The sequence below is a fragment of the Mastacembelus armatus genome, chromosome 6 (genome assembly GCF_900324485.2).
Source record: "Mastacembelus armatus chromosome 6, fMasArm1.2, whole genome shotgun sequence".
NCBI classification, from domain to species: domain Eukaryota; kingdom Metazoa; phylum Chordata; class Actinopteri; order Synbranchiformes; family Mastacembelidae; genus Mastacembelus; species Mastacembelus armatus.
The window spans coordinates 7,159,286-7,380,081 of NC_046638.1; the positions used below are offsets into that span (position 1 = coordinate 7,159,286).

General features: G+C 39.9%; 18 protein-coding genes across 30 annotated transcripts; 11 read left to right on the forward strand and 7 right to left on the reverse strand.

Moving 5' to 3' along the window:
* Positions 1 to 9,776: 9,776 nt before the first annotated feature.
* LOC113132797 (galanin receptor type 2) lies at positions 9,777 to 10,700 on the reverse strand. Its single transcript, XM_026311139.1, has one exon. The coding sequence runs from the start codon at positions 10,698 to 10,700 to the stop codon at positions 9,777 to 9,779; it is 924 nt and encodes a 307-aa protein (XP_026166924.1).
* A 2,384-nt stretch (positions 10,701 to 13,084) lies between these two features.
* LOC113133219 (parathyroid hormone-related protein-like) lies at positions 13,085 to 14,981 on the reverse strand. Its single transcript, XM_026311868.1, has 3 exons — positions 14,922 to 14,981; positions 14,640 to 14,758; positions 13,085 to 14,056 (listed from the first exon to the last, which is right to left on the reverse strand). Exons 2-3 carry the CDS (start codon positions 14,741 to 14,743, stop codon positions 13,666 to 13,668), a joined length of 495 nt encoding a protein of 164 aa, XP_026167653.1. The 5' UTR covers positions 14,744 to 14,758; positions 14,922 to 14,981; the 3' UTR covers positions 13,085 to 13,665.
* Positions 14,982 to 29,643: 14,662 nt separating this feature from the next.
* LOC113132870 (L-lactate dehydrogenase C chain) lies at positions 29,644 to 51,324 on the forward strand. 4 transcript variants are annotated; one of them, XM_026311252.1, is made up of 10 exons: positions 29,644 to 29,718; positions 31,294 to 31,462; positions 46,294 to 46,495; positions 47,986 to 48,122; positions 48,877 to 48,994; positions 49,142 to 49,315; positions 49,416 to 49,589; positions 49,682 to 49,799; positions 50,001 to 50,124; positions 50,597 to 51,324. In XM_026311252.1, exons 4-10 carry the CDS (start codon positions 47,994 to 47,996, stop codon positions 50,762 to 50,764), a joined length of 1,005 nt encoding a protein of 334 aa, XP_026167037.1. In that variant the 5' UTR covers positions 29,644 to 29,718; positions 31,294 to 31,462; positions 46,294 to 46,495; positions 47,986 to 47,993; the 3' UTR covers positions 50,765 to 51,324. The 4 variants fall into 4 exon arrangements, with proteins under 4 accessions (XP_026167037.1, XP_026167036.1, XP_026167038.1 ...); XM_026311251.1 differs by lacking the exons at positions 29,644 to 29,718; positions 31,294 to 31,462; positions 46,294 to 46,495 and adding an exon at positions 47,471 to 47,619; XM_026311253.1 differs by lacking the exons at positions 29,644 to 29,718; positions 31,294 to 31,462; positions 46,294 to 46,495 and adding an exon at positions 47,626 to 47,708.
* On the forward strand, positions 41,231 to 45,142 carry tmpob (thymopoietin b). Its single transcript, XM_026311250.1, has 6 exons — positions 41,231 to 41,817; positions 41,956 to 42,073; positions 42,273 to 42,428; positions 42,654 to 42,763; positions 42,873 to 42,973; positions 43,196 to 45,142. Exons 1-6 carry the CDS (start codon positions 41,587 to 41,589, stop codon positions 43,590 to 43,592), a joined length of 1,113 nt encoding a protein of 370 aa, XP_026167035.1. The 5' UTR covers positions 41,231 to 41,586; the 3' UTR covers positions 43,593 to 45,142.
* Positions 51,325 to 51,949: 625 nt separating the features above from the next.
* On the reverse strand, positions 51,950 to 52,756 carry LOC113132800 (spexin-like). The gene is made up of 5 exons (XM_026311141.1): positions 52,694 to 52,756; positions 52,549 to 52,594; positions 52,426 to 52,464; positions 52,072 to 52,158; positions 51,950 to 51,984 (listed from the first exon to the last, which is right to left on the reverse strand). The coding sequence occupies exons 1-5, from the start codon at positions 52,754 to 52,756 to the stop codon at positions 51,950 to 51,952; spliced, it is 270 nt and encodes an 89-aa protein (XP_026166926.1).
* A 1,114-nt stretch (positions 52,757 to 53,870) lies between these two features.
* Positions 53,871 to 55,712, reverse strand: LOC113133311 (vesicle transport protein GOT1B-like). The gene is made up of 5 exons (XM_026312052.2): positions 55,554 to 55,712; positions 55,060 to 55,151; positions 54,777 to 54,955; positions 54,604 to 54,685; positions 53,871 to 54,397 (listed from the first exon to the last, which is right to left on the reverse strand). The coding sequence occupies exons 1-5, from the start codon at positions 55,576 to 55,578 to the stop codon at positions 54,359 to 54,361; spliced, it is 417 nt and encodes a 138-aa protein (XP_026167837.1). The 5' UTR covers positions 55,579 to 55,712; the 3' UTR covers positions 53,871 to 54,358.
* Positions 55,704 to 61,098, forward strand: slc35b4 (solute carrier family 35 member B4). Its single transcript, XM_026312051.2, has 10 exons — positions 55,704 to 56,602; positions 57,749 to 57,862; positions 57,962 to 58,064; positions 58,177 to 58,226; positions 58,348 to 58,429; positions 58,594 to 58,651; positions 58,971 to 59,080; positions 59,229 to 59,304; positions 59,391 to 59,466; positions 59,595 to 61,098. The coding sequence occupies exons 1-10, from the start codon at positions 56,526 to 56,528 to the stop codon at positions 59,842 to 59,844; spliced, it is 996 nt and encodes a 331-aa protein (XP_026167836.1). The 5' UTR covers positions 55,704 to 56,525; the 3' UTR covers positions 59,845 to 61,098.
* A 308-nt stretch (positions 61,099 to 61,406) lies between these two features.
* LOC113133095 (vegetative cell wall protein gp1-like) lies at positions 61,407 to 66,325 on the forward strand. 2 transcript variants are annotated; one of them, XM_026311667.1, is made up of 9 exons: positions 61,407 to 61,593; positions 62,307 to 63,186; positions 63,452 to 63,545; positions 64,239 to 64,419; positions 64,532 to 64,546; positions 64,763 to 64,846; positions 65,149 to 65,219; positions 65,506 to 65,641; positions 65,772 to 66,325. In XM_026311667.1, exons 1-9 carry the CDS (start codon positions 61,516 to 61,518, stop codon positions 65,793 to 65,795), a joined length of 1,563 nt encoding a protein of 520 aa, XP_026167452.1. In that variant the 5' UTR covers positions 61,407 to 61,515; the 3' UTR covers positions 65,796 to 66,325. The 2 variants fall into 2 exon arrangements, with proteins under 2 accessions (XP_026167452.1, XP_026167453.1); XM_026311668.1 differs by lacking the exon at positions 64,532 to 64,546.
* Positions 66,326 to 76,831: 10,506 nt separating this feature from the next.
* On the forward strand, positions 76,832 to 83,366 carry LOC113133609 (neuroepithelial cell-transforming gene 1 protein-like). Its single transcript, XM_026312535.2, has 12 exons — positions 76,832 to 77,120; positions 78,377 to 78,443; positions 78,730 to 78,789; positions 79,108 to 79,215; positions 79,326 to 79,490; positions 79,605 to 79,667; positions 79,768 to 79,864; positions 79,955 to 80,031; positions 80,639 to 80,896; positions 81,059 to 81,229; positions 81,346 to 81,532; positions 82,397 to 83,366. The coding sequence occupies exons 1-12, from the start codon at positions 76,975 to 76,977 to the stop codon at positions 82,699 to 82,701; spliced, it is 1,704 nt and encodes a 567-aa protein (XP_026168320.1). The 5' UTR covers positions 76,832 to 76,974; the 3' UTR covers positions 82,702 to 83,366.
* Positions 83,367 to 83,839: 473 nt separating this feature from the next.
* On the reverse strand, positions 83,840 to 89,332 carry LOC113133116 (ankyrin repeat and SOCS box protein 13-like). Its single transcript, XM_026311695.2, has 6 exons — positions 88,915 to 89,332; positions 87,707 to 87,906; positions 87,443 to 87,593; positions 86,782 to 86,916; positions 86,390 to 86,581; positions 83,840 to 86,296 (listed from the first exon to the last, which is right to left on the reverse strand). Exons 1-6 carry the CDS (start codon positions 88,955 to 88,957, stop codon positions 86,148 to 86,150), a joined length of 870 nt encoding a protein of 289 aa, XP_026167480.1. The 5' UTR covers positions 88,958 to 89,332; the 3' UTR covers positions 83,840 to 86,147.
* A 1,397-nt stretch (positions 89,333 to 90,729) lies between these two features.
* On the forward strand, positions 90,730 to 110,787 carry tasor2 (transcription activation suppressor family member 2). 4 transcript variants are annotated; one of them, XM_026311691.2, is made up of 22 exons: positions 90,730 to 91,187; positions 91,439 to 91,587; positions 91,775 to 91,870; positions 91,977 to 92,049; positions 94,387 to 94,478; positions 94,590 to 94,727; positions 94,987 to 95,120; positions 95,246 to 95,262; positions 95,507 to 95,606; positions 95,711 to 95,805; positions 95,948 to 96,054; positions 96,351 to 96,420; positions 96,527 to 96,598; positions 96,757 to 98,826; positions 99,215 to 99,965; positions 100,117 to 100,576; positions 104,608 to 108,135; positions 108,568 to 108,687; positions 108,768 to 108,921; positions 109,019 to 109,124; positions 109,823 to 110,004; positions 110,234 to 110,787. In XM_026311691.2, exons 1-22 carry the CDS (start codon positions 91,154 to 91,156, stop codon positions 110,332 to 110,334), a joined length of 8,649 nt encoding a protein of 2,882 aa, XP_026167476.1. In that variant the 5' UTR covers positions 90,730 to 91,153; the 3' UTR covers positions 110,335 to 110,787. The 4 variants fall into 4 exon arrangements, with proteins under 4 accessions (XP_026167476.1, XP_026167478.1, XP_026167477.1 ...); XM_026311693.2 differs by having other exon boundaries at positions 90,731 to 91,187; positions 99,653 to 99,965; XM_026311692.2 differs by lacking the exons at positions 90,730 to 91,187; positions 91,439 to 91,587; positions 91,775 to 91,870; positions 91,977 to 92,049 and having other exon boundaries at positions 94,298 to 94,478.
* A 2,180-nt stretch (positions 110,788 to 112,967) lies between these two features.
* On the forward strand, positions 112,968 to 118,915 carry taf3 (TAF3 RNA polymerase II, TATA box binding protein (TBP)-associated facto). Its single transcript, XM_026311970.1, has 7 exons — positions 112,968 to 113,315; positions 113,830 to 114,072; positions 114,834 to 116,659; positions 116,759 to 116,841; positions 117,012 to 117,282; positions 117,555 to 117,661; positions 118,006 to 118,915. The coding sequence occupies exons 1-7, from the start codon at positions 113,150 to 113,152 to the stop codon at positions 118,118 to 118,120; spliced, it is 2,811 nt and encodes a 936-aa protein (XP_026167755.1). The 5' UTR covers positions 112,968 to 113,149; the 3' UTR covers positions 118,121 to 118,915.
* Positions 118,916 to 124,054: 5,139 nt separating this feature from the next.
* LOC113132975 (CUGBP Elav-like family member 2) lies at positions 124,055 to 145,774 on the forward strand. Of its 5 annotated transcripts, none has more exons than XM_026311450.2 (13): positions 124,055 to 124,234; positions 134,411 to 134,607; positions 137,412 to 137,494; positions 139,157 to 139,205; positions 139,633 to 139,767; positions 140,704 to 140,783; positions 141,934 to 142,095; positions 142,390 to 142,453; positions 143,202 to 143,336; positions 144,039 to 144,167; positions 144,731 to 144,907; positions 145,088 to 145,237; positions 145,596 to 145,774. In XM_026311450.2, the coding sequence occupies exons 1-13, from the start codon at positions 124,122 to 124,124 to the stop codon at positions 145,721 to 145,723; spliced, it is 1,602 nt and encodes a 533-aa protein (XP_026167235.1). In that variant the 5' UTR covers positions 124,055 to 124,121; the 3' UTR covers positions 145,724 to 145,774. The 5 variants fall into 5 exon arrangements, with proteins under 5 accessions (XP_026167235.1, XP_026167236.1, XP_026167237.1 ...); XM_026311451.2 differs by having other exon boundaries at positions 124,057 to 124,234; positions 145,091 to 145,237; XM_026311452.2 differs by having other exon boundaries at positions 124,057 to 124,234; positions 145,094 to 145,237.
* Positions 145,775 to 152,191: 6,417 nt separating this feature from the next.
* Positions 152,192 to 162,138, forward strand: dhtkd1 (dehydrogenase E1 and transketolase domain containing 1). Its single transcript, XM_026312234.1, has 17 exons — positions 152,192 to 152,363; positions 152,469 to 152,621; positions 153,726 to 153,937; positions 154,072 to 154,266; positions 154,471 to 154,740; positions 155,153 to 155,324; positions 155,783 to 155,981; positions 156,156 to 156,468; positions 156,556 to 156,640; positions 156,751 to 156,890; positions 157,058 to 157,208; positions 157,308 to 157,414; positions 158,632 to 158,796; positions 158,887 to 158,969; positions 159,242 to 159,408; positions 161,295 to 161,380; positions 161,487 to 162,138. The coding sequence occupies exons 1-17, from the start codon at positions 152,192 to 152,194 to the stop codon at positions 161,586 to 161,588; spliced, it is 2,772 nt and encodes a 923-aa protein (XP_026168019.1). The 3' UTR covers positions 161,589 to 162,138.
* A 634-nt stretch (positions 162,139 to 162,772) lies between these two features.
* Positions 162,773 to 180,674, forward strand: camk1db (calcium/calmodulin-dependent protein kinase 1Db). Its single transcript, XM_026311597.1, has 12 exons — positions 162,773 to 163,170; positions 163,355 to 163,501; positions 171,630 to 171,761; positions 172,888 to 172,962; positions 174,805 to 174,943; positions 175,325 to 175,451; positions 175,706 to 175,781; positions 176,691 to 176,803; positions 177,226 to 177,304; positions 177,995 to 178,082; positions 178,227 to 178,389; positions 178,901 to 180,674. The coding sequence occupies exons 2-12, from the start codon at positions 163,407 to 163,409 to the stop codon at positions 179,050 to 179,052; spliced, it is 1,239 nt and encodes a 412-aa protein (XP_026167382.1). The 5' UTR covers positions 162,773 to 163,170; positions 163,355 to 163,406; the 3' UTR covers positions 179,053 to 180,674.
* Positions 180,675 to 181,303: 629 nt separating this feature from the next.
* ucmab (upper zone of growth plate and cartilage matrix associated b) lies at positions 181,304 to 186,575 on the reverse strand. Of its 2 annotated transcripts, XM_026311600.2 has the most exons (5): positions 185,333 to 186,575; positions 185,098 to 185,157; positions 184,907 to 185,002; positions 181,498 to 181,596; positions 181,304 to 181,413 (listed from the first exon to the last, which is right to left on the reverse strand). In XM_026311600.2, exons 1-5 carry the CDS (start codon positions 185,388 to 185,390, stop codon positions 181,316 to 181,318), a joined length of 411 nt encoding a protein of 136 aa, XP_026167385.1. In that variant the 5' UTR covers positions 185,391 to 186,575; the 3' UTR covers positions 181,304 to 181,315. The 2 variants fall into 2 exon arrangements, with proteins under 2 accessions (XP_026167385.1, XP_026167384.1); XM_026311599.1 differs by having other exon boundaries at positions 185,098 to 185,383.
* A 42-nt stretch (positions 186,576 to 186,617) lies between these two features.
* LOC113133064 (cyclin-dependent kinase 17-like) lies at positions 186,618 to 211,373 on the forward strand. The gene is made up of 17 exons (XM_026311595.2): positions 186,618 to 186,925; positions 195,817 to 195,965; positions 198,724 to 198,888; positions 199,657 to 199,790; positions 203,389 to 203,514; positions 205,520 to 205,576; positions 205,779 to 205,893; positions 206,784 to 206,878; positions 207,025 to 207,087; positions 207,251 to 207,374; positions 207,533 to 207,653; positions 208,116 to 208,213; positions 208,362 to 208,467; positions 208,908 to 208,950; positions 209,146 to 209,236; positions 209,420 to 209,497; positions 210,186 to 211,373. The coding sequence occupies exons 2-17, from the start codon at positions 195,839 to 195,841 to the stop codon at positions 210,221 to 210,223; spliced, it is 1,581 nt and encodes a 526-aa protein (XP_026167380.1). The 5' UTR covers positions 186,618 to 186,925; positions 195,817 to 195,838; the 3' UTR covers positions 210,224 to 211,373.
* Positions 211,374 to 212,094: 721 nt separating this feature from the next.
* LOC113133066 (ETS domain-containing protein Elk-3-like) lies at positions 212,095 to 219,023 on the reverse strand. Its single transcript, XM_026311598.2, has 5 exons — positions 218,715 to 219,023; positions 216,076 to 216,284; positions 214,967 to 215,752; positions 213,123 to 213,245; positions 212,095 to 212,231 (listed from the first exon to the last, which is right to left on the reverse strand). The coding sequence occupies exons 2-5, from the start codon at positions 216,280 to 216,282 to the stop codon at positions 212,133 to 212,135; spliced, it is 1,215 nt and encodes a 404-aa protein (XP_026167383.1). The 5' UTR covers positions 216,283 to 216,284; positions 218,715 to 219,023; the 3' UTR covers positions 212,095 to 212,132.
* Positions 219,024 to 220,796: the final 1,773 nt, after the last annotated feature.

The following is a 220,796-nucleotide window of genomic DNA, read 5'->3' on the forward strand; positions in this document are numbered from 1 at the left end:
TATGTTTTCCGGTCCAGAGTCTACTTAGAAACCGTGCAGGTCCCTCATTCATGAAATCATGGTGCTATTCTTGTCACAGGGGGAACCTCCAGGAGCTGCCATGTGTCTTTGGGCCACAGCCCATGGTTTGAGAAACCACAAGTACCTATGGACATGACAAACAGATCAGGTCTGTTAAAGGTAGAGCAGTTTTTTCCTGTAAGTACATAGAAATTGTGTCTTGAAATAAATAAGACAAAATATTCAGAATGCTTTGAAGCACAGGGCCTTGTATAACCAGGGCCCCTCTTGGACCAAGCCAGTGGAAAATGCTGGCTTGACTGACACCTGAGCACCCAGAGATTTTGCTTCAGGAAGCAGCCAAGATAACATTCACTGTTCATTGCACTTAAAGAGCTCGATTGTAAAAGTTGAAACATGGGGGGGCCCAGAAGTCAAGTGACCCAGCCTCAAGGGTCACTGAGGTGTAAAAAAAAACAAACAAAAAAAAAACCAAGTATTTCGATTCCTATTAAATCCTACACTGTCAGAAGAAATCTTGTGTTCAACGTCTAATTTCTGAGTTTCATTTCCATCTACACTTAAATATTGAATGATAAAACATTTGTGGAATGAAATTGTATGTGCACTGCATCATTGTGATCTACTTATAGCTCAGAATTTGCACTTCATTGCTTTCATGAAGCTGTCTCAGTCATGGCAGTCATGGCAGTTGTAGACAGAGGAGAACAATAATAGTGCATGGGTGCTAATCTGTGTTACTAAAATCACCCTGGACAGTTTGCATTGTTGTGTAGATGTGGCCAATCGGTGGCAGGTTAAAAATGTTATTTAAGCTCTTATGATATGAAAAAGATTTTTCTTGTTTTGCAGTCAATAACAAGCAGGGGAGGAGCACAGGTTTTTGACCTTTCCGTTGCTGAACAAAGAGTTGGATTTCAGAGTCAAATGTCAGGACATGGTGCCGCCTGCTGCTAAAGTGTTAGCATATAGCATTCACCAAATAACTGTCTGGGTCAGGCCCTGACCGTATCCAAGGAAACAAACAATAACAAACATGCTGAGGAAAGGACACCACAAAAGAAGCAAAAAAAAAAACCCCAAAAAACGTCAGACAATTTAAGATTAATCATTGTGAGGATCTACAGTTGCTCCCCTCTGTCAACTCGACTTATGAGTTGTCAAAATGTATTAGTGGTACTTTTCTATTATATTATTGATGGACATTGTTCATACTATCATTGACCATTCATGTTTCCTCCATTTATTTGGAGATATGTCTATAGATACATGTATACTCAGTGACTACATGTGATCAGACATAGCCTGGGAGACACATGCCATAAAGGTTGCACTTTGCATGAATGCTGACAGCGAGGAAGCTCCCGTCATTATTAATTGCTGCACATCTGAATGCAAGAGGTTGCAGCGGGTTCACTCAGACCAAGTGCCATCTGACCTAAGTTAATCACTTTTGAGAAAACCAGTGAGTTTGACTGACATTTATATCAAAATGATATAATAATTGCAATAGTATGATGATAAATCCAACTAATAAAGATAATTAATTCAATGTAACTAAACTGCATGATAAAAATATCCGGTATGAGCTGACTAAATGACAGGAATTTCAATATAATAACTAATCATAATATGAAAAGTGTTCTAAAAATGAAGTATTTTAGTGCGGATGTGATACTCTGACACACAATAACTTTTTCTCTAAAAGGAGTTGATGTTTATTACCATTTTGATTAATTGCACTTCATGCGCTGCAGCTTGTCTTTGTCTAAATATAGACAGGATGAATTTCCTTCCTGACCCATGACAGACGTGAGGTAATCACAGTAGCAACTTGTATCGGTGACTCCTCTTGGCTTTCACCTCCTCCTGAACCCCAGGCCAAGTATTTACAAAGTGTGTGTGTGTATCCGGGGTTGCTATTAGTGTAATTGTGAATGAATGCATGTGCATGTCATGTTTGTGTGTGTACTTCGAGTGTGTTATAAATTGAAAGAGAAGGTTTTAAGAGGTCAGCAGTGCAGGTCCTTTGGATCATGTCATTCTAGTGCCACCTACTTTGGTTGAAAGGAAACAGGGGGCTTTTCTGTCTGATACATGCTCTATAGAGCAGTGAATGAATCTACAGAGCAGGTATGGCCAGCTCTGGGCCTTAAAGGCCACGGCCCCGCTTGTTTCCCAGCTATCCCTGTTATCTTAGCTTCTTATTGACTGAACACACCTGATCCAAATAATCAGCAGTGAATAGGGCAGGGATAGATGAAAAACAAGTGTGGTCTTGGAGGACTGGAGTTGCCTACCCCTGCATGTAGAGGTAAATCTATTGTGTGTCTGGGATTTCTTTGATTTACATTATAAAATACACTGTTTTACTGGTGGGATGCTTTGGCCTAGAGGTCACTATTTTAGATGTGTTTTGGTTTGCCCCTTACTGAATTCATTCTTCCATTTATAAATGTCTAACACAAACAAATAATTGGCATAAAGAAGTGTGACCTTTAAAATGAGTTGGAAAATAAACCTGACAGAGCTGGTGTAATGCATTTTTAAAGCTTATCAGCTGATCAATTCCATTATACCAATATATATTCGAAAAGCTAATTTTGGCCCTTATATCAGCTTATGTAGTTTACACCTCTACCAAACACCTCTATGTCTTTTGACCTGCATCTTATCTGCTGTCCCTATATGAGAATGTGAAAATGGCTATTCAGTCAATTAAACAGTGACAATTAAAACATATACTCATAAATTGTATTTCTGAACAATTATAAGATGAACTTTGTTTGGCTTACAGCATAGATTTCAGTCATCAGCCAGTGTGTATGGCTAAGATGTGAGGTGTGGGTGCAGCTGCATCTAATTAATGGTGTGAAAGTTTTTGCCTTGTAAGGCTTAAGCTGTGTTTATGTTGTCCTCATTACCTGCTCTGCAAGTAAGTGCAACACACAGTTTGCTCACCCTGGGGTATCTGAACCCAGGGCTTCCACTATAGAAAGCAGATACTCCAGCCAAGCTCTTTGCCAGTTCCTGGGCTTTGATAGCCACCAATTTTAGCCTGCTGTCATCTGAAGTTGATGTTCATGTTTTTGCTGATAGGTATCACACGGCATGCAGCAAGGGATGAAACTGGATACCTCAGATCCGGAGGGCTGGGTTCCTTGGAATTATCTACCATGCCGCACCTACGGTGGATTATCATTTCACTTCATGATCAAGCCTTTCCCTTTTTTAGTAGACAGTGCTGTCCAAAATCCTGGCTGGGGGCAACTGCAGGGGGATCATCTCACAGGAGGACTGCACATGGATTATTAATTAAGGATGCTTCAAAGGTCTCACAGTTTACCTTTTGTTAGTAACTTTATGTTTACATGAGTCTATTCTCAGAGTTTACTCTCGGCGTTCAGTTTCCCAGCCACCACGATGTCACCTGAATTCCTGTTAACTTCTATCAGTACCAGTTTATTTCCAAAAATACTTGCACACAACATTAAAATACGCAAGGTTTCATTTACCTATAGTACCCCTAGCTGATCCAATTAGCTGACTAATTGAATAATTGCTCTACAGAAAGTCAACCTGCAAACACTCTTTGGTTTCACATTTTCAAATCTGAGGATGTGCTTATTTTCTCTGTTTTATATCAGTGTAAACTGGGTTTGGTGTTGGCAAATGTAAAATATAATGTTCATTTTTCAGCATGTCTCACATTTTCCAAAAAATAATGGGCCAGAAAGCTACAGTACAGTATGTTATAGTTATGACATACAGTCTGATCTATCTCCTATTCCACCAGCCTCTTTAACTTGTTGTAGTCTCTTATTCTGCATTTATTTATTTGGACTTTGTGAAAATGAAGTGTGTTCCAAAAACTTACTTTCCCATAAGTTGGTTTTATCAATGTCTTTAAAACACTTTTCTCTAATGTCATTCTTTTTTTTTTTTTCAACTTTTTAGATGTAATCTCTACTGCCTAAACCTTCCACATTGTTCAGTCTTCTCTGGGCTAATTGTTACAATTTCTGCTGATATGAATCCCTTTATTATCACACTGAGAAACACCTCTTATGCAGAAACCTTTCCATACTTTACATCCTGACTGGTGTGTATTCTTGGCAAGCTATTGAAGCCTCTACAACCACATCATCAAAAACATTCTGCCTGTAAAAATAATTTCAAGAATCATTTGAAGTAAGTGCTGGCTTCCCTTTTATTATTATTTTCTTTATACAAAGTACCATATTTACACTGGCATTCACAAGACCTTGGTTGTTCTGAAGCTCAGCGGATCACTCTGTTAACCCAAACATTTTCATTTTTTGTATCTCACCTGCCATGTCTCTACATGTTTCACTAAGCTCTACAATGTAAACAGACTGCTGAACCATGATAGGCCAAGGCCAGTGCTGACCATCTGGACTGCAAGTTGTTGCCATGTGTCTGATAGCGTTTCTCAGTCCATAGCTTCTTCGAAATCCTCTAACCTGTGCCTGCTCCTTAATAAATCTTCCATTACTTCCTCGTGTTCACAAACAAGGGCAATCAAAGAATCAGAGGGAGCTGATTGGCCTCCCTGTTTTTCCTTAATTATTGAATAATTTATGTTTCTTTATTCTCATTTGTTGATGCTGAGGAGTTATTTTTTGTTTTCCGTTCTGAATCTAACTTAAATTGTTAACATATTAGATCAGGCCAAGTTCCTCATACAGCCAATGGTTAACTGGCTTTGATATGATGACAGGATATGCTGAGTTGAACTCATGATGGAGAATAATGCTACCATCGTAGTTGTACTATGTATATTTGTAAATTACTTTTCTCCGACGACAACCTATTTTCATGCAACAGCTACTGCACCTTCAGTGCGTTCTGTACCACCACTCTAAATACAGCCCAATACACTGACGTAAAGATCACAAAAAATTTATACTCATGTTTGTGTCTGTATAAGATGCTTTATTTTCAGCTTTCACCAGAGCTGTAATTGAACCCAGCTCATAGAACAACCCTCTGTGGTGGAACCTCTGAGACTCCTATAAATAAACAGGCAACAGTCCTTCAACACTTGCCTATATGGCACATGGAATGATTAGCTCATGGCAACAGCCCTCTGATCTTACAGTGTGCAGCCACAACTATTTTCTGTCAGCTATGTGCATTGCCTAACTTGTGAAATGTGTCAAGAATGTGGTCACTTAGGAATTCATCAAATTTAGTTAGCCTACACTGTATCATGGCCTTATATATGTTTGTTCACAAATATTGCAGTATATTTTTGTAAGCGGATTATTTGCAAAGAAAATGCCTGAATATATAAATATATAGGTGTAGTGTCAATATGAATGCAATCGTGTGTGTGAAGTCAGAAAGTTACACAAATTATTGCGCATTACTGTAAAATGAGAGTTAGGCTGAGCCAGTGGTGGTGGTGAACTTAAGGCCTCAAGAAAGGAGAGAGAAGCGTTTCACACTGGTTAGAATAACAGGACTGCCATGTAATTTATTTGGAATAAACCTTTGCAACTACTTATTTACTTAGAAAGCAACAAAGGTTTAGGTTACTTTAAATAATTAGACACTGCTTTGTGTGGAAAAACAGGTTTACACTTTAAAGCATTTTAGGAAATAACCATAACGTTGTATTTATTTTGTAAAAACCTTAATGGTAAAAAAAAGTAATGGCAGTTGCATACAGTATATGATAAATACGCTTCCCATCACTACTACCAGCTTACAGTTGTAAGTTAATGGTTGACCTGTTTGCAATTGCCTAATTAACCCCTACCGCAAAGTCCTCTGGTCTTCTTTTAATTTCTACTGCCTTTCTAATTTGAGAAAATATTTTTGTCATGTAAGATCTATTATATTTATTACATCTGTATTGTTTTGTTCCTACATACCTTTCTGTCTTTACTGGTAGTGTTCTGCAATAGAGGTTCAATGTTGCCAGATTCGGCATCTTTCCATCCAAGTGGGCAGTTCTTTTCATTAATTGGGCGGTGGTTCTTTATTAATGACATGGGCGCATTACTATAATTCACATCTTCATGTAACTTTTAATGTTTAAGGAGTTATTATCTTTCTGAAAAAAGAACGTTTATTTATGCTGAGATAGCTAATCTTGTTAGGCAAATCTGGCAACACCGGTTACAACCAAAAGAGGCCAGGTGAAGTTGATTGATTAGCTGACGTTAGCTTAGCAACTTTACACTGCAAAAACACTGTTAGCTTTTCTGTTTGTGCACCCTTCACCACCATAACTTGGGACAGATACTGGTAGGTGCTTGTTTGGTTGTGTTGATATCAGTGTGTAGCAACTAAAATGTAAAATAATTTGTTTGCCTCTTTTGTTATGTTGCAGCCAGGCTAACTGAGGTTTGTTATTGCCATACAGTTTATTAGTTGTCACACGGTGGGCCTTGTGTGATTTGTTTTAACCTGTGCAGTGGTATAGCAGCATGTTGGGTTTTTTTATGTTTAGTTGAATATGAAATGAGCATTGATTATAAATGACCTGATAGTATACTGATAAAATAAAAGGGGTTTCCTGTTTGCACGTTTTGTATAACCAACTGTCCAAAACCCATATTTCTGCAATGTACTGTTATATAGTATATGGCTAAAAAAAAAAAAAAAAAGCAGCAAATAAATAAGGTCAAATCTTAAATGTTGATGTTGGTGAGATATCTAGTTACATGGTCATCTCAATAAATTCAGATTTGTCTGGAAAGGTTTGTTCATATAATAAAGACATAGTGACCAGGCCATGCAGTTTTAAGTGACAGGGTAATTGAATTACATTCTGGCAGTAGCTAAGGCATAGATGTTGTGGAAATAGGCCCCCCATTATAGAAATTGTTTGTGGTCTTTGCTGGTTTTTCCTGACTCTAAGGTATTGCTGAAAAACACTGACTATAAACTTGTTAAAACTCCAAGGAACATGATGACTCATGAGACTTTGTATGACCACAAAACAAAATAATATTTTGAATTTGATTGTTTAATGAAAACATGTAGTTGCTATGTCATCAGAGGACAGGTGGACACCCTTACCTTGATTGATTGATTGATTGATTGATTTTTTTTTTTTTTGTTTTGTTTTTTTTGTGAGAAGCAGTAAATCTGGTGATGATGAGGTATGACAAGATCGCATGCGGCGAGGGACAGGCACATAGCTGAGGGACCAAAGTTCAAAATAAATGAACTGAGATCTGATAGGGGTGGAAAATCACAGCCCCCCTCATCCCCACCCCCACATCCGCCCACCCATCATAGATTGTTTTAGGTGTAATGTAAGTACCAATTAAAACCTATTATCTGTGGTTTGATATATTATTTAAAGCAGTTCCTTATAACATATATTACATGTGCAGCTAATCTGCAACACCAATTGGACAAAATGCAAAACTTCATTTGAACTGACAAACATGGATGTGCATGCAAGCACCTGTTTCTTGGATGTGTTGGTCTCCGAGTGGCCCCCTAATGCTTTGCGTCACATTGGATCTACAGTGTAGCTACAGTTGATTGTGTCATTAAAATAAATATGTCAAGCAAAAATGCCAATGCTGTTATGTAGTTCCAGCTTTCAGGTTTTTTTTTTGGTGAATATTGTTTGTGTTGTGGTTATTTTAAAGCCAGCACAGGAACTAATACTAATGACTGAGCATTAACAGTGGTTGCAGTAAGCTGAGAAAAATCATTCATTTCTATAATTTAATCAATTGTCTGTTGATAATAAGCTGGAAATTAACACTGGAAATGAGCTGAAAAATGAAATGCAGCCAAGTTTTGAGAGAGAGTAAGAACAGATTTTTGGACAAAAAGGCCAAGAAACTGTTGTTGTTCCTCAAAGATATGATTTCCTGTTTATTGATAATCTTATTTAAAGGTTGTGTGGCTTTTTTCACATTCTGAAGTACATTCAATAGGCTTACTTGACATGACATGCTTATGGGCTATAGATGACTGGTCTGTCCTCATCAGGCCAGCTGCCCTTGCTGTACACTAAAGAAAAGGTCGAAAGTCAGGGGGTGAGCTGATAGAGGGAGGGGCAGGTGGTCTCCTATTACCGCAACCATTGCCAGAACTCAGCCAGACTTTTTAATTTCCCTTTTCCAATCCCTTTGCTTTCTGCATAATTGCAACCACAGCTACACAGCCCTCTCCTTACTCCTTTTCCAGTCCACATCTTAGGCCTATAAATTATGGAAAAAGTGGGAACCAGGTGTGTAAAGCTGGTGGTGTGTTACAATAGTTCAGGAGGGATTTAACAAATTAGCCCCCCCACCAACACCCCTCCACCAGATATGGGGATGTGCCCAGCTCAGTAACCCTATCCTGTAATTGCAGAAAATATATGGAATTAAATGTAGCTGCAGTTAGAAAAAATGTTTTAAAAAACAGCAGCACCTGTAGCAGAGTCCAGAAACAGCAAAGCCGTAATCATTCAAAAGCTTTGAGATCACATTTCCTGATTCACAGACACACATTACAATTACAGTTCCTGCATTACAGTTTTTCTGATTGTCACCACCTTTTTATTTACATTTATTTGCATGGATTTTGTTGCTGGGTGGTTTCCTGTCTGGGCAGAGTTTATAATCACGACCAACTTGGCCAGTACAGTATACATGTTTGTTTAATAATTTCAATAAAATAATCGTAATAAATACACTGAAAAAAAATATTTAGCCAGAGTTTGAGTCATCTATTTTGATGGCTGAATTAATGCATAAGGATGAAAGTTTGTGTGTTTTTTCTTTAAAAAGTGTTAAACTTTTGGATCATACAGCTGATATTTAAGAGCCATATCCTGCCAACTAAACATGAAGGATTTAATATTTCTGGCATGGTTTTTAAGGCTTGTGTTGTGTAGATTTTAAAATTTGATAGACCATAGCTCTCTGGAGCAGTTTTAACATTTTTTGTTTTTAAATCTACCAGCCTGAAACAGACATGAGGGCCAACATGGGCCTACCTCATGTATGAATATGTCAGTAACCCACAGTTTTAATACACTACATTAGCACAATACATCAGATAGACCTGCTATCCTCTCCTGGAGGGTAAATATCCAAGACATCAAATCCTCACATAATTTGTAAATTAAATACAACACAAAGGGAAACTATAACATAATTTATCAGTCTTCACACTACAAAGACAAAACATTTAGGAAGTCTAGCATTGTATTCATTTCATTCATTATTTTTGCTATAACATGATTTTTTTGCTTTGAATCTTTTTGTCATTCTAACAGGACAATTATTTAAAATCACTGCAATGTCACAAGCTATTTCATTACAACAATTTCTACAGTGAACAAAACTAGCTTTAACTTTAAATTGTCACAAACATGTTACAAACTTGAGTGTGTAATGGTGGTGTAGGAGAGGAAATAATCCAGTGACAAAAAGTGGTACATATGAGAAAAATACTACACAAAGTTCCTCATAAGGCTTGTTATATTTATATTTTATCTGAAACAAGACAGACTCATCTAGAACAATGGAAAAAACAAATGTATGCAAATTTAATGTGAATTTCATCATTCTGAAGCCCTAAAATTGAATCAAGCTTCTAACAAAGAAAGTACATTTGATTGTAGCTGAGCATCAAAAGAAAAAAAGTAATCACGAAAACATCCATCTTATTGTTCACAAAAGTAGTTGATTTGTATAATCAGAAAATGTTTTAAAAAGTTTAAGACTGTCACCAACACATTGTCAAATGTTCAAACAAATGACCTGAATTTAAAAGCTGTCTGTGGTGATGCTGATCACCTGTGGCTGCACTCTGTTCCTGTTGCATTTGAAGAGCCAGGCTGCCCTCCTGTGGCGATAGCGCTTAGACAGCAGCACATAGAGCACAGGGTTGACACAGGGGTGCAGGTACTGGAGAACAGTGCAGATAAAGTAGAACATCTCCCAGGCCTGTCCATGGCGATACAATCCCAGATAAACACACAGCTCCAACACATAACCAGGCAGCCAGCACACTGAGAAGGTAGCAGCAGCCAAGAACACCATGACAGATGCTCGCCGGGTGTTCCTCGCACTGGACACCGACATTACTGGGCTCTTGTGGAGAAAAAGAGCCAAGCGAACATAATTGAAGGCAATGACCAGCATTGGAAGAAAGTAGTACAATACAAACTGGCTCAGGACGACTTGGTAGTGGTGTTCATGGATGGTTGGAAGGCAGAAACTGAAATTTGCCTGGCTTGGGCCTGTGCTTTCTTTTGTAGCAAACATTCGCAGCGGCAGGCTTATGAAAAAGCTGAGTGCCCAAACTAGGATGAACATGAGGATGACCAGGTCCATGGTAGGTGGTTGGTAGGGGTTGGTGATGATCATGGCACGGGTCATGGACACAGCACAGAGTGAGTAGGTGCTGGCTGCCAGGCTGAAGGCCAGCAGGAACTGGTAGACCTTGCAGAAGATCTCACCCAGGGGCCAGGAGTGGCTGACAGCAGAATGCAGGGTGAAGGGGATCAGCAGGAGAGTGAGGAAGTCAGCCAGAGTCATGCTGAGTAAGAGGACGTCAAGGCGGTTTTTACGGAACGTGTTGTACTTGGCAAACAGAGAGAAGACCAGCAGGTTGGCACAAAGCCCAATACCCAGTATCACGCCACAGGTACAGGCAAAGATCAGCCCATAGTTGTTGGGAGCAGCCATATTATCACTGACTTCACATCACCTTTGGGGGAAAAAAAAATCTGCTCATCATTTATATTTTGGGCCAAACAGAAATTACAATGCGGTTGGTTTCATGATCTGTTGTCTGTTATTTTTCCAGAAAATTTTATTTCCAGTTTCAGCTTTTCAATTTAGACAATTCAATGCTCTTCTTTAATACTTATCTTCATATAATATACTCATAATTTACATTATGATGACAAACATTTGAGTTGAGATTTGGAGACATCACTTTTTATGTACTTTTGTTTAAAACACCTGATTGAGAAAATAATATTGAACATTGATAAATAAAATATGTATTTTTAGTTGCAGCCATATTTATGTAATACCTAGTGAAAGGGGAAAGCTGCATTTCATATTGGTAAATGTTAAAATTAATCTTTGTTTCTAGCTTGCAAACCCACGAGTAGTGAAAAGTATAGAACTTTTCCAAAACGTACAATGTATAAAATTTGATGTAACACCTCAATGTTAGTCACTGAGTATTTACACAACAAAAATATGAGTCAATTTTATGGTATCAGGAATGGTATCAGATTTATAATATTGAGAAAACTCACCATTGTTATTCCTCAATCCTCATATCTTCCAGCTCATGTTTCTGAATCAACTATTTTCATAATGTGAACTGGACACTTCCTTTTACTGGTTTCCATCCTATTAAAATGGACTGAAGAGAGAGGTGGCAGCGTTTGGGACTCATTGTAACACTGTGATTGCTGAATGCAGATGGAAGAAAGGCAAACATCACTTGGGTCAAATTGATTCTAGTTGACTAGGTTTAAAGAGAAACAGCCTCTCTCCTGCTGCCTAAAGAACAGCAATCTTCTGCATATGATGGATTTCTTAGCTTTTATGTTAGTCTAATAAGTTTTATTCATATAATTCCAAAATCACAAACTTGCTTCAACAGGCTTTATGTTCTGTACAGCATACCGAACTCTGTCTTTAGGCTTTTCAAGTGTAACTGATTAAACTTCCAAATGAATGTTTATGACCATATTAAATATAGTAATACTGTATACCATTTACTGTATTGTGTTGCTGTTTTTAAAAACCTGGAGTGGATGGGAATACACATACATAATATCAATATATATATATATATATATATATATCACACCCTTAGACCCCGAAAAGGCCCAATCTATTGATTATGTTCTCTGTACCTCCCCCTTTCTTTCTTATCAATGTCTCTCCATTGTTTGATTGATTTCTTCAGCATAAGCTGCAGGTTCCTGCCGGTGGCTTTATCATGCTTTCCACAGCATTTATGACTTTGTGTCAGCTAATGGTCTACAGTGTACACTGCTGCTCTTAGAACAGGATATAGCTGACGCTGATGCATTTGCTAACCCCTGCATTACCATTATCTGTGTTGTTCAGTCATCAGCTGTTAAAAACGGCACATTCTTAAGTGGAACCTCAACAACTTTGTTGTGTTGTGTCCATGCTAAAAAGTCAACAAATGCATTGGTTTGTTTTGTTTTTTTTACCACTTGAATTTTAAAAACCTCCCTTTACCCAAATCTTATACATATTTATTTTCTCTCAACAGAAAACCCATTCTCATTTTTATAACATCCAAGCACCACAAAAACTGAAAGGAATAGAATCATTTCCTTATTCACTTGAGCAGTTTGCAAGCTGATTGTACCCAGGCTGTAGACGTTATATATACACCCTGTCGATCTTTTTCGATATTTTATTGTATTTTGCATTTCTTCTGTTCTTTGTCATATGTTGTTATAAATTTGGGGTTTTTGACAGCTGGACAAAATTAATAATTTAAAGAGCTTGCCTTGGGCTATGGAAGATGATGTACTCATTTCTGATATTTTACAGACAAAATGAGTAATTAATCAATAGAGGAAAAATATACAGCAGATTACAGTATTAGATTTGTTTAACAATGTAATTGTCACTCATTGGGAGTAATTTGGTTTTCAGCGGCTTGCTCAAGGTCACTTTGGACAGCAGGAGATTGAGAGTAAACCATAGCCCTAACAATAATGACTGATTCTTTTCACAAGTTTAGCTACCTATTATATGTGGCATATTTTTGAGCCACATATGGCTGGAAAACAAAGACACCATGGATCAGAAATATTTCTAATGGCTACATTTTAATGTTTGATTAACTGGAAACATGTACAGTATGCCCTCAGTGCAAGTGAAGAACATTAAATGAGTCTGACAGCCCCTGACTTGGGCTAGTTCTATAAAAATAAACTATAATGTAAAATGATGAGAGTGGGTTTGATGAAGCATCCAATAAGTTACAAGTACATGGAGGGTCTAGGTGGGAAAGGAAAGCAGGGCCATAAAAAAATCAAAAACTCAAATTCAACCACAAAAGAACATTTACAGAGTATAACTAAAGTGCATTATGGAATTTAGTCAGCAGCACCGTGATTCACACAGTTCACAAAATAAATATACACTTTCAAAGTGAAATAAATTATGCCAGAACAGTTTGAACAGATGTATTCATTGAAGTTTGTCTGTAAGTCCACGATAGCCAACACATATAGAGCCAAACAAAAGTAGACCACTCAGCATCCCAGTTTTTGTCACGATACATTATATTCAGGAAATAAATATTTCCTCTGGTACTCTACTTGTCCACACAGCTGGTTAGCAAAGACAGCATGTGGCACTGTTTTGGAGTACACCAGGGTTACAGAGTCATAAGGATTTTGTAAATAAATATGGACCTAAGGAGATGATGTTATGAAACTCCAGGAAATATGAGATTGTTTTAAAATACAAACATAGCAAAATATTATACCAGCACAGCCCCAGTGCCTTGTTATGCAGTGGCTGAGTCAGTAACTATTCAAGTCTGTCAGGCTTCAGACTAGCTGAAGCTGTGTCAATGTCTTAGGGCAGTACCATATAAAGGCTGTTGGTATTCTCTATAGCCAGTGTACCACCTTTTTCATGGCCCCTTTGTTGTGACAGACCGTGCCCGCCTCCGCTTCTTGTCGTTCTCTCTGCGGCGGCCTGATCTCACCTTTTTTTTCCTCTTGGTGGCCACTTTTAATGGTTGGTCCTTGTATGCCAGAGCCTTGTTCGTCTCCTGGGGCAGGTTAGTTGCCTCTCTTTCCAGCTTGAACCTGTCGGGGAGGTTCTTGGTGGCTCCTGGGGGTTTCTGATACATGGCATTCCCACTAAAGGTTTGGCTTGGAATTTTGCTCTGTACAGGTGGTGTTCGCTCATCAGCTGTGTGCACCTCCTCCAGCAGCCCCTGGAGCCACATGCGACGCTTGAATTCCTGCAATGAGCGGCCCTTGTCATGCATCAGCTGGGCGTGGCTCACTGACCTCCTCCTTAAAACAGCAAAAAACAAAAAAAGAAGATATTATGTAGTTAAGACAGCCGTAGGTTAAAACCTTAAATAGCACTGTGAAAGGAGGCAGTACTTAGTTTCTGTCAGGAATCTGTCAGATGTCTGAGATTATACCTAAGACTATTTAAATCCTCATTTCTCTTCACCATCATCAGCTCAAAATTTTGCTAATTAGCAAAAGTTAGAATTCCTACTCTAAACACTAAAGTCAGGGAGTTTGCTAAAGATTAAACTTTAAACATATTTTCCATTCTAGCCCATGTTGTAATTTCATTTACAAAAGTGCAGGCAGGCACCAGGAAACCTCAGTTCAGTAGGTGGCAGCATAAACAAATTTCTGACACTCATTACTAGTACATGCTCAAGACCCCAAAAGCCAGAACATACTTAAATCTCTTACAGGTAAGCTATAGAGTTGTTTTTTTTTTAAAAATCAGAAAAGAGGAATCTTTCAAATATTTTTCTGCTCTGTGTTCATTTTTACTTTGTTTCTAACATCTCATACTGCATATAATTTAATAATACATATTTTTCTATAGTTTCTCAAGAAATAAATAACTCACGTTCTGCCACTGAGTGCATCAGTTGGTCTTGCATCAAGAGTCACTGGAGAGCACAGCAAGAACACAGTCAGACTCCACTGCTGAAGCATGACTATAGAGCACATCCTTGAGCCAAAGATCTGTAGAGCACAAGAAATGATTATATCAATCACTTTGTTTAATAAGCACAACTTTATATTGATTAATACTACATTTTATTCAGTAGTTATTGTCAGTAGCAGCTACAGCAATCATTAACTCTTGAAAAGTGTGTTTTAATAAACAGAAAAAACTTAGACTTACATGGTTTGAATTTTTACAGTGAAAGTCCACTAAGTCCACAAAGGTGAGTGTGCAAGTACTTTAGAGATGATCTTGTTTAAAAAAAAAAAAAAAATTACAAAACAGTAGAAAAAATTTATTTAAAATCCAATTTGTTCAGCTGAAAAATTGTGTCCAGATCCATCGGTGTGAAAGCAGTCTAAGAAATCCCCCATCAGTCTGCTCCATTTATTTGCCTCGCAACAGTGTGTGTTGAGCTATTTATTTTGTCCTAGTGTCCTGACTAAAATGGAGATAAAGATAGGAAGGACAGCACAAGCAGCCCATCAACTACAGAACTGCCAGTCCTCTTAGTCCTCCAGAAATCTCATGAAGAGTAACACTGAAACATCTTCTCTGGTGGGCAGAGCCGAGAGTAGAGCTGTGAGGGTTTGTCAGTACAGTGCTGTGAGCGAGCCTGTGTGAGTCTGTTTGATTGAGGCACAGAGTGAAAGTTAAGCTCCTTTTTGGCTGAAGATGCAGGCACTACCTTAGCCCCTACCCATTAAGTCCTGTCTACCCTCCCTATACTCCAACTCTTGCTTCTCCTCCTCCCCTGAACCCTTCACACACACCTGCGGTGACAAGAAGGCGGTGCCCATTTAACATCCAAAACTCCGTACCTCAGCAAGGATGTGGAACAGGAGCTTGGAAAAAAATAATGAATTTATCTGAAATGATTTTAGATGTACTAACAAATTTAAGACTACGTCTAACTCCATCATAAAGAGGTCAGAAAAGACAAGGGTGCACCAGTGGAAGTAATCATGAGTTACCAAGCAGAGAGTGTACAGTAAAAGGGGAGGGGCAGGTTTACTCCAAAGTAAACAGCCAAGCCTAACCACTTTCCCAGGGGAAAATGACCATAACCTCAGAAAAACCCAACCCACAGCCTCTCACTGCAGACCATTCAATTCACCTCCACTCTGCCTCAGCAAACCAGCTGACCACCAAATGGTTACAGTGGGATCTGAGGTATCTCTGATATTTAGCTAATAAGGAAAGTTAAGAGTTTTGCATTGAGGCAGTCATACACAACCTCAGGATGACTGTGTCTTTAGGCATTGTACCTAGTCTTAAGCATCCAGCCACATCTGTCATTTTAAATTATAAAAAATGCAAACATTTGATTAGTAGTCAGAGATGTTTTCATATGCAGTATATGGATATTGGAAATGTGTTGTGTTAATATTGTGATTGGGATATTTACCCAGCTCCCTATAATATATGCACCTGTAGAAAATGTGATTTTTAATTTGGCTGTAATTGGGATTTCATTTGTGTAGAAATTAAAGAAAGGGTTTTATGTTGTAATGATGTGTACCAGTTGGAGTTGGAATACATATTCATTATCACAATGCATTCATTCTGATGAGACTTTATCAATAAATGTTTTTACATCTTCATTTGCAACAAGAATCTACAGATAATAAGGCTGTGCTTAAGTTTTGACCTAAATGCAAATGTGAGCAACATGCTGACAATGGCAATACCAACACACTTTGTGTTGATTGAGTAGAACGTTCACCATGTGGGCCATCATCTGGTTAGCAATGTTGCTTCACAGCAGTAAAGGTCTGGGTTTAAATCCCGTTCAATCTTAGGGCCTTTCTCTTTAGAGTTTGCATGTTCTCTGGGTACTCCAGCTTCATCCCACAGTCCAGAGACATGCAGTTTGGGGTTAGGCAAACTGTAGACCCATTTGAGTTGTGGTTAAAGTCAGTTCAGGTTTGGCAGCAGATTCTTCTCAGCCCAGTTAAATGTTCCTGTGATTCATTTCTGGGTCATGACCCAACACTTGAAAGACAATAGAACAGACCTCTACATATAATCCACCTCTGTACAAACTACCTATGTCTTTTTGTTATTCCTAAGATTATTTTTATCTGCCATGATTCATTTTTTAATGTTATTTGTTTGTTTTAACCATAGTGACGGGGCTAGGGCTGCCAGTGTCTGTCAGTCGGTCTACCACCTCGACTATTGCATGGATTGCCATGAAAATGTTTGTACATAATCATCTTCCTCTCGGGATGATTTGTTACCACTGGTGAGATTTCCTGTTAGTGACCTGGTCTTGTTAATTAATCAATGTGATTATTAAGATGTATAATTTATTCAAAATCCTTAGTCATTTGTGGATACTCTACAGAAATGCACTCTAACTCCTCATGAACTGAATCCATAAATGATTTTCAGTGAGCAGTGATGATTAGTAAAATCACTTAAGACTAGACTGTAGACCAGTTGGTAAATTACTTAACAGAAGGCTCAGTACTTTACAAGCAGTCATCATTCAGTTCAACAAGAGCTCCAGAAGGGGTTGGCCACCTCCAAAACTCAGCTTGCTTCTGTTTCCAGTGAGTCTGCCTCAAACTTCCAACACTTTAACACTCAGGGGAAAAAAATACCTCATTTGATTCCATTTTGCAAAGACTTTACCTGCAAAAAAATATGAAAAAAATCCCATTTCCTGGCAGACAGCAGCATATGGAATGGGAGCCAGGAAGGCTGCTTTTGATTCATGCTAAATTGCACTCTCAACACAGCACAGTATTCCTGTCCATTTCTCATTCTTTTCACACTGCACCTACTTCATATTCATACATATTGAACATATACACCCCCCCCCCCCCCCCCCCCCCAGCTTTAAAAAAATTTGTACCTTTCTGTTCCAAGCAGCCAGCTCATACAGTACATACGCCGCATCCAGACAAACACCCTCATTTCATCTATAAATTCAGAGTTCAGCATCTATTTGTGGATGTGTTGTACCCATTAACTGTAGTGGTGCACCCTATTATGTCATAAATCCTGGCTTTAGTTACAGCAACAGTTCCTGCTTTTGTTTTGGACTTGCACTGAGAGTCACTTTGTACTTGGCATGTACATTACGATTCTGTCTGGGCCGGTAAGTCAGTGTTAATTCCTGCAAAAGTTGCACTCTGACGCTGTCAGCATCCTCTATTATTTTATTACTCTTTCAGAGCACCACTCCCTGTTAGCTCTGAACACTGTTCATTTCTTTAAGGGAAATTTAAACAGAGGCAGAGTGAAAATTGAAGACATGTTCTAAAAACATCCAATACCTGTTTTAAAAAAATAAATTCAGTCCGGTTTCTGTTGAACTTGACATTCAGCTAAGTTATATAACACCCCAAATGTCATCTGTACCTATTAAAATTAGAGCAAAATCAGCTTTACATGTATTTGATAATGGGCTCTTTATTATGCAGTCAGGTCCTTTGATGGCTTGTCCATTTGTTCATATGAGAGCTTTGGGTTTGTTATCCTGGAAACCCTTACGTGAAAAATTACTTTTGCAGATTTACTTTCCCCTCTTAATGGTTTTTTAACGGTGAGTTTCTGTACGGGCCATTTCAGCTGCTTCATTTCGGGCATGTTTTATAATGTTGTATTGTGGGCAGTTGGAAGAGTTTTCTGCTAATCATTCACACCTAGCAATAACTGCCACCACAAGAATGCTCTTTAATCCTCTTTACCTTTTTCTGGTTCAGCTATTTTCAACAGAGGGAGCGTGTTATTAATAAAAACTCGGGAGATGACATTTAAAATTGCTGCTGTGTATTTTTTTTTTTTTTTTTTTTTTGGTGCTGCAAAAATAAATGTTTTTGCAGCAGGGATGTAAACTAAGCAATTTCTTGAATCGCTAGTCAGCTCCGTTGAGAGTTTTAGTCCTTTCATTCAGATAAAGTGTCAATAATTGCTATTTTTAAATAATACCAGTGAATCAAATTCCAGTGTAGAAACAGTGTGTCAACGTGAAGGGAGTTTTACTCCTGAAGACAGGTATCACCTAAATCTGCAGCACAGGCTTTTCAAATAAAAATATTGGGTATAGTTTGACAATATTCAAGTAATTAATTGCAAACTTTTGTTTTAAATATTTATATAAAGGAAACCTAAAAATGTTTTTATGGCTCATTCATCACCGACCTGGATCCCATTCATATTGATTGTAATTCTCACCCTTAAAACATTCATGTCTAACATTCACATCCACCATGTTACATACAGGTCATACTATAAACTGGTGTTTCTAATAGCAGTTGCAGATTTTGAGCCACAATGCACAATGTACAGTTTAGTCAGGATGTCAGAGAAGGGTCAGTGCTCCACACTAAGAGGCGTACATCCTGAACATTACCTAATTCCTGTTCAGGGTTACCAAAACAGGGCCTCCTCCGTTACGCGTTTATTTGATTTGAAAGTAGCTGCAAGATTTGTCTGTTTCTGTTTCTGCTGCTTGATGTATGATAATCCTCCTCAGGTAATGCTTTGGGCCCATTTTCTTATTTACAACTATGTTTTTTTTTTTTTTATGTTAACCATAAATGTCAAACTTCTGGAGACAGTAAGTCGGGGAGGTCCTATCAGGACAAAAGCATGTTGTCCAGACTCAGTCTAGAGCACAAGTACATTAAATCATTATTTTTCAGACAGGAAATATCTGCCACTGGACATTTTGCCCATAAAATGTAGTTCTAAGATGAAATGATTCCTTCCTGGCCCAACTCTACTCTCATCTGAGTGTTTTTACAACTCATCTATTCAATGCTAGAATTTGTTTATGGTCAAAACTTTAAATATTGTTCACTTTCTGATTAAACTCTGTGTTTGATCATGACCTAAATGTGATTCAGAAAGCAGAAAAACAAGTCCAAGCCCGAGTCTTTGACGTGGCCTCATGAGGTACCCACCACATTAGCATTTCTTTCTTGGCAGATGTTGGTGGAGGGGTGTCTGACTGGCCTCTCTGCAGTGGCCTTGTGTTCCAAGCTCTGGAGCCCCCCCCCCTTTTTAAAAAAATAATGAAAACACAAGCTGCCTCATGTCTGATGCCTCCTATCACTCTCCTGACCCAGAAGTACACCCCAGGCCAGCTGGACATAAACCCCTGGCTTAAAACCCCACACAGCAACACCAATGTTGGCTGCTACCTCTGCCCGCCACCCTCCTGCCCCTGACCTATCACCCAAAACATTACCATAAACTTCTGCCCAGCTGCCAAGCAACACACACTGAAGAGCTTTTAGTGAGACAGCTTGTCTGTGTAAAGATATCTCTGTCCGAGGGCAGAAAGTGGACTTGGTGGAGAGCAGGCTCGTGATTATGATCTGCATTTTACATGCGACATAAAACCTACTGTGGTGTTTTATGTTTTGTGGCTTGTGGTGATGCTATGGCATTGCCTGTGGACAGACAGGCTCCTACTTGCAGCAACAACTGCTATGCAGTATTTCAGGCTGATGAAAAATGTGTCCGCCAGCGTGTTAACTGTTTTAAAACATGCCACAAGTCTGCATGCTCCACGTCTTTTACTCACTTGACAAATCTTCCTGTTTCACATTGCCTCAGCCTCGGTGAAAATTGAAGAATCAATAGAGGTTTGATTGAGAAGACCACACACACATTACAGTAATGACGGGCTGAGTCTGTTTGTTTGCACAAGCGAAGAGCAGGCTCAAATCATTAATGAGTGCTTTGCGTCCAGCGTGCAACCACAGCTAAGCCAGTGGGTCAACACAGTTGGCCAGACTAACCACTGCGTGTGTGCGTGTGTGAGATTGTATATACATGTTTCTACATGTCGTTGAAGAGTTAAAGAAAAGCTTACATACAGAAACGTAAGTCATATTATCAGACTTCCCTTGTTTTCCTTGTCTTAATTTGCTCTTACATCATGTGTAAGCATTAGCTGTAAAGATTCTATATTTAACATCATCCTGTATTTACGTGTGCACTGACACACAGATACTGTTTTGTTTTCTCAGCAAATAATATATATATATATATATATATATATATATATCTGAGACATTTCAGTGAATATTTAAACACTGAAAAAAAGGCTTCGCTTGAAATTTCCAAATCGTTAGAATGCACAGTGTGAGCCAAGTGCACTTCACTGACTCAAAGTTGATCCATTTACTGTAAATGAGCTTGTCTCTGTTGGTTTCCTGACCAATTACTGTACAGTGAACTTAGGTCCTGTATTTATTTATCCATAGGTTATTTTAAATGGACGGCACTCAATGTGCAGGCCTTGTTGAGCGGGCTTGTCTTCCCAGCCTGCACTGGGACATGCTAGTAGTGCTTGGCAGGCAGACACGGATGCTGAAGGCAGCTGCTAGACAAGGTTTATCCTGCATTGGGCAAGGCCACCCGCTTCGTGCTCACCAGGGCACAGTGACTGGCACGGCACTTCCCAACCTTAGTTTTCACCTCTCAATTTTCTGCTTCTCTAAGAAAACTAGAGACTACTGTACACTTTTTAAAGTTCTGTGACCCTGAAAAGACATCAAGCCCAACCAGAGAATAGGAAGGCTCAGACTTAGAATGCATTATGAAACAATATAGCTTTACAGTGAAAGGGTTATTACGTGAATATATACATTACATCTGAGTGTTGGTTTTGAGTGATTTAAGTCATGCACTAAAAACCAAAAATCTATCTTTATTAATGACTGTTTTTGCTTCATTATTATCAGATAATGTGACTGTTTTGTTGAAAGAAAAGTGATGAAAAGTAGGTTCCTGCAGAGGCAAATGGGATATACAAAGGGTATATGGCTGCAGCAAAGCAAATTTCAGAAGGAGCCTCTTTATTTGCAGACTCAACAATGAAGGGATGTGTTATGTTTGCTAAATTATTAATTGGTATGGTTCAGTATATGGTCTCATTTAACAGAATCCTTTTTTTTATAATAGGCACTTGTTAAATCTGAAGTGTTCACAGATAGGACTTGTTATTTAATTGAAAATTCCTTCCATTTGGTTCATAAAGCTAAAAATTTCAAGTGTGGTACAATGACATCATGTTCTTCCCTTTTAGAGGGAACACTGTGACTGAAGATTTCTTCAGACAGACATTTAAATGCAGTATTTTTTTCTGTGAGACAATAAATGAGAACAGCACTAAAAATGAAACTACTCTGTTTATGGTTAGGCTATTCTATGTATGTCATTTCAGAGTTACACTGGAAACACATTTTAATATATAGCATGTAGAGGACAATATAGTGACACATTTTCTCGAAACAAGCATTTTGATAAGTGCAGTTGCTCAATCTGACAATATATACAGTAAGCTATCTTTTAAATAAAAAAGTAATATTCTTTATGACAGGACAGGAAAACTGCAGTTTCAATGGATGAAAGGTCATATTTAGTTGAAGTTTCCATCCAACCATAAATTATCGCTTTATATAAATTTGTAAATCTGTGACATTATAAACAATGCGGTATTGTGGGGGAAGCTCCAGAGCATGAACAAGAAATGGATGCAACATGTTGGTCAAATATTAAAGCCAAGAAGCTGATGAAATGGAGTTGTATTGTGGTTGCTTTGGCCACAGAATCATATTTATGGATAGGCCCTTTAAGTTTGTTAGTAATGGTCTCTTAAATGGTCTCTTGTGTTGACCTTTAGCTCATGAAACACATTTTGTAGAGCTTTTCAGAGTAGTTCACACAGAGAAAAATAGTCCACACTCTGAGCAAAAATTCAGATAACTCAGTAAAATATTTTTTTTCTTTCATAAGTGGACATGTGCTCTGCCTTTAACATGTACATGTTCACTATTAATTCACTAATGCACAGTGAGTCCATTAGCCAGTCCATTACATACTCTGGGCAGGCAAAAAGTCAAAATTGGATGTCATTCAAAGACGGGCTCTGGCCCCAAGGCTTGTTTTCTGTCCGACTGTGGTTTTGCAGCAGTCTAAATCCATGAAGTGAATTTGCTCACAACAGCCAACATATTTCTCCAATCTACATCCCCTTGTAAAGCAAAGGAAGGAAGGCAGAGCTCACAGCTGTTTGTTTTGTGCTGCCCACAGTCTCACAACCCTGTAACATAAGGCCTGGCTTTCATTGCCTCGCCACTGCATGAGCAAAAGGGAATTAGCTTTTAAAAGTTTGTTTTGTAACAGTTGTAAATAACACAGCACTGATTCAGACCTAGATCCCTGTTCTCTCAGAGTATGGCTCATGTGGGTGGCTTTGGAAATACTGAGGCATGCTGAATATGTTTATATTACACTCTCCCCAAAGAGGGTTGAGCTTTGTGGTGCAGATGGATTACAGTGGGAAAGAGCTGTTGTAGACCTTTTAAAGTTTGGTGTTAATGGTGGGAGTGAAGTGGCTGTGTAGGTGTGACGTGTTCATTTGAGGAGCCGTTGGTATTTCTGTCTACATTGATGGAGGAAAGGGGATTCCCACACCAGCTTTAAGCTATCTCTAATCAAAACTTTAAGAACAGATCACATGACGTGGATGTGTATGTAAAAATTATTCGTCGTAGTGACAAATCCACAGACAGCTCACAGCTTTTCACAGCTCAGTGGGGAGTTTAAGCAACTTTTGATTTTATGGGACACAACTTTACTATTTGTAAAATGTTCTTTTCAAGAAACAACAGGCACTAAAGTCCATTAATTAACCCCTTTATATAACGTTTGTATGCCATAATATTCAACACATCCGTGTACTAACAGTTTGCGTAGTGAATATAGCTTCATATTTACAATAAAGACATGACAGTGGATATAAATGCTCTGCTCTGCAAGAAATATATGTGTTTCCCAAAATGTTTAACTACTCCTTTAAGTAGTTGGTGGATAAAATAAAATGGACTACAAAAGGAAACACATCTCCAAATAAATGTTAATGCTGTTTCTGTCAATTCTTTACCAACATAGTCACTACAGCAACTTCATAGGTAGTAATACAGTATGCCAGTGTTGTGTTTACAATTGTTCTGCCAACTCCAGGTGGCCAAAAAAAATCCCTTAATGCAGTTATGAAACAAGGAGCCAGAACAGAAAAAATCACAGGAGGAGGTAAAAACAGTAAAAGATGTTGGTAGATTTGTTTTAACACCTCCAGAGCTGTAGCTATCTGTTCCCAATCAGGACTTTTCGTGTAAGAGCACACCAGCCCTCCTCTACTGTAATGAACCACAGTGAGAGCAGTCCTGTGCTGTTTGGGAAAGTGTGTGTGTGTGTGTGTGTGTGTGTGTGTGTGTGTGTGTGTGTGTGTGTGTGTGTGTGTGTGTGTGTGTGGGCAGGCATGCCTGAGGTTGCTGAGCCTCGGCCTTCTTCTCAACATTAATAAGAACTTCCTTCCTACCAGACAGTGAAACACCTGATCACTTACCAAAGAGGACATGCCCATGCATCCCTCAGAGCTGGCAGCCTGCAGCCTCTAATAAGGATCGGCCTGTGTTCTTTAGCTGCCCATCAATCAAGTCGGACATCCATACACAAATCATATTCTCTTGCCACCCTAATGTGTGAGAGTGTGTTTCTGTGTAAGTTTAGATGTAATGGGTGGGAACTATATCCTGACACAAGAAATAAGACCTCTCACACACACCACTACAAAAATTACAACTGTTCTCCAATGGCAATAAAGTTTGGCTTCTTTTAAAAATGTTAAGCCAAGATACACCAGGTGAAATGTGCATTTTTATGATGTGCATAACCTCTTATGTTTCCTCCTTAAGTATCAGCTTTTTGAAATGTTTTTTCTGTAATTGAATTAGAGTGGCTAGTCACAACTAACTTAAAAACACATTGTCAGAGATTTTAACCCAGATGCTGTCAGAGCATCACTTGGGCAAAGTCGCTGAATAGAAAATTATTCAATTATCAATGCTCAGGCTTGTGACTGTAATCACAACTGAAATACGCTGATCAAATTATCACTTTTCCTTTGATATATTCAAGTGCTATATTATATCAGTTGTGTGAATTGCATATGTTGACTATTATGATCCTGGCAGTGTTTAAATCAGTTTGTGGTTTATATTATATCCACATACCTCCCTGGGAGGCAGTGTTTCAGCAGAGCACTGCTCCAATCAGTTTTATCTCAGCATGATATAATAGGGAACAAAATATGCTTGAAGTTAAATTGAAACCTACTGTCCTTCACTCCTCGGCCAGAAACTTTATTATAATGAAACCCTGTATATATCAGTGATTCAAATATGATTCACATACTTTCCAATGTCATCTGGTCTTTATGTTCTGTACCCAACAAGATCAATAGATGTTACTCGCAGTAACAGGTTATTCAGTTCTTGAGTTGCATATCAGACCATATGTGATAAAACACTGTGATACTATTAGGCACATCAAGCATATGTTTATTTTGGTATCATAATTGCTTCTTATTCAGCCAACAGTCCAAAACTCAAAGAGAAAAAAAATAGCCATTTACCACAACACAGGACCAATCAAAGGCAGCATGCATTAAATGAATATATTGTATTCTGAGGACATAAGTAGATGTTATCAGAATATTATTGATATTAATTATTGATATTAATATATATAATTTTATTTTAAACTAAACTTTTATTTTACAGTACCTTATTTAACCTGCATCTCATTTGCTCTTCATTGGCGCACCTTGTTGTTTCATGTGGTTTTGTGCTGTTGCAATACTATAATTTCCTTTGGGGATCTTTCTATTGATTAGCATTTGTTTTTGACCTTTCTGTCCATTCTTTTTGTTGTCGTCATTCTTATCTTGGCTCAGTACACACTGCTAGTGATGTTTGACTTTTTTTTTCCTGTTCAGTTCTGTTCATTAAGAAATCACCAAAAAAAAAATCCAATTTTTTTTCCAGTGAGTGACCTATCTGTCCTGAGAAACCTGGGCGTTTGTCTTATTGGAAAGCATATCAAACAATAAACATGTCTCATGATTTGTAAGGACTGAATTTTAAGTAAGTCCCTTTGGTGGCTTCAAGTTGTATATTGTGGTTAGAACTTCCCTTTTGCACCAAGTTTAGTACTTGCTCCTCTACATTCAAGCTGAAACCACAAAACTCAGTGGAACTATCAAAAACAAACAAAACAAATCTTTATCTAACATCATTTCCATAATGCACTTTTTCTATTTGAATATCCCTGTGTGGGTTTTCCACAGGACAAGTCTGAACAAATTCAAGCCCAGCTATTCTACAACACTAAGGTTCTCAGCTCTGTTTGATTAGGGCAACACACAGGAGGTCCACTGCCATGGTGTTTTCTTTACCTGGGCCCATAACTCTTAAAAACACACAAACACTTGGGTTGTAAATGACCTGTTCATCATGCAGTGACAGAAGAGGTGATTCTGGACTCTTGGTGGGCCAGGTGTGCAGATCAGGACAGCTGTGTCGTGCCAAGTCCTGTTGGCGTGGTGACACGGGACCATGGAAAGTTCTGGACTCTGTCGCTGCTGGCAGGGCTGAGCTCCTGAGCAGGACCGGTGTTGGCTTTGCCTCCAGCTGTTTCTTTACAGACATGCTGAACGCCAGCAGCAGCCAAGGGCCAAGATCAGCCCAGTGAGTCTGGCCACACACAGTCCACTTACACACACACACACACACACACACACACACACACCCAGGCATACAGTATACACTCACAGTCAAGCACACACAAACACACAAGCAGTTTCTGCAATCATTCTGACTGCCAGAGTAAGAAAACCCACATGTATTTTCACACATATTGCTATATTCTCCATACTCTCAGATTATTATTATTATTAAACACACAGATTAGCTGCAGTGTTGCCATTAATAACATGAATGTTGATGTCCTCTATGACTGCTTTCAGCTAATGTCTTCATGAATGCGTTTTAGATTGCCTCCATGTAAAACAAATAGAGGGAAATTTGGTTTTATTCCAGAAGCAATTAGAGTTGAACAGCCACAGTGCAAGAAGTGGTCAGTTTGCCTTCTGTATAGACGGATAAATGCACTTGTAATTTTGACTTCTGCTCTTTTTGTTGGCCAGCTATTGGTACTGTAACCATCAAAGATCCTTGAATGTTTAAACCCTTTCTTGAGTTGCCTTTCTAAAGCGTCTATTTGGAGTTTTTATTTTTTTTGTATGCTTGTTTGTCGACCTGTATTATGTATTGCTCCATGAGGATCAAATCAGGAATCTTTGCTTTTAAAATACAGTATTTTGTGTTTTAAAATTCTAATAAGGGGGTTGGATGTTTTCCTTTATCAGATATGACAGTAAACTGGTCTTTGTTTTATGATTGGGTCAGCAAACTGAGTGTTTTGTCACATTTAAAAACCTTTTTCTCACAGGTATTTTCATCATGCTTCTCAGATGGTTTTCAGTCACATCTTTTGTAACTGTAGAGTTCTTTATAAGTCCGATTTGGAAAAGTGCTGCAATAAAATGCATTTTTGTCTAAGAACTGACAATAATAAATAAATTAGTGATGAAACTATGAAGCAACAAGCCAGTCAGCTTTGCAGCACAAAAACTTTAACAGGACAAATATTTATCAGATACTTTTGTTTTTACAACATATATAAAACATATCCTTCCAGTTCTTAATCAATTACTGTACAATATGACAATGTGCTACACAATAGTGTAATGGTCTCACTGTAGCTATCAGTGGTGCTTGAAAGCTTTGATTGAGGAAACTTTAAAAGTGGTGAATAATCACCCTGTTGAAATGGCTCCACCACAGAAAAATAAACTTGCCACCTTTTGTTTTCCTTGTGTGGTCGACGGTAATTCATTGAGTAAAGTGAAATGGGAAGGTTTTCTATTGTGGCTTTTGTTTGCTAATTCATTACATTCTCTAGACCAGGAAAAGTGGTTACGGAAATTAAAATTTATTGAAATCTATTTCAGTGGTAAAATTGGCTGTGTTTCTTGGAAAGTCAGACCCTTTTTAAAAACTTGTACTTGTGAGTGTTTCGGTCAATGAGGAGGTGAATTGCTTTTGTGGCTTTGCTCAGAGGGAGGAACGTGTACGTTTGCAGCTGGTGGAAACCTGTAAGTAGTAGAACTGGTACTGATGATATGTGAGGAAACAAGCTATAGACTGATATAGCCTTCCATGTTTAAAAGGAAGTAATGTGCTCCTTCTTGCTGCAGATAAGTGATGAATAGTGCATCATCTTGTTGCCCAATTTGACTGATGTCAGACATGCCAGTTGTAATGTAAAGGTTTTAGATTGTGATTTTGAAATCAACATTCAATGTTGCACAGAGAGAAATGCATTATAGAGTAAGAAAAAGTTTCTCCACTCACAACCATCTTAGTACTCCATGTTGCATTGCAGCCATGAAACATATTGTGCCATGCTCTGTAAAAATTGGAGGAATGTGCTGTTTGTCCTGATTTAGCTTTCACCAATCTGTAGCTGTCTCTCCAAGTAAAACTAACTGCAGAATGCATAATAGTGTAAGATATGCTGGGAAATAGAGATTTATGTATTTTGTTCTTGTCAGTAGTTTAAAATGGGTGGTGCACACACTGATCATGGTTTGAATCAGGATGTGTTGATAGTTGCTTGTGTTGCCAGGCCGCTGTCAAAGAGCATGTTGCTGTTTTCCACTTCACATTTTAAAATTTCCCACATAGTGGCTTGAACCCAGAATAGAATCCTGAGAATAAGTCTGATTTGCCATTTGTTAAATATCACATAAATATTTAATCAGGTTGACTAAGGTAGCTTTAGTGATTTCATAGAACTGATTTATTGTTTTGAGATGAATGAAAGAATACAGTTAAAAGTTCAACAAAATGAATAGTTTCAGAGTAGTTGGTATTGCTAATGCATAGTTTTCCAGACTTTCACATTTTTCCCATTGCATTGTGTCACCAGCAGATGTCAGATGTGCTAAGTTTCACTTGAAGCTCTGTCCATCATACAGCTGTTCAGTAACCCGCTGAGATTATGTATGAGCAAAGTGACTAAAAGAGTTCCCCTCTCTGTCCCCTCTCTGTGGGCACCGAGTGGAGGATATGGTTAGCAGCAGTAATAACAAGCATTATTAAAAATGACCTTAATCTGATGACAAGCTTGGATATATTGAATACATGACAGTGTATTCCAGTCCAGCTCTGATGATGCTTTCCAACAAAGATTTTGCTCTCCAGGTGTATGCAGAGAGGAAATAGAAACAGTGTTTTGTAAATGAAACAGACATCACCAAGAAAAGGAAGGTTTTTAGCAACTTACGCAGCTGGACATGCATGGCTTCTTAAACTGCTATGAAAAAAAATCTCTAAATTTATCCCTGATCATTGTTTTGTCACTTCAGTTTGAGTTTCACATATGGTATTTTGTGTCTAAATGCATGTGGCTCCTGCCCTTATTGCTTTACCACCATGTGTCCATCAACTTGAAAAGTTTCGCCGATAAACTAATTGCCATTTAGTGTCTACTGCTGAAGTTGTAAGCACATCATTGCTTTCTAAATATGTGGTGACTGCCAGCACTCATCCACACAGCTCATCTGGTCTCATTTTGATACCTGAGGGGGAGGCATCTTATAAGTCAAAAGACGTGAGAGCTTCAGAAAGGTGACAACAGTTTTCCCACCTAGTTTACCTCCCTGCACCACACTGAGTCTGACAAGCTGCTGAAAAATAGGACTGGGTCACATTTCAGCCTCAAAGGAATGTGCAGGGGCTGTGAGTAACCCCGTGGTCTGCTTCGGCATGTTTGGTCTGGCTCTTCATAATATCATGTACTGTGCCATTTAGGAGTGGGGGCATGAACACCATAGAGAAGTGCAGAGGGTGTACTATTTTGGAGTATAATTGGTGTCAAAATCTAATAGTAGCACTGTAATCAGTTTTCTCCCCTAATATTAGCACCAGCAGCTTTTTTTTTTTTTCACAGTTGTTGTGTTTGGCTCAGTGCATCTTCTTTGACCTTAAAAATGAGTCCTGTGGCTTCGTAAAGTACCTCTTGGCATCCTCAGCAGCGGGTACGTTAATAAAATACTGTGTTAACCTTGTATGTGATGCTTTTACTTGAATGTAACACAGAAAATAATGATGCAAGTCATTTGAAAAACACCTTCAATTTCAGTACTAATCCTTCTTACCAGAACAGATTACTGAATTGATCCATTATGCTTCTCTGCATTTCAGATGTGTTAACGTCTAGAGCTATTTTTGCCATATGGTTTTATCATTGAAGTCCACTCAGGAAATCTCATTGAGCTGGTTTCTCTTTTATCAGAACCAGAAGTGCTGGCAATGGTGGAGTAAAGCCGGCAACAAGAAAAGGTTCAGTTACACAGAGAAATAAATTATGTGTCCCAAAGGGGCTGGGACATGAACTTGAAAGATAACTTGGTCAGTGCAATTCAAATCATAGCTGATATTCAATATCACCCCCACTGGCAATTGGTGCACCTCTTACACTGCAGGGTTGCTTTCTACTGTTGCACCTGTGCTGAATTTGCAGGAAAACTCATATCCTTGCTCGAAAGAGAAGAATATGTCAGTTAAACTAGAAGCCGATCTCTGGTCAATCAAGCCACCCAGTATGTGCTCTCACTGTGAATTAAAATTAAAATTGATATCCCCAGCAAGGCCAATATTTTTTGTTCTACCACTAAATGTCGGCGATTTATCATTCAAACATCCTAGGGTTTTGTGTAGGTACTTTTGGACCTCAGGTTCAGTGGGTTTGATGCTCAGCCAGGGACAATATCGAATCCATGCCAAGAGTCCAAGCTGTGAACGCTTGTCTGAGAGTTACCGTAAATCCTTCAGCTCACACCACTAAGAAGCTCAGAAAGCCACAACCCTGCTATTTGCCACCCCTGTGGTCCTCACAGGTAGCCACTGAGACTCCCCAAATTATGATCTTCGTGTATAGGCAGCAATGCAAGAACAGAGCTCAATGGATAAAGGCTTACCTATTGCCCCTTATTTTCCTCAGTGGATAAGGGCTGGGGTTGTCAGTTTTCCTCTGTTGATTAATCTGGCATTTTATTGGATATGATCCTGATGATTAATGAAGTATTATCCTGGAAGGGTTGCCCCTCTGATAAAAACATTAAGATTTCAGATATTTCCTGATTAAACCTGATATCTCTAGCTGTTATTTTTTGACACACCAACATTTGAATGTGATAAATATATAAGTCCATGTGCTGGATTAACCATTTACACTATCTCGTTATACATAAATTTGTGACTGTTCTAATGTCCCTTTTAACTGATGAAATATTCATTTAGGGACATATTGCACCTTTATTCCTTATTTTTTATGATCCAATCAGAGAAGATGAATTTTAATGATTATCATATTTTTCTTCTTGACACATGAAATGTAAACTGCAGTAGTTCTCTGATGAGGGTCAAATGATATCTATCAGCCTTGAGTAGACTGTGGCTCACTGGAGAGCTTCTGTTTTGATAGATTTCGCTGATCTTGCAAATCTTTAGTGTCAAAACAGTGAATTAGTATGATGTCAGTAATCATGATATTTTTTAATAATTAATAATATTAATAATCAAATTGAGACTGCTTGGTTTGTGGGTTCCAGGAAGTCAAGTCCAACACTGCCCTCACCAGGAGTTCCCAGCATGGTTCTGGGATCATACATCAAGTTCTGTCGCCGGCCCTCGACCCCTGCCCAGGCCTCTGTGACCGGGAGGGGCCAAAATTGAGTGGGCCAGAGGAGACAACACACCATAGCTGTGTGCAACTGCACAGTGAGTCCTTTCGCTCGTTGCCATGCTGTAGCTGACCGCAGGATTGCAGTGTTTACTTAAGAGTCGGTGCATAAGAGAAAGGTAGACCACCGGCAGTCACCACCCGCCTGGCCCTGGGTAGAACCTGGGGCTCATCTTTGTTGAAAATGGCTCTGGAACCTGCCACCTCCCACTGGGCTAGTCTATATTTAGCAACAAACTGAAAAACCTCTTCATTCTTAAAAAGCTGTTTAGGTTTCCATTGAAAAGGGTTCAGAGGAGGATGGGTGGTGATGCTGAGCTCCTGTGGTCTGAAAAGTTCTTCTCTATGCCATGGACTCACCTGGGCTACTGTGCCTAATACTACTGAGTCTGTAAGGGGTGACCAACATGCATAAAAAACATCATAATTACATAATTACCTATATATAATGATAATTACATGTGAAACAGATTTCAATCCAGACCCACAACATAATATCCAATTTAAAAAAAATAATAAGATTGCACTTTATCAAAACGAGTAATTCATAGTGAAAGACAAAGTGTTTTCGTAATGAATTTACAAGTCCACTTCAAAAATCAGGCAAAAATTAGAGAATTTAATTACCAGTTTGGTTATCAGAATATTTGATTTGTGAAGAAGACCATTTATTTGTTTGTTTGTTTTTGTTTTGCTTCCATGCTGTTCTACTGTTCCACTTCTCAACATCTTGTTGAATTCAGAAGGAGGGCAAATTCAAGACTGGCCATGCATATTACATGTTTTCATTTGCCCTCCTATATGCCTGAATTGTGAAACAATCCCTCTTTTCATGGCCATGGTTTCATTCAGTGGGTGGTGAGAGCACCACTGTGATTGGGGATGAAGATTGTAAGGATTTTTTTTTCCCAAGGTGAGCACCTCATGGGAGATGACTGTTCGCTGCCATTAGTTTAAGTGCAAGAGTGTCAGTTAACTCGACGCTGGCACCAGGAGTACTTAATGCCAGATGGAGAAAGCTGTCCTTGAAGTCTTAACAAGCCGGCAGCAGAGAAACAGGCCTTTATTCAGTGTGAGAGAACATAGAAAAAATTGATAACTTAGCAAGGTTACCACAAAGTGTACGTTAAATCCCACATAGGAAAGGGAGGGATAAGGGAGATTGAACGGGATAGGGAGGGGCAAAAGTCCAAAGTGGATAAAAACGCAGTTTAGAGGTTGCTGAGTAGATTTTATTTTTTTTTTGCGTTCAAAATACGCAAGAATAAAAAACAAAGCGGTGGTTGTCACGCTAAAGGGTTCAGCTGCTTAAGAGGTGTCAAATTTTTGTACCTCAGCTGGATACATAGCTGTTGAAAGCCAGGGGGTAAGGAAGGAGCCAAACCCAGCAGACTTTGGCACATTTGTCCTTTACCGCTGGCACGGATGAGCCACACTGTGAGGCTTCAGAGCATCGATAGACCCCCAGTCCTTTACAACCCCAAACTATGATCTTCTGCAAGAGCCAACACATCAAGACTACCTCCTGGAATGACAGTAAATATGACGACAAGTGCTTTTTCCACATGGTGCACTTAGTGGCCCACTAAATTTTGATGTTGGTTCAGCTAAAGAGCAGTCGATCCACAGAGTGCAACGGTGTGAGGCCTGAAGGTTTCAGTTTTGAGGTTTGAATAAATAAGATCATATCAGCTGAAAGTTCCAGGTTTGGAGAATGCGTTCTGCCGCACAGAGCTGAAAACTACTTACTTTAATTAATGTAACACTGGAAAGCCCCAGAATTGACCAGTAAGGAAATTACAAAAATAGTCATGCCAGTCTTTGGAAGCACCTCACACTACAGAGGTCTCTTGTTGTCAGCTTTGATAAAACCCACTCTCTTTTCTATTTTGGCATTTAATTGAAAATTGAGCTTGAGTCCTGCCAATGATTGCAATAAAATGCTGAATGCACTGAATGCCACATGCTGTTGGCATGTTCCCTGAACTGGCACTTAACACCAGGAATCTTGATTATCTCCTTCTCATTTATTATGTACAGTTAATGCTCTCGCTCCCAAATGGTTACTCCTCGTTTGTGAGGGTCCTGTGGGGTCAGAGGCCAGGTATCTGGAAAAGAGAGGAAATAATTGGGGGGCATGGGGGTGTCACAGCCGGCACATCACAGAAGGCTTTTGAGAAGTCTTTGGCTTTTCTTATACTTTTCTAAAGAAAACTAAGCAGAGGCAGGTCTGTTGGGAGATTTTGCCAAGTTAAGCACTGAAATATTTCTGTCCTGTTAACTCAAGAGTCTGGCAGTTACCTGCATCATTTTAATCGACAGCCACCAGCCATTAAGTACAGCTACGTCAGGCACCTCAAAACAAGAAAACTAAAAGGCTAGCTGGTGATGAACCACGGCTAAAGTGAAATATGTGGTTTCTCTAATCTAATAGTTGGTATGTGTGTTTTGAGACTTTGTTGCATAGATTGCTGGTTACAATGACTAAAAGAAATTCCCTTGGTTGTTGGAAAAAAAAACGTTGCATTGAGTTTCAGGAAGGCCTATTGTTGTCATTAATATTCAAATGGTGATTATAACAGTTATATATATTCTCACAGGAGTGTAGGCGTGATTGGCTGCAGGTGGTGATCAGTCTGCGATCATGGAATATCGGCTGATTGGCTCCTGAAGTCCTGATCATACCAGATAAGATAAAAGCCGGAGGAAGGAGAAGAAGATGGGGAGTTTTCTTTTGTTTGCTGGCTCTGAAAAGCAGAGATTGTGTGTGTCTGCATGGCAGCATCCTTGTTTTGGAGGTGTGAAAGGTGGGGCCAAGGTATAGAGGGGGGCCCCCATACACATGCTTACACATAGGAAATGTTTGCTGTTATATAAGAGGGCTGTTGCTTCGTGGTTGTACGTGTTCTGGAGTGGTCCTTTTATTAGGGAAGGTAGTTAGTGATTTTGTTTTAGGGACCTTTTGATTTTGATTAGGTATTTATTAGAGATGACCAGTTAGGGGTGTTTTTTTTTTCATTCCTTTCTTTGAGTTGTTTCATTTCTTTGAGACACAGCCCGCTGGTCCTGCTTTCCCTCTCCCTTGGTTGTAGTTACTGAATAAAATCTCTTTTTTTTTTTTTTGTGCTGTTATCCTATCATCTATTTTTTGGTGGTCAAGCTACGAGTAACTCGCAACAGTTGTACTCCTAGGGTCTATGATCTCACAAAATGTGAAATGGATGAAATATCTACAGCGGTGAATTTCTCTGCGGTGGTGACCAGCAGCTGCTGTAGAAGAGGTTCTTTCAGTGGCTCAAACAGATCCAATTTATGTTGATCCTTGTATGTCATTGCATTTCTTTTTAAGGAGATGGATGACCAACATTACATTTTCCCCCAAATGATCCAACAAGGCATCCCACGGGTACCTCAGTGTAGACTTCATAGAATTTTTCATTCGCTACATGAATGTTCACACACAGTAATGTTTGCCTTAAGTTCAGTGAGGACATGAGCAAGTTAGTCTCTGTCTTCAGAGGCCAAATAAAACGGGAAAAGCCCGAATCATAATAGCAACGCAAATATATGGAGCAGTACTTATGATACAAACAGGCAGGTAGCCAAATGGGCTTCAACAAGGACCAGAGAGGCAGTCTCATTTTTCCTTCTGACAGAAATGTCTACAGCTAAGTGTGTGTCCTTTAAGTAGAGTTTGGATTGTCAACAAATGAAAATACTGTGTGAGCGCTACTAGATGGCTGTTACTAGGCCAGGATGCACAAATCTCAACCCCTGTGAAACACACGGCTCCTACTGCCCGCATCCTACCCTCCTTTTTTGCACAGGAAACTGCCCAGGACATGATCTTAATTAGTTTGGCAGTGAGTAATAACATCCTCTGTGGATTAGAGATTGTTGTGATAGATTAGTGCAAGAACACTGACATTTTTTAGTACTAAAAAATGCTCTAGTGATGAAAAAAAAATTACTGTGAATTTTGTCAAACAACATATAGAATTTAGTGTTTAGGTACGTAAATCTGGACCGAACAACAGATTAACACCCATTAAAATCTCTCATCTTACATTGTGCTAGAACTGCTTAATTTTTACTAAATTCGCTATATCAGTGGAATTGGACCAGAGAGTGTCTGGGTGGTAAAGGTTGGCGTTACATAAAATATTTGGTTGACTTAATTGGGATTTAGAAATGCTTCAAATCCAAGATAAACTAACCATCTATGTTCAGAAATGTACTTTTAGAACACAGATGTTTGTGTTTTTTCCAATCACTGTGTAACCTCCATTTAATTGTAAGTACAACTTACTGTACTGTACTGTAAGTACCTGAACACAGGCCTTTATATAATCTGCTTTTTGTCTTCCTCCTGCCAGTTGTTCCATTTTTTTTCCTGATATATATATTTAACAATCATCTGTCAAGACGTGTCATTGATTATACTGACTAGTCAACATCAGGTGGACCAATTCCATTTAAAATGAATTCATTCTGAAAATGTGAATGTTGATTAAAGAGTGGGCTTTGATCATTTTTCAGAGGCCACGACTGTTATGCTTTAAGAGGCACTCTCTATGATTCTTGGCCTGAGCCTTATTTTCTGTATAAATTACATACAAAGAAAGCTTAAGAGGTGTTTCTCAAGGGCTCAACATTTTTTTATGCTTAAACTTCACTGGAAAATCCACTATGGAAAAGCTGAACTATACTTCACATGCTGTGTTTTAGTATAGTTTGAAGCTGAGGAGGGGATCGGTTGCTTGGTTTTTGCAGCAGTATCCCAGAAAACCCTTGAGAGGCAGGTATGAAGGACAGGTGGGGAGCCACAGAGTGCCACCTCAAACCACTGTCCCTGCAGCAGGGGTCGTGTAGGGGTGGGGCACACCACAGAGCTAAAGGCCAGCATGTCTGGAATGCCAAGACAGGCAGGAGGTAGACAGACATGTAGAATATGTGTGTGAGTGTGCAGGGGTGGAACTGGAGGTTATTAGCATTAATGATTAGTCGATGCATGTACTTCTTCCCATCGCTTTTATTCTCCTCATGTAAATTAGTCTTTATTTAAGGACTGCTGAAACTTTTGTGCTGTGTAACATCAGAGTTTACTTGATGACATACATGTGGTGTGAAGAACAAGCAGCCATATTTAAATTTGTATTGAACCTTCTAGTTATATTTAAGCAAAAATATACCGGCACAAGCTTTTTAAATGTGACTTTCTAGTTTTCCCTAGTTTTCTATTTGCTTTTTGCTATTTCATAAACTGAACAGTCAATTGATTATCAAAGAAAAATGATACTGCAAGTAATTCTAAGCCTTGCTTTTGAATACTTCTGTGTTCTAATTACTGGATATAAATGTAATTGAAATATTTAATAAAACATTAACACCATCATTAAAACAAATGAGCTCAATATAAACTAAAACATATAGATTTTGACACAGGGCCCATCTACAAGAGGGTCACATGTTGGAGCACAATATATATTTGATGTACTAATTTCTAACAACTTTTCAATTAATCAAATGATTGAAAATCACAGAATAAACCTGGGGATTTTGAGATACTGGGGCAGTATTTTTACCAGCTTTGACAGAAATATTTTACATGCTAAATTTACAAACAACAGGAAAGAGAAAATACTTAATTTGTAAATGAGTCTTCAGACTTTTTAACACTTTCTGGAGCCTTTTTTAGAAAAAAAAATCTAAATTCAGTTTTTATGAGAACTTTTGAGACCTGCAGTCACCCTGATAATGCGGCTCATGCTGCCCTCTTCTGTTGCAGAGGAAAGTTTTATCTGCAGCAACAAAAAATTGTGTTTTGAAAGCTAGGACTGTCGTGAGAGAGAATCGCACTTGAACAGTTTTTTAACCATATGATTTGAAAGTGTTACATTGTTATCATTATGAATGAACTATGTAGGTTGAGTGAATATATTTCTAACTATTTCTCACCTCCCTCTGCTGTTTACAAGAAATAACTTTTAGCCTGATCAATTTACCTCAAATTTTGAATTTCCCTCTGAGGATTAACAAAGTTTCTCTCATTATCTCATTTTATTCATATGCTCAACTGAACACCTACAAAACTCAGTACAGAAACTACGTTCTGCTGTAAAACCTCACAGTGAATGTTTCACACAGTAATTACACTTTTTAGAAAAGGTGGTTGAAATATCTTGACATTTGAGCAGTAAAATATTAATATGACATTCATCTTCCATCTTTATGGGTCTGGTCTTGAGAGACATTAACTGCTTTTGTTTATGTTGCGCTTGTTTATTGTAAGGTTGTTTTATCAAACTGCTCTCTTTTTCTGTCATATAGTTAACAGAAAACCTTGGACAAGGAATTAATATTATTGTCTCATGAAAGTACTATAAGGCTGCAACAAACAATTATTACCATAATTAAACTGTGTAGTCGATGTAGTAATCTACAGCTGATTGGTCCACATTTCAATACACCTCAAAAATTCAGTATTTTGAATAACTTCTGTCTGACATAGCTGCTACTTCTGCTATAGTTTTAGGATCTTAGGACATTTTCACATTTATACATTACACTTGTTACATTATTGCTACTTAGTTTTTTGTCTTCCTGATAATCAGTGGCGGCTGGTGAGAAATGTTTTAGGTGGGGCTGTGCCAAATTGACTTAGTCCAGTAACCATCCCAATACAATTAAAGAAGAACTGCAGGGCAATGACATAACTCATGGTCTTGGAAATGTTAAGCAATTATTTAATGTCAACATTAAAATGTTTGGCCGTTACACAAAGGCAAAATATCAATATATACATCAATTAATATAACATATATACGTTTATATATAAAAAATATGGCTGTCAACATGAACTGGTTAACGCATGCACTTAATCTAAAAATTTGAATACGTTTTTTTTAACACAAATAAATCGTTTGATAATTATAAATGATTATAAAAAGCTTCCAGATGGAAGTTCAGATAAATCTAAAGTTGTGTGTAGTTATTATAGTGATGAACTGACCCATCTTCAGGCCAAACACATTTTGGCAGATGTTAGCAAAGCAAATGTAGACTGTTCATTTTTCCTTTCCAATCCCATTTGGAGTTCTTGTGCCCACTCTACCCATCTACTTGTTACAGTTGTGAAATGTTTAATTGGTGTCAAGTCAGCCCCATAATGCACACCAGCTGCAGAGAGAGCAGCTGAGCATGACAACAACGCTGACTGGCTACATAAAGTATCACCAGGTGTTATGCAGTGGGGGTGTGATGGTGAAGAAGAAGGCGTATATATAGTATATATATATAGAAGTATATATAGACAACAAACAAAAGACTAATTAAACACAGGTGAAAGTAATCTTACTAATGAAACATAAAGCTACCTACAACTAACATAGGTGACAGGAAATCAGAAACCAAAATAAAAGTCCAAACCGGAACAGAAAAACCACATCATGACATCGGCGCTTTATTACTTTATTACTGGTTATTATTGTTAACCTCAATCCATGAACAATGGATGATTTTCTTTAACCATCTTTGAGTTTGACTTTACATTTTGCAAATTTGTCTCACTTTGTTCAGCCTAAAATCAAAGCTGAATCTCTGCATCAAAACTGGAGAAACAATGAGAACATGATGTATCTAGGGCTGTGGTTTACAAATATTACAACAGGAAATTGCAGGTGTGTTCAGTCTTGGGTGTGGAGGCAAATACACCAAGCCTTCTCAACAACACATTCCAGCTTGGACACAGGAGAAAAAGCCAGCAATATTTTATTACCTAAAGGCGTCATCTCGCTAATCTACATCCACAACTTGTAGGAGACAGCAAGGCCTTCACTCTGCCAGACACAACACAAGGGTAAGATGCATACTTTTATTTTAGTAACATTTCCCTTGATCATTTTCAGCTCTGTTCATTTGTTTTCTGAGAATTACTGCAAATTTCAAAGAATAACATTTTTCATTATATTTTTTAGAAAAACTTTACTGAAGAAATTAATATCTTTTTACTGTATGTAGAGCCTTTAAACCTGTATCCATTCATGTTAGTGAGAAAATAACATATTTGGATGAATTTAGAGCATTAACATGTGTATGTCGAGTCAAATGATACCACAGGTTAATTGATGTGCAACCAGTCTTTCCTATAGCGGACGTGGAAATCACACTGGTTTTCAATTTATCTTTTCAGAAATTATTTGACGACGGTCAGATTGCAGAGCACAATAGTTATTTTTCAATCACAACAGGGAGTTGCCACTATAGATAAACTGTTCAACAACTGGCAAGAAGTAGAACATTTAAGCCATTAAAGCAAAACAAGCAAGGAATGTACTTATTCTCCTTTCCAGAAAAAGAATTAGATAATAAGCTGTTTTTCAGATGGACAGTCTAGTTGGCCATATATATTCTGTTATTAAATTGTTAAATAAATAAGTTATAGACAGTGTTATATGTGACAATAGCAACAGGCATGCCTGCAGGGTGTGGCCCCTCGTTGCCCATGTGAAAAAAGAAAATGGTCAATAAATATCTGGGCTTGTGAAAAGATAATATGATCATAAATTGTTTTTATAAAAAATAAAAACCAAAAAAACTCTAAATGTTACTGTAACATTTTCTTAATTTGTGGGGCTTATTTAATTTTTTTATTATAGTTTTTGTAGACCACATTCTGTACAATATCAAACATAAATATTTTCATTCAGTAAACTGTAACATTGTTATGATGAGGCTAATATTCATCTGGACTCACTGAGCTTGTTGCTTTTAAAGCTTATAATCGGGCAGAACAGACAACAGGACACATGAGACAAAATGATCTATGATTACTGTCATATTGGCAAGCACATGCTGGGCACACCGAAATGGTTACCAAACAAAAGAAGTTGTGATATAAAATTGTGTAGCTTTTACCAGATGTCAGTTCAGCTTTAAAGTAAGACTGTGTAGCATTTAAATGAAGAAATAACACAAAACATCTATACAGTATAGATATATTATATTATCTGTAATATATGTTTTCCACAAGCATGTTATAAAGTTTTGTCATTTTTGTTTGGCCAACCGAGCAACTTCCTCTGGGGCATTAATAAGAGGATCTAGCTCTTTGTTCATGTCTTTAATGACAGACAATAAATAACAATGCAGAGCCTACTGGTTACATATAAAATAAGAAAATAGTGATTCATACTTTTTTCTGATCAATCAAAACCCAGATGTTTTAAGATGAAATATTGGAGTCAACAAATATTCACATTTGAGGCGGTTATTCAAGTGAATTCTTGCTGTTTGTCTATTCACTGATATCAAAATCGTTGTCAATTCATTTAAATCGATTAATCAATAAAGTAGTCCAGCTCTAGAGCACTGGGTGGTTTCCTAGTGACTCATAGGGGAATTAATGAAACTAATCTGGCCATGACTATAGCTATAGTTAAATACTGACCCTCAGTTAACACTGATTAGACCAAAGCAATAAACATGCTCCACAAGGTGAAACTGCACACAGCCCGTGTTACTAAGCGCCATTAACGTTGTTCTCTCTCCACTTAGTGCAACTCAAAATAGTTGTTTAAATACACACTTGCTCACGTATGAAGCATAATAATGTCGCCAACACAACTAACGTAAAACAGCGGTGCCAATATCTGTGGTAGGAGATAAATAAAGTCGTTTAAGACAAACACCTTATGATTTCTTTGTGGTGGCAGACTGTGTGCCATTCATAGCCAGCCAATCAGAGAGCAGCGTACTGCTTTCGCCTACCCAATAGCGGCGTTGCTTGTTGCTTGGTTTTACTGCGACCGCGGACAGACAGAAGCAAGTGGCCCGGTTTGAAGCTAAGCTAACTCTGTCAAATTACATCCAAGTATTTTGGAGTTTTCGCACAGGTTCCCGTTGCAGCACAGGCGTGGATTTGTTTGCGAAAAATCAGAGCTACCTGTATGTATTTTAGCTGTTGGGCTAACGAGCAGCACCGGGCGTTTATTTTGGAAAACCGCTTGTTTGCCGCTAACTGAATCGGCAGCGGGTAGGCGCCAGTCGTGTTTGACAACAGCGCCTTTCGATCACTGTGTTGTTTGTAGCGGATCGAGCTAATTTCCGTCTGCTGAAGCGGCAAAAAGAAAACCCGACAACAGTTTCGAGAGAAAAGTTAAGTATGGCAGAATTCCTCGAAGATCCGTCGGTTCTGACGAAAGATAAGCTGAAAAACGAGCTCACGGCGAACAATGTGCCACTTCCTAGCGGGGATCATAAAAAAGAAGTGTATGTGCAGCTGTATCTGAAAAACCTGACCATACTGAACAATAAGAGTCCACCTGCAGACACCTTTTCCAGCGACGAGGAGTTGCCGCCTCCCGTCGTGTCCAACAAAAGTCGATCAGGAAGAGTAAGTTTTCGTCTAAATGGATCTAATATGGTTCTGATTTGTAGAAAAATGTGGAGGGATTGAGTTTTTGACTGTATAATAACCAGCGAGTTGTTATTTGATGCATGATGAATGAAACAGCTGGATTTCTTCCTGCAGAAAGCCACCAAAAAGACAGATAAGCCTCGCACAGACGAGCTGGAAGTGACAGATCTCACGGACGACGATTTGAAACAGCAACTGGCAAAGTATGGTGTGGACTCAGGACCCATTGTTGGTGAGCTCCCAGAGACGTGTTAATCATGCGACACCGTAAACATGTTATATACAGGATGTTTAACCCCATTACAGTCAATATATGACACGATGTCTGCAGGTTCAGAACAGTAATTTCAGTTTCCTCAAAAATCGCCTTACAAGGTCAAATCTGTGGCATTTAATTTATTCTTGTTTATTGTCTTGTCCCCTCTATTCAGCCTCTACCCGTAAGCTGTATGAGAAGAAGCTGCAGAAGCTTTTGGACCAGCCTCCTGCTGAACCCGACGCTCCTACAAATGTCACAACACTCCCCAAGGCAGAAACTAACCAGAATGGCAACACGAATTCTGACCATTACAGTGACAAGGAAGATGGTGAGCTGTGACCACCTGTTACTTACTTAAATTTCATTTTTACTTGCAAGGACACATAACAGGGCTTAGTATGTCAGTATGTCATAACACATGCTTTGATTTATTAAGCAAAATTATAGAAATAGCTCCCTAAACCAGCTTCTTCCAACGTGTCCATTGTTAAATGTTGAAAATATGCTGAGTACTGTACTAACAACACACTGTTGTGTACGTTTGTTTTTCCAGATGAAATCACTGCCCCTGATCCAGAACCAGTTCCTGTGGTAGAGAAGCCTGTACGGAGCAGAGGGAAAGCTCCTGTTACCGTCAGGACCAGCAGCAGACGACAAACCAAGGTGAGGCATATTTTGGCTTAAACAAACTTGGTAAAATAATTTCTTTTCTTTTTTTTTTTTTTTTTTTTTTTTTTTCCTTTAAGTTTGCATTTTTATACTACATTGACAGGTGGTGGAGGAAATTATTACTGAAGAGACCCCAAAGAAGGGCAGCGAAAGTGTTGTTGAAGATATCCTTGCCAATGAAATAAGCACGCCGACAGGCATCAGGTAGCAACTGAATGCAATACTCTTAAGCAGAAGAATTGGGCAGCAAAATAAACACTGACAAAATAAACTTATCTCTGATGTGAGATGCAACAGCTGTCTCCAAACCATTTGCCAAAATGTCTTTTACTGGGAATAGTTGTGAAATGCAATTGCAGAGACAGTATACTTAACCCACAGTTAAATTTTGCTCTAAGCTTTGATTTTTATTGTTTCTGTGATCAGCGCAACGTGCAGGCGTCCAATCCGAGGGGCAGCTGGTCGACCTGTAAGACCAAGTGAGTACTGGCTGGATGAGTTCCGTGTGCGACATGCAGTCCACAGTGAGAGCCGCTCTTACTCTGAGTCTTTCTCCCAACTGGGCAGCAATCCTTCTTTAAGCAAAGCACCAGCCCGGCGAGGCTTCTTGTCTGTGTTGCTCAAGCTCCTGCTTCTTGTTGTGGTGGGTGGTTCACTTTATTATGCCTACCAGAACCTAGATGCTGAACACGTCAACACTCTGAAGGGCCTCCTGGATAGCGTCATCGTCCCACTCCAGGGCGTTGTTGATAACGCAGCTACCTATCTGGGCATCAGCAGCAGCAGCAGCGGCAGTAGTGCTTCAGAGAGCGCCAGTAAGTAAAGACCCTCAGCAGTCCCACGCCATGCCAATGCCGCCTCCCTGCCATCTGCCACAGTGTACCACAACTCAAGTAGCAAACTTGGCTCACGTCTTCTCTTTTCCAACATGGTTGGACAAAGGACACAGATTTAATTGGAACAAACTTTCTCCTTTATGGACTTCAGCTTTCCTCCCCACCACAAGGGGGAGATATAACTCACATTTGCTTCTGGATAACAGTTTTGTGGCAGTCAGAAGAGACTGATTTTAATGTTGATTTTAATCTGTGAATTGTTTGTGTCTTAGTGTGCATTTAACCCTTGTCTGTAGAAACAAGTGCAGAATGGAGAGGCCAGTCTATCCATGCATGGTTATAGTTGTTGAAGGCTATTACTGTAGTTCCTAACACTCTGCGCCAGGTGTTTTTCTGATGGTGCCATGCCTGGACAATGTTAGCACTTAGTGCCCTCCCATTTTTTTTAAGCACAAAGCAGCGCTACTACTAATACCACGGTCTACATGTGTTTCTGTAGGAAATTCAAAATTGCTCTGTAGCTATAGAGTTAGTTAGTGATTCATTATTTCTATGGTGCTCAGGTCAAAGTTTCTAATGTGGTTTGTGTTGGGAGAAGACACACTGTGTAATCAGGTCACATCGCTGCATGAGGAAACTCAGACCATGTGCAAATTAAAGTAAAAGCAAAACTGTTTTGTTCCCCCCAGTGATTGATCACATCTTAAATCGTCATATTTACCGATCTATGATTATGACTAACATTATTCTATTCAGTGTGTGTTGTAATCTGATTTTTACTGTCAATGACATTTTGTATCAGTACCATCGTCAATATAAAGAGTAAAAATTTGAAAAGCATTTTGATTAGGGATTACCTTTCAAAAGGTAAAGAGACTAAAACATTATGACCCTGCCAGTGTGCCCATGAGTTTACATGCTTTGAGTTTTAGTGCTCTGTTGTGTTTTTCTTTTACTTTGTTGTGTTTATATTAGATTTCTGATCCTTCAGTCCTGTATACAGGACTGGCTGTTGCAGTGCACCCACATAGCCCAGCTCACTGACTGCATGTATCCAGACAAAGCAAATCTCACAAAAGATATATAGAAAGTACATCCTTTTGGGGCAGTTAATCAATATAGTCTTTTCATAACTCTTGACTATTTCTGCCTGTGCAAATTACCACAATTATAATACTGTAGGTTGCTCTTAAAGGGGTTGATTACCCCCTGGAATTGAGGATTTTCTTTTTCATTGAAGGTGATTTTGGGGGTGGGAAGCTTTCTGGGGAATCTTTGATTCTATTTTGATATTTTTCTAGCGGTGTGTTCAACTTTTTATAGTGCGTTTTAAGGTAACATTTGAAAGCAATATGTAATACATGGGAAGGATACTGTATCTTAATATGAACCTTGCCGATTTAACACAAGTGATTCATCACCAGGCAGCTCTTTCACAATGGACAGAAATGACGGGTTATGTGGGTAAGGATTTTTAATGTTTATTTATGATAATGTAGGCAGTGTATCATAAAATAAACTTGGCTGTTATCAGACATTTTTTTTGTCTCTTCTTTAGATCTGTCTAGGTGTCTTTTAGGCCCAACACCAGCATTTATGCAACTAATTTTTTTTCTAACATGCATGTACCATAATTTAACACCTCAAGAAATTAAATGGACATCAACAGGTGTGTATACATCCTGAAAAATATGTAGTATGGTGTATTATTAATACAAAGACCACATTATGTACATAATTGACATAAAAGTAGCTGATAAAGTCTAACACTTTAATAGGTCTGCCTTATTTTTATAAGTATTCAATAAATGGCTTACAAAACACTGATGTAGGTCTGAAGTGTGAACAGATTGTGTTCGTGTACATTAGGAGCTCTAACCACCAGAAGCTGGAGCTGCTGTATAAACACAATGAATGTCAATGTAGTAAAATACAAAAATAATATAAAATGTTTTTATAAGTTTTAATTGCTGACAATGACTGTAAACACTCAATGCTAAGTAGGGGTATTTAAACTGAAAGGTCACCATAACTGTCAGTCCGGTTAGTGTAGACTGACGGCCGCAGTCCAGGTGGGTGGGGTTCTCAATCAAGACCTCTTGACTTTCAGACATAATCAGTCGAGCAGGAGAGTGGAGATAAAAATCAAGCATCTCAACATCTTTGGAGGGAAATGGGTTAGGTAAAACTTTTTTGCGTCTACTTGGTAAAAGTTGTTACACATGCTGCTTTGCTGAATACAATTTTAACGTTATGTGAATGATTTAACCAACTGATATAAGATGAGTACTGTGTCTGGCCAACCTGTTGTCATTCTCTGCAGGGTTTGTGCTCTGGGGATATGTCTCCCTCTGCTGACTCAGTTGTGATTGTATTTGCATGCAGTTGATGTGCTCCAGATGCCCAGATCCAGGGGTGAATAAAGAAATCAGCCTTTAAAATCTCTTGCACACAGTTTCTGTTGAAAATAAGACGCATTCCCTAAAGCTCAAAACCATCTGCTCAGCCAAAACACTGCAGGGGTCCTTCACTGGATCTGAGTCAGTGTCAATTATGAGGCAGATATTTATTTACAATTCCAGATGAAGTGTAACATGAACTATAGATGTGATTTTTCTATTTTTAATGTGGAATTATTTTGAACCATATTTCCCTTTATTTACTATTAAGTAACATGTCTTGTTTCAGGGCTTCGTTTCTGTACCAGCTGACTGAGCTGCCTAACCGAGACTTTGCAGGGGACAAAGAGGCTTAGTCAGTTAAATCCAGCAGACTGAGGCCTGACAGCACAGCAGGAAGAAGAGCAGGCCCACAGTACACCACACGAAGCGTGAGTCTTACTGTGGCGTCGGAGCAAGGACAAGGAACCTAACTGGAACCTCAAGACCAGGTGAAAAGCTGCGTTTTCATGTTGTGTAGAGTTTAAGAACTAGAGATAGATCAAGATTGAATTTGTTTTATTTTTGGAGAAAGAGATGATCAAACTTTTTTTGTGTGATGGGCAGGGATGAGCAAACTTTCATGTTATCAAGAACAAGAACCTTTGCATTAAACTTTTTAACATGTGGTTCATCAGATAGTTAACCAAGAACAAGTGAAAGGTTATTTGTTGTTGTTGAAAACATAACTACCAACAGTCTCAGACAATAAGACAATAAGTTAGACAATAAGCTGTACTGTCCCTATAATAACAGTCATTAAAATGGAACTTTGTAGGGATATTAAAATATTTTAGATTACGCTCAACCTTAAACACTTAACCTTTCTCAGTCACATCAAAGCAGGTTACTACATAACTTCTGTTATTACAACATTGTGTATGAAAGCAATGATCTGAGTAAACTGTTTGCATTCATTGGACAATTGAAAGCTACTGTCCCTGCTGTGACCTTGCAGGCTAAGACAGCTCAATACCTGCTTCTGTTTACATGCTTGGATTACATCATGCTTCTTCACAGTAATCCACTTTTACTTGAGTAGACATTTTACATTCAGTGGTAATGTATTTTCAGTGCATCATGTCTCATTTAGCGATAGGTTACTTACACTTACAACATTATTATATATATATAATAAATGCCCAATACTCTCAAATAAAAATCGATTCTGTTTAGAGACATCCTATTAGAATCAAGATTAATGTTCAACTGTAGTTCACATGTAGCAGATAGAGGCAGCGTTAAGGGATTAAAGTAACTCCTTTAACAGTGTGCACTCAGTCAAGTTGTGCATCCGCTTTTAGTCCTCCGTCCTCCATTTGTGGAGGAGGGTGGGAGGGAGAGAAGTGGAGCTCTGTGCAGCTCACAGCTCCCCAGTCTGGCCCTGAGTCACGTGAGCTCTATGCTACTGCTGCAGCTGACAGAATACCTGCCTCGACTGGATTACACAAACAGAGGTGTTGTGCATGCAGGGAGTTCACAGCTCTGTGGGACACACCTTAGCCCTCTACTCAGGTTACCATGTTGATTACATGGTGGTATTTATACCTGGCTGCTCGGAGCATCGCCACAAAATGCAAGTATTGCTGCTGTTTGTGTGTGTGGCTGCCTGTCATCTCAAGGTGAACTCTGCTGGAGGATAATATGTGGCATGGAGCTCAGTCAGTATGTTTTGTTTTTTTCTTGTAATGGAACTAGATCTGAGATAATTTGTGCTTCCATTACTGCTACTGAGGCAAATGTCAGGCTTAATTTGTAATCCCTCTACACTCTTGACTGGAATGAGATCTATTGCGAATGCAGTATTTATAAAGTTTGAGCAGTCAGCCTGCTGTCTGTTTTTTTGCCCCAGTTCTGTCTAAGATATCTGTTGCATTGTTGTATCAACAAACAATGTTTGCCTGACCAAGAACGTCTCGTTTTCTTCTCTTTCTTCATTCAGCATTTAAAATGGCCTCAGTCCTGCACAAGCTGATCACCCCACTGTTCAGTGGTCCTCCTGAGCCCCCCAGGAATAAAGTGACAGTGGTGGGTGTGGGCCAGGTTGGCATGGCCTGTGCTGTAAGCATCCTGCTCAGGGTAAGAGCCCAACTGTCTCTGCTCAGATTACCATCCTGCCTGCTGGTGTCACAAGACTGGGTAATACCCAGGATCCTCCTAGACTGACACCAGATTAATGATCTCATGGTGTCTGATGGGTGTTATTCTCGCACTGTCCTTGATAAGGTGGGATAACAGTAAGAGAAACCTTTATTTATTGTCTAAACCCTACCTTGATTTTCTGTTATAATACAACCTGGCTTTTCTTCTTCAGATGAAATTGCACAGCTGCTTTCTGGCTGTACAACAGTAATTACAGCAAGTCTACCTGTACGGTTGATTCCACATTGAGAAATCTGCTTACAAACATTTTAGCATTGATTTTACTGTAAGCAAAGCACATATCATTGCTTCCACAGTATAGTTCAGACATAGCAGGTTTGAATTTGTGAACAATTATAAGACATATTTACCCCCACTCAATAATATATGGTATCCACTGAATATATATAATGGTTATAATCGCTAACTCAGCATTATCTGTGTGCAAGTAGTAAACACCAAAAGCAACATGTAATGTAACATACTGGGCAGAAAGTTCTACTTTAAAATGACTGGTGGATATGCCTTTTAAAGTAAGTAGGCCACCCTATAACAGTGGGTCCTCTCTAGTTAGTTAAGTTATTTTAACTGGTAACCCCAAATGCAATAAACATTTTTGAGACTGAATTAGGTTCCTCTGATGTGAAGCATTGTTAAGTGGGTTGCTGTAAACACGCCCTGATGTGTGCAGGAGCTGGCTGATGAACTGGCCTTGGTGGATGTGATGGAGGACAAGTTGAAAGGAGAGATGATGGACCTGCAGCATGGCAGCCTCTTCCTCAAAACCCCCCAAATAGTTGCAGACAAAGGCAAGTTTACATTCCAGACCTGATAAGGACCTCAGTCTGATAAGTGCAGGGTAGCTGGTATTTTGTTTGGAATCTGAAAGTGATGACAAATCTTTTTTTCTTTTAACCATCATGAGAAATCTGCTCTTCCTCCTTCTTCTCCCTCAGACTACTCTGTGACAGCAAACTCCCGCATCGTGGTGGTGACAGCTGGAGTGCGTCAGCAGGAGGGGGAGAGCAGGCTGAACCTCGTCCAGAGAAACGTCAACATCTTTAAGCATATTGTCCCCCAGATTGTCAGATACAGCCCCGACTGCATTATCATTGTCGTTTCTAATCCAGGTACTGTTGAACACATGGATACTTTCTTTCTAATCCCCGTTGTTTTCTTTCTCACAATAGCACATCACCTTTAATTGTTGCTAAAAACTGTCTTCCACAGTTGATGTGCTGACTTATGTAACCTGGAAACTGAGCGGCCTTCCCAAGCACCGTGTCATTGGTAGCGGCACCAACTTGGACTCAGCTCGCTTTCGATTTCTAATGGCTGAAAAACTGGGGATCCACTCCAGCAGCTTCAACGGATGGATTCTGGGAGAACATGGAGACACCAGTGGTGAGGATTTGTGGTGTTTTTTGTTTTGCCACAGAGCTGATTTTGCTGAGTTTTAAGTTTAATGAGGGTGATGGTTTCACCATGTGCATTAGTGCCTATATGGAGTGGAACAAATGTAGCTGGGGTCAACCTGCAGATGTTAAACCCGGACATCGGCACCGACTGTGACGACGAGAACTGGAAGGAGACCCACAAGATGGTGGTGGACAGGTAGGCTGGAGTTCACTTGGGTTGCTGACATTTCTGTGATTAATGCAACATTTTGTCTGAAGTGTCATGCTGTCTTTGAAAAGCAGCTGTCAGTTCTTTTAGGAGTGTTGTGTTTTTTGAGTTCAGTTGTCACTTCTCATTACTTGGGCTGACTCCACAGCCCAAATGTTTGAGTTTGAAGCTGCATCTTTTGTTTCTCAGTGCCTATGAGGTGATCAAACTTAAGGGTTACACCAACTGGGCCATCGGTCTGAGTGTAGCCGACCTGACAGAGAGCCTCATGAGGAATATGAACAGGATCCATCCTGTTTCCACCATGGTGAAGGTAAAGGATGTTTACACAGACTTTTTTCACATCAATTTCATACATACAGTGTAAACCGTGGTGCATTTTTAAATGTGCACATACGAGTTTATACAAAAAACCTACTGTATATTATGGAAAGGTAAACCCAAATACCTCAGACCAAAGTACTTCAGCAGTACAATGATGATGTAAATGTATACATTTTGGTAAAAATATTACTTTTTTATCCTTTTTCTATACATTCTGGAAATATTTCATGCCAGAGTAAAGGATTTGTGCCAACATAATGTTAGATATCCAATCCTTAGTGGCACAATTGAACTGGAAAAAAAAGCACATTTTAAACCTCTGTGTTGAATTCTAAATGTGTATCTTTCAAATGTCTTTTTAACCATCAGCCTCAGTTCTTCAGATAAGAAGTCACATTTCTGCTGTTTGGATCCAGTGTATATATTCTCAGAATGAAGGTGCTATGTTGATTGATTAACAGGGGATGTATGGGATCAGCGATGAGGTGTATCTGAGTCTGCCCTGTGTGCTGAACAGCGGAGGTGTGGCCAGTGTGGTCAACATGACCCTGACAGATGAGGAGGTGGCCCAACTGCAGGCCAGTGCCAACACTCTGTGGGACATCCAGAAGGACCTTCAGGATGTCTAACTGACCAGCAGGAGGCGACGGCTCTGCACCTTCTTACTTCTCTTCACCTACAGTATTATTACTTTGCAGTCACAAAATCAGACAGCTCCAACCCACTGCCCCGTGTAGGCTCACAGCTGTATGTTTGGGGGTTTAATCCCGTCAGATTTAGCTGTAGGTGTCACTTCTGCTCACCGGAGATCAAATGTGACAGCCGAGTAAAATAAAGCTCTGATCCATTTGTCATCAGCAGCATTGCTGTGTGGAACTATGTGTCACTCATGTTGCTTGGACGTGTAATAAAGCAAGTTTGTTGGTGCTTGAACAGGAAGCGCATGTGTCAAGTTATTCAGAGGTGAGAGAAAAATGTAGTATGGTATTTTACTGCTGAGTTTACTTTAAGATGTTAACAAAAGGTTACAGTTAATCATGAAACATCAAAAAATGAAACAAATATCTCTGTCTAGTCATTTAACGTTGGATAGAGCCAAAAAATGTGCATACGATTTGCAGGGGAACACTGGGATTGGACATTCGTGGTGGCTTTTATTAATAACTGCTGTCAAAAAAAAAACATTATGTTGTAAAGGACTACTGTCTTGTAGATAATTAATGTACATTTTTTTTAATTGTTGGGGTGAATGTTCCTTTTCAGTTATTAGTTAATATCAATAATGATTAAATGGTGAACATGTTCTAAAACTATTTAAGAGCCCTTCATTTTATTCTGATTCATCTCATGTCTGAAAGTGAAGAAAATGAAAGCTGAAACCCACATGTCAACTGCTGACCTCCGTTTGACCCAGTCATCCATTGTATAAACAGTGTGATGATGCATGACGTGTGGTGTTTAGCCTGCTGTGAATCACTGTGTGGCGTGAATGACTTAATTGTTGCTGCAAGCTGAGGGACTTTTTTTTTTTTTTATTGTTTAACAAGTTGTACAACAACTCCCCTTCATGGCAAACACACACTGCAAAGTACAGGCTCCCTCACGAAACAGCATGTCAGCAATTCAATCAAGTACAAAATGCATCCAAAAAATACCTCAAGGGCAAGGCAGTTTAATTTACATTTAATTAGGAGTAAACGCAAATAGCAGCAGCATGTATAGAAAAAAAAAACAAGAAAATACAATAAAACAGTAATATACAAAAGAATGCAAAATTGGTTTGGTGTAAACCTTCACAGATTGTTCACATTCAGCTAATTGCCTGGGTGATTATCTGAATTTGTTCCACCTGAGAAAGAAAATAGAAGATTCAGGAAGAAAAAAAAAACAACTGCTCAGATAATGTGCTGGTGATGACTGACATTAGGGGTTTTACCTTTTTCTACAGTTTGCTGCAGAAGGTCCAGAAGGATGGATGAAACCAAAGACAGCCCCGGCCCATCACTGCACTGGTCGTGAGTCACTGCACACACACATTAGATGCACAGTCAAAAGATGAACCAGAAAGAAAAAGAAAACATACAGTAAAGCAGCATGAGGTGTAGATCTGCTTTACACTCTGCTCTGATTGTAGAAATATTTACTTCAATTTGAAAGATGACATTCATTTTTATGACTTTCTAAGAAGGAACTAATATAAAAGATATATATTACTAGTGGCTTACTGATGTTAATTTATCATTTTAAAATACATTATTCTCAGCCATTAATCGGGGAAACCTTTATGTACCTTCTCTGCTGGTGCGCTCTAAGATCGAGCGATGTCCCTCTGCAAAAGAGCAGCATCATTTTCTATTAATTTGACAAGATATCTCGAAACTATTCAACTTTACTGTTTTGAATGTGCTCTTACGTGCACCCTTCAGGTACAGGATTGCTTGAGGGGTCCAGTTTCTCCGCTGAAATGTGGTTTAAAACTTTTCTGGTCATCTCATAGTGATATTTTTAAATATTCATGATTATTTTCAGGCTAATGAAAAAGATACACTTTTGCTCACCTGTGGTGCAGTCCAGCTCTGGGTAACCAAGGTCATCACAAGCAGTGTAACTATTAGAGACATTGTTCAACTCTGTAACGAAATGAAAATATCACTTGCAGCACTACTAGCAATTATAGAAGAGGAAGAGATATAGTCTAACATTTTCCATTATACTTTTTTAAAATTACAATTGTGTTTTATTAGCATTTATATAAATATTTCTAACGCATTATAATTTCACTACTTTTCATAATGCGATTAGCTCACTAAACTGCATCTATATATGAATAAGAAATTTTTCAGAGGAGAAATTATAATCATTGATAAATACTGTACATGGAAGAAAATACTGTACATGGAAGAAAATACTTGTCCTACAACTGTTAGATTGTGTTATAGACATAAAATGTGTGTATACTGTTTACTATGATTTATTATACAATTACATGATTTACATTTGAATTATAAGACTGAATGTTAAAAGTAAAATTTGTAGTTAACTATCATTCTTTATGAAAATTGAAATACACATAGACAAACTACTACTGCTAATAATATTAATAATTAGAATAACAAAAAAATAACAGCTTACCGTTTTTAGATATTTGTTTTGCTGTCCTGCAGCTGGTGTTAAAACATTTGGTTTGTGTCCTCTGCTCTTAAACTAAAACAATGAAGATCACATTATTATAAGGGCTCAGTGATGAGGTTGGTGGGTATCCAGATTACGTCACATGGGATATTTTCATTGATGAGAGTGACAGGTGCTGTTAAAACTGTCACTGCTCATTAATCACAGGCACAGGAGAGTTTTGGAGTTTTAAGACTCACGAGCAGCGGCGGAGTCTTTTCACAGGGTCACCGCACGATGACGACACTGGTGAGACTTTATGAACGCAGATGATGTGCCAACAGCATGTCAGTGAGTATGAGTGTGAGAGGGAGACACATGCAGGAGGCCTCCACGTGTCACAGCTGTACCAAAATGGTGGTGAGTCAAACTATAAGTCAGTCTATTGTCTATAGGTTGTAAAAAACTTTGTAATACAAACCGAGATTTACACAATGTGAGAAAATCACATATGTACAGGGCCCACCGCTCCTCCTATACAGCTGATTTGTGTCTCTTTTCCACTATAACTGATTATCCCCTTTGGCATATATGCAGTCTTCTATGTCATAAAAATATACAACAGAAGTATAAAAGACGCACTTTATTTCAAGTATGCATTTACAAAAGTTACAGTAAAACTTTTTTTTTCCACAACTTTCTTAAAACATTTTCGCAACAGATCAGGTTTCTGTGCCCAAGTAACATTTAGCTCAATGTTATTTATTTTAATGTACAAAATTCCAGTAACACTTCATAGAGGAAGTTACAAATTCTCTCAGTAACTGTTCAGGCACACAGTCTGAAGGAGTGTGATGCAGCACACTCTTCGCTCAGTTAATCCAGTGGTCCCAACTTATCAGTCCATAAATATCAGACTGGAATGACAGAAAAAGGGAGACCTGCTTCCTGGCTTTAAAATAAAAATCTCTTAGTAACACTGTACAGTAGCCGTCAGATACAATACTACTTCAGTCAGTCAGTCAAATGTTTGGCAATGACCAAAATATGCAGTCACTATTAGAAGCCACGATAAATACTGAAACTGTCTTCTAACACAAAACCAACCATTGTTATACCATAGTGTTGCTCTCACCAATTTTGTCAACCAGCTGAAAAAGAAGAAAAGACAAAAATACAAAGAAATTAAAAGCTGAACTTTGTAAATTTGTACATTTACATAAAGAGGAGCTGACAGGACCAACTGATAAGATAAGACAAACTTTATTAACCCTTATTCTTCATAACAAATCTTTTTTCATTCATCATAAAAAGCTGACTAATCATTGATCATTAAAATTTGCATCATAACACTTACAGCACTGATCCCCGGTAAACTGAGCAAGGACCCGAGCACAGGTACCCGTCTGATGAAGCCAACTGCCACCGGAAAGAAACCCCTGTTTGAAAGAAGATGAGACGGGATGATAAACACACACGTTCATTCATAATATAATGAGAGAGATGATTTCTCCTTGTGTTTGAGCTGACCTGAATAAGAGAAAGAAGCCATAGATCTCCAGAACGACTCCAATGATCGGCCAGCCGATCAGAACCACAAACACTCCTCCGAGGAAGAAGCTGGTGGCTTTGACTTTGTGCTTCTGGAAGAAAAATCTGAACGTACGCTCCAGGCCAATGACGAAGGACAGGCCTGAGACAAACAGAATCTGTCCAACACACACACACACACACACACACACACAAAACAATCACATGTCTGACATCAGTCTGACCAGAAGTTTCAATGTGCTGCTGTCGCTGAACAACTCACATTTCCAATGGCGAGGAGAGCTTTATCGAAAAACAGCATCATCCCAAAGAAGAGGAAAAATACGCCGAACCCCGTCAGCCCCATCCCAATTTCTGTGGATTTTAAGAAGCAAGACGTGAATTATCATAACATCACATCACATCAAGCTTTACATGAAGAAAAACTGAGCAGCCGCAGCAAATACAACACAAATTTCCCTCTAAAATATAGTGGCATGAAAAGAAAATACTCTAGTAGGGTACAAATATCTCAAATATGTACATATATAAACTTGCTGATAATAACTAAAATGAAGAAAATAATTGAGTTAATTGTCCAATTCGTTCATAATTATTTATTTGAAATACTTAAAGGAGACGTGCTGATAGGTGACGTCACTGTGTTTTGAGCCAATAGCGTTTGAGCTGTTAGCCTCATACATTCAGCTAAACCGGATTTTACACAGAAACGACGCAAAGACAAAGAAACAGCGGTGAAACAGGGACTGCTCTTACTTTGTGAGTCCGTGAGTGAAATCATTCTGACACCGACCGAAGGATTTATCACACCGCACAAAGCTCGTAACGACTCAAAGCTGCTGCTTTTCACGTTAACACTAAACTGTTGATACCTCCGGTAGCTTCGGCGACAGAAGACCTAGCGGTTTCTAACGCCACGTCTTCCGGAGACACGTAATGACGCACCCAATGAAGATCGTCTACGTGGACTGTTGTTGTCCATTGATTTAACCTGTTTGACCACTATGTATAAAGTAATTAGTATGTTTCGATAAAATAGTTCAGCACACATCAGTCAACAAATTGAGTATCTGGTAAATTAGTGAGAATAAAAAACTTTTTTGGAGGCATGCATGTGTTAATATGCCTATTTTCATTTTTTCTTTTTTAAAATTTGAAAATCCTGCTATTTCATAGTTTATACTGTGAACCACACCTGCAAAAAGCTTATAAGGTGAATTTCTGAACGAGCAGTTTATCTTTAGAGACATTTTCTGCTCACTCTTCTTTTGGGTGATTTCTGATCCCCAGAAATTTAGTCAGAGTAAGCGCTCTTCGCTTTTTAAGAATCTCCTGGTGACGCACACACGCTCGATCACGTCATGCGCAGTGACGTCAGTTAGTGTATTAATTTAGCCTCTGGTCAGTTTGTGTTTGGTTATTTAACAATTATTTACTCACAGCAGTCTGTGTGGTTAATATGTACAGTTGTCGTAAATACTGGACAGCGACTTTGTACATTTGTCTACGGTACCGTAAATCAACTACAACTCCCATGAGCCCCTCTGGATAAGGAAGAGTGCAAAGTCCGAATCAGACGTGTTCAACTGAAAGAGGAGTTTGTGTTGAAGAAGGGAATCTCCTCTGAAACACAAGCTGCTGTTTATTTCCAAATATGCGCCGTTTAGAAAACCGCTTCATTAAGTGACACGTTTCCCACTGGCTGTGTGATTTTATCCGTGGACCATCATGGGGACTGTATTTGCCATTGTTCTTGTTTTTGTTGGATGCTGTAGCAATGTGGTGTCTCTGGAGCTTCTTGTCAGGTCAGTAACAAACTCAGTCATGACGACTTTACTCATTTGTGTTCAGGAGTATTTGTTACGGCATCGAATCATGAAGAGTAGTTTCAGTATTAAAGTAGTCATTCATGTGTTATTATGCAGCTTCTGGACTTGTACTTTAAAAATAATATTATTCTGAAGTGGCTGTGTGAAGGCAAAAGTTACACAAAGAATGAAATGGTCACTTCTGTAAAATCCTCAAGAGGAAGAGATTGGAAATCAGTTTTCTTCCTGATGTCATTACGCTCTGGTGGCTTGGATAAAATAAGACAGGAGAGAATTTATTCAAGGGGTTATCTTTGGTCTCAAGAAGATAAATATACATTGTAAAATGTCAACTGTTCTTGGTGTCATCCCTTTCCTACATGGGAGTTTGCAGATTTTCTCTTATTGTACTTTGAACAAACACACTCGTGTTTCATAGTGTTGGTCAGGAAATAATACTATTCTGATGTGATACCAAGAAAATGTAACATGTATTTACAGTTCACCCAGCAATTAATTGAGTCACTGATAAAATAGTCATTAGATTAATTCATCATCAAAATAATCAATAGTTCAGTCCCTGTGTACACAATAAAGTGTGAAAAAAATGAAACAAAGTAGAGCTTAAATGTTATTTGACACTAAACAATTACTTGGCTAATTTAATTGAAAATAATTAGCTGCTTAATAAACAATGAAAATAATCAGTAGTTGCAGGCCCAGTGCAAAGGAAGGAGGAAAGTACAAATAAAAGTGTGTGGCACTGGTGAGAAATAGATCAAGAGCTGCTGTTATTATGTACTTAATGTCCCCCGAGTTAAACCATGATGCTTTTTTATTACCATTCAGGCTGCGGCTTATAATCAAATAAAATAAACATAAGCATGAAATCACTCCTCACTCCTTTGGAGCTGGAACTACAAAAGGTATATCCAACCATAACACTTTCTGAAGTGATATATATTCCTTCCATGTTTTAAAATGACAAAATGAAAAAGAAATATAAGAACTTCCTCAGTTGAGATTAATTTATCTGTTTCATATGGAAAATCACCTGGAGTATCCACATATAGTTTTGTATCTTGTGTCATTAACTCTGGATCTGTTTTGTCTGACATTGGATCTGTTTGTTATCTACTTTAGAGAGTTTCCAGGATGTGGCAACATCGTCACCTTTGCTCAGTTTTTAGTCATCGCATTAGAAGGTTTCATCTTCGAAACAAACTTTGGGAGGAAAAAACCTGCAATTCCTCTCAGGTATAAGAAAAATCTACTCCTTCATGGGGCTTATGCTTCCTGCCGCAGAAAATATGTAGAACAGATGATAAAACAAACCTTTGTTTCTTTTTTTTCCAGCAACTATGTGATCATGGTGACGATGTTCTTCACAGTGAGTGTGATCAACAACTACGCCCTCAACTTCAACATCGCCATGCCGTTACACATGATCTTCAGATCGGTAAGAATTCATGCTCTTCATCTTCATGGTTGTTGAATGTTTCCCTGTGTCTCACAACCACCATCCATCGCCTGCAGTTCACTCTGATCCTCATGCTCTTGTGTCTTTTCAGGGATCACTCATCGCTAACATGATCCTGGGAATAATCATCCTGAAGAAAAGGTATTGATCTCTCTCTACCAACCATTTTACCCCTGACCTTTTCTAGTTGACAGGATAACAGCATCACATAACATACATTTAGTCTGGTTGCACTTATTTCTACCTCATCTTCTCTCTGCAGGTATTCAGCCAGTAAATATATGTCTATAGCTTTAGTTTCAGTTGGCATCTTCATCTGCACCATCATGTCTGCCAAGCAAGTGGTGAGTCCTTTGCAAAACAAGTCCGACTTTCCACCCACTATTGTTGCTTGTGATATAATATAATCCCACAATCCAGGACAGTTTTCTTTCCTAATGTACACAGTCTTGACCCAGTAATATTTTCCCTGCACACATGTGTTTTGTAAGTTGTTTTGTTTCTGCAGAATGTGGCAAATGAGGAATCAGAAGAAGGTTTTTATGCCTTCATACATTGGCTGATAGGTGAGTTTTTATTCCCAAACTCTTTAAACTAACTTTTAATTTGGATTAGCTCTGCTGCAACTACAGGTGATTTATCCAGTAATCAATTATTAAATCAAAAGAAAACTAATCTGCAAGTGCTTTGATAATTGATGAACTATTATTTAGAAAACTTTTTTTCTGAAAATGATGAAAATCTCTGTCATAACTTACTAGGATGAAAGGTGACTTCTTCAAATTGCTTGTGTTTTCCAACAACAGACTTATAGTGTTATAAAACTTACACGTTTGAGAAGCTGCAACTAGTCAATGTTTGGCATTTTTCCTTCTGTTCATTCAGGTATTGCCATGCTGACTTTTGCTCTGCTGATGTCTGCAAGGATGGGCATTTTCCAGGAGATACTGTACAAACAGTATGGAAAACACTCCAAAGAGGCTCTCTTCTATAATGTAAGTTTTTCTGTAGCTCCAACAACCAGGGAGCCTCTTCGGGGCCATTCAAGCTTTTACAAACGTTTATTGTGTTTTTCAGGGAACTGTTCGATTCAGTTCAGTTTGGTTTTATAGTTTTACAATGCAACTCTCTCGTCTCTCTCAGCACTGTCTGCCTTTGCCGGGTTTCCTGCTTCTCTCCACAAACATCTACAACCACTGTGTCCACTTCAGCCAGAGCAGTGAGTCCATCTATTTATTCAGAGAAAGTTGTGGGTGGAAAGTTTGTCTGTGCCTTTATTAACAGATGTGAACCTTTCATTTGCAGCCCCTGTACTCATTCCTGTGGTGGGACTGAGTATGCCGATAATGTGGGTGTACCTGCTGATCAACGTCATCACACAGTATCTTTTCAAGCAAAAACGTTATCTCACTGGTTTGTACTTATTTACTGTGACATGTATGATGTTAATCCAGTGGTCTCAACAAGGTGCCACAAGAAAAAGTTGCAGACTTTAACCAGTTTCTTCAGGTATGTGTGCATCCGTGGTGTTTTCATTCTGACCACAGAGTGCACCTCACTGACCGTCACTCTGGTGGTGACACTAAGAAAGTTCCTCAGCCTCATCTTCTCCATCATCTATTTCCAAAACCCCTTCACTGCCTGGCACTGGGTGGGCACGGCCGTGGTCTTCGTGGGTACTCTGCTGTACACGGAGGTGTGGAGCAGCGTGCAGACAGCTCTCCGTGGACCTCACGCCAAGGAGAAGAATGCAGAGTGAAGAAGGAAGGACTGGAAAAACAGTCTATGTGTTGGACTTAGATTGTTTTTGGTCGACTATTTTGCAGCAGTTTTATACAGTTAGATCATTTTGTTGTAATACTGGGTCAAACATCAAAGGCCATGCTAATGCCTTCACACACAGACACACACAGGTTAAAGGATGATACTAGTAATGATGATATTCTACATTTTTCTTAGGCTGGCAGAGACCAGAACCATCACTGACGTAGTTCACCTCTCAGCATAGTCAACAATTTTATGTTTCCAGTTGTTGACGTGATGACTTGTTACAGTGACAGGGTGATTAACCTACAGCAAATTATCACCCAGCCCTGTAGTTCACCTCCACTCTGGGCTGAATTTTAGGATCTTTTAACTCATTATTTTGTTTTTACTTCACCGCTGTACATCTGTTTTTGAGTCTGACAACATTCATCTGTGTCATATTCAGCTGTTTTAATGAAAAAACTCAGCTATTTGGAACAGGCCCTTTTAGCAGCCAGCTGGTGAAAGCACTGGAGCATTTAGCAACTAAGTAAAAAAAAATTCCAAACATTTGATGAAGAATTTGCTGCTTTTTGAACTTACATTATAGTAAAGTGAATGTTTTGAGGTTTTTAGCTGACGGCTGGATAAAGCAAGATATTTAAGGATGTTACTTTGTGCTCTAAAATATTGTGGTGAAAGGTCAGTTACTGTAGGTTAAAGAAACTGGTCCTAAATATATGATTATATTTTAAATTTGGTGCTGTAGCGAGTATTTAACAGGAACATGTCACTGAGTGCAATGTTGTGGTTTTTTTATGTGTATTTGGACAATAGAGCTCTATGGTTATTTTAGTCCTGGTGGTTTTATGGAAAATTTTCAGAAACAAACAAAAATACTTATCCTTTAATGGTAGTACCTCATTAGCATTCAGAGATGCAAAATCATGCTGCAACTTCTTTGTCAGTACTGTTATTCTAATATTTATTTTCTAAAAGTTTAAGCTGATTTGATAACGTTCGTTCTTATTATTATTAGGATTGCATTGAGTACAATAATGTGATGTTGAATGGACACAATACAGTGAATGTTGAAGGAGCAGCTGGAATCAGGATTATTGAGACAGACAGAAATACAGGGGGATAGTTTGTGAAAATCATATACGTACTGTATTTTTCTTTTTTTCCTCATGTGTTCTTTGTCAGTTTGTCTCATCTTGTGTTGGACCAGCATTTGTCAACAGTACAATAAACCTTTACAACGCAATACCCACTGAAATTAAAATGCCAGCACGGTTGGATTATCAGTCTGGAGAAGGCTCTGTAGATGGAAGGTTGTGCATTAGTGGTTTATCATAAACGTGTACATTTAAAAAGTTGGATGTTTTTTTGTTTTTTTTGTGTTTTTTTTTTTGTTTTTGTTTTTGTTTTTTTAAGTTTCTCCACACTGGGACATCACGTTCTCTTACGCTTCACTGATTTTTAAGGATGAGTCAACCAATCCAGAGATGTGTTCTTCAGCTCCGTCCAATAGTAGCTGCTGGTGTTGACGCCCGGTGGTGGGCGCAGGGCAGGTTGTTGCAGCTGTTTGGATTGCGCAATTTGCGTTGAGCGCAGACCCACGTTTGGATTAAATACAGTTCAGTCTGTCTTGAGGGCGGCGAGTGTCTATCTGCGGCCGTAGATGGGGGGAAACAGCCCAAGTCACCTTCCACCTGAGGGTGGAGAAGGCGGCGGAGTTATTTTCGTGAAGGGCATTCGGGTGAGTGAAAGCTCCGGAGCAGACGAAGGAGAAACGCGTGTGTGCGCACAGTTTCTGCAGAGCGGCTGTGATGAGTGAGAACCACAAACACATGGATTGAATTAAATCTGCTTGTTGTCACAGGGACGTTTAATGAAAAAAATACTACTGAGAGAAAATAAAACATCCTGTTTTATTAATCCACGTGATACAGCAAGTAACATAAAATACATTAAGTATATTATATTAAGTATATTAATTGAATATAAATTATCTTTTTTACTTAGATTTACTAAGATTATACAACAGAATAACTATTATGTCATTTTGTCAGTAAAGTCAGAACTGATTAAAGCCAAAACTCATCTCCTTAGACTGAGAATATTAAGTCATTTATGGCAAAACATAGATTTGTTTATTGGCCTTATTTAACTTGCAGCCAAAACTGGACTTATAGACCTGTCACCCAAAAGCATATTAGAAATCAAACCTATAGGCCGGACTCATCTGAGGCTGCTGGTGGTGCTGACATTAGTATTAGATCCCAGGGAGTAGGTTCTGGTGATGTGAAGTCTTTTCTTGTAGCAACGTGTTTCTGCTTAATCTGACTCAGAACTTCACCCTAACCCTAAACAGCTGTGTGTCATGATGCTTCTGCCCCTGAAGAAAGAGAGTGATAGAAAAAACACAGGAATCAGAATAAACATCTTTCTTTTATTTCTGATTTTCTCCAGCTGTCAGACAGCGTCATCAACAGGATGAGACGGCCTCCACAGGTCGTCCAGCCTCAGCAGAATGATAGAGCTGAGACACAAACAGCCACTGCAGTTCCTTCCCCCTCTGCTGAGCACCTGCTACCTCTTCTGACACCTCCTCCATTTATCCCCACTACTCCTGCTCCTCCTCCTCAGGAAGGACCATCCACACCTTCATTAATGGAACAAGCTTCTCCTATAAAACTCACTGCACCTCCTCCTGTAAAGTTTCACTCCCTTCCTTCAACATCTGTGGAGCCTTCAGCACCACCCACACCTGTACAGACAAACACTCTATCTCCAACTGACCCCGCTGTCTTAGCACCTCCTCCTCCTCCTCCAACCACACCTTCTCCACAAGTCGAAACACCATCTCCCCCTCCTGTTGTGCCTCCTGAATGCTTCGTCCCCTCTCAGTTAGAGGCAGAAAATCTGTCTCCGTCACCCGCTGTAGAACACGTTGTCGAACCTGCTGAGGTGGTTCAGCCTCCACCCACTGTTAAATCTACAGCAGCTGGGCCAATCATCCCACCCTTCCCTGTTGATTCACCTCCAGCTGAAGCTTTACCTCAAGCAGAACCTGCAATCCCACCTGCTACAGTTGAAGAAGTGGCTCCAGCTGCTGCATCTCCACCTTCTCCTACTCCAGAGCTCATTTTTGAAGAGTCAGCTCCGCCCTGTCACTGTGTGGAGCTGGCCGTCGTACCAGCTGATGCACAAGCCAATGAACCCCTTGCAGAGCCTCAAGCACCTCCTCCACCTGCGGAGGAACCCACTCTGACACCGTCTCTACCCCAAATTGTTCATGATGAAGCACCTGCTGTTGCCTCAGTTCCTCCACCTGCAGCAGATGAGACAGGTTCATGCCAGTATCCACATTTGCAGTATATGCAAGTAATCAAGTGTGTCTTGGAAGTGTGTGGAAGTTTATGAGGGCTCACCCAGATACATTTAGGGCATCTCATCACTCACTCATTACAAATAACCACAAACAAACACACAGTTTTACAGTTACGTTCAGATATAAGTGAAAAGTGTGTATTATGGAGGCTAGTTCATTATTATGAAGTACGTGACATTCAAACCACTGTGATCTGAAACTGCTTTTCCTCTTTTTCCTGAAGTGGTGCAGGAAAGGCTGAGGCAAAAGATCAGAGAGGAGATGCAGAGACGTCTGGAAGAGGAGCTCAACCAGAGGAGGCAGCAGCTGCAGCAGCAGTGAGTACAGACATTTTAGCCTGTTTTGAGTTTTTGTCATGTGTGGGAGGCTGGTAGTGTTGTGTGTGTCCAAAAAAGAAAGGTGAAATTATTTCAGTCTATTTTTTTGTCCTAAATGTTCTGTAAACATATTAAATACAAAGTAAAACAGAACAAATTAGAAGCAAAACAACCACAGAAATATTTCAGAAACCCGTCTCACCACAAGGCTGCTTTGGTAGTGGTTTTTGATCATAATATTACATGATGTTTGTACAGTTGTCATGGAAAAGTAGATGACTGAATTTCTGTTTGTACTGACTCGATTATGCTAATGGTTAAATTTAATGTGGACTCTCACACTCATGACTAGATAATATTCACTGGCCTGCAACCAGTGTTTTACAGCAGGTTTGTGGAGTTTGTGACTCAGACCTGTAGCACTTGTAAAAGCATATGTTGAGATGTTTAGCATTAAATACAAGTAATAAATAAACATGACAGGAAGGTGCATTTATGTTACAAATTAGAAACATAGAAAAGAGATAAAGTACAATGAAAAATTAACTGTAGGGCCGCTATTATTATTATTTATGCAGTTAATCTGCAAATACTGTTGCCTGTTGATCAGTTATTAGTTTTGCCAAACCAACACTTCAATACAGTTGCAGCAGAAAATGTGAAAAAATGGGATGGGGGTTTGCCTATGTGAAGGCTGGAGGAGGTGAGGGCTCAGGCTCGTGCAGAGGCGAAAGCGGCAGCTCAGGCTCAGGTGGAGGAACAGGTGAAGAAGATGCTGGAGGCGGAGAAGATGGCGCACATGGAGAATCTGACAGACTCCATTGTCAAGGAGAGGACGAAGACAAAAGATGAGAGGCTTCTGGTGCAGCTCGATGTAAGCAAAAAAAACATGCATGACCTGTATTTGTGTGAGGATGTTTCTTATAAATATGTCATTTTTCCTCTTATTGTGCCTTTTTCTTTCTTGTCATGTTGTGCTGTTCCAGTGGATGGAGTTGAAGGTACGATGGGAAAGTAATTATTGCATGACTTAATCTCTCACAGTCATTCTGCTCTAATCAGCTGCTGCACAGCAGTTTCCTGCTCCTGTATTTCATCAGCTCAGACAAAAAGGTTTTATTGGGTTTTACAGTCTACAAAATATAAAGTAGTTCAACATAGACTTTTCATGAATATCCTGGTTTTAGAGGTTCTGTTGATGTTTTGGACTTGCACAGGCTCAAAAACTGGAGGAGAGGGAGAAAGAGTTGAAGAAAAGAGAAATTTTCTACAAGGAACAAGTTGCAAAGCTTGAAGCAAAGGTACAGTAGGTTAACATTAGTGACTATTCCTCATCCCTGTATTTCTTAGTGCCCCTCAGTGGTCAAATCATTTTCACCACTAAGAGGCAGTGAAACTCAACTTGAAATTAAACATGCATAAGGTACATACAAAGTATTATGCAATTATCACATTCTCTAAAGTACACAGTCACCAGCAAATGAACTTTTAACTCATTGTGCAAGTAATTCATCTTTTCTTTAAATATGAGACTTTGACAGTGAGACATGCATTAATATTTTATCATAATAGTAATGTGCACTGTTTTTTACCAATTGTACAGTGCAATGAGCTCTACAAAGTGACCTCTGAGAGCTTCCAGAAAGGCAAAGAGGAGACACACAACCGCTTTGTGTAAGTTTGGAGTCACTGTTTGTATGATTGCAATAACTATCTATGAATTTGCCTTTCCTAATAATATACAAGCATTTTTTTTTACAGCTTGTGTGTTCACATAACAGTAAGGTTATAGAGTGTGCTGACATATGGAGCCAGGACACAAAGCTTGAGCCAGTGTGTATAATACATGAGATAATAGGATCATTTGAATGTTTCGCAGTTCTGGTGGTTTTGAGTCCCAAACCAAATAGACTTTTCATATTTGCATGTCTGTGTTTTTGTTTTTGATCTGCTCATTCAGCCGTTTCAGTGTCCAGCCAGTGTGTGGAGACCTGCAGAGTCAGGTCTTAAAATGCTACAAGGAGAATACAGGAAAAACTCTGTGCTGTTCGAGGATCGCCTCCGCATACATGCAATGTGTGGACAATGCCAAGAAAGTATGACTCAAGATACAAACAGATTTTTTTTTTTTTCATTATTTCTTACCTCTCTTCTCTTATAGTCATTTTACTCATTATTTATTATTGATTATAATTTTAACTCTATTTCATTTCTCTTCATCTACAGAATACATTGAGTACTGGTGGTTAATATGGATCACTTGATGAGGCCAACCATAAATACAGTAGCTCTACTGTAACTGATTTACTGAAAGAGAATCACCTCCAACATGTTCATGTATGTGGAACCAGTGCCATACACCTTCCAAGTGTTTTTTTTTCTGATGTAGGCCAGTAACCTGGACTAGTAACTGCTGTCACAAATACAAACACTCCATATCTGCATCCACATCATAAAGGCAATTGTGCCAAGAGCACAGCCACAACACCAGAAAGTGCCTGTCTTTATACATATTACTGAATTTTAGCCTGGTTAATCATTATAAACAGCATGTGTGCTGTAAAGTTGCAAAGTTTTATGTGTTAGGCTGCTGAATAATGTATCAGCTGATTCAGGGATTTTTCATCTTTAGCTTCTCTTTCTCAAATTCTGGTGCATGTGAAACCCTGGACTCAATAAAATGTGTTGACTCTTTTTGGTTGACAGTTAGAGAAATTAAATGTGGGTGGTTGCCCTCCAGTGGATTTAGGTTAAATAAAGAAATACACTGGCTAAAATGATACTTTTGTAGTTGTCTTCTACTTGTAACTGAGTATTTCTACACTGGCATAGCTACACGATCTGAGTATTTCTCCTACCACTGTCTGCAGCTGTGGCTGGTGTTGACAGTACTTTTTATGTTGTGTGTATGATATTTATATACACCATACTTCCTCTGTGGAGGAAGTGAGTCTTTGCATGAGGAGTATGTGTGGTTGTCTGTGGGTTGCAGATACATGGAGATGTTCTGACATAACAATTTACATGTGAGAGGTTAAATTCAAGCACATGTTATGCATAGGTTCTACATTCATGGTGATGTGAATATTGAGGTTGTAAAGCTAAAAACAAGGCTGGTTCTGTTAGTTCCTAAACATTTTGGTCGTTACATGTCTGTGTGTCTATTGCAGCCTTCTTCACAAGTCAAGTTAAGCAGTGGTCTGCAGAAAAGATCTGACGTCAGGTTCTTTCATTGGCCACAGTGGAAGCTGCAGCCACGCTAACCATGTTTATCTGTGGCTTTTTGTGTTTATGCATGAGAATGGTGTGTGTTAAGCATTATGTAACTACATTTGAGTACATTGATGCCTTTTTAAAATGCAGCAACTCGTATCTGTGGTTTTGTCTGATCTCTGTTTAACTATCCAGCCAAATCCAAAATATCTACTGCAAAAATGCAAACATGAGAAAGTTTTTTGTAAATACCTTATTTGTTGGTTGCAATGGTTTACAGCCAGAGCTGCTGTTTTTTTCTTACTTGACAGGTTTTATGGATTGCTCAGCATTATTTCCAGCAGGAGCAGGTAGACATTTTTTTTTCTTTTAGGAAAAACCAACCAAACACTCCCTACCCTGCAGCTACGGAGAGACAAAGTTAGCTGGTGAAACTTCCCCTCGGGAATTGACCAAAAAAGTGCTACAAAAAAGTTAATATTTGACTTATATTCAACATTTAGCCAGAAACATGACTCCAGGTTCAGGTTTAATAACAAAATTCCCATGTTCTGCTCCTTTAAAAAAAAAAATTCTTCTCTGTGTCTTTGCTCAGAAGGCCATTCTGTTCTGTTGTTGCTCCAACTGCCAACTCTCTTCATTGCTGTATGTTCTCCTGTCCATGGTCATGGAGGAGATCACAGACAGGACCATCTGACCATCCAGACTGTAGTCAGACACTCTCCATTTGCGCTGACACTGTCTTCCATAGGGTGAGTGAACAGGAGAGGTGACTCTCACAAACCTCCTCCCCTCAAACTCCATGATGCTGAAGTGATTTTGGGTGTTGGCCAGGGCCTGAATGTTGATCTGCTTTGGGTGGACTGGAGTCATCAGCAGTAAATGGCAGTCGTCTTGCTGGTGACGCCTCCTCCTCTCAGATCTAGCTGCTACCTCGGATGGTGGGAATGTGTTCATTTGGGAAGTTGAGCTGAATTGGCGCACATCAAATATTTCCTGGTGCCACATTTGGTCAAAATGCTCGTAATTTGTCGTGGGGCCACACTGGAGTGAAGGTAAGCAGGCAGCCAAGGATTTTATCTGTGCACAGGTCAGGCTCTGTGAGCTGAGGTTGGACACTTCCATCTTGATGATTCTTCGCGTTGGCCGTACATAGTAACCACCTTTTAAATGAAAACAAAACGTAATTAAGATTTTGTTAATTTATGTTATTAAGACACACAAATAATGTTAATTTGTAGTGCAACATCACCCAAGGAGTTTCTCTGCAAACAGTTCGTTGGAAAGAGCATGGTGAGCATACCTGCACTTTCATTCCTGTAGATTGTTGACCTGAAAACAAGTGTCAAAAGATATTTTTCTTCTCGGTCACTAAGGAAAAATTCAGAAGGGAAATCAGTCATTTTGTGCAGCTGAGACAGACTTCAGTGACGCCTTGTCTGCATTGCAGGCACAATTTTGAATCAATACATCCTAACATTCTGAATTCTCAACATACTGTACATGAAGTTACTGCAGCAAGCCAAACATCAAGGTTGAAGCTTTTATTGGAAACAAAAATAATTGGTAATTAGATAAAATTAGTATAATGCTATGTTAACTTTATCTTGCTTCTTAGGTGGATTTACAAAACTGTGAAATTTGTTCTCACCTATACCCAATGCCAAACAGAAGCATTTCAGTTTCTCTGAAGCACATAGGTTATAGAATTGGAAAGTAAGTGAATGAATGTTATCAAGGACAAAATAAAATACAAACTAGAGAAGGGGGGGGCGTGTTTGTGTGTATGGCAAGTTTCTCATTCTACAAAGAAAAGCCTGTCATCGTAGCCTTATCACCCACTCACTGTACTCCAATTAACTTGCTTTCACTTACGTAAAGACTACAGGCTGGCATATTGTCTTCACTGGTATCACATCACAGCTTATCATCAGATATATGTTATTAAAATTAAGGATACACGGCTCCTTTCAAGGCAAAACTAATAATCTTTTGCTTTTTGCGTGGGAGTCGTGCTTATGGGTTTGTTGAAATAAGAACAAGCCGCTGCTACTGTGTGAAGCTGCGGTGCTGCATGTGCATATTGTTAATCATAAAAGCTGCTTAAATATATGGATCGTATATAAGTGGTATCAACACAGTATCACCTGTACTGTATGTATGTATGTATGTATGTTATGTGGGTTTAAATCTGCTGCATTTATCTGCTTTCGGGAGGTGCTGAGTTTGTGGTTATGCAATCCTGTCCTTTCTTTGTGGTGCTATAGTGATTGTTACCAAGGACGCATCTGAAGCCTGCAGACTACTTGAGTAGGATTGTTACATAACTCTGCTTGTTTTTTTTTTTTTTATGTGTGTTTTTCTTGTCACCTTATTGCCTGCTGAACCCAAGGGAGAGTGATGTCTGATGGGATATTACTTTAACAATCCCACAGGACACAACTCATATACACAACAGGTGCAACAAAATCCACTCGTAATGTATGGATACATCTTCCTCCCTGCCCTACACTGTATATATGACATTCTACATTCATTTGCAGTGTTGTCAATCAGTTTGGTTGCGTTGAACTCTGTCCTTTTCCTATGCATACAGCATATCAGTCCCTTTAACAAACATACCCCTCTAACTGATAGCAAACAGCTGCGTATTTCTATCTTCAGCAGACAAAGAGCAATATTTTTCATCAGAGTCATGATTTGGGCCACCTGACAAATGTTAAGTCCAATTTTCACCCTCCTTTTTAGCTCTGTTTTTGGTCTCTACCAGATCTTCCCACAATCCCACATTCTTTAGCTGCTAAATAATTTCTTATATTCACTAGCTGATCTCTAACTATCTGTCTGCTGTTTGGTGCTCAGGAAGCAGTTCAGTGCAGTGGGCTTTTCCAGCTTTTCCTCTGGAAACAGAAACAATAAGTTATACAGTATAAAGCTGCAGCTGCAGATTTAAGTGGTAATTCTCTGTACAGTCCCTTTACTGTTTTAAGAGTGCTTCCACATTATCATTTAATATTGCTTATGGTAATTAAGTAGCTCAACAATTTGGGAAGTATAAAAATGGGAAGTTGGGAAACACTAATTATGATGTCAAAATCATATAAACACAACTTTTTTTTTTTACTTTTGTTTTTGTATGTATTAAACAAACAAGGTGTGTTAATCAGTGAGCTTTTTCAGTGCTGGTAGGTGGCTTTTTAGAAATCTGGGCGGAGCCAGACTCTGTGTTTCAGGTTTTATACTAAGCTAAGCTGAACTGATTGCTAAATGGAACTTCATATTTACTATGCACCCTAGAGTTGTATAGCCTTACTTTTCTCACTCAACAGCAAGAAAGCAAATGAATGTCAAACTATTTAATTCTTCAACCTCTGCTGGGTGCACTACGTACTGAAGCCGTGGTGTAGCTGCACCTCCAGTGTAGACTGTGAAGTACAACTGTGCATTTGACACTTCAGGAGGCTGGGTCATGACAACAGGATCTCCACTGAAACCGTGTTGTTATAGCTCGTGTCTGTTTGCTGGTTGTCAGAGTTACACAAACAGAGAGAAAAGGAGGAGAAACAGAGAGTGAGAGTGCACCAGAGTGAAGAGTAGGGATATTTTCAGTTTCTGAGTCTTTAGAGCTAAGTTGTTCTCTTGTGAGGCAGCTGGTGAGGATTAGCGATTGTGTAAGGATGGTCAGGATGTTGGTTCGCGGATGGAGGCCAGCTGTGGGACTGTGGACATCCAGGGATCCAGGGAGGCATTCCTTACAATGCTGTGGCTGTGGATTCACATACAAAGATGCGGAAAGGTGAAAGAGTGGAGAGAGATGGGAGACTAAAGTAGAGACAGTAGCAGGTGCATACAACACTATAAGAGAATGCTGGATGACTGACAGCTGGATCAAAATGTGTGTTGTGATGTGATGCGGAGGAGGGTGTTTTGGAGTGAAATGAGGGTATAAGGTTGACATGACTTAGTCCTCACAGCCACTTCCTTTGGCATCTTTAGGATGGACGGATGAAAGGAGTGACTCATCCTGTGGTTAACTGACTCACCCTATAGGAACCATTACTGGGAAAGGAAGCACATGGAGAGTGATGGGGGCTGGGCTTATGTATGTGTGTGTAATGCCTTTGATCTTTGACAGAAGCACAATTATTCAATTTCCCGTCACACAAGAGGAATTCAGAGTGAGATTCCTGCTCTGTGAGTCGTGCCCTCTCACCTGCCATCACTATATTGAGTTTCCTTCTTCCCTTTCCCCCTCGGCCGGGGAATTCCCAACCTTGTGTGGTTTTACTCATGGGCAAAGTTAGTTTGTATAAGCTCTGTAGTTCGGGTGATAATTTCATATTTCATGTTATGACTGGTTTAACAAAACTGTTCTCCTGTTTTCTCTTTACACTGTTTGTTTTGTTAATTTGAAGGAGGTCAGGAATCTAATCCAGCCCTAAAGGAGAAAAAACCAAGGAAAAATACTGATGTGTGGTATTTTTCACAGCGTTTCAGAGTTTGTCACGTACAAGCATGAAGAAAATAAATCGAGAGGATTATGTGGAATTGTGTAAATGGAGTAATTGCTTTGTTTGTGTTGTGAGAGCAGGGTTGCTTTGTCATGGTGGGTGTGTAGCGTATAGTGTGGTGTGTGTGTGTGTGTGTGTGTGTGTGTGTGTTTATGTGTGTGAGAGAGGGATCACTTAAGCAGCTACTTCTGTAAATTCTGTGTCCTCAATGGTGATTCATTATGTGACAACTGTTTTCTGAAGTTTGTAAAACATTTATAGCTTCCCTGCGTACATCCTCATAACTTACTGTAAATATTGATATCAATACAGTGCAGTCTGTCTGCGTGTGTATGTGTGTGTGTTTCTGTGTGTGGGAACCGGTGTTGACTCACAGTTACGATAATGACTTTGGCAGAGCAGTGGATGAACACCTCATGCTGACTGTGAAGAGCAGAGAGAGAGAGAGAGAGGGAGAGGGAGAGGGAGAGGGAGAGAGGCGAAGGGGCTGTGCTCTCAGTGGCATCTCCATCTCATAACTCCTGTGCTGCTCAGTGCGTTCATACACACACATTCATACAACCCTGAGGATTACAGCGCCTACAGCATTAGTATAACCCTTCAGTACAGGGCGGGACTGGCTCTCATTCGGAGCAGCAAGTGTGAAAACATCTCCAAGGAGGAAACAATGCTTCGTGTCGTAGTTGAGGAGGAATCATTTGCAACAGGTTAGTGTTTGTCTTTACCACCAGGCTCATGTATTTGCTCTTTTTGTTTCATCATTTAGTATTATAAAGACAAGGGTGATGTTTTACTTGTGGTAAATTGCATCTTGTTATGGGGTGTTACAGAGAGTGACATAGCAGTTTCACTTTCAGTCTGTTTTTGAGCCAGAGGCAAAGTGACTGATTTGTCATGTCTTGATCAACTTGACGTTGAGGCTTGTTTGTCTTCACATGTATTTTTTCACAATCAAGAGTTCTTCCCAGGAGATCGGGGAAGAAGGTTTCGTCTCTAAGTTAATATCTGGTCAGCTTGTATTCAATGACAGAAGGATGTTCAGGGGTTAACATCTTAGTTTTATACTAAACTATCTTGAGTATATCTTTGTCCATGCAGCCTTTCTTCACTTATTTTGCTCTCTTGTCTAAATGTTGTAAATGTGAATGCCAGGTGACCACACCTGGATCCTGTCCTACATCGGTGCAGGTATATATAGCTACAGGACGCACTCCCTGCAAACCTCATTCTGTCATTTAAATCCTGCATGTGATGAAGTCTTCCTTTGTATGCACAGTGACTGATCTCAAGCAAGGCGAAAAGGTCCAGACTAATTAACAGCAGACAGGCAAGTCTCTAAAATTCCCTGGTTCCTCATCCTCCAGTATCAAACAGACTGACATTTATTTTCCATATTTTGACGAAAGTAATTCAAATTCTCTTTCTCATCTTCGTACATAAACCACCATGCTGAGGCTGAGAGAAAGAGAGAGAGAGAGGGGGAGGGAGAGGGAGAGAGATTTTCATATATCACCACAGTTTGTGTTTGGTGCCTCGTCAAATTGAAAAGCCCAGAAAATATATTTTATGACTCATCTGTCACAAGGTTGATTGCTTTAGGTCTTGGCAAATGACGCACAACCCAGTGTAAGTGTAGAGTGTATATGGCTATGGAAGGGGATTGACTAATGTGTAATTCAGTCTCTTATGGTCTGAGACAGAGATGAGTTTTCTGCTCCATCTGGCCAATTGCCCAAAGTCTCACTCAGTTGCTGATCCAAATAAGATCTTGTAGAATCTTGTTGTCACTACTTCATGAACGTAGATGGTAGTTCTGCTTTGGTTGGGTCAACCAGCCTCCATGTTCATGACCTGATGAATAGAAAACCTTTCCACTAGATTCACTCTCTCCTCATCTCTGCCTCATCAGCACATGATTGCTCATATTCAGGGGGTTATACCTTCCGCCATTAAGGGTAATTGCTCTGTTTGCCCCCTGTGTGAACTCACTTAAGCATGCTGAGGAACATTCACTTCAATATGAACATGAATCTGCAACTAAAGATGCACGACTTTCAGGATGATCTCAGGGGAATGAAAGGTTACAACCATCACATCTTCCTCATCCATGAATCTCCACTGACTCCTCAGAACCAAGCGATCACTGACTGACTCACTGTGGCGGATGGTCGATGACAACAGACTAAAATATTGCAGGGATGAAAGACAAATTTATGACTATACTTTCCTTGGATGCCTTCTAGGGTCACCACTTTCATTTAGCTGTGACTCAGTCATGATCCCAGTTTAGTGATGCAGCTCATTTACCAGCAAACCCAGAGGAGGGTAGAATTTAATTTCCTTTCTCTTAACTCATCCAGTGTGTTTTATGTGTGCTGATATTATATTTATATCATTATTATATTTATCATATTTATAGATTATATTTATTTAGATGATATTTGGCCCACGAAAACAAGAGGGAAGAAGCAAAAGAGGAGGTTTGATGAACAGTGTGTTATATGTTAAACCTTCACCCCTGTCAACTCCTGTTCAAAATGAAGCCACCTGGAAGCAACCATGATTCATGGTTCCTATAAAGACAGCATATTATTAGACCTGCTAGACCTTATAACCTTATGCTTCGCATGTCTCACTTTTGTCTACAGCTTGGAACTGCTTATTCAGCCATAATGCATGCTTTTTTTGTCACATTTTTATTATTTATATGAAAGTAATCATTTATGGATGTTCACAATATCTCAGGGACTTCTTGATTGATGTGTAAGATAATAGACAACCCTGAGTAAATGGTTTGTCCTTGTAAGATAATGACTGGTGCTGCTGCAAGATGAAAGGAGCAGAGTTCAGCTGTTCAACCTGCCTCCCTATCAGTTTATATTCAATTTGCCCTTTTCTTCATCTCCCTCTACCCTTAAAAGAAAAGTGACAATTTTGGTAAAAACATTGATTCAAATTACATGAGAAGATTATCACTCTCACTGTATAGCTGTTCCTTAAATATGAATCAACAATCAGTACTGTTGAACTTTGTTGAGGATTCTGGGGCTTCCTGCTGATCCAGGTAGGTGGAGTAACAGAAGGGAGTTTCCTTCAGGTTTTGCTGAGTCTTGCCTTCACTCAAAAAAAAAAGAAAAAGAATCTATTTGAGCCTCACAAGGTTAGATTTCTTCTACTACTGGATCAGTGGTATGGCTCTGACCTGCTGTGCAACGACACCCTCTGCTGTTTGTTTGTAGAATAGGCCATGGAGCTGTGAGAAGAGCAAATAATGGACACCTTCAGACAGCAACTTTGACCTGCATTCAATTACCAACACCAGGCGTGTAATTCCCTATTACACAATATCAATAATCTCTTTTCCTATATGTTGCATAGCACATTTCAAGCAACAAATGTTGTCTATAACAATCAGAAGACTTTTTGAGTAAAAGACTGCACTCAGAAACTGATTTCATTTGGTGGCGTAGATGTTTGTACATAGTCTCTAGCACCATATGAAATCAGTGTTCTGGGAGGTGGACTAACAACCTGTACAAACTCTGTACATGAATGACCTGAAATACGAGATGTTCACATGACACCCACAAGTAGGTCACTTTTGTATAAATGAGTGCACTCCTGCTTCATTCACTAACTGGACACAGCTTCTGTCCTCATTACTTTTCTTTTCTTTTCCTTGGAGTCTCGCACTGACTCACTCATGAATCATGAATTCACCCTTGTTCATCTATAATTCAGTTTACATTACCGTTGTTGCTTATTGCTTTTGCAAGTCTAACTGAAACCATGTAACTTTTCCTGAACAGTGGCCACATTTGACATTTTACCACATAGTGTAACAGTAACGTAGAAAAGAGTCACGATGTCAGATTTAGTGATGTCCTGTACGCAACAATATCTCTCGAAGGTTTGCTAATATTATCTTACATAGGCCACAACAAGCCTCTGGTCATACCAACCAAGTAAGAATCTAGCAGAAAAACTCCTGATTAAACTGATGGTGCATTGTATTGCCTATGTATCCTTTCATTGTAAGTGAAGGGTCATGTGTTTTCTTATTTCAAAGGTTACATATTCATCTTTAAATGTCCAATCTGTGACCAAAGTCTGCACTTTTCTATACAATTAATAGATTTTATAATGTACTATATAATTTTTTTTTAATAAATGTCTTAATTGCAGCCATTTATATATTTCTGGTCTCCTCACACTGATGTGTGTCCTGTCAAATGGAGATTACTGCTTTTATTCTTTGAAAGATCAACTGAAATCAGCTGTAATAACTAGGGATGTAATAGTTCTGACTCATGTAACATCACTCTGTGGTTGAATAAAAATGATGTTTTGATGTTTTTAAAATAAATGTCTAAAGGTCTTATCCATATAACCATGTGTTTGTGTGTTTTTGGGGTTTTTTGTCCAAAAGTAAATTCACACTACAGATGTCATGTTTGACTATAAGCAATAAGTATAAAAGTACAGTAGAGCGCATGTCTTCTTGTCCATGCTGACATTATGAGGACACTGCAGCAATGATGTCAGACATCATATTTCATGACACTGACACGTATGTTGATTAAAGTGGAATGGATGGCCCCACTGAGGTAATGATGTTCATGTAAACGACCAAGAAGCATCACGTCCTGTTTGACTGATGGTTGAGTTTTGTATTTCTATACCCAATGCCAGTAAAATCTAATCTTGATCCTTATATGGAAATAAAAAAATGGGTTATTGCAAAAGTAATTTACATCATTCAGTATGTAATATGTCAATTATATTGCTTTTGCTAAAACAGAAATAGTTTTTGACTTGTAGAGTATATATCTAATGAAAGGCATCCTGATGTAATATTAATATGATAATACTACTTTTACACTTAGTTATTATATTTGGTCTGTAATGTCAGAAAAAGTTAGTTCTTTTTCTCATTTTACTATTCTAGTTTGGCTCATCAAACATGGCAGTAAAGACAAACATTAGACCCTGAGGGGAAAAATAAGATGTTGTCACCTCGTTCCTCTAACACCAACTCTCTGTGCATTGCATGCTGAATGTATAGTGCTGCCATCTTTTATTACCATGCACATTACAGACTACACATGGTAGCTGAGTTATGGGAATCAAAAATCTAATAATTTCCAAATGTGTTGACACAAACACAATTTTTTGCTCTTGTGCCCCTAGTGCCCCAAAATGAACAAATAAGAACAGGGCACACAGTTAAATACAGACAATAGCAGTCAGTAAGAAAATGGGTAATAAATGGCTGTAAATAGATGATAGACTAAAATAAAATATGGAACAAAACATTTACAAAAATGAATACAATAAAATTTGTGAATAAAGAGAGAAAAAAAATTAAAAGCTGCTTGTACTTGTGACCACCCTTGTGCAAAAAGAAAGAAAAAACAAACAAAACAAACAGAACAAGAACATGATTAAAATAAATTTAAGCTCCTTTCATTTAATTCTGCCTGGCTCCGCCCACCTCGTCGTTTCTTAGCAGCTAGGCTCTGAACTCCCTTCTGATTGGTCAATTTCCAAGAATCCGCCATATTCAAAGTTCCGTAGTGGTGTGTTCTGTTGTCATCGACCTCCTGGTTCTTTGTAAAACATCGAGCTGGTTTTATTCTGTTGCTGCTCCCTTAGAAATAACCGCGTCTCGGTATAAGTGATTTAAAAACGTAGCCTCACGAAAAATGGAGGAAAATGAAGAAGTTGGCGGAAGAACGGTGGAAAACAAAAAGCAGACACTTCGCAGGATGTCATCGAGGACGTCTAGCACCAGTATCATTAGCGCCGCGGAGCCTTCTCCACAAACACTCCGGAGAAACAAGTCCAAAAAGTAAGTCTTAAAATATAAAACTCGTTATTTTGTATGTTTCTCTTGCAATGTAATGTAACTATAGCACCGTGTTTATTACGATCTAATGTAACAGTGACGGGCAGGGCTGGCATTGTAACTGGCAAATGATGCCTTCAAGTGCTCCTCGGGAATTTCATGATTGGGGACCACGACCTTTCGTGTGTGTGTGGGGTCTGACACATTATTTTCAGTCAGTTAATCGGTGGATTATTTCCCCGATGTATTGATTAGTTGTGTTTATTAGTTTTGGTCTGTAAGGTGTAAATGAAATTGGCTGTATGTATATTGTACTTTCATGTATCAGTCTGAATACCCATACAGTTACCTCACTAAGGTGACTTTGCACATCTGCTTAATTTGTTTGTTTGCAGACTTGCAGCATTTGTATTGGCTTCAAATATATTATAACTTTGTAATTTTTACTCTCCTTAAATGTTACATGCTGTTTACATGTTTCTGTGACACCTATAAATCACAAAACTTGGATCTTGGAGATTAATGCAATTTTCTATGATGACATTATTTCTTCAGTCTCTACTCATAGTTCTGTCATTTTAAGCGTGACTTGAAGTTATCGGTACAACAAGTAGATTGTGTAGCAGTGTGTGCAGCTGACCTTGGCCTAGACATTATCCTCTGGGAGTACTTCTTTGAGAAGAAGACATTGTAATGCTCTATGGCTCTATTGTTTTGTGACTTTTTTGACAGCAGCGAGGAGGCCCACTCCTTATTTGGTTAGAAATATTAACATCCATCCATCTTCATTCATTCACCTGACATATTTGAAACAGATCAGTGACTGGAACAGAAATGGCATCCATATGGCATCAATCATATTAAAACAGCTGCAGTGCATTTGCAAATAGAAGAATAAGCAATTCGGCGTCTCTGTCCCTTAGCTTGATTGACCATTGTAATAACCTGGTGTCCAAGAATAACCTAAGCAGTTTGGTTAAATTAAGGTGCAATTCAGTCATGTTTGTAGGCTTTGACTTGTTGTTTTTGCTGTGTTTCATCCACCATGTCTGCACTCATGATTAAATTCTGTAACCTCTTCATGAACACAAGACAAAGACTATTTTGTTATTGTACAATGGATATACAGTTAAGGGATCTGAATAAAATAAAAAAATATGCAAGTTGAAAAAAATTAGTGTCACTGTTCACTGAAGTAGATAATGTAACACTTGTTCTTGATATGCATAAAGATTACTTATTTTTCGGACTTCCTGTAGACCTCCACTGCAGAGAGGCAGCTCCTTCACATTTCTCACTCCGGGGACTCCGTGGGACTTTAGTCTTGTGAGTTAATATCAAACATGTGATGCCAAAATTTTAGACCGCAGTGATTACATCCTCACACAATCATCTGTTTCATAATCTATGGATCAGATGAAAATAAAACCGTGGCTCCATAAGCCATGTATGTGACATTATTTCAAGTCTTGGATTTAAACTGCATCCCTGATATTTGGAAAAGTATATTGTTATGTGTAGGAATATTTTCATCCCTGAGATATTGTTGCCAATATGTTGTTTTAATACTAAATGGACTTGAGAATAACAAGTGTGTGTTATTCTGCTACAGAAAAGAAAGCGCAAAGAAAAGGAGGATGACACAGTCAGTCTGTCCAGCTTTGATGTCAAGGTAGGAGTCAGGACAGGTTCCTGTCCGTCTGTTAGGCGCCAAGTCTAGTGCAACACACTAAACTGTGTCCTCACAACAAACTTTCATGCCTCTGCATGTGTCGAGCACTCACCACAGGCAGCCAAGAGTGCATTTGTGTAATATAAGATGAGGATAATCCCACTATTCATTAGATTGGCACAACCAGAGTCTGAGGAAATATTTAAACAAAATATGACCACATTGTTTGAGCTGTATATCAACTCTTCATTGTTCACACAGTCCACACCTCAGTGCAATCGAGTGGAACTGAAGACATTTTCTTTCCTTGATTCCCAGGAACCCAATAATAAGCGTGTACGATCACTGGCCAAAGTTTCATCGCTTGTCAACTTGATATCTCCTTCAAAGAATGGGGCAGTGCGGCGCTTTGGCCAAACCATACAGGTAAAGTACATGCTGTCCTTTTCCATGACATTCACACCGCAAACTGATCATAACAAACAATAAGCAAACTTTGTGTTTGATTATATAATAATTTAAATATTCTACCCCAGTCAGTGTCATTACGTGGTGATAAGTCACCTGGGATGTCGCTCAAAGCCAGCAGCAAGGCAACAGGTCCCACTCCCACTAAACGCAGAAACAGCACGCTGTGGTCAGAGACGCTGGACGTCCATCAAAAGAGCACGTTCTCCACCAAAGAGATTAAGAGACAAGAGGTTGTAAAGTTCAGCCTAGTATACAACCATCCTCTCAAGTACAGAAAGCTAACACCAAGCAGAAAATTCATTAGTTGTACTATGGTTTCTCACATTTTAACATTTCTTCTCCAGGCAATTTATGAGCTTTACAGGGGAGAGCAGGATCTCATCGAAGATCTTCAACTTGCACGAAAGGTTGGGAAAATTTCATTTAAAATTAGACAGTGAAATCAAAACATTTAGGGTCCCTTTGTCAACATATTTGCTCTCACACTCCTGCTTTGCTTGCCTTCAGGCTTACCATGATCCGATGCTAAAACTCTCCATCATGACGGAGGAGGAACTCACTCATATATTTGGGGACCTAGATGCATACATCCCCTTACATGAGGGTGAGTTATCATTAGAAAATGTTGAGTTTAAAATATTATAAATGTCACCTGTTCATGTTAACTTGTTGATTTGTGTTTTCAACTCTGCAGACCTATTGGTGAAACTGACAGAGGGAACTTGCCCTGATGGAACTGTGGCTCAGATTGGGCAGATAGTAACAGACTGGGTATGTAAGGAAACAAACAAATGGATTTTGAAGATATACTGAGTGAATGTTTACTTCATTTTTTTAATATCACATATTAATACCACATACAGTTAATACCTGTTTCACTGTCAAACCAGCCAAAGTGAAATGAAAACCTAGAACTATGTTTTATTATATTCAGCTTTAGAGCTTTATTAATTCAATCACAGCTACAGAAAATGGATTGATGGATTATTTTGTTAAAATGGAAACTTTCCTGTTATGACAGTAATTTTTATAGTTACTATACCGGTGACACTGCTGTAGATCTGATGGTGTGAACTGAAATTACACCCAAAGGGTCTGCTCAGTCTTGTTTAGGCCAATCGACCATGAAAACCACCTGATCGGTTTGCCCTGGTAGCCCACAGTCTGTTACAAAAAACATTTTAAAACCAACATTACTGCTCATGACAGGCAGGAGAAGATGTTTAATTAGAGACATCTATGTCCTAAAGGTTGGTTTTTTTTTTTTTTTTGAGGAAAGCTACATTCAGTGCTCTTTTCAAGACCTACACTGACACACGATTTTCAAATGCTGTCAATGTTCTAGACTTATAAACTAATTCCTATTCTGTCTTCTCAGCTGCCTGGTCTGAATGCTTACAAAAACTACTGCAGCAACCAGTTTGCAGCCAAAGCCCTGTTGGACCAGAAAAAGCAGGACAAGCGGGTCCAGGACTTCCTGCAGCGCTGTCTGGAGTCACCTTTCAGCAGGAAGCTGGACCTCTGGAGCTTCCTGGACATCCCACGTTCACGTCTGGTGAAATACCCACTTCTGCTGCGAGAGATCCTCCGACACACTCCTCCTGATCATCCAGACGTATTCAGCCTGGAGAAAGCTGTATGATCTGTTCCTTATAATATCTTTGCAATCACTGACAGTGGTGTTACTTGTATTTAACTGTTGAATCAGATTTTAAAAAAAAACCACCACTGTTATTTCGCTGATTATTGAATCTTATGTGTTTCTTCACATGACCTAATTCTTTCTTCAATTGTCCAGATTGCTATAATCCAGGAGATTCTGTCTGAAATCAATGTGAGGAAAGGGGAGTCTGAGTGTAAGTACTATATAGACAAACTGGAGTACCTGGATGAAAAGCAGCGGGACCCTCTCATAGACAGCTGTAAGACCCTGCTTTGTCATGGTGAGCTGCGGAACAAGAGTGGCTCGGTGAGAATTATGATTGCTCTCATTAGTACAGTACGACTCGTACTTTAAGGTTATTAAATACATGCTGGTTATCTCATATTAAAACACATTTTATTGTATAATATGTTTTACTCCAGAGACTACATGTATTCCTCTTCTCCAAACTACTGGTTCTGACCAGACAAGTGACACGCAATGACAGGAGTTGCTTCCAGGTGTATCGACAGCCAATCCCAGTTCGGGACTTGGCTCTAGAGGACTTGCAGGATGGAGAGATCCGCATGGGGGGATCGTTTAGAGGGGCTTTCACCACTGGAGAGAAAGGTGTGTTGAGCTAAGTTGCACACCTTCTGCCAGCTCAGTGTCTGCAGAGGCTCAGTTATGCGGAGATTGAGTCACAATTTAATTTTTTATTGTGATGATTTCTTGTTTTACTCTCTTTTTATTATGTCACTATGAATTTGTTATCTTTGGACTAGGTTTTGGACTGTTGTCATGATTTGATTTTATATCTGCATTTGTAGATATTGATAAATGATTATGAGAAAAATAACAGATTAATCACAGCAGGTAATAACTACTTGCAGACCTTGTGTGGAAAGTGTCACTATCATTTGCCGCCACCTGTTCTGCTGAAAGCTCAAAATCTTGATGATTACCTTGTTAAACTATGAAGTAACTAGCCTTCACTTGAATTTTCTCTATGCTGAAACATTAGATTTGCACAGTCTGGCCTAGTAACGTAATCACTGAACATGTCACAGAGAAGCAAATGCAGCTGTTCTTGGTGTGTTTGTACTGTTTTAAATATAACTTTTTTGTTTACATAAATAACATTTTTAAGTCATTTCCTATCTATTCCATTTATTGACATTTGTGTACCTACCTGCATTTCAGATCAACTGGATTCCCTTAAACCATTATTGTGTCATTGTTATGCTGCAGATGGGACTCATCAGACGTTTCCCTGTTGGCACTGCATGATGAATAACAATCTAAACATATAAAGTGCCTGAAATGTTTTTATAGTACTGTACATATTTTTTTACATTTAGGAGAATGCAGTTAGGTGTGTGTGGTTTTCCATAACTTGGCTTTCTGACAGAATCAAAGGTAATGATCTTGAAAGTGTGGCGAAAGAAACATTTTAATATTTGGAGTGTTTCTTTGCCTCCTGTCTTCCTCTAGCTAAGAACGTCTTCCGTGTGAGCTCTGTGAATCCAGCCCATGGCCAGTCTCACACACTGCATGTCAACGATGTTTACCACAAGCAGCAGTGGCTCAACTGTCTGCGCACTGCACTGGCCCAACACCAGGGGGCTCCACCTGTACCACAGGGAGAAGCCATCAGATCCAAACGCCGCTCTTCAACCTTCTCTAATGCAGAGACAGATGAGAACTGTGCACCTGTCTCAGGCCCCAAACTCAGGCCCCAGACACTCTCCAAAACCAGACTGGACCAGAAGTTGCAAGGCTCTCTAAAAGGGAAGTAGACTTGATTGTAGACATTTAACCCAACCTGAGAGTTCATAAAAGCTTCCTCTTAGAAAGGCACATGTCCACATTTGTCCTGTTTGTCATGTCTGTGAATGTTAATGCAACCACTGTGTTTGTGCTTTTGCTTTGTGTCTGTAGCTGCTCTGGAAAGCCTTTCCAATCATTTCCGTCCAAATTTCTATCAAATTTTAGTCTTTAAAAAGTTGAATTAGTGTACAATAAACTGATACATGCCAGTGTGACTGCAATGTATGTTTACACCAGCTAAATGTGTGTCACATCGGGCTTTTCTCTGTCTAAAACACTTTTAGACCTCTTGTAGCTGTTTTTATTTTAATGTTAATTCCAGTGTTGACACATTTAAACTGTCCCAATTTTCCAAAATATCATTGCTTCTATCTTATAGGCAGCATATGTGCAGCTGTCTTATGTTTTCTGCGTAATGGTGTGAGAAGGTCAAAAAAAGGGGATGCCCTCAGCTGTCTGTGTTGGAAGCATTTGGGTGAGATAAAGCTAAAAAAAAATGTTTGCTACAGATTTAAGATCATGAGTAGAAACAGATGCAAAAAGGTAAAAACATTTCTTGGAAAAATAATCTAAGTAATCTGGATGTATTCAGTGGAATTTGTTAATCAGAAACAAATAAAACATTTAGTTTGTACTTTTAAGAGTCCTGAGAGTGATTCTGAGAATAACTTGTTGCAACACACCATCTGCTCTGTTGTACTTTGACCTGATTCACTTCCTTTAGTGTGTCGCAACATCTCTTTAACAAACATGCAGAGACAAAATAAACATGACTCCTTTCCACTTAGTGTACTGAAATAATATGTAGGCAGTATAATAATGTAGTTTTTAATTTGCATTAACAGTGTTGAAGGGAGTAAACTAAAAATGTATTGTTTTATTGTTGTATACTGCCTTGAGATTAACGGTTAATTATTTTCAGTCCAGAAGCACATGTGCCTCCCATCTCACTTTTACAAAGCCCTGGTGCTGCTGTGAGACTTGTTTACACGTCAAGCTTGGTTTTGGTCTCAAGACTTAGTATAAAAGTAGAGGCTACAAAACAATTTTGATTTTATATTATGCAAGGAGGAAAGTTTACAAGGAGGAAAACTATAAGAAAATAGATATACTTGATTGGACTTGTTTATGTAGAAAGAAAAAATACAGCATTAATGTTTAAATTCACATGGAAAATAAAATAACTCCAGTTTCATTAGGAAGTTAAAACACTCAGGGAACCAAAACTGAAACTGCACAAGGAGGAAGTCCATTCTGTTCTGCAGAGGTACAGATGTCAGTATTGTGTTCTCTGTACAAACAGCTCATCATGCTATGAAGTCTCTGGCTGGTGTGACTCACCCCAGACAGACATATGTTCCTGACAATTTGCCTAAGCAAAGCTGTGCCTTCCACATGGTTTAAAGGAGTTGGGAGCTTTCTCTGACTGCACTATTTTCTAATCTTCTGCCTGATACAACCCAGTGACATGACATCCACTTCCACAAATGACTACAGGGGCCCCATGTCAGGTGTCAACCGTTGAAACTGAAGTATTTATAGCTTGCGGTATGCCACCAACACTTGCAACTTAACCACAGGCTTAATGCTGCCATCTTAAAAAAACACATCCTCAAAATTTGGTTGTTTTTTTTTGTTGTTGTTAATTCACACCACTCACTAACTCACAGGGAGCATGCTCAGACTTGACCAAACTGACTGATGGGCTGTTGTGAAAGCTACGTTTATCTCACACTTTGTCAAAGCAGATTGCAGGGTTGTGTTCACAAGTTTAAACCAGCTTCCTATGTTACCCTTATAACACTTATACTCAGTTTGTTCTTTTTGTTCTTGCTCCAGCTGCACTTTTTTTTTTTTTTTTTTGTTCCCTCAGTTCATAGTTTTTATGTTATTCCAGAACTTCTTGGCTACAGTTTGCTTTAACTTTAACTGAAAACTAAAGTTAGGGTACTAGCGAATGGTTGACAGTCCACAGGCTGTATCCAGTGTTTATGGGGACGGTGTCCAAGTCCCCCAATTCCCCTTTACCTTTACAATTGCTGCACATTCTTATAAGTAACTATTTAGACCTGCTACCCCTCAGGTTCTGTAGCAACTGTTCATGTTGAGATCCATTTTTGTATGTGTGACACAGCATGAATGCATTTATTCTCTGCAGCTAGGTCTGTGGTATTATGACTTAATGTAGACTGAGAACATTAATTCCTCCATTTCAAACAATACTGTCCCAAAAGAAAAAAAAACAAAAACAATTTTGATTCCTGAATGTTTAAAAGACAACAGTGAAAAATAGTTTTGGTCTATTTACTTACACAAACGTAGCAGAGATAGAACCATCTGTATTATTTACAAATGTACATAAAAATAAATTGTGACAGTATATACAAATACGTACAATCCTATTCAAACCACATCATCTTCCCTCAAACATCAATGGAGTATTACCATAGCTATGAGGAAATCACACTGATTTGGTCACGGTGAGTAAGTCAAGTTGATGGTTTTATCCATAAGACGAACTACGCAATACTGTTATAACACTGACTCAAATGTTGACAAGTAATGTGAAACTGTCTTTAGTGTTGCCAAAGCCTCTGAAAATTTCTTGTGAAAGGTCCTACACACCCACAAATGTGTTTTCACTTATTGTGAATTACTAATCTTCTGCTCAGGTTGCATGTGGGCTGAGCATGTTGGGAATTGTATGAGGTTACTGGACTTAATGTACTCAAGATGCTGAAAGTGTAACCCTAAAAAGCTAACAAGAGTTAGAGTTGGTATACATCAAACTAACTGAAATCACCTGTGTGGATGGAAACTGTGGGCATGGCCTTTACTAGCTAGTTACTTTAGTCTTTGAGCCTCACCTTTCTGAACCACCACGAGCAGCCATTTTACCTGCAAATCTGCTAGACAAACATGACAAGTTAACTGCATGCTCCTTGCCAAACCTGAAATTGCAGAGTTGATTTAAATGAGTGGAAGGTGAAGATATTTTTTCTTACGATTTGAATATCAAACCAAATGTGAAACACGAGTAAATATTAAACTTAACGTTGATGCCCTGTGTTTGCTCAATGTGTAGGCAGGTGATTGTTTACTTACAGGTTAGCCTTAATGACTTGTCTGAGCTTGCTAACGGTACATCAGGGCTCTCTTTCTGTGCAATGCAATGTCAAGTAAATGCATTTAATAGTCCACTGTCATTTGCTGAGCGAAGCTGCTTGGATATGGACTCTATTGCAATATCTCTGCACCCTACTGGTCTGGTCTTGTTCAAGCATTTCACCTATGCTGCACTTTTGCCAGTGTAAACATCCTGTTGCACAGCTTTCTTGGAAGAGCCACGGAGGTGGCAAACAACAGATTTAGCTCTAATCTTCTAGAAGCTGCATCAGAAATTTCTCGAATGTGATTAAATTTCAATAGTTGGAGGTGGCATGTAAGAAAGAAAACTTATGATGCGGTTAGGCAAACCCAGTTTATAAATGACTTCATGTGCCCTGTTGCCAAGAACCCTCCTCACAGCCACTCTGCTGATCTGCTGTAGACTGAGGGGAGTTTCTAAAGAAGACAAAACAGAGGTTATATTTTATTGGTGCACTCAGATGACATATGTATTGATTGTGACAAGGCACACGCTTTATAGAAACATACTTTCATAGAACTCAAGGGAAAGATAAGACGGTGATCCCAGACTAGTGTACTGGATTGGTTTTTTGTTCAGGTTATCTCTGGCATAAACATTCCCCCCAAATTCCACAAGTAGCTCAATCAAGTCAGCGTTCTTTGTTTTGGCTGCATGATGAAGGGCAGTCTCATGTAGCTTGGCAGCATTCACGTTTGCCCCTTGGAAAAAAGAAAAAGACAAAATTGCAAATGTGAGAAGTACTTCTGATGTGTGCCGCATTTGTTTGCCCTTTAATTATAAATACAAGAGTTACTTTATAAGCAAGAAATCAAACCAGCAGTTTGCTCTACAAATCTTTATAAAACTGAATTTCATCTCACAGTAACATCAATGTTGTTGAACATAAACATGGACTCACCTGCATTGAGGAGAACTTTGGCACAGCCATAGTGTTGCCTAGCACAGGCTACATGAAGAGGTGTCCCATAGTGGCAGTCATGGGCCTCCATGAAAGCTCCTTGATCAATCATGAGCTGAACACAATCTGAGTTGCCTATTGTGAAAAACCAGCAAACTTATATCATATTTATGTTCCAAGCACTGTTGGAAAAAAGTCCTCATTGCCTGTGGGCTTTTGAAGTGGCTGTACAACATTTTTTTCTTGACATGGCACTGAAGCCAATACTTAGCTTAAGTAGGTTTGGGCTGACATTCACATCAAAGCATTCACATCTTCTGGTCTGGTATCAACAGCATAATTATCTTACTGCATAACTGTTTTTTACTTATACATCTTGAAAGGCTTTTAAGTTTTTATCAAGAACTTGATTAGTCAAGTGCTCTGGAGCACAGTGACACATCTTAACTCCTGTTGGAGTTCACCTCTTCTGTTCTTTCTTCATGTCCCCTCTGATATTAAGACAAAGATTTTTACAAAAGTTTTCCTCCTGTTTTTTCTTTTTACGAACGAAGAAAACTAGTCTTCCCAGATCTGTATTAACTCAGCAAGTCTGGCAATGCAAAACTGTTGGTGCAAAGACATTTTCATTTGTGTGTGACAAGACTCCCCCAGCTCTCACCTCCCATGCATGCCTCATGAAGAGGTGAGAAGGTAAACAATGGAGGATTGACTGTTGCTCCATACTCCAACAGCAGCTTGACACATTCCAGGCTACCAGCTGCACAGGCGTCACACAGGGGAGTGCTGCCATCAATGTTACGAGCATCCACCTGTTGGATGTCATCATAAAGTCACACATACGCCAGTCAATCATGCTTTCTTGTGAACTGTTTTTTGTTGTCAAAACAGTTTTAGCAGCTGTGATCCAAAGGTATCATCTCACCTGTGCACCTGCGTCCAGCAGGAGTCTGACACATTGTGTCTGTCCCTGTACACACGCCTCATGCAGCGGGGTGATGGAGTCCACAGCAACTATATTCACTGCTGCACCTGCCTCGATCAGCTGCTGCAACTGGAGGGCTCTGCCCTGTGCTGCAGCCTCGTGCACTGCTGACCGGTCTGTCCAGAATCCAAGACCATGAGCTGTGGATATGTGAAGCAAAACAGAATCTTTCTATTTATTCCGGTTTTCTGCATAGCTGTGTGTTGATTTAAGATTAACAAAATACCTTGTGTAATTGTATATTCCCAACCTGCAAATAGGGCTGAAATGCTTTTTTTTGTTTGGTCCACAAAGTAAGCCATGGGACATAAAGTATTTTATTAGGTACTGATCATGTTATATATATAGTGCAGTTAAGATGTAGGCTATCTGAATCAGAAGCTGGCAATACATATTTGGAAGCTTAACATGTTTTAGAAACATCCTCAGAATATTAAGACAATATGACCATGATCATCTACATTAAGAGCCAAGAACAGGGCGCAGGAAAATCAGGCATGTACATTATGATCTAAGCAAACGATTAATTTCATCATCAATGAATCAGCTTATTAATTTGCCCATTAATTGATTGTCGTACAAAACATTATAACAACATAATAATATCCTACAGCACAAGATGAGTTGTAGCAAAGATCTTTTTTCTAATGATTTATTGACGATTGGACCAAAAAAAAAAAAAAAACCCATCATATGTTTGAAATGTTTACTTTCGATCAGCTAACCAACCCATCATTAATCTATTACCAGGCAAATCGTCGCTGGTCTAGTATGAACCAAACCAACACATTAGCAGTCGTGTTGTGGATCGTATTACACTAACCTGTACATTTATACAGGCGATATTTTGCAATAAAAAGCGAAAAAGGTTTAACAAATGCTGCTACGGACCAAAGCTAAGGTCTAAGCTTGGTGCCCATAAAGTGATTTCAGACACCGATAAGGTTGCACGATGTGCACTTGCGCTTAAATTTACGTCAACCACTTTACGAAAGCTTGCTAGCTAACGTGGACCTCAATACAAACCGGGCGGAGATGAAATGAGACCCAGTAAAATCGAGTCTGTTTCAGCTACCGACATCATCCGATCACTCGTTTAACATTAATTAGCTCGATTTTTTTGGCTCGGTTGGTTATAAGCTACTTACCGATTTCTCCATACAAAGACGGTCTGGCCCGAGTGATCTCCATTTCATGTTAACGTTACGGTTTTATTTTCTCCGTAATCGGCGAGGGCTTAGCCAAACATGCCGCTCATTTCGAAGAAAAAGGATTAAGACTGAAAAGACTTCATTGCTGCAAAACACGCTGGGCAGCCGGGTGCCAAGTGTTGTTCAGAGCTGCTGCGGTTCAGTTCAATGGAGTGGAATTCTGGGATATGTAGGCAATTTGACCTTCACGTGGAGAACAGTAAAGGTTGAGTACAGTCAAGTTAAGCAGCTGATTTACAAACAGGATACTAATAACAATGCAGAAGATGCAAGACGACGCTTTTATTTGTTTAGTTATTTAGGTCCTGGCGCATTTGCCGCGGATTTCTCGTGCGTGGAGGCGAAACTGAGCCTAGCTGGCTAGGCACATTATCGCTTTATGCTAGCTACGGTCTGCTATCGTTATGATTTAAAATGAATATGATACAGAACAGCATCGACGTTTCTCAGTGTGCAGGTAGGAGTGTGTATCTAACTACACATTAATATGGCTAACCTCAGCTAATTCATGGTGCATTGGTACTTCAGTTGAATTTCCGGGCCACAAAACAGCAGAATCTCTATTCAATGTAAGTAAGTCAGTAAATAAGCTGGTAAATGCTAAGGGTTATTAGGGAATATTGAATATAAACTAACTTTGCACTTGTTGGGATTTACAGACATTATTGGCACATGGCGCCCTTCAGGAAGTGGGAGTACTACATTACCAAACTGTTTCCTGCTGACATTTTGCCAGAGGCCTGATTGTGACCCATCATTTGAGATAATTCACTCTGCAAACTTGATCATGTCTTTTTTGGCTGATTCCTCTTTTACTGAAAACACCAAAAATCCCCATGTCATGAGTGGCCAACCCTCAACCACCGGTCTAAATGTGTCTTGTTGTAGCCTGAGATGGCTCAGTCACTCCTGGAGTTCCCCATGGCAAACCACAAGGCCTGGGCGGTTTAATGACGTGATTATTCCTGGATAAGTTTACAGAGAACATCAACTTTGCTAAGTTATGGAAGTGTTGTTATCAACAGTAACATTTTCCAGAAACCATTGTTTGCTAAGGGGGAAACAGCAGACTGTCATGTTGAAGATGTTAACAAACCTAGGCCTTAAAAATTTCATCACTTCTTTGCTTCTGTGACAATGACTTAAATGTAAATTCACTTAAACATAAACATGTAATTTTGGGAGACATATATTGGTGTTAACCTGTTGACAAGAAATGGTTGCCTGCAGTTAGTTTGAGCAGTGTAAAAAAAAAAAAACAGCTGCAGTGATTAGTTAATTAATGAATTAGTTGATTGTGACAAAAATAATAAAAAGCTATTTTGACATTGGATAATTGGTTTAACCCCCCCCCCAAACAACATCAAAAGAATTTGCTGTTGTCAACCTATAAAACATTAACCTTTTCTGCTTTCTGTGTTTTATGAGTTTGAAAACTGAAAAATCTTGATAAGAAGTTAAAAATGGAGTGTTGTCAGAACGTTACTTGTTAAGCGGCTCCTTCCGAGCAGCTGGATTTCATGGTGAATGTGGTAAATGTGTAACTACTGGTCTGTACTTCCCTACAACAGTATAATATATAGTACCGAAACAACACAGTACCGCAAAAATAACCGCTTTATATAAACCATCCACAGCCTGTATGTATGGCGTTGGAGTAGACAGGCAGGGTCGGTGGGTGAAGCTTTTAGTTTTTCGCTAGAAAATATGAAAATATGACCCACGCGCGTGCACGCGCACCCAGGCTTCACCACCAGCGCCACAGTCACAGTTGAGCTAAGACTTTCAAGATGGATGCTTTGACCACGATAGGTTTCTGTTTCTTTTTCGACTGAGACTGTACATGCGCTAATCGCACATGCACGGAAACACGCCGAAAACGAAGAAGATGTCACTCTCTAACGGATTTAATAGGAGTGAAAAGATTAAAGTGCTTTAAGTGGATTCATTTGGTCCTACGTGGTCGGGCTGTTGGCTATTTTGCAACTTCCTGGTTGTCGCATTAATATGTCTGTTGCAACAGCGGCGAAAGCTCAAGGGACTTTGAAGACTTTGGAAGATTTTTTGGATGCAGCAGACTCGGGACTATGTGATTTTGTTGCCATGATTCAGACCAGAAGCAGTTTTTCTCGACGAAGGGCAAAGGGAGAAGGACAGATTTCTTAGGTTCTCCGCAATGGAAAGTGGAAAAGGTGGTGGCCCGAGCAAAGGTGATGGGCTTCCCCCTCGCATAATGTTCATTTTAGGATTTACTAAAAATAGCTATAAATTGTTTTCCACCGTTATACTTGAAATACACCTTTTAGTTTTAGAGGATTAGATGAAAAACGAAGCGCCGTGTCTCATACGACCAAGTTTTTCCTGGAAGAAAGTGAAAATTGCAGTTTCGTTATGTGGTTTCTATTTAGTGCTCATGTATTTTTTTTTTTTTTTGGTTTTGTTTTGTTTGGTCCACTTTTAGGTGTTTTAATACCCGTAACAGAGAGTTCCGACATCTTTAAAAACCACATTGTGGCCCCACTTCAAACTGCGTACTTGTATGAAGAGTCAAAGCAGTCTTTCAGATACAAGTCCGCTGTCCTGCTCAGGAATCAAGCCCTGGAAGAAAAGGTGCGTACAACTCTTTCCCACTTTTAAATACTAAAATATTAAAGCACATCTAATAGTTAAACTTAAATCTATTCTCATTTAATCCGCGATACACTACTTGATGTCAAAACCTACCATTTTACAAAGCACACCACTCGTTTGGAGTGATTCGGACTGATTTGGAGATTTTGTTTTTACTTCTCTTTAGTATAATGCCTTCCGAACAAAGAGAAGAGAGCTTGGATATTCAGAGGAGGATCTGAAGGAAACCTTTGGGTTTTTACTGTTTGATGATGTCTATGAGGTACAGCCCAAACACACTACCCGTCGACTGAGAAACTCCTTGTTCCTAAAAATCTCAACTTTCCCGATTTGTATTTGTCAGTATTGATATTTTAATTTGTTTGAAGGCTTGTGCTCTGGGAGAAACTGGTGTGCGCACTGGAAACAGCACATGCACAACTTTGGGAGATCCTTCAAAGGGTAAATGCTGATTTTATTTTCTCCCTCAATGTACCATTATGTTAATCTGAGGCGAGCTCTCTGTGGCAGTCGAGCACGCACTGCTCAGCCTGTCAGGAAAAGAAGTCATATATTTACACAGAAAAACCCCTGTTTAGATTTGTATACAACATTTCCTGTAACATATAAATTAAATGTACTTACTGGCTACTGATTTCAAAACAGTAAGAATTACATTAAGCCTTTATCATTGAGCTGAAGTGTTTTGTTGAATTATTACCTTGATAGCAGTTTCCAACAGCTTGTCCATAAAAATGCCCAAAGTATCTGCAGTGCTGATCAAACTAAGGAGCAGTCCGTGTCGAGTGCCTGGTAATTCTCTGCCTTTTGAAAGTGAAAGGAAGTTACAGAGCAGTGTTAATGTGGATAAATGAAAGTGGAAGAGTTTCTTTTGTGAAACAGAAACTGCAAGTTTTATTTTCTGTTTCAGTGCACAGTGAAACACTACCCTCTCTTCAATGCAACATTAATTTCTGTTATATGATTAATTTTTTTTATGTTAACTTTTTGTTTGAAAGTTGAAAAATGTTACTTGTTAAGAGTTTCTGTTAGACCTGAGCCTACCATAGGCTGTTTTCTAAGTATGAAAGTCATAAAGCCAGTTTCTGGGAAGGGTAGTATGAACCCACACTGGATTGCATGAGGGGAAAAACAAGCATTCCACTGTTTGGCATGTAACTAAATCTACCAGTATGCAGAGGAATAATCTGTTTTACATCACGTCTGTCCCAGGTTTCATTTGTTTCACTTCCTATGCAGATTTCAGGTGTCCCATAGCAGATTTCCTGTTTTTTTTTTTCTTTGTTTTGTTTTTTTGTTTTTTTTTTTTGTCTTTGTTTGTTTTCTTTTTCTTATAACAAAAAAATATTCAGTTCTTTTAAATTTTGGAAAGGTTATACTGTGTTTTTGTGATATGGAATAACGTTATTCCCTGTGGCAGCAGACTGTGGGTGAGTAACCTGCCAAACCAGTTACTGGAAGTTTGTCTTCCTTCCTATATAGAAATTTACAACTTGTTTTCCATGAGTGCAAGAACATTACTGACTGGCTATATTTCTCAAATGTCAATCATCTATTATATTTCCTTGCATTTCTAATTGTTTAGTTACACTTACTACTACATTTTAATAACCTGAGCTCTAACTAAAAACTAAAACTTAAGATCTGGAGGAAAAAATGCAAAAAAAAAAAAAAAAATCACATGTGGCTCTTAGCTCACTTTGGCAAAAACACAATGTTGTAAGAAATTTGCTATAATTGCAGCCTCCACTGAGGAAGTGGCACCACACTACTCATATCTCTGTTGGCTGAGGTTCACTAATACATTGGAAGAAGTGAAAGTTAAAAGTTAAGATTCTGGTGTCATTAGAGCTATGTTCTTGCATTGGGAAACTACAAATTCCCCCTGTGAAATCAATAAAGGTAATTGAATTTGGATTGTATAAACTAAGTGCTTTATTATGAATGTATGCCATTGATTATTAATGCAGGTCCAGGGCCTGTGTGACTCAAAGAAGTATGTGTGTGCGCTTGTACATTGAATTAAAAGGTGAAATCAGATCACCATTAGTAATGTTTATTGTATTTCAGCTACATTTGTATGCTAAAGTTCACCTTTAGCATACAAATGTAGCTGAAATACAATAGCAACTTCAGTCCCTCTGAAAAGCACTGGATCTACACTGTCCTGAAGTGCCTGTAATGTTCACACCATAATTTTTAGCTTAAAATATCTTGTTGTAATCAGAATCAGAATCAGAATGAGCTTTATTGCCAAGTGAGTGTGCACACACACACACACACACACACACAAGGAATTTGTTTAGGTACGGGGGGGTACTCCAGTGCAAACAGACATAAATACAAATGCTACAAAGGGTCAAACAGTAAACATAAATGCTACAGAAATGCTACAAAAAACTAAAAGACTAAGAGAAAAATGCACAGATTAATAGTATAGTATATCATAGTATACATGTCAGATTCTGGCTTAGGAAAACATACGGTCCTAAACATAGTTCAGTGTTCTCAGGTCATGTTGAGTGTTTTTCTTTTTTTTTTTTTTTCTTTTCTTTTTTGTCCTTGACAAGCTGCAACATATTTAATCTTTTAAAGTGTGTTCAAGGTGTGGCCTTGCTGCTGTAGGAGTGTTAGTTGGTAGGAAAGGCACATCATAGTTTATAGAGTTAAACATTGTAGTTTTTTTTTTTTTTAATGTCCACTAATTTTAACAAATTATTCTACTTATATTTGTACCTATCTGAATATACATTAAATGAGTTTTTTGTGTTTTGTCAGGTGTTTACATTTCAATGTATTCTGACTGTTTGGATCTGAATCGCTGGTATCATGGGAAATCTGGTTACATTGCCATCATTAAGCTGACAAAGGTACTGAGAATTTGGAACTAAGAAGTGGTTGCATGCTGTAATCTGGTGGTTGTATTTCATTTAAAGAAAACATCTATGAATAAAGTCATTGTCCTTTGTCATTACCAACAGGGGAGAGTTAAAAGGGTTTTAGAGAACTACACCCAGAATTTCACACCTCCCACTGTCGGGTTTGACTGTCATGTGTCAGAAGAGTTTCCTTCAGTATCTGCTAAAACCAGCTCCTTCCTTGCCTTTGAGAGAACCCAGGTGAGAAGAGTCACATGACTGTCATGATGTCGACAGCAATCTTAATTGGTAGATGTGATAAGAAAATTTTCATTGCTTCAGTTTATGTAGATCTAAAATGCACAGAAAATGTAAATGAATGCAGCGCTCAGATGTTGTAGTGACATCTATGTCTTTGTGTATTTGCACAATATTGAGAGCATTTATGAATGACTGCATGCTAGGTATGAAAACAGAATGGGTTCAGGAAGCTTAGATGGCTCTTGTTTTGGTCTTGCAGTATTACATGTATGAGCTGCTTCATGGTGAAAGCACTGAAACGGTTCAGTCTCCCAGCGCTGCCTGTCCTGTTGCAATTATATCATTTTCATATACGGATACCAAAGGAACACTTGGAGTCCTGCAGGAGAAAAGGTACTTTCAGTATAATGACACATAATCTTCCTGGAGTGTTGATATGTTTATGATCTTATACTATTTCATACAGTTTAAGAATATTTAGACAATGTTAATTAATGTTTTCCCATTTGTCTTTTCAGTGAGGAGAAAAAACTGTGTAAGTAGCATGCAGCATATCCAGCAGGGTAACTTCATACATGTCGCTATAAAAAAGTAGAAGAGTAATACCGCCAATTGGAAATCCAAGCCAAAGATACAGGTCATGTACGACACAATTAATGGAATTAGATGTAAGCACAGCAAATACAGAGCAGCCTATTAAAGAATTGATGGTTTTGGTGATGTATTATTTTATTATTATTTTAACAGTCTGTAACTTGTATTGTGTAATTTTGTTTTAGTTTGTCAATACCAGCCCTGGAAGGGTAAACTTCAAATAGGCACCCAGTTCTACAATGTTGGGCTGAGGTGTACAGCGAGGGGTTTGATCACTGGAAAACTGTAAGCTAAAGATGCACAATGAAAAGTAGATTCTGTATTTATTGACTTGGATAATTTTTCATTTTTAACCACTATTCTGTTCTTTGGTCTTGTTTCTGTTTAAGACCACCGGTGGTAAAAGTTGACCGAGCAATTTCCATGTTAGATCTGAGACGGTTATTGCCAAGGGCTGTCTTTGAAACCTGCTTCTTTGGTGAAGGTGGGGTTTTACAATATCAGGAAAAAAAACCCTTCAATACAGAGAAGTTACATTATCAGGGAATATTTCAACATAGTTCCTGCATTTAATGAATGTATCATTAATTCATTTGGCTTTTTTTTTTTTTCTTGCTCACTTCCAGTCTTTCTGGATGGCTTATACTGCAGTCTGTGTGAGTTGATTTCTTCGAAGCCAGAAGAAACCAACTCACTCTCTCTGCTTCTGCAAGAAATCAAGGGGAACGATCTCGTGAGTTTGTTTATTATAGACATTTTAGAGATTCTAAGGCTTAGTCATCTCTTGTCAGTTGTCAGAAATCTAAGGTGTTTAATTTATACCAATAGAAAACCAAGGAAATGTGTAAACCTTTTACAATTGTAACCAGTAAATTGTTTTTTTTTTTTTTTTTTTGTTGTTTTTACATCAAAGAATAACTTGATGAGTCAGTTATTTGTTAAATTATTATTGGCTGTTTTTGTTGACAATTATAAACAATTCTCAGTTCATCAATTAAAAACATACCTGTCAAACAATTTTTTGCATAGGCTCTCCCTGTTCCCCTGAATCATGGTGGTTTTCTCATCCTGTTGCCCTCCTCCCATTTCCTTACATATGGTAAGATATGAAAACGATCGTACTGTTTTGTCATGACATAGCTGAAGAAATTTCTCTTCATTTTTAACTATAATTCAACTTTACCTGCAATTTTTTGTTTTTATAGACACTGGGTCAACTTCAGCTGACATCCTGCAAGCCATGTTTGTATTTCCAGACACACAGCTTACACAGAAAGGTGATTACACCATGCATTAGATAGTTTCATTTTATTTCTTACATCCTTGATTTAAGTTACCATTGTCAAGCTCAGTGACACTTTTAGTTTATCCTTGATTGACAGTCACGAAGACAGAATCAGTGATTAAACTATATTTTTTTCTTGTTTTATGACAGATATAAAATTTGGACAGTTAAGGGCTGCTATGTCGTCTGAATTCCTTCAGGCACTGCCAGTATTAAGCTACGCAGAGGTTGAAGTTGAGAAAACGAACATCGACCCAAGTGAAGAACTGTGTGACGTGTTGGTGCAACATATGCAGAATTATGCATCACTGATAAATCCCGGGCTGCCATTAAGTCCGTCTAGGGAAGTCAGTATCTTTCCCGATCAGTATGATGTACCAGATGCTTACAAACACCTCTACTCATCCCCAGAGTGGACTAACAGGGCATGGCAGAGCTTCAGGTCATACCTGAGCAAACCAAACACTTTTCAGCTGCCAATATCCAAGGTTTCTGAAATCCTGGCAGCAGGACAAGAGGAGCGAAGAGAAGACCTTGATGAGGATGTCTATCTCTGTCTGTCATCTCCTGAGGAGACACAATATAATCAGTTTAGTATGGATCCAGAAGACCAATTGACCACCCAGAAATATCTTGTAAATCTTGACAATCATAAAAAAAGTACTGAAGAACAGGTTGACATAGCCAGTGTTTCTCAGAATGTTGTAGCAGATCATTTGCAACCTGAAAATGCTACCAAAGACAATAAAAAATGTAACCCTAACAAAAAGGATGAAATGGGGGCAAACAATTGCCTGTCTCCTGCTAAATCTGATGACCATCCAGCAGAGCTGAATGTCAGCATCTCTTCAGCAGAGCGAACTGTCTCGGATGAGAGTTTAAGTGTGTTCAGTAATGTGTTCTCAATGAAGCATAATGATTCTCAGCTATCTGGTTTTTCAACAGCCAAATGGCAAACAGGAATGAACCCTCTGAATTACGACACTGGACATCACCCTGAGGATACCTACCTCACAAGTGCAAAATGGAGTAAATTACTTAAAGAACATGTAAGTCAGAAGAGGGCATTTGAGATCCTTGATTTACAGACTGTTAAAATACCAGTGGAGGATGACTTGGCCAAGGAATCACCAGTCCACTCACAGTGTAACAATCCTTTGAATATTGACTGGAGGAAATTACCAAGGCGGAGACGGAGATGTGGAAAACTTTCAACAAAAAATAAGAGAATGAGGCCTGCCATGGTTGGTTTACCATCAGTCCACAGACAACAAAGCTTGGAAAGCCACATTTTACTGGGATTGGATGTTGGTCCTCTGAGAAAGGTAACTGAGCGCTGGGACCTAAAGCCGGTTGTTAGCAAATGTGGAAAAATCTTGGTTCCTTATGGCACTCTACACATTGCTGATCAGATTAAATCTTTAGAGGATAAGCTTCAGGCTACAAAAGATGAACAGCACCCTGAGGAAATGTTGGTTGATGCATCTCTAAACTTCAATGACAACGCTGAACAAGTGTCCAGCACTGCTCCAGAAAAAGCAGTGGATGAGGCCACCACAGTGAAGGATAGAGGGAACCATTTTCAAAAGTCTGCACTCAGTTGTGGTCAGCCGTGCCTTTTGAGGCAATCAGAAGATGGTAATAGTTCAGTGTCTGTGACGTCAGATGGTACTGAGCATTCTTCAAGGAATGATTGCACGGACCCTCCTCACTCAGAAGAGGTTAAAGGACAACACACTAATAGCCTCCCCCCAGGAAAGTCTGCAACAAAAGGCGAATGTCTGTTGAATAAACTAAAATCTGTTCTTTTAAGAGGAAAGAGAAAAACTGATTTCCTTTTGTCAGAGGGGATGCCTACAGATACTGTAGATAACACAGAACCTTATGTCAAGAAGGGAAAATGTGACTCCGATGCTAAAACATTAACAAGCAGTAACACAGTTTCAAATGTTCCAGACACCACTGTGGGTGTGACGGGGGTTTCAAAACTGCTGTCACTTGACCCTGTTTTTGCACATGCCCTAGGCCTGACTCCTAAAGATAAAACTAAGGGTCAGGATATTCAACTGTGGAAAGATCCATTAGAGACACAAGAACACGCCAATATGGGCAAACACCCGCAAATCATACAAAGTCCTCCACCAATTTTCACACAAAGGAGTAGGACTAAAACCCTCAAAAAGCATCAAGATGTTCCTGCAGAATGTATTAAAAAGAAATGTAAGTCATATTTGAAAATGCTCAGAACTGGAATGTGTGTTTGTGTGTAATGTGTAAAATGTTTTCGTTGTGCAAAACTTTCAAACTGGCTGTTCCTTTTCTTTGCTCTGTCACTTGTGCATCTGTCCTCAGCAAGCTACTGCTAGACCTTCCTAAGTGTTTGCTAGGTCAGGGTTTGCCTTTTGCTCTTGTTCTGTGTGCCGCGTCACCGCCAGTCTTGTCCATCTGGACCCAAATGTGACTTAGTGAATCAGTTCCTTCATTTGAAATAATGGTAGAATTTACATGTTGGTGACAAGTTCCTAATAGTTATACACAGGTGTATTTCACATGCTTTCATTGTGCTTTTCATGTAGTTTCTTTTTTCTCCTCTGTTTTGTCTTCACAGGGTGGTTGCATTTTCAAACTCCAGCTTGTTTTACCAGTGAAAATCTGAAATACAAAGAATGTTCTAGGGATAATTCTGTCAGGAAGACTTTTAAGGAAAATATGAACAGTACTTGTTCGTCTGCAGATGCTTTGAACTTACTTGCTGACTTGGCACTCAGTGCCAGTAATGACCAGGTTCCACCACAACCAGATCCAGCACTTGAGAGAAAACCTGAGACAAGTTTGAGGAACTGTGACCTTACAAAAGATGTTACCAGTACAGACCAAGAGTCAGTTCTTCATGCTCTGCTTAGACTGCCTGCTGCTAAACCCCTTCAGCCTCTTGAGTCTCCTTCACCAAGCCATCTTGTGGAAGGCAATGAATTAGTTGATTTGATTTCTAAAGAACATGCTTACTCATTGCCACCGTCTTCCTCTCTACTGTTGGATTTGCCAGGTACACCATTCCAGGTATCCCCTTTAAGTGGTTCCTCCCAACTGCTGCAGCGTCACCAGCAATTGTATGGCGATGGAATTCAGTCACAGCAACCATCTGTCTGTCAGGAAGTCAGTGAACACAACCACAAGACTCCAGAGTACCTGAAAAAACAAATGCTCCAGAGGCAAAAGTTCAGACAGACTCGCACCTTTGTTAGCAAGGAGGGCTCCATTCAAGTCACAAGGCAATGGGAAGAAAAATATGACTTTAATCTAGACAGCAGGTTTACCAGTGACCCAAAGGATAAAACCATCATCCGAGCCTTGCATGGGTATGTACATTTTGGTATTTATACAAGGAGGACAAAAAAATAAATAAATAAATGCTATTCTTGTTGCATCTAGATGAGCAAAATGACAAACTTCTTTATCTAAAAAAAAAAAAAAAAAAAGCTCATCTTTGTACCTTTCTCTCCTCAATAGCCCATGGGATTTTTCCGTTGAGGATACGAATGAAGAAGTGCAGCTCATTGTCCACATGTGGATAGGACTGTTTTACAGCCGGTCAACAGCCAGGTTTTTTCATGTTGACTCAAACTTTATATATCCATGTTCAGAAGAGAGTGGTTGTTCGGAAATGTCCAGTGGAATGAAAGCTCCAGTTCACTCTGAGCTCAAGGCCAATTCATATGCTCCTTTCTCTAGTGTAACACACACTTCAGACTCCAACACTTCCATTTCTCCAGTGTTGGACCTAAGGAAAAAAGATCATTCTTTTGTAGACCATGGACCTGTGGTTTTGGATTTATCACTGAGAAACTCAAATTCAGTTCTTGTCACTTCAAATCAACAATTCAACAGGAAAGAGACTTCTGTGTCCAGTGAAGAGAAAGAAGTTAGTGATACTTCAAAAACACTCAAATCATCCTTGGAACTACCCAAGGCAAGTAAATTTTAGGTTTGATATGATGTTACCATTATATATGTGAAACAAGCTATTACCTGTGTAATGCTTTTGCTATGATTTTCACATGGTCTTTTGGAAATTGAAAAGAAATGACCAGTTGCGTGTGGTAGTTTAGATTAGTAGGCATACAACTATCAGCACAATTAAGCGAATACTGATATAAGTACTAAGACCAGTAGGGGTCATTGAAAAGAACAGTCTACCACTTTCTATCAGACAGCTATGGGATCTGAATGGGAGCCACAAACCCTCATGCACCTCATAGAGTACCACATCAGACTTCTTGGTCACAACTTCAAACAGCTGCCTCTGCAGTGGCGACTTTGATCTTAGAGAGTTAGCCAGTTTCTACTACCATCAGATATATAGGCTGAAATACTATTGAAGTCATTGCCACCAACCAAACCAGGTGACCCTTCATCTTTCTGAAGCACAGTTGCAAGAAGCTTTGTGTGCGTAGCACAGAAGCACAGAAATTAGCCCCACTCTCGATAGTTGGTGCTATTCTACCTCTTGCACAAGCCTCAGCCTCAGAGGTGACTTATGTTCAAAACTTCAAAACCAACTAGGCCAAGAGAAGAGACAAATAAGAGTTGTTTGAAATGTGTTATGTTTCTTTCTGGCATAGTTTTTTTTTGTTTTGTTTTGTTTTTCCCACCCCCTTTCTGTTGTCTCCTTATTTTGCCTGTAATGTGGATAGCTATAGGTTAAAGGTTTGGCTGTTTAGGTGAAATGGATTCCTGTTTGTTGTTGTTTCTATTGTTAGTTCTGACTAATCACAAGCATTCACACCTTTGAACTAACACACATTCATTTGGTTTCAGTGACAGCGCAGTATTTTGAAGGTGTAGTTAGTGATCCTGGAGAAACCAGAAAAAGGAAGCTCAATTTTGAGAGTAGACAACCACAGAAATCTCACCCTTTCATATGGACGTCTATCAAAGACATTTCTCTAGAACACCTGAATATCCTCTACTTGGCTACTGAGGAGTATTTTTTCCCACAAGAGAGAAAGTTAAACACTAATCCTCTGAATATTGCTGGAATATGGCCTCTTTTCAAGCCATTTTGCTCTTTGTTTTCATGATTGTTGAAAAGCCACACAAACATTATTTTTGCTTTTAGTTCTTGAACCATACAACTTCTTTTTAGTTGTAGCTTTATAGTAACCATCGGTCAGCTTTCATTACTTTAAAATTCCTTGAAAAAAGGCCCTTACGGTCTGTAGTTCTTGAGTCTGTTCCTCAGTGCGGTAGTCCCTAGAACTGTTTGGTCGGGAAAACTAATGACAGCGCAGTTTTAGCTGTAGCCAAATAAGAAAGATATACAGTATCACAGAAGTGAGTACACCCCTCACATTTTTGTAAATAAGTTATATCTTTTCATGTGACAACACTGAAGAAATGACACTTTGCTACAATGTAAAGTAGTGAGTGTACAGCTTGTATAACAGTATAAAATTGCTGTCCCTTCAAAATAACTCAACACACAGCCATTAATGTCTAAACCGCTGGCAACAAAAGTGAGTACACCCCTAAGTGAAAATGGTCCAAATTGGACCCAATTAGCCATTTTCCCTCCCCGGTGTCATGTGACTCGTTAGTGTTACAAGGTCTCAGGTGTGTTAAATTTGGTGTTATTGCTCTCAGTCTCTCATACTGTTCACTGGAAGTTCAACATGGCACCTCATGGCAGAGAACTCTCAGAGGATCTGAAAGAAAGAATTGTTGATCTACATAAAGAGGCCTAGGCATTAAGAAGATTGCCAAGACCCAGAAACTGAGCAGCAGCATGGTGGCCAAAACCATACAGCAGTTTAACAGGATAGGTTCCACTCAGAACAGGCCTCGCCATGGTCGACCAAAGAAGTTGAGTGCACGTGCTCAGCGTCATATCCAGAGGTTGTCTTTGGGAAATAGACGTATGAGTGCTGCCAGCATTGCTGCAGAGGTTCAAGGGGTGGGGGGTCAGCCTGTCAGTGCTCAGACCATACGCTGCACACTGCATCAAATTGGTCTGCATGGCTGTCGTCCCAGAAGGAAGCCTCTTCTAAAGATGATGGACAAGAAAGCCCACAAACAGTTTGCTGAAGACAAGCAGACTAAGGACATGGATTACTGGACCGTGTCCTGTGGTCTGATGAGACCAAGATAAACTTATTTGGTTCAGATGGTGTCAAGTGTGTCTAGCGGCAACCAGGTGAGGAGTACAAAGAAAAGTGTGTCTTGCCTACAGTCAAGCATGGTGGTGGGAGTGTCATGGTCTGGGGCTGCATGAGTGCTGCTGGCACTGGGGAGCTACAGTTCATTGAGGGAACCATGAATGCCAACATGTACTGTGACATACTGAAGCAGAGCATGATCTCCTCCCTTCAGAGACTGGGCCACAGGGCAGTATTCCAGCATGATAACGACCCCAAACACACCTCCAAGATGACCACTGCCTTGCTAAAGAAGCTGAGGGTAAAGGTGATGGACTGGCCAAGCATGTCTCCAGACCTAAACCCTATTGAGCATCTGTGGGCATCCTCAAACGGAAGGTGGAAGAGCGCAAGGTCTCTAACATCCACCAGCTCTGTGATGTCATCATGGAGGAGTGGAAGAGGATTCTAGTGGCAACCCGTGAAGCTCTGGTGAACTCCATGCCCAAGAGGGTTATGGCAGTGCTGGAAAATAATGGTGGTCACACAAAATATTGACACTTTGGGCCCAATTTGGACATTTTCACTTAGGGGTGTACTCACTTTTGTTGCCAGCGGTTTAGACATTAATGGCTGTGTGTTGAGTTATTTTTATTTACTACTTTACATTGTAGCAAAGTGTCATTTCTTCAGTGTTGTAACATGAAAAGATATAAATTATTTACAAAAATGTGAGGGGTGTACTCACTTCTGTGAGATACTGTACATGTTTTGCTGGAAGAGCAGTTTTCATGTTCAGCCTCCTTGTGTGAAGACCTGTCTGTGTACAATCTCTAAAGTGGACATCTCTGATTCAACTGGTTCAGGTCCTACCTACCTTCAAGTTTTCTTGGCAGGGGCAAGTATACAGTTCTCATTGCCTCTATACAGGCTCTCTGATTGGCCCTCTCCTCCGTCTTTACCACATCCCTAGGTTCTATCATGCGCTCACATAGCCTTTGATTCTTTGATTACTATGCCAATGACGCACACCTCTCCCTATCTTTCCACCAGATGACTTGACCATCTCATCATGCATTTCTGCCTCTGTCTTTGATATCTCTCCTAAGCTGAGTTAGCTTGATCCAGGGCTGCACAATGATGTCATTTTATCAGTCATTGTGATATGCACATGCGCAACAATCACATCGCAGGATGTGCAATGTCAGGCACGTTGACATCACATGATGATGCTGAAACAATATATTGTGCAGCCCTAGCTCTGCAAGACAAGTTCTTGTGGTTCCAACCAGAACATCCGTATGGCACAACATCAACTTGGGATCTCCCATGATTGTCCCCAAAGTCTTAAGTCATCAGACTTAAGATCTCATAAAACTAAAATATTGATTCTCATAGCTCTTAGCATTTGTCTTCTCCCTGACCTTTTTTTTGGAACTTCGGATAAAACAGTATCAAAATTCAATGTGTGTTTTGGCATTCTTAAGGTGGTGTTTGAATTGTGGTTAGGAAATTTGCAATGACAGACCATACCAGAAACTATTAACACAGCCCTCAAGTGTACAGAGGCACACAAACCTCATTGAAACAGTGGCGTGCACATCTTTTACACAGCAGAAATAAATTATCTGCCGTTGACGAAGGGGTGAGCGTCAGTGCTGGTCACTCACATCAGCCATTTACCAGTAAAAGTGCTGATATACTGGTGTACTTTTCCAAATGCCACTTCATTGTCCATTATATTAAAAATAATTGAAAAATATAACATGTTAAAATATTAGCTAAGAAACATTGCAGTCACAGTTTTCAGTTAATGTGAACAGTGTTGACGCCATTTTAATATTCTGATTACTTTTTTTTTTTCCAGTGTTACGAAAACATGGTACACTCCACGGAGTTTATGAAGAATGTCAGAAGCATCCATGAAATTGAGAAAACTTTTACTCCTTTGGAAAAACCTGGCAGCGTAGAGAACACAGATGTGCCATCTTTTAAAAATGATGCATCATTCATTTCTCCGCATGAAGATCTGGGATGTTTATTTGTTGGGCCAGAAAATGTTCAAAATGCTTCAGTATCTGGCCAAATCCTTCACAGACTGAACAAAGAGAAGACAGACTTGAAAGATGCAATTGAAAATTCAGAAAGTAGAGAGATGAGTTTGGTTCAGAAACATGCAACACATTCACCCGAATCTGTAAAAGACAAAGAGAGGTCCAACAAAGAAGATGTAGTTCATACAGCTGATCAAAATGAAACCAAACTCAAACATGGGGAAAACTTGGAAGTCAAAGATAATCCTTGTACAGAAGGCTCTATAGAACCTTCCCCAAAAGTGATTAAATCAGTTGGTAATTCTACAGACACAGAAATCATCTGCAATGGAAATAGCTTAGAAAATGAAGAGCAGTTGTCAAGAGAAGAACCTAAAGCTGCCCCACCGGGCCAGACTGATTGTAAAGTACATGAAGGTAAAATGTTCAAAGATGAAGTTTGCTTTGTAAAAGAAGATGGACCTGATGAGAAAGACAGTTGCAGTTTATCGGTGGAAGATGACAGTGATTTCAGTGATCGGCCATTACATATAATGTGTGACAGCCCTGAATCTGTAAATAGTGAATGCATTACAGATTTTAGTCACCAAGCACCATCTCATGAACAAGCAGACAATAAGGATGCCTGTCATGATTTCCAGTTAGGAAAACAAACTGCAAACAGCAGTGCACTGACAGATGAACTTGACATTTCAGAAAAGGGACCATGCACTCCACCAGAAACAGACCCTGTTTACAGGGAACATGCCAGTAAGGAAATTTCAGAAAACTATATTTGGTTGGGGGGTAGAACACAGGATCAAAACATAGCATTACCTACATCTGATAACAGCGATTCACTAGATGGGTCTCATGTGGATGGGTCTTGTGTAGATGGGTCCATTTCCCAGATGAAGGACAGTGTGAAAACATCAAGTCAAAATATAGCACACTCAAACCTCAGTTTTGGTGGTGTACAGGAATATCAAGAAACCAAATCAGTTGAGGGAGAGGACCAAGACACTCAAAAATCCCTTCATTCACCTCAATATGAAGTCATAACAATATGTGAAGCTAAAAAGACACTGACTAAAGAAACTGATATCAAGATGGACAGGGCAAATGAGGGATTGGAAGGAGGTCATAGTGTTGTTGTAATTCCATTTATTGGAATAGACTTATCTGGTCAAGACAACATACAACCACATGTCTCACACCCCCAAGGCAAAGTTGAAGAACATGTTCAAGACCAAAAAGGAACACCATTTATTACATACCCGAACTTACCCCCAGAGGTATGCAGTACATCTCCAATATCTGTTGGCACTCCTCTAGATGGAGGTGAAACAAAGGAGCCAGTTGTCCTAAGAAGTGAATCTGATGACAGGTGCCCTACCCCAACTATTGATGAGAGTCCATATGAGTACATTCCTTGTCGTGGCCATGGTAGTGCTTATGCTGTTACTGATAGTGAAATCAGTAAAGATAGTACTGATAAATGTCCTACCAGATGCTCAACACCAGTACAGGATGAGAAGCCCTTTGTGCAAGATGTTTGTCATGAGTCTACAGATAACAGTAATTCCAACTCTCATCATGGTCTTCATTCTGATGTCGAACTAAGAACTCTGAGAGTTTTACAAAGTATAGATAACTTCCTTTCCGAATCAAGACACACTGAAAAATCTAGTCAGTTTGGAACTGATATGAAAGACTCACTTGATCAAACCCCTTTCCCCAGCAGCAAGTACATTCCCACTTGCTTATCCCCATGCCATACCACAGCTGACTTTAAGGGCAAGAAAACAAGCAATACAAAACCTGTGGTGGTATCAGCTTCTACCTCACAAGAGCTGCACAAAGAATCAGATGACTTTCTCATATCACCTTTCAAAAGTAAATTAGAGGAAGTACTTGGTGTTAGGTTGTACCAAAAGAAAACGAACCTATCAGTCCCTGAGTGCTTTATAAAAAGAACAGATGTTTCACAGAAAATACCTGTAAAGCAAGATGATTGTCATTCCCACAAATCATTTCCCTCCCCTGAGCGTTTGGAAGCTGTTAAGTCAAATGTTGATCAAGATGGGCATAACGCAACAGCACCATCCCATCTGAATCCTGAACCCTGTTCAAACAGTCCTGTCATGGCTTTGAAACCGTCTAAGAGTGATCAAAGTCATTTAGATTGTATCCCTACAGATGGACAAACTGAAAACTCCCCCAAACGCGGACAGAATCAAACTGCAATGACTGACAACACAGTCACTTCAATGCTATTGGTGAAAGAAGAAAGATCCTGGGGAAATTTTGAAGGAATACATGATGATAAGCAAGAGAGCACTGAGCTTTCATCTAAAAATAGTTGGTTATCAGATGTTAATGCCAGTAAATCTAGCTCAGATAAAACCATATTTACACATCGAGAGTACCAAGAAAGGGACATTTCAACAACAAAAAAAATGACATCATCTATATCCATATCACCATTTAAATCCGAAGAAGGTTCATCTCAGCTTGTTCATGGAAAACAGGGTTTCTTTACGGATAGTTTAGAGAAAAACGACCAAACAACTAAAGAGAATATTAAGTTGTATCGGGAAGCCTGTTCAGATGCATCAACTTCATTTGTGGATTATGAAAATAATAACATAATAGATGACAGTCTGGAACCTCGAAGTTCTCTCATATGCACAGTCTATAACACCAACCCAAAGAGATGCTATTCTTTTCTGGAGCAGGTTTCTCAGAGGTGCCTACAAGATGACCTCACTCAGGCATCCATGGATCAGGAGCACCTTATCTTCTCAGAACAAATGAAACAGCTTTTGAAACGTTGTAAGAGGGGACGCACTTCCCAACAGGATGCACATGACAAATTGCAGTTTGCTAGTCCTATGACTGTGCGCTTTTCGAGTCTAGAAGAGCAGGAGGATTCACTGGATCTCTTGGATACACCATTACTCTTTAGCCAAAGAATAATGGTGGACATGTCTGACAGGAAGGAAACCACGGAGAAAGGAAGAACTTCACATTCTCAAAAATTATCTCTAGGAACAAACAACACACTGGAACATGCTGGAATTTCTAGCGTGACTGCAGAGTGCAACAGATGTTACAAAGCAACGATGAATGATGTTTGTTCTATGAAATGGGTCCCATCTAGATCCAACCGCTTCAGAATGAACATAGCAAACCAAAGGACTGAATCAATTAACCACTTTGACTTCTGTGATCAAATGAAAAAAGAGATGGATGAGAACTTTCGCACTAATCTGAATTCAGTTGTGAAGAAATCTTGTAAAACAAAGTACAGATTCTACATATTAGTGACGTCAGACGATGCCTTCTTTAAAGAAACCAAGGTAAGACTTTTCCCAAAAAAAAAAAAATCTAATGCAGTATTTGTCAATTATATATTGCATGCACTTGGAAATAAAGTTACATGCCACCCAAAATGCATTTTTGAGTATAACCCCCCTGCCACCCACCTCGCCCCTTGGAGGACTTCTTTCTGACCAAATCTTTAACATAGCCTATATAAGGAAATACCGTATTTTCTGGACTATAAGTCACACTTATGGTAAGTGGTAAGTCAGAGTAGGTGTGAAGACTATATTAAAGGAATTCTGAACTCAAGTATATCATACAGACAACTTTATAATCTTACATATTTTACACAATAGAGCTTGTTTTTTTTTTTGTTTGTTTGTTTGTTTTTTGGCAAAACCAGTCTACAACTTATCAGTGGTAAATGGGTTTTAAAGTTTGGATAATTTCTTTGTGATTTTTGAAAGGCACAGTTAGAGGCAGTGGGCCATACTGCTGTAGAGCCATGTGAGTTCTTCCTTGGTGAGGATAGTTCATCTCTACTCATCATCATCAGGAATGAAGACATTGCAGACCACATTTGTGAGGTAATGGATCAGTTGATGTAAAAAAAATTGCAACAGGACTTATCATCATTATTTAATGACTTTTCTCTTCACTGTTTCAGGTCCCACATTTGCTGAAGCTGAAGAATTCACCAAGCGTGCAGTTTGCTGGAATTGACGAACCGGATGATATTTTGAACCTCACTCATCAAGAACTCTTCATACGGGGTGGTTTTATAATGTTTGAGAGAGCAACATTAGAGCCCCTCAGCCTCAGTATGTTCACGTTTAATTCAGTACCACCTATTTGGGTTAGATCTTGCATGGATCCAGCATATATATCTCATGAAATCCACTTTGTATGATGTTTTAGGCAACATGAAAAAAATTTCAGAAATCTTGCAAGAGCTAAGCAAAACAGGAAAGTGGAAATGGATGTTACACTACAAAGACAGTCGTCGGCTGAAAGAAACTGCAAGGTTAGAAAATGCACTCTTGTTTAAAAAACAAAAACCCAACACACTAGGCAACATTTTACAGTAAATCAGTTAAAAGCAGGCAACAGGACAAAAAAAGGCAAATCTGGACACAGAAGTAACTAATACAACAAACCAATCAACTAAAGGATTGGTAACATGTATCAATTAAATACTACAAAACGAGGTAGCAGATTTTCATAACAATGAAACACAATTATTTATCTTTTATATATGTAAAAAAAAAAATGTCATTAATCAGGCTTTGTCTGTCTTCCAGTGACAGAGAAGAGCCCTTGTGCTGAAAAAGCATTCCAGTGTATACAATTTTTTATTTGGATATACCTGGTGGTAAACTATTCATATACTTATATGTACTGCATGTATGCAGGTGTACATGGGCACATTCAGTGGTAATAACTGTGTATAGTTATGTTTATAATTTTATAGTGGTAGTATACCCAACTGAAACCTGAAACCTTTGCATCAGCCACTGTGTTTTTCCATAACTCCTTCCCTATGTCTGAATCCAGATCTCTATTTCCCCAATTTGTTTTTATTTTATTTTTTTTTTTTTTTAGAGATACCATATAATGTTTACCATAATTTATCATAAAAGACTGAAGCTGTTAGTCCATGTTCTAAAAGTTGAAACCTTATCTATCTGGCTGAACATATTTGTTTGATCCTCCCAAATGTAGGTTGAGTGCAGAGGCAAAGGAGAAGAAGCGCTTCCTAAACTGGTGCCAGGACACTGGAATAGTGGAGGTTTTGCCTTACCATGAGTGTGACCTCATGTCAAAAGATCAGCCTGAATATCTCACATGTTTGGTCCGCTTGCAGGTCCAGAATATATCAGCCCGTTACCCTGTTCTTCTAACTGGTAAGACCCTAATGCACTAATGTTTGTACTATTGCTTAACATTTATGGAGTCACTTGAGCAATTTCAATGCTTTACTGTCTCAAAACTGCCCATCTTAATATATTCAACATAGAATATAAATAATTCCTACATAGAAGTGTGTTTTTGTGCATTATATATGAGTGAACCTATAAAGGTTTTAGCTAGTCTTACCATGGCAATGGAATAACATTGTTCTTATATTTACAGATTCAACAACAGACAGTGCATTTGGGAAAACTGGAATTTTAACAATGACTGTCAACTCTTTCCTGACAAAGTCTCCGAACGAAATGTTTAATTTGATCTGATGAAGTCAGATGAAATGAACTTTCTGGAGAAGAAAAGTTTCTTAACAGTAATGGCAACTTCAGACATATAAGTAATATTTTTTTTAGGCACACATAACAGCTTTTGTTTTTGCAGCAACAATGGCTAATTTCTGTTTTAACTTGTTTTCTGTTTTCAATTGACACTTGGCGAATGGAGTAAGGCCTATGTGCCATCAGTAGTAGACAGTACTCTGTGTACTGTTTCCATTTTCTATTGTATCATAATTTGTTGTACATTGTATTGTAAACATGTTTTAACATGTATAATTTTTACACTTTGTATATGTTGTTAATTACCTTATAGTTCTGACTTCAAGAAATTGCAGCACAATCAGTCAGTACTAGTGTAATTTGGACTTTTTATAATAAAAAGTAAATATTTAACTCTATTGTATTAATAATAAATGTTGACTTCTTACAGAACAACTGAGAGTAAGGAAATGTCTTTCATTGCTTTGCTTCCCAAAAAAACAAAAAAAAAAAACAAAACATCAATACTAGATGAAGAATCTGCACAGGCTATTCACACCACAATGAAGTATTTGTTCCCACACCCAGAAAAGACCCACAACATGGTTTACAGTTGAATCGGCCTCCATCTTGCTGTATCATGGAAATGAACATACAAACAGTTAGTATCAACGAGAAAAAAAGAATTAAATCTGGGAAGGAAAATCAAGTTCAACTCAATCTAGTAATTAATAATTACCAGTAGAAACCTGCGGTACTGTGGTTTCTGTCCCAGGTAGCAAATCATAACCAGAAACATGACGATAGACACATGCACATGTGGTGATTGTGTAAGTTCACTGTGGAGCATTGAAGCAGGATTTAGTGTAGATGGTCTGAACCAATAATCATTTTGCTGTCACGCTCACATTTGTTCCTGGATCAGAGTGCACATTAGGAAGACCCAGCAGACTGGCTGCTAGTCTGTGCTGAGTGTAGAGTATCCAAACTGGTTTTGTTTTATGATCTAACCAGACTACATCTGGTTTCTCTTTTACAGCAGCCTCTGTACAGGTCGCTGACTTCCGGTTTCCATACCAGTTTCCGGTTTCAATCTAGTTCGGGTCGGGGTGGGGGTTTAAAAACATTGAAAACCACAGTTACATGGACAGTTTCAGACACATTTTTATTATAATCCTCTGAACGCGCACACTATGATTGGTCCAGGCCACACACCTGCTGTTTGTAGTAACGATTTGGCGATTTCACGAACAAAAGCGTGTTTTCTTCTCTCTATGCTCCTTTTGGCTGCAATAAAATCTGATTTATTTTTTAGACAAAGAGTCGGATACAAACCGTGTAGTGTGTGTCCAGCGTTAATCGATACCCGCTGAGAGAAAGTGAAAGTGGTTCACATAAACAGTCTTCTGTTTCACTTTGCTCCAATACAAGAACTCACATCTCCGTAGTGAAGTTTCTTTGAATATGTACTTTTTCATCAAATGTCCACGTCCATAGATGTTTACACTGGTTCACCCTTTCCCCATCTTGGTTGTATTACTTTGGTTTTAGGCTTATTTCCTTTGTAAAGCATAGTGTGTCCATTTTATGCACAGAGAATCTAACTTCTAATCTAGTTTGTTCTTATTTACAACCAATTCTGTACTTTCTTGTCCAGATTTCCATTTTCCATACATTTTGGACTTCGAACAACTTTCATGTGGTTGGTCTCCTCTGCACTCCGCTACATGCCCAAATATTTCAAATTCATGCCCAGCACAGACTCTCAGTTTCTCCTATGCTTTTACTTTTTGACTCTCCTTTTTCACACCAGAGTCCAGTCATCAAAATCCATTTAATCGTCTTTAATCTGTCGTCTGTGCTGCCATCTCGATCCATTCACCATCGCCTCAGAATGAAAACAAATAAAAGTATCCGGAGAGACTTCGATCGTGTCTACTGTTTTTAGGTTTGGTCCAACTTTAAACTTTCCCCCTGCCGGTGTCCTGACACACCTCTCTAAAATGTCACAGCTCGTCTGAAGGAATTCCAGCGTTTTCTTTGTTTTTCCTGGCTCTGTAAGACTAAAGCGACCAGTCTTCCCTAATGTCCAACTTCGTCCTTCGCACAGTGTAAATTTTGTACTTTAGACCTACTTGTTTTATTATCTGAACCTTCTTCTCAAGCTTGTTGCCTATTTGCAAACAACAATCTGTGCATTACCGCCACCACCTGGTAAGGGGTGCGAATAATAAAAATAAAATAAAAAACAGAAATAAATTCCAGTTATATTCTCTCAGCTCGCTTAGTTGTTTAAGGTACTGAAACAAAAACCGATAACACATGTTTCCTGAGCTTTCCCCTAAAAACATCCATTAAATTGTAAAAAAAAAAATCATTCTGAGACTGACAGTCTTTAGTGTTTCATGCTTCTGGCAGTGAACCTTGGCGTTTCCTGATAATATATAATGTTCTATAATGCCCACACCGACCCGGTGCATGGCAGTCCGCTAAAATAGGTGGACTCGATTTACATTTGAGATACTCGTAGTTTTACTTCCTGCGCATGTTCAGGCGGTGATGAACCGCTCGAACACAGCAGCGCTGCTTAGGCAAAACGCAGACTCCTGCGCATGCGCGATCTAGATTTCGGGATGGGTCTATCGATGGAATCAAGATGGCGACTCTGGCAAACGCGCCAATGTATTTACTGAAGTAGATGATCCAAAGTGACCGTTGTAGCGGCTTTTGTCAAGCCCTTAAGGGGTTTCGTGAAACATGAACACCGACGGCATGTTTTGGGAGCGCGATTGACCAGGATTAATACCGTAACGAAGTCAGCGAGATGTGCGAGAGCTATGCCCGCTCGCTGCTGCGTGTTTCGGTGGCGCAGATCTGCCAGGCTCTGGGCTGGGATGCGGTTCAGGTCACTGCGTGCGATCTGTTGTCCGATGTGCTGCATAGATATATCCAGCAGCTGGCAAGGGTCTGCCATCGCTATTCCGAGCTGTGTAAGTGCTTTATTTCTCACCACCAGTACTTTTTAACCCAGAAACATGAAGTACACGATCACGTTGTTGTTGACTGGTGCTGCAAGTTATAGCTGGCGCCCCCTACCAAACACAGATGTGTCAAAAGTACAGGAGCTACACAGCTAAGTAGCTTCCGCTGTTATTATTGTTGTTGTCTGTAGGGTGCTTACCAGCTGCGGTCAATACACTGTGAGTAATCAAATACATCAATTAGCAAATATGCAGTTTTCTGTACATAGTTCACTTTGTCAAGCTGAAACCTGTTGAGCATCGTTGCATCTGGTTTAAATGACAGCGTCAGTCAGGGCACTTCACTGTATGAGCAGCACAGTCAATGTAGTCAGGCTATTATCTGTCCTACTACTGTACATTGTATAGTTCAGGTAACAAGAAGAATGCTGTGTGTGTGTGTGTGTGTGTGAGTGTGTGTGTGTGTGTGCGTGTGCGTGTGCGCGCTGTGGTTTAATGTCTTGTTTTTATGCTGTTATTTCAGATGGAAGAACAGATCCGGTCCTGGATGATGTCGGCCAGGCCTTCAGGCTGCTGGGAGTGAGTTTGAGTGAACTGGAGGACTACGTCCATAACCTAGAGCCAGTGGCCTTCGCCCATCAAACACCACTCTTTCCTGTCAGCAAAAACAATGTCCTGCAGTTTCCCCAGCCTGGAGCCCGAGATGCAGAGGAAAGGAAGGACTACATTCCAGATTTCATGCCACCCCTGGTCTCCTTACAAGAAGGTCAGTAAATAAATGGTTAATGCACATTTGTGTGTTTTTATTCTGTTTTCCACAGTTTAAAAGTGTATTTGTGGTGGCCAACATGCTTCCAGCAAACCATAGCTTATTTAATATCAAGAATACATTCAGCTGTCAATATTTTCAAAAACGAATGTAGTCCACAACAGCTCTGCAATTTATCCCACGTTCGTGATGGTTATAATGTTAATTGCATTTATGTCAGTGAGGGTGAACTGTTTTACACAAACACCACAAACTGCAGCTTTATAGAGTTTTGACAAAAACTGAACATTATAAACTTCACATAGATTGTATTTGATTTAGCTAGACTTGCTTTATAAAGAAGTAACTAAGTGTATAGAACTATATCTTTGGCTAAGTGGGGAACAGTCTCTACAGTGCCAGAGACTGCTCATATAGTAAAGAGAGTAATAAAATGATGTAATAAATAAAGTAGAAATAAAAAATCTCACAAACAGACATAAAGCTGAATGAGAGGTAGAATGCGACAACCAGTCCCTATGAGAATAACTGGAACCAGATCCTAACATAAAAATAGTGGCGAGTAATACTGCACCTGATATTACTAATTGATACTGCATATGATACTTCTCAATGATATTGCACATTAATTTAATAATTGATATTATAATAATATAATTGATATAATAACCTGTATGTATGATAAAACAGATGTTACAGTTACCGTGAGAAATTTGAGTCATTCATTGAAAAATAATTTCTGTGCCTTTCCTCTATAGAAGAAGAAGAGGAAGAAGTCCTTGCTGACATGGGCACCTCAGCTGAAGCTATGCAGGTGGCACTGGAAGAGGATGAGGAAGAAATGGAAGATGATGAAACTGTCAATGATGAGAACCACCCACTGAAGAGGCACCAGGACAGTCCTGATGCAGCTGTGGGCATGATGCCTACCGCCAAGAGACCACGCATGTACCCTGGCCTCAGCCCAGAATGGGGGGTTGAGCCCAGGGAACCCCTTACCTCTCTCAATCCGCAACGTGTTCCCCCTGGCATGCTGCCTTCTCTTGATAGCCTTGACCCCCTGCCACCTGAAACGCATTCTGGAGTGCTGCCTTCCTTCAGACCTCAGCCTGTAGTACCAAAACACTCTGATGCAAAGGGCATCACCACTCCAGGAAGAAAGCCTAAGGTCTCATCACCTGGCAGACAACGGACTAAGTCCCCTAAAGGGGTTATTCCTGTTTCAGTGGGTGGCAGTCCCATCCATTCTCCAAAACCATCTAAGGAAAAGAAGAAATCCCCAGGCAGGACAAAGAGTCCTAAAAGTCCCAAGAGCCCAAAGATGGTTCCAGTTAAAGCATCTCAACCCCAGAACAGGACAGATGTTGTGCATAAACTACCGCTGTCTGCACTGAGTGAGAGGATGGGCAAAGAGAACATCCACATGCGTCAGAACATAGAGGACAGGGAGTTAACTGAGGGCTCCTTCAAGAAAGTAGAGCCTGACAATACAGCTATCGATGACTCCATTGATGCTGTGATTGCCAGAGCATGTGCCGAGCGGGAGCCGGACCCTTTTGCTTTCTCCTCTGGTTCTGATTCAGATAGCAATGGATTCTCCAGTCCTAAGAGATTGACCATTATGGAGCCATCTACACCTAAAGTCCCCAGTGTGACCAGCAGCTCTTTAAAAGACACATCGACACCACTTCACTTACAGTCACACACAGGAACAGTAAAGTGGACTTTCGATGATTCAATCAATGAGGTGATTCGAAAGGTCCAAGGAGGTCCGTCCGCACCCCAGTCAAACCAAGGAGACTATGTGTCGTCGGGATCGGCCTCGCCTCCTACTCCTGAATCACTACTCAAGGTGTTTGAGGAAAAGAACAAGCTTGTGCCAACAGTTGATGTCAAGAAAAAGTTGAAGAAAGAGCTCAGAACTAAAATGAAGAAGAAGGAAAGAGACAAGTCGAAAGACAAAGACCGGGAGAAGGATAAAAGCAAGCCGAAAGAGAAGAATAAGGATAAGAACAGGGATAAAAACAAGGAGTTTTCCAAGGATATCAAGATGCCCTGGAAGGAATATGGAATGAAAGACGATGAACTCTTCGTTCCACGAGATTTTGCACTACCTGAGGTCTCCATCAAGACAAAATCCCGAGATGGAGATGGCCCTAAGAAGGAGAAGGAGAAACATAAGGATAAAAAGAAGGATAAAGAAAAAAGTAAAAAGGACAAAGATAAGAGAGAAAAGGGTAAAGACAGAAGCAAGGATGACAGGCAGAAAGCATCTGCCTTAGCTCCCTTTGCCTCGCCTGAAGTCCCACCACTGTTCAGCCCCTCTGCCTGCCTTCGCATCCCCTCCATGCTTCCTCCATTGCCCCCAATCCTCCAGGATAAGGACATGAAGAGCAAGGAGAAGGACAAGAAGAAAGACAAGAAGGAGAAGAAGAAAAAGAAAGATAAGGAGAAGGATAAGGAGCGAGAAAAGGCCAAGGAAAAAGAGAGGGAGAAAGAAGAGAAGAGGAAGGACAAGGAGAGGGAAAAAGAAAAACGGGAAAAAGAGAAAGAGAAGGAAAAAGAGAGAATTCGATTGGAGAAGGTAACTTTTTTTTTTTTTTTTTGTTTTTGTTGTTTTTGTTTGATGTGTCACTGTGTTTGTGCGTCCCTGAGATGTACCTTGTCTTTGCTGTTTTTCCAGGTAAAAGTAGACACTCCTGCCGCCGTTCCATCTCCAGTTATCCCCAGACTGACGCTCCGGGTGGGAGCAGGCCAGGACAAAATGTAAACATCACTTAATGAAAGCAGTTACATTTTAAAACAGATTTTAAACACAAGATATCGATTGTAAATGACACCTATTACTACACCTTTAACTCAGTTATTATTCAGACATTTATTTACATTGTTACATCATATTCTGTTTATACTAACTTCTATTTGTCTGTCCATAGTGTTATCAGCAAGGTGGTTCCAAATTCAGAGCCCAAGACTCCTGCACCCAAGACCCCAACTGCCAAATCTGGGCCTGGCAATCGCCCTCGAACGCCTCCACCACCCCCGATACTCTCCCCTATCATACCCACCCTGCCTCCACTTCCCTCTCCACTTCCACCCCCTCCTGCCCCTTCAACTTTGCTCTCCCCGCCTCCTATGCTGTCTCCTGCAGCCTCCCTGAAAACGCCAGTCCGCAGTGTAGTCACAGAGACTGTCAGTACTTATGTGGTGAGAGCTTGTACTCCTAAAGTGTTTTTTTCTAAGAACTGGTACATATCACAGTAGTGTTTATAAGAAGATAGTTCTTCTTGTACCAGAAGTGTGTGTAGTGAGGTTAATCTTGATCACATTCTCTTCCGTCTAGGTGAATAGTTAGTTATACCTAAGGTAAAATGGACTGAATAATTGTTGACTGTCCTTTTCTTCACAAATCTGCATTGTTCATGTAACAGCGATTTTGTCTCTAGGTTAACGCTTTGTATTGTTTGCCTTTCACCAAGATTCTAGATGAAATGGGAAACAAGATCTGGATTTGTCCTGGGTGCAACAAACCCGATGATGGCAGTCCCATGATTGGTTGTGATGGCTGTGATGATTGGTATCACTGGTGAGACACTGATTTTTCTTGTGGTTTTTTTTTTTCTGGGTGGATAACATGGTTTGTAACTATCACCTGATGAGTCTCATAGTGGGAAAGGACAGGAAACAGGTTCTTCAGGTCATTGATTAACAGCTGGTATTACAGTTTTATTCCATTTGAGGGCAAGTATTAAACTTCTTTGATTGTAATTAATTCATTGACAGGACATGCCAAACTGAAAAAAGTCTTACTGAACCCAAACACCTGTAACAGTGTTCAAAGCTTGGCAGAAATGGAGTAGAAGAAGAAATGGGTGCTCCCTCAGCATCTTTTCATTAACTTTTTTTTTTTTTTCTCTCTTGTCTGTGCAGGCCTTGTGTTGGGCTTCTTGCAGCACCTCCCGAGGACCAGCAGTGGTTCTGTGTTAAATGTTCCAGCAAAAAGAAGGACAAAAAACACAAGAAAAGGAAACACAAACTGCATTGAGACTATGCAAAAAGCACATATTTTGGACTTTTTCGGACTGAAAGCCATCACTAATCACTTGTGGCACTGCTGTAAAATTAAAAAAAAAAAAAAGAAAGTTTAAAATTGTGGCTGATACTAACTTCTGATGATTTTTTTAATGATGTCAGCCATGATGCATTGTGAGTTTGTAAGAAAAAAAAAAAGGCTTTAACCATCACATATCCAGCCTTCATTTTCATGTAGGCTCCGCGGTTTTCCATTTTTCATCTATAAATTGTTTGCTTGTTGTTTTGGATGTTCAGACATAGGAGATCATGAAAATTATGTTTAAATGAGGAGACCATGACAATTTGTATAAGATAGATATAAGAAAGTTCAGCAAAGCAGAACCAGAGAACAACTAACATCCATCGTTTTTATTTCAGTTTCCTTTATGTTGCCACAAAAGAATTGACCTCTACGTGAAACCTTTCCTCAGTTTTCTGCAGTATGATTGAAATGTCATGTATATAATGATGGTGGTGTCAGGCTTGTACAAATGTGTAAATACCAACAGCCAAGCCAAGCGCATTCATTCTTAGGATTCTGACTTGTTAAATCCATTTTCAGATATTAGTTTTTAACTCAAATGATTTTCTGTAATTTCTGTACATTTTTTAAATTTAAAGTTTGTATTTTTATTTTTTTTTCTTCATAAGGATTTTTCCTGGAGTTATACTGTAGCTGTGCTTGTAATGTAATTCATTTCACTGATATTTCAATATTAAAGATGAACAGTCTGTGTACTCACAGACTTTAAGGCTGAAATCCTCATTAACATCAAAGCTGTTTTTCCATCAATCAATTTGTGCATATTTATTTTATATTCCACATGGATATACTTCTCAACATTTATCTTTTTTTCCCCCCAGTGGCTCATTTCCAAAAATAGATTGGAAATATTTTCAACTGGAATCTGTGAGCCGGTTACAGCTCATCTCCCTACCTGCTGTCTTTGCTGCAAGACGTAATAAACCTTATTTCCCATCAATCATTATGGGGAATGTAAGGTCTGTCTCCAATACAATGGATGAGCTGTTGGTGCTGATGAAGAAGGAGAGTTTACCAGAAATGCAGCCTTTTCAGCTGGTGACTGACTACATCAGTTTCTGTCTTAACATCGTCGCCACCAAGATGTAGCTGTGTTTCTCAACATACCCTGGGTCACACCCCAATTTAAACTCCTTAATAATACAAAGAGCTTACACGTCTGGAAACAAGGAGGTAAAAGGCATCCAGATGAGCTAAAGGTTACGATCAGGAAGGGTAAAGACCACTGCAGGAAGAACATGGAAGATCGGCTCAGTAAGAGCAAGACCAAAGAGATGGTGGATTTTCAGGAGAATAAACATAGACAAAGCCAGGGAGTGGTCATGGAGACTGCAGACATAAATACCTGGATGTATACATAGATAATAAATTTGAATGGACAGGCAACAACATCACTGCCCTGTATATATAAGGACAGAGTCAACTGTACATGTTAAGGGCACTTCCTTTGCAATACACTCATCAAATTTTTTTATGACTGTGGTGCAAGCAGATATTTTTAAGCAGTGAAATTGATTTTTTAAAAAAAGGCTAGCTCTGTTCTGAATTGCTCCCTGGACTCTGTGGAGGAGGTTGAAGATAAGAGAATGAGGATCAAACTGTTAGCCATCTTAAACAACAGATTTTTATTTTTTTCTCATGTTCCTGTCCATAGTTTGTATTACTTTTTTATAACTCTTTACTGTTTTCATACTCTATTTTACTATTTGTATTTCTGTTTTGTTGTTTTTTGCTTACTACCATAATATTAGACTTGTAAGGGGATTGATAATGTGTTACCTAATCTGATCTAATATAACACTTTGAGTTGCAGAGGTTGAATTTTGTTCCTATTCGTTTTAGACCTCGAATTGCCATGAGCTGAATTTTCTAACTGTGAACAGTTGGTTACAGATCAAGTTCAGGATCCTCCCTCGCAGCAGTCTGTTCAATGCATTAACCCAGATTTGACCCTATTTTGCTGACTTGTCATTCTACACTCAACCTACATAAGATATGTGGGTGTGCTCCATGATCACATTTCACCGGGTAGCCTCTCAAAAACACTATAGATGATGGTGAACCGATTTCTTCTCTTACATTCTGTCTAAAAATGTCTTCTATGCCATTTGCAGCAGTTGAATTTCCCTGAGTGACCACATGGTGTCAGTCTTCGTGCACGGACTCTGAGGCATGCTGCTTCTGACATATATAGACATCACTCACTGCAGGCTGACAAAAATATGTTTTGCCACATTATGAATTTAAGAGATGTAACAGGTGGCTCTTAGTTGACATGTGGAATTCTTGACTTGCAAATATGCCTTGTAGTGAAGCCAACTCCAGATGTGCTAGCTGCCATGAGAGAGTCTATAGGTGCCTTCGACTCTAAGTATTGTTTACAAGCTCTTAAACCCTATAAGGAACTAAGGTTTCCTAGAAAAGAATGCGCTGTTGGATAGTAAAACATGCTTCTCTCAGTTACTAGAGGACTATCATCTTATAAAGCAGCGTTCTATGATTAACTATTTTCCTGTCTTTGAAGTAAAATGTACTAGTTTAAGGTTTACAGGAAGAGTGCTCAACTGTATGGTAGATGATTTCATTACCAGTCGTGTGAGTATACGTACTAAACTCTGAAAGGTTTACCATGGATCTGGAAAAGCCAATTAAAAATCATAGTACTAAGGCTGGACTGGCTTTTATTAAATCTTGCTTGAAGGTTCATTTTTAAATTCTGGTGTGTTTTAGAGGTGATAAAAAGTCAGCTTTGTCATTTTCTTGTCTTGGATGCTGTTTAGGCCTCAACCCATGACCACACCAGGAAAACTTTCAGCCTTGCTACTCACACCATAATCAATCATTTCAGTTTTGTTCTAATTTACGTAAAGGGATTTTTGGCTAATTCTGTCCTTGATTTGTTCAGTGCCTTTTTTCAGTAAGTCACAGTTAAGATTAGATGAGACAAGATGAACCTTCATTAGTCCCATAGTGGGGAAATTCCAAGTTTAGTAAGAAATTGGATTAATCAATGGGCTCTCAGATACCTTTAGTATATATGGATGCTTGATATCATCTAGAGGTAGAAAACACACTTGACTCATTCACTTTTTAAACTTACCTAAAAACCCTTTTACTCATTCACTCTGAACATGTCTGCCATAGATGACTTTTTATGGAGATCTATTTGGTGTCCTCCACTAACCCTAAATGAAAGAGGAAGTGGAAAAAATGATGTGTGACCAGAAGAAAGAGGAAGTGGCTTCTGTCCATGCAAAATAAGCTGACATTTCAATATGGTATGGAAAATACCTTTAAATATGTATATAAAGTATATAAAGTACTTCTTTGTATGAAGACAAATGTCAAAAGGGTCATAGATACATAGCAACATCCTTTACTGAATAGTGTGTAATGCCAACATGCTAGTCCCTCTTGGTGCTGTGGTGGGCCACTCTCTCCCTCTTCAACCACACATGCTGGTGTCAGGTCTCATATGGTCTAAGCTTGTTGCAAGCATCTGTTGAAGCATAAATTTTACTGTGCAGTGCTGGTAAAGATAGAGCTTTGGCACATCTGACATAAAAAGGATTAAATTGTTTTGATCTTATTAGGTACATCTATTTTCACTTGCATCTACATTGCCTCTGAAACTGGACGCAATGCTCCTGTAATTAGACATATGCTGCTTATTAATCAATAATTGAAATTCAAGTGACATAACATCAGTTTTACTTATGCAGACAGTACTTGGCCTTCGTACACGATACGATGCACAGTGATCACCAAGCTGTGACAGTTTCAGTTTTAACCCACGAAAACACAGACAGTATTTGTTTGTGCAATCATTCCCAAGGGAACCCAAGAGTGTTAAAAAGGGAAAGCTGATGGTTGCTTTCACTCATTCTGAGGCCACCTGCAGTGCGGTAAACATGGTGCTATTTGACTTATTACACGACAGGCACGAGTGCTCTTTTTTTCAGCCTACTAACACCCTTTCACCCTTCACTGAAGATGTGCACAGGATGTGGCTACAATGGTGCATCTTTGCTGCATTTACATCCAGCTTTCAAAATTTCACTGAATTACAAATATAGTTCTTGTAACATCCACGTACCATTTTGTATTGTATTATTTTCTATTACCTCTTTTTCAATGAGGTTTCAACTATAAAGCATTTGTGCACAGAACATTATCATACTGTTGTTAGAACTTGTACATGTTTGCGGTGCTGTACATGATGCCTGTGGCACTGACTGCCATACTAAGTAGCAACACACTATACAGAACTGAATTTCAACATCAGCGTTTAAAATATTCATGTCAGCAGAAAGAGCAGTGCCGAAATGAAGACCATTTTGTGCCTTGATCAGAGGAAGTGGAGCTTCTTCATGCTGGCCTTCTCAGCCATCATACCCGCACATACTGACAGGGTACTATTTCAGCTGACTTCCCCATTTAATGTCATGTTACTGCAATGGGACACAACACCTATGGGAGAAAGAGACCTAGATTTAATTTCTCCTGGGTTTTGTGCAAAGAATGTTGTGTCAAATTACATTCAGATTTTTAAGTGGATGGCATAAGGACATGTCCAGGGTGTACCCCTGCCTTTCACCGAAAGAGAGCTGGGATAGGCTCCAGCAGATCTCTGTGACCCTAGTTAGGAATAAGCAGGTATGGATAATTGATGGATGGATGGATGGCATAATGACAGTTAAACATGATTTAAGTGTGTTAGTCATGAGACAATTCAGTTTGTGTTCACCAGTGTTCAGCAGCTTCAAAAAGACTTTGCTTTAGTCATATTCCTAACTATGCCTCAGTGCATAGGCAAATGAGCTTTGTCCAATGCAAATTAACATGTTTGGCAAGTTATGATAAAACTCTGCTGTCAGCCTCTCCAATATCCTCTGAATCCTGCTATCAGTTAATGATTTCAGCTTCTGGTTTAATTATATTATGGAAACCATTTCCAGTACTACATCTTGTGTAGAATTCCATACAAGTGATGGATAGAGTTTGATGTACATAATGCTCTGGAGTGTGGTACATAGACCTAAGGATGGACTTATAGGATAGTCATAGCCAGTTACTTTGAACCACTGTAGGTGTTTCAGTTTCCATGTAGATTGACTAAAGCCTGAAACTATTGGCTATTGTTCTATTGTTCTGTATAGTGCAATCTGTGTTTACTTAAAGTATCTGTGCTATCTACAACATTTGCTTATATTTTGACAGGCTATTTTATCCTTTCTCTACAATAATAATGTCAACTCTCAAAGCTCTCTACCCATCACCCTCGGTCACTGAGTTTTTGTCAGCCGATTCACTGAGGAACTGTGACACACACATTCCCATAGGCGCTGAATGCAGAATGGTGATGTTTACTTAGAGTATGCACAGGTGTTTGGTGATGAGCAGAATGTTTAATTACAAAATCAATGGCAGCTATAAAGTTTGGTAAACACATTTCCAGGAGTATGTCTTGCCTTGACCTTTATTTTCAGCACTTCACTGATTCAAATATATGACAACATACAATGAAGTGTGCCACAAAATCAGGACTTCTGGATGAGATCCTGTGGCAACTGTGTCAATGTTTCCTCTAATTTCCCCCATTCTGACAGTGGAAATAAATCACCCATGTCCAATTCCCAAAGTTTTCCTAATATGGGTGTCAATTAGTGCAACGAGTTCTACTGTGGCCACAGTTTTACAGCCTGCAAACTGGGCTGCCGCAGGCAGCACAATGCATTAGTGCACGATGAGCTGTCAGAGAAGATTATTTCAGCCACGCCAGTCAGGGAAGGGGGTGGGTGCCGCTCTGCTGCACTAAACCAAGGAGAAAGAGTGGGCGGGAGACAGAGAAAGGGAGAGAAACACACAGAGGAAAGAGGGAAAGAGAAGAAAGTGTCCATTACGCCGGGTGGATTTCTCCAGAGCACCGATGTTGGAACACTCTTCTGAGCTGGCCCTGGTGCAGAGTTTGTATGCCAACAGCATGCGCTGTCCCCCCTCTGCGGCTGGGATCTCTGTCAGGAATGAGGACCTGCCTATGAGGTACGTTGGGGTTGGCCCCTCACTGAAATCTGGCTTAGCTTTTGCGGAGCAGCCTGCATTTGGACTGCCTCTTTGTCTGAGCTGGATATTGTCATAGGATGTATTGTTTCCAGTTGAGACATTCTCCCTGCTGTGTGTGTATGAGCAGGTTAGTGTTCTTCTGATGCCCCGAAATGCTTTTTTTTTAAGAAAGCCAGATACCATGTATTTAAATTGAGTGATTTTTGAATGCCCTAATGCATTCTGGTATCATCCAGTTTACCTTGTCCATCTATTCAAAGTTCCACAACAGCTCACATACTCGCATTAACTAGAAATAAAGACAAATGTGTTAGTAATGCAGGTGTTTATCTCTGAATTACACAGGCCACTGAAAAACAAAACCCAGGCCTTACTCTATGATCTCAGTTAAAAATAACATCACATGCCAATTATATTTAAAAGAACAAGAAGACAGATATGCATCTGTCGAGGAATTTGCATACATTTGGTGGAACTGGACCATGATAAGGTGGTATTAGCGTATCTTGACAGAAGATTTCCTCTTGATTTCCTCTTAAGATGAAGTTCCCTCTCTCCATTTTGAGAATCTGTTAGTTGGTCGCCATTCTGCAAATGCTTTCATGAAAGGCAGAGTTAAGGAAAATTGTGCTTTTAAGATCAACTGTGATGCATTCAAAAAGACATGATGCGGTCCCATTTGGGTTTGAAGCTGGTCTATTTTTAACTGTTCAGTTTGTCACGAAAGTGCACAGATCTAAATGTTAGATGGTAATGACTGACCCGTGGGACTTCAGTTCCACTTCATGAGGAAAAACATTTGACGTAAATAACAAAAGCATGCTAAGTGTGGAGGATTATGATAGGATTACAGTAGTAATAATCTGAGATTAAGAATAGGACGCTAGCATTAGGAGGTGCCAGCAACAAGGCATCTGCCTCTGGAAGCCATCCCAACAAACACCTCTTACAAAAGTCAAGCAGATGCATTATAGATGGTAGAAATAAACTGTTAATGAATATTGTGTATTGTTTAGAAAACTACACTGTATTGTACGTACCTTTGCTGGAAACAGGAGCTGCTCCAGAATCTTGCTCCTTTTGGAACAAATCTATTCAATAAAATCCCCTGAGAGCTAATTGAGTCAAAGGAAACATGCAGATGCTGAAAATGGCATGACATTACTTTATTTTTCCTCCATCTTAATGAAACCTGATTCTCCAGAGACATTTGGACATATCTTTTTATAGCAGCCCCTCAAGCTTGCTGGTAATGCTCGCTGCATATTGGGCTTGTCTTCATGTATGGTAAAATAGGTCGCAAATCACATTATGCATACAAACCTCTTTTAGTCACTCTTTAATAGTGCATACTTTGCACTGGTGCCAGGTTGCCTAGAAATTGCTATGGACACAAGGATTAAGTTGGATTTTATAAATGGGATGTTTCTTAACACTCGCTATGAATAATATTTTTGGATTGTGCAGCTGCTGGTGCAGTAATAAATGGTTTGATAATTAGGCTAGGCCCCCTCTGCCTCTCTGTCTGTTATGGCACACAGTACTTGAAAATGCCCCCACCACTCCATGTTTTCCCCCAAGTGTAGAGGCCTCGCCCTGCAAGTCCAGCACAACAAAAGAAGATAGGCTCCCCCTCCCCCAGAGGAACAACAGAACAGCACAAAGAGGAACATAACCTATGACCCTGGGGAAAAGCAAGACTGAAGACAGACAAAAACTGCATTTTAACCATCTCATTCTGACTGGAAGAGATTTATGAACCTTTCAGCAATGTAAGGGAGTAAACAATGTAGAAACAATTTTATTTATCTTTGTAATCCAATAAAAAAAAACCCAGGTGCTTTCTTTAAAGTCCTAGATGGAACTAGGAACAGCATTATTAACCTTGATGGTAATGACTTTATTTAAACATTTAAATTGCTCTCTAATCAGGCTCATTAGACCCCAGACTCTTCCACAGACTCACCTCCCTTCACATTAAAGCCTGACAGGAGCTGGTATTTCTAATGGGTATTATTTCTTTCTGCAAATGCTTTAGGAGTGACTATAGAGATGGTATCGTGATGCTGCTGCAGATTAAATATAATGCACAAATGGGTCATTAAATCTTGTACAGAGCCCCACGTGTCAATCCCTATAGGGGCATTACAGTAATTTTACACTGGGGCTAAAGCGCTGTGAGGCTGGTAGCGGCAGCCGCAGGCAGCATGGTCTCAGACTTTTGTTGGAGAGACCACGCCTCTGGTCTGCTGCAGCTCGGCGTGCGGTGTGACAGCGGCTGCCTGGATTTATTTCAGCCGGGGCCGAGAGAGAGAGAGAGAGACATTAGGAGGAAGGAGGAAGGCGGATACCGGTTCCCTCTCGCTCTTGCTCTCTCATGCAGTTTTGAAGAAGACGCCCCCTCCCTGCACCTGTCCTGGTTCGTCTTCTTGCCGTCTCGCAGGAGTCGAGCGGACCTTCGCTTCTCATTGTTAGACAGACGCTGTTTCGAGCATGACTTCGGCATACAACCTGGATTTCCACCCTCTCACCGAAAGTCGGTTAATGGCGTCGAGCGACACAATGTAAGTAAGCCAACTATCGATTTGCGTTGCGGTCGCATTAGCCTCTACCAGAAACTTGCACATTTGTGAGGTTTTTTTAGAGATAAACACAGAGTTCAGGGCGAGTTGGGAGTTAACGTTAGCTAGCGTTAGCTTAACTTGCTAACGTTGCTAATGACACGAACAGTGACGGAACGCTCACCTGGAGTTGAAGTGGTTTGTTTAACTTGGGTAATAAAATATATAACCACGATACAAGTCGGTGAGATAATTGTAACATCACTCCTAACCACGGAGCATACACCGTCTGGGCGAAAACGCAATTTGCTAGCGACGGTTTCGGGTTCGAGGCGCGCTACAACAGTCCGGTGACATGTGTTTCCGGAGACCACACGTTTCGGTATCAGTCCAGAATAACAACAGTTTATTGTGTTGTTGTGTTACTTTACTTGTACCACAGCACAGGCACCCCGTTGTTTGAACTAACGCTAGTTGGGTATGTACACCTGAGCAAGCGTATGTTGAACTGTAGCTTTTAAACGCGAATTATTCACTGGGTTAAAAGGGAAGTGCGCTGAGTAACGTCGGACTAGTCGCGTAAATGTACGCAGAGTATGCGTTTATTGCATTATTTTACTGGCCTAATAGCTGTTTGTTTTCACTTTCACCGTGCTGTTTAAGTGAACCGTGTTTTTTGGCAGCACACGGGCTAACAGCTCGTGTTGCCTGACGCACTCCCTCCCTGTTTCCCCGCTAGCTAGGCAGCTAGCTCGCTGGTTAGCCACCGTCCATGTTGGATGTAGAGTGCTTACCTAACGGCGCAAAACACGTGGTTTCCTACATTATTGAGCCATTAATGGAAATCTTGTGACAAGGCATGTAAACAAGTGAGAAAAGACACTCACAAAGCGCAGATGTTATAACTCCTGCTCTCTCGACCTGTCAGTTCATCTTGTTAGAAACCACAGAGCCTACTTTTTAAAGCCTGGTTCATTATATATTTGCACTGTTTTCTTGTGCAGTAGTCCTTATCCTTCCATTTCATGGTCTGATACCTGAGGGAGTGTTGTTGGTCAAAATACTGTTTTGTAAGGTTGATTCTTTAAACAGAACAGTTCTCAGTTGTTTTGTCTTGAAGTTGTCTCATTGTGGATTGTCTGAATGGCTGTAATATAAGATTTTGATCTGTCTTTCAGTCCAGTTTGGATCAGGGCTGCAACTAATGATTAATCTCGATTGATTGATTAGGTATTTGGTCTACTAAAACTGTAAACATCACAATCTCCTAGAGCACGTGAAAGCTTCATTAAACATTTGGTTTTACCTGGCTGATTGTCCAAAGCTCCAAAAAATTATGTTGAAGTTTGTCAGACTGTAACAGGAGTTTTGTCTAACTTGCTTTTGTCCAAGTAATCAAATGAGAAAATAATTAACAGGTTATTGGATAATGAGGATAGTTGCAGGCCTATCTGTTGTTATAATTATCCACTGGGGAAAGATTGTGAATGCTGGCACTTTTTTAAAATGCATGTTATGTATATTACATTTTGAAGGATATTTTTTGAAGATTACCTCATCTCTTGAACGTGGAGGCAATGAGGTGGTGATTAGATCACACTCAGCTGTATTTGATTGATTTATCCCTCTGATTGTTGACAGTGATCATGGCTATCACAGCTTAAGCGTGATCCTTTGGCAGCCAACGCAGCCAGAATCCCATGTCAGTAAGCTAGGTGTCACAGTGATCCCCTTTTGTTGTGGCCGGGAAGCTGTTGATCTGTTTGGCGTGTAGGATTTTGACACTGTGTTGGGGGCTCCTCGGGCCAACTGTTGTTTTCCTTGGCTGTGAGGGTGGCTGCAGTGGTGGAGAGAGCGTGCCATGCAGCCAGATGTTGAAGGCCAAAAATAAGAGGAGTCCGATCTTGCCTGTCACCTGTTTCTCTCCTCCTGCTCCTAGATTACAGCGACAATAATTACAATACTGGCTGCGTGCACAGCCTTGTAACGCTCATAATTATGTCCCCTATGTCCAATATGGAGGGGAGGGATCGAAGGTTGAACAAATTCTTCTGCAAGCTTTGCAAACAAAAGATACAGGACAGGGTTGCATAATACCAGATGCGGCCACCGTGTCCATAAAATTGTCATTACTTTGTTGGGTGTCTGTTATCAGCGAAGCCTGCACTAGAGAGATGATGAAGCAGCAAAATATAATTCAAAACTGGATATTAGCACAATGTTATAGATTCCTTTCATCATTCTTGTGTCCAAGAAGTCCATGTTTGTAGTTCACATAAGGTGGAATCAGCTGATTGGCTGGAAAATAGCACTTGAGTGGACAAGTGAAGAGCAGTGGTAATTGAATGGATTGAGTGGATGTGACGAGAACCTCTAAAGGATTGCTTTTGTGGGGAAGGTGGTTTCTGTGCCCTGTTATCAGTGATATGCAAAAATTGCACTTTACACCATCATCTATGTGTGAATAATCAATTACTCATTTGACAGAAATTTTAAATAGCTTTGCTTTTTTTTTTTAAATGTGTAATGCAAAATGGTTTCAGCTACTCATTTATGGTAATTTGATGTATTTGTTATAAAAGGAACTACAAACATATTTGGTTGAGATCTGATGGTCTATTTAAACATTTCAATATAACACTTTGAGCTATACTGAACGTCAAATTATTCAAAAATGAAATTAGTTGCATGTCCATTTGTGCTGGGTGTTATTCTGCCCAGGATGCACTATGTCGAATTTTATGGATTCAGAAATTACCGTTATTTGACTCTACACCTGCCAGTGTTGGTGCAACAAGATATTTACTTTTCTTGGCACATGATTTTTATATATATATATATATATATATATATATATATATATATATAAAAATAGGAAACATCTTAGACAATGTGTGTAGTTTGTAGACATGAACTGAAAGCAAAACACTACATATTTAGGAGAGGGAGTTTTGTATTGAATAAATATCTTCTGTTGCCTATCACACTTAGTGGATGACTAAGCCAGTGCAGTAAGCATACAATGTCAAAGTAATAAAGTATAATTGCTGCTTTTAGTGGGCTGTTTGTCTCTTCATTTGAGATGCATTGGTAAGGCTGCTTGCTGTTCTGGTGAGCTGCACCTGAAGATTTAAATTCATACTTGATCTGAACAATGACAGAAGTGTGAGTGACTTTACTTCACTCACGTTTGACTCTGTTCACATGAGCTTCACTTTTGCAGTGTCATCCATAACCACCAGGGACACTTGTGATTATGGAGCTAATGGTGTGGGCCTTGTCATCAGATGCCGGCCGTCTGTTGGCCCATTCACAGGCTGATTGAACATGTCTGTCTTCATCAAGAGAAATACAATGATGAAATCAAGCCATATTGAGCTGAATAGGAGTTAATGCCAGGAGGAAAATCTTAATAATTGCTCATCAGAACCACAATGTGCTGATTAGGTTTGACCATTATGGAAATCGAATAAGAGTTTCTGCTTAGAGGCCTTAACTGATATCCGTTCTTGGTCGTCATTTGTTTTTCCAAACCTAGGTCACGAGTCTGACTGATTTGTTTAAAGGTTCTAGAGCAAATGTTCTGTAAATCCTGTTCTGTCTCTAGTTGTCTAGAAGTTGCAACTTCAAGCCTGTCAGATATTTTTATTCCACGTTTATGAAGCTGTATTCAACCTGTCAAAGAATATTCTGCTTCTTTTTGTAGTGGTGGAGAAAATGGGTGGATGTAGAAGAGAGATCCATTGTGCTCTACTTGACAGCTGTCAAAGATATTACAAAGGCATTAGAAGCGTTCTGTGTCTTGTTGAATCAGCTTAAAAGGCCATTGGTTTCATCAAAGAAAAAATTACTCGCGATTTAAGGGTATTACTAGCAAACAGCTGTTTCAGTTGACTTTCCCCCTCCTCTGTTCCCAGAAGCATTACATGTGTCCATGTGAACTTTGACTTTTTTTTTGTCTCCAGTAAAGTGTGGCAGCAGTGTGCTACTGGTTGCCAAAACAGCCCAAGGCAAAGAAGCAAGATTAATACTCAAATCAAGAAACAAGTCAGCACTATGTGTGACATTGCCCATAACAAGACATGTTTGATCTATATTTTAATTTAAGCAATACTGTGTGACTTTGACATTTCAAGTATCATACAACATTAATTTATTGCTGATAATAATAAAGATACATTATTTCCTTTCTTTGAACTGTGGAGCTGTTGTTCGTCTGACCCCTGTGTGGTTCAAGGATGACTAATGTCCAGACACAATGCTGTGCTTTCAAAATCATGTGCATTACCAGGCAAATTGGCTGGCTTTCCATTTTGGGCACAGCAAAGGTGTTGCTGGCATACTTGCATGGTCAGAGCTCACCAACAGGACAGACACATGGTCCAGATAAATCACCTGTTTTTATGGGTGGTGCCATAAGAAGCCTGTGACTGTTGTGACTCTGGCTTTGAGTGACTTGTCAGCTGCTGCAGGACATCTTCAATCAAAAAGCACCAACAGCAACATTTTGGTTCCTCTGACCTCAGCTAGCCCAATTTTTTGCTGAAACTCATTTCTCCTGTAGAAATACCTCTTGAAAGCTGACATTGGGTTGTTGAAGGTGTATGCCAGCACCTTTGTGTTGGCCTGATGCCACTGCTGTATTGACATAACATTGTGCTGCTTGACGCTTTAGTAGCACTGATAGACATTAGTTCAACAGGTGCCACTTAAAACTGATATGCTACTGGCAGACACTGAGCCTGAGAGGCAGCTGTCACCTATGCATTTAAAGGAATGCATTGACATTTTGGGATATTAGCTTATCTTACAAAGAGTTAGATGAGAAGTCGGGCTATTTCTTGACCAGGCGCCTTAACTTCCTGAGCTCTGGAGGTGCTGATAGATGGATTTTGTAAACTTTGGGCAGTCGGGTTAGCTCTTCCCCTTTTAGCTAAGCAAAGCTAACTGGCTGCTCACGGGTGCTTCATAGTGTACAGACATGAGTGTTATTGATTCTCTCATTGATCTCTTAAGTGTAGGGCTGCAGCATAGATGCTTTCTACATGGAATGCTCCTGAAGCTTAAATATTTGTTACTCCGATTCCTCCACTTTCAGCCGAAGGGGTCGATACAGCTCTTAGTGTGACAGTACTTAATGTCTGTACACTTTCTCACTGTATATAATTTTAGTAAAACATTTGTATTACTTGAATTGCACAAACTCACTGACTAATAGAAATGTATGTCACATTGACATTTTTGCTGTGATTAAAACTCTTGTGGGGTTGGAGGCAAAGCCAAGGAATATATTTCCTTTTAGCACTCTCTCAGGCTGAAGAGATGATGCACAGGGGGCTTAGGAGTTTAATCATTATAAATGGAATGGGATTTTAGCCGATATGTTTTTTGAATGCTGTCACGCAAATCCAGTTTTCAAGTGACGTTTTCTGTTTCTACAGCAAGATTCAATAAAGGCCCCCAGCAAAATGGCGTCGGCGTACCGCTGGTAAAACTGGATAAATGGTGTCACACACCAGCGCTGTGGCCTTAGCAGACGTAGCTTTCGATGTGTTCCAAAGCATCTCTCTGACTTGGTCCATTGTGCTGTAGGGGAACGGTGAATAGTGTTCTCCAACATGGGGGAACAATATGTGATTGTTCCCCTGCTGTGCTGAAGAAGCTGTAGGTTACTCTCTGTACCGTCGCCAAAGCGCCTGAGGAGGAGATGCACTGCAAAATCTCTCCCTGCTAACCAGCGATTCCTGGAGGTTTAGGGTGCTGCGGTGCTGTTTTTGTGAAGCTGTTGGAACTAGTGGGAGGGGGCACCCATCTCTTTTTGGTGGAGAGAGGCTTTTGTTTCACTGGAGCTTGTTTCTGTTTATATGTCGTCATTCAAATGTGTTGACAGCCGCCAGGAAAAAAACAAAAAAACAAAAACTACTTCTTACCAAGGCAATTGGATTTCAGAGCAATAAGAACTAAATTGTAATTTGTTAGCATGTCATTCAAGTCTCTAAAGGAGTTTGGTGTTTCTGCGGAACGGCTTGGCTCAATTTGTAAGAGATGGATGGCTCGCGTCCAAAGGTCTGTGTGTAAAATTGTTTTTACATGAGTCAACATTAGTCTGTTTTTGTCAGTCTCACTTATGCAATATTTTGGTTTTATTTTAGAGTTTTTGGACTGTTAGCATACTAGTCTCTCCTTTTTGTGTTGTACTTGCAATCACTGGCCTTCTTGATCTCTGTAGTACTAGAGTATGTAGTGGGAGTGAAGCTTTATGCTTAATATGATTTCTATGTTCCAACACCCATACATGGCTGTGGCTACAGGCTCATTTCAGTTTTACAGCACTTCTACCCCTGTCAGGGAATGCTTGAGTTTGTGTGTGTGTGAGACAAAGGTGCTGTGGTCTTGGATACACTGGTGTGTATTGATTCTCTGTCAAGACTTGCCTCAAAAGAAAATGGCACAATTTACTATTTAGCTCATCTCCATCACTGCTGTACTACCCCCACGCACCCACGTTGTTGCTCAATATGTGGTTGACTATGCAGTTGGGTGTTTATACCAACTGTTATTGCAAACATTACATTGTTTTAACATCTACTTTGAGTTGCACAGCGACCAGTTTCTGCCTTTACAGTATACAGTACAGTGCTAAAGTACAAAGTATACTTGCTATTACTTTTACCATCCAGTTTTCAGTAAATTGAGCATGGAAACAAACTGCTGTCAAAAATAATTTTTAGTGCTTTGATTTAGTTGTTTTTGGAGAAAAATATGTTGCAGATTTGGAAAAGCATGTAACAGCATCTGGCAATAACAATACAATTTATTAAAAGGGATTGTCAGTTAGCCACATTGTAAATGACAGGACTATGATGGGTAATTTGTAAGCTATAGAAGATACAATGGAAAGACTGGACTAAAAACTAAACACCATTTGTGTGTTTCTCTTTCTAACCTGTGAGATGTTTACTTTGACACAGTCATGACCCACAGAGGAACCTGTTTTGCTGGTTTTTGTAAACTCTAACCCAGAGCTCAGTAACACACTTTAATATGATAATTAAGGTCTAAAACAGATAAATTGGCAGAATAGCTTTTCATAGACCACTTTGAAGTAGATTTAATATGCACTCGTATGTTTAATTTCATTGGTTTCAAATCTTGCAAAACTGTTTTAGTTGTTCCCCCCCATATATCCACACGTCATTTCGACACACAAAACTGATCATTTTCCTGGTCGTGTGAAAGTTTTTTTTTGTTTTTTTTTTCCTCCAAATTTAAATAATGCCTTTCATTCACATAAAGTATTGAAGTATTCTACTAAAGTTAAATATAAGAGCCAACCTACATTAATTAGTTTCTTAAATAATATGCTGCTGACCTCCACTTTAGATTAGATGTTAGGCAGCAATGTCGGACCGAAGTGTTGCCATATTGCTTTTGATGTTAGAGCATTTAATTATCCTGTAATCCAGGTTGCCTTAACTCTGTCTTTAGTGAACTTACTGCAAATCAGCCAGTTCAAACTTAAATGAATTTTCAGTAGACTCTTAAAAATTAATTACATACTTTTTTTTTTTTTTTTCCCCTCTCTCTGTCTTAGCAACGGCAGTGGCAGTAAGATGAATGGGTCACTGGAGCATTTAGACCAGCCAGACCCGGACTCCATCAAGATGTTTGTTGGACAGATCCCACGCTCCTGGTCGGAAACAGAACTTAAAGAGCTTTTTGAGCCATTCGGCGCTGTGCACCAGATCAACATCCTTCGTGATCGCACCCAGAATCCCCCTCAGAGCAAAGGTATGGTCAGACCAAGAAATTGTGTGATAATACTACTTGACTTTTAGTTATGGCTATCACTTTTATATTTTACTATTAGAACTATTATTAGAAAAAAACTAAAAAAAAAAAAAAATTAAACGGTTGGTTGTTTCCTTTCCAAATTGTACAGTAAATTTTACAGAAAAGCCTGAGTCATTATATGGCCACTATTACCCTCTACCTGTATTTCCCTGGCCTTTAGCTGTCAGGCATAAAGTACAAAAAAACTTATCACATCATGTACCATCACATTTCAGCACAAATCCCTTACGTGATGTCCAGCATTGCTTTTCTGTACATGCAGTGGACCTATATTTGTGTTTACTGATTTTAATAATTCAGTAGTCTGTTTCAGAGATAAAAACGTTTTTAAATATGTGCATATAGAAATATTTTAACTTTGCCTTGTTGGTTTAAAAGCTGTACAGTACAAAGTAAGTGTTACTCAACTGCAATTTTCCGTTAAGACATCCGTCGACACGCTCACCTTAGAAATGGTGCTCAAGATGAGTGATTCAGTTTAAGATGCAATTAGAGGAGACGGTGAAGTGGAAGCCCACTGTCTGGAGAGAGCTGAAAAGTGGCACTGGAAGGTGCTCAGTCTCCTGTAACTAACTGCAGGTGAATAAAGTAAATGACAGTTTCCCTGATGTAACTGTCCTGGCTTTACAGCATCACCCAAATTTCAATTCCCTCGATGGTTGGATGACTCACTTTGGTTAAAGGCTCTAATCCACTCTTAGGTTTTAATGTGGTGCAGCCATGTTTGATGCTGGAATCTCTTTTGTGCTTACAAGTGGTTTAACACACCTGAAATCTGGCCGTCACTGAAGGTCTTATAGTTAAGTTGCATCACTTGTAGCTTCTGAGGTGTGTCTAGGACCATTGGCAGTATTTGGCCCCTATCAGCCACTATTCCTCTGAATGACTGTAAAATTGCAGTCTGAGAGAGTGATGCCTTAATCAAGTGAGTTGATGATTTTACCTGTTTAAACAGTTGGTCCTCATTTTTGCCTTTTACAAGCAAAAGATCGACTTACAGCTGCTAGTTTGGAGACGGACATTTTGCTTTTCTTGTTTTTTTTAGTTCTTTTTCCATCCCTTTCCTTTCGTCTACAAAAACATAAATAATTTACGAAGAAAAACCAGATGCTGCTTTTTAATGTTCTAAATACAGTTTATGCTGTCTTCATCTGTATTCAGCTCTTTGGGGGGCAATACAAACAGGAATGAGGGGAGACCGGACAAAAAAAAAAACTGAGCTTCTTATTTAGATCTCAGTTCCTCACTTCACTGACTGTGATAGTCAATAGAGCCTTTAGTGTGTCAGGGCCCTAACAGCAGCACACTCTGTCACCAGGGCAGCACTCGAATTCACATGATCAGGCTTTTTAACAAAACATGTACACATCAAACATCACCAAATAACACACTGTGTTCAGTCTCCAGGGTGCTTATTCTGCTCTGTGCACATAGGAATATACAAGCAACACTGTGCAGTTCATTGGAAGGCTGAAGGGTTCAATGCCCTTTTATTTTTTTCTGCAGAGTGTCAGCTGTGATGCCCTATTGACATGTTAATGTATTCTAATAGATAATCTGCCCTGATCACGGCGGTCTTTGACTCACCGAGACTGTGAGGTGAATTTGTTGCAGCAGAACCCCCACACCCATCAATTTCACTGCCTGTCCTCCTTTCCCAATGGTCAGATTCCTGCTGTGTGAAATAGGGGGGCAGTTTGATCAAAGCACAGTAGCCTGATGCTAGCAGACTTGTATTTATTTGTGTTGCAGCTAATACACCCATCACCTACCTCTTATGTCTTAATCTTGCTTTTGTTTGAATGGTTCTTTAAAATTGCTGTAATTCCACTTCCATTTTGGTTTACTTTGCCATCAGTCTGCTGAAGAACCATCATATTTTTAGGCCACACCTACTGCAGGTCATGAAAAAAATCATCTGATAATTATCACGCTTCTGGATGGTTTATTGAGCTCTAGTAAATCGGAGGCAGGCTGAAACAGCAGAGAAAGAGAGCATAGTTGGTTGCGAGAGAGAAGACAGCAGCTCGATGCATATTAGAGTTCAGCCCTCCCCGCGGCCTGGGAGCTCCAGTAACAGCATAATACACACTATGTAGGTCAGAGACGCTGCAGTGCTCCACTTCCCCAACCCAGTGAAACTGACAGGCTGGAACGCCACTGGCAGTCTGCTGGGACGAAAGGATGAGAGCCTTTTTTTTTTTTTTTTTTTTTTCTCTTTTCTTTTTCTCCCCTGCTCTACTGCTCTTCATCCCCCTCCCCCACATTCCTCTTCCTTGCTGTCACTCCCTCTTGTTTCTTTGTGCTGTTTTCATGCTTCATGTATGTACATTTGTGTGATTGAATCTTATATAATTTGGTACCCCTCTCTCTGTGTTGTGTTGATGCATTGGTACTGTGCCCTGGCTTGTCCAGGCTGTGTTGACATGTGGACTGTGCATCTAAGCCTGTGGTCATCTGTACGACCATGTCACACAGCCTTCAACTATCTAATTACTCCAGTGTCCTCGCTGCAAGCTCCTGCATGAGCTGTGTGCACCATTTAAGAGTTGGCGCTAAGAATATGCTGTCACATTTTTCTAACATGTGATATGTGGAGAGCATACTTTCATCATTCATTTAGCTTCTTTCTGCTCTGTAGCACTCACAGTATTAAATTTTCTCTCTGTATGCACTGTGTTTTAATACTGTTTTTGTCCCCCCCCCATCTATTGTTTGTTCCCATTTTGCTCTCTCTGCAGGATGCTGTTTTGTAACTTTTTATACAAGAAAAGCTGCACTGGAGGCCCAGAATGCACTGCACAACATAAAGACCTTAAGTGGGGTGAGTAAGCACAGTATGGGCTGCTTTTAGCTGCTTGAGCCCCTCTACATCTCTGGTGCAGGCTGAGAGCTGTGTGCTGGCTGATAATGAGCTCATGGCTCACTGAATGACTGTCTGGCCTGAGAAATATTTCAGCCCCCACTCTGCACTAACACTACACAGAGGACTGCACTGAACCTCAACATACTGAATTGATAAGCACGCATGCAGGTATTGAGTAAAGTGTGCTTGACCAGGCAGCAGGTTGTTCGCTGAAGACCTGATCGCCCCAAAGTGGAACAAACAAATTAATGCTTCTCTTCATGAATCATTATTGCACATCTACATTTTTACTTCCCAAAGTTCAAAGTATTAAAGGAGGCAAGTTGAAGTCTTATGAATGAAGTGGTTTGAAGAGTGTGGTCTCTTAATTCCTAATCTTATTTATCTACAGAGCTTAAAGCTCAGTCAACAGGAATAAGTTAAATTGCTTGTTAAACCTCTATAAATCTGCCCTGCCTACACACTATTCTAAATTGGTCTTATTCCAATCAATGAAATCCATAGCAAACTACTCTGGCTGTCAATTAAATCAATATCACACTCTATTGGAAAAGGAGCCACTGTCAGTGAGGTTACAGGTAAATATTGATCCAGGTTGATAAATGAGTGTAGCAGGCTGAGTATACAGGCTTGGCTCTCTTCACTGGAGGACTATCAATCAGCTAGACATTTCAAATAAAGTGTGGACTAACAGCTCAGCTCCCGAATCCCAATTCTTGGTCATATTGTTACTGGCATTGACTGCAGGTGGTTTGCGTGACAGAGGAAAAGCCTGTTTCCCTGTTCCTGTTTTCTCTCCCTTCTGTGCCTTGTGCTCCTTGGTCAGTGACGCTAGCCAGTACCCATACTGAGCAGGCCATCTGTCTGCTTCTCTTTAGTGCTTGTCAAAAACAAACCCACCACATTTTATAAATATAACCTGCTCAAGCATCTCGTGGCTACATTTGTCTTTTCTTTCAATCACATGGCAAAGGTGAATGTGCTAAAAATATATTAATCGCTGGTTGTTCTTTGACAAAAGTGTTGATTAAATGGCACAAAATGACAGATCCTAAAGCGTTTCCTCTCCATCTACTCTCGCATAATGAGCACAGCTTGAAAAGGAGCGTCATGTTCAAAGATCTCAGAGGCTGATTCGAATGAGATTTTTCACAGCTTTGCTACACCTTGTAATATGATGGTGTAAGGGGGTTAAGAAAAAGTATTATATCATGTTCTAAAGCTACAACTCACTGAACATTTGAAAGCAATACAGACCTGACTTGCTTGTCAACCATCTCTGCAAAGCAGTTCTGGGGAAGATGAGGGGTGTTGACAGGAAGAATCAATAAATTTCATCACAAGTATGCACTACAGCAAGAGGTGAAATCGGATAGTGGTGAATTTGATCCCTGCCATCAACTCTTTCCTTCTGAATTTGCCGGTGGTGAGAGATGATTGTACTAGAGTGAGGGAACAAAACAAGAGGTAGATAAATGCTTCAAGAATGGGGCAGTCTGGTGTGAAAATACGAGACCCTTGTGATGAAAGATACCAAGGCCACAAATCTGCATGGCTTGCTATGGCGACAGATTTGGCATTAACCAATATCTCTACATTTTTATTTATTTTATTTTTCAGATGCATCATCCTATCCAAATGAAACCTGCTGACAGTGAGAAAACAAGTGGTAAGTGGAAGAGCTAAATTTCAGGTTTTAAAAAGAGGCAGGGGCTGGATTGTGCCTCTTTAATGCCAAAATGAAGGCCTGAGAAGGACTTAGCTCGGGGAATGAGCAGCAATAAACAGTTTACACAGTGTCAGTTAAGAGAATTAAGGGGTTTAAATGGCACCAAGAGGGGGAAAAAAATGGAATAGGTAAAGAGCACAAAATGAGTAATCTCTAGAGAAGTAACTAGTGAGGAAAGCAAAGTTGCATAGATTTGTACAAGAGGCTGGTACCATCAGAGGCAGAAAATGTGGCAGTGTGACAAGGAGCTTGAAGAAGAGGTGTGAGATTTAGTGCCTGATGTAACTGTTGCTTTCATAGCTTTGTGATTGTTTGGGTTTAACTGAAGAGCTGTTTCTTTTTTTTTTTTCTTTTTTCGGTTGTGCAGCAGTAGAAGACAGAAAACTCTTTGTTGGAATGGTTTCAAAGAAATACGGCGAGAACGAGGTCAGAATGATGTTCTCATCTTTCGGACAGATCGAAGAGTGCCGAATTCTCCGGGGACCAGATGGTCAGAGCAGAGGTAGGTGTGCTTTCAGCATAGACACATTGTGTTCTTGGCCTCGCTGCTGCCACCTTCAGTGTAGTTGAGTATATACTGCCATCAACTATTTATAAAGGCCCCTCCCTACTTCTTCATCTCTACCCTCTTCACCCCGAAATCAAGTGCTGTTCGCCTCCAGTGGCACCCATTTCATCCCCATAGTCTATTCTCCTGTCACTGTGACACTCAACCTCCACATCTAGTGCTGAAGGGCCACTGCACTTGCTGTCCAGCACAATGGGCTGTTGCCTTGGCAACCACTGGCTGCTGGTGTTCGTGGGCTCAGCTGGCAGGCGGCTCAGCTCGGCTCAGCTCCTCCTTTACCACCTCCTTCATCACACTCTACAAAGGCTGGAATTAGCCTGTCGTTGCATTTCCTACATAGCTCTCTGCTGTATAAAGCCTCAGAAGGCAGGCGGCACAGGGCTCTCATGTTAATGTATATGTGATTAAACCTCGTAGGAGAGACATTTCACTTCACTTTACTTTTCTTTCTCTAAAAATGTACACCGTATAATCAAAATTTGACATCAACTGAATTACCATCTGAAGTTTACAGATCTGACATTTTTTTTGCAAATTAAAGCATTTCCTGTGTGTATTTGTGTGCATTTTATGTGTAAATAATCACATTGACTGTTTCACCATGACACCACGTAGTCAGGCCTCTCTGGGTGGCAATTTAATCCGTCAATCACTGTGCTCATGTGACACGTGTTACTGTTCTCCTTGTTGTGTTCTTTCTCCATGTGCTAACCAGTGAGGGTGGTTTTGTGTGCTTGGGAGTTGCCATTCTCTGTACTGTAATGTGTTTTTTGGGGTTCATAACGAGTTGTCCAAACCTTTTGTCTTGTTTTGTTTCTTCTTGTCCCTTCCTCCCTCCTCCCCCCCTCTCCTATTGTTCCCCCCCTACAGGCTGTGCGTTTGTCACATTTGCTACCAGGGCAATGGCACAGAATGCAATCAAAACCATGCATCACTCTCAGACTATGGAGGTACTGTACCCCTTAGCACCTATTTCTCATTCCCCCCCTTTCTCCTGCATATATTCTGCTGCCCCCTTGCGTTGGAAAGATGAAGCACATGTTCAAGCAGATGGCCTGCATTCATCACAGAGCATGAATCATTTCCAAAACCACTCTTGCTAATTACAAAATTACATTATCTGTAAAATTATTGAATAAAAGTTGAAATATTGCATCCCACCTAGCAGCTGAATCCAAAACTAAGAGGACAAGTTGTCAAGCTGTCATTTCTAATTTTGGGCAGGACTAAATTAATCTTTTGATTCTGATAATATTCTAGAGCCTAGCCATCATCTATGTTTTGGACCACAGGGAAAACAGCCTATTCCATCAAGTATAGGTTACCAAAGAATTAACCTAGCCTGGTGTAACCACACTATTCAATTTCTACTAAAACTGGGTCCATGTCCTCGTATAGTAGTCTTTGTGGAAGTGGAGCACCATTAATTTGACAGCTAGCAGGTCAGAGGCTCCCCAGTGAAGCATCAGACCAAGTCTAATTAGGAGCTCAACCAAACATAACACTCCTCCTACCAGATTAAACACAGGCCCCAGTGGTGGTGCCACCTATTTTGCCCATATTATAACCTACCCAGTTCTCATCTGCCATGGGAGGTGTTGCTGGTGCAGAAGCCATTCCCCCTGTCCAGCCTGGTCCCTGTCTGGCTCTCAACTCTCAAAATAGTTTTGCACCGCATGCCTTGTGTCCATGGGTCTGTCTGAACAGTATGTGACTGTTTGCGAGATTGTGTATTGTAATGCATTTTTCTTGTTAATGTCTGCTGACATATCCTTGTATTTTTTTTTTTTTTTTTTTTTTTTTAAATGTTGTCTTCATCTGTTGTCTGCTTCTCTGTGAGCTTGATTCAGCTCAGAGTGCTTAAAAGACTCACTGTCTGCAGCATTGTCCTGTGCCCCTTTTTGGAATGTCGCCTGGCTCAGCTATGCATGGCAGATGTCCTCTTGTGTCCTCTTCAGGCATTAAAAACTGTCTTGAGGCATAGATAATACCCCTCTTCTTAAAAATTCCTTGCAATGATTGTGTCCTTGCACTGGAGGAAAAAAGTGTGGAATCTTCTATATGCTTCTGAACTAGTCTGATGTCTCTTAACCTTTTCAGGGCTGTTCCTCACCTCTGGTGGTAAAGTTTGCCGACACACAGAGAGATAAGGAGCAGCGGCGCCTACAGCAGCAGCTAGTACAGCAAATTCAGCAGCTCAACAGTGCCACCACCTGGGGAAACCTGGCTGGCCTGGGGACCCTCACACCACAGTACCTAGCTGTAAGAATTATTCAAGCAACCAGCTCTGCTGAGCTGCACAGCTACTCATGAATTATGTGACACGCTTAGTTTCTGTAAAATATATTAGTACTTACATAGTATTACACCATATGTTGACTCTGTGGTAGAGTACAAGAGTAGAAAATAAACTATACCAAACAATACATTTGTAATTCAACAATTCATAAAAACAAGTTTTCACTGTCATTATGGGTTACATAGAATACTATGTTTTGGAAAAATGGCAAATTAAACCTACATCAGTGTCCGCTGTTATTTCTTTGTACTTAACAGTTGCTTCAGCAGGCTGCATCTACCAGTAACCAAGGTGGTTTCAATGGCATCCAGAGGCTAGGAGGTGAGTTAATCCTCTGAGGTTGAGAACACTGTTCTTAAGCTATCCTCTATAAATGAACAAGCCAACAATTTTCATGTCACCAGCCTTGTGACTCAGGGCTCTACACCCACATGGTTTTAAGTAAATCACATTTCTCTTTCAGATCACAGGCACATTAATAACCAGTTCTGCCATTCTAGACCTGTGCAGGCCTAGATCACACAGTACAGCACCATGAACAAGATCTAAATAAAAATGCACTTAATTTTTGAAGAATACAATGTTACATGTTCAAAGCAAAAATGATGATACATAGCACCTTGCTTTATGTGGCTGTTTTGGTGTTTATCACCAAGTATTGTATTTTCCCTTTTATAATTGTTCTTTAATACAGTCCTCATATCAGTGTGAAACTAAATGCTGTATGTTGGCTAATAAAGGAAATCAAAGTGACCAAATGTGATGGCTTAAGCATGCTTGGAAAAACAAAGATGATTAAAGATAATTTTATGAGAATGCCTCAGGTGGCTACTTAACCAATAAGAGTGAATGGAAGGCAGTGAGACTGCTAGAAACTAGTATTGCCAGCAAACAAACCTAGATTGAATAAACAGATTTACAAGTTAAAGCACAATCCTGAATGCACCTCCTTTTGTCATCTGTGCTTGCATTTTGGAGCCATCTTTCCTCAGAGACCATCTAGAAAAGTGTTTTCTACACACATTTAAAAATACTTGATATTCATCTACTTTGTTCATTGTCACTGCAGGTGTGAATCCCCTTCAGCTGCAGAACTTAGCCACATTAGCTGCTGCTGCGGCTGCAGCTCAGAGTTCTGGCAGCCCAACTACCACCAACACCCTGTCCACAAACAGTGGAGCCCTGGGAGCTCTGGCCAGTCCAGGTAATTAAAAAGGATCATAAGCTAAATTAAGTGCATGTTTATGTGCATGTGATGTACATCTAGCATTAATCATTTTGAACCACCCAGTTTGTGTCAAACCCTGTGACAATGATCATATTTGTTTTAGTTCAGTTGAAGTGTTTATGGATGTTTCACTTACTGAGATTTTCACCTTGTGTGGTCTCAATTGTTAAATTCACCTCTCTGTCATACTTTTTCTTGCCATGCCATTTAAATATAAGCCTTAAAAAAATGTCTTGCCCGTTGAGATGCAAGTGTCCACAAATAAGCCCTGCTGCTGTGATGATATCTATCAACTGCTCTGAAAACCTCATCTGCTATTTGCCTAACGGCCCTTATCCGTTCCTCGTTTATTTTATGGGAGTTAATCACCCATGTATAAAATTTTATGAGAGCCCCCATTTCCCTTTAATCTGTGTAAATATACATTGGCTCCATCTGTCTTAGTTTAGCATATTGCTGCTGTGTTAATGACCACTCCTCGTTAAGAGACTTATTTTTAACTGGCCCCTCACTGCTGTGTCACACTCATAATCATAACAGTTTGTGGTAAAGCTGCAGGACTTTGAAAGTGATATGAGGTTCTTTTGAACATGAGCATATTACTCTTGTGATAACCCATATATCTTGATATCCCATATCTTGGTGAGAACCCATCCCTTTTATTGTCTCTCTCAACAGCCGGTTCAACAGCAGGGTCCAGTGCCGGTGCTGCCATGAACACATTGGCATCTCTGGGCACCCTACAGGGTCTCACTGGGACCTCTGTGGGCCTCAACAACCTTAATGCGCTCACCAGCAGCGTCAGTGGTGAGAATCTTTTCTGCTAGGAGAGGAAACCAAAAATAACTCTCATTTTAATTTATGCTACTTTTTACAGCTACATTAAATGATTTTGATGGATTAAAAAGGTCTAACTCAACTGGATTTTTTTTAATCTGTTGGACATGTAAGTAGGCAATTCCTTGTTAAAGCTGTGTTCAATGAGACAAAACCATTAAATGGGGGGGGGGGAAACTACAGGCCCCTCATTTTTGTTGTATGATAAAAGAATGAACCTATATCAAAAATGTGCTTCCAAGTCGATCACTTTATAACGGAAATGCCAAACAGCTTTTGGATGAGATCCTGCTTTCAAGTGTGTTCTTACTCTTGAGACCATATTGTTTACTATTCTTCTACCTTTTCATTAGCTTTTTCTACCAGTCAGTTATAATCAGCTCAGCAGTTGTAATATGTGTTCATCTTAAGTCCTAACACCCAGTGTCTGTATTTGAGTTAGACCTTTGCACCCCCTAATGGTCAGAATTGCTTGCAGACATTTTACAGCTTGCACAAAATATGAATGTGTGTATCTGTATTTTGTTTTTTAGGTTTAGGGTCCATGAATGGAGGCCTAGGAGCCTCCATGGCCAATGGGTCAGCAGCCAGCCCCATGGATGCACTGACCCAGGCCTACTCAGGGATGCAGCAGTACACAGCCTCTGCCCTGCCCTCCCTCTACAGCCAGTCTATCCTGCAGCAGAGTGTTGCTGGAAGCCAGAAGGAAGGTGAGAAGATCCTCAGCGCACACCAGTACACTGACGTCACATATTCACATTAATCATGTTAATTCTGCCATAGTTTGTTTTTCACAGCATTCAGTGAATATACTTTTGCAGTAATATTAAACATATTCTTATACATCTAAATTTGGTTCTAACTTGAGTTTCTGGTTTTCTTACTAAATGGAGTAGGACCAGAGGGTGCCAACCTGTTCATCTACCACCTGCCCCAGGAGTTTGGGGACCAGGATCTTCTGCAGATGTTCATGCCTTTTGGAAATGTGGTTTCTGCCAAAGTCTTCATTGACAAACAGACCAATCTGAGCAAGTGCTTTGGTAAGTGTGTCAGCACCACTTGTCTCTGAATTTCTCTTCATTCCAATTAATAAATTCTGCCAACTTGTTGTATTGTGCACAAACTGTGTTTGCTATGTTGCCAACATAAATTTCTAGATTTTTACTAGTCTTCTTTTTGTAATAATGCCAAGACAGTATTAATGAAGTGCATGTGATGAGCTGTGCACATTTGTTTGCTTTGCACCTTTGTATGAAATGTGTCACAGTTACATGAGCATACCTCATGTATTTAAAAGATTCCCTTTTGTTAATATATAAAAGGAATTCTTTCAATATAAAACCTGGTTTCAAGTTTCTCTTTGTATGTATAATACTTGTCCTTTTTGTTTTTGTTCAGGGTTTGTCAGCTATGACAATCCTGTGTCTGCACAAGCTGCCATCCAGGCCATGAATGGTTTCCAGATTGGAATGAAGAGGCTGAAGGTTCAGCTGAAGCGTTCCAAGAATGACAGCAAACCCTACTGATCCTAGCTCCGGGGCCTTCCCCCCTCCCCAGCTAATGCTAGCACTGCTAGGGTAAGTTCACCCTCCAGTCAAGGCCATCACAGCAGAGACTCATTGGGGCAGGGGGAAAGGAGCCCACCACTGGAGGGAGACTCGCCCTATTCCTAAAAAGTGTTTGCAATGATCTTTCCACATTTTGCTGTATTTCATTCCTGCGTTTTTCAAATATAATTTGAGTCAGATTAATATTTTAATGTATATGATTATTTATGACTATCACTGGAGTCAGTGTTTGCTGGAGGTATTTTGTGTCACTGTAATTAGTGGAGAGCATCAGCTGTGTTTCCATGCCATTTCATTGCCTTCAGGCCAAGCTAGGCTACCTCTCTTTCTCTATTAACAAACTCTTCCGGTCATTCCATCCATCCTCCAAGTCTCCCACAAGGGACTGGCTCTAGATGGATCTCTGTGTGGTGCCAAATACAGAGTTTGTGCATGTTGGAGTCTCTGCCATATGTCCTGGTGATGTCATTCCTTAAATCTGTGTAGTGTTTTTGTGTGTTGGGAGAAATGGGTGGGGGGGATGTTTACCGCTTTGTCCTTGCTGTATGTGGTGGTTGGCGTTGTTTTTGTGCCTCATGGCTAAATGATTCTTGTGCTGTGCCCCTAACTTTCTCTTCTCTCCTTTGTCTTCTCTCTCTGTCTCTGTCTCTCTTCCTCCTTTCATGTTTTTGTTCCTTTTTTAGAACAAATCTCCATGCCTGTTTGCTCATCATTAGCCTAGCATGTCTTCATGATGTTGACAGCCAAGCCAAACTCCTGGCCTCATCATCCAACCATTGTCTGTGATGTCTCTCTAAGCTCGCCTGACCAATACCTGGCCACCCACTGACCCTTGACCTTAGCTCAACCTGATTTTTCTGCATGTATATTCATTTTTGGTTTGTTTTCTTTTTTCTGTATAGAAATGTGACAAGTGGGAGAGGTCAAGCAAATCAATGTGAAAATGTACCTATGTTGAATTAATTTGAATTTTTTTTTTTTTTTTTTTTTTTTTTTTTTTTTTTTTTTTTTTGCTAATGTTTAAAACCTGTGGGATTTCTTCTTTTTAATTTAGCTTTGTGGTTTGTTTGTTTTTTTTTTTTTGTTTGTTTTTTTTTTAACCTCTCTCAGTAAAGTTCACTTGAAAGTTGAATACAGGGATTGGCACACAGCTGTGCTATTTGGTGCCATTAGCAATATTTTGGGTTCTTAAAAAAAAAAAAAAAAAAATGCTTCAGACCACTTTCCAACACTTTTGAAAGTCTGACCAGTAAAACCCCTCTCAGCGCTCTGTAATGATCTCTACATTTTGCGGGCAGTGTGATGATTTACACCAAGGCTATTTAAAGATATATTTTTCTTTTCTTTTACAAAAATGTCCAGTGTATTTTATTTTTTTTCTTTAAACTATTGATGGCACAATAAAAGGTACATTGCTCTGCTTAGAGAAATGACTACCTACATGAGTCAGTCAACTTTTTTAGAACTAATTCACAAATAGACAATCTGTGGTTTAAATGCACACTTAGATTACCTATATTTTATACCATTGAATCTATAGAGGTTTAACTAACAGAACCCAGGCAAAACCTTGGGTGTTTTGTAGATTATGTTGTAATGTCATCTGTGTTTGGGGAGTCTTCAGTGTATTACATTTTAAAGAGGACTAAAATCAGTTTGATCAGTGTGACCATTTGAGGGTCATTTCTAGTAAATTTAAAAAACACTTTAAGTCAAAAATTCTTCTGCATTAATTTCAGCTTCTAGAAAAAAGTAGTTTTTTTTTTTTTAAAGTCACATTTTGAGTATTTAGTCTAAATATATATTTTTCTTTTTCCTGAAAAATTTTGTTCAACTTCTACGGTACATCTTGTTAACTTTCTGTGAATTTCTTGTTAATATTGGACTTAATGGATGTTTCACTTTGGTTTAGTTTGGATGCCTCATGTTGAATGATGATTTACTAAGTCTGTTAATCATACAGATGCCAGACAATGCCCTTTGTTTTTGTCTGCTTTGTGTTGAAGTGCCCATGTGTCAAACTGTGTTTTTGAATTCACACATTCTTTCCTGTAATATTACTTTACACACACGCACACACACACACACAAACACTTTGTGATTGCAATTGTGGGAGCCCCTGAAGAAGAGATCACTTGGACACAACACAGGACCTGTGGGTCTCTGCACATTTTATAGACAAACACGCGCTTGTTTTTGCTTTATACCAGTTGTTCTTTTAAGTGACTTCCAATATCACGTTTCATTTGTACACGATACACACCACATTTGTACTACAAAATCCACCACAACAGTGTTGGTTTACAAATACATTCCATTTTTTTCAACACAAAGTTTACACTTTTTTTAATTGGGGTGGAAAGTTGTCGATGCACCCCTGGTAACACAGCAACCACTTCACCCCCCAAAAAAGAAGGATTTATTAAAACTGCATACCTGATGGCGCTAAAGAGTTGTCAACTCAGGGGTTTGTGTGTGTGAAACTAGCCACTCGCACAGGATTACGACACAAAATGCACAATTGTCACCATTTTGACCTTTTTGGTTTGGACTTTTGTTTTCCTTGAAATGCATAAATATTCCAAGAAAAGTAAAAGTAAGGTACCATATTTGAAACAGTGCTTGTGGAAAGTGTTGTAGTTTTTCTAAGGAAATGTTAAGCACAACTGTGGGAGCTAATCACTTTTGCCGAATGTTGTGTGATTATAATCCCAGAATTTTCAAGGTACCACTGATTTCACTTTTTAATATGAGCATGTGCTTTTTACAGTGTGTTTTTTCTATCCAAATGCAATACAATATTCAAAGTGCCATATATATATATATATATGTCTAGAAACTGCCTACACATCCTTATTAGGCCTTGATTTAGAGATTGCTGCAATTAGCTTTTTTTTTTTTTTTTTCTCTTTTGTCTGTTTGTGCCAGTGTCATGAAAGTTCTTTTCACCTGCTCACGACCCCCTTTCTTCCTTCCCCACTCTGTGTTGGAGTTTTTGGTAAATGTGTATTGTGATGTACTCAATTTGAAGTTGGTTAAAATTGTAGATAAACTTCCCCATACATTTGAAGGTTAAACCTTTTTCTTTGAGTGTAAACACATGTACTGTAACACTTTGCGATACAAACGATCAGTGAACAGATGTGTTGGGGAATTTATTTTGAGTTTAATAAAGTCAAAAACAAGTAAAGTCAAGTAAAAGTCGGCTTTGGTCCCTTGTTAAGATCTTAGTCATAAAATCATGTGTCTAACACTGAAATGATTGCGGGTCTGTGGCAGTGAGGTGTATGGTGAAGTGTTACTGTGAATGATTTTTTTTTGTTTTGTTTTTTTTCCTTTTTAAATAAAAAAGCACAATGTACAGTCCACAGTGCTCCCAACAGGAACTTGACTCACTTCAGGGGCTTCCATCACAAATCCCATTCAAGCTCTAACAATCACTTTTTCTTGTTTTCATATTCTGAAGTGCTATTTTTTTGACAGTGTGGTAGCTTTGCATCTCTATAGATATCGTCTTGATCCAAAAGAAAAATGAAAAAAAAACTTTTCCTGTTTATTTTCTTGTCTGATAATTGATAGGACTTTGTTCATGTTCCACCAATAATTTAATAGATGTTTTGTCTTGTCTTGATGAAAGCCAAAGTGGGTGCATCTTGATGTGATCTGTATTATATACATAAAATAGTGTTTTGGTTTTTTTTCTTTTCAGTCAATATCAACTTTTTGAAACTGGGTGGGATTTGAAAAAGAAAAAAAAAAAAAAAAGACATACACAGGCTTTCCAATTTCTACAACTGGTTGTTCATATGTATTTTGTACCAGTGAAGCTTTTTATATTGGAAATTAAAGGAAAAAAAAAATCTATATTGGAAAAAAATTGTCTGGCCTCTCAATGTGGCCTCGCCTTGATCAGGTCTTGAGTATGGCCTCTTGGTGGTGTCAAGCAATTTTTTTTTAGTTTCTGTCTGAAAGATGCCTGATGTTGATTTTACTTGGATCTCTAAGTTTCTCACTTCATTAATCAGTTTCCATTATGGGGGGGTTGGGATCCTCTAATGGTAAGTTTCATGTTAGTATATGTGCTGTCCACATAGTTTAATGGTCATCAGGATTTCAACTTGTGTGGATAAATTGTCTTAGTTGAAAAGTTACCTATCTGTTTAGTTTGAGCCTTGCTTTTTACCTGTGTAGAGTTTTCAGTTTTTTCCTCATAGCGGAGTGTGTAGCCGAAAGACTGTTCTTTTTCGGTCAATGTTTGTTCATGTGTGGTGTGTTTCTTTGCCTCTGTCTCCAAATTAAACCATTTCCCCTAATATGGACTGTGTGTCTTTGTGTGTTGTGCTTGTCCAGTGTTTAGGCATTTAAAAAAAAAAACCAAACCATCCCTCCCTCCCCCAGTGTGTCATGTCTCGCTAACTTGTTTCTCTGTTGTGCTTCTCTGCTTCTTTCTGAGCAGTAGCAGGTGTGTGTGTGTGTGTGCGTGTGGAGGGGGTGTTACAAATTATTTTTCGTTCAAGTACAAAATGCTAGTCATATCATGCATACTGTATGTGAATTTATATTCCAAAGCGTTTTCTGTCTATCAGGTTGAATTAATATTTTTGAGCACGTTGGCAGAACATTCAGCAGCATTTTTTTTTTTTTTTTAGGTGATCTATGTTTTTATAGTTATTTTAATAATTTGCATTTTTCTAGCAGAAATTCACAATTACAGATTCTCAGCACAAGGATTTGATGCTATTGTCTTCCATGCGCAGTAACTGAGACTATTTGACAGATCATTTGTTTTTGACTTAAGTAGAATTTTAAATTACTTTTCTTCCAGTTGTAGAGATTAGACCAATAATGAAGTATCATGTGCACCCCTGGATATTGCACACGCTGTGAAAGAGGTAAAAAAATGTTTTATTATACCCAAGTCTTAACATGTTCTCAGAATCTCCACATCAAGAAAGACTTTTACAAACTTTATCATCAAAATATGTTTGATCTCCCTGATTCCTTTTTTAAAGTGAGACTTTCAAGTTTGCAGTATCTTAGCTGCCCCAGCTAATCAAAATAGTTATATCCTACAGTGCCTTTCTGCAGCCCATTGAGAATGGCTTACCATCTGCTAGAAGTCAAAATAATTGTAGCAGTAAAAAACAAACAGAACATAACGACATAATGGATCCACAACAACGAGCCTCATCTCCCTTTAAAAAGACATGTTGAGCTGCATTGCAGGGTGGTGTGGTGACAGAAATGTGGGACAGGAAGCTGGCCTCTCCACTGCCTTTGCTGTACGGTTCACCCTGTTATTGAATCTGCATAAGATAGCAGCTGTACCTGGAGAGGACAAATGAAAATCATAGCCACAAAAGTATCAACAAAATGGATCCAGAAGTGGTAGCCTACACAAGGAACATTTCAATATTATCTTAACATGGAGGATTAAGTAGAAAGATGATGTCATTGTTTCCAGACTCAATTGCCAAAGTACACTGTGGGATATGATTATTCCCTGTGCTTATGTATGTGGGCAGGCTGAGATCATTGCATTGATTAGGATTATTAAATGCATTCATTTTACATGAGCCCATAAATAAAGCCTATCATGCCCTGTTCATTCTAGATTCAGTGACATAGAGGTACAGTACACTGTCATTTTCAGGTACACCAGTAGGTCCTTGTGCATATTTGGACATGTAGTAACATTCAGAGGTGTTGATATTGCCTACTAGGAGACATAAAGACATCCATCCATCCATCCATCCATCCATCTTCTATACCCGCTTTTCCTGGTTCAGGGTCACGGGGATCTGCTGGAGCCTATCCCAGCTCTCTCTCGGGTGGAAGGCAGGGGTACACCCTGGACAGGTACATAAAGACATGAATTATGCTATTTCAGCTAAATGTAGAGTATGAAGCGACATTATTCCTTTTTATATCGCTATCACATTAATTTTAAATTTAAAGAAATTACATTCTTTCTGCAAACAGACAAATTGTACAGAAATTTTAAGAAAAAAGCAAAGTGTCGAAGTCTTTCAATCCTGCTTTTCCCTACGTGGCGGTGTATGGAATTTACAAGAAGCCCCTGAATGCAGCACAAATATTAGCTCATGATACTAGTCTCTCGAACTGCACGGCAGCTACTTCAAGTACTTAAAAAAAGTCTGGTTTACACAAAAATACCTTTCTTTCAAAATGTAACTGTTTAACATATACAAATGTTAAAATGAACAAATAAGTCACAGAGTACACCGTGAACGATTTCTACATGAGAGTGTCGTGAGATGGGGGCAGGCTGCTCAGCCAATAACCTTTCGCTGCGGCGTTTACTCCCATAACGTTTCAGTGTCTGCAGTGGCCGCCATGCTGTAATCCGTAGATGTTCAGCTGCTACATGTAAGCGTAAACAGTTAGGCCTGTGCGTTAAACATCATGACCACCGTACTTTTCCTGAAGAAGTCTCTGAGCAGGCTGCCCCCGAGCGTCGCCCGGAGCGTCGTTGGCTGCGGTTACCACACCGAGAAAGGTGTTTACGGATACCGGCCCAAACAGACTCACCGGCACGACAGGACTCAGGGAGATCGCATCGCTGCACTAAACCAAGGTCAGTATGGGGTTCATTTCCATATGCACAATTTAACACCACCTCATCGAAAGTAATGTCACTAAGTAACATATCATTGTTTTGGTTTGTTGTTGTTGTGCACAGATCACGGCCTTGCCCGTCTGGTGGAGGCATACAGAGCACATGGACACAAGGCAGCTAAAATTAATCCTCTCCTTCCTGAAAAGCCTGTTGCAGACTGTGTCCCGGAGATCAACATGCTGACAGGCACCATCAGAGGACAGCTCAACACCTCAGGTAAGTTACAGGTGTGGACGAAAACATGAATCCAGAGCTGGGCTAAAGACTTTAGTTTTATATATATATATACACACACACACATACCAATTCATAGGTAATCATCACCTATGATTATATATATATATACACACACACACATATACTTTGTGCCCAGAGGCCCAAACTGACAGAACCGGTTTATCAGGGCCACTTGTTATTTTCTAATTATCCCTGCCCTACCCTGTGATGATTACCTTGCAGTTCATTCTCTGTCATTTTGGTGCATTTCTCAGATCAGAATTTCTATTTGCAGAACAGCAAATTGTCATTGTTTAAAATGATTCATCCATCATGCAAAACCATTTTTTAACAGCAGTGTTTAAATGAGTGCCACGAGAAAGTCAAGTGCTTTTCTCATCGACTATGAACATGACAAGCAGAATAATTAGTCATATTGTCAATAAGACAGTGTACTAATGTTTGTTCAGATGGAAACTATGGCTCTGAGCATTTATTGAAAATGCACATAACTACACTTTTTATGTGCATGACAGATAATGCTACAGAATAGAGTGAAGTGTTTATTCAGCACTGCAAAGCACAAAGGAAAACATATACAATTAGAAAAGAAAACGAAGGAAAGACCCCTCAGGCTTTGTCATTATGTGCCTTTCAATTGAAGGATCATGAGATGCACCTCTGAGCTAATTCCCAAAACTGGTCTAACATTTTTTTGTTCTGGTGATTTACATGTTCCCTTCAATCAGTGTTAGTCACGATTTCTAAACCCGATAAACACTGGATAGAAACCTGTTTAGACATATGCTTGACACAACAGCTTCATAAATGTTGCTAGTTTAAATTTCTGAATGAATGAATGAATATTTTTGGGGGGCGGGCTTTGACAGTTTGTACCAGTAGAAGTCATCAAGCAGCGGAAAAAAACAGTAACTATTTCTTCTTTGCAAGAAAGACATGTAAAAAAAAATACTGCAAAGAGGTTTAGAAAGTATAAAACGTTCAAAATTACTGCAAAGAGAAACGAAATGATGACAGGAGGAGCAAGTAACACCACTGCATTACAACATGCAAATCACCAAAGTTAGATTTTCTATTCTGTAGGTCTACAGCACTTTGGCAATGCACAGGCTTCAGTGGAGGAGGTTCAGGCCTACCTGGAAGAAACCTACTGTGGCCACCTGTCCGTGGAGACCAGCCAGCTCAGCAGCCTCGAGGAGAGGGAGTGGTTTGCTGACCGCTTCGAAGAGCTCAAAAAGAAGAGTTTCTCCGCTGAGGACAGGAGGCAGCTGGCTAAGATCATGCTGGAGTCTCAAGTAGGTCCAGGTAGAAAGAGGGAGATCAAACCATATATAATGTGAAAAAGTTTAGCGTGCTATTTGACATATCTTATTACATTTTGTATGTCACTTTTTTAATGCGTGTTTCTGTTGACTGTCATAATATGCAGGAGTTTGACCATTTTCTGGCCACCAAGTTTTCTACTGTGAAACGTTACGGAGGAGAAGGAGCAGAAAGCATGATGGGCTTTTTCTATGAGCTTTTCCACCAGTCGGCCCACAGTGGCATCACCGACGTCATCGTTGGCATGCCCCACAGAGGGCGACTCAACCTCCTGGCAGGCCTGCTGAAGTTCCCTCCAGAGGTTAGACAGTCCAAGACAAGTGCATCTAATGAAACATGTTTGCTTTTACATGGTCTGATGGTGAACAGTGCTGATAAGATTAGATCTTTATTTGCAATACTCTAATCACCAGCATATGTAAACAAGAAAGTCACAGTTAGTTGCCAAAGAGTTAACAAAGATGAGATATCAAACAACACTGTTCTGCTGTTGTTTATTCTCCAGCTCATGTTCCGTAAAATGCGTGGCCTCAGCGAGTTCCCCGACACCTCACCTGCCATCGGTGATGTCCTCTCCCACCTCACCTCCTCAGTGGAGTTAGATTTTGGATCCGGACGCCCTCTTCATGTGACCATGTTACCCAACCCATCTCACCTTGAAGCCATTAACCCTGTGGTTCAGGGCAAAGCCCGAGCCAGGCAGCAGCTCAGGAAAGAAGGAGACTATTCGCCCGAAGAGCACGCCCAGCCCGGGGACCAAGTCATCTGTGTGCAGGTGCTGGGTCACAACAGCTGATACACAAACACACACAGCCTTGTGTTTACAATAAAGTTAACAATAAATTTACAGAATGATGATAGACATGTTTAAAACTAACAAAAATGATTAATACAGCTTTCTTTGTTTGTACCAACAAACAGATATTTTCTGTTTACAAACAAATCTGTATTTGCACTTTTGTCTGAGTTGTAGATCTCCAACCAGTCAGGTGAAAGCCACTTTGCCCTCCAGTGCAGGGTTAATCTCTGCAGTGGTTGGTGTTAACCTTTCATTTAGCATTGCAGAATAAATATATATATAACTGTAACTGAATGATAGTAAGATGGAGAGTTCTTAAAGATGTCCTAATCAATCTGAATTATTGAATAGTTATTCATGTCTGTTGCTTTTTTATTTCTCTCCACAGATCCACGGTGATGGCTCTTTCACTGGTCAAGGGATCGTTCCAGAAACTTTGACGCTCTCAAACCTCCCACACTACAGAGTCGGTGGGAGCATCCACCTCATTGTGAACAATCAAGTGGGTTACACCACTCCGTCAGAGAGAGGGAGATCGTCTCTGTACTGTAGTGATGTTGGTCAGTGAAACTCACCAATAGCATTGTGATTAATCAAATGATATTGACATGTCTTGTAAATGAAATCAATGCCCATCCATTTTCGCTTATTCCTTAACCAGGGTCACAGGGATCTGCTGGAGCCTATCCCAGCTCTCTTTGGGTGAAAGGCAGGGGTACACCCTGGACAGGTCACCAGTCCATCACAGGGCCACATAGAGACACACAACCTCACACACTCACACTCACTCATATGGGTAATTTAGAGTCACCAATCAACCTGACATACATGTTTTTGGACTGTGGGGAAACCAGAGTACCTGGAGTAAACCCACACAAGCACAGGGAGAACATGCAAACTCCACACAGAAAGGCCGGGTTGCGAACCCAGGACCTTCTTGCTGTGAGGCAGCAGTGCTAACCACCATGCTGCCCTGAAATCGATGTCAGAAGTTATAATCGGGCAACTTTTCTCACAGGTAAGATGGTGAACTGTGCTGTGATCCATGTGAATGGAGATGATGCAGAGGAGGTACTTCGGGCTGCTCGGCTAGCTGTGGAGTACCAACGCTGTTTCAGAAAAGATGTAATCGTGGATCTGATCTGCTACCGCCAGTGGGGCCACAACGAGCTGGACGAGCCATTCTTCACCAACCCAGCCATGTACAAGATTATCCGGTCAGTCAAATTTAACTTGTTCACTCTGTATCCCATCACTTTTCCCCCATCACTTCAAAAGTTATATGTATATGTGTCAGATTGATGTTTGGGCTCTGGCCAAAGTGACAAAGGCCTCTCAAACACAAGGTTTCTGATGAGTGCTGCTAATCTCACATCGTTGCTTCTTTTCAGATCCCGTAAGAGTGTCCCTGACTCTTACTCAGACCAGCTGATCTCTGAGGGTCTGATGACTGATGTTGAGCGTGATGACATTAAATCCAAATACTATGGCATGCTCAATGACAAGCTGGCAAACATGACCCTATACAGCCCCCCACCCACCAACCTGCAGGGCCGCTGGGGAGATCTGGTCGAACCCCAGGCCAGAGTCACCACCTGGGACACTGGCGTGCCCACTTCTCTGCTGCAGTTTGTTGGAGCGAAATCTGTTGACATACCTGAGCAAATCCAGCTACACAGCCACCTTGGAAAGACCCATGTACAGGTACAGCTGTCACTTTTGTTGGATTCTCTTGTGTTCACATGGCAGTAGCTACAGTAGATGCTGAGTTTTTCCCTTCTGTGAATTCAGGCTCGGTTGAGCAAGCTGGAGGATGGAACCAAACTGGACTGGTCCACAGCGGAGGCCCTGGCTTTCGGCTCTCTCCTCTTGCAAGGTCAGTGTGTGAATGAAACCTTGCAATATGAATATGAGCTTTGGTCTGTTATGGCATTTTATTGCTGTCAAGAAATAGACTTGAAGATTACAAGTTGTTTGTTGTCACAGACTTTAATATTCGAATCAGTGGACAAGATGTGGGAAGAGGCACATTTAGTCAGCGACATGCCATGGTGGTGTGTCAAGACACCAATGACATGTACATCCCTCTTAATCATGTCAGCCCACAGCAGACAGGTTTCCTGGAGGTAACACTCATACAGTAGATAAAGCCATTAGTGTGAACATAGTCTGTCATGACATAAATCATGACACACTGTATTTAATTCATTAATTCTAATGTAAGATATTCTTATTCCTTTACCCACCTCATACAGTTTCTTCCTTCCATTTGGTCTGTTGTAATGTCATACAGGTGTGTAACAGCCCGCTGTCTGAGGAGGCAGTGCTTGGATTTGAGTATGGTATGAGCATCGCACAGCCAAAGCTCCTTCCCATCTGGGAGGCTCAGTTTGGAGATTTTTTCAATGGAGCACAGATCATCTTTGATACCTTTATTTCTGGAGGTAAACTCCTGGTTGCCCAGTGCAATCAACAGACTCACAGCGACTCACGTTAGTTTGAAAAATCTTCATGCGTCAGCTGTAAAACTGTTGTGTCCTCAGGAGAAGCCAAATGGCTGCTGCAGTGTGGGATGGTGATCCTGCTGCCTCACGGCTACGATGGAGCCGGACCTGAACACTCCTCTTGCCGTATGGAACGATTCCTCCAGGTCAGTGTTACTGTAACGTCACCGACTCACTGAAACTCGAAATGGCCAGTGATTACACCCTAATAACAACATACTTTAGAATACTATATTCCAATTCTCCCGATAGATCGCTCTAAATATTACATAGTGAAGGTTCTTATAAAAATCTAAACATCTAAATCATAAAAAAAACCTGAAAATTTTACTCTGAATTGTTGCTTAAAATCAAAAAATTGAAAACAAAAATAACTTTTGGTGACATTTTTGCTAGTTAAACACACATTTAATGGATATAGTGCTATGTTGTAAACCCATGGTATATTTAACTCTGCCACCATACACTTGCACGAACTGCATGTTCAGGTCTTGCAGATTCCTTGGCTGTTGATTAATGCTACACCAAAAACCACACCAGGAAGGTCTGATTAAAGCTGTGTCCAGAGTCGCTACTCTCATTATAATAGACGCTAGGTTGGCTCTATGGTGAGTAATAAATTGAGAGTGATCCTCATTTTGCGTCATCAATCACAGATGAGCTGTCTCTAAAAAATGTGACTCATTTCCCATTGCCAAGTAGTGTACAGTCATGGACACTAGTTTTTTTCATTTATACAGAGCTATAATAAAGAAACGATACATAGATACAATAGTCACAATGTGCTGCGTTTGCCATTTTTTATTCTGTGCACATGTTGTAACTTATCACAGACACTAATGATCTCACAGATTAAAGTAAGTAGTGAATGATCACAACAAGACAAACGGTACATTTAGACAGTGACTGAATGACATGAATGGCCTGGGTAGTGCTTGAAGTTATATTTTGATTTTTCCCATCTGACACACTAAACATACATTCACTTCCTACTAGTGACAATGAATGACTGAACACCCTTAGACACTGTTAGAGCCAGCAGGCAGGCAAAACGTTATCAGCCTCACCAAGAGAAATGACTACCTCATTTATGCAAAATATAAAAAAGCAGGCATTCTTGAAATTAGCTTTTTTTTTTTTTTTTTTTTTTTTTTTTTTTTTTTTAAATTGTATTGTCTTCAAGCTACAGCTCTGACTTTGATATCAGGTTCTCCAAATGTCTGCTACTGTATTTTATTGCATTCACATAGAGATTACAGGTTTACAAGTTTGGATGTTTCTGCGTTGAGTGGTGATTATGTGTGAAAATTACATATTACCTGAATTGTAAATGATTTCTAACTTCAACTCTTTTGTCTCTTAGTTGTGTGACAGTAAAGAGGAGGGCGTGGATGGCGACAATGTGAACATGGCTGTGGTCAACCCCACCACTCCAGCTCAGTATTTCCACCTGCTGAGGAGACAGATGATTCGTAACTTCCGTAAACCTCTGATTGTGGTTGGACCCAAGACGCTGCTGAGATTTTCTGTAAGAACTCAATACGTTGTCAAGAACATTTTTAGCGTTTTATCTCCGACTGCGTTTTGTTTAAGTGGCTGGATATTGTGCCTTTTCCAGGGAGCAGTGTCCAGTCTTGCTGAAATGGCACCAGGAACATCTTTCAGACCAGTGTTAGGTGACGCTTCAGTTTCTGCAGAAAGGTACAGATGTCACACACAGATTCATATTTACAGATCACTGTTAAAACTTGGAGAGTTTTCTAGTGATTTGTAATTTATCCTCTATGTGTTGTCAGTGGTGTTACATATATTCTTCTGATCTCATCAATTCAGTGATTGTGTAATAGTTTCTTAAACAAAGAGGTTTTTCATATGATGTTTTGTATGGCCCTTAATAAAAGATGCTTAAATGTGGAAGACGCTTCCTTTAGAAGCATTACACTGTCTGTTTTTTTTTTTCTTGCTCTGTGCAGTGTCCAAAAGGTGGTGCTGTGCTCAGGGAAGCATTACTATGCATTGCTGAAACACAGGGAGGCGTCAGCAGCCAAACAGAACACAGCGCTGATCCGTGTGGAGGAGCTGTGTCCGTTCCCACTGGAGGCTCTGCAGCAGGAGCTCAAAAAATACCCCAATGCCAAAGGTATGTGACCCTCCACAACCTCTGCTGACCATTTTGCGTAGCTCCACTTCTCCTCCCAGACATAATGACGTCATAGATGCCTTCACAGCAGTTTGTTTGCTTTTGCCAAAGTCCTGTTTAGTTTATTGCACTGAGATTGTATATTACAAGCAAACCAGACTTTTATATCCAGAAGAAATCCAGAAGTGGGCACAACAACAGCCATTATAGTAACCTCACTGTAAACACAAATGTGCTGTTCCTCAGAAATGTGAGATTTTATCTGTTTCTGTCTCAATTATGTGATCATTTTTGTTTAAAAATGTCAGACATAATGACAAATTCCCATCCTATGCTCTCAGAGGCCAAAGGGACATTTTAACCAGTTTTTGTCTTGACAGTCCAAAAAACACAGTTCAGTTTGATGGTAACTGAATACTGTGTGACATCTGTAGTCTCTTTGTGTTCACTGTTCCTCTTTTCTAACACACCTTTCCTGTGTTTTGCATACGTAATGATTTTTGACACATTTTTGCAAAAAAGAACAAGTAATAATAAACATACAAATGTATAATATAGCAAGCAGGGGTTCAGACAGACAATCCTCTTAACAATCCTCTTTTTTGAGAAATCTAAGATATTACAATGGACTGTTTTACTAAAAATCAACACCTGGAGAAATATTTTTCTGGGATACTAGTTCTTTAATTCCGCCCTGATGGTGTTAAAATCTTTAGAGATGCCTGGTTTTGTTCTTAGGGACACTGAGTGCTGAAATCTGACTATGCTGACAACAGAAAGTTATTTCAGTTTTATCTTTTGCTTACTTGGAGAAAGGTGATTTATTAAAAATATACTTTTTTTTAGAAGTTTGGTAGAACCAGTCGCTTGCTGATACTGCTAAATGTGTGCATCATGCAAAAACTGTTTCTGTTATTTTGTCCACCCTCAGTAACTGAATGAGTGGCAGTCCTGACATCCTTTATGTGGTTATGCAAGACTCACATTAGGGAACCAGAGGCTCTTAGTGTCCACATCCTTCTCTTTACCGATTTCATCTTTTGCACTTGTGGGTTGTGAATTGTACTTAGTGAAGATGGGTCTCACTCTTCTAATGACCCGCACCACATTTATGACACATCGGTAGAGGAGGATGCATTTACTGGCAATTTTCACACAAAGGGCTCGAATCCTGAAGTCACCTGTGCATTTGCCCCTCTTCTGCCTTTTCAGTGATGTATTTCTCCATCGCTTTTCACAATATTGTGTTTCTGCCTCCATTCGTAGCTTGATTCATTCCCTAAGTGTCATCTTACTGTTTTGCTGTGCGCTCGTGTCATTAAACAGCAGTGAGTGATGTCTTTTTTTGTTTCTCACGTACCACATAGGCCGCCCTACCATCTTGGTGGAGGTTGCTGGGGCCTGAAGCAGCTGTGAGGAAAACTGTATATAACTGCAATCAAAAAATGATCTTAAAGATGCTAAAATAAGCCATCAATCAAACATACTGCAGCAAAAGACTTATAATAAGCAGTAGAAATAAAAGATTTACTGCGTTTATTGGTTCATTGTTCACTCCAGAAGTGGTAGTTTAATTCTATCAGCATCCTATTTCTCACATTAATGTGACGGATTTTGATTAAAGACCATGAAAGCCAGGAATACTGATACTTCTGGGTGTTTTTTTTTTTGTTTGTTTTTTTTTCCCTTAACCTCTGGAACAAAGCCTAAAAGTTCAGGTTTTACTTCAGCTCTCTCTTATATTGTTCTTACCAAACATCTAGTTTCAGTTTGAGTTAGAATTTCTTTCCTCCAGGTTACGTCACATTTGACCTGAACACGCACTGCAAACTCTAAAGTTCCTTTTTGTTTTAGAATCAGGTGTCATCTGTTTTCACTTCCCTCAGAGTTTATTTGGAGTCAGGAGGAGCCTCAGAACATGGGTCCCTGGTCTTTTGTTGCTCCCAGATTTGAGAAGCAACTGGCCTGCAAGGTGAGCAGCGTTTGAAATAATCCTGGACGATCTCCAGTGCAAATCATAACGGATTAGAAACGAATTGTGGACGTTGAACATACATCACTGCTCCCTCTGCCCTCAGCTCCGAGTAGTCAGCCGACCTGCTCTGCCTGCCCCTGCTGTCGGTATCGGGACCCTCCATCACCAGCAACAAGAGGCCATCCTCACGACCACCTTCTCCTAAGACTCAACGAGACTGGGAGCCTAAATAACCAGTACACAAGCATCAGTACTACACTACAGACTACAGACTACGCAACAGACAGTACTACAGATTGTCCCACCCTCACTGTTAAATGCACAGAGCTGCTGTGTGGCTGATACATCAGACTTTTTTAGTAGTTATGGACGTGCAGTTTTAAAACAAACTGGTCAACAATATAAAGAACAATCAAAGGAAGCGGTAAAAAGAATAGTGACATTAAGTCCTGAGAAGGAAATACAAGTATAACTTGGAAGAAATCTCTGAACATTATTCTTGAAATATTTATATGAAAGTGAAAAAACTTGAACTGAATTTAAAACTACATTTAAGAGGGAGAGAGTTGTTTCTGAGCAAAAAGTCGTACCTGTGTGACTTAAAGATTTAATGAACATTTCATGGTACAGATTTGGGTTAAGAAGCACATAATTATTTTAATAAATGTTTGAACTTGAATTTAAAATAATTGCATTAAAGGGTTGATGTAAATAAAGCAAACCTGAATTTTCAAATAGAAATATTTTCAAAAAAATGTATGACTGTGCAACATGTTTCTTTTCACCAATTCTTAAGAGCCAGCACAGCTATTGAGTTTAACTTAATAAACTCATCATGAAGTGGGAATGCACTGAAGACATTTCCTCTAGACCCCACCAGGTTTTGGAAAAAGTTTCCTGTGGCAAAAGAAGTGGGTTTGGTGGATTCAGCATTAATTTATTTTCCCTTGACTGTCTATTCAAACGCACTTATAGAGGTCAGAATCATAAATCACAACTTTGCCTTAAAGGTATTAACCGTGCAGCATATGACATTTTAATATTGATCATTTAAACGATGAATCAGTTCATTTTGTCTGTAAAATGATAAGATGATATTGAAATGACTCTTTTTAGTTGAAAAAAACAAAAACCGTTTTGTCCAACGACCTGTCCATAAAGCAACTTCCACAGGTACATTTGTCCACAACATTTATGAATCAGCTTGGGCGATTTGTCTCAGTCCACCCCTGGGCAAGGGTCACCTGCCACATGGGCCCCAATGACACCTAACTACGCCCCTGCCTTAACATTGCAACACATGTTAAGCGTCAGTTTGTGCGACAAACAAAAAAATCGACGTTTGTCCTGAACCTTAAGATTTGTCGCAGCGCAGAGAGAGAGAGAGAGAGAGCGCGAGAGACTGACCCTGGCACCGGAGTTTGCACCGACCGGCCCGGTGATTTGGTGCAATGCGAACACTTAAATCTGTGGCTGTGCTCGCTGTCAGATAGAAAGGCGGGAGCAGCAACCTCCCACTCCTCCTATCGCTATAACAACCACAGGGCGGTCGGTTGCGACTCGATGGCACAAACGCTCGGATGCGCCTGCCAAGTGTCATCCTCCCGCACGCAGCCCGACCTCAAGCTCCCCGCGTCGCCGCCTCACGCTGACTGGATCCCGCCCGGGCAGGAGGAGGGGGAGAGCCCCGTGCTTCCCCCCCCCCCCCCGTCACAGTGATCTGAACACAGGGAAGCTCAGGCTCTGGATCCGCTACGTCAAAGAGATTAGTCAAATAACCTCTCAGGGTAGGACATACCTCTCCCCTGCTCGGGTCGCCTGGCTGCGTGCATGGGCTGAGGAAGCGAGTCGGAAAGCAGCCAGGAAGCTCTCGGTGAAATACACAAGTGCAATACTTTCCCTTTATTTCTATTTTTTAAAATTATTTATTTATTTATTTATTTGGACTGGGTTGTGGCGATCCTCCAACAGCGGCTTTTCTTTTCCTCAAACCCACCACCAACCCACCACCCCCCGGTGCGAAATGGCGAAAGAAAACGGCGAGTCCAGCGATGGATCTTGGAAAAAGCACGTCGATGATATCAAGAAAATCTTTGACTTCAAGGAAGTCCTTGGGACGTGAGTAACGACACAACGCGGCTTTTGCAGGCTGCGAGAAACTTTGTCGAGTTTGTGTAAATTAGCGTCAGACGGCGTTGACACATTGTGGCGTTGAACGGAAATGAAGAGAAGAGCAGACTGACAGCTGTTGAATGTGTGTGTGTGAATTGACAGACGGAGACATGAGGCCCGTTTCAACTTAACTGCGGCTGGAATAGAGAAATCCAGTCTGCAGCAGCATAGTGGTCATTGGTCAGAGAGGGAAACGCTGCTAAACGAGACAATGTGTGAAGTCAGTTCATTCAAAAAACAAAAAAACCAAACAACTACTGCAGCCTGGTTTTCTTCTTCTTCTTCCCACAGAGCAGGGCTGCAGCCTGTACAGCCAGGTGTTTATTTGGAGTCTTTTCACTCCACAGGGGCCCATCTGCATACACATCTGTGTGTGATGCCTGTGTCTTCTTTGCTTTCTTCTTCAAACAGAGGAACAAAAGTGCAGCAGTGACACAGTGTGTCTGGGTTTATGGCTCCATCTGACTGTTGCTTATATACAGGAAACATGAGAGCTGTTCTGCAGCGCAGCTTCACTCTTTGGCTTGTTCTTATGGTTTAGGGACCACTTGGCGTTTTGGACCACACATCAGAAACATTCCACAGTTTATTTTCGGTCTGCTGTTGGGGTTTTTGTGTGACTTGGTCTTTTCTTCTTTGAGTGAGTTGTACTGCAGAAAAAGAGCCAAAGCATAAAATAGAAGCCCCCTGAGCTGCTGGTGGTCTTATGACAGAAATAACTCTGGAGCAGTCAGCCTTGCCGTAAATTATATATTCACATCCCTGCTCTTGTAACTGGGAGTAAGTTAATGTGGGGATGTTTGTATTGTTGGGGATGTAGGGGAAGGCCTGTGTCTCCCTGGGGAAATGCTTTTTTTTTTTTTTTTTTTTTTTTTTTTTGACCTCAGAAACTGATGTCAAGCTGAGGAAAAAAAATACTTCTAGTTGCTAAACTGGGACAGAGGTCAATCATAAACAATAAAACAGTCACTGTGGGTGGCTCTTGATATATATACGCAACCTCATCTTGTGTCAACTTCATATAATCAGCATCTTCTTGGCCGTCTTCCCCATCTTCTTGTTTTACGAAACTCTAAACTGCTCTGCGTGACTGCAGACCTGTTTTTCCTGAGCAGCAGCATCATAAAATTCTGATACAGACTGGTGATTCACAAAGCTCGCTCAGCACTTCAGCTGTTGTACTAAACAGCCAGACGTTCCTACCTGGAGGCAGCTCTGATTTCCCCAAGGCTTTCATTTATGTGCGAAGAACCTCTGAATAACACCAGTGAATCATCATGATTTACTGTCCACACAATAGCCCGGGTGGAGGAACATACACAAACACACACACACACACACACACACACATACACATATCCATCCCTCGCCCACAACCCGACACACATCTCCGGGGCCAGTTGGTCACTGCTCAACCCTTATCTTTTATACTGTACAGCATGTTCTTATCCTGATCGACTTTAAGTAAGTCCATGCACTAGTTCCTGTGTGTGTGTTAAAAAGGGAGGGTCTTGTTGCAGCACAGTGAAATTCACAGCAGGCCACCTGGGGCAGAAAAGCCCAGCAGCCCTGCAGCTTTGCCTTAGAGGATTAAAAATGAATGAGGAGGGACTGTTGGTCAGAGTAAGAGACCTAGATTACCTTCGTCCTCATCCTTATTCTCCTGCTGCTGCTCCACCTTTCAAATGTAGGGTCCCTGTCAGGTTTCCCCGCTCAGTATCCAAGAGAGATCAACTCTCTACAGCATCATTGCCAAATTAAACCCATCTATTGGTGCTGCACACATACAGTACAAAATGCATTCGTTGAAGTACACTGCTTAAGTATAAATTCGGGTTACTGAAGTTTGAGTGAGTGTTTTCATTTTATGGTACTTTAAATGTCTAGAGCTCTACATGTCATAGGGCAGTGTTTTATAGTTGACTTTAATAATTATCAGCCAGCTCTACTTATAGCTCACTGTGCTCAAAGCATTCAACCCAATAAACCTAGAATTATGAAAAATGATGCATTGTTATAGATCAGCCTGTCCAACAGTTCAACAAGTTAATTATTATTCGATGTAACACTGTCATTTAATTAGATGTTGGACTTTTATTTGTCCAACATTTCAGAGGCATCTACCTGAAATAGAATGTTTTAATGTTGTGGCTTTGTTATTTTACCTAAGCTAAGAATCTGAATATATTCCCAATGACTGCTGCATATTTTAACACACCTCTGGCATGAAATGATTGAGGCGCAGCTGTCCAGGTTAATGTTGTTATGTTTTATTGACTGTGATATTTGAATGTGAAAATTGGAAAAAATAAAATGCACATCAAATTAAATATTTTTACAAAGATTAAAAATTAGATTTCAGCAGTGGCTGGAGGCCAGACTGTCTGTGTGTGACTGTCATGACTGATCAGCTATTGATTGGGGTTTGTCGGCAGGAAGCCTGCCGTGCTGTCAGTAATGCTTTGGCTTCTTCCCCTGTGTTTTCTTGCTTTAGAGGTTGTGAGCTAATGAGATCTTCGCAGCTGAAGTCAGTCCTAACTCACTGCCACTTGCCTTGCGGCTAATTTCAGACCCTTAAGCTTCTGATGCTCTGTAGATGCAAAGTAAGTAACTTGACCACAAGCACCTTCAGAAATCCTAGTGGGCAAGTGTTGTAGATGTGCAGAATAAAATGGACTAGTCAGTCAATCAAAGCTGAGATGTTTGTCTGAGATACTTCTTTCTAGTACTAATCAATGTACTAGAGCCTGAATAATGAATAAACATGCACTCGTCCAAGTTTTTCTCTTGGTTCTCTTTCAGACATCTCATCTCAGACCAGTCGTAGACACTGTGTAGTATCCCCATGCCATTATTTTAACCAGATTTTAAATATGTACATATTAAATTTGTATTTATACTTCAAAAATTTGGAATTCACTGGAATCAATGAATGTACGGAGACATAACAGGAGGAAAAGGTATTTTGGTTGTGCTGAAAAGGTGAAAGTCTCAGCAGCCACTATGACTTAAAAATGCAGACAGCAGAAACTGAATTTTCTAATGACAGTGACAAACAACCCTGTTTAATGCAGGTATCACTGCCAATACTGAATCCACTTAAAATTGTTAGTATAAATGCAGTTACTAATATGACATATTGGATCAGCCCTATTGTATCGAAGAAGGTGACGTTCTGTCAATATTTATAATAGTGACACTTCTTCAGACACCAGTTACCAAACATATTGCCAAACATGTTAGCAAGCAGTTGTTTATTTACACATTTGACAGTTTCTATTCTGTTTGCTCATGAACAGGTAGTGTGCACTGAGGTTTTTTTGGGGGGGGGGGTTCGTTCCCAGAAGACAGCAGTCTGCTGTGATAGCAGTGAAACCGAAACAACACAGCTGAGTGAATGCGTAGAGTCAAGTGATTCATCGTAGTTGTTCATCAGTCTGAGCAGCCCCTCTAAAGAATATCATATAGGCAGTACAATCTACCATAAGTCACTCAGGTGAATAACTGTTCTTGTTTAAAGCTTCAGTGGGTAGTAATTAGCAGAAATGGATTATAGTACTCATAAATATGTTGTCAGTAGTGTGTAATCACTAGAAAATATCAACTGTTGCATTTTCATAATCTTAGAATGAGCCTTTTAAATCTACATAGTGAGCAGTGAGGGGATGCCTTCATATTTTACACATTGCGTCTTTAAATGTGTCTAGAGAGAAGGCCAAAAGCAATATTTTCCAATTGCATCTGTTTAGGAACTTGTCATGTGTTTTCCAGAATCCCCTTTCTGAGAATAAGGTGCCAAAGTTCCCCGTGTTAGCTCTCACTGCAAACTAAGCCACACCTGATTCATTCATATCACTTGTTTGTCACTAAGGCTGAAGTGTTTATGGTTCTTTTTGCCAACAGGGACCAAAACTATTTCCAAGTTTGACATGAATGAATCACCTGGCCAGTATAACTAATATTAAACTGATCCTGTTGATGCATCTGTGCATTGACCACTCTCTGAAACAAACAAAGCTTTTGTAGAGACTCACTGAGTCCTCCAAAGCAGCCTGAATGCAGTGCAAATGGCAGCTAGGCAACTAGGATGACGGAAGTCATTGGTTATCCCACTGAAGAAGACACTACCTTAAACTTCCCACCACCACTGTCCTTCAGCGAAAATTCACTGCAGCAGCAGGGATTTTATCTCACGCTATAATGTTGGAGAGTCAAATAATTCAAAAACATAATGGGTAGTATGTTGTGTGCCTAGTAATTTCCAGCCTTTGCCATCACAGTGAATGCCTGCAGGGCCACAGTGTAAAATCCACTGCACTCTTAGTGTTGTTATGGAGCAGGCTGGCCGGTATCAGTGCACAGGAGGAGATAATCACCCATATTAAAATAATTCAGCTTCTCTCTGTTGGGCTGATTTGTGGCTACAGGCAGGTTTCTGCCAAACATTTCCCTGCAGTGTTGGATATTTTTTTCTTTGGTTCTTTATAAGTGGCATTAGATGTTATGAGGTTATGACCTGACCATCTTCGTCTGTTTGATCTACAGTCTGGTGAACACAGTGCATATTTCTGGAAAGTAGCCTCAAGTCCAGTGTGTGTCATTGTTGTTTAATGGTTTCTAGCTGCTGGGTTTTGTTCTAGTTGTCTTATTGGGGTTTATTTGACTTTGCTGCATCAGATCAGTGCAGTTTACTATCTGACATGTCAGAAAGCCAGTGCTGGCAAGTGTGAATCCTCAGGAACCAAGTTGATAGCCCAAACCAAATTGATCAGATTTCCTTTGCAACTTGGTAGAATGTAAGATAAGTACAAATTTGAAATACCTTTCTTAAGTCCTAACATTTCATGACACTATTCTACTAGTATTATTGTACTTCTTACTCCATAGCATTTATTTGATATTTTACTCAGCCCCAGTTATCCAGGTGTTTTAGATTACAGTGTATACTTATTGATACGCCCTTTATCTATATCTAGATAAAGGGTGACTGTGAAGTCAGTAGGTTATACCTTCAGTAGCTTTACCTGGATTATCAACTTTTCCATGCCATATGTTGTGTAACAGGCTGCTGTAATGCATCTTACACAAGATGATTCAGTGTGATTGCTCAGCAACACCACAGTATATGCACTGCCTGGGAATGTCAATAAATGAACCTAAGTTATCATAACCCTAGACCCCTTTATCCAAAAACTCTTCCTCTATCAATATAATCACTAATGAGCAGCTGAGGTTGAAGCCTAAAAAAGTTAATTCAGTGCTTTGCTTTGCATCTGCAACATCAGCCACCGGTTTCACACAGAGAACAGCCCACATTCACATTTCACATTAGTCAGCCGGGTTGGCTTGGCAATGCTGCACATAGTGTGGTGGTGTTGTCGACTGCAGACTGTCACACACACACACACACAGCTCATACTGCCATACGAGAGCTGCGAACAGGGAGCTCTGTGCTTCTTAAAATTCAACTATTATTATTCAGCCAAGTGAGTCAGTGTGCTGACTTGATTGTGACACTGGGTCAGAAGCATTTTGCCGCCACACAATCATATTTATCTTGCGTAATAGACTGAGATGTGCTTCAATAAAGCGTCCAGCTTCGATGGAGCTTTCTGTCATCACTTCATATTGCTCCAGATCAGATCAGTGATTGTTCTAGGGATGAATTTGCTGCGGTGGTAGCCAGTATAGGTTAGATTTTATATATTGCAACAACTAATCATTATTTAGATTTCGTTGATTAAAAGGAATAAACTGGTCAAAAATGCCCATCACAGTTTCAAACTACGTATGGTATCCTCAGATTGCTTTATGTGTCTGACCATCAGTTGAAAACCTTAAGATACTGTGTGTGATTTATTAGGATATATGATAAAGACAATGTCACATACTCACATTTAAAAAGCTGAAACCAGCAAATGATCATTTTGGTTGAAAATGACTGAAAGAATTAATTGCACTATCGAAGTTATGTGTTAATGTTGTTACTGTGTCTTTGTGTGTATGTATGTGCAGCATGTGGGTGGTAGTATCACCATATGCATGTCTCCAGCACATATCACACCCTTTTGTTTCGTGTAAACTATGAATTTAAAAAAAAATAAATGGTATGAGAACTTGCAGCACAGCTTGTCATGCTTCATGCATTGATAGAGTGAGGGAAGTCACAGGCCTGGATTCTGAGATGTTGTCATTCACAGGAAGTGATGTTGTGCTTGTCAATGTGGTGAGCTGGGGGACAGAAATGGTGCTCTACGCTTTCTAACCAACCTCTCTGTTAGCTCACGGGTTTCCTGTGGTTTCCATCACTGCATGCCTCCTGCTGCAGAAAGCGTGCTCTGAAAAAATGGTGCAAGAGCGTTGGTTAACAGGCTCAGCGTGCTCGTGGAGGAATTTTGTATTTCCCCTTATGTCCACACAGCTGTGGAAATCAGATGCATGTGGTGAATGGAAATGATGCTTGTTGTCCTCACTGCAATAGCTGCTGTGGAAAGACAGTGCTGTAACAGGCCAGCAAATAGTCCCTCATTTACACAAGCCCTTGAATTTGCATATTGTCCCACACCACTTGTCAGAATGAGGTTAAAGCAATAAGGGCATAGGCTCCAAGCCCTCTCAGTTCTGTTTGTTTGCAGTTCCACCTCACAACACCTGGAGCTAGGTTTTGTGATCAGGTAGTTTATTTGTGCACAGTCTTTGTGTGTCATGACCCTCCCTCCACCATGTGTGATGGCAAAGTGAGGGATTAGCATGGATTTGATGGCCACAGTGGGACTTAGTGCAGCGAGAGCACTGAGTTTAGAGCCTGTTGGGAGGAGTTGATTACACTTGATGCTGGTGATCTTGTTTATAAGGCAGGTGATTCACTTCAGGTTTGTTTCCCTTTGTTCCAGCCAGCCACCTGTTTCAGCAATCAAAGATTATATCAGGCAGGGAGAAGAAAAATGTAGGAAGCAGTATAAATAAATGTATTTGATTTACATAAACATAGTTTCTAGGCTTCTTTACTTTTTTATTTTGGCAAAAGATTACTAAAGAGAGTTCATTGCTTTTCTGTTGCTTTATACATCATTCCTGAGGAAAATCTGTGATAATTATTTTATAGAATTATATTTCTACAAATCTCAGTCCTTCTCACAAAGCCTCCAACAACTGACACCTGTACAGCAATTGTCAATTAACTGTGTAGAGCAACTGGCCTTTTTCGTAAGATCACAATGTGAACAATATATAAAATATTGGGAAAAACAGAATAAAAGTAAAGCAAAATGTGAAACCATATGGCTCATCCTGAAAAGCAGCAACAGATACAGGTCAGAAACTCCACTTATGAGTAGAATTGAAGACCTGAAATACTCGTGTAGCATCATGAAACCACAAAAAATATCAATACCTCTGTCACTAACTATTATCTGAAATTTTATGTTGACAAATTTTTGTAAACAACTCTTTGTCTGAGCCATCAGTGCATCAGTTGATCAAGGATTATTTGAGCCTTTTAGGTTACAATAGCTCTTTTGGCCCAGTGAACATGAGAGTTTCAATATCACCACTCCTATTAAAAAAAATGTTCACATGAAACCATGAGGGCACATGCAGGTACAAAGGTGCCAGTAAAGGTGTGTAATGCAAACAAGAAAAATAGCAATCATGCCGCCTGCCCGTCGAGATTATTAAGGTGGACTGAATGTGGTATCATAGCAACAGACAAGAGATTGCTTGAGCAAATATTCCCTTAATTCTGTATTTGTTTTAAACGCTCTCTTGTATGGAGACAGATGGCCGAGGAAGACACGGTATCTGCCGTCCTAAATGGTTGTTTTTTAGAGGTTTTAAAAGTGTTTGCCGTGCTTTTGGCTGCACATGATCACCAAGCGTAAGCCAACACAGAAGGTTGTTGGCCACAGTCAGGGACTTTGCCAGTTCTCAGTAAATATTCACAATATGCTGTTTGTGTACTCTGGCCTGTCTGTGTCTGAGTGCTCTCTATCTACTCACTGACAACAGGTTTTCTGTCAATATTGCCTGAGCGCATATAAAGCAGGACTAACATGTATCTCTTTCTCTCTCACAGGGGTGCATTCTCCGAAGTGGTGATGGCTCGGGAGAAGGCCACGGGAAAGATGGTTGCAATCAAGTGCATCCCGAAAAAAGCGCTGAAGGGGAAGGAGACAAGCATCGAAAATGAAATCGCCGTGCTTAGGAAGTAGGTACCGACTGACTAAGCCACAGGAGAGTTTGCAGAAGAACAGCACCACTGTAGAAAAGGTCACCACCTTGAGTCATCCTTGGGGACGCTTGTGTGTGTCTCTTCACTCTGAGTTGGGATGCTGATGCCACTCAGTTTATTTAACAGTCATTGTCAGGATTAATTGACTTCCTTGTCGAATCACATCTCTCCACTATTTTGGTTCTTCAGTGTCTATGCACTCACACACCTGCACAGGGTAAGATAGGATTGCATTGACACCGGGTGAAGATTCATCGTCCTCCAGGGTCTGATGGGTAATTCCCCCTGAGAATCTCAGTTATCAGTCACTCTTGAAGTAAGCACGCCAGTTGTTGGGTGTAGTTGCCTGGTTACAGTTGCTATCATCTGACTTTCTCCTCTTTTTTTTTTTTTAAATCTCTCGATTTCTTATTCCCTTTTCTCCCTTTCTTCATACTTGTCTCTTTTAGCATAGCAGCCCTGAAACTGCAACCTCATTTTTGTTCTGGACATTGAAAGGAAGTTGTGAAGGTTGTTTAGTCCTTTGAGACTCTTCCCCGCCTACTCCTCTTACACTTCCTCCTTTTCAGCCATCTTCCCTGCTGAACTTGCTCCGTCATCTGCATATCTCCTTGCAGAGGGTTTTTTTTTTTTTTTGGTTGGTTGCCTAGACACATACTCCCAGCATCATTATCTATCCTATAGACTTTCTTTCAGTAGCTCCTTCTGACAGGGGTTGCCACTTCATGACTCATTGATTTGCATACTTTAAGAATTCCTCCTGCTCTCCACACACACAAAGGGTTTTCTGCCTATTGTGAAGCATTTGGTTTGTCCGGTTCCTTTTTGACATGAATAGATATACATGGCATACGCACATGCACACACACACACACACACACACACACACACACACACACACACACACACATACACATACACACATACAGCAAGTGTAAATTCAGGAAGTGTTTTGTAATAGAAAGCAAAAATGATCTGTTTTCAGTTGGCAGGGCATCATTTTAACAAAACAAAAGGATAATTGCACCTGATCAGAGGGCCTGTACTGAAATGAAAAGAGGCTCCAAGCAAACACAGTGAATTTTCTGCTCTCCCTCTCCAGGATAAAGCATGAGAACATTGTGGCTCTGGAAGACATCTATGAGAGCTCAAACCACCTGTACCTCATAATGCAGTTGTAAGTACATCAACCCAGCATCCTGTTTGTTTAGGTCAGCTCTTTGGCTCCCACTTAGTTTTGTCATTTTGACAATATGTTTTGATTTTTGCTTGAATGAGCTCATCTAATGTCTTTGAGGCAATGCTTGCCCTCCCATTCATGTCTGAGTAAGTTTATGATGCTTTGAACAGTCTTTAACTGTAGTATTATATGTATAACTGGATCATTGATAAAATTTTTAATCTATGCAATAGTCAAAATATAAATTAAAGGAATACACTGACATTTTGGGAAAAAACACCTCATGAGATTTAGATACGGCTTATAAAAATATGAAGCTGTTTGTTTAATCTGTAGAAAAACTAGTGTAGCATTTAGTGCCATCTTCAAATGGCAGCTGTTCTGTGGGTTTTAAATCAGAGACTTGTCCTGAAGCCACTCCAGTATTGTTGAGGCTGTATGCTTCAGGTCTTATCATACTGTCACGCCAGTCTTACTATGCCTGCAGTCTATAGTAGGTTTCTGACCAGTCCCATAGCATGATGCTGTGGGGATCACTGTAGGGATGGTATCAGACAGGTGAGGAGCAGGGCCTGGGGTTCACCAGACATAGTTTTGTCCAAAGAGTTACATTTTTGTCTCATGAGACAAGAGAATATCTTTTTCCTGCTGTCAGATTTCTATAAAGTCTGGGATTTAAAAGCAGGCTGTCATATGTCATTCTGTTTGTCCACTCTACATAAAGCCCTGAGTGTTGGAGTGCTGCAGTGATGGTTGTCTGTTTGGCAGCTTCCACCATCTCTGCTGAGGATTGGTTGTCATATTTGGAAAAAAACATATGTTTTGATTTAATGGCTTATTGAGTGTATATTGATGGGTAAAAAGGGGTAATTTCATTCATTTGAAATTAAATCTGTCTGTTAAAGTGAAAGGATCTGACTACTTTCTGAAGCCAGTGTATGTAACAATTACGTTGTTAAATGTTCAGCTGCTCCTCTTAGCCATTGCCATTTTCCTGTGTGTGGAATACACAATGTCGTCATGATTACTGAGACCTTTCCCCTTGCCACGACATTTCACAGTGTTTGTGACTAATGCACCAGCAATTTAGACACCGATTATCTGCCCTCTTTGTAGCTCTGAAAGGTGCATAATGTTGCCTTGAAGTCTCACTTATAAAAACGCTGATTGCCATCATCTGTGAAAGCAGACACATTCTCGTAATTGATGCTCAACTCGAGTCACTTGTCGTGTCTTCGCCTTTTGTGATTGTGATTTAAAGTGGCTGAGAAGAATGCTGCAGTAACAGTATAAATGATGGGACAAGTCTCCAAAAACACAATGATGTGTTTTTTTAAAACTCAATAACAATGCTGTAGAAATTACATTACATTACATTTACCTCAAATGGATAAAGAAGAACCAAGCAAAAAGTTGCATTCATACATACAGTTTTGTATTTGGATGGTTCTGGAGGCAGTTTGAGATGAAGCACTGGCAGAAACTATTTTAAAACCTCGAGCTTTGAATCTAGGTCAGAGAAGTTTGTTGCATGATCTAAGGTTGGGTGCAGGTACATATGGGAAATAAATTGCTTTAACTAATTGTTGCATAATTTATGTTATTTTGTTCACTGCCTGTAGGTTATGCTGGGAGCTACAAGGTTGCATGTCTGCTTCTCTCTGTGCATTTACATGTTTAAATATTTGTGACTTTTCTTTTTTGGTCTTTGTATTGATACTTGTTTTTTTTTATTTTTATTTATTTAGTTATTTCTTATATTTCTTGTTCTTCTCTTTCTGCTGCTTCTTCACCATCTTCTTACATTAATCAGAGCTCTGCTGTTCTCTGTGCTGACAGGGTGTCTGGAGGTGAGCTATTTGACAGAATTGTAGAAAAGGGTTTCTACACAGAGATGGATGCCAGTCGGCTCATTCGACAGGTTTTGGATGCAGTCAACTATCTTCACTCCATGGGCATTGTGCACAGAGACCTGAAGGTAACACTGTCAGTATTTAATAGGTTATTCCTCAAAGAAACCACAGCATCTGTTGTAGAAGAACTGAAATTGCTCTGCCTCGCAGAGAGAGAAAATCAGAGGGGAAATTCTCTGCTCTTTAACCCGTGTGAGTGATGTTACGTGAGCTCTCGGTGTGGAGCGCCCATAGAGGTTAAATGTCAGGGATTTTCCTCCTCAGTGAAAGTGCCTCTTGGATGAACTGAAGAACTCCCCCAAATGTTTCATATTGTGTTTCACATCTCATTGTCTGAATCACTGAATGAGGTTAATCTACACAGAAAAAAAAAATGCAGAAGCTCATATAAGCACTCGCAGACAGATATGCACAAACACACACAGACTCTTTTCTTTTCTTTGCAGCCTGAGAACCTGCTGTACTTCAGTCCTCATGATGAGTCAAAGATCATGATCAGTGACTTTGGCCTGTCAAAGATGGAGGGAACAGGTGACGTGATGGCCACCGCCTGTGGGACTCCAGGATATGTGGGTGAGGATGCCCTCTGAGCTCTGGCTTTGCTGGAAACTTGGCCTGAGATAGTTTGTAGCCCCATTTGGCTAAACCTAATCTATTCTGCCAGTAGCCACAGGTTAACTTTGGCCATCTGCTACAGGCAAACCAATGCATGGTTGCCCTAGCTCTCTTTCAGGATGAATGGTCATTAACTGTTTTGTATTGTATTGCATTGTATCTTTAAATGAATGTTGTTTTAAACAGTTTAAAAAATAATATTATTCTTCCAGCTCCTGAGGTTTTAGCTCAGAAACCCTACAGTAAAGCTGTGGACTGCTGGTCTATTGGGGTCATTGCTTATATCCTGTGAGTACATAATTTAAACATAAATGAAATAGAGAATTGAAGTTTATTTTGTGTATTTGATGTATTAGAACCTGTCATGTAAACAGCAAACCTTAATTCACTGAGATTCAAATCCTGCTTATACAGAGTGTCCTTACCAATAAGAAAAAGGAATTCAGACATTATAAAGCAGATAATAAGAAAAAGAAGAATTTAAAAATACATCTGAGGCTGATGCATCATAAATGAAAATATTGAATAAATCGAACATTTGAACTAATGCAGGTAATATTTGAAATATTATGGAATCACCTACAATAACAGCCCTAAACCCATCAAACAATACATTGAAAATAGCATATGCAGATTCTAATATACTTTAATTGATGCTAAACCAGTTCTCTTCCCACAACTGTTGTTCCTGTTGTACAGAGCTTTGGAAGCTTTCAGAGTAAAGTGTTGCATGAAGCTGCCAAGCTAATTAAGTAAAGTGATGTTGCTCTTTAGCAAAGAGAAAACCCCTGCTCTTGTTATCCATTTGTTAGGTTTCATGAATTTTGAGATAATCGTGATAATGCCCACACAAATGAGGCTTCACGCTCGTGGTTGTTATGGAATAATTTTTACTGTTTCATGATCACAAGTATAAATTAAAGGTACAGCATGGATTCATGTTGACCAATTTGCATGCCCCCTTTCCCCTCACATCATATGAAAATGGACAAAATGTTTTTTTCCCTCTTGGTATAGGTGTAGTCTCTATAATCCCTCAAAACCGTCTCCTGTTGCATGCTGTATGGAAAATCAAACTAAAACTGCCAGTGAATGAGATTAGGTTGCAGCAAATCCTTTTAGATTTGGGTTAAAGTTTATAGTATCCACTGGATGATGCCGCTCACACAAAGTGTCGTTGTGTAATCATCTTCCCAGGCTTTGTGGCTACCCTCCTTTCTATGACGAGAACGATTCGAAGCTCTTTGAGCAGATTCTTAAGGCAGACTATGAGTTTGACGCGCCATATTGGGATGATATTTCAGACTCAGGTGAGCTACAATATACTGTTTGTGCCTGTGTGGCCATATTTTTGGTTAAGTCATAATACTTTATTTCAAAGGTCCTATTTTTTATTTTTGTATTTTGTCACCAGCATGTCGCCCTTATGTATTCCCTACTTTGCCACGCAGGATGTAACAATTTCACTGACATGCAAAAGATGTCTTACTTATGCAGTAGAGGTCCTCAGTAACTAAAATAAGAGAACTGATATTTAGTATGTGTACTAACTCTATTTTCTCTGTAATTAATACCAAATTAATTTCCAGGACCTGTATTAGAAGACTCTTCAAGAAATTGCAGGACCTTTTAAAATAAAGCGCTGCATCTTTGAGTGCAGCATGCATCAGATTAAACAGTAAAACGTGTTCTTATCTAGATTTGCTCTTGACCTTTTTAAATCTCTTCACAGCCAAAGACTTCATCAGCTGCCTAATGGAGAAGGACCCAGAGAAGAGATTCACATGTGACCAGGCTCTTCAGCACCCCTGGTGAGAAACTAACTGCCGCCACACTGTGCCCCAACCAGACAATCACAGGGAACCACACATCTCAGTGTGATTAAACAGCAGTATGACGCAGATTGCCAGGCTCATGCATTTGTCATGGAGAGCATGTCCTCCCACTGTCATCTGTCGCCATGGCTCAAAGCCACGAATCCACCTCTGCTCAGCACCGCCAGCCCTCAGAGAGAAATCTGCTGAATAAATGGCTGCCAATTAGTGGCTGGCATCCTGAAGGATCCTTGAAGAATGTGTAAGCCTTAATAAACAATTAGGATGTCTTCCCAGGCCCGAGCCAGAGCTAACGAGAGCGAGCTAGCGTGGGCTGCTGTCTCCAGCTGCGGTGGCCAATATGAATAAGTCTGTTAGCTTGTAATGAGCCTTTCGGATTCTGGTTGTCCTTCTGATACAAAAATGTGATCTGTGATACTGGTAACAGGTGTCATATCAGACAGAAATGGCTTTCAATGACAAGGTTTCCTACAGAGATATCATGATACATGTGACAGAAAGTGATACAGTGTGGGAGCTCCTGTAAAAACATCTCCCCCATCCGTCAAAGATGTTTTGGCTGAATGAAAATAAATGACAGAAGGAAACAGCAAAATGACGTGAGGCTGAGGTACAAATATGACTGAGTAATTTAATGCTGCGTGTGTATGTGTGAATCATTTTCAGGATTGCTGGAGACACGGCTCTTTGCAAGAACATACACGAGTCAGTCAGCCGTCAGATGCGGAAAAACTTTGCCAAAAGCAAATGGAGGGTGAGCACACAGGATGTCGTCTATCTATGGATATCATATAATATCATTTCCAAAAACAGCCACCTTTTAGTAAAGTGACACTTTGGTGCATCTTTCTTCAGGGATTTGATATTACATGGATCTTTTCACATCCTCTCTTTACAGCAAGCCTTTAATGCAACGGCTGTAATCCGCCACATGAGGCGCCTGCAGCTGGGCACCAGCTTTGGCAGCAGCATTCACAGCAACAACTCTGTGTCCAGCCCTCAGAGCCGAGCTCCCGCCAAGAGCCAGTCTGTGGACTGTGCCCCGCTCTCCCTGAAGGATTGTGAGTGACACTTCAGATGCTCTCTGTAGACATGAACATGTCCAACTTCTAGTACTGCACTCAGCTGAGCTCTGTTCCCTTTTCTGCTTCTGCCCTCTCCATTAAGTTAATTGGCAACAGTTAAAAAGGCTGCAATTTTCAATTAAACTGACTAAACTGGGTCTGACACGAATCATGTGGTCATCTCTGTTGGCGTGTAACTTAATATAAGACCTTTTAAAAACCGAGCTCTGTTACAACACTGCACCTCTGCCCGATTTTTAATTGCTCAAATGGTTAAATGATTAGTTGATATTGAGAAAATAATCAACATTTATTTGTTCTAGTTCTTCGAATGTGAGAATTTGATGCTTTTGGAAATTTGCTTATGAGATAGAAAGTATTAAGAAGAGATGGACTAGCACATACATGGTTTTGGTCGTTCATGGCATTTGTTAATAAATATTCAAACATTTTCAGGCTTGTCCTTTAACTTATATTTTCCTTGTTGAAAATGTATTTTCTCCCAAAGGCCCTCCAATAGCTCCTTTGTCCTCTGCTGCCAAAGTGTACAATCAGGACTCAGATGCCCCCTCTCCTGTACGGGAGGAGCCGTCAGTAGTGGCTGAGCCATCGCGGCCACGACCCTCCACCGTTACCGTCATCCACACGGGGACTAAATGACGCCAGGTTCCGCGGGAGGTGAGCTGGGAGACCACGGAGCTTTGAGACGGGATTTAACCATCCCAGGCCTCGTGATTCAACATTGTTGCCCAGTTTGCCCATCCCGCCACCTCCCTTCTATTTCTGTCAACCATGGGAGGAATTTGAGGAGTCTTGCCTCAGCTCCATTTACTATGGCTCAGCATGGCACTCATCCTACAGTCATACAGACCTGGAAGCACGGAGAAAGAGAGGTTCACCAGAAGTTGTTACTGTGGAAGCCGTGCTCAGCCTGGATTACGGTTGTGTGGCAGATAAACCAGCTGTTCTGGAAAGCGCCACACTAAAGGGAATTCTTTGTAGAAGCTCCTGTCATTTCTGACTGTGAGCATCTCGAGAGGGGATGCTCCTATGTATGCCTTGTGTAAATATCCTGTCTGGAACTGTTGAGTGGAGTCCTGTTATGCAAGTGAAATATAAGCTTCAAGCTGTGGTGAAAAATTGTAACATCATCTGCACTCTGAACCCGTCGTCATTTTGACAGCTCATTAATTTGCTGTGGTATTTGCTACAATGGCTCACAGGGTTATAGGTCCCAACAGTATGACAGTATGTGTAATCTCTTTACTTTAAAGTGTGTGGACATGAAACATGAGCAGGATTATGTGTTTTAGTCATGGAGTGTGAACACTGAGGGGGACAGTGCATTGCACTAATGTAATGGATTATTTATTTTCTTATTACATATTTTGACTTTTGTAAGAATACCACTTGCAGAAATGTGAAAATGTGTTGACTGGACTGAAAATTTATTGCATTGAAAGATAAAGACACAATATATAATTGTTACTTTGTAATTGCTGTTTTATTTGATGAATACTTTTTTTTTTTTTTTTTTTGATGTGACTGTGAAGTCCTTCCTGACCACAGGAGGGCAACCACATGTTGTTGCTTTGTGACCAATTCTCAGGGATGTGCTCCAACATGGAGCTGATCAGTGCCCTCTCAGAGTGGTCGGATGGGAATGCGTAGTAAAACCTCCAAATACTGCATATTGTTCTAATGTGCCACTGGGAGAGATCGACAGATGTTTGGTTTCTTTAAATCCATCATTATTGACAGTATCATGTTCCTTGTACTGAATGGATTGTTTTCCCTTTAAAACCTTTAATTATAGACTTGGATTTAAAGAAAGTGTTTATCTGTGAAGTGTGCATTCATGTCTGCTGTATAAATGTTAAAGGACAAATGAATTCAAATATATCTTGATAATGATTGCTCCTGATTGCACAATCATCAAATCAGTAGTGTACAGTTCAGTGGTTGAAATTTTGTGCTCTGCTTCCACTTGTGGGGTTGCTGGTCTGAAAACAGCTCACTCACTGTGTTTAATCACTGTGCATTCATACCAGCCTGTTGAATTTAGCAGAAGACTCTCACAGAGACATTCACACAGAGAAGAGAAGGAATCTGTTGTCGTATTTTCTCTGTGGTACCTCTATTTAACTTTTAGCCACTCTACACAAAGTACGAGAACATGCCCATTATCAAGGGCCTTGCCATCTTGAATTATCTAATGTGTATCTTGTGGTGAATATTGACACATGCCTCTGTTTACTGTAAATACAAATCTCAACAACACAGTTTGCTTGGGTCCTCAGTGATTTATTTTTTGTCTTCCCTATATATACATGAAAAGAAAGCAAAAACATGAAGCATTTAAAGTACCCCCCCCTTTCCCCGAGTATGCATGTATTGCACATTGTTGCAGAACTGTGATGTGGATTTGTAGAGATTCATGTATTAAAAAAAGAGGCTTGTTTGCATGTGTTGTTGCTTCTTTTATCAGGAGTAAACATCAGGAGTTAGTACGGGTCTGAGAACATTTCTTACATTACACATTGTTAATGAATATAGATTTTAAACTGGTTTATGTAATATATTTAACAATTGTTAATACAAGTTAGTAAATCTATAGGTAAACAATACTACAGTATAGAGGCTTATTCTGCTTCTGGTGATGTGATGTAAAATCTTTGCACATCGATGTAACATATTATTAGTTTGTTACTAAAACAGATGATATGTTGATTTCATATGATCTATATGTGTGGCTGACAGTATTTTCTAAGCAGCGCACTCTCATTCTGCAGCTGATGTCTCCACTCTATGACTGTAAACGTCTGTGGAGAAAAGCTTGTTGTGTAGTTAAAGGTGTTTCATTTAAGGCTTGGCATCCTGTCAGCTTACAGCATCACATCTGTCCCGTTACCGCCCCTCAGTCTCAGATGGAGTGCCGGTTGTATTCATGGGGAGGGTTCATCCCGTCGTAGTGAAACTCCCTCCACTGCTCGGTGCTCTCTCTGGTCCTCTCATTTTGTTCTGGAAGATTAAGAGAATTTTAAGTGGATGAATGAGTTTTTACAGTGAATGAACTCATTCCTCTCATCTACAACAAATACGTACCATCATGGTCCTCTTCAGCAGAGCTCTCAAACTCATTTCTCTTCTCTTCGTGAAACTCTCTCTTGCGTTCGTCTGCAGCCAAAACCTGCCGCTGCTCAACTGCATACATGGAGAAGGAGAATTAATTAAACTGATAAACATATTAGTAAATAATTAAATAATAAAAAAGAATAATTTATTGGACAGAAAGCATAATATTTACCTTTATAATGTAAAGTAGCACATAATAGAAAATAAGAATTTTTTAAAACAATTGTACATAATTACGTAACAGGCACATTCAACACAGTGACTGTTAAACATCACAAACCTCAAACCTAAATAAATACCACAGAACTGAATCACCATGTTTTAACAAAAGATGCTTTGTGAACATCATAAAAGTGGCATTTGTGGTGAGGCTGTGATTCATAGAAGCTGATTGTATCCAAGGCTGACACACAAAAGACAAAACCTGGACCCTCAAGTGACAGAAAGAACCTAATGAGTCATGTCTTACTTACTTTCATTTGATTCAGAAAGATCTATGTGGGTGCAAATTGGCATTTTTTTCCCACAGCCTCATCAGATCAGATTCTGCGATATGCAGCAGTGCCATAACGATTTGCCTTCAGATAACATTAAATGAATTGTGTGTGCCTCTGGGATTGACTCCAGCCCCCCTGCAAACCCCTACATAATAAGCTGTACACTGTAGACAATGGAAGGATGCCTGATATTTTCTGAATGGTGAAGTAGAATATCCCCAGTGCTGTTTTTACTTCAGCTTATACAGCTTCTGCAGCTGCAGTACAGCCCCCCAACTGAGAAGCAAACACTGTTTTCCTTCAAAGCAAAAGGAAAAATGAGTGAGGACAGAGTAAATGAATGTCACAAAGCATCAACAAAATATGTGGTAAAAAACCCTCCAATCATTCTACATGGGAGAACCTCTGCAGTTTAGGCATTTTGTCGAATGAAGAAGGTATTTTTGAATTCCTTACTACATTAACCACCTTAAAATAATCCCATAAAGGATTTTAAAGGTATAATGGCCACAATATACTATGAATGTCTCACTCTGTGCTATATCAGAAGAGCAACAACACAAAGAATGAATTGGAAGGTACTTTGAGCTTTAATGTTGCCAAATATAAAAACTTTGGCTTAATTTGCAGTTTAGACATAGATTAACTGTACTAGTTGAGATACAGAGTCATGAGGTCAAGAATTTCCTCCATGTGACCTCTGACCTCAGGTTTTGCCATATGAAGACCAGAACACATTAAAGTAGTGAACTGTCATGTATGGGAAAGTTAGTGAGTGCAGTAACGTTAGAAAGACGCATTAACTGAGATAAGAAAGGTTTGGAATAACTATGCTAACATTTCCAAAGTCAGGTCATGTAGAGTGTTGCAGTGGCCCAGAGAGCTCAGTTCACTGCAGCTTAAGACAACATATGTAAAATAAGATAATTAAGAAAACATTTTCACCATTTTGACAACAAAACTGCAGTATTTAGGAAAACAATGCAAATACAGCAATGCAAATTGCACAGACTATCAACAAAATGTTTCACCAGTGATGGACACACTTGTTACCATGGTGACTTAAGAAGCTACTGAAATCAACTGTGCATTATTGGTGTTGAACAATGAGGTAATATGCATTATCTGCTTATTGTTCTAATGGCTTGACTGAGAAATCTGTATTCAGTCATGTTTTTTTTGTATTTGCATCTGTTTTCTGCTTGGCCTGTGTTGTCAGATTAAGGATGATTTTTGTCTATATTCATATGTTGTGTTGAGATGCAGTATGTTGAGCTCTGAGGGCCATTGTACTTTTGACATCTTAGGATTCCTAGTACAAGTTTGTTCAGGCAGTGGGTGCTGGAAACCATCTGGGGAATTCTCAGAAGTAAATTTTAAGGTTTCATGTTTTTAGGATTTACAGATTAATGTTTATAGGATTTACAGATTAATTATTTGTGACTTGCACATTCAAGCATTTAATGATACTGAGGGCAGCTGCCTTTGATTTGTTATTCCTTAGAATAATCCTTCATTTTCTTCAACTGGATCAGCAGCTTCTATAAAAACCCCACAGTCATACAGGAGCCTTTGTTTGCAGTCTGATGTTAACGGCTGGATATAAAAACTTTGCTTTGAAATTGTACGTTCCCTTATTTACCAGTTGAAACAACTAATACAAACTGCATATCAAATATTTTCCTGTAACCATTTCATCTGCCTGCAAAAGACACTTTGTACTTTTGTGTCATTATGCAACAGGAGAGGCTTTTCAAAGTGAGCACAATTTATTTATCTCACATTTTTACTTGGTTTTTCTCTGACCCCTTTCTGCCTGTGTGTCGGCACATTCCACATTCAACTCCCAGCCGCTCACCCACTCACTCGTCCACCTCAGTCTTTTCACTGTGTTCTCTGCTTTGTGTTCATTTCATCCCTCCTTTAGCTGCACAGGGTCTTGTTGTTACACAGACACACAGCTTGTTACACAACTCCAATTCAGAGCAGCAGTCTCAGTGTATGCTCTCACCTTCCTGTTGGCAGAGCTGTACATAAAAGCGCCATTAAATCACCTAAGGAAGTCAAACGTTGAAAAGTATGTGAATTTTCACAGCATTTATAGGCAGAATATTGACACTGCAGTGATGTGAGTAAGAGCTCCATGTTGCCCTGTGGTTCCTGCTGCAGCATCCAGCGGAGGATGCATAGTTGATATGTGAGCAGACAGGTCTGAGGTGGACACTGGTCAGGTCAGTGCTGAATGGCACAATCATAAAAACACTAAGACAGCCACAAACATGTTCATGGACCGTCCATTACAGCTGCAAAAAGCCCACTTTTGAGAGAAAGCAAATATCTGTTTGCATCGTATTCAATCCCACCTGTTTCAGTTACAGTGTTACACAGTACCTCTTAAGGCTCAGGATAAGAACATAGAAAGATATTATCTCTTGTTGCAGAATACCTCAACTTGACATCAGGACGTCTTTGTGAATATGTTCAATGCTTGTGGACATTTAACATGTTTTTTTTCTGGCGACATACAATGACTGATGTTTCAAGCATTTGTAAGGGTCTATGATGCAAATCAAATACCCTGAAGAAGAAGAAAATGTTTCTTTCAGTTCTCTTTCAGAGTCAAATGCTTTTTTGGTCAAACTGCATTCTACAGCTTGTACTAATTACTGTAGCCTACTATTTATTTCATGTTATATTTTCACAGGGACCGTGCATGTTGAACCACACCATTTTAAATGTGCTAGGCTAACCTTCAAGTGTCTTCCTTTGGCCAGATATTACATTGACCTTCAAAATAACAAAATACACAAACTCATACGCAACTGCCTGGGCTGCCTAGACCCCAGTCTAAACTGCCACAGACAAACACAAACTGAACTCACTGTTAATCTCATCCTGAGACTTCACGCCTCGTCTGCTGCGTTTTCTGAAGAAGTTTGAGGCATCTGCCTCCTTCATGAAAATCCTCTTCAGTGAACCTGCAGTAGAGGCAGGAGGCAGTTCAGCTCACTACATACAGTGATCAAAAGAGGAGCTTTACACTAGAGGAGGTGCAGCTGATGCAGCATCTCACCTTGTGGATGTTTCGCACTGCCTGTGCTGTGCACAGCTGTAGAATCGGCCTCTGGAGACACTGGGTCAGATGCAAAAAACATGAACTTTCTAAATTTACCTCTCCATGAAATACAAATACAACAAACAGCTGTTATTATCATGTCTAATGAAGGTTCTACTAATACAACAATCCGCATGCAGGTGAGATACAAAAACAAAAACCTCAGTCCCAGATTCTCCTGCATGACACTCACATAAAAGTGCAAGAAGCACAGCTAGGAGAGCCAAGAGGGTTGCATGTGTCCAAGACATCTTCAGCTCTATTCCAAATTGTTGAGATATAAGCAATGGAGGATACCAGGAGGTAGGGTGAGAGAGGAAGAGGTGAGGAAGACATATGTGAGAGGTGGGGTGGGAGCCTGGAGGAATATTGACTGCTTGTCAGAGGAGGGAGTGACCAAGCAGATCTGATAAGAGGCTGAATCTAACAAACAGCAGAGAGGGGACAGGAAGCCACTGAGGATTCAATTTTCACTTGATAAACCTATTGTGCTCCATCTTTTTAGTCATTGTACTGCAGTTAGAGTACTTTCTGCCAAGTAGCATTGCCCTGTGGGGACCTGTTTCTTTAGTCTGGGAAATTGGGAATAAAAGGGCAGAAGAGTTTATAATAGAAATTACACTACAGACTGAATGTGCACTACTTGCCTGGCTAATAACTACTCTTACTAGAGAAAAGATGGACAACAGACAACAAAAACAGTGATGGTTCTGGAAAAAAAAGTGACAGAAAATAACTGAGGTCCAGAGCTGGAGCAATGTTTTCTTGCCAAATGTCTCGTTTGCAGATGAGGCTGAAATGGGCCCCTCAACAAGGCTGCTCTCTCTGCTTCTGCATAAAGTCATGCCGGAAAGTATGCAGCCTTCTGTTTGCTTGAATTTTTCCTCAGCTGAATCCTGGATGTGCCCCAGAGAAGAGTGAATGTTTAAATTGTTCTATGCAGCAATCCAAGGTGGGGGGATTGTTGCTCAGCGAGGTGAGAGGATATTGGAGGGAGGATCTGAGAATATGTTAATGTTTTTTTGTAAGTGATACCAATAAGTGACATCAATGTTCTTATTCATATTATGCCTCATACCATATGTCTGGTGAGAGTTGGGATGTTTCTTGTTGATTTTCCACTTGTGTGTTACTAAAAATGTTCAAAAAGAAAATAGTTTGTTTTAACATGCAGTTTTGAAATCTTATGAGTAAAGTATGTTGGCTATTTCATGTATTTGGTGGGATCTTCACATATAATTGCAGTATGATGAGAAAACAGGCTGCAAATATTTTTTCATTAATTATTCCAGCTTCTGGTGAAATATGTGGATGTAGGGCTGCAGCATTTCCTCCAGTAGAGGCTGCTGTGCGGCCTCGCTGGAGCAAATATCAGCATGTCTAACAGCCACAGGTAGGCGGCGCTGTTTCCCCGCTCAAATGCAGATGACACGGTTGCTGTGGCAGGCGGCGTCAGCAGGCACAGGACATATTCGGATCAACCAGTAGTCACCGTCGCCTCTTACACTGACATGGTCTCTGCGACCGAAAACCGAACAGCAGCGCTTCCTCTTCCTTACTGGGAGTGAAACTTTAAAGCCTGAACGGGCCATGCTGCTGGACGCCACCAGCCCGCGGATATAAGCGACATTGGAGACCAGAAAGTAGCTACCACCACACCGAAACCACAAAGAAGAAGCAGAAGAAGAAGAAGCAGAAGGACTCGGTCGGAGGGAAAGACGGCGTCCGGCCTGAGAAGAAGCTCCGAGGTCGGGGACTCCGGTCGGAGCAGCGGTCCGCGTTTCTGGTGAGAGTCCGTCCGGTTTTCACTGTAGTTTTTGTGAAATCACCTCAGGCTGAACCTGCAGACACAAGAAACATTTCCACCACCCTGCGTTGACATGAAACAGGCTCAACAATGCAGCAGTGTTTACTTCACAGCCCGCGGTGTGCTCACCGGTGAACGGCCGCATTTCACCAGAACAGGCTGCGGCGCTTCAACATGTTAAATAGCAATGAAGTGAGTGTGGGTTGTAGACAGGCAGGACTGGCTGCATGCTCTGCATGTACCGTCTTGTAGAGTCGCAGCCAAAATATTCACTGACCCACATTTCACAGATGTCCTGACTTTCTGGTTCAGAAAAGTTCAGAGCTAAGTTGATGGAGCAGCGTGCAAACTGTACCAGGCTCTGAGTCCTCACCCGGGGTCATCATTAAGACCTTCAGCTGTTTCAGCCGGGACAGGAGCCTGCATGGGAGCCAGTGTGAGGAGGACTCCGACAATAGTTTGTAGGAATGTCACCTCATGCAGCTTTCAGTAAATCCTTTTCCTAAAGGTGTGTGTAGGTGTGTGTGTGTGTGTGGGGGGGGGGGGGGTTACCTGTGTGGTAGTTTGTGTATAGGTTGGTAGGGTTTGTGTTCTGGACGGGGATCAAAGCCCATGTGGGTCCATATTAATTGTTCTCTGTAATATAGTTATCATCAATATCAAGATGATTTCCTGATCATATGTACATAAACCCCAGTTGGCAGTGTATTAGGTAACCCCAGATAAAACTGATATAATTTATTTATGCATATTTATACTGAGAGGTGTTTCCAGTGTTTAGTCTACCCTGAATCCTATAAATGGGATGGACAAAATACTAGAATAGTTTTTTTAGCTTATATATTGCTCTGCTATCAGTTATTCATGTCATTTTATTATTCCATAAAAAATCTGAAAACATGAGAAATCTGAATTTCCCACTTGTCCAAAATATAATAAATCTTTGCATTACCTTCACAGAGGAGTTCAGACCAGTGGGTTCTTGACTTTAAATGTTACTTTAACAATATTGAAAACAGCTTCTGGTTAATTTTCCATTGATCAACTAATCAATTTAACATATATTCATATAAATGCATATAAATTCACATTAATAAGACTAGATTATGCTGAAATCAATAATGTTGAATTTTCTCCCAACCTGTTATTTAAGAAAGTAAGTGTTGCCCCTAGATCTATTGTTTTTGTTATGCTAATGCTGATACCACAGAGCAGTCCATATGCAGTCCATCTTGTCACTGTTTATGTTGTGATGGCTAAATCAATGAACTGTGGCACTTTCTCTCATTTCCAGTGGGTAAATTCCAACTTGACAGTCACAAGCTGTTGAGCTTCCTCACTTAATGTGCATCATTCAGGAGCCTGGTGGGCTAAAAAAAACCTTGTGCTGAACCTGGTGCTTGCAGGAGGGTAGGGAGCAGTGGAGGGGACAGTGTGTCCGCGTGTGTTGCTTTGACTTGTCGTTCCCTTGGTGAAGGCCTTGGGAATGGTGGTGGCAGGGTAACCTGACCTGCTGCGAAACAGCTGTAGCCACGCGGCTCTGATCCCTCGAGTCCCAGTGCAGATCAGATGATGCAGATACACATGAATGGCTGTGAGTGTGCCAGGGATTCATCCTCTATGTTTACACATACAGTGACACAAAGATTTCACACAAAACTTCAAGGAATTTTTAGGTGATTTGAAATTCTTGCCCCTGTCTTTTGCTAATACAAATGTGTGATATCTCCGTGTGTGTGTGTGTGTGAGAGAGTGTAAGCTCATGTTTAAGCAGCAGGCTAAGACAGCTGGCTGAAGGTTAATGTGTCACTGCTCCCTGGGGAGCAGCTGCTATGTCACAGGCACTACTCCTGTCTATAGATAGCTATGAATACAAATGCTTCCTCTTTTCACTGCTGCATTAACAGAAGAACGCTGGCACTGGCATCCAGCTCAGCCCTCTCACATGCAGTTGCCCCACAACACAAATGCTGCTGCTTGCAAGTTTGGCTGCTTGAACTCCCTGGATCTCTGTCTGAGTCTGGAAGTGTCTAGTGATACCAAGCCGCCTTCCCCTCCCTCCCTCCCTTGAGCCAGCTGGCTGAGAACCTGAGTGAGTTATACAGTAATAACTTACACTACATATCTAGGGCGTCATCTGTCATATTAATGTCTGAAACAGGTGAGGGACAAATATTGCCTTTTTTCCCCTCGCTCTTGGAAGGATTTGCAGGAGCTGTCTGAATACTGATCTTTATTTAGAAGCACACACACACACAGACACACATATATATCTCTTAATCCAGACTAATTTTCTTACAGTCATTTTAGGTTTGTATATTTAAAAAGGTTTAATGAAAAATGTTTAATCCATGTGATTGGTTTTTAATTTAAAAATTCCAAGGCGCTCTCAACCTCAGCTCAGTAGGTTTTTCTAATCAGGCACTGAGAAACTAGATGACTGTTCAACAGCTAAAAATAAAGGTTGCCATTCTTTGAAAACACACCAAGTTTTTCATCAATTCAGATGTGACTTTTTGGATGCAAACATCTATTAATAAGAAAATACAGATTAAATGAAATGGAGATAAGGCAACGCAAAATTAATCCAAAACAATATTGATAATTAAATTATTCAGATTGTAAATTCTGTACGTTTCAGTTTTTGTTGCGCCAAATAAGAAGTTTTTGTCTTGTTTTGTCTAACCAACTATTGAAAACCCAAAGATGTTCAGTTTATTGTCACATGGGACAGACACAGCAAATCCTTACAATTGAGATTCTTGAATTTCATAATAATTGTCATTTGTGTATTAAATGATGGATGAAATGGAAATAATGCAGCCTTAACAGAAAGAGAAACAAATAGTTGTTAAGAAGAGACAGCATTAACTTTCTGCAGGCTTTCTCTCAACTGCTGTGCCACATAAGTGAGCCTGGCAAACAGGCTGCCTGAATTTACTACAAAGGCAACTGAAAGCTGTTTGTATTTGTAGTTTAATATGGAAACTGATATTCTGTTAACCTCATTCTGGTGTTCACCCTTTGTGAAATTGCAGTCTGGCCTGTTGTTCAGTCATGAAAGACTGTCAGGACCTGGTCGGGCTACTGGTACGAGGACGAGTGCAGACGAGCGCTCGCTAATTGTCGCTCTCTCTGATGCTAATTCTCTGCTCGTAAACGGACACCAGGTGACTTTACTCAGGCTCAGATCAGATGAGTCCTCGCCTTGGCGATTATCTCCATAATGAGCCAGAGAAGAGTCCCTGATAATCATGCTGCCTTTTATTCTGAATAAATGAAAGATATCAACATCTCCTGTTAAACTGATAAATATGAAATCCACCCAACAATGAATTGAGGTGAAAAAAAGTGTCTGGTGCCTACTAGATAAAATCAAACCATTTCTGTTGACCTCAGCTGGGTCCACAAGGCTTATCTGTCACAATTCATGCTGCCCTTTCCTGCCATTCATAAACTGTGTTATCATGTGAGGTGTAAGTGGTGCTCTAGATGTTTCATTTTCATTTAAATGATCCGTTTAATCGTAGTTATTCTTAAGATATGTTTATGTAAGGGGCTTAATATAAGTTAGTTTTGTGTTGTGAGTAGTTTAACCATTTTTAAAATTCTGGCTGTACTTTTGCATGTGGCCAATCAGCTGTGAACCAAAAAAACTGAAAGTTGCACATTACTATTTTCCCGAACCATAAAATCTTTGGTATTTTTGCTTAGAAAATGACTTTGATTTATCCATTGCCAAAACAGTAAACAGTTAATTTTTAAATTGAGTAGTTGTTGTTGCTTTAGTATGTTTCTTTTTTTATGTTGTTTGGATGGAAGGCTTAAAACTAGAAATAATCAGTGGTTCAAGCAGTTATGAAAAACGTCATTCCTAAAATACATCTTTATTTTATTCTGTTCCACACTAATGCCTGTTCTTCCTCAGGTTTACAAATCTATATTCCTGCTCGGTATACTGTTAAACTGCAGCTACTGACCTGCACTATAGAAATTGGTTGTCTCCTGTCTTCCTGCAGGCGTTGTTGGGCCTCATGGAAAGCTTAGCAAGGAGCAGGCCTGTCATTGAAGTTACTGTAACCATAGCAGCAGCGTTAATCAGCCAGTGTTCGAATCTTATTGCCTGTGAGATCTGTGGCTGTGCGTCACTGGTCTGACCTGGCCTCCTTTGGCCACAGGCTCTGGCTAAGGTGTCTGTTGTATTTTTTGTGTGCATGCACATCAGGTGTGATGTGTCTGTTACCACTGCTGATGCCTGTAGACAAAGGTGACGGGTGAAATCAAGGTGAGGAAGGAGCATGTGACAGTGAACATCTAAATCAGCAGAGGAACAATGCAAATATAATGAAAGTTGTTTTGGACTTGTCCTTAAAATGAAATTCAAACAGATCTTCATCTGCTGCATTGTGTGGGGGTGTGGGGGTGGGTGGATGTGTGGTGGGGGGCATCCCTGCCTGGTTGTCATGCTCAGCACTGCTGTACTCAGCTAAGCACCACGCAGCCACCACTACCTCCTGCTTCTCCTGAAACAGGCTACTTTTTACTGTGCACAATGCAGCCTTTATGTAAGGCCCCCATAATGGAGCCAGCTCCTTCACTCATGTCCTCATTGTCTTGGCCAGGATGAGAAAAGGCTGCTCTTTAGAAAAACGAGGCTGAGCTCACCCGTGAATCATGCCAACACTCACACTTGTTCTCTGTCTCCTTCTGTGAGCCAGTGGAAGACAAGCAGACGAGTTTTGTAGGACCCCCATATTCCTACAGCCGGTGACGTTAGGTGGTTTACTGAACCCTGGAGGGGTCACAGAGAGGTTGCAACCTTTCTTTTCCTGTTTGTGTCCAGTCAGCAGTCACCCTGAGGCTGGGATTGTGTCTGTGGTGTGATTGGTTCATGTAGCAGAAGTGGGACAATTACAGACTTCCACAGTGATGATAGCGTGTGGAGCACTAGTCTGTCACTGCAGTGCTATCATGGGGGGTAGTGGCTCCTCACAGCAGGGAATATGGCCTTATAGTTACACTCATAATCGGTACGGTTACGGTTTGCTTACGGCTACAGTGGGAAAAGGACAGAATCCACATGAAGCATATGTCTATTGTCACCACTGCAGCATCCACAATACCACAGCTCCTCTCCTCTTTTTTTTTTTTTTTTGTGTGCATCCACTATACACTCTTCGGCATACTGTACTGCCAGGAAAACAGAGGTGGAAAATGTAATTTGGCATACAGCTGCAGTCACGTTTAGTCTGTGAGGCAGGACTAATGTTATTGTGGGGTATTGATGACTGCTTTAGGGGAAAAGGATAAAGAGCATGGTCCTGAACCAAAGACAAAAAAGGGGACGTTTTGGTGCAAATAATCAAAATCAAAGGTGAGCTTGCTAGTGGTGAGTATTGCAGTATTGCTCACTAAAGAAGGAATGTCTAAAATGTCTATGCATTTTTCCTTGTCATGCTGATATGACAATTTTGAGTAAATAAAAGAGGAGGCATCTCACTGATGTCGGTGTGAGAGCCCTGTTTCGTGTGCTTTGGTTTAGGGGATAAAAACGTAAACGTCAACGTGGGCTGCAGGAGTGGAGGGGGTAGTAGTTGCTATAGGGTGTGAAACGGAGAGACGGTAAATCAGCATGCATGCAGTCTCTTGCCGTGCACTGCATTTTCCACATGGAAAAAGCAGTGGGGTTGCCGTGGCGACAAATCCCAAATCAGCGTGGCGCTCGGACCCTTCCACTCCACCCCGCATTTCTCCCCCTTCCCTGGCGACCTCCCAGTGGATCCAGCCTATTTAGGGGAGCAAAGCTAAGGCTCAGAACAGGGATCATGTCCAAAGCTTTGCACTCAATCCCAGAGCAGGAACGTGGGCCAGCGGATATGGGTGCACAGTAGACCCAGTCCCCCCTCCTTCTTTCTACTGCTGCTGTTAAATTTCCATGAAGCTCTCAGAAAGTGATTTTTTTTTTTTTTTTTTTTTTATCCCCTGATTCTGCTGGATAGTAGGTCATACCCTGGTTATTTATGAGATGTTAATGTGCCCCTCATATCCCTATCATGTAGATTCATAAATTAAGAGGGGATTCTGACTTTTACCACGTAAACTAAAGAGAGATTGACTGCAAAAACAACAGTGAATGGCATGTTAGTTTATCCCAAATTGGGTGGCAGATAATCCTGATTTGAGCTTAGTTTAGCTATTGTAAATGTAATATAGTGTTTGAAATGTCCAGAGGAATATTAGAATTAGGCCTGTAACTAATGATTGTCTATTATTGATTAATCTGTTATTTTTCATGTTTTCTTTTTACATTTAGCTCAATGTAATGCGTTGTTTAGTTAGACCAACAGTTCAAAACCTAAAGATATTTCCATGATAGAAAACAAACAAAAGCTAAACATTTGCAAAACCTGGAACAAGCAAATATTTAGCATTTTGGTATATTAAAGGACAGTACATCATAGATGTTGATTACATTTTACAATTTAACTGTTTCTAAAACATACAAAATATTTTCTGTGGTGTAAAAATGTACAGAATAGAATTGGTAGAAACTCATATGTCTGACGCAGGCTCCTAAATCACCAGACTTTTGATCATGTCTCCTTTAAAGCAGCCGTCAGCAGTGGCGAATAGTTAGTCAGAGTTATCAATGTGCTTTTTCTAGCTGGCACACATGTTGTGGGTTGTGTAAAGCTGGAGTGTGGGTAATGTGGTGAGCTGTTCATGAGATGACAGCCTGCTTGCCCATACTGGAGCTCATGTGTCATGAGGTGGAACTGACTGAAGCGAAGCCATTATACTGTCAAGGTGACGTTTGGCCTCATCTCGCTTCCTGGAATAATTAGACTGATTGCTGAATGACTAAAAGCACAGAAGGAGAGTATGTCCAAATGTTGAATGAAAGCTGCACAAAGATAATTATGTAGTCTGAACTGGAAAAATAAACCTGTAGTTAAAAGGAGTATAAGTCTTGGACAGAACAGGTGAAAAGTAGCCTAAGGTCATTTGTGTTTCCAGAGGAAGCAGAATATTTGTCTCTACTAGGTCATTTGAGACAGCGTTAGTTGACAGTTAATAATAACCTGATCTCTGCTTGGGTTTCCACATGGAAAAAGCAGTGGGGTCGCCGTGGCAAGTGGCTAGTGGTTCAAAACTATATTAACTGCTACCTGCATAATGCACCTGAATCTTTGATCCAGCGGGTGCATTGCATTGTGGATAATGTAGGTGACAAATAAGCATTGAAAAAAATTTATATTGTTCACACTGCTGACACTATGAATATATTTTCCTTCTGCAGTTTAAGTGCTCCTGATCTGCAGCCTAATATTTTGTCTTTGCTCTGTCCCAGTTTGCTTTGGCCCTAAGCCCAGTTCAGACAGACGGTAGCTGCTGTGTGGAGAGAGGGGAGGGGGGGGGGGCAGGCTCACTGACTCCTAAGACCTCTCTAGGACAGTCTCTAAGGTGATTCAGAAGATGAATCCTTATTCCAGATTTTTTTTTTTTTTATGTTTTATAAGTAAGCCTGAAGATTCATTTTATTTGCTGATTGGCTTCTGTTGTGTTTTGTCATGTTTTCAGTTACGGACTGACCAGTTTCTCCTGCTCCACTGCATTTACCAGTCAGTAGCAGTTTTGATTATCCATTAGTCAAATAAGTAATTTATCCAAATTGCCAAACATTCTTGTGACCGTGAAGATTCACTGCTTTTTTTTTTTTCCCCTTTCATATTTGAAAACAAGCCATTTTGAAGACATCAGTGTCAATGTAAAGATATGGATTCTTCACGTATTATAATGTTTTATTAATGGAATACTTAGTTTCTGTACAGTGACACAGGTAAGAAACTCGACTCATTAGGACTTTGACATTTTGAAGGTCGCTGAAAATCACAGCAAAGAGTGCAGGCCTAGTTTTCTGTGCTGTGGTGAATTTCTTTAAAACTTCTCACTTTTCTTCTCTATGGCTTTGATTGAGTTGCAGTGTCTTTGGACAGAATTCAGGTTATGAGTGGTGTTTGGGAAATAAAAGGCTGTCACGAGGGAGGCAGCATGCCCCAAGGGGCTCTCTAGATTTACTCATCATTGTCATAACAGACAGACGGACACAAGTCCAGATCTGCAACTGCAGCGGAGTCATGATCTCTGCATTGAGGTCACAGGGAGAGGCTTCTTGTAATCTGCTCCTGCCAGACGTTCCAAAACATCTTTGTATTTTTCCTCTTCTCACTCAAACTATTTTACTTATGCATTCTGTTTTTTTTTTTTTTTTTTTTTGTTTGTTTTTTCTTTTACACATATATGGTCTGTAGCTCTTTCAACCAGTAACTCTCATGCACTCTCATAAATACAGCTGGAATGTGTGATGTGACTCGATATGGCCCAGACTAGTCCTGCTCCATTCAGCAGCAAATCCCCATGGTCAAGGATTTGCTTGTACAGTCCGGTGTGCCAGAGACCGTACTCTAAAGTCACCCGTAACAATCTCTCACCGACTTGTCATGTTTTCCCAGGGGAAGGAATGTTATGTGCCTGAATGAGCTCACTCATAATTAATGCAGGGTGCTGATTAGTCTGGTTCATTGTTCGCCCAGTCAGATATGTGCTGATCCAACGGTTTACCTCTTGATGTGGGATTGTGAAACATGGCTGCAGGCAGATGAGGTGTATTCTTGTAAATTTATGGTAGTTTACATTGTATGTTTTACCAGTGAATTGTCAAGGCCCAGATCAACACTACAGATAATGGAAGTACTCTTCTATAACCTAAACAAACTGTACCTTTTTTTTTTATTAGTGTCTTGCATCCATTACAACCGCAAGTCATATTTTTTATTGATTTATTTGTATTAATTATTTATCATTATCAGGCCTCCCCTTCCTGAGAGCTCCATGGAGAAGATGAAACGGTTCAAGAGGCGTCTCTCTCAGACACTACGAGGCAGCCACACCATCGACGAGTCGCTGTCTGAGTTGGCTGAACAGATGACCATCGAGGAGAACGGCCTGAAGGACAGCGGTGAGCTATACCACTTTGTAAATGTGACGAGGGAGGAGCCGCTGTATCCAGAAATATTTTTGACCTTAAAATTTCAGTTTGAATGTTTTCCATTGATATTCCTGATGTTGTTAGTAACACAGATCACCTGGATGGTTTAATGATTCTAAAGGTTTATTTTATTGCCAACAGTTTGAATTACTTACTTATGTTTCGTGTATGTTTTATTAGTAGCCTTTCAGTTGGTTTTCCCATAAAATGTATTATAGTAGAGTCTATATAGATATCACAACATAAGCAATTTGCATTGCTGTGATAACAGATTTTCCACTACTACATTCATGTTCTCAGAGTTTTATGCAGTCAAGATAGAGGCATTGTGTGAAAAACAGTGGAAGCATTGATGCGTTCTGCCAGGCTGCAGCATTTATGGATTTTAAGACTTGTTTTGCTGTTGAATGCTGTTTTATCTCCAACATTAAATGACGCAAGGACAGTCTAACCTTCGCAACTAATCGTTCCATCTGCAGAAAAACGACTGAGGTTTAGTTTATTTGACACAATGTGAGCAAAGGTCCCACGTCACACACACCTACAAAATGTAAAGGATCTCCCTTAGCGTGCATTTTTTTTAATAGAATTGTAAATACATTTAGTAGAATTGTATGTCTACTGAAGCCTTGGCAACTTAAACTTATCACTTAATAAAAGTGGCCATTCAGACAGTTAACATGACTTTTTGCAGAAGTTACTCCATCTACTTCACAACTTTGTGTTCACTATGGGTCAGTGTGATGTCACTATTTAATTTTTTATGGACACACACTGTTCCACACTCACACACACTGTGGTTGGTTACATCATTGACTTGGATCCCACTGAAGGTTGCAGCCATCAAGGCGTCAAAATAAAAGCAGAGTGGCTCAGCAGCTTATCTCTGCTGATATTCACAAAATCTGCAGGGAGTGAGGGAGGGAGAGTGCCTTGGTGTGCCACCCCATCGTTGCCATGGTGCTCAGGGTCTGGAAACATTCTAGAGTTTCCATGACATTGCCACGACGACTTGGATGACTTGGAGAAACGAGCCAGGCATCTAGATGCAGTTTCCCCCTGCTTTCAGCTCCTCTTCGTTGCTTTTGGCCACCGCGGCCTTTCCCCTGGACTTCTTTCAGTGCTGGTATATACGCTTAACACAGACACTTTCTCTCTTGTCTTTTGTTCAGATGAGAATTTTTTTCCCTCTTCTTCAGTCAATCAGACTGTCCAAGTCCCCTCCCACCCTGTCCCCACCTCCCTCTGAGAACTAACTGGGCTTTGTAAAGAGCTTTTTGTGCAGTGATTAACACCAGGTTTGGCCAGAGTGTTCTGTGCTTGGTGAGTTGGACACACAACCATGTTTTGTGTGTGTGTGTTTTTGAGTGTGAGTGAGCTTGCATGAGCGGATTTTTGCAGCCTCGGAGGAGACAGAATGGAGTAGCCAGATGAAATGTGTGATTTGGGGAAAACGTTGTGGTCCTGATCTGATTATGTAATGCTCGGAACCAAGGTCAGCTGCAGCTGCACTGAGATAAGGGAGAGGTGACATAAGGACCTGGATATTACACATGTGCTGTGTGTTCTTGTTTTCATAGGAACTTTTTTTTATATGCATTAGTGAGGAAAAGCAGAGGTCGTGTGTTACTTAAAACCTTTGCACAGTACTATATGTCTAAAGCATTTTGATGTGTTGGCCGGTGTAACCAAAAAACAATAAACGGGTGATAAAGATTGAATTATAAAATATACTATGTGTCCCTGAGTTATATCTGTGCTAGCAAAACTGTTATATACTGAAATCTGATTTCATAGTTCAACAAGACCTGAACACGCAGTACTCTGAATCATCCTTGAAAAGGTTGCCTCAGTTTTGTGAGTTTAATTTTGGCAGAAACATTTAAGTCAGAAAACAACACTGAGGCTGACCCTGGAAACTGGAAGCCAGACAAGTAATCGCACTGTGGGGGGTGGTTTAGGTGATGACGTGGCTTGTTTCTTCACAAAGATCAAGAATTTTGTTTTTACATTTGGAACCTTATTTCCTGCATCAGATTTATTAAACTTTATGAAACATTTGACAGAACAGTTGTTTCTTTCAGCTTGAGCAATATGGATAAAATCCTGTATCATGGTATACATACGTTTATGTTGTGTGATCTGCATTAGGGTTATATGTAAATAGTTTTATTTAAAAATTTAGTTAAAATTGAAAATTGTCAAAAAACACAATTTCAGATATCTTCAGTTTAGTATCAGCATCAAATCTTTTCTTGAGATCTTGAGATGCAGGAAACAGCAAATGTTTTACATTTTTGCTAAAAAGTCCAAAACAACTATTTGATGTCAATAGTTTTAATTCATTTTCTGTTAATTGAATCAAAAAGGTTGTTGCTGGTCTAATTTAAATACAAGGCATTTTCTGGGTTAAGACTGTGTTGAAGGCAGTATCTGTTTCTAATCCACCAGACCAGCTGCTAACGTCATTACATTAATGCAAATGTTCTAGCAGAAGCAGTTTCTCACAAATAAAATATACTCAGAAATAGCATGTGAATTTTTGAGAACTCATTAAGCGTGCTTTTTTTTTTTTTTTTTAACAAAGGAATAAAGAGCTAAAGAGAGAAGTTCACATCCACTGAAGTGAAGTTAATAATTGATGTTTTGTTTTGGTATCTTTTTTTTGTTTGTTTGTTATTTTTGGGTTTTTTTGTAATGTTCTGTAATGTTCTCTACCTTCTTGCAGAGCCTATAGTGAGGAATGGTCGACCTCCATCATCCCATAGTGTCCACTCCTTCCTTCATCAGTACACAGGCTCCTTTAAAAAAACGCCTCTGCGACGACCTCAGAGCGTCATCGGAGGGGGCCTGGGCTCATTTATGGTCATGCCTCGCAACGGTAGTCGCCTTGGTGAGACACCACATCCACACACTGGCCATGATTACATTTCTTTCTTAAGCATTTAAATAGAGGTGTCATCCAGGAGATTTCTTTTTTAGGTTTGTTTTAGCTTTACAAATAAATGCATAATGTGAAAAATGTCCTGAAGATTTTATATAACATGCTTGTCTTCCACAAGTCAGCTAAACCCACACACAAGGATTGAAATTTTATGTGTGAAAAGGTGCTCAAACAAACCACTCCTACAGACATATGATAGCACAGACACGAGCATAAATCTCAGTTCAATCATTCCAGTGTTACTCTGTCACACAATAAACTATTTGTTTAAAAAAGTGAGGCTATAAATAATGACTTAGGACACTGCTGGCAAATCAGCATTTTGGATCCTCAGATACAATATTTAAATTTACAACTTTCCCCTGTATAAACATAAAGCCTGGAGGAGATGTCTGTGTGTGTGGGGGATTTACTCTGTGGTATATAGGCATGTTTTGTAAGACCCTGTGGTCCTGAAATGAATGAAATATGTCAGTCAAACATATTAAACCTAATTTACTTCTTGTGTATATCATCTCGTAGACTCAGGCCAGGAGCTTGATAAGAGCAGCAGGATTCATAAAAATGTCAGTGTGTGTTTGTCACACACGTTAAGTGTGTCACATAAGTCATCAGGTTGTGTTTAGCCATGTTTCCACAGACGTGCTCCAACTCTCGAACTAAACCCTAGGCCTGCATCCTAATTTTTTTCTCTGTTTATTTCTTTATTCCCTCCAGATATTGTCCATGAGAACATGAAGATGGGGTCTGACGGGGAGAGTGACCAGGCATCAGGGACTTCCTCTGATGAGGTGCAGTCACCCACGGGTGTTTGCTTAAGGAACCGAGGGAACAGGCGCATCTCAGCAGAGGTGAAATTTCTCTGTGTTTTCAGACTTTAATTTGGTCTTTTGCAGGATTTATGCTAAAATATGAGCACAGGGGTGGGATGTGAGTCATTGGCCTCTTATAACATGCTCTGACGTTTAATTATGTTTTTGTTATGAATCATGACAAATTTCCTCATCTGTGGTCGAACCTCTCTTAAAGGTTCAGCCTCTCTCTTTGTAATTGAAGGTCTTTTTAATTAATCCGCTGAAAAGCAAATGAGTGTGCATTTGACAAATGACTTCTTCCTTCAAGAATGATGTGTGCATTACAGTGTCACACTGTAACTAAGTGTAGGTGTATTCTCATAGTGTGTCATGAGCACACAGAAGGCCTCAGCTGCCCACACATTCTCAGCATAAACACATATGCACAGCAACTCCACATACTGTACTTCTGAGCATATTCTTGAAATCTGTGTAAAAAGGTTTCACATTTGCCACCACTTCCACCCACCAAACCCCCTCACTTACTTAATCTCTCTTTCTCTCTGTCACACACTGAGTCAGTCATGGGGAGGCAGATTTTCACATTCCTCTGCCGCTTACATAATGTCAACACATTATGGAGAGACTTCTCAATGTGATTTTTTAATTTTTTTTTGTTGTCATTTAAGAGATTACATTTCATCACAGGCATGTTTTGAATCCCAGGTGTGATTTTGCACATATAAAATATGTCACTACACAAATCCCTCACAAAAACATGTAAAAATCCAATTCGAGTGTAGTGGAGCATATGGAAAGACAGACGTACAGACAAATGTATAGTCACAGTGAAAGTTAAGGCTTTAATCCAGCTGGCTCAGGCAGTGTGACGTAAGAGCACGAATATGATAATGTGCCTGCTATCTGACAGGTTAACAGCTTAGGTGTGCGTAATGGGGTTTTACTTAGATTTTGCAGGTTTCTGATGTTGACTTGCATTAGATTCTTTTGTAGGCCCCTTTTGTAATTGAAAAGAATGTGACAAATATCTGACAAAATAGTCAGTGTTTTAATGCTTCTTTCATTTGTTTGTTCTATTCAACAATTAAATCTTACGTCAGTTAAATTCTGATATATTTCTATTACAGCATTTGATTTTAAATATGTTAAAGGTGTTAAATTCTGACTTTCTTTACAATGAATCCACGGCTGGGGACCTTAAATCCACCGTAATGGCTCCCAATGGGATTGTAGGATGTACAACTGGCGTTAGTAAGTACAACGACAGTCCAGTTGTCATAGAAGCAATGAAGTATCAGTGAACTTCTACACTTTGATATTTTTATCTGTATTTTTATTCAGTGCAACTTAGTAAATCTTATAGAAACCTTAAGGATTTGTTTGTTTCTTTATAATAACTGATCATTCTGAGAGTTTTTTTTCTAGTTGAGTTGACCTGTCAGTGTTCAGCATGGCTGTTCTGCTGTTTCACATGTGAAGGTGAAAACAGAGGTATTTAGTCTCCCTGGGTATTTTTTAAAAAACTGTGTTAAGTAAACTGATATAAAGCCTGTTACACATCCTGCAATCCCATTAGCAGCTGTTAATATGGAATGAAGGGACCCTGAAAAATCAAAACAAGGCTTATTTATAATATTCAAAACTCAAAACTTCTGCTTCTTTGAAGTACCCTCAGATAAGTCAGTCTGAAAACAGTACATTTAAAAAAGCAATAGACAAATACTTTAGTTTTTTTTTTTTTTTTTTAAAATGCGTAACTGATGTTGATATCTAACTTCCAGTGAACTGCATGTTGCACAAAACCTGCTGGGTGATCAAAGGAGGAAATGTCTTGTGTTTGAAGAACACACACTTCCCTTCCTCTGAAGGTGTTTATTGGTTGTTTTGATTGCAGGAGCTCTGGGGATTTACAAGTGTTAGCAGTCGCTGCACAGACAAACCTTGCATGTGGGACTGCGCAAAAGGTCCTTTTAAATTTGCAGAACAGCAGCTCACTTAGTTCAGGGCTACCCACACACGCACAGACCTGACACATCACCTCTCACTGTGTGTTGAGAGTATTTGCACACACTGCACCTCACACATCCTGTGACTGTTTCACAACCAGAAAAGGTTTGTTTGGACAGAAGCACGTACACACACAGTTAAACTCAGGTTCTTTTGTTGCAGCTGAACAACTGCTCAACACTATGCATTGTTGGTGTGAGCAGCACAATTGAGCGCATACTTGTTCATGAAGTGATCCCACAGTGATATCACTGTGTGGATTTGTTCATTGTCTCTCTGCTGCTGTGGCTCTTGGAAGAGGGAAAGTAGTAGTAGTAGTTGTTGTTGTTGTAGTTGCATTAGTATTAGTAGTAATAGAAGCAGAGGAAGAGGAAGGAACTGTAGGAGAAAGAATGAGGAAATCCCTCTGTCGGTGGTCAGGTAGCAGATTGTCTTTCTCTTGTTGCAGAGGGAGTAGTGCTGGATTGGGATTACATCACAAGGATTACTGTAATACGGCCCAGATGGGCCCCTGTTGTAACAGATTAGGACAGGCTGATTGGACAACTGGAGGAGGGTTGGGAGGTGCAAAGGTCGGGCAATGGATGGCAACACTGGCTCTGAGAACAAACCACCAGTCATGGGCCTGTACCCACAACAACAAACAATTACTTTACACACAACAACTGTGCACATTAGAGCAGTCTGATTAAACTGGGCGTGTATTTTATCTCCTATTAATCTGATATAAAATTAGTGCATAAAATTTGTAAGTAATGTCTGTGCTGTTTGTTTGCTTGTTTTTCTTCCCACCAGTTCACTTAGTTGCAAAGTAGAAATATATTTTAAAAGATCTGTTCAAAGCTTCAGATTTTTTTTTTTCTTTTTGGTTGAAAATAATATGGTCCTAGACAAAATGAATTTAAAAGTATGCATTCATACACATCCATCACTGAGCTTGTTGTTGAAATGTGGGGTTTTCCAACTTACACATTATTGTATGTTGTTTGGGGGGAGGGGTGGAGTCTGAAGTGTCCAGTGTTACTTCAGAGCAGGCGGAAATAGATTTAAAGCAGCTAGAGACAGCAAGAGGCTGGATTAACAGTAATCTAACAAATGGAGGAATTGCATGATGGGAAGAATTCATCTGTTGTATTGTGAGTGTTTGATTTTATGTAACAAATCATTAGGATCATGCTTTAGTGCTTTGTTGCTCTGGGAAAGACTTTACTCCGAACTCTAAAAGGGATCCACAGGCAACATTTATTATGTGTCTCAAAACTACTATGTGTGTGTGTGTGTGTGTGTGTGTGTGTGTGTGTGTGTGTGTGTGTGTGTGTGTGTGTGTGTGTGTGTGTGTGTGTGTGTGTGTGTGTGTGTGTGTGTGTGTATATATATATATGTGTGTGTGTATATATATATATATGTGTGTGTGTGTGTGTGTGTGTGTGTGTGTGTGTATATATACATACACACACACACAAAGCTGGCTGGCTATTACAGATCAGTATGTTTACTCTGGGTTTCTACTGTTTTGTTGTCAATCATTTAGTACTTGCACTGTTTGCTGACGATTAACTTTTGTTTTTTTTTCTTTTCAGAGTTTTACAACCTGTTGACATAGTTTTGTTTATCTGTGTACATGCAGGATCTGAACAAACGTCTATCCCTGCCAGCCGACATCCGGATACCTGACGGTTACCTGCAGAAACTGCAGCTGAGTAGCCCAGCCTTTGACCAGCCTCTGAGCCGGCGCTCCCGCAGAGCATCACTGGTGAGAAAGAGAGAGAAAACAAGGGAAGGGATGTAGAAGGGGGCAAGAAAGAGAAATTGCAGGGTATGAAAGAAGGCAAGGCAAAGGAAACAACTTGATAATTACAAATGGAAATCTGGAAAAAAAAACTGGAAATCACCTTTCTTTCTTCTTGCTGCTTCGCTGACTCGCAAATATCCTGCGGCAAAACATGAATTCCCCTGGGCTACCATGGTGTAGCACCTCTCTGATGTTTACTTTTCAACTAGTATATTGACCCACTTAGAGAAATAGCAGTCACAAATTACAGTTCATTTATTGTCCTTAACTCAATGGACAGAGAATCAAATGTAAGTTTGTGTAAATAATTTTTCAAACAAATACAAAAGAGAATATTTTGAGATATTTGAAGTAAATGAATGCTGACTTCTTGTGCTTTAAGAAATTATTGACATTGTGGTCTTTGCTTTTGTTCCTGACATTTAGAAATAAAAAGAAAAGAATAATGATGAGAAAATCAGCAGATTAATTAAATTAAAGTAATTGCTATCTTCCATAATACTAAAATTAACAAATTCCAGTGTGGAGAGTATAACCTGGTAAACACACTGAAAATCTGGGCTAAAACAGGCAAAGAATTTTTATAAAGGGTATTATGTAATTGATGTATTTTGTGTAAGCTGTATTTCGACACTGTACTATGTGACAGATGTGCAGATTTTTTACAAATGCTGCAGGACATTTAAAACTCCAACAAAGCCTTGTTTTTAGGATTTCATGTAGGTGTAGATAATATAGAGAACATCTATCACAGTTGATGTATAAAATCCCTAGTGGTTCACAAACGGATATGATCACCCAGACCATCAAGTTATATAATGTTCAGCAGCTAAAACGACCTACAGGGAAATGTAGTAGCATTAAAACTACTCAGTTTCTTTGTTAAATACAGTGGACAAGTCCATATTTCTTCATACTGTTCGTACGTAAATATACAGCACTCAATGCATGTGAAAGTGAGAAATACAGAGGAGAATCAGGCAGAACGAGAAAGAAATAGAGCTGCCATCAGAGAGGAGCTGAAGGATTTATAGATAGCTGTGAGAGTTATGTTTTATTTAAAGGCAGCAAGAAAGAGAAGTGTGAGAAAGTGAGAGCACATGCCTTTGACTTTAGGCTAATCTCATCCTCTCAGCCTGTTGTCATGTATTTACAGTGCACCTCACCATTCACTTCGTGAACAGCCTCAACAATTGCCTTGTGGTTTCACTTTGAACATGCATCTGTCAAAAAGTGGAACACAGGAAAAGTGTGGACAGTGAGCATCATCCAGTCCACTGCATTTGCATACATGCTCCCCAGCAGAGTAAATGCATCTGCTCAGTATATGTTCATCTTTGAGCTTTGCTCTCGGCTCATCTTACACTGGTCCTCATTCTGTACCGAAGTTCAGATTAAAGTCTGGTGAAGCTGCTTTCAGTTTTTATGCTCCTTGTTCCTGGAAGAGCTCACACTCGGTTTTTAAGAAGTGGCATCAAAACTGTTGCTTTTCATTACTGAGTTTGGCATCTCAGTTATTTAATAGTGTGCATGTGTGCTTGTTGTTACCAACTGGTTGTGAAGTACTGCATGCATTTTTTTTTTCCATTGCTAAAGCACATTATGGATGCAACCAAGCTGATCTACAACACTTCAAAGCTCAAACATATATAGTTTTCTATCATGCTAAAGAAAGCATAATAAAACTATCATCAAAATAACACAGTGTTTTCTATTGGGTATTAAATATGCTTTGTTTTCCTTAATTTGCCTTGCCGATAAACAAACACATTAGAAAAGCCAAAAGCCAATGGTCCTCTGTCACAAGAGATTAGCTGGGATGGTGGTTGGGGGTGTGTGACCTCCATATATCCCCCCTCAGCTGCTGCAGGGCTGTCGTAAGGATTTGTTTTGGTGTCTGTAATCTTGTCAGTGCTAATAAAGAAGCAGTCCTCATTAATGCTCTTTGTCCTTTTCTTTTCTCCAGTCAGAAATTGGATTTGGGAAGCTGGAGACATACATCAAACTGGACAAACTGGGAGAGGTATGCCAGTGTGCGAGTATGTGTTCACTGTTAGCCTTGACTTCTTTTCACTTGTCTACCAGGTGTTGATTTTCTCTGTGTGTTATAACAAATAGAGACACGGTTACAAAATGTACTTTTTAACACGTGACAGATAGACAGACTGTTGTGCATCAGTCCAGCGTCTGAAACCTTCGCTCTCCTCTTCTCTTCTGTCCTCCAGGGCACGTATGCTACAGTCTTCAAAGGGAGGAGTAAGCTGACAGACAACCTGGTGGCACTGAAGGAGATCAGATTGGAGCACGAGGAGGGAGCACCGTGCACAGCTATCAGAGAAGGTATGAAGGTTCAGAATTTAACTACAAATCCCACACAGGTCCCAGGAATGCTTTCCTTAGATTTGATGTGGATCACAGTTTTTTTTTTTTTTTTTTTTTTTTGTAATGATAAGCAGCTATATTATCAATAGGCATGTTCAGCACAGTAAATAAAATGCTGGCACATTGATTGCTATAAGTTGGCTTGTGAGAATTGGAGAACAGGTGCAGGTGTAGAGCTAGTTATTTTCAGCATCCTTCCAGGAGAATGCATTGTGTTTAGTTTGGAGTGAGAGTGTAATAACAGCTGTAGGAAACAACCCCCACACAGTCATACGTGGCTTTCCACACTTCCACCGAAGACTGGAGCAGAGATGAGTTCAAGCATGCATTTTTAATTTCAGCGCAATCTCTAACCAGCTCAGGTGGATTCACACTTCAGAGGTCACCTTTGTTTAACTGGAGATCTGTACTGTCAGCTGATAAAAAACATGGATGGAAAGTTAAATTGGTGGATTGTGTTTCATCACCATGTACAGACCATTCCTCTGCTGGAGTGAAAAGTACCATTTGTGACTGTTCTCCTCAGTATTTATTTATTGCTCATACACCACATCCTTTTTTGGGATGAATGGGAGCAATGTGACCTTTACAAGGAAAATTTTGGCAACATGCTGTCTTACACTTTTTAAGGTCATGGTGTTTTTTTCTTTTTTTAAATAACTGAGTTTTATCTGTTTGATTGACTTGTTGATGGTGTTCATGTTTTCATTGTTTTGAAATACACCTCACATGGTTTGATGAAACCCAGAGTCAGACAGTGAACATTTACAGTTCAGCTCAAAGAAAATAAACTGAGTATAGTCACGTATTCACTTTTTTACAACTCTCTTCTTTTTCCTGTTCTTTAGTGTCGTTACTGAAGGACCTGAAACATGCAAACATTGTGACGCTGCACGACATCGTCCACACAGACAAGTCGCTTACACTGGTCTTCGAGTACCTGGTGAAGCCAACCTCTGCCCTTTCTTTCTGCATGACTCACGTTATTCTGCTAAAATAAATACATTTTACCTCACGATTATTCATGACCCTCTGCAGAGTAGAGCTTACCTACCAACTTGCTCACAGCAGTTTGTGTCTCTTGTGTAGGACAAAGACCTGAAGCAGTACATGGACGACTGCGGGAACATCCTGAGCATGCAGAACGTTAAGGTGAGCTTCCTCTGGCAGCCTGCTGGCCCAGCCATGGTCACTGAATCAAGACTTTGTGGTTGCTGGTGTTATTACAAGAAACACTGTTGGTGTGCCCCCTGCTGGTGGACCACATTTTACCAACATGGTGTTAGTTATTAAACTCAGTTATGTCTTTTCCCAGATTTTTCTGTTCCAGATCCTGAGAGGCTTGGCGTACTGTCACAGACGGAAAGTTCTTCATAGGGACCTGAAACCCCAAAATCTGCTCATCAATGAAAGAGGAGAACTCAAACTGGCTGACTTTGGTAATGACTAAGATGGTTTTAGTGATTTAATTTTTTACCATTTGGATTTAAAAAAAAAAAAAAAAAAAGCCTTCATCTGTACTTTAATAATACTGCATAATACATTTTGAGTTTCTACTAATGGATCTGTTTTTATTCCTCATACTTCTGTTCCACAGGTCTAGCGAGAGCCAAGTCTGTTCCCACTAAAACATACTCTAACGAGGTGGTAACACTTTGGTATCGACCTCCTGACGTGCTGCTGGGCTCCTCGGAGTACTCCACACAGATAGACATGTGGTGAGTGGGCCTCCCTCAACAGGGGTGATTACAACTGTTAGAAAACACTCATCTCTCTGTGTATGTCCATATGACTACATGATGAAGGCCTGGGCAGATGTAATCCTGAAGTATGAATTCCTCTCATTGATTTCGAACTTTATTTGCTGTTTCTGCCACTAGTGATTTGTGGAATAAGGACAGATGTCTGGAGCTTGTTTCATTTAGCTGACACTGTGAGCAGATAGTGAGGACATAGGTGTTGACACAAGCTGTTATGGAATTTCACTATAAACTTTTAAGTTTCCTACTACTTTATCAAATCAACTCCTGCCACTTTTTTCATTTACTGGACAGATTAAACAGGCCTGCAAATGTACATCTCAGGGAGTTTGATCCAGATACTTATTGGTAGTTTAAGTCCACAAGACCTAAGCTTAAGTATTTGTGATCTTCTTTCTCCTGTCTGTGTCTTCCTGTCAGGGGTGTGGGCTGTATTTTCTATGAGATGGCGGCTGGCAGGCCCCTCTTTCCAGGCTCCACAGTAGAGGATGAGCTGCACCTCATCTTCAGGCTCCTAGGTCAGTGCTGCCCCCTGCTGTCAGTGAAGCAGTCAAACTTTTAATCATATTAGCCCGGGCATGCAGCCACATTGGCAGCATGAAAAGCCCCTCCAGCTGCCATGGTAAAGTCTGCCTCTAACAGGGCTGATTGAATGTCCTTTCACAGGCACTCCCACAGAAGACAGCTGGCCTGGTATATGCTCTATCGATGAGTTTAAATCCTACAAGTTCCCCATATACAAGACCCAGCCCCTCATTAACCACGCACCCAGGTAAGACTGGGATAGTTATACTCTATTTTAATTTTATCTTCCGTACATGAGTTGTCATTTTATATCAGTGTTGTACAACTGAGACAATGTAGCATCTGTCATTTCAAATTTAAACACCCTGACACCCTCTTAACACTCCCCACTCACTTCACTTCTGTTGTTAGCCCTCTATTCACTGAGGATGGAAACGAGCAAATGTTTATGATCAGACCCAGGTATAAGACTGTATTTAGTTAGAGATTAGTATTATTGGTTTGTTTAGTTAGGGCTGTGTGCTCTTTGTCACTTCCTGTAAGGAAATCCTGTGGAATAGTTTTTTTTTTTTTTTTTTTTTTTTGCTGTTTCCTTCCTTACACTGGCCTGCACCGGTGAGTAACCTGATCTCTACCGACCTCCTTCTCCCACTGTCCCCCTCTACCTCCCTGTCTCGCCCTCCACAGATTGGACACTGATGGCACTGACCTGCTGATGTCATTCCTAAAAGTGAGTCTCATAGTATCTGTCAGGCATTAATGCCATGTTAAAAGCTGTGTGACACATTTTGCTGCTATGTTAAGAATGTATTCTTGGAAGAAAGCGCATCGAGACATGCCAACACATTCGCATGCAAGCACACATTGCTGACCCTATTTTGCTGTTGTTGTTTGACTGTGTTTCTATTACTGCCCTAAATCTCAGTACGAGTCGAAAAAGAGGATCTCGGCTGATGAAGCAATGAGACAGACATACTTCAGGAGCCTGGGGCCACGTGTGCACACACTGCCAGAGAGTGAGTAATGAAATCACAACGCAGTAATGCAGACTTGGCAGACTTCGCTAGGTACAACTTGAAGGATATTGAAGCATACAGTGAGGATTGGAAGGATCAGTTACAGCCCTTTATAACGGAGACACTATTCTCTTGCCCAGATGTCATTTCTGTTGCACTGACTGACGCTTTTATGATTGCCAGACATATCCATATTCACACTGAAGGAGGTGCAGCTGCAGAGAGATCCTGGCTACCGGAACTCATCGTACCCCGAGTCAGGTGAGGAATAATGCAAGAATCAGTACTTTGATTCCTTACTGTAAACCAGAGGTTTTCAAACTGTTAGCCATGGCCTCATTCAGCAGTGTGTAAGGAAAGACATGAGACAAAGACGGTGTGAAATATATGTTCATACTAGAATTTACAGTTGTTTTTTTTTGGTCAGTAGTGGCTGTGACAAGTAAGATGTCTTTAAAAATTTTTTTTTTTTTTTTTTTTTTTTTTTTTTTTTAATCCAACCCTTGCTGAATATTAACTCCATCAAATCTTTACACACAGGCATGATACACATATTTGTACAGTGAATGTGATCTAATTTTTTCTGTCTTTTGCATTGTGCTTAGAAATCAGACAAGATATTTGTTGCCAGAACTTATCTAAGAAGGATTTCTTTAGTACCAAGAGTAATGCAGTGCTAGTTATGTATGTACCTGTGGATACATTGCAAACAGGAACTGCTAATAACTAGTTCAAACTACTTTAAATGGTCCCAGTCTACCAAAGTGTAGATCAGTCATAGCCTGAAGAAATAGGGTTAAAGCTGTAGCCTTCTCTATACTTCTCGTTTACAAGACTCAAGGCACTGAGCTGCAGTTTGAAAACACAGAGCCTAATTTTTCACATGTTGTGATGTTATCAAACACAACAGCATTTGACTTTTTTTTTTTTTTTTTTTTTTCCCCCTCAGGCAATGGAAAGAGCAGAAGACAAAGCATGCTGTTTTAGAATCTCTGGACTGTATTTTTTTATTTGGGAAGGATCTCCTAGCTGTACAGTCTCACCAATGGATCAGTAACCTGAGATGGATGTTGGCATGGAGCATCATCACTCCCCCCAAACTACTTGGGAAGTTCGTCCACAGTGCGACACCCTCCCAGGTTTGGCCTCAAACTGGCCCAAAAGTGACATTTATACTGTATATCTATATTTATTGAAAGGAACTTGCTGCTAAATCCAACTACTGTCTAGAATTCTGACTCAGTCACTTTAATGAGAACATGCAATGTATGTGTAGTTTTTTTTTTTTTGAAGTGGTGATATTTTTAGATATTTTTTGTCTATTTCCATTTTCATACAGAATAACTCCACCTCAAAGCTCCTCAGTGCAAGTGGTGTAGCAGTTTGAGTCTGTCTTTGTTGCCACGGTGCTGTTCTCAGCTGCACAATTTGACCATTCAGTCTGAAGATTTTTCAGGCCAGATTTGAAATAACTGGTAATTTTATTGTAACTGGAGGCTAATATGAGCGGTGTGCCAGGCCTTGTACAAAAAGATCACATTCTTCTCAGATGCTGGCTTATCATTCCAGGATGCTGTGGTCTCTGTTGTGACCAATGAACAAATGCAGGAAGACAAAGGCAGTGTATAATTATTAAGGGCATTACAGGATTAGTTCCACCTAAATTTTTCAGAAATCCTAAATATTTAACTGCAGTGAATAACTCAAGTCTGTATCTCTTCTCTCCAGTGTGTTGCAAAGAGGAGGTGCAAAGTGAATTCCCAGTGTTGCAAGCTGCAGCGTTCCCTTTTATTACAGAGGTTTTCTTCTGCCATTCCCATCTCCTTTACCTGTATAAACTGATCCCTTTTCCCACATTGCCTCCATCACTGTATTGCATGCCTGCTCTGTTTGTATGAGGAAGCCAACAGCCACTGAACTCCTAATCCAAGGAGCACTAGCTATAGTCCTGCCCTTAGAGAATGAGACACTGAGTCACAGTCTATTTAACAGTGTTACAAGAGATGTTTTGTATATTGTTTAACTTTATTTGTGGATAATTGTTATTCGTGTGGGATTTTGTTCCAGATGTCCTCCCATATTTGAGCTCCCCACCCCCTCAGAGTCAAGAAAATTAAATCTGAAGTTTAAACAGAAATCCTATGATCTGGTTTGGATTGTTAGTTTTCTTATGTACAGACACTTAACATTTTGTTTCACTTACTAATATTAGGGAACCCTGTATTCAAGCATTCAATGCTTCTTTTTTTTTTATTGAAAATGACATTCTTCACAATACAAAAAAATATACAGAATACATACAGTATACCAAGTCCAGTATAAAAAGAGAACATTATAAGGGTTAAAGGTTTTTCATTGATTTTGTAATCTCGTCTTCATTAATAGATTTTGAAAAAGAGAAAAATAGGACAACAAGGCACAGCCGGTACTGTCAGGAAAGCATAGTGCATACATAACATACAATACCACACAAGTGAAACAAATCAGTTTCACACTGTGATGACCATTTAAGGAAAAATATTTTTTTCACAAGATTAAAACTGAGCTCTCTACACAGAATGAGAGACTGTCTAGCCTTTTGCAGTTAGCTACACGTCACTACTGTCCATCATGGACAGGGTCATGTGGAAATGTGCTGCATTTTATCACAAAGAGCCAGATGTCTTACAGACGTCTTAGCGTATGGCTTTTACCAAGTGCTTTCAACCACTGGAATTTGAAGCAACTCAAGTGCAAAAAAGTGAGGTCACGTACTGTCCCATAGGACATTTCTGAAGAAAATTTGGACTCGACCAATAAGAGCTTGCTGCTGCTAGTGATAATTATGAAAGGAGAAACAAGAGATGGGTGAACATGGGTTTTTTTTTTTTTTTTTTTTTTATGTTTAGACACTGGATCAGGTTTTGTGGGTGCTGGGGGACAAAAGCAGGGAAGAGGGTGTTCCTTCCAGGTTTGGCAGAGGGACAGGCATGTGTCCGTTGATTAGGCTGGGGAACTGTGGAGGAAGAGAAAGGGGCTGAGAGTTAGTAAGGACGGGCCGGAGGCTATATGAAAGCTGCTTTCCGGTGAGGAACTGCAGCATTGTCACTGCTCTGGTTTCCTGTTTTTTTTTTTTCTTTTCTTTTTTTTCTTTTTTTAAATTCATTGTACCTCTTCCTCTGTCTCTGTCCCCTGCACCTCCACAACAGGAAGAAAAGCAACATTATTTGTGTATAAAGAATACGACATGGTGTGTGTTAGCCTGTGGAGGGGGTGTGGTCATTGTGTGTTTCACAAATGAGGAGCAGCTCTCAAACCAGTCCACCCTGTTCAGACTGGTTCCCCTGGGCTCAAACAGGAAGTATTCACAGGATTTCCTCTCCCTCTCACAAACGCTGAAACAGGACACCTCAACTGGCCCTGCTTACTAAGTCTCAACTAGTTTCACAACCATTGGTGTCTGCTACAGATCTCAAAACATCTTGTTTATAAATTAAATTTTTTTTTTTGTTAAATACCTGCTAGAAAATGCAAAATTTAGAAGATTAAACCAGTTTTGCTTTAAGGACAAAAGAAGAAAGATATTAATCATTATATTCATATTATGTATGAACCAAATGTAATAAATTATTCCATATAGGTTTAACACATATCTGTCATTGTATAACCTGTTTATTAATTATGTTTGGACATTGATCTAAATATCTTTTCTAATGTCTTTACTCTAGAACAAGGATTTTGTTGCAGCAATAATTTCACCTGCACAACCTCACAACTTGCTCCTAAGCTCTAAACTCTTATACTGAACAATCATCCTTTTGCGCACACCTTGTGTCCTCATCTACTACTATGGCGGCTCTCACATCTTCTGTGTGCACACCTGTGTGTGTGTGTTTGTGTTTCTTACCTGGAAGAGGGAGCTGTGGCCTTGCAGGCAGGCGGGGCTGAGCGGGGCGACAGGGCTCAGGCTGCTCCAGAAGTGGATGCCTGATAAGAGTGGACTGTGAGCCAGCAGCAAACCAGAAGGAGTCTGCAAGGGGGGGAAACAGTGTGAGTGAGTGAGGAGTCTTTGCATAAATAAGAGAAACCAGTGGAGAAAATGTTTTTTCAAAAGCAAACACAGACCCACTGGTTGTGAGCATTTCTCTGAGGGCTTTGTTAAAATAAAACATGCTGAAATGGTAAATGGACACGTATTGGCATTAGGAAAAACAAACTGACGGGCCAGGAAGGAAGTCTGTTTCTCCCCCAGAATACAGGGGTGACGTGGAGAGGTGAGGAGGAGGTGCAGGGTGGGACTGTTGATTTGAGGGGGTGGAAACATATGAAATCAATTTCTCACTCTCCCCTCTACTTTCCCCTGTGTCACCTCAGAGAAGTGAGCCAGTGTTGCACAGGGACCAGCCCTGCTTCCATTATTAATGGAATTATTGAAGCATATGGCATCACTTAGGGCCTCTTCCCTGCTCTCATAGGTTGGACTTGCAGAAAATCTCTGTAAATCGCTTGTTTTCCTCTGATCTCACTTTTGTGCCCTCATAAACAGACAGTGCAGTATTAATGCCTTTCTCAGTGTGGATAAACCTCTGATGTGGCAGGGTGATTTTTCTTTGTAACAACTCCAATGTAAACACATGATTAAATACCAGTTGATGCTTGTGGTAGATCATTTGGGGTAATGGCAAAGTTCAAAACAAACCAAACCAACATGATATGGCTCCACAAATGAAACTCTAAGTTTGTGCCAGAAAATACTCTAAAAGTTCAACTGGAAAACCTGAATCCAACTATAAGCAAAAAAGCAACTCAATTCACTGACTTTACTATAATACAGACAATCAAATTTAAATGTTACAAACACTTTCGTTTCTTAAGCTTTAATTTGAGTATAGGCCAGTGTCTACAAGGCCTGTTATTTACTGCACATAAACATTCTGGCAGTAATTTTGGCCTCTACCCCAAAGAGCTGTTTACTGAAAGTATCTGAAAGGTTTCACCACAAACCAAACAGACTAATGAACTCAAATTCTGCCGATCTACAGCATGTAAAAGTTCTTCATGACAATCTGACATCACACCACTTTACCAGTTTCACACCTCGTTTCTGTTTTTTCTGACTCAAGTGACTACTTAAATATAGTTGCAATGTTTCCACCAACACAGTCCAGGCTACGTCAGATATCTGTTGCTGCCTTTTAAGTGCTTCACAGACACTGACATCATACTCTACAAAGAATCCCATGATTTCCCCATTGCCACCCAGGCAACTGCACAGAGGCAATGGAAAGAGATAGCATCACAGAATCATCCGTTCTTTCAGAGATTTCATTAGTACTGGGCTCACTATACATCAGCTGTGGGTGGCAGAGAAATCTGAGTAAAATTAAAACGATTAAAAGCTGAAATAAGAACTTGTGAAATGTGTCATAGGGCAGCACTGGGGTGTGTAAACATGTCTTGACTAGACAGAGATGAAGCAGGTTTTAGAGCAATCTCAGGTGTGTGTGCAGGGCGTAACAGGCTATCAGTAATAAAGAGTACTTATTAAATCCTAGCACCTGTTGGCCAAATGGTTAGGAAACATCTTGAAAGACACTTTGAACGGATTACCATTCCCAAAAATGAGTAAACAAACATAACCACAATATAGACTCTAAATGCTGTGACTCTTGTCTAGAAATGACTTGTATTCAGAGTGATGCCCATAGGAAATTATAGCTGTGTTATTATTATTTAGAATAATAAGCTCACCTGTGCAGTGAAGAAGGCTGGAGTGAGCGAGCCAGACGGCAGTGCTGGGCTGTTCAGGGCAATGGAGCCGATGTCACTCCCTGCCAGAAGCAGAGACGGGGTGGAGATCTCCAGAGCTTTGGGTTTTTTGCTTTTTGGTGGGAGTCCATCTCCTTGGTTACTGCTACTACAACTACTGCTACTACTACTACTAGAACTAGTTCTGCTGCTCCTCTTCTCAGGAGGCTGCAGGGCCCGCTCTCTGTGCCCTGAGGAGAGGTTGAGGGGCTGAGCACTCTGGTCAGAGTCCTCCTCCTCCCTTTTGGCAGCAGGGCTCCAGCTTTGGCTGGGCTGGGTGTGGGGGGAGGATGGGGAGTGGCAATGAGAGGTGAGTTTGGATGGCCTGGGAGAGATGTAAGACTCGGGCTTGGCAGAGGGAGGGGAGCTCCTCTCGTTGACGTTGGTGCCAAAGCGGATGACGGAGCGTGGCTCCTCCTGACGTTCTCGCAGGGCACGGAGCAGCTCAGGCTGGTTCTGCAATGAGCTGATGTTGAAGGAGGAGTAGAGACCCGAGCGGAGATAATCATTCCGACAGTGCTGCGCTGCCAGGGTCCTCCTCTGTGCCTCCTCCTCCCCTTCCTCTTCCTCCTCCTCCTCTACCTCCAGCTCAGGGGCCTCTCCTTCCTGGAGGGGAAACCTTCCAGAGGCCAGGCCCATTTCCACTGCCTGTGGGTCCATCTTCAGGATCTCAGGGAAGGACACGAACTTATAGACAAACTTCTGACCAATCACCTTCTTGATGATGTTCTGTAAAACAGATAAAATTAATAATTACACGATTCACCCATATGTACAACAAACTAACACTGTGGACAGTAATAACGTTGATTATCATAGGGATGTATACATCCATCCAGCAAACTGCCACACTGAAAAGGTTTTGTTTTAAGAGTGCCTCAACACAGTCAGAGCATTACGATGGCTTTAGGGAAAAGAGGAAGTGGAAGTGTCTATCAGGCTAGATTGCGTTTATAGAAAAGCACAACAAAGAATCAAAAGCTGCCATGACAGTATTAGTCAAGCCATTACACTGAGGTAGCTAAACTTGATCGGTTTTCAGTTCATTTCACCTTGTCGTAGTAGTAGCGCAAGGCTCTGCTCAGCTTGTCATAGTTCATATTGGTCTTGTTTTTCCGTAGCCCCCACAGCTTGGCCACTTCCTCTGACTTCAGCAGCTTGAACTCGCCGTCTGTTGATGTCCAACATATCAGGTGCTTGTGACTCTGGTCAAGCAGCAGCTGCAGCAGGAACTGCCACAGAGTGATGGCACTGTCCATACCTGTGGCAACACATACAATCAAAAGAACAGTAAAAAGTAAAATCAATTTAAAAAAAAAAACTTAAGCAGAGCACGTAACATCAAAACACTTAGTGGTTATTTTTAAAGTACTGGTGTCCTCTGAGGTTTTTCTTCTGTGGCCTTTTTCTCAGAGAGAAGTGAAACATCCCCCTCAGAGGTTTAGGCTGACAGAAAATCACCAAAACTACCTGCCAACCTGTGCTCATTACCATCTAGGTTTTATTCCTGTATAAACTAATGGTGGATAAAACATTGATTGTGTATTTGAGGAGACTGCTTAAGAGTATGAGAACTGACGTTTCATCTTCATATAATGCCTTTTTTTCTATTTGTCTTGCTAGTGTGTTTACTTTAGTCTGTACAAACTAGATTAGGTTACTGGTTGAAAGAGAGAATGGTCTGTTTGAGCTGCAACATGTGGTGTATGAGTGGAAGAGCAGGGAGATGATGAATAGAACAGTGTACGTTAAAGAGTGTAGTGTAATGTAGCAGCAGAAAAGAAAAAAAGCATGAGGAGGAACAACAGCTCAAGCCAAAAATATGCTGCGGTTCAACCTGGCCCTTGCTCCACAGGAAGTATGACGGGCCCAGGGTGGGTTATTCCTTTAATGGAGGAATGTGCAGCCTCGGAGCTCCTGTCTGCTCACCCAGAGCTCACGTATTAATAGAAGGGAATCTGTTTCAGGCACCGCAGACTGTAACACCATAGTGCTGAAACAGTTAATTGATTAGTTGAATGAGTGACAATACACTGGATAACCTTTAGAAAATCATTTATTAATGGAAAATGCCAAAACACTAGATCTGCTGCTTATTTGTGTTTTGTAGCACTGTACATGAAATATTTAAATTTCGACTTCTGATCTAATAAAAAAATAAAATAAAAAATCAACAGTTTTAAAATCACTCTACTGTCAATTTAGACTCAGAATTAGTTTTCTCATGTTCTTCAGCTGCTTGTGTGAGCCAACGTTCGACTCCTTTTACTGAACACAAAAAGGTGAAAACATCTTTATATTTAAGTAAGAGTTATTTTATTACTGCTCTGGTATGCTCACCTGGCACCCAAATTAAAAGATTTCTCACTCCACAAATTGCCACATATTGATCATGTATTATTCTCTGTTTTATCAGTGGATGTGCGGAGCGATTAGTGACCGATGATAACAAGATAACACAGCAGACCTTTCATCCACTACATACAGTATCTCTGTCCAGAGAGGAGGGAGGACTGAAATCATTTCCGACAAAAGCTATCCCCTGAGTTTTCTATCTGCCATGTGAAACTACAAACCTGTCAAAGTCAGGACTTCCTCCTATTCTACTTCCAAGGACAAATGGTGAGGAGAAGGGATCCCACAGCAGGGGAGCGTTTCCCCATTCCTGCAACACTTCCCACAAAAATCCCAGAGGGACAGGGTCAACAGATAAAATCGTTGTCCTCTTTCCACAGCTCCACCCTTTAATCCACTCTGAACCCACACTTCAGTCTGGCTTTTAAACACTTTGAAGCAGAAGTACAGCTTACCAACAGGGGGTCACTGAGCTCTAAGGCCTACACTTATAAACACTCACCTTTACAAAATGCTGCACATAGCACAGTAGAACTGAAAATATCCTGCAGCTACTGTAGGCTACAAATGCAATAACCAGTGGGAGATTTCAAACATCATGAAGAACAACAAAGTGATAATCGCACCACTGACACATTCTCCAAATATTTAAGTGGCAGGCCAAGATTATATTTCATGTCACTGCACTACAGTGAAGTAACTACAGCCGCAGACATGGCACAGCTCTTTCTAGGAATATCTCGGGGACAGTGTGGTGGCTTCGGTCGGGGATGAGGAGCTCTGTTGCGGATGCTCGGACTGAGAAGTCTCGCTGTGCGCACAAAGCCATCCAGTGTGCTGGCTGAACGGAAACTCCTAATGAGATTAGATGGTGTTTGCAGACATTACTTAGCCATGACTAAATCTGCTCTCTTCCTGTTCGCAGACGCTGGAAAATTCAGACACACAAAAGAAAAGCATCACCAAACAGCGCCGAGAAACCCCGAGGCTGTTTCGCCTTACTCGTCTTTTGTTTGATACCGATACATTTGTATGCGGGACTTGAAAGTTGCGTTAACGAAGCTCTGACCACTGACTCGTTTTCAAGATGTTGATCAGACCGGAAGATGGCACAACTGCCTCCGAACCTAAATCTGTACTTTTCCCACGTCAAACTCAGAAATAACACTCGAGCCTGTGAGTTTAACAGAACAGGAAAACTTTCCAGCCGAGACTCTTCATGTAAAGTGTGAATACGGCTGCAAAGACAACTACCTCTGCGTTATTCCACAGTCCACAAGCCACCAATTAGCCAACAAAGCGCTATTCATAGATAGATGTCAGTGTTTCATGTTACCTGCGATTTCTGACTCGGTCTTTTCCCTCTGCGAAAGTTTACGGTGAAGCTTGTGTGATTCCTTGTTTCTCCATGCTTGCTCCTGGTCTACACGGTTTTGCTGCACTGAAATAGGATCCTGGGCTTTTTCTCTTTCTGAGCAGGAAGTTGGAGCAGGCAGACACAGAGCCGGCTGACTTCCTCTCCTCTACGATTCCCCAGGCAGTTTGCCGTCTGTGTAAACACACTTTTCCTCCCCTCCTCTTCTCCTCCGCCTGCCCACCGACGGCCAGCAGTCTGCCTGATCTGTGTCGGCACACATGGAGAGCCAGAAACTCCTACCGCCCGTAAACCGTGGTGCTTTCAGGTGCGCCTCGTTACTTCGAGTGCTCCCATATACAAGTTAAAAGTCGGAAGTTAATCCTTCAGTATCATACTTAAATGTCATTTAAGCATTGCTCAAATACTGTTCAATATCAAAAATGTTAATATTAATAAAGTTTAATCTCTCATGCTAATAAAACAGGTTTATTTCAAACTGCATTATGTCATGGTGTCTTGGTAGGGGCTCAAAAAAAATGCTCAGGGAAATCTTTGTTTATGCTATACTTTTTTGGAAAATACTAATGTTGAATACTAAAGAATAGCATATTTTAAATTTAAATATCGGAATCGGTAGTCTTAAAAATCCTGTTGTAGTTGGACTCTACTGTTTACATAGGAATGCAACAGTTAGCGTTTGTGTCACTGCATCTCACTGCATCTTTTGTGAATGTGTTTGCTTCAAGGTCATGAAAAAAAGATGTAAAAGGAGTGAAAATTGATTTTTTAGACAAATTCTACAGCCTCCCCACTCTAATTGTGATATCACCACTATAGCCTCTGAATGTGTCTCTTCATAAAGTCCAATGTACAGTATTTGATTTGATTTTCAGCCATTTTACAAAGATTCAAAGAAAGTGGGGTCTTTTGAAAAGGACTGAAATTTAAAAGTTAACCTCATCATCAGAGAGCCCATGACCCCGTCACTGGTTCACTGTCTTGTCTTTCCTTAGAAAACTTTTGATCGGTACTAACCCTCGGCAGACTGGGAACACCCAACAAGACCTGCAGTTTGGGAGATGATCTGAGCCAGTCATCTAGCCATCACGTTTAGTCCTGCCTGAGAGTTTGGCGCAAATCCATACACTGTTTTTCCTGCTTCCAACACATCAACCAACACATCAACCACAGCTGCTGCTTAATTTACTCCACACAGACAGTTGGCAGTGTAATGAAATAATCAATGTACCTATCAGTGCTCATAATACTATGGCTGATTGGTGTAAATATTAGCGACATTGGACACAGGGAGAAAGAGCAAAAGGAGATAACATGCAACAAATTTAAGCTAGAATTCAACTGAGGATGCTGCAAATACATGGTGTGTAGCTCAAAGGGACACCAAGAGGTAGTTACAGTTCTCTCTAAATTTTTACTTGCTGATTATCAATTTTTGCGATTAAACAAATGGCTTAAATGCCTACAGTTTAGACAGATTACAAACTCTTTATTCTCACTCAGTCAGTTTGTTAAATCTGAGTAAGAGCTCCCAGTGAGCCACATTACAATATTACCACACCAGGAATGTAAGACACTAAACTAGTGGATCAGGCAGTAAATATGGAATGCAGAGAAATTAACTGCAGTTATGTGCTTGTCATATTTGACTGTGGTAAAAATATTTGTTTACAACAATATTCTTCTGACTAGCGGGACATTTGATTTATGATGATGCTTTGTTATGAAACATTTGATCTCTGATGCAAGATATTTCAGAGAAATATGACAAATCTGAAAGAGTAATTTAGGTTGTTCATTCTATCTATAGTCTCTGGAGTATTGCAAACTGTTGTAACACTCCCAGTCTCAAACCAGAGCAGAGCTCACTCAAAACTTAACTTTAGCAACAAATGTATTTTCATTATTCATTCTTTGAACTTTAAAGTAAAAATCGGAACCTGAAGTTGGTTATTCATTATCCGATTTATCATTTCAAAATAGATTAGGATTGAATAGAAGGTACACAGATTATGAACACACCGTCCGTGCTTGATAAAGCTA

Excerpts from the sequence above, each read along its gene's own strand:
- slc35b4 (XM_026312051.2), top strand. The coding sequence starts at position 56,526 with ATGGGGACTGTATTTGCCATTGTTCTTGTTTTTGTTGGATGCTGTAGC. Across the intron at positions 56,603-57,748 it reads TCTCTGGAGCTTCTTGTCAG|AGAGTTTCCAGGATGTGGCA; the intron begins GTCAGTAACAAA and ends TATCTACTTTAG. Across the intron at positions 59,081-59,228 it reads AAGAGGCTCTCTTCTATAAT|CACTGTCTGCCTTTGCCGGG; the intron begins GTAAGTTTTTCT and ends CGTCTCTCTCAG.
- tasor2 (XM_026311691.2), top strand. The coding sequence starts at position 91,154 with ATGGAAAGTGGAAAAGGTGGTGGCCCGAGCAAAG. Across the intron at positions 91,871-91,976 it reads TGTTTGATGATGTCTATGAG|GCTTGTGCTCTGGGAGAAAC; the intron begins GTACAGCCCAAA and ends ATTTGTTTGAAG. Across the intron at positions 94,728-94,986 it reads TTGCCTTTGAGAGAACCCAG|TATTACATGTATGAGCTGCT; the intron begins GTGAGAAGAGTC and ends TTGGTCTTGCAG.
- LOC113132870 (XM_026311251.1), top strand. The coding sequence starts at position 47,565 with ATGTTGATTACATGGTGGTATTTATACCTGGCTGCTCGGAGCATCGCC. Across the intron at positions 48,123-48,876 it reads CTGTAAGCATCCTGCTCAGG|GAGCTGGCTGATGAACTGGC; the intron begins GTAAGAGCCCAA and ends TGATGTGTGCAG. Across the intron at positions 50,125-50,596 it reads CTGTTTCCACCATGGTGAAG|GGGATGTATGGGATCAGCGA; the intron begins GTAAAGGATGTT and ends ATTGATTAACAG.
- LOC113132975 (XM_026311450.2), top strand. The coding sequence starts at position 124,122 with ATGTTGGAACACTCTTCTGAGCTGGCCCTGGTGCAGAGTTTGTATGCC. Across the intron at positions 144,168-144,730 it reads GCTCACCAGCAGCGTCAGTG|GTTTAGGGTCCATGAATGGA; the intron begins GTGAGAATCTTT and ends TTTGTTTTTTAG. Across the intron at positions 144,908-145,087 it reads TGCTGGAAGCCAGAAGGAAG|GAGTAGGACCAGAGGGTGCC; the intron begins GTGAGAAGATCC and ends TCTTACTAAATG.
- LOC113133609 (XM_026312535.2), top strand. The coding sequence starts at position 76,975 with ATGGAGGAAAATGAAGAAGTTGGCGGAAGAACGGTGGAAAACAAAAAG. Across the intron at positions 79,491-79,604 it reads AAGAGATTAAGAGACAAGAG|GCAATTTATGAGCTTTACAG; the intron begins GTTGTAAAGTTC and ends TTTCTTCTCCAG. Across the intron at positions 79,668-79,767 it reads ATCTTCAACTTGCACGAAAG|GCTTACCATGATCCGATGCT; the intron begins GTTGGGAAAATT and ends GCTTGCCTTCAG.
- LOC113132800 (XM_026311141.1), bottom strand. The coding sequence starts at position 52,756 with ATGTCTCTAATAGTTACACTGCTTGTGATGACCTTGGTTACCCAGAGC. Across the intron at positions 52,159-52,425 it reads AGAGCGCACCAGCAGAGAAG|TGACTCACGACCAGTGCAGT; the intron begins GTACATAAAGGT and ends GTGTGTGTGCAG. Across the intron at positions 51,985-52,071 it reads GCAGCAAACTGTAGAAAAAG|GTGGAACAAATTCAGATAAT; the intron begins GTAAAACCCCTA and ends TTTCTTTCTCAG.
- dhtkd1 (XM_026312234.1), top strand. The coding sequence starts at position 152,192 with ATGACCACCGTACTTTTCCTGAAGAAGTCTCTGAGCAGGCTGCCCCCG. Across the intron at positions 155,325-155,782 it reads TCTGTACTGTAGTGATGTTG|GTAAGATGGTGAACTGTGCT; the intron begins GTCAGTGAAACT and ends CTTTTCTCACAG. Across the intron at positions 156,641-156,750 it reads CGGCTCTCTCCTCTTGCAAG|ACTTTAATATTCGAATCAGT; the intron begins GTCAGTGTGTGA and ends TTGTTGTCACAG.
- taf3 (XM_026311970.1), top strand. The coding sequence starts at position 113,150 with ATGTGCGAGAGCTATGCCCGCTCGCTGCTGCGTGTTTCGGTGGCGCAG. Across the intron at positions 113,316-113,829 it reads CCATCGCTATTCCGAGCTGT|ATGGAAGAACAGATCCGGTC; the intron begins GTAAGTGCTTTA and ends CTGTTATTTCAG. Across the intron at positions 116,842-117,011 it reads GGAGCAGGCCAGGACAAAAT|TGTTATCAGCAAGGTGGTTC; the intron begins GTAAACATCACT and ends GTCTGTCCATAG.
- LOC113133064 (XM_026311595.2), top strand. The coding sequence starts at position 195,839 with ATGGAGAAGATGAAACGGTTCAAGAGGCGTCTCTCTCAGACACTACGA. Across the intron at positions 198,889-199,656 it reads TCGCAACGGTAGTCGCCTTG|ATATTGTCCATGAGAACATG; the intron begins GTGAGACACCAC and ends TATTCCCTCCAG. Across the intron at positions 209,237-209,419 it reads TGTGCACACACTGCCAGAGA|ACATATCCATATTCACACTG; the intron begins GTGAGTAATGAA and ends TATGATTGCCAG.
- LOC113132797 (XM_026311139.1), bottom strand. The coding sequence starts at position 10,700 with ATGGCTGCTCCCAACAACTATGGGCTGATCTTTGCCTGTACCTGTGGC.
- LOC113133066 (XM_026311598.2), bottom strand. The coding sequence starts at position 216,282 with ATGGACAGTGCCATCACTCTGTGGCAGTTCCTGCTGCAGCTGCTGCTT. Across the intron at positions 213,246-214,966 it reads CAGCCTTCTTCACTGCACAG|ACTCCTTCTGGTTTGCTGCT; the intron begins GTGAGCTTATTA and ends CCCCCCTTGCAG. Across the intron at positions 212,232-213,122 it reads GCCACAGCTCCCTCTTCCAG|TTCCCCAGCCTAATCAACGG; the intron begins GTAAGAAACACA and ends CTTCCTCCACAG.
- LOC113133116 (XM_026311695.2), bottom strand. The coding sequence starts at position 88,957 with ATGGAGATCACTCGGGCCAGACCGTCTTTGTATGGAGAAATCG. Across the intron at positions 87,907-88,914 it reads GTCTTTGTATGGAGAAATCG|CTCATGGTCTTGGATTCTGG; the intron begins GTAAGTAGCTTA and ends ACATATCCACAG. Across the intron at positions 86,917-87,442 it reads TCATGAGGCATGCATGGGAG|GCAACTCAGATTGTGTTCAG; the intron begins GTGAGAGCTGGG and ends TTTTCACAATAG.
- LOC113133095 (XM_026311667.1), top strand. The coding sequence starts at position 61,516 with ATGGGGGGAAACAGCCCAAGTCACCTTCCACCTGAGGGTGGAGAAGGC. Across the intron at positions 61,594-62,306 it reads TTTTCGTGAAGGGCATTCGG|CTGTCAGACAGCGTCATCAA; the intron begins GTGAGTGAAAGC and ends GATTTTCTCCAG. Across the intron at positions 63,187-63,451 it reads ACCTGCAGCAGATGAGACAG|TGGTGCAGGAAAGGCTGAGG; the intron begins GTTCATGCCAGT and ends TTTTTCCTGAAG.
- LOC113133311 (XM_026312052.2), bottom strand. The coding sequence starts at position 55,578 with ATGATTTCACTCACGGACTCACAAA. Across the intron at positions 54,686-54,776 it reads GGCTTCTTTCTCTTATTCAG|GGGTTTCTTTCCGGTGGCAG; the intron begins GTCAGCTCAAAC and ends TCTTTCAAACAG. Across the intron at positions 54,398-54,603 it reads GTTTACCGGGGATCAGTGCT|CTGGTTGACAAAATTGGTGA; the intron begins GTAAGTGTTATG and ends CTTCTTTTTCAG.
- ucmab (XM_026311599.1), bottom strand. The coding sequence starts at position 185,323 with ATGCAGGAGAATCTGGGACTGAGGTTTTTGTTTTTGTATCTCACCTGC. Across the intron at positions 181,597-184,906 it reads GTCTCAGGATGAGATTAACA|TTGAGCAGCGGCAGGTTTTG; the intron begins GTGAGTTCAGTT and ends CCATGTATGCAG. Across the intron at positions 181,414-181,497 it reads TGCTGAAGAGGACCATGATG|AACAAAATGAGAGGACCAGA; the intron begins GTACGTATTTGT and ends TTAATCTTCCAG.
- LOC113133219 (XM_026311868.1), bottom strand. The coding sequence starts at position 14,743 with ATGTGCTCTATAGTCATGCTTCAGCAGTGGAGTCTGACTGTGTTCTTG. Across the intron at positions 14,057-14,639 it reads GATGCACTCAGTGGCAGAAC|GAGGAGGTCAGTGAGCCACG; the intron begins GTGAGTTATTTA and ends TGCTGTTTTAAG.
- camk1db (XM_026311597.1), top strand. The coding sequence starts at position 163,407 with ATGGCGAAAGAAAACGGCGAGTCCAGCGATGGATCTTGGAAAAAGCAC. Across the intron at positions 163,502-171,629 it reads TTCAAGGAAGTCCTTGGGAC|GGGTGCATTCTCCGAAGTGG; the intron begins GTGAGTAACGAC and ends TCTCTCTCACAG. Across the intron at positions 178,083-178,226 it reads TTGCCAAAAGCAAATGGAGG|CAAGCCTTTAATGCAACGGC; the intron begins GTGAGCACACAG and ends CTCTCTTTACAG.
- tmpob (XM_026311250.1), top strand. The coding sequence starts at position 41,587 with ATGGCAGAATTCCTCGAAGATCCGTCGGTTCTGACGAAAGATAAGCTG. Across the intron at positions 42,764-42,872 it reads GCAGCAGACGACAAACCAAG|GTGGTGGAGGAAATTATTAC; the intron begins GTGAGGCATATT and ends CTACATTGACAG. Across the intron at positions 42,974-43,195 it reads AGCACGCCGACAGGCATCAG|CGCAACGTGCAGGCGTCCAA; the intron begins GTAGCAACTGAA and ends TTCTGTGATCAG.